At 35.2% G+C, this 246,196-nt stretch overlaps 8 protein-coding genes and 1 long non-coding RNA gene across 16 annotated transcripts; 3 read left to right on the forward strand and 6 right to left on the reverse strand.

Annotated features, from left to right (window-relative positions):
- Positions 1-27,435: 27,435 nt before the first annotated feature.
- LOC106062296 (multiple epidermal growth factor-like domains protein 8) lies at positions 27,436-65,765 on the reverse strand. The gene is made up of 38 exons (XM_056041059.1): positions 65,645-65,765; positions 63,444-63,658; positions 62,782-62,945; positions 61,405-61,560; positions 59,806-60,808; positions 59,225-59,382; positions 58,329-58,508; positions 57,281-57,467; positions 56,424-56,596; positions 55,744-55,953; positions 55,081-55,197; positions 54,847-54,971; positions 54,351-54,555; positions 54,061-54,167; positions 53,432-53,703; positions 52,295-52,520; positions 51,447-51,673; positions 50,690-50,831; positions 49,121-49,349; positions 47,624-47,792; positions 46,331-46,509; positions 45,145-45,479; positions 44,399-44,543; positions 43,431-43,623; positions 42,133-42,296; positions 40,971-41,115; positions 40,317-40,575; positions 39,550-39,673; positions 38,325-38,523; positions 37,680-37,900; positions 36,410-36,662; positions 35,079-35,250; positions 33,945-34,134; positions 33,284-33,424; positions 33,000-33,136; positions 32,193-32,307; positions 30,903-31,122; positions 27,436-29,554 (listed from the first exon to the last, which is right to left on the reverse strand). Exons 2-38 carry the CDS (start codon positions 63,625-63,627, stop codon positions 28,089-28,091), a joined length of 8,892 nt encoding a protein of 2,963 aa, XP_055897034.1. The 5' UTR covers positions 63,628-63,658; positions 65,645-65,765; the 3' UTR covers positions 27,436-28,088.
- A 7,137-nt stretch (positions 65,766-72,902) lies between these two features.
- LOC106063946 (microsomal glutathione S-transferase 1-like) lies at positions 72,903-81,314 on the forward strand. Of its 5 annotated transcripts, none has more exons than XM_056041864.1 (4): positions 72,903-72,923; positions 77,370-77,516; positions 79,446-79,534; positions 80,044-81,314. In XM_056041864.1, the coding sequence occupies exons 1-4, from the start codon at positions 72,918-72,920 to the stop codon at positions 80,285-80,287; spliced, it is 486 nt and encodes a 161-aa protein (XP_055897839.1). In that variant the 5' UTR covers positions 72,903-72,917; the 3' UTR covers positions 80,288-81,314. The 5 variants fall into 5 exon arrangements, with proteins under 5 accessions (XP_055897839.1, XP_055897837.1, XP_055897840.1 ...); XM_056041862.1 differs by lacking the exon at positions 72,903-72,923 and adding an exon at positions 75,809-75,960; XM_056041865.1 differs by lacking the exon at positions 72,903-72,923 and adding an exon at positions 75,928-76,031.
- On the reverse strand, positions 81,071-83,724 carry LOC129928168 (uncharacterized). The gene is made up of 3 exons (XM_056041182.1): positions 83,720-83,724; positions 81,376-83,054; positions 81,071-81,078 (listed from the first exon to the last, which is right to left on the reverse strand). The coding sequence occupies exons 1-3, from the start codon at positions 83,722-83,724 to the stop codon at positions 81,071-81,073; spliced, it is 1,692 nt and encodes a 563-aa protein (XP_055897157.1).
- Positions 83,725-85,012: 1,288 nt separating this feature from the next.
- Positions 85,013-91,571, reverse strand: LOC129928356 (uncharacterized). Its single transcript, XR_008779970.1, has 3 exons — positions 91,064-91,571; positions 87,453-87,515; positions 85,013-85,160 (listed from the first exon to the last, which is right to left on the reverse strand). It is a non-coding gene; the product is annotated as an uncharacterized LOC129928356 (long non-coding RNA).
- Positions 91,572-93,468: 1,897 nt separating this feature from the next.
- Positions 93,469-159,502, forward strand: LOC106066775 (laminin subunit gamma-1-like). Of its 2 annotated transcripts, XM_056041589.1 has the most exons (39): positions 93,469-93,703; positions 95,033-95,523; positions 96,055-96,279; positions 98,638-98,838; positions 99,330-99,450; positions 102,502-102,675; positions 103,690-103,851; positions 109,692-109,804; positions 115,055-115,270; positions 115,859-116,002; positions 122,616-122,751; positions 124,870-124,964; positions 127,761-127,926; positions 128,679-128,825; positions 129,670-129,798; positions 130,623-130,746; positions 132,347-132,489; positions 133,130-133,337; positions 133,952-134,198; positions 136,244-136,417; positions 136,630-136,746; positions 137,958-138,225; positions 138,512-138,690; positions 140,866-141,028; positions 141,633-141,826; positions 142,762-142,861; positions 143,085-143,228; positions 143,891-143,923; positions 144,772-144,894; positions 145,212-145,345; positions 146,083-146,265; positions 149,136-149,289; positions 149,392-149,618; positions 150,769-150,840; positions 151,753-152,027; positions 153,244-153,385; positions 154,628-154,804; positions 155,995-156,151; positions 156,987-159,502. In XM_056041589.1, exons 2-39 carry the CDS (start codon positions 95,098-95,100, stop codon positions 157,121-157,123), a joined length of 6,330 nt encoding a protein of 2,109 aa, XP_055897564.1. In that variant the 5' UTR covers positions 93,469-93,703; positions 95,033-95,097; the 3' UTR covers positions 157,124-159,502. The 2 variants fall into 2 exon arrangements, with proteins under 2 accessions (XP_055897564.1, XP_055897567.1); XM_056041592.1 differs by lacking the exon at positions 143,891-143,923.
- A 2,019-nt stretch (positions 159,503-161,521) lies between these two features.
- LOC106066778 (uncharacterized) lies at positions 161,522-176,260 on the forward strand. Of its 2 annotated transcripts, none has more exons than XM_013225861.2 (7): positions 161,522-161,615; positions 165,943-166,026; positions 166,701-166,817; positions 168,341-168,466; positions 170,158-170,305; positions 170,441-170,521; positions 176,109-176,260. In XM_013225861.2, exons 3-7 carry the CDS (start codon positions 166,731-166,733, stop codon positions 176,213-176,215), a joined length of 549 nt encoding a protein of 182 aa, XP_013081315.2. In that variant the 5' UTR covers positions 161,522-161,615; positions 165,943-166,026; positions 166,701-166,730; the 3' UTR covers positions 176,216-176,260. The 2 variants fall into 2 exon arrangements, with proteins under 2 accessions (XP_013081315.2, XP_013081316.2); XM_013225862.2 differs by having other exon boundaries at positions 161,544-161,615; positions 165,987-166,026.
- A 3,363-nt stretch (positions 176,261-179,623) lies between these two features.
- Positions 179,624-196,717, reverse strand: LOC129928033 (uncharacterized). Its single transcript, XM_056039966.1, has 4 exons — positions 196,459-196,717; positions 184,004-184,099; positions 182,102-182,228; positions 179,624-180,272 (listed from the first exon to the last, which is right to left on the reverse strand). The coding sequence occupies exons 1-4, from the start codon at positions 196,547-196,549 to the stop codon at positions 180,107-180,109; spliced, it is 480 nt and encodes a 159-aa protein (XP_055895941.1). The 5' UTR covers positions 196,550-196,717; the 3' UTR covers positions 179,624-180,106.
- A 3,630-nt stretch (positions 196,718-200,347) lies between these two features.
- Positions 200,348-205,649, reverse strand: LOC106062297 (uncharacterized). Its single transcript, XM_013220563.2, has 2 exons — positions 205,289-205,649; positions 200,348-204,420 (listed from the first exon to the last, which is right to left on the reverse strand). Exons 1-2 carry the CDS (start codon positions 205,302-205,304, stop codon positions 203,729-203,731), a joined length of 708 nt encoding a protein of 235 aa, XP_013076017.2. The 5' UTR covers positions 205,305-205,649; the 3' UTR covers positions 200,348-203,728.
- A 19,199-nt stretch (positions 205,650-224,848) lies between these two features.
- LOC106052509 (uncharacterized) lies at positions 224,849-243,973 on the reverse strand. 2 transcript variants are annotated; one of them, XM_056042331.1, is made up of 6 exons: positions 243,575-243,973; positions 241,238-241,317; positions 239,446-239,494; positions 238,073-238,120; positions 229,517-229,564; positions 224,849-227,535 (listed from the first exon to the last, which is right to left on the reverse strand). In XM_056042331.1, exons 1-6 carry the CDS (start codon positions 243,630-243,632, stop codon positions 226,565-226,567), a joined length of 1,254 nt encoding a protein of 417 aa, XP_055898306.1. In that variant the 5' UTR covers positions 243,633-243,973; the 3' UTR covers positions 224,849-226,564. The 2 variants fall into 2 exon arrangements, with proteins under 2 accessions (XP_055898306.1, XP_055898307.1); XM_056042332.1 differs by lacking the exon at positions 229,517-229,564 and having other exon boundaries at positions 243,575-243,972.
- Between the last annotated feature and the right edge of the window lie 2,223 nt (positions 243,974-246,196).

A 246,196-nucleotide genomic window follows, 5' to 3' on the forward strand; every position in this document is an offset into this window, starting at 1 on the left:
AAGAACTTAACCAGTTAGCAAAACATGCTGTCAAGATAAATGCTAGTGGCGTTATGGCATAACGGTAGATTCCCTGGCTGCCTTTTTTTTTTCGGGGGGGGGGGGAGTAATGACTTTGAATGCAAATACTGAGGTTTAATATCTGGAAACTATTGGGGGACCAAGATGTGGTTGGTCACTTAACGTCTTTCCAATACGTCAATTTCTGCTACAGACACAGATGAGCCCTGACGTCGACTAAATGCTAGCTAGACACTTGTCAGACGTTCCTTCACAAAATGAAGATGATAATGGCAAGACGGCAAAGGATGGCAGCGGGTAGGATTCGAACTCGAGATCATCGTAACCAAAGCCCAGAGAGCATGCCACACGAGCAGGCAGTCAACCTGATTTTCACTACGGAAAGTGGGGCCTAAGTGGTATTTAACTCTGGCCTAAGTGGTATTTAACTCCGGCCTAAGGAATCGAAGGTTACTCATTCCATCCCTAACAGAGGTCACACTTTTCAAGGTCCCAATGCTCACTATCCTCAAGGAAAAGTAACCTGATATCTATTTCGAAAAGGAATGTATGGGTGATAGGTCATAGTACTGGCTATTTGGCACCTCGGTATACCTAAGGCCCATTGTAACAAATAATCAGTGCTCTATTATAATAATCTAAACGCCTACCTTTTGGTATGGAACACTTAACCGAAGTTATAATTATTATATTATAGGTATAGACATAAATAAATATAGACTGGCCAATTAAAGAGTTTTATGAAACGAAAATTTGTGACTTGCAATTTTGTGTACTTTATTATACAGCATTTATGAGCAGTATAAAAATGCTTTTTAAACTTTGATACACACCTATATATATTGTAAATAAGGAGGCAGTGTAGTTTTGTTTAATCTCTAAGAATGAAGATCATGCAACTTTTCAGAATTCGGAAATCCGAATACAATAGATATACATGTTTTCAAGTTAGATGAAGTTACTTCCTTTTTCCAGTCTATATTTATTTATGTCTATGATTATAGGTGAACATGATTTTGAATTTTACATTAAAAATGACTGTGGAGTAATAGAAACGAAATAAATGTAACGTTTTACATAGGTCGTCTGCATCTACACTATTAATGCCAACTTTAAAAAAAAAAAATCCCCACAATGTGAATATCTAAGCTTTGAGTCGATAGAGTTAATGAATCTGTGGCATGAGATCGAACTAAGCTGTGAATCCATGTGACACGACCGGGACATAGACAACCCAGACACAATAGGTCGGTATCTTGACCAGACAGAAACAACGATTGCTGGCGCTGGGAGCAGGGATGGGCCAAAAGACTTGATCGAAAAGGAAAAAAGGGGGGGGGGCTTCTTATTGTATATGACCGCAGGAGAAAAATGCACGGAGCATCCCACGCTACATTGACACTATCTCCCTGAGTTGTCTCCCCCTCCCCCCACTCCGTCTCTCTCTCTCTCACATGAACATGCAGCTTTTCCTATAAAGAGAAATATCTGTACAGCAAAATGTTGACATTATCCCATAATGCGATAGTGAGGGTGTTAACCTTACCAATAAATCAACATCCTTATTATATCAAGAGTCCGATATGCAGTGAACGTAGTTTATATCCTGACACGGCCAAGAATGGTGTAGATACAACTCTAAATACAAACCAGACGTTGGCAACAAGCTTTGTCATAAACCGGTGGCCATGCCGTTAATTGCTGACATCTACATAGAGCTGATATCATTTCCAGAAACGTGAAACTTGGAGAGTGCCACTAAAACAAAACTTATACATGACAATACAGTGTTATCATGGAACATTTCAGTTTTAGTAGCTCTTCCTTCGTGGTCGAGGATGAGCACATTTCTCATTTCCTATGGACTCGAAGATGACTGTCAAGTCCAATCCTCGCTTTAAAAAGCCGGCCGCATACGTGGCATGGGTAGGTTTGGTCAGTCGCAGATAGACCTGCTTCTTCTCTCAGCTTTTTGTTGGTTCGGCGCTCTTTCACCCTGGCCACTCTTCTTGCTTCAAATCACGAGACTCCGAGACACACAGCTTCACGCCATGAGGAGAGATCGAGAGCTAGTTCTTCCCAGCCGTGAATGTCGATATCGCATTCCTTGAAGAAGCTCTTGAGAGTGTCTTTGTAGCGCTTGTATTTTCCAATGTAGATCAATAATGAATAAGACCTAACATTTAATAGAGTATACCAGAATTGACCACCTTAATAAACAAACATTTTATTTTATCACGACTAAAGACACTGGCTGTTAAAGCATGTGCAAAAAAAAAAAAGAATGCCAAGTCATTAAAAAAATTGCTCCAAGTCATCTCCGACTCCACTGGCCTATATCACACACAGAGACAACTTACTCAGACCATACTCAGACAATGTAAACGTAAACGATACCAAAAAAAAAATTATCGAATACATTTGTGAAGAGAGAAATAAAGGTTTAACATTATACTGAAGTGATCATATGGAATCACCAGACTAACAATAGAAAATACTCGCCAGTAAACTTCATAGCCAGCGAGACAGCATTATATTTCTAGAAGTGACTCTCTTAACTACTGCGGGAAGGATTGACGATTGGACTTTTCCAAGAGCGACGACCAATCGTTAGGAGAGGGACAACTACTGTTTGAACTCTTTAAGACAGATGGCCACAGGTTCACAGGTTCCGATTAATGTAGTCTGCCCTTTGACCAGACACTGGTCATTGTTGATTTAAACTAGCAACGAAGTGACACTAGATGCAAGCAACATACATCTAGGAGGCTGAAGTTTAGTTCAATGTAGTGGTTTGAGTTGTAAAGTATAAGAAAAAAAATTCATAACTCAGGGAAAGAACTCCAGAGGTACAAATATATATATATCTCAATAATGTAGAAGTTATTTCCATTTACTTAGACTTAGGTCCTCCCGCGCCGTTCGGCGGATTAGGCAGCAAGCTGTCTCCATAAAGATCTGTCGTTGGCAATGTCTGAAGCCTCCTCTCACCTGGTGTCCACTGTTCTGAGGCCCTCCATGAAGGTGTGGCGCCAGGTTATACGAGGACGTCCCTGTTTGCGCTTTCCTCGTATTGGCCTCCATGTCATCGCAACTCTTGGTATGCGTAGCTCATTTTGTCGTAGAACATGTCCCGCAAACCTCATGCGACGTTCTGTCACAACCTCACTAAGTGTTCGACTCCCAGTTCGGCATAGGATTTCCTTGTTTGAGACCCGATCTGTGTAACTGACTCCCAAAATCTGACTCAGCCATTTTTGTTGAGCACAATTTAGTCTTTTCTCAATTTTGACAGGTGACCTCTATGTCTCACATGCATATGTTCCAGTTATTATTCGACATAAAAAATTAACTAACAATAATTAACTGATTAATTGGTTAATCGTTTAATCGATTAATGTTTTGTTAGGTATAATAAATAATTATTTAAAGCATCAGCTTGATTCGAGAATGGGCTTGGGAGAAATAATATGTGTTCAATTAACTAAGGAGACGAAACCCTAAATATTTAGACGTATCTTTGAATACTAAAAAAAAAGTTAAGAAATGTCAAGGAATACGGTGACGAGAACACCTGTTTACTATAACCCTAGAGCCATTACTTTTAACACCCATTAAATACCAAAGAGAAGAAGAAGCAAGAGGGATCACTACAAAGAATAACGAACTGCTAGGAAGGCCGAGATAAAAAAAAAAAACCAAAAATGATTTGAATTGAGATATTTTTCTTTACTCAGGGGAGACCAACGCGTAGCATCGATTGTACGTGTAGCAGTAAATTAGAGAGAAAATCTAATTTTGGTATCACCTTAGTCACACCGTTTGACAGAGTTTATCCAATCGATCAATGGGAAGGCTCTAGAATACCATCCATCATCCACATTACGCGGCAGACCATTCTAGCAAAGAGGTGACGGTAACAAAAAGGCATGGGGTGGGGGAGGGGGGTAGAATATTGCGCGCCTCAATATCACAACGACACTGAATGTCCAGTGCATGAGGAATAATGAAGTGGGGGGGGGGGGGGAATGACAGCTGAGACATTACGAAACAATAAAAAAAAAGGGAGGGGGGGGGAGGGATGGGAAAAAAAACTCAAGGGCCGATAATTGCATATGGCGAGAAGTGCAGACGAGACTAAAAGGGAGCTAACACCTGCGCTGAATGACCCGTGAGCCCAGTAGCTGAGCAGAATCAGTCGTCAGATGAGTCAGTTTGGGAAACCAGGGTCTGCATAGCAAATAAAAACATAGTGAACGGATGGAAAGGAAAATGTTTCAGAACGCTCTATAGTCTTTCAGTAGAAGTGGCTCTAGATCTGGAGCACTCATACCAGTAAGGAATAAGTGGAAAATCTTAAGTTGAATAAATTCTCTTGTTTCCTACATTATCTCCATTGGACTGTACTTGGACTCAAAAGAATATAAGTCATTAGCACACGTTCCTTCTGTAACTCATTTCTGTACATTTGCTTGAAAAAAAAAATGAATCAAGTTTTCAACATTCTCTGAGCATGTTTTCTATTACGTTTTTTTAGAACATTTCTTTTGAACCAAGTACAAATACTGTCGCTCTGAGAGTGTCGGGTGTCACTGTACACTGCTGTTTTGGGGGATTTCGGTGAGTGTCGGGTGTCACTACAGTGCTGTTTGGGGATTTTGGTGAGTTTCGGGTGCCATTGTAAACTGTCATTTGAGGGTTTTAATGATGAAGTATGATCTTTTTTTTTCTAAATTCTATTACCTCTAAAGGTTTTCGGGAATCGCTTTGAAAAAATTAGTTGAGATGATATTAAAATCCATTAGTATTATTATTAGTACTTTTATCAGATACAAGTAGTAATAATAATACTAATGGATTTTAATCTTCTTAATTGACGGTTTATTGAAATGGAAAAAGAAAGAGAATATGGGAACCTAAGCTTGGAGATTAAGCGATTTTATGGAAGTTGACTAATAAAAACAATATACCTTTTTATTATATCAACTGAGGGGATTATAACAACTGACCTCATAGGCACCATTAAGGCCCTTGACATCCCTAAGAAGATTTTCGTTGCCTATCGGAGGGCGGTACTCTGCAGACCTGCCACATCACCAGAAACTTTCTCCGCGGACACTGTTAAAGAGACTACAGTGAATTTAGTGTCTCTCTAACAACTTTCGACCCTGGCAGTGCCGGAGTTGAGTATTAGTTCTCGTTTAGCATAACAATAAAGCGAATGCTTTCAAGTCCAAAGTTTAAAGAAGAGAGTCCTGTTTTACTTAGCATCACTGACCCAGCTGAGCCCTCTACATATTTGACAGCAGTGCCCTGATAGGAGAAATCTCTTCTTCTAGTCTTTCCTTTGACTTTGGCAGGTTTACTTTTTTTTTTTAAACGGCAAATGTGACCAAGAATTGTCCAGAACTAAAATATTGTAAAGCGCACTTGTATCAAATTTTGTTTTCTAATGAAACTACACACACACTGCTTCTACGAAACGCTTAGGAGAGTCGCCTTCCTTGGCAACAAAAAAAAAAAGACCCACTCTCTGATTCAATCATTACCTCTATGTAAAAAAAAAATGGTTTAGAATAGAAAAAAAAAAATGTGGTGGAGAGAGCTAGTCGCGCTGTCACCGCCAAAACGAGTGTCACCTACACAAGACAATGTCAGAGATTGGTACTGAAGTGGCTCAAGGAGACCGACAGATGAAATTAGCCATCGGCTTCAACGAGGGGCCTCGTTGACCGTGTCATTAAGGCACTGAAAGGGTCAAAGTGGTGACGATCAGACTTGAGCAGGTCCAAACAAGATTCCATGAACAAACCAGATATATATATTGTAGATTTGTAAGATATATTGGAGATTTGTAAGATATATTGGAGATTTTTAAGATATATTGGAGATTTGTTAAGATCAGCTCAACAATGTCAAGGATGCTAAATAGAAGTTGATTGTTGCCAACTAAACAAAAAAGAGTTGAGCTCTAATTTTAACAATATCTTAATGCGTCATAGTTGATCTACCTACCAGGGCTCCTTTATTACCTCTAGTTAGTTGTAGGTAGATCAGATATAAAGTCTAGATCTTGATGTTGATAAAATGGTTTAAAGTGTTAATTTTAAAAAAAAAGGTCAATGTATGCAAAGGCATGAATCTAATAATAGATTAAACATTTTTATTTACACCTACTAAATAATTAGTTATAATGACCTTAATAAATTTAATAAATCAAATTACTAATCCACATCTAAATCCAAAGTGTTTACTAGGATATAATGTTTTTTAAAATTAATGGGTTTTTTATTTGTGTTTTTTTTTTTTATTAATTTATAGTATTTTATTTGTTGCAAGTATTTTATTTGTTTGTAAGCTATTTCAGAAAAAAAAAATCATTTTTTGTTTATGATTTTTTTTTTCAAACAAAAAAATTATGGAATAATATGTCCTTTAAAAAGTGACCTGCTGTCATCTGTAACTTTTTAATTTAGTTAACAGATCTAGCCAATGTTGAGACCTTGGAACTATGGATATATATATAGTGAACTCTACAGTTTGATAATCAGTTAAAACATCTTAATAAATAATATATTTATGTGTAATAAATATACTATTTGTCATATTTCTAAGCACTAAAACAATTATTTTGACCAATGCTTACCAAGTTTGAGCTGAGTTATCCCAAGAACTACTATTTGATTGTGTAATCCGTCCAGATATCTGTAGATAGTCAGCACACACAGTATCAACAGAAGTATGAATGTCCACAACCGAAGGTGCAATCCAAAGAATGTGCCAGTTAGTCTTTGCAGCACCATAATTAAACAATAACACAGAATAGAACTGACTACATTCCCTACACTACTGAAGGTATCCAACATTGAAAATGAAGTCCAGATCAGGCATTAATCCAAAAGTTAGAATGCAGTCTTGTCTATCACTGTATAATGAAGCTTCTTAAATGAAAATGATCCACATGATTATATCCATACCATATTTAAGTTGTTTCACTATTATTTAAAAATAAAATAGACATAAGGATATACTCCCAGATGTTTAAGATACTGCTATGTGTATAAAAGCCAAGCTACCAGTTCATATTTCTATATATATATAATATGTATCACTGGTAGATCAGTCCGGTAGCAACTATCAAAGCAGCACACAGTTTTTGGATGTCAGGCCCATAATATTAAGGCCTTTATAGCCGGATATCCTGCGGCCTGCAGACCTTAGTTTGAGTATTATTGATCTAGTGGACTGGATTTAGATCTCTCAAACATAACAAAGGTTCTCTAACATTTTTTTATATTTTGCCACGAAAAATGAAAGTAGAATGTAAAAATGGGTTCTTCAGTTTAGCCGACATATTGATATCAACTATAAAATACTGTGAAAACGGGTTTACCCAATTTGTTAAAAAGTTTGGTCCTTTAATAATAATAATTTAGGTATTTTTAAAATTTATTCTTAAGGCTTTCCTCATTAAACATAAACTACAGTCTCCGCCATGATCTAAGGAACATTTCTGCCAAGTTTCGTTAAGATTGGTTAAACGATATTGGGTTTCTATGCGGGACATACATATACATACACACACACTCCTCACATTCTACTCTATTAAAAGTGTTTGTAAAATTAAGCTCTTTCTGAGGCCTTAAGTCTACTTATTGTTTATTATAGAAATTATATTGAAATATAGCTTAAAGTCAATATAGATTTATATTTTATAGACATTTAGTTACAGACCTGTCATTAAACAAAAATCTATTTATAAACTGGAATACAGATCAAACTTTATATATTCAATCTAATATTGATATCTATTTACTCTTATATTTGTAACTCTGTAACTATAGTAAAAGTAAAATTCCCCTTTCAGACCATGTGGTCTATAGGGTAGATGATGTAACTGTCTGTAACTATAGACTGTCTATCAACTTAAGTCTAAGATCATCTTTTTTTTTTTGAAGTAACGTCTGTATTATATAAGAAGAAGAAGATAAAAATCTAGTATGTAAGAAACTCTATGCATAGTACCCCCGTAGAGTAAGACTTATTTATATAGTAGTAGTATGCCTACAAGTATTATAAATATAAGATTATATTTAACATTTTAAGTAGATCAATGTCTAATCTAATCTACTACTAGTACCACTACCACTACTGCTACAAGTAATTTTAGTAATATAAATTAGATATATATACTAGTAGGCTATTATGATAGTATATAGTATGGCATAGCCATAGGCATAGGGCTGGGTCTAGACTACTCTAGACTAGACTTAGACCCCTAGCCAGAACTCTATTTTTATAATAATACTAATAATAATAGGCTCAGAGGATCTAGAATCTAGATCTAGTCTAGCTCTTACTTAGATTAGATGATTAGAAAGAACAAAGATCCTTTTAGATCTTGATCGATCTTTATAGTCTCTAGACCTCCCTTGGCCTTGCCTTGAATGGCAATAAGACAAGAGGAATGGGATTTCCCTTTTTACCTGTCTATCTATAGATACATGTCTTACATGTCTAGATCTAGTCCTAGATCTATCTATATAGTCAATATACTAATAATGACTAATATTAGTAATTTAGTCTAATTGTAATATAGTAAATATAGATCTAGATACTTTTGTTAACAATCAAATCACAGTGATTGAGTCATCATTGACAATGTAGAATAGAATGTATTAGTATTGATAAGTATTGTCTATGATAGTCTTCATAGTCTATTCATGAAAACAAAAGTACGGTAATACGTTTATATCTAGATAAGTAGATTGTACTTGTAGATATCAATAATATCATCATAATCATATCATGATAGTGATAGCATGTAAATAATTGTAATACCCCATTCTAAGTCTAAAAGTCTAAGTCATGATCCTTCTGTTAGTAACTTAGTTCTTCTGCTGTCATTCAAGTCATTGATGATTGCGACTTACGAATCATTATTTTGTCAATAAGTCCAAGAAAGAAAGAAATGCACTGCAACTAGATCTAGAATCCTAGAACTATTTAAATCTAATAAAAATCGTAAAGTGTAAAAGATCTATTAGTATCAGATCTAGACCTAGACTATCTAAATTCTAGAATGTCTGTTATCTTTTTAAAAACCAAAATAAACTTTAGTCCTAGAACTGGAAGTTTACATCTGTGTGGAAACACATTCGAACCCCCTCTCTTCTCTTTTCGCGCATGCCTACTCACCAGATCTAGTCTAATTGGCTGAAGAGGGGAAAAAATCGAAATAAGGAATGTACGTGCCGCGGTGCTAGTCCACTGTCTTAGTCTCATGTTTCTCAAAAACTAAACCCAGCAGTGCTGCCAATTTAGTAATTTAGTTACTTTAGTCTCGGCGTGTTAGGTCTCTATGAAAGACTATTTATATAGATCTATTCGCATATATATATATACACATGCTAACAAAAATACATACAACAAATTCGTACAAGTGCTCCTTCTTCCCTAGTGCCATTAGAAAATGGAATGGGTTGCCTGAAACAGCTAGGAAAACCAACACTTAACAGAGTTTAAGTCATTGATATAATAATAACATGCATGACTTGATTGACACATGAAATGCGTACGACGTAATTATCTCCTTTTTTAAAATAACGTCTGTAATCGATAAGATAAGAAGATATTAATGTGCAGAAAGAGAAATAAAAAAAATTATATGTGCTATTTAAGTAATTCTTTTACAAGTAGGCCTACTATCTAAGATAAAAAAAAAAGTGCGCAACTGAACAAATAGAGAATTAGCCTAGTTGATAGTAGGTCCATAGGATAGTTCTGATGACTGCTAGGAATATGTTGATCAGATTAATAATTATAATGTTGTACCTACTACCTACTACCTCTCTGTAAAAAGTTTTGGAAGAATATTTTCTTTAGAAGAATATACATTTAAACATTTTTTTAGCGTCTACCACTTTAGATTCAGGCCTGTAATTCTTGACATAAAAAAGCTTTTGTTAGACTAATTCTTCCAGTAGAAACCATGAAATGATTATGACCAAAGTTTAAAAAAAAAGAAGGGCATTAATTTTTCTATCAATTGTAATTAAAAATAAAAAGTAAACTTCCCCTTTTTAGACCTTGCGATCTATAAGGGCATCTGTTTCTTTGGTCATCAATGGCCAACAATTAACGAACAGCACAACGACCAACCAAATTTACTGTCCCCAACTTAAGTCTTTTGAGACTTAAGTCTTTTGAGCTGGGTAGACTCAGGGGCGTCCGAAAAATCCCCAAATTCAAAATCCCACTCTTCACTGAGTTTCCAACCCAGGGCCCCAGGTTTGGAAGCCAAGCGCATAACCACTCAGCCACCGCGTCCCATAACCATAACCAGTGGCAAAGCTTCCATGGCACCAAAGGGTTCAATGAAACCGGGCCCATGACCATGACCCAGGTCCCCTGCTTCGAAAGCCATGCTCTTGATTACTCAGCCACCTCGCCTCCAATAAACTGATTAAGTGACCAAATATCATTCTTTTTTTTTATTAGTTGTGTTAGTCAAAATAGTAGGCTATATTGGGATAACATTTTTATAGGCATTTAGACCTCTATGTATATAAATATATTCGTTTCTATTGCTATATAAGATAAAATATTAAATTTTTAGTTTACCAAGACACTAATATAAAAACTATTAAGACAGATTACCTTGCCTTAACATCATGTGTCCTATAGACGCAAAGTCTGAAAAGGGAACCACTAACTAGTTCACTATCTAATTCTAAGGTATGAGTGTATTTTCTTGATGTAGAATGACTATGTGGCTACCTTGTAGTCGATAATTTCATTCACATAAAGCCATTAATGGAGTGTACTCTGGTGAGCAGTAGCAGAATCGTGTCTTGATTTGCGTAGAACTATTCGTTCATTAAGTAAACAATGTGCGTTCAACAATAAACTTTTATTTTTGGGTCAAAGTTAATAATGATTTCTAGTACCGGGCAAGTATCCTTGGTAAGTATTCACGCATGCCAAGTCACTAGATCTAGCCTAATTGTCTGAAGAGCGAAATATCAAAGTATGTTTTCAATGAACCTATCTTAGTGCATATGAAATGTTGCTTCCCATTACAAAGACTTGGGCATATAGAACCTATTTTAAACGATCTCCCAAAAGACATCGCCAGTCTGACGTGACATAGTAGGCCTGTAGAAACGAAAAAACTTTGGGCTGTAGGGCTAAATAATATACATTATCCCTTAATCTTTAATATGGAATATTTACTGTGACAACCTTACAACAGTTAATTTCACAATAAGCATACGCATAACAACTGAAAATTAATTATGAGACTTGTTTTTTGGAGTGAAAACTTGTTGGGCCTATATATACTTCCCCTCTTATCTTATCTTATAAAATAAAGACGCTGATTAAAAAAAGAAGATGATTACGTCCTACGCGTTATGCATCTAGTCATGCATGTTAGCCAATGACTTAAATTCTGCCAAGTCACTGGTTTTCCTGGCTAGCTCAGGCAACCCATTCCATGCACTAGGAAGGAAAGAGCATTTGTACAAATCTGTCCTAACATATGGAACGATGAATGTGCCTTTATCTTTGTCTTTCAGAGTATTTTATTAGATTATTTTTTGTATTTGAAGATTATGGTTCAGTGTTTTATGCTTAAGTGCTACTTTACTTTTGAGTCCTTTATACTGAAGGCTTTCTAAATTTAGTAATTTTACTAAAGATGTTACTCTAGTCAAATGTGAATATTCGTTTGTTATGAATCTCACTGCTCTATTTGTGTCTGTTCCAGTTTCTTAATGTTTTCTTCCCCAGCATCTGTCACACATCTAAACGCTGACATATACAGGGGCGCCGCAAGGGTTGTGGCCGCCTGCGTGCGAAATTTTAAAATGCCACCCCCTTCCCCTGTACCGAAAGCGTCCAGCGATTTAAAACCATTTTTGTAGAGTGTAGACCATTCGTTATTTTTTTTTATATTCGCACAGTTGTCGTATCCCTCGTGTCCTCTTAGAGGTTTTATTTCCTAGTTTTAACTTTGCATTTTTTTTTATTACGAAGTCATAAAGTCCTTCTCCAGTTGTATCAGTAATTGATTGAAATCCCCAAAAATGTTTATGTATTTCTACATGAGGTGTGTAAGAAACAAAAGACTTAATAATAATAGTGTTTCCTATATGATTTTAAAGTTTTGTAAAAAGCTCTTTCTGGAGATAAAATTGAAGATGCGGCAGATTCCCACTCAAGCCCGCAAGGGGTTTTATTTCGGGACGGGGCCCCGGCGCATTTCGGTGTTTTCAGCTTTAAAAATTCTTTCTCCTGGCGTGTACAACGCCTTTTTTTCTTGTAGCAAGAATGTCAAAAAGGCCAATATAGATGTGTTTTCTTTCAGAAAGCACTATTCATCCTAGTAAAAAAAAAGTAGAGGGCCTTATTAGGTCTACTTATAAAGAGGTAGCGCTGGTCAATAGTATTATGCAATGGAAATAGAACAAGAAAATCCGAAAGAATCACATTAACGGAGACGACTTGAAATGTTTTCTTCAAAAAGTTTTGACCCACCTTGTTGCTTACGCCTATCGCAAAAAAAGGTCTACACTTGACGAGGTCCTTTTAAAAGATGAAACGACGTCTCTTATTTAAGATATTTTAATTTAATTTTTTAAACATTGGTAATTATATTATTTTAATAATATTTAGACATGGAATAATGACAACATTGAAAGTAAAAACTTTATTTTTGCCGCCCTCCACCTTACCGTTGTTAGTAGTTGGTTTGTAGCTTCTAACAGCTAGTAGGCTAAAACTGAACCAATGTAGGAGTTCTATTTTGTTCATAAATACACTTTAAATAAGTTGAACAAACGTCTCTCGTGATCTATAAAACTGTTATATTACAATATACACAGATTTAACTTTCTTATCCACAGCCATTTACAATATAAGTAAAAATGTTTTAAACATGACTTTTTAATTACTAGATCTACTAACAGGGCGATCTTTTCGTGACTAAACAATAATAGTTCTAAGTAGTAGTATTTTTTTTTATTAAACTAAATTTTAAAAAGTTAACCTTGGAATAATGATTTGGCCGCCCCTTACATTACATGCACACATTGCACAATAGGTAGCGGCGGCCCTTGGTCACATTTATATATTGCGGAATAGACCTTACTTTTATCATTTTAATATTCGAATTGCCACTGAGGATAAGGAATTATTTTCAGAACGAGGTTTACAAAGTGCGAAACGTCGAGGCTTTTCATGCAGGCAGCCAAGATTTTAAACACTGGTAGAAACGGTAAGCAAGCGTCTGCTAAGACTCAATAGCATGCCTGCGGTGTCATGCCAACTTTGATGCACAACCAATGGAGGAGAAAAAAATAAATTCCCCACCTTTCTTTAAAGGCAGGCATTCACCATGATCTTGAATACCTTCAAGTGATCAGACTGTTAATGAAGAGACCACACAGATTGGCTAACACGAGAAAGTTCTTCGTGTACCTATTACTAACGAATCACGTAATCGTCTTCTTTTTTTGAAGTAACGTCTGTATTATATTATATAAGAAAAACAAAACACTAGTATACATTATTTAGAGCCAGGGTCGCCGTGAGAGTTGTGGCCGCCTGCGTGCAAAGTTTAAAAATGCCGCCCCCCCCCTTTTTTTTTTTTAGAACAAAATTCATGAAGACTGAGCTGGACACTGTGACCTAAAGCGCTCTTTGATTTAAATCTATTTTTGTAGGTACCATTCCTTTCATATTCGCATCGTTATCGTATCCTGATGCCCTCTAAGATGTTCTATTTTCAATTTTAACTTTGCATTTTTTAAAAAGAATGAAATGAAAAAGAAAAGAAACACAATTTTAGGTTTTATTTTTCATTTACATTAAAACACTATGTATAGAATCCAAATTTAGGTAATGAAATTTCACTAAAATGAGTCATTTTCACAGACCCGTATATAATAGGCCTATGGTAATTCTTTCTTCCAAAGTAGTGCTTACATAATTTTAAAGCGTTGTAAAAGTTTCTTCATGGAGATAGAATTGAAAATACGGCAGGTTTTCGCTCAAGTCGGCAAAGGGTTTGATTCCGGGAAGGTCTAGGCGGTAAGCGTCTTCTGGCCTTTTTCTCTTAGTAAGAAGAGAGAAGTTTAAAAAGGCCGATATTGATGTGTTTTCTTTCAGAACGCACCATTCATCCTGATAAAAAAAAATGTCGAGGGCCATATTAAAGCTAATAATCTAGAGGCAGCTCTGGTCAATAATATTATGCGAAGGACATTTTAGGTAGGCCTACATATTGCACACGTACTTCTGTAATGGGCGCAAGCTTTTTAAAATATTCTTCATGTTAATGTTAGACTTCTCTATCGCGGGCGTTTTCGTTTTTTTTTTTTTTTCACACAATAATCGTCACTATAATAAAGTGCAATAAACGGAATAAATGCGACTATTCTGAGACTAAAAATCCATAAGAATCGCACCAGCGGAGACGTTTTAAAATGTTAAACATTTTTTAAAAAACGTTTTCACCCATATTGTTGCATACGCGCCTCGCAAAAAAGCGGTCTACATTAAACAAGGTCTTATTAGAAGATAAAACGACGTTTTCTACTTAAGATATTTTAATTTTTAAACTTGTAATTTTACTAATATTGAGATAAATTACACTGAAAATAAAACATTTATTTCGCCGCCCCCTCTCCTTGTTGTTAGATGGTCGTTGACTTGTCGCTACAAACAGCTAGTACAACTAAACCAATGAAGGCGTTATATATTTTTGCTAAATAAACTTTAAATAACTTGAACAAACTTCTTATGTAAACATAAACTCAAAATAACTGTTATTACGATATTCACATATTTAATTTGAGATAGAGATCTAAATCTAGTTCAGGACAAAACAAGTCTACTCTTTCATGTCTCAAGATTGTCTGCCGTTTTACATTTGCTTTACGCTAATTTCATCATCTTCAATGCATAACCACCACTCAATCGCTTAACCTCTGCTTAGGAAACACACACACTGAATAACACCCCTTATTTTTGGAAGTTGCACCCCCAACCCAATTCGAGGTACTCGCCCCCCCCCCCCCCCACCCAGGGGGGAACCCAAAGTTTGAAAAACGCTGAATTAAAAATACTGATGATCAATAATGCAAAACAGAATAATAGTAATAATAATCCAATACGGAATACTTGCACAATTTTTAAAAATAAAACGATAAAAAGAAATTTAAATACCGTTACATATAATTAAATATTAAGTAGTTCTAAATATTAAATATTTATAAAACAGATTCCGTTTTTAACTGATTTTACTACGAAACGAAGAGAATTAAAAATGTTTTTTTTAAACTAGAGCACAAATGAATTCAATGTATATCTATATCTACACTGTATAATCGGCAAAAAAAAAAAAAATAATTCTACTCTCAACTAACAGCCATTTCAAATAAAAGTGACAATTATTTTAAAGTTGACCTACTTACACTCGACTCGAATCAAGTATTACAAGCAACTTGCGAAAATTCAAGGTCAGGAAAGAATCGGTGCCAATGGAAAAACCCCATGGAAATCCTTCGCGAGCCGCTTTTTTTTTTCTTTCTAAAGTGTCCAAAATAACTTCTTATTGTACCAATATCGTCTGCCCCGCCCCAGCCCCCAAGTTTTTAAAAGGATAATGGAATTAGTAGAATTTAAACAAACTATTTTGTTATTATTAAGCCAAAAATTAAAAAAAAGGAATCTTGAAATAACGATTTGGCCACCCCTTACATTCCGCCGCCTGCGGGCAATGCACACATTGCACAATAAGTAGCGGCGGCCCTGTCTAGAGCAGTGGTTCTTAAACTATTTGGATCCGGGGACCACTAAGTGAGGCTCATACGCAATGAGTCCACGTTGTACCAAACAAGAAGACGGGGAAATCAATCCAACAACTTCTATACAATGACCAATAATGCAGGGTATATATATCTGAAATATGTTTTTGTCACCAGAATTTGTATTGTCCTTGTTCAAACATTGATTCCTCGATTTGAGATATTTCAATAAGCAGCTTCTGCGTTGGTAGGCCTATGGATTCATCTGTGATTGGGATCTCAGATTAGCCACGCGCAAAAGGGTTCAATACCCAGCCGGGAATATCCAAGTAAAGAATATCTTCAAATCTTTGGTTTAGGTCGTCCTAGAATAGTGCAGATAGACATATTGAACAATAGTGAAGGGGCGAGCAGTATTATTCAAATTATTCGATCAGATTTTTAATTAAATGTGGTGGGTTTGGCACAGAACGAACTAAATTCTAAATGACATGACGAAGGCAACTCGAAGGCTGATTTCAATTTCTTTATTACACACTAAAGACCTGCAGCCATACGTAAACACATGGTGTAGAACCAGGCACAAACAGGGAGTGGAGACGACGTAGGTCCAGTAACATACGGACACTGCAGCGACAAGAGATGCCGGTAGAATGGACAGTGCCCACGTTGTTCTGCCTTTTTACGCGCGGACACAAGGCGCCATCTAGGGGGAAGGGTCACGTGGATATCGGGGTGGCCGGATAAAGTATCCACTCCACTACATAAAGAAGTTATTTTAATTGTATACAATGTTCCTTTTTTTGCGGCCCCCATTAGGACGTCTCGCGTACCCCTGTAGGTCTGCGGACCATGGATTGAGAACCACTGATCTAGAGTTGACCTAAAATAGACAAAACACTGAGTCAAGGGGAATTTCCTATGGAACCAAAGAAAAAATCCATAGTGTTTGTTTTATTGGGTCATTAGTTAACAAAAAAAAATTCGGTTGAATAATGTTTGTTTTACAATCTTCGGACTTCCTTCAACTAATATGTGTTGTTATATCGTAGTTCAAACCATCTGCAGGACTCAACCCTACTGTCTTGCTCCACCCTGTAACATAGGCATGAATGAGTTCCGAGAAGGATAGATTGTGGAAAATTTATAACGGCCTATAAAAATAGGTCACAGTTAAGTATCTAAAGATGTTGATTGTTAGTAGCTTACATAAAAAAACACACACATTACTAACCACTCTTGGTATTTATTATAAATACTCGCCACAAGAGTCCAATGATCATCTGCTGTACTGGGATAGGCCTATTTTGACCGACAAAACGGTAGATTTTTAATCGCCGATCTGCTGTTCATTGAAATAAAAAACAAAAAAACGCTATCACTATTGACATCGCCGTACACTGTCTCATAATGTAAGAAATAATGAATTGGAACAATATGGGAACCTAGGCTTGGGAATTAAGCGTTTCTGGAAGTTAACCAAAATAACAATAGGTATTGCGCCCAGTGGCGTAGCTAGGGTGGGGGGAGGTGGGGGAGAATTTGAAGATCCCCCCGGGCTCCCACTTGAGGGGGGGGGGCCTGATGAGTGTCCGAAATTTGTTTTTAAATAAATCAAATATTACGTCATTATCATGTAATCTTGATTTTCACGTTGTTATATAAGTCAGTGACCCTGCTGTTCCACACAGAGTATTAATTAACACTTTCCGTGCGGAGTTGCTCTCAATTTCAAGGAGAAGCGCAGACTAATGCCATGTTACTTACTCTCCTCAGGAAGCAGTAGTTTAGGGTAGTTTATTTCATTATCTATGGATCTAGAGTAGTGGTTCCCAAACTTTTTTGTCTCGTAGACCCCTTGACATGTTTTCTGGTTTTCGGTAGACCCCCTGCTTAACTTGCAAATTTTTGCAAATTCGTTAACATTTTTTAAAAACTAATTTCAATCTGTGGTGAGTTGAAAAGTGAAAAAGTGATTTAAAACTAGGCCTACATATCAAGTTATAGAGATCTATTTTTTTATTGATAAAATTCATAAAATAATATTTATTGATGGAATCTCCAAACACACTGGAAATGTTTGTTTTTTTGTATGTCTTTCATTCGTCGGATATTATGTTTCAAATAGGAATTTGTTGTTCTATGAAGAAGTACTTCAAACATTAAATATTAATTAATTAATTTGCCTTAAGTATCATTGTTAAAGTTCTTACAAAGAGCAGTTTCTCGTTTATTTCTTGATCTTTCAAGTGTTGCTGAAATATTGAGTCCGCGAAGATGTCATCACTAACAAGAGAAGGGGCGAAGGCGAGTAACTGTCGCCTAAACCAGTAAGCTTCGATCAGGAAGGGCTTTTTAGCCTTGGCTTGCTACCCAACTCAACTAGCAGAAGTACAACTGAATTCAAAACTGTGCCGCCTTGCAACATGGGAAAGGTTTTGTGGGTCAACCCTGAGGAAAAATAAGGAGCCAGCGATCCTTAGACAGTTTGCAGCACACATCACTACATCTTGTCAGAGCATGTGATACCGCTGATCCCAAACTGTATATATCTCGTTTGCAAAGAATTACATAAGAAGCTTTTAATTTTATAACATGCCACCGAAGTGACCTTGAACTGTTTTGTTGCTTAAAGAAATTCTTTTAATAATATCACATATAGGTTTGTGCAAAACAGTTTTTAAAACTACAACGGCTGGTAAAAATCAATCTATGGTGTTTTCCGTATTGTGCCCCCCCCCCCCCCAAAACGTTAAGTTCCCCTTTCAGACTTGTTTCTTTGGCCAACGGTTAACGAGCAGGGTGTCATGCGGGCAGCACAACGACCGACGCCTTGACTTTACCTAACTTAAGTCAGGTTCCCATTAGAGTTGGGTGGACTTGGGAGACCTAAAAATCCTGAAATTCAAAATTCACCGAGATTTGAACCCAGGACCCCAGGTTTGGAAGCCAAGCGCATAACCACTACCACCGCGCTCCCTATTTTGTTATAAGTAAACAGATATTGTAAGACGTCCACAAACCATCATCTTCCCTTTATGATGTGGAAGTGAGATTTTGTGGGTGTATTCTGAACTTTATCTTTGAATGTTCGAAAGTTTTTCAAATCTTTATCTTTTTATCAGAGTGACATTTGTCTCAGATGATCCTCCAGCGTAATAAGTTTCATATCATCATAAAAGTGGCCACTAGCAACCGCTAGTTTGACAAGGAATGAATGAACAATTTTAACTAATCACGCTATACAGTTTACATTTCTTTTTGCTAAACATTACTTACATGTAGACAAAATTAAGTTATTTAAATAAATATTGAAATTAAATACAACAATTTTTCGTTTGAATAGCAGGATAAATATTGTAAGGATTTACTTAGGTACAAATTAAAATTATATCTTAGTGTGAAGAACTACATTAATGGGATGTAAAAGCCACAACCTGCTGAAATGAATATATTATCGTAGACCCCCGTGGACATCTCATAGACCCCCAATTTGTTTTTTCACTTTCGTAGACCCCTTGGAAGTCTTCGTAGACCCCTGGGGGTCTATACAGACCACTTTAGGAATCACTGATCTAGAGTAACACCATGAATGGGAATGTCTCTGATTCTGAAGATTAAGGCTGGATGCAGTGTTTTACATGACCATGCAAATCCAGTTGCGAAACGGCACAAGTATCTTTACTAAATAACACACATTTCAAGCATTTTTCATTGACTTAAATTTAGTTTTAATTCGTAAGAATAAAAAGACAATTCTTCGGTTGACCAAATATACATGCTGCATCTATTTTTAAAATGATGACAAAAAAACAAACGCACTTGTTTTTCTAAATCTCTAAGCGGGACGAACGAACAGACAGACAACAAAAACACAGTATTTTTTTTATTCTACGGAGGCAGCTAATAAAAAAAGAAAAAAACTGAATTTCATAATTTCATTTATTCTCCATATAAAAATGACGTCATACCACCAAGTAAATAATGTGAACAAACAAAAAAAAATGTTCAAAAGCTGAACATAATAATGAACAAAACAAAAAATGATTTTCAGATGTTCATAAAAACATAAAGCATAAATAAATAAGAACAATTTCTAATAGAAGTATGTACAATGAATGTAAATAAATTGTGTCTGGGCCTGGTCTGCGTCTTGCTAAGAGTTGAGAATACAACAGATAAGTGGTGGAGAAATTCTAAATCTCACGCTGGAAATCAAACAAAAACAAAACAAGACAGACAAGAGTCTAGAGAAGACTCAATAAATGCAACGGTGAGACTCAGGGATATTTTTTTTGCTTTACTTCAATATAACGTTAGAACCCAACATGACCGGTTTCAGTGTTGGCACTAGTCTGACCAAGCTGCCAAGCTACACGATTTCTAAATACGTCTAGGCATTACATTTGGTACGGAATTGTATAGTGAACATGTGTCAGGGAAAACACTACACAACTGTGTCCTAGTCGTATGAGTCATCCTTTTGTTTTCAACAAAACGCGCTCTTAATCTACAACTTGTAGTTGGTAGTACTTATTTCAAAACCTTATGTTAAACTAGAATATGTAGTTAACATTATTCCTTCTAAAAAAAACCCACACTATTATAGATCTATGTACTTAAGAATAATAATAATAATAATAAACAACTAGTGGGTTCTCTCGACAAAATGATCAACCATCCTTTTCACTGTAAGCCGCGTATTAATTCTACAACGTACTGCACGAATACCAGTCTCACCAAGATTTGAACTCAATTATCTCCAGCTTAGTGACCAACACACAGATATTTAACCACCCCATCCCCCTATTGATATGCGGACTAGTAGGACAATAGAACTGCCTGTAGTTATGTCTATGTTATAACCTAAATGACGCCCAGGCTGTCTGTAGTTATGTCTATGTTATAACCTAAATGACGCCCAGGCTGTCTGTAGTTATGTCTATGTTATAACCTAAATGACGCCCAGGCTGTCTGTAGTTCTGTTTATGTTATAACCCCAAATGACGCCTTGTCTGGTGATGTTATGATCCCGGAAATGATGTCATGGCTGACTTGAGTAAGAGGACATAACCTTTCGTTGCACATTTGCTATTAGTTCTAGATGTCAAGTTTGATTGGCTAGGATGACTACACAAGGAATAATACCGTTTGAGCCCCACTTTGTAGAACACTTAACAGAGACTGAATAGAATGTCATGCCAGACTTACAACACCAACCTAGACACTGTCGAGTGACACACCCGAAGGCACACCAAAGCAGTGTCCATTGGCTTCTGACCCACCAGCTCTAAAGCTGTCGTGTCATACCTTCAGGTGCAATTAACAGTCAATCAACATTTGGTCAACTTGATATTTTCTCTTCATTGTCTGTTTAAACCAAGATGAGGTGAAAACATGATTGATGGGTTAGATCAATCGGAGACTTTACTTTGGATGAGCAAAGCGAAGATGAAACTCCAATAAAACATCTACATCTATGTCTAATGAATGGAAAAAAAACTAGGTCATGAACATCAATAAAAGTTGGTAACAATGTGCCACGAGTTAACATTAAATACATTACTATCAATATAACAATACTACTTTTTCCCCCAACTAGTAGCCTTAATAAATAGACCTAAACAGTTAAAAAAAAACAACAAAAAAACAAACTTGTAGATCTAGTTCAGGTCTACCAACTCTAAAGTATAAGTCCTGCTATTTCATAAGAGCAGAATCTGATCTAAATAGACTGGAAGTGATTTCAATAACTTTTTATAACACTGATGACAGCTAATCTCTACTAGAGAAATGAGATCAACAGATGATATAATCAGATGAGTGACATGTGTAACAATGAAAAGTCTTGGCCAATGCTGTGGTCATTTCCAAATGTAAGTACATAGATGTGGTTACTGGTTACTGACGTAATATCTACACAATAAAATATAGTAAATAGTACTTCACAGGCTAAATGTTTGATTACAATATTTAGCAGAAAAAAAAAAGGTAAGATTTTCTACACTTTAATTCAAAAACTTTTCACCTTCTGACCTCAAGCTTTAAATCAGCTGGATCCAAGGGACATCATCCAAGTATGTAGTCGTGCAACTCTTTTAAACATAAGTTTACTAATGAGTTGATAATTCATGAGTTGAGAATAGGTCAGTTGTGAATTGTGAAAGATGAATTCATGAGTAAAGCATATGTCAGTTATGAAATATGAGTTGAGAATATGTCAGTTGTGAAAGATGAATTTATGAGTAAAGAATATGTCAGTTGTGTAACTTGAATTTATGAGTTTAGAATTTGTCAGTTGTGAATTGTGAAAGATGAATTCAAGAGTAAAGAATATGTCAGTTATGAAATACGAGTTGAGAATATGTCAGTTGTGAAAGATGAATTTATGAGTAAAGAATATGTCAGTTGTGTAACTTGAATTTATGAGTTTAGAATTTGTCAGTTATGAAATATGAATTCATGAAAGCAACAATGCTAAGAAAGAACAATACTAAAGTAGAAGTTGTTTTGAAACTGAGGTGCCCAGGTATTGTGTATTTAGAACATGGCTAGGGTGTAACATATTCAGATCGATGTCATTTCTCCATTGCCAACAAACTGAGCTACACAGGTGCGGACTAGCAAGCTAGTGTTCAGGAGTTATCAATAGCTGTAACAAGACTGTAGAGACGAACAATCATTTCTCTCTCTCATGAGCTACTATCAAGTCATCTAGTGGCTGAGGTGTATGCTATGGCCACATGGAAATGGGTGTCTTAGAAACGTAGTTGATCAGGAAAAAACAACAACAAACAACAAAAAACAGGGAAAAAAATAATTGTTCAGACACTGGTTTCAAACATTATCAAGGACTAGATGGTTACATATAGTGTGAATGAATGGTTTGGTACAATAGAAAACAGAAAACAGTAAGTGTTAACGAAACAATATAGTGTCACTTTTCTTTTTTGTTCATTGGTGACAGAAACATCAACAAAAAAAAACTTTTTTCTTTTTAAATTCATAAAGTTACCTTTAGACAAGTAGTTGATATCAAGAAATAAGTTTTGAGGGCAGGTCCCTCCCTTCCAATAGAGCAGTACAATTCATTGACAAGAATGACAAAACATATGGTGTCTTGACAGTGATAACTACAAGTTATATCAAACACACCAATAAATATTCGTCATTTGGGATCTACCAATTTATTTTCAAGAGAACAAAATGTCAATATTTATTTAAAAAAAAAAAAAACTCCATTCACACACATTTTATTTTACTTATTTCTGATGGAATCTCATTTTACTTATTTCTAGTGGAATCTCATTTTACTTATTTCTAGTGGAATCTCATTTTACTTATTTCTGATGAAATCTCATTTTAATTAGTTCTGATGGAATCTCATTTTATTTAGTTCTGATGGAATATCTCATTTTATTTAGCTCTGATGGAATCTCATTTTATTTAGCTCTGATGGAATCTCAATTTATTTAGCTCTGATGGAATCTCATTTTATTTAGCCCCTCAGATATGATAGAAATTCTAAATTCATCTACGAGCTGGACTAAGGAAGTTGGATTTGTAACTCACATTAGTGCCCAGAGTGCTGGCTGAGCAACAGAAATTACAATTGACTAGCAATCATCCATTTTTGAATTCCCATATATGAAAAGAAAGGGCCTATACATTCTCAATACCAAAGTAAAAACTTTAAAAAATGACATGAATGGCAGCCCAAAGACTCCAAGTTATAAATACATTATTCTCAATGTAAACAAAAAAAAATGCATAATGACAGAGACCAACAATAGCCCATTGAATACTGAGTGTCTCCCTCACCTCAGTATGTATTAGAATTTCCTCCCACAAGCATCTCTCAATGTTTATCTTGAAGTGTATGAGAAAAAGAAACACTTAAGCAAGAGTCAAGGGTTTTATGCCAAGTAAAGTTGGCAAGACAGAAGTGAAGCAGATAACATTACTACAGGCAAGCACTCAGATCCAATCACTTGCCTATATATAATCAAGTTTTATTGCACAAAATATTTCTTAAAAAAACAACAACACAACAACAACATATGATGCTAATCCACTGGGATGATAAGAAGCAACTGAACTAAAACATGTTCTATTAACAAAGTAACTCCATCATCAAGTTGAATCATTTGAAGTCCCAGAGGTCTAGTCCTCAAGAAACATATCATACCTAGAACCCTGACTTCATGTTTTCATCTGACAAAGTTAAGTATATTTAAGTTGTATCCACGAATCAAACAAAACAAAAAAAAATCAAATGAAAATTTGTAACAAATAACATTTTTTATATAATAAAGGTTATTAAATATTTAGTAGTATTGAAAATCAGCATGAATTGATCAATTCACTAGTGAAATGTTTCTTTGACAGAAAACATACCGTATAGTTCTTTTAAAAGTACAGAAAAATCTGTAGGTACATTTAGATATTGCATGAAACTTTACAAAAAATTTTAAAATATGCTCAAAGCTTTCCTTATAATTCTACTAGTCAATTGTATTTGTACAGATGTGATGCCTAACTAGGATGAACTTATGTGAAAAGTAAAACAAACATTTGAACACAACAAGCGTCAAGTCAAAACAACAATATCAGCTCATAGAAAATACACATTAAAACCAACATCAATAATAGCATCCATATACATATAAAAAAATCATTCATATATTTGTTTCAAAATCAAATTTATCTATAATTCTCTCTCTATATATATATTTTGAAATACAATACATATATTTTTTTTTCAAAAAATGCAAATTCCAAATCAAGCAATTTAAATGCAAACCAGTGACCAGACAAGCTGAAATAATATTTGTTTTAAAAAAGACATTAAATGTAACTTCACAGCTCTGTAAGTCAATCCTTACATCAGAATTGTACCATCAGTCAATTCTACAACAGTCATGTTAATTGTAATATCTGTCAAGTCCAACTATTCAATTAAAAAACATTGCCTGTGTAAACAATCCAATTAAAAAAAAAAAAAAAAACAAGTCCTAATGGTTAAAGCATGACATCAGGCCAGATGTAGCTGTAGGAAGGTCACATGCCCATGAATACCAGAGACAGCACGATTCTGTCATCACAAGGAACAGTCACAAACAATTATTTAAAAGTGTTCATTAAACAAAAGTCTATAGGGAGACTTAGAAACTATAAGCACAACAATGTCTGTTTGAAAAATAGAAAAAAACAACACAATTGGTCACAACATTTAAAAAGTGAAAAAAAGAGTCCACAAGAAGAAAAAGAACGACATAAATTTGGCACATTTGCATAATTCAAACATGAAAATAAAACAATTTTTTTTGTTACTGCAATGTCAGGTTTTCATTTCTATTGTTTTTTTGTTTGGTTTTTGTATTAATTCCGAGGATGCACTTCTCACACCAATGTCACTCCCGAAATAAACATGATGAAGTTAAGAATATTATACCATAGAATCAGTGTAAGGATTGACTAGTTATATAGGTGGGTGCACAATCACCTCACAAAAGATGATAACTAATTAAAAGTTGACCATAATGAGCATCAGGCCATCGAGAAGAAAGGATGCTATGAAACTATCAATAACCACAATGCACAGATTTTTGTGGATAATCACTGCAAGCAGGCTCAACTTGTGTACATTAGAAATACAGATTAAAAAAAAAAAAGTCACAAAGCCATTTAGTGTATCCTCACATGGCCAACAGAGCTGACCAGTATGATTTGATTGCCAAACTAACACACTGGCCAACAGAGCTGACCAGTATGATTTGATTGCCAAACCACACAATGCCCAACTAAGCCATATTTCCTAAGTGTATGTTTTTCATATTATAAGCCCATCACAGGTGATGTCGAAATAAGCCTTAAATTTTCTGTCAGCAAGACTTCATTAAGAGGAATATGATGAAGGTGTGTCTTCCAATATTCAAAGTATGTCATTTTCAAAGCACAACAATTTCTTCTATGTGGAGCTCTCAGTCTCAGTGATAAATGTTTTGAAATTAGCACAATTTCAGGTGTGCCTGGCACTGTTTAGACTAGACCCTACACATAAAACATTTTCAACTGACTTAAGCTGGGTAGACATAGAGAAACAATCTAGTATGATGATGGAGTATGCACATGTATGAGGAATGGTGCTATGGAGGTAGAGATCATGGATTGTGATTTCTGCTGGGAGAGGTAGGCAATGCACATATGAAATTACAAAAAGAAACAAAAGAGAAAGAGACATTCTAGATCTAGTTGAACTGGCCTGTGAGAGGTCAACAATTGTCTCACAAAATACAACCTTGTAATCTATGTACAAAACGTCATTGTCTGACACATGCCCAAATCTTTGCTCAAGTTACATTTTTAAAGACGTTATGATGAACAGTGACAGTAAAAGTGCATGATGAGCATACTCAAAGCTTGCACTAGGGGTACACATAATATACAGCATTTCTTAACCCCCCCCCCCCCCCCAATCCTGCTAAAGACATTTTCTAGATTCATGTTTACCTTTGCACAAATTTCCAGTTACCTCAAACCAGTTATGAAGCATCGCAGTTTGAGAAACCATGTTTATCCTCAACAAAATTAACCTGACACTTTCTTTTTAAATGTTTTGTCTTTAAAAAAAATATTGTGTTCACTTTGACTTAATAATCCCCACTGTTTAAAAATCTATTTGGCATAGAGAAAAAAAAAATCTGTCATCTTGTCTTCAGCTTATACAAGTAGAGCAAACATTCCACTGGAAACTAAGATATAAACATAAATAGAAAGCTTTGCACTGACTCAGAATGCAATACAGTATGATCCCAAGAAATCCAAATATACAAATAAAGTCATGTATATACATACCATACAGTCAGAAGCAGACATGAAATACTTTGCCAACAAAACTTGAACTTGATCAATAAAAAAACAAGACAATATTGAAAGTAGGTTACAAAAGTATTCCAATCAAAAAGACATTAAGTGTTGCTTTAATGGTGAGGTAACTTGTTTTCAGCAGACGTTAAGTGTAAGTTTAAAACAAAGTTCTAGATATAATTTTTTTTTTTAAATTTCAATCCACATTTTAATTTTTTTTTCTAACTTTGTAAACTTTGTTCTGTGAAGATCAAGATGTCGAATGAGTAAAGCTCAACTCAGATCAAGTTTAACTAACAAAATTTTGATTTGTAGTGACGTGTCTTGGGAGATGAATGATAGCATTACAACAAAAATAGGAGAAAATTCTGTACATTATTTTGATTAACTTAAGGAATATGATTGATGAGAACACCTGACATACTAATGACATGTACTTTTGATACACTTGTATCGCCAGATATGTGTAACCAGTTTGTAAGTTATAAATATATGAACATTTGGCAATTAGCTTAAGATAATGTAGTTCAGTCATTACAAACTGCCACCCATACACAAATTTGTTTGCATTTGTAATCAACACAAAGTTCAAATTGGTAATCTCTTGATAGGCTTTCAATGTAAGTGAAGTAAGAGGGCAGTAATTGTGCCACAAAGTGGCAAGCAAAAAACTTCAAGTCCTTAATAACACATTTCAACAGAACCAATCCTTTCATAGAAGGAGACATAACAGAAAACAAAGTCACAAATACAGACAAGCTTCTAAGCTTTGATTACAAAATAATAAACTGAACATGGTCAAAGGGAAGTAAGTCTGTTGGTATTCTCTCTGTCATGTATCATCTGAATCCAAAGAACATTGCTACCCTGATGTCAGAGCTGAACGTGTACAGCTCAATGTGATACCATCTTGTAAATCAATCATACATTATGGGACAACATTTAATATTGTATTAGTTTAGTCAACAACACTTCTATGTCCTTTGTTTTTTTGGGTTTCATTGCAAGCATACAAATTAAAATCATATGGTAATAAACATTTTACATCTTCACACAAAATTGCACATTAAAAAGGGGAAACTTTTAGGTTAAATGTATCTGTGCTTAGGCATAATATCAGCTGAACGAATAACCAGATTGGTGCAACTGGTCAAGATTATCAGAACTGGTCACACACCTCACTAATATGACTCATAATGACTGAGCATAGTTCCTTGGGGGAATTTATTACAAACTAAGGACAGAACTTTGATTAGTTCCCAAAAGCAGACCTTAAGGTGGTTGTACTGCGGCTGCTAATTATCATACATTACCTGAGAGTATTCGAGCCTTTGTCTTGTCATTTAATCTTACAAATGAAAGATTTATGGAATAAAACAGGAAGTACTAACATGATGATGCACTAGTTCTGCGCCGAACATTGACACATTTTTGAGTCAAGATTGGTGGATTAATGCGGGTGGTGAGAGCCGAGCCCAGACATAGCTGCGATGGAGCAGTAGAACCACCAGGAAGCTGAAACAAGACTGTGCCAACGCTAGCCAGGCCGTCCTCTGTGGGCTCGATAGCAATGGGGATGACCCGCAGTTCTCTAGGAGGAGGCAGGCTGCTGATGTTGTTGATGTCATTGTTGTTGTAATACTGGTGTCTGTAGCGGCTCAGCCGCGACCTTCGCCTACTGATGCCCAAGGAGAGGGGAAGGTACAAAGGGTCATCATGCTCAATCAAAACAAGTATTCTTGCGAACGGCCTTGACGCCATGCACTCCATCTCCCTTTCTCTCATCTGGCGAGACCTTCTAGCATCAAAGGTCTGCTTCATTTTCCACAGCATGACGCAAACGGCCAGGAAAAGGAAGAAACACGAAAAGAAGACGGAGAAGAACACAAAGAGATCAATGTGAGGCTGGTCCTGCCGGAAGTACAGGTTCCCGTACGTGGTGTTGGGGCTCCCACCTCGGGACCTGATGATGATGAAAAACTTTGAGGTTTTGAGCTCATGCTGATCCCGTGGCAGAGTGATGACAAGTCTGAACCTGACATCTCGTACCACCAAGATGCTGTTGTGCTGACCAACAGTGATATATGTGTTCAATGCCCCTGCTTCTATCTCCCCCATTTTAACTCCACTATGCATGTGTTTCTCTTCTTTATTTCCATCTGTCACCAGAGTCCCTCCTCTCGGAAAGGAACTGCCGTCTAAGCCATGAGCGCTTCGTCGCTGTCTTTTCTTAGCAGCTGCGTGACTTCGAGACTTGTGAGGGAAGTCGTTGTGGGGGGAAATACTTTCGTTGTCAATTAATCCAAGGAACCTGCCTGTCTTTATTTGAGAAGAGGATTGCTTCTGTCTGTTGATTTCATGAAAGTTTAACTGATAATGGCGATCATTAGCTACTTTAGTCTTTCCGTGCTGGACATTCTTAGTAAAATGCTGATTGTACTCTGCATCTCTTAGTTCAGAGTTGTGAATATCCTCCAATTCTGTTTGATCTTGTAACGACTTGGAGTGGCTAAGGCCTTTTTTCTTACCCTTGAGCATTTGTGTCTGGGAGTTATCCCTCTTGACACTCTCAAACTGTGCCAGCTTGTAGTAGTCCCTATCAGAAGGCTTCAACTTCATGAAGTCTGGAACTTTATCTGTAATCAGAACAGGGCCACCACCATGTGGCGTGGGACTTGGGTACATGTCCTCATCCAGCAGGTCATCTGTATTCATCATCACACTTCTCCGAGTCACCTCTCCTGCTCTTCCTGAAGCGTAGATCTTGTCAAGGAAGATGTTGTGCATTCGAAACGACTCATCATTGAATACCTGGTAGGTGTCTTTCTTATTAGACAAAAACACATCGGCACCTGAAACAAGTACAAGAAATAGTGAATTCTGTTTTTTTTGTTAGCTGTTTGTTATTGGTGAAGAGAGAGAAATCCTTTCAATTCAACTCAAACAAAATTTAAAATAAACAAATGTAATGTGGAAACACAGAATCATACATTAAAGTTGTGAAAATATATTTTATTACAAAGCTTATATCAACTCACACTGTCTGTCTGTGTGTTTGTCTGACTGTCTGTATGGCAAAAAGTTTGTACAAGTTCTTTCATACCCATTCTTGGATCAAGTTGAAACTTTGCACAATTATTCATTGGCATACACAAGACTAGAATCCACAAAACAAATTACCAATTAGTCAAGTAATTATTGGTATTGAATTATTTTGTATGATATCAACAAGGGAAACGAATCCTTCAGTATTCACAGATATGGCTAAATAAGTAGGTTTTGTCCCCTTAAATAAGTGTACACATTATTTCTCCCACACCCAATTTAAAATTTTGAATAGCAAAACACGAATAAATTTAAAAAATTAACCAATTAGTCAATTCATTATTGGTAGTAAATTATTTAGTTTGATACTGAATAAGGGAAATAGCACCTACATTATTAAGAGATATAGTTGTAAGTGCAGAGCTCTTTCCCTTAGATAAGCTTTGTTTTTTAAAAAAGGATTTATTTTTGTTATTTTTGCTTGTTAAAAAGTGGTTTCATTTAGTATTCGGTTAAAAAAAAAAAAAAAAAAAAAAAAAAAAAAAGAAAAGATGATATTAGGATTGATGCAAATATTCCTTTTTTGTTTTCTTAACTGGTTTATAAAATAATCATTTTCCTTAAAACACACTTCTAGCTGGAATCAACTTCCTAAAGTAGAACTTTACAACCTGCTCAAACTAAAATTATTTTACTGTTCCAAAATAATAGTAATGTAGTTGCTTAAGAAATACGGAAAGACAAAGAAGATATATCATGACTAACTTCCGGAAGTAACATCTATAGTGACATCTCTAAAAAAGCTAACAAGATCCTCGAAATAAAGAATCTCCCTTTGTGTCAGGATTTTGTGATTTTACCATCACAAAAGAGATACAAGACACCGATAGCAAAGACAAACAGCCACAAACACTCTTTTGTTCTCCTGGCAATCAAATCATTAAATAAGAACAATCTGGTATAAACTTTGTCACATGTAAATTATGAGTGAGTCTGGTGTGAATGTACACTTTGGTTTCTTATAGTTATAATGTTTTTTGTTTGGTGTGATGCACAAATTGTAAGAAAAATTTCCATACGGACAATAAAGATTATTATTATTATTACTATTGTTATTATTATTATTATAAAATCAAAGAAAATATGATGACTAACTTCCAGAAGTAACATCTATAGTAATCCTGATGTCCACATTGAGATACTTTGGTTGGACCACAAAGAAAACTGTTTTGCCTGTTTGTAGAGCTTTGGGAAACTGATTGCAGTTGTTCTGAGTGTCAGGGTCAAAGCAATAGTCTCTGTCCACATTCATTTGGCGGTAGCACTGGTGTCCATTGGTGGGAATACCAAAGAAATATTCCTTACAACTAGCACACTGGGAACAGAGAAATCATTCATCATTGGAATCATCTGTGAAATAATGCTAAAAAAAAAAGACTAAATCATATTTTATTGGAATTACAGATTTAAAAAAAAAATTTTCATCCCAAGTAAGTAATTTACCTCCAAATTACTTTTTTACTAAGTTTCTTATTTTAAGAGAAAATGGAAGAAATGTCCTTAAAACTATACATATCGATTTCCTAGTGATTCTGTAAAGAATGTTTGAAACAAAAAAAATTTATGTTTGTGTCTCAGTCAATCAAAAAATATTTCTACTGCACAATAATTCTATTGACCATGACAAACCAAACAAAAAAAATATCTCTTACTTAATTATCTCTCATAGGACACCAAAAAAAAAAAAGTTATTTCTCTGTTATTTTCTGTATTCAACGTTTTTTTTCACTTCCACTAGAACTTTCAAACTTTTGTTTTCTGAACACATTACACACAGACAATGTAAAAGTGAGGGGGAAAGAAACATAGCAACTCTTCAACAACAAAACAACAACAAAATTTAAAATGTGTAGTATTATAGCTCTAAGTAAAAACAACTTTACGCAGTCATATTTTAGTAAATAGGGGCGTAGTGGCTGAGTGGTAAAGCACTTGACTTCCAAAGTAAGAGGTCTCACCATTGAATCCCAGTGAAGACTTGGATTTTGAATTATGGGATTTTTAGGACAGCTCTGAGCTCACCAAACTCTAAATAGGTACCTTACATACACTGGGAAGGTAAAGGCAGTTGTTCATGGCCCTGGCCACATGACATCCTTATTTACAGTCCCCCTAGAAACAGATGAGCCTTACATCATCTGCCACCATAGAGCGAAAAGTAGGAAGAAACATAGCAACTCTTCAACAAAATAACATTATTAAAAGATGTAATATTATTGCTCTAAATGAAAACAATCATATATTTTAGTAAAAAGGGGCGTGTTGGCTGAGTGGTAAAGTGCTTGATATTAAAAAAGAATCTGGTATGAAACTAGTTTCTAGCTTGGATAGCCAGCAAAGAGAATCTGGTTAGATTTGTATCAACATTATTGCAAAAAGCTGTACCTGTGTTGCCCAACACTCAACATCCTTTTCACAGTTGGTCTCCGTGTTGTTCTTGCATTGGCAGTTCTCACCAGTGTCAGCATTACAGACATTACTGTGACCATTACACTGACATCTGTGGGATAGGTTAGCAGAGTTACAAGTCTAGTAGAGGTAGTCAGCAATAGTCACACTTTAAGTATGGTGTTATGGCACGATTAGGAATGAGTTATTTGTTTCATAGAAATGTTTTGAGTTAGAGACAATGACGCGATTAGGAATTAGTTATTTGTTTCATAGAAATGTTTTGACTAGAGACAATGACGCGATTAGGAATTAGTTATTTGTTTCATAGAAATGTTTTGACTTAGAGACAATGATGCAACTAGTAAAAACCAGACTAGGATTTTAGGAAGAATAGCCAAATGTAAACAGAATACTTCTGAAGGCTTTAGAGAGAGGCAGTTTTTATGGATGTAGAGATTTAGTTTTACGACATTCGACGGTTCCCTTTGTTATTATTAAACTTCTTGTTCAACATTCACTATCAGCGTCGACTATCTTATATTGATGGCCTTTCGCCGGTGTTATTTCGTTATTTGAGTGTTACCTCCGTTTGATTTATCTGCATAAGACACAGCGTGGAAGTGCCTAACAACGGCTAGAAATAAATGTTTTGTTTTCAGTGACAATTTACTAGATGTTAGTGATGTATTGTATTTATAATTTTACTAAAAACAAGTTTTGTTTTTGCTGATTTTTTAGGGGTTTTTTTTGGTAGTAGATTATGTAGATAGTATTTCAGTCATGTGGGCATGTACTACTTACTCTCTACAAGGGTTGGTTTTGGGCTCACTGGCTCTCCTGAAGTGACCAGGTATACATGTACCGCAATGTTCTCCTGTCGTGTTGTGCTCACAGTGAAAACAAAGGGCCAGTGGGTTCTCTATTGCAGTGGGAGACTTCTACAATTATACAATAAATCAAATATATTGAAATAGATTAATATACAAAAAGGTTAGGAGAAACACTTAGAAGCACAAAAAAAAATGTTACTTATGCATAGAATTGTTTTATGTTTAATGCTAAATAAAAGAAGTAAACAAAAGTACCAAGCTTCCAACCAGAGAGTAGTTGTAATCCTCCTTAGACATACAATTGTCTGTGTGGTTGTAGCAGTACTCCCGACATGGCTTACATCTTTCTCCTTCTTTACCAACAAAACCTTCAAGACATTTCTCACATTTCTCTCCCTGGAGACAGAGGAACAAATTGATCAGAGCTTCAAGAATAGGATTTCATACAGGAAAAGTTAAGGAAAATTTATCAGTGCTTAGCAAACAGTTTTTTTTAGAAGATTATTAAAGAGCAAAAATGATATGTTTTAATCTAGGAAATATTAAGGACATCATATTAGTGTTTGACTAACAGGATTCAATCTAGGAAATATTAAGGACATCATATCAGTGTTTGACTAACATAATTTGATCTAGGAAATTATTATGCATATCCTATTGGAGAATAAAACAAGTATTAGAAACATTCTATACAAAGTAACTAATTAGTTTTAACCTTTGTAGCGTTCAAAACAGTCAACAACGGTTTGGCTACATAATTAATTGTATTATATAATTAATATATTTTGATGTTGTACTTAAATGAGAATAAAATAAAGACAGCCTAAGGAACAAGTGAGAAGGAATAGAATTACTATGGAGTCATGAAGTACTGATTCCCTCCTCCAGCAGAACCTCAAAGGATATGAGCACTTACTTCTGTATTATTCTCACACTTGAGACACTTGTCCGGCTCTTTAGCACTCTTACAGTTACTGTGTTTGTTGCACTGGCACTCCACAGAGCAGTTCTCACCCACATAGCCAAAGTCACACTGGCAGGTGTCAGGCTTGATGCATACCCCTTTCACACAGCTCTGGTGACACACCGGCTCACACTTATTGTTACTGGAGAGACAATGCACATAATTTCATACAATCACTCAGTATAGTATATAATATCTCTTTATATAATCTGAAATATAAAATACACACCACAGATGAAAACCTGATAAATTTTGTTGCAGAGATCAATCCTTTGTGAAGCTATAGGACAACAGAGAATAGAGAGGAATGGACAGAATTGGTCAGCATGATTCATGTGTCTCAAATCACCGAAGCTTGGGATTAGAATGTGAAAAAAGAAGATCTTAAGTTTTGCATGTGTAATTCCACTATCAGACCTTGTGGTCTATAAGGCAGATCTGTTTCTGTAGCCTATGATTAACGAGGGTGTCATGTGGCCAGCACAACCACCAACCGCCTTTACTTTTTCCCAAATAATATCAGGTACCCAATAGAGCTGGGTGGACTCAGAGGTGCCCAAATATTCAGAATTAAAAATCCCAGTCTTCACCAGGATTTAAACCTGGGACCCCCCGGTTCAAAAGCCAAGCGCTTTACCGCTCAGCCACCACTCCTCTGATTCGTTTATTGACTTAAGCTAATGTCAAAGATGTTGTTTCATTGGTAAGGGATATGATGTGAATGTTTGTGAGACTTGATTACATATGTTTGTTTGTTGCATGCTCGTCTGCAAGCTACTCACATGAGCTTTAATATTACAAGACAATGTCTAAAGATCTTTAGTTCTTTCCCCATTGACTTTTTCTTAGACTCAATGGCTCAGACAGAAAACTTTTTTAAAGCGGAATGATCAAAGGCTTTTGTATATAAGATATATGCCTAAAAGCTTTACGCCACACTCCTTATAGTAACATTTAACTTTCATTTGCTGTGAGAAGAATCTACAAATACATGCCAAAATGGCAATATGAAATATAGCTTCATTTTTGCAGGAGCTTGTGGATGGTGGACAGGCCAATGAAAGAACATTTATGCAGGAAACTTACATGAGTATGTATCCATCCTTGCAGTCACACCTGAAGTGTTCCAGAGTGTCGTAACAGTTCTGTGTGATGTTGTTACAAGTGTGATGGTTGTTCATGCACTCATTCTCTGGCTGGCACTTGTCATACGACCAGATGTGTTGAGTGATACGAGCACCGTGAACATCTGATTTCACTGGTTTCAAGAGAGAGAAAGATCAGATCTTTTTGAGTCACATAAACTCATTCATGTCATTGACTTTGAATGACAATTCTTTCAAATCTTTTTTTTGTGTGCAAGCTTTGAAAATTTTATAATAATAATAAAGGCTTCAAGATTTTTCAATATTTTGCAATAAAGAAAATTCTGACTTAAATTCTGACATGAAACAAATTGTACATTCAGTGTCCCAGAGCATGGGGAGAACCATGGGCAAATAACCCCTGTGGTAAAAAAAAAAAGTGCTTGTAACATCATGCATCTCAGTTATCTCATGCAAATAGAAACTTGGAAATGTCCATTCTGGGTCAATCAGAGAAGTGTGTGATAACTCAAGGCTTGGGAATGCTCTTCATTCATAGCGGGGACACAACCCAGCTAGGGGAAGAATAAATTGGATTTGTCGGTCAAATACTTGAATAGATCCTTCTTTAAAGAAAAGACACATTTCTAGTGCCTTCAAGGTATCTGTATGCTATATTGGCAGCTCCCCCCCAAAAAAAAGAAAATTATATATATTGTTTTTTGAGGTGACATAAAGGATCTAGGTAAACTTCTTTTAGTTCTTATTCTAACAGAACAGATCTGGAATATATTCCATTATCATATATCTAGACCTATTTCTTTTAGTGATCTACACTCTAGATGCTAATGTCATTACTTGAATATAATTTTGAAGAGGCATATATGTGCGACATAATATCTAAGCCTGACCAAAGCTTAATGGTTAAAATGTCATGGACACTTAAGTTCCATTCACAATTCAGTAAATCACTACAATATGTGTAATGCAACAATTCATTTATTAATTGGAATTAGCTTAAATATAGGTTACAAGTAAAAAAAAAATATTATAGGAATAAAAATTCAAAACATCTAAAATTGAAAAAAAAGCAACTTGGTAAGGTTGGTTGAGAATGAAATGTCTCCATAAAGTTGACAACGCAATATTTTTAAATGTAACTGATTACTTTAATAGCTTAAAAGGAAGAGGCTTTTAAAAATATGACTGGCAGAATAAATGTTTGTTTGCTTTCTTTAATATTTCTTTAATAACATAATAATAATTAATTATCCAGGTGATCAGATTACAAATGACTAATTTCATATCTATACATTCAGACAAATCACTCACCTATTTCATTGCCGCTAAAGTTTCCATCGGAACAAATTCCACTTTTGCTCGGGCCTTTAATGCCACCTGGCATACACACACCCTGGCCGTTCATCCCACCAAACGCACACCATCCACAACCAGGGGAGGCTATGCAGTCAGCACACTTGTCGAATGTCTCACAAGAGATTGGACAAGTTGCCCCTCTCCCTGACCTAACAAAGTGGCATTCACCAAGTGAACAACGCAACGGTAGATAGGCTGGAGGCATACACTGTTGGGAAAGACATCAGAGTAAATATTGATATGTCAATGTAAGCCAAATTTAGGTGTTAAAGAATGTGTGCTCATTACAAGGAAATAAATTAAAATATTATTTTTCATATTAACAAGAATGAATGTAAAAAATCATAAAACTTAAAGACAATAGTGAAGAATACAATACATCTACTCAAGTAGCAAGATATGCTAGTACAAAACTAAACTGTTCTTAAATACAGTGAAATACAATTGTTGTGATAATTTCTTGCAAATCAAGTAAATTTAAAAAAAAATAATTTTTTATCTGTTCAAAAATTATAGACTCTCAATTTATAAGTCCCTTATGGAATCTCAACGAGGCACCTCTGTGGTAACATCTGTTTGATGGAAAGCGGATAGGTGAACAACAGGAAGTGAAACTGGTTTCCATCAGGTTATCCGAGAAGCATGGTAGCCAATACATTCAGTGCAATGATAGTAATTCAAAAGAGACCCCGTAGCCCAGTTTAAAAAAACTGCCACACTGTTTAACACAACACTTGTTTTCAGTATAGGAATAGGAATATTCAGAAATTCCCAGTGGTATGCTGCCTCCTTGTGATGAAAAGCTCCTGATCCTGGTCCGACGAGCAAAAATTCTTCTTCATGGTTAAAGGGATATAGGGGGATGCGCAAAACCTGGACTCCCTAATGGACGTTTTCAAAGATGGATATCTATTCACAATATTTTAGGTGGGTAAGACTCTGTTTTTTATTATACAATGAGTTCAAGACTCAATCCTTTTTTTAAGTTAAGACAATGCTTAGATGATTGTTTTTCCTTCTATAAATAGCCTGAATGATAGTGTAACTGAGAAATGAGGATAAGTGCAGCCATTTTGAGTTTAATTTCACCAATAAAAGGTTTGGAATGAGAAGTCAAGTAAGGTAACATCAGCTCTATTCTACAGATAAGATTATTTTATTGGCCCAAATTAAAGGACATTAAGTTTGACTAGAAATGTAGTCAGCCGTTATCCTAATTACTCACCTGTTGTAAAGTGTCACTCCATGCACATTCACTGGACCCCCCCTCACTGCCATTAGATCTCAGACAGGCCTCGCATGTGACCAGTGTGTAACAGCGGGCTGGGCAAGTCTCATGGGACTCGGAATAGAAATACTTGCTAATAGCAGAATCCTTGAAGTTCTTGGGAATACAGCTCCATAAGAAGATTGGGTTGGCATTGAAATGAGCTGTGTTTGACTTCACTGTGAATAGTAAGTTGGAACTGGTCATTAGTATGTTAACATGGGACTAGAAAACAAAACAATTATTTTTCTATGACATTTTTAAAGTAAATATTTTTAGGGTTTATGTAGTATTATTGACAAATTTTTTTTATTAGAATTATATTATTAATTGAATTTTGAAAAAAATTATATTTTCATTTTAAAAGATCCCTCTATGATATAAGTCATTGACACAAAATATTCTATTATTCTATTAATAGAAAAGGGCCTGCACTAATAATTTACCTTGATGAGCATCTACACTTAAGTGAACCAATACTAACTAACATCTAAACTTGAGTGAACCAATACTAACATTTTACTTAAGTGAACCAATACTGTTTCAGATAATATCTTTATAATAGCTCTCTAAAAAAATAAAAAAGCTCATACTACAACTTACACAACTGGAAATGACGTGTCCACATACAAATGTTACGCTGCACACATTTATTACAGTCAGAGGCGGAACACAGATTCTCTGGACATTCTCGAATGTTGGACAGAATGTTGGACACAGACTGGGGACAGCCCTGTGTTGGACATTGTTCATTCTGAGGCACACACTGACCAAGACGACAAGTACTGCACCAAACACAACTCTGAGGACAGAGCAATGATATCTGGTTAGATTATCTGCTTAGTTTAGGAAACAGATGTGAAATTTTTTTATTTTAAGTGAATTGTCTTCACTAATGAATAATTGCATTGAGTTGCCATAGGATATGAATATTCTAGACTTCATTGCTCTAGAAACTTCTTTTCTGCTCGTAACTGAAACACTGTTGGGCTCAAAGCAGTCATAAGTGATGAACTGCACAATGGTTTTCAGATGGTTCTCTTCTCTACATTTATGCAAGGGTTGAAAGACTCACTTAAGGGAGCTGGAAAGATGTAGTCAGCTATTTCTATTTCCACTTTACCTACCAACTCCAATATTCAACTTCAAATGTATTAAAAGAAGAATGACAAAAAAATAATGAAAACATTTTTTGGTTCAATTCAGGTATCGAACCAGTGAAACCAACAGCTGCTAGAAAATATGCATTTTTTATTTGGCCATCGAGGAAGATATATTTGTGTGATTATTTATTGGTATCTTCATTATATGGACATCTAGGTCTAACAATAGACCTAAAGTTCTGATTTAGAACTCTTTTAAGATCTAGTCTAGAACTACTAAATTAGATTTACATCAAAAACATAAGCAACGCTTATAAACTTCAATAAAATTGAAACAACTTTAAATTTACTCAGTTATCACATTTAGGGTAATACAGCTGAGTACGCCATGTTGGCTCTAGACCAGGATTTAGTCTCCAGCCAAATTTATAGTTATTAATTTTTTTTCTTTTAAAAATTATAACAGTCAAACCAGAGTTTTCCCCGTGTGGCCAACTATCTAGTAATTCTTTTCTCAGCGATATACATCAACTGTTAAATTTCTAGGAAAATCGTTAGAGCCATTTTGAGATTAGCTGTCCGCCCACCCATCCTAGTTCCATGAAGGAGTGACTTGAACAGAGGTATTGTAATAAGGTACTATTTTCTAAGCCAACAAAAAAAAGACGACAAGCACAGAATTGCTTAGGATCCTTTCTCAGAAGAGAAAATGTAAAACAACTGACCTGTTCCTTGATGTGAGGATGTGAGAACAAACAGTCGCTACATGTTGTAAAGCGACTACATCTCTTAAGTGCTTGCTGGGATAGGTCACATGTCTGTCGACTGTGAGGGTCTCCACACATTCTACTGTTAAAACATTGAAATTTGTATTATTTGTTGTAAGATATAGCGGAAAATTATTTGTTTGAGCTGCATGAATGAATTGATAGTACAGAAGATAATATGCAAAGAGGATGTGTAGATGAAATCAAGGAAAAGACCAGCCAAGATGTCATGTATTCTCTGTGGGTAGTAGAGAAAAACAGACAAAATAATAAAGGCTTAGAAATAGAAATATTTAGTGCTAAATAAGAAAAAAAAAACAAGTCAACAGTAACTTAATTCTAAAGAGTTATTAAAAAGGAAAGGTTGACTAACACTATTTAGTAATATAAATAAAAAATTTGAGATATACCAAAATAATAGTAAATAAGTGAAAGTTCCCCTTTTAGACCTTGCGATCTGTAGGGCAGATGATGTTAAGGTCATCTATTTCTTTGGCCAACGGTTAACTAGCAGGGTGTCATGCGGCCAACACAACAACCAACCGCATTTACTTTCCCGAACTAAAGTCAGGTATCCATTAGAGTTGGGTGAACTCAGGGGCACCCTAAAAATCCAGATATTCAAAATCCAGTCTTCACCAAGATTCGAACCCAGGATCCTATGGTTCACCCAGCCACCGCGCTCCCACCAAAATAATAATAAAAAAAAAACAACAACTACTAACTTTCCTTTAGCTACATCCAAACAAACAGTTTTATTATCTCCAGTCTCTGAGGGGACAGAACATCTCTGGCAACCGGGTATGTTGCACAAGCTGTCCTTGACTAGGAGACAGAGGTCAGCTGGGAGGGTTAGCTGAAACAGAGTCCCTCTGTGCACACCAATGTAGCCACCAAAAATGTAGATGTCGTTCTGAACAATGACAGCATCCAGGGCTACTCCATCAACAGGCAAAGGGAACAATTCTTCTTCTTCATCATAATCTAAACATAATTGTGAATACCAATACATTTAAAACTAATTTAATTTGTAATATTAAAAACATATTCTACTAGAAGCTAGACTATATATGTACTGAGCTACAAATAGATGGGTCTTTACACCCGCTTAGAGAAGTAATGGTAACTGATCAATGTAACAAACCGTAGTTTCCCTTCAAGGCCTTAAAGTTAATAGACAAATGAAATAGAAATTATTTGTTCCTTCAAAGCTAATGGATCGACTACAAGGATGTTATGTTAAACCACTTCTACAGACATGTAGAAAATTAACAAAGATGAATGGACTTTATCCTGCAATCCTGACCTGAATGAACCACACTTTATATATCTTAAATACTATGAAAATATGCACACACAAACTTGACCAATCAGCTTACCCATAAATTTAAACTTAACCCAAGTGTTGCATGCATATCTGTAGACCAATATATCAGAGGAGTAGCCAGTATTGCTTGTCATACCCCCCAGGACTATCATAAAGTTGGTCATGTGAACTGCCGTGTGAAATGCACGATTCTCAAGCTGTAAACAGAAAAAAAAAAAAATTTGCTTCCTTGAAGATATCATTAGGGCTATATATAACATATTAGATTAGACTGTGACCATAATCAATATCTACTAAAAAAAATTAAAGCTAGTTGTATGTCTTAACTTTTTCTCTCTTAATTGACGATTGTTGATTTGAACCCCATTAAACTAAATTGATTTTAGATTTATAAACTTTAATTTTGTGTTGCATAAAAAGAGCATGTTATTCTCTTATAATTGAAAACCAAATATAACATTTTCTGATAACAAACAAAAAAGTTATTTTAGTTTAATAATAACAGGATAGTGAAATACAAATGAGCTAAATGAATAAAGATAAGTTGAGGAAAATAATTACAAAAGAAAGAGTTAAGATGTCATTTAGCCACTTTACAAGTCTGGGTTTTAAAAACTTAATACACATCATGAATTAAACATTGCAATCAACAAGTTTCTTTAAGAAGAGTTTAAAATACAGGTGCACATTTGAATACATTATCTTGTGAAGGTGTCTCCTGACAAGCTTCATTCTATTAGTGCATATATTTTAGTCTCCTGACAAGCTTCATTCTATTAGTGCATATATTTTAGTCTCCTGACAAGCTTCATTCTATTAGTGCATATATTTTAGTCTCCTGACAAGCTTCATTCTATTAGTGCATATATTTTAGTCTCCTGACAAGCTTCATTCTATTAGTGCATATATTTTAGTCTCCTGACAAGCTTCATTCTATTAGTGCATATATTTTAGTCTCCTGACAAGCTTCATTCTATTAGTGCATATATTTTAGTCTCCTGACAAGCTTCATTCTATTAGTGCATATATTTTAGTCTCCTGACAAGCTTCATTCTATTAGTGCATATATTTTAGTCTCCTGACAAGCTTCATTCTATTAGTGCATATATTTTAGTCTCCTGACAAGCTTCATGCATATATTTGTCCCCAGCCCACATTTAAAAAATGTCATGATGATTAATAAAATAAAGTGAATGTTATGACTAAACACTGACTTTGTTGCTGTTCTCTGGGTCAATAAAACTCCACCTCTTGTCTTTCACATCCAAAGCAAACAGATGATGACTCAGTTTCCACTCATCAGCCAGGAAGATGTAGCCACCAAATATGTAGATGGTGTGTGATGTGGAGTCAAACACAGCGCTGTGGCCATACACACCTGACACAAGAGAAACAAAAGGTCAGTTTTGAACATTACAGACAAATGCTTGACCTGCGCAGCCTTGGCCTGAAAATCAGATGACAATGAATGAAGCAACAATGTGCTGCCCTCCCAGTATAGTCTAGCCTGCACAGGATTGGACAGATCAGCAATGGGGAAGATGGAACAACTCCTTCAAGCCTCAAGAGTTGATGCTCATTTAGAGATGTGGTGGCATAGTAAGTTGTATGCTGTGAAAGTCAGGCCAGACAGAAAATAATTAAACATTGATTAAGTAAGCAATTCTAGAACAGGGATTAATAACCACAAGAAAAAAAATCTCCATCAAGATGAACCATAAGTAATGCAGAGACTGAGGCTGATAACAATATTTTTAATTTTGCATAATGACTCTTTCTTTGTAAGTACCAATAACCAAAAAACTACATATTTGACAAGTGACAAATGAAAAGCATAAAGTTCACACCAGTCAGAAGATGTATTAGATCCACTAAATATCTGACAACAAGTGACAAATGAAAAGCATAAACCTCACACCAGTCAGAAGATGTATTAGATCCACTACATATTTGACAACAAGTGACAAATGAAAAACATGAAAGACATATTCATACACAAATGGTTTAAAATCATGTCTAATTACGGGACATTTTGAGTTGTTTATAAAAAAAATATTTAACTATTATCCTATTTTGTTCATAAGAATAAAATGTAAGGCTGTATAAAACAAACAAAATATATAAAGCTTATATAAGGGAAAGAACCACTCAATTACTACAATATTTATAATGTTTTTTGTTTTTTTTAATTGTAAGACGAATTTCCATACGGATAATAAAGATTATTATTATTATTATATTTATTTTCCCTTTTCTATAAAGAAACAAAATTTTAATTAATTACCACCAATTAATTAATTAACTGGTTAATTTATAGAATGATTCATGTGTTATCATCAACAATGAATAATTGTACAAAGTTTCAACCAACAATGGGGAGTGGGAGAAAAAAGGTGTAAAAAAAATCTACCAACAGACAGACAAAGAAAGTTAAAGTTTTGAAAACAAAATGCTGGGTTTTGTTTGCGTCTTTGCCTCAAGAACTGGAGAAAAAAAAAACCTATGAGCTGACCTGTTGGCACCAGACCTCTCATTGTCCCATTGTTATGTTCTTGCCACGCCATCTTGCCCCCCGTGGAAGCATTGTACTCATACACTTTGTCACTGAAATAGTTCTCAGAGGAGAAGCCACCAATCAAGATGAGGTTAGTCAGTCCAACACTGGTCAGTGAATGACAGGCTAGAGCAGGCAGCCACTGAGCAGACTGAGGGGGAAAAAAAATACAAAGTTGGAGATTGTAAAAAAGAGAAAATATCAAAAGTGGGAGTTAAAAATGTACTCAGTAACCAAATAAAACAAGTATAGCACTATGACACTATGAATCAACAGTGTATATGTAGTAATCAATAATGTCTAGATAAATATAGTTATTTTTATGTTAAAAAATTTTTTTCAAAGGAGCATTGCTTTATTTTAAGATAAGATAAAATAACTCAGCGCACAGTAATTATTGAGCTACAGGATAAACTGATTTTTTTGTTGACATACAAAAGTGATATGGCGAATTACAGAGTTAAGTTTGTCCAAACAAAAAATCTTTCATATTAATAATGTAAGGACACATTTAAATAGAGTCAATCATATTCAATGTTGAGGCACATTCCTCATCCCATATGCTAGGACAAATTTGTACAAATACTCCTTCTTCCCTAGTGCTATTAGAGCATGGAATGGATTGCCTGAGCTAGCCAGGAAAACCAGTGACTTGGCAGAATTTAAGTCATTGGTTAATATGCATGACTAAATGCATGACACGTAGGATGTAATCATCTTCTTTTTTGAAGTAACGTCTGTATTATATAAGATAAGATAATGAGCTCCACATTGCCTACTACTGTTTTAAGAATACATTATTTTTAAAAGTATAATAATGACTTTGATTTTAAAAATTCTGATGAATTCTTAAAATATCTGACACTATTTTTATCCTTAGCCTTTGAGTTTTATAAAGAAAACAATTGACTAGAACATCAGCTCACATTGTCTTCAGTCCAGGCATGAGATTCAATGTTAAACTTCCACAGCTGATTGGTTGGTCCAACTTCTCCATCATCTTGCTTCATCAGTCCACCAAACACGTACATCATTTTCAGTAAGGGAATACAAGCGGCAGCATGGTAGTAGCTGGAATTCCATTTTCAGATTTAGTTCACGGTACAATGGACCTCATTCACCAATTGTAAACAAACAGCATTTAGCCATGTGGTGCTCTATCTCTTCTATATAATTTACGATCTCATGTTTAATTCATGATGGTTGTCACGTGACAGTTTTTTCGTTCTTTTATCAATAAGATCACGTGTGTAAAGGTTGTTTGTTTATGATTGGTGAATGAGGTCCATTAAGTTATTTATGTACTATTTTAAGTTGAAAGATTTTAATTTTGCATTCATCTTTTTTCAATGTTTCATAAGTAATTAATCTTTTCAGGATTTGACTCTCTATTTAATACATGACATGATCACATTCAATTCTTTCTTTAAAACTTTATTATAACCTAGATGTACTGGATTTAAAAGCAACAGCAGCAGTAAAACACATTTTTTAGTCAAAGTAAAATGTATAATCCATTTCTAACAATTTCAACAACAGAACTACAGAATAAAAAATGATTACAATTAGTATCTCCATTATGTGGATAAACTATATAGTCAAATATAACTTATTATCAATTTAAATTAGTTTTAAAATGGGTTTGCATAAATAAAAAACACTATTTTATTACCTCCCTTGAGGTTTTGTTTGTAGTGGAGGTAAAATCATAGTCCAGGTCTTCACAGAGACATTAAACACCCAGATGTCATTCAGTATGCCCTCAGAGCCACTGTAGCCACCATACAAGAAGATCAAGTCCTGACCACATGTGGTGAGGGTGTGGCCAGACCTGGGCGAGGGCCCCTGGGCCTGGTCAGCAAACACCTTGTGGGCAGTGTATGGCCAGAGAGGTGACGAGGCTAGGGCGGAGTCAGTTATGAGCTGGAGCTTCATTTCACTGGAGCTAATCTTCTGAGAGCATGTCAGTCCAGTGAAGCCTTGATAACAAACACAGATACCATTCAGCTGTAAGAAAACAAAGAAAATACTGTGCCAGATTTTGTTCTACTAGCTATGTTTAAAATATAGCCTCAAAACAGTTTAGCTTAGATATGAGTTCAGAAGAAAGCAAAAGTATAAAACTAATCCCATTCTCTAAAACAGATACAAAATTAGGTTAGAGAGTAAACTAAAAAAAAAAGAGTAAAGTTCCCCTTTCAGACCTTGTGTTAAGTCATCTGTTTCTGTGGCCAACAGTTAACGAGGGTGTCATGTGGCCAGCATAACAACCAATCGCTTTTACTTTTCCCAAGCTAATGTCAGGTACCAAATAGAGCTGGGTGGACTCATAGGCGCCCAAAGATCCCAAAATTAAAAATCCCAAGTCTTCACCAGGATTTGAACCCGGAACCCCTGGTTCGGAGGCCAAGCACTTTACCGCTCAGCCACCGCAACTCCAGAGAGTGAACTAATTCCAAATATTTACTGCACCTCGTGTCAACTTAATTTTTTTAATTTCATTTTTATAAAATAGATACTAAGAGAAACTTCAAAATATCAATGAAAAGATTAGAAATAAAGTCCATAGAACCTAATTCAATGACAATTATGACATAATGGCTAACAAAATGATATGATTGTAGATACAGATATATTTCCAGCAATGTATTCACTTTTCAAAGATCAATTTTCTCATGTTTTCTCAAACAAGTCTATCACCAGTTCAACTGAAGTTATTTACAACATTTTTATATAACTGTTGCAATATAAGTGATAAAGTTGAATAAAGTCACACTAAGACTTAACATGATATTCTGTAGGCCATCATTACATGTGAAAAAAAAATGTTGGAATTTTTAGCAAACATTCCCACTTACACAATAACCTTGACCTATGTCTTCTGAGCAATTGGATGGGCAGACTTGCAGTGTGCAGTTTGGTCCCCAGTAACCTTCCTTGCAGATGCACTTGCCGTCGATACATATGTTGTTGCCATGACATTGTTCAGAGCAGATATGAGCACGATAGGTGGCATTAAAGCCTCTGTTCTTGGACCCTATAGGACAACATCCAATGACAATATTTAAATATCTATACATAATATATTCTTCTTCTTCTTCTAGCTAGCTTTTTGCTGCTGAGCTGTCAGCTCTTTTGCAGACTGTGCCAAGGAAAAATAGTGTGCTGTTTTCTTCAGTTGTTCGGCACTGCCATATAAGGTTATGATGGGCTGGAGTGGTAGTAGGGTCTGCCTAAGGTGAATTAGGAAGGGGCATTCAAAAAGGAATACATAATATATAATAAATGACAAACAAATATTAAGAATGGAAGCAGTTTCAGTAAACAAGTTTGTTATCTTTTTACTTGCAGACCACTTCTCGGAATAAATTTAACAGTGATCATATTGAGATTGACATAGACAAGATTGAATGTACATGTTCTTCTTTTACAAATTAAATAAATATTGAACATAAAGGGAAGGAAACAAGCTTTTAAAGCTGACTATATGTTCTCCTTCTATTTTAATCTTATCTGTAACATTGGAGGGTCAGATGATTAATTCTATGGCCTGAAATGAACTGTGCAGTAATTTCTAGGCCTGGCTGTTTTGCACTGAGCTTGTAAGGAGACACATATTTGGGACACTGTCTTCACCAGCCCCTTTGCTCAATACCCAGGTTTAAAGAACATGGACTACATTATCTAGTGCCAAGCTCTTGTTCTGAGTTTCATGTATTTTAAAAAAAAATTTCTTCCTCTTAATCATACCGCAAATAAAATCAAATAACTTTAAATAATTGCATAAAATATCTAAAAGTACCCCTTGCAGACCTTGCAATCTATAAGGCAGATGATGTAAAGTTTATCTGTTTCTATGGCTGACAGTTAACTAGGGTGTCATGAGGTTAGAACAACAACCAACTGCATTTTACTTTCCCCAACTAATGTCAGGTACCCATTAGAGCTAGGTGGACTCAGTCGCATCCTTAAAGCCCTGAAGTTTAGGAAATATCTACAAGTAATCAGAGACATGGGTTTTATCAGACAATTTGGATGATGGTTGGTCCATTTCTTTCACTTCATCTAAATGATTTAATAAGCACATAAAACACAAGCCTATAAGATGAATCTAGAATGAACATACATACGAGAAGCAGCATGAAGCTTACTTGTTATGAATCCCTCAAAGAGTATGGTGATAGTTCCCTGGGTACTGTACATTGTGATGTCTCTATCAATAGATTGGCCGCAGAATTCTCCAATACGCTGGCTTTCCATTCTATCTCGAGAATTTCCATAGACAAAGCTGGGAATGCCACTATAGACTTGGACAACAGCCTTAAAAGGAATAAATGTATTTCATATTAGACAAGAATGATATTGATAAATGTACAAAAATTTGCTTTACAAACAATTTTGGTAATTAACAGAACAATATAGAAATATTTTATAAATGTAACTATTATGTAGTTAATGATGAAGTGAATCACCGTACATGGTAGGTTAACAAACATAAACTGTAGTTTTCAAAGTAATATTTATTTAAAAAGTGACTGTTTCTGTCCTTGTATTGCTTCACATTTTGTCATCAAGCTAACATTCTTATAATGTATGCTCAAGACACCAATGGAGTTAAAAACTGTGGTGCAAATCTATTGAATCAGTGCAGGGAAGGCGGTAAGAACATGCATACACAAAAAAATAAAAGAATTGATTATTTTTTATATTTATTGATTATTGAAACATTAAATTATTAAATTTTTAAAATCATAAACTAAAACTATTTCTACACATCTTTTGAGGATGAATTAAATTCATCACTTTTAGCGGACCTTTTCATATGTGTAGGCAAATCTATAAATATCTGGTGTACAGAAGAAATAATTGCAAAGCAAAGTATTATAATGAAGCCTTTAATAATTTCTGTGCATGTTTTAGCTCTGTGAAATCAATGTCTAACCTTTTTCTCTTTTTGCACAATGTCATTTTATTTAGTTGGCAACAGTGATCTTTCACATAACAACCTTGACATTGTTTATTTAGTCTATTTCTCTAATATCTCTCTCAATTTTCCTCTTTACATTTTCATACTTTTTTTCTTTAGGTTCTATTACCCTGCCACAACATTTCTTCACATTGTTTTGTCTTCTTTTTCTTTCTAACTGTATTTTATTGATTAAAGAACGCAAACATAATCTTTAAAAAATCAAAGTGTCACAAAGAGCAGATGTTTGTAATTAATCTTTAATGTGAAATTCCAAATAAAAAACAATTATTATGTCCTAATAAAGGAATTATTTCATACTTCTGGGATTTATGTGAAACAGAAATATAATTATTAATTTGATCTACAACATAAAGTAAAGTAACCTTCCCCTTTCAGACCATGTGGTCTATAGGGCAGATCTGTTTCTTTGGCCAACGACCAACCACCTTTACTTTCCCCAACTAAACTCAGGTACCATTAGAGTTGGGTGGATTAATGGGCACCCTAAAAATCCTGAAATTCAAAATCCCAGTCTTCACCATGATTCAAACCCAGGACCTTCTGGTTCAGAAACCAAGCGCTTAACCATTCAGTCGCCACGTACCCTACAACATACTGATATCAAAAAGCTTAAATACATATCAATCAACAACAAAAAGGTTTTGTTTAAAGCTCTCACCTGCCCACATTCAATGTCAGCGTAACTCTCAATGGTGAAGGATAAAACAGGAACTGGTTTGACATCATTGGCCTTATAAAAGATGTCTGGAAACACAGACAGAATCCAGAGGCAATAAGAGTGACCCCCGTCCACCATGCCACTTCCGTTATATGAGCCCAGCGCCCCTTCGGTAACATTGGTTAGGAAGATCCTGTTGTCACAGCGGAGATAACATTTTCCTCCCAGACTGCTCAAACAAAAAAAAAATTAGACTTAAGTTTTAAGATGGAAGCAATACAGAAAACAGAAACATGTAGATAAGTGGATGTGGTTGAAATGGAAAAAAAATCTCAACAATGATTTGAGCAACAACTGGGAAAAAAAAAGTTTTGCTTGAAATGTTTGTCTTCAATATATTTATATATATATATACATTTTTTTAATAGTTTTTTTGTATAGCACAACTTTCATGCTTAAACCTTAAAGTGCTGAGCTGTTTTACAATGAGTGCATACAAAATGGAATTATAATTCTGATATTTAGAGGCTAATCTACCACAAGTGTTTTAAGGGTTAAAGCATTTCAGTGCACTATTGTCCATTATCTCTTTTGTGGACCAGTGGAGGGAGGGGGTATTTGGTGACATATGCGTGTTGAAGTGATACTTCAGCCTGTGTGTACACCAAAAGGACATGGAACAAAAGAAATATTATTTTGTGTGCTGTTTCCAAAGACACGCTCTGTAAACATTATTTTTGCTAGTGTTTTGGCTTGGATTGCTCATTCTCTGTTGTAGCCTTTTTTTTGCTTTTTTTTCCCCCCCAGTATTGGGAACTCATGCTTGGGACTCTGATAGTCAAGCTTGATCTGAGTGTAGACTGTTGGCTTTGTATGAGCCATACTTAGTCAATATTCACGGGCTGTATTTGGTTGTGGGCATTGTGAGCCTGGATTGTATCGTAACCAAGGTGTGCCTTTATCTTAGGCCAGAAATCTAGTTGTAAATAATGAATTTTCACTGAATGAGTACTTCATATATAATATTGACTGTTTTCTCTTTCTCTAATTGCTATGTATGAACTATCATTTATATCATATTATTAAACATTTTTTAGGTTACTGCTTGTTATTAAATACTAAATGTAAGCCCATTGGCATTACTTGTTTGACTTAATTAATAGACTAAGTCAATAGACTGTCAGGGGTGCCCGGGCAGATGAGCCAAGGCAAAAATACAACCCCAACATCTGGGAGAAGGTTTTCCATGCTCCCTTTAGGTGCTCAGCAAACACAACTCTGCTTGAGTTTTGAACTTGAGCCCCCTTGATAGATAGCCAAGCAGCTTAAACCCCTGAGCTACTCGTCCTCACCACAATGTTTTCTTCTTGAAGTCTTTTTAGAAAACATGTGTTAATATTTAAAAATGGTGATGCTCAAATAAATCACTCATCATATACTTCAAACACACTAGTGTGTCATGACACACTGGAGTAGTCATCTACACTGCCATCATAATGTCTCTCAATGCTCATGATATACAAATCTTTGCTTTTAATACAATCGATTGAAATCTAAAAATATACAAACCTTGGGTTGCCGTAGTAAGATGGCCTACATTGGTCACAGTGAAAGCCCTGAGTGTTGTCTGTACAGAAACACTGTCCAGTTGTCCTGTTACATTCACCAAGACTATGGTCGCCATGTCCATTACACTTACACAAGTGACAACCTGCTCAAAATAAAGTGAACATGATGTAGAAGGTGAAAATTGTAAAGCTATACTATTAGATGTTTTAAAATTAAATGATCATCACATTTTCTAAAATAACAACCTGGTTGAACTCAGAAATGTGTGAAAATATTTGTTTGTAAAATAAATCCAGAAAACTATTATATCCACATTTTAATATTGAACACCTGAGATTAACTTCTTAAAAATGAATTTATTAACATTTGAAAGTTAAATTCTAATATACTATTCAATCTATGACTGTTTGTGACAAAAATGTCATTCAGACGTTTAAAAAAAATGTTTGACTTGATAAGAAAAAAATTCATATAGATATGAATTTAAAAACAATTAAAAAAAAATTGGCTTTGAGTGTGCCCCAAACTTTATTACTGCAAAATAATTCAATCACAGATAAAATAACAAAGCTCTAAATGTGTGGTTCATAATATTGCAGAACAAAGTACCAATAATCCAATTTTTTTCTAGTTGATGGAAAGGAAGACAAATTTTTGCTTTAAGTTTACTAGTGACTCAAAATTCAATGTTGAGTGTCTCAGTAACAGGACATGGACCACAGCCGCAGCTAGGACCCACAACTAAAAATATTCTTACCTTCAGGTTTCAGGGGATTCCCATACGCTCCTGGTTTGCATTCATCGCAGTAAGTGCCAGCAGTGTTGTGCATACATTCATCACATACGCCCAGACCACTGCTGCAGGTGCTGTGGTTGTTGCAGCCACAGTTAACATCACAACTGTCATTGCTCCAGCCCAGGTCACAGATACACTTGAAGTCTGGGGGCCCTGAACAACGGCCATTGTGACAATGGTAGTAACAGCTGAAGATGGAAAGGGAGCAAACTCTGTGTAACATAACTGTCTCTATATATTTTTAAATAACAGTTTACACAAAATGGAGAGGCAAGACACAAATTTTTTAAAAGCAGGTCATTGAATTGCACATACCAGTGCTAATGAATGAAGGATCAAATACATTTCAAATAAAAAGTTCACCTAACTGATGGTAGTGCAAAATGTAGAGCAAAAAGAATTGTTCGTATTTCATATACAAATCAGAAAAATTTTAATCAGATATTGGAAAAATTTATCTGAATAAAGTAAAAAATCTTAAAATAATTATAATAAAGTTAGTAAAAAATTCAGTGAAACACTAAAATGAATGTCCCTGTTAAAATCAGTTTGTTGGTACAGTGGTACAAAATGGCAAAATTGAGAATCTTTTTAAAACTATGACCATTCTGCGCACACAAAAAATGGCCAGAAAGTCAGTTGGATCAGTTAAAAAAAAAAACAGATTACATATTTATACACTTTCTAAAAGTAAGTAATGACCAAGAAACTAAGTTGCCATTATGATGGCATAGAAACTGACTGCCGATTACATTGATGTTAATCTATTGAAAGTGATGAACATAGAAATGAATTAACAAACAGCTTACGTCTCATCACATTTAAATGATCCATCTCCAGCAAATCCTCGATTACAAACACAGCTGTAGGAACCATAGACATTCTTACAGGTGGCATTAGGGTGACAGGTGTGCAGTCCAAGTGCGCATTCATCTACATCAGGACACTTGTCATAAGACCAAGCAAAAGGCTCTGTAGTTGTAACATTGTAAGAATCCCCCAGGTACTGGCTGCAGCTCTCATTGTTATTAGCACCTGTAATGGAAACAAGTTTGTGACACTAATTTAGCTTTCAGACGTTTTGATCTATGAGGGCAGGTGATGTACAACTCATCTGTTTCTATGGCCATCAGTTAACGAGGATGTCATGTGGTCAGCATAATGACCAGCTACATTGACCTCCCCAGCATATGTCAGGTACCCATTAGAGTTAGGTAGACCTAGGAGCACCCTAAAAATCCAGAACGTCAAAATCCCAGTCTTTACTGTAATTTAAAATTTAGCTATAAGATCAAAAAGCTGTCATTTTTTTGTAACAAGATATCAATTAAACAATTATAATATTTTTGTTTTCATTCGATGTGAATTCCTTTGATGGGAAAATAGGGACCTTCTCATAAAGAAGCATGGTCGAGAGGCTAAGTGCGCTTGAACTTGGCTTGTCTTGGCTGCCTAGAAGGGGGCTCGAGGTTCGACACCCGACTCGGGCAGAGTTGTGTTTACTGATCGCCTAAAGGCAGCAAGGAAAACCAACTCCTAGATACCCCCTCCCCCCCCCCCCCGCCCCACTGGTCCACAAATGAGATAGGACCAAAGCGCTCTGAGCATGCTATAAGCATGAAAGTAGCGCTATATAAAAGCTATAATAATAAAAAAAAAAAATTTACTGAGTTACGGAAATTTTTTTTATTGAATATGAAGATACAATTGCAATGTTAATAAGGGAAAGTACTTGACTATTCAACTGAATGTCTCAAATTGAAACCTGGTTAAAGTTTAGATTTGTAATTCAGGATTTTAGCAACTTTCTCAGTCTAAGTATATCTGTTCAATGAGTGAAAGTAAATGTGGTTGGGGTTGTGGATAAATGTCATAGAAATATCAATTCTAGGCCATTGAGTTTCAAGAAAAACTTTTACTTTTCAAAAAAATAAAATAAATCTCACTTGCGAAATCTCCATCAATACAAACACCTTGCAGGGGATTGTTCACATTGCTACACCAGCCACAACCAAGGACTTTTAAACATTTGTCACACGTTGTCATCTCTCTGCAGGAACGACAGCTGACGTTGGCATTGGATATATCAATCCAGGAAGTACACTGGCCATAGATGTAGCGCGTGACATAGTCAGAGAAGGGCAAGCAAAGCTGAGTGTTCTCACACCAGGCACAGTCTCCCTTTTCAGATGTTATACAGCTGCTACACTTTGTACGCCTGGAGGAGGAAACAATTATGGGTTTCAACATTTCATGACATTTAAGAACCCTCTTCAAACGGCATGGAGAAATGTTAGGTCACTTTAAATGAATGGGCTAGTAAGTATTATCTTAGGATTTAAAGATTGAGGTAATGCTTTACTGAGATCATGCAATTACCCATCAGTCCTGTATAATATAACAAATATATACCAAGTTATCCAAAACATTAAAACTCACAATAAGGCATTTATATATTAACTTCATTTAGCAAGCTTGCTTATGATATTTCCCATTCTGAATGTAAAACCTTTCTGTCTAATTAATCTATTTAAAACTAGAATCAAACTCAACCATTCAATTCGCCAACACTTACTCATGGCAAGGAGGTGGACATTTCTCACTGTCTCTAACAGCTTTCTCAGGATGTCTCATTCTTCTAGTACAGTGACCAGTGTCCATCACCCACTCACAAAGAGGGTCCTGGAAATACATGACAATCATTTTCTTCACATATCAATATCCAACAAACTATTCACTACTAAATGTGATAACTTAATACAGAAATAGTAAGAGAACATACATGTGAAAGAATCTTATGGGAAAATATTTAGTTTTGACATAAACTATACTATAGATTTAGTATTCACCATTCAATGTACTTACAGCAGCACAAGTTGAACACTGGACATGACTCTCACAGTCTGGGCACTCAGATGGAGAAGTTATCATATACTGATGTCTAGGGCCATCATGACAAGAGTCATCACTAACGTTACGAGGCAGGCAGATTCTTTTAAGTTCACACCAGCCACATAGAGCATCAGTCAGACACCCCAAACAGTTGTAACTGGCACTGCAGTTCCCTTTGCTGGGAAGTGATAAGCATTAACTAATTAGAGACTATTTTTTTTTAGCTTTGGCTTTAGCTAAAATATTAACTATATAGAAAAGTTAAGCCTTATTAATTCTGAGATGAAAGATTTCCCTTTATTTAATATTTAGACTTTGTTAGCAAAATGAGTTAATGATTTGTAACAGATTCAAACGAGTTTAAACTCTAACAGATGGTATACTCTGGTTTATAATAACACAGTCAATCTACACCAATCTAAAGCTATAAAAGATTTGTAAAAAAAAACAACAGATTACTGTCTTATACCTGTATGGTTCTAAAAATTCATAAGTAATGACATGATATTTGTCATTTTCATTTGGCCTCAGGTAGCCATTCCAGCTGATGGTCACAGCAGTGGTGAATTCTGTTGAGCCAGCTTGTTCAGTTGTCTACAAGTCAAAGTAAACAAAAAATAAGTTCAAGCTTTTTGTTCTTTACTCCTAAAGGTCTGTCATTAAAGGCAAAACGTGAAATTCATAAGTCTCTGATATTAATTACCTGCTCCAGATAATATCTATAGCCCCGAGTGACATTTGGAAAAACTGTACGCCCATAGGCTCTTTTGGCTTGAAGCATTAGGTTGATGCCTTCATCATCTCTCTTAATGACAGATTCCTGAAATGTAAACAAGTCAATAAGTATAACATCTGCCTATGTATGCAAAACAAAGACTTGGATCCATCGGAAAATGACTAAGTGACTGTGGCGGGTGCACCAAGAAATGGCTGTCACAAAAAAAAAAAACTGTTTGAACAACAAAAAGGAATGATATCCTAATGCAGATGGCTTCACATTGGAAGGAGAAGAAAGTGAAGTACATTTCTCTACTGATCTCTTTTTAAAAGCAATACTAGAAAGTTGTTGAGGAAAACATCAAAAACATCATCAATTAGAGCAAAGATCATTTAGTTTACACCAATCTGAAATTACAATCTTATTTACACAAAGCGCTAAAACTAAACTTAAAAAAAAAAAATCAACTCAAACATTTTCTTTTGTTTTGTATTGCATACAGATATTAAAATATAAAATTAAATCTAGATTTATTTGCATTTGACAAAAAGCCTAACATAAGAACAAAAAAACTTGATAAACTAAACTATTTATCTTTTGTACATTAGTTCCCAGGCACACAAAGTAAAGTGACTACAGAACACTTACCAAGCCTGCTGGCGAGTCATCTGAAGACAAATACAATTGAGCCTTAGCATGCTGCAGGGACAGAAAGAGTGTCAAGTTCTCATTGGCAGGTGGCTGAGCATTGAGTGGGTGCAGGAATCCAAGGAACTTCGAGGTCAGAAAATACACATGCTCAATACGTTTACCTACAATATATCCCATGGTGCCTACAGTTCTGCGGTGAATGTTGAGCTACACAGTAAAAACAAATGTGAGTTAGATTTTAAAAATGATATAATAAGCTTGTTTGTACAAGAGACTCAGCTATTTCAATCAATACATTTTCACAGGTTCGAAAGGACAGGCACACATTTTTTTTTAGTTTCCAAGACATATTTGGTATTAAAAGACAAAACTTTGGTGTTCATACTGCATTGGATATTGAGATTTTCTTTTTTAAATCAGAATTAATGAAAGAATGAAAGTTCTTGATTTTTTACAATCTGAAAGTGAATCTATAGATTGCTTTGATGGCTCCTAAATCTGTAAGCTATTGGCCACCATAAAAATAGAATACTTCTTAAACTGTCTTTGAGAATATAAGCTCTTGAAGAGAATCCTTAGTATTAACATAAAAATAAAGACAAAAAAAAAGACAATGAATGTTAATCCTAAATGTAAATGAGTTTGTTATAAAAAAGACTGAAAATCTGTTAGCTCACCTCATCAGGATATGTGTAATTAGCTGGCTCTCTGTACTTGACAAACTGAAGACCTGCTGGGAAGTCTTCCGTCTGGCACTGGATTATACTAGTCAGGTTAGCACTCAGTCCACCCCACCAGCCTACAACACCAGTCACTGTGCCATTGGCAGATCTACAAGTACCCGCTGGAGCTGGGGAACAGGAAAACAAAAACACATGATAAACTCTGATGCACATTTACCTCTCCAATGCAAGACAAGGATGCCTACTTTCACTAACTCTTTTCCATACCTTCCTTGAAAGGATAACGGAAATGCTCTTGAGGGCTATGAAGGTAATGTAAACATGGGTGGAAACAGAATGACTAACTTGTGCTTTGTCTTAATGACATGTGTGTATTTACTATCTGAACTTAGTGACCTATAGGGGAGACAATTTATGACAGACCGTCTGGCTGACTAATATGAAATGTTGATACCTTAGTTTGTTAGAACTTTTGGTATTTTATATTTGAATGAGTCATGTGTTAGAACCATGTACATTTATGATCAAAGACTTGTTTAAAATTAGCTGTTGTTAGTAGCTTTACAATGAGTTGAATTTCATCAGTTGAATTGCTGTGAAGTGAGAAGGGGATTGCAAAAATTACTGTTACAATAAAGTACAACATGGACCAAGAAGTTTTCAAGAGGAAGCTTGACATATGTTTCCAATGAGATCACCTATTAGTCATACTAATTAGGTTACTATCTGACAACACAATTGATAAGTGGTGTAGAAAAAGCAGCACTTTGCTTTGTTCGTGAACTAACGCATCGGTATGAAGTGAAACAAACGGAGATAACAAACACTTAGATAGCGAGGTAAGTACTCACATGATCTGGTCTGACATTGAGCCTCTTTGACACACCAACTACACTGCTGAAGGTAGACATGTTTACGCTGGATATCACTGGTCACTCTAACACCTTTACCTTGGCTGATGCAGGCACCACATGTGTGAAGTGATGGGCATATGCCAGGGCATCTGTCAGGAGGGTCAGAGATGGGACCCACACAATGCTAAAAAAAAAAGCACAAAATCCATGAAATAAGAACAAAATGAGACATCTTAGATGAAAATTAAAAGTACCCATGTAGCTTTAACTTAAGATCCTTACGTGTTCAAGTTTTCTTTTGATTAATGCTTTCACAAATGTCATGATTTAGTGCTGGATAATATTAGAGAGAGAGTGTGAGCTTGACAGTCCTGGTTGTCATTGTTTTTATGTTGATTGTATTGTTATACTATAGTTTACAGAGGTGCCTCACAGAAATGCTTTAAAACCCAGCTTAGATGTCAACTTGCTTTAACTGACATAGAAGAGAGCACCTAAATGCATGCAGCTTAAGAACTAGAAAGATGGAGGTCACAATACAAGAGCCACAGGATACACATTTGAGAAAAAAAAAAAAGAAAATCTGTTGCAGAGGACAGACGTAGACAGCGGAAAGAAAATCTAAATCAACCATCAGTTCACAATGGTTATGCCTGAGCTAGGTGTGGCAAAATATGTAGGTCACAGCTGGGGCTGTGTAGCCACAGTAAATACTGCATTCCTGTAAATACTGCATTCCTTATTGATCTTCAGACTCGAAGACAAGCCTTATTATTATACAGTATGTAGTTTTGTGCTATTTATTTGTATTCTTAACTACACAACTTAGATTCATTTTGATAAATAATGTGGTCTTCCACTTAGGGGATAAAAGGGTTATTACTCAAACCATTTTGCTTCTGTCCTGTATAGGCTAGCGCACATGATGGTGCACACCCTCTGCAATGTCCTATGGCAGTGTGAAGTGCAGCTGTTCATCTATGATGCTCTGATGATCTTGGATGAGGGAAGAATTGCATAAAATTAATTTTAAAAAAAAACTTACCTCCTTAAGCGTACGATGTAAACAGACAGGACCCTCTGTGTCAGAGAGTGAGGTGTTACAAAAGATGCACTCAGGATCTTCCAAACAAACTTGACTGTCATACTTCCGACAGTGATCACTGTCACTGAAATGAATGTCAAGTTTCTCACTCTGGCAAAGTGTTTCATCTTCAGAGGAACACTGAAACAAAACAGTCATTGTTGACAACAGACCCAGAAAAAGAAATAATTTGAAAATATGGTAAACAAAAGATTGATCCCTTGTCCTTAACATATTATAAGTTGTATTTTATCCGACATCAACTTTTCAATGATGAGCAGAAAGTAGCTTTTCATAGATGAGCTTAATAACTTTTTCACTTTTCATTGATGACCTCACATAACTTTACATTGAAGAAATTACAAAGCTTTTCATTGATGAATTGACAAAGTTTTTCACTACTGACAATTTACAAAGTTTATCATTAATGAATTTACAAAGATTTTATAAATGAATTTACAAAGTTTTTCATTGATCAACTTTTATAACTTTTTATTGATGAACATTGTTGCATGTCAATGAGACCATTGGTAAGTAAATGACACTTATATAGTAAAACACCACCACCAGACCCCCCCCCCCTTTTGTGTCTGTCTTTGTAAATGGTGTCTTTTATCTCCTTTGTGATGGTAATATTACAAAATCCTGACCCAGAGGGTGTTTTTTTCTATGAGAGTTCCCTCCATACACAGCCATGTAGTTCCCCACCTACATTGAACCTAAAGAATTAGTGCTGGATCCTGACTATTAGATATTGATTAGACAATGTCAATTCTTTTGGTCAACACTCTACTGAACATTTTACATTTAAACTATACAGCAATTATTGACAAGATGAACATTAAAAAAGGAATCACCTCATAGTCAGCAATTGCAGATGGAACCTTGTAAGCAATAAGATCTCCTAAAACCTTTCCGGAATAGCCTCCCATTATAAACATAATGTTGCCGTTAGCAACAACAGCTGTATGACCGAATCGTCCTTTCAATGGTATCCTTCCAGTAGAAGTATTTGCTGAGGAAATAGAAAAAATGAATTCATCTTTTAAAGCCACAACTAAATGTCAAGACCAAGGACCAATAAAATTGTGTGTTTTATGTCACTAAAACATCAGATTATAAATACATTGGTACCATAAAAAAAAAAAAACAGAAATAATGATATATACTATAAAATAAGTTGTAAAATAAATATTTTGATACCAGCTTTAGCTCTTCTAAATGATATTCATGAGTTTGTTTTCAAATAATCTTATATATTATACACAGCTAAATTATTTTGTTACAAGATTTCACCTTTCCAAATAATAGTTAATAACAATTTTTTCAAATCATCTTAAAACAGGCCTGACTTATCCAAACACAACAACCTATCCACTAAAGCAAGAACTATTGTTCAAGTTACATATTATGACAGGTTTACATCTCTATAACTTACCGCTAAAGTAGGAGTGATTGAGCCACAGATGACAACCCAAGTGGTAAAAATGAATCTCGTTGCTGTAACATATTTCAAGCTCCTCGTGCTTATGAGAGTTCCCTCCGTACACAGCCATGTAGTTCCCCACAAGCACAGCTGAGTGGTAAGCCCTGTCTCTAGGAATGAAATCTTTATGCCATCTAAAATTGTGCAGCTGGGACCAGTAGAGGTCATCTATGCTGAAGACATGGATGATGTTGGAGCGGTCACTGAAAAGAGCTGTCTCCTGCTTGTACCCACCGAACACTATCAGTGATCGCGAATGTTTGTGGTACAAGGTGCTGTGACCTACTAAACGCTTGGTGGGATATCTGCCACCCTTCACCGAGACCTGCTCCCACTGTTCAGGCATTTCTGCCGATATCTTGTATATGGTATCAATGTATACCCTCTCTTCAGTTTTACCACCGATGACAAACAAATGATCATCAGCTGTGGTTAACGTATGGTCAGTCACTTTCTCTGGCATAATGCCACTTTCGTTGGCACAAAGAGCCCAGGTCATAGAAGAAATGTTGAAGAACCACAACTCGTTGCTGTGTGATCCATTATTGAGGAGACCACCAAAAATGTAGAAGCCCTCCCCATAAGCATCCATGGCATGGCCGCTCCTGCCGCTGGGCCAAAGCACTTCCCCCATTTTGAGCTTACGGGTTAAATTTTCCCAAAGGTTCTTTGACAAGCAGAACCTCCAGAGTTCATCCAGCACATGGTTGAGATCGAATCCTCCGAACATCCATATACATCTGTTGGCGTAGACTGAAGTGTGAGCAGTGCGGGGTGGGAAGCTTTGATCCGTGGAATTATGAACACTGTACCAGTGACCTCTGACTCCAGAGCTGCTGATGGGCACATCACACTTGTGGCCAACGTAGCCTGCATTACAACGGCAATACTGCAGTTTGTGAGCATCAAAGGCACATTCCCCATGCTGTCCACAGTTGTCTGGACAGTTAGCCACCTGAGAAATACAACACAAATCAAAGAATTATTACTGAAACAAAGAAACAGAAGTCAATTTTATGATTTTAACCCTCCCATCCCTTAGCCCCTGATGGCCACGCCACACTTTTCTTACTATTTTTCAAGTTCTAGATCTATAAATCAAACAATCTCTCTCTTTCAGCAGAGATAAAATTTTTCTTTAAAAAAAAATTCTGACTCGTAAGAATAAAAAAACAACTAAAATGTTGACCAACTTTAAGCTTATTACAGGCCTAGACCTACCTTTTACATGCCTGATTCATGTTTAATGCAAATTTTCATGTAAAACCACACGAACTCAATGTAAACACATGGAGGCAACCATTCACAGAGCTAAACATGTGGTTTAATAACGATTGTTGGTTATTTTTAGACAATGACTCTTTTTTTTTTCCCCCATGAAATAGGCATCTACCAAAAAAATAGTTACACTGGCATAGGGCCATTTTGGAAATTACTGAAAAAGCAGTACACTGGTCTGGTAGTATTAACATTTCTGCCTCACCAGCGAAGATTAAATTTGTTCCAAGGAGAAGTAGGTAATATTGTTTCAATGACTTCTCACCAACTTACCTCACAGCCTCTCCCACTGAAGCCAGCATTACAGTGACAGACATTATCTCTACAAACTCCCCGTTTACTGCAGTTCCATGGACAATCAACAACTTCGTAGTGAGCATAGAACCCAAGCCGGACATAGTTGCGATCACTGAACAAATAAATCAGCATCTAGCAGATACACAAAAAAATGCGCAAAATCAATATATATATATATCCATTAAATAATTATTATTTGCATGAAAAAAAAGGCAATTTTAAAAAATAAAAAAGTACTGATTAAAGAGAGCTTATGTATTGTTTTACCTGCTTGAAAATTGAGTTTCAGAACTACATAATTTGATGAAGAGTGATTGTTGTATTTTAATTTCTTCTTTCAAAATTACATGTTCACAACTATATAATTATTGAAGAGTAATTGTATTTTCAGCCTGCATAATAATTAAATGTCACATACAGGCCCTACTTAATTTTGAAAAGCATTTATAACAAAATGAAATTTATTTGTTCATAAGCAAAGCTTTGTGACAATTTTGTAAAATGTTGTTTTTTTTTTAGATCTACAAAATGGTGATTGTGGGTGAAAAAAATCATAAATGGAGGCTTTGCCAACATTGTTATGTTTTAACATTTATAACTCATATGCCAACATTGTTATGTTTAACATTTATAACTCATGCTAGTATGCTTATAAATGGAATAGAAATTTAATGAATGACTAAAACTTTTTTTAGTTATAATTTCAGAAACCTTCATGCAATTGTAAATTGTGATTAAAATTTATTGAACTAGAAAACTTCACAATAATGAATTTGTGTGTATGCCAAAGTCAACTCACAAAATGAAACAGTTGCTGCCAACTGCATCCTCATTAACCCAAACCATCCCCTTTACTATACTAACAGAAGGAGCACACATCACTTTGGTTTAGAGCAACTTCAAATCAATTTTTATTAAACTGAAATCCTGATTAATCATACATTATAACATTATAGTTCATTATTATCAATCTTTACATGCTTGATGAACTATTATTTAAAAATAAAAAAAGGAACAAAAAAATTGATTTAATAAAATGAATTTATCTTTGGTAAAAAGAAAAAAAAGTAAAAGTGTTTAAAGGTATTGTCTTTTCAACAATGTACAGTGTAAGAGAAACAGCTAGAGGAGAGTTGACATTGAAATAAATTAAATCAAATATTTCTTTGTTTCAGTAATAATTCCTGTTACACACTTTACAAAAAAATATACTGTAGCTCAAAAAGTCACATCATATATTATGGCACCCTCAAACATCAGCACAATGAGTTTAATGTATTAGATAAGAAATTTCATTGCACCAATGCCAATGTACATATTGAAATTATAATGTGCTATCTTAGAAGTACTTACATGCCCAGAGTAGGCAGTGACGTCTTCAGGATGACTGTCACCACTGAGTGAGGCTATGAGATGGCTATTGTAGGACTTTCCATCATAGATGAACAGGAAATCAAAGGAACATTCTGTTGTCATGTTTTCAAATCTCAGGTGAATGGTCCTGTTAGGACCACCTGCTACAAGAAAAAAAAAAAAAAAAAAACAACTCACATAAAAAAAAAATGTTTTAGGTTAAATAAAAAAGTAAATAAATATTTATTTTATCATCATCATCTTTTCTTTGTGTTCCCCGTGGGCCTTAGTAAAAAAACATGACACTCTCCACAGTCTCTTGCTAGCTTTTTAATGACTTCCCAGTTCTTTCCCGTCCTCTCTGCTTCATCTAGTTTACTGTGTTGCCACATTCTTTTAAGTCTTCCTCTAAGTGTTGTTCCCTAGGGGTTCCACTCTAAGGCCTGTCTAGCTCTGTTGTTGGTATCTTTTCTAAGGGTTTGACCAATCCATGTCAACTTCCTCTCTTAGATCTGCACCTCTATATTTTTCTGTCCATTCATCTCCCACAGTTTGGTGTTTTCTATTTTATCATAGGCTGAAATAAATGGGTTATGGAACTTGTGGATACTAAAAAACAAAATGTTGATTACAAAGTAGTTTTGAAAAAAAAAAATACTTACCATTAATGAGCCATTCACATTTTAAATATTCTGTGTAATTTTTTGGCCCATCTGTGATAACTCCTGATCTGTTATGCAAAATTGTACGCCCTGCACAGATATCATTCCTTAAGCAATGAATTCCTTGAAGTAGAAATATAGACAGTAGATACAGCCCAATGAATAGGCTGATCACAGTCATCATGTAGGCATTATTGTCCTAGTACAGCTCCCTCCTGAGTGATGCAACAGAAAAGCAAATTAAATAGCAATTAAATAAAGGATCAATATTTTTTTTTTTTAAAAACCCTTTTTAAATGGTATACTTTACTATATAATACACATACTAATATTAGATCTCTTAATCAGTGTGTCTTGACCATTACAGTTAAATAACTAAGGACCACATAGACAGAGGCAGCCTTAGGTGGTGGCGAGTGGGGCAACTCTAGACTAAGGGGGCCCAGTGAAAAGAATTTTATTTTTTTTGTCATTTCTCATGCAAAATGTTTCTGAATCATTAGTTACGTTAATTTAAGGCCTCTAAATCATTAGTAGATAACTAGGGCAGGGACAACATGATCTTAAAAGCAAAATCGTACAGAAATCTTGAAGAAAAATTACATATCTAGATAAGTAGATCTACAATAAATAGTCAAATGACCAATGCCCAATCACAATATATCAATAGTACAGTACCTCAGTAGCTATATTAGATAATCTAGATTCTAGATGATGTATTATAATTATTAGTATCTAGATCTATATGTATAAATTATAATTTAAACTTATAATCAAGCCCATCATAGCCTCTAGCCTTATTGCTCTTATTAACTAACAACTTACTTATATATAAATTTACGCTCTAGAAGAGACTAGATTCTACTAGTAACTAGATCTACTTGATCTAGATCTAGTGACTCTAGTCTAGACTTAGTCTTAGACTATCTATAGAAAAAAGGCCAATACTGTATAGTATAAATACTACTGTACTAGATTTCTATAAATAGATAATATAGATTATAGATCTAGTAGTTACGGTAGTCTAGTATTCTAGTAGTCTAAGTAGTAATGCTTAGTGCCATAGCCTGGCATATGTCTATAATAGTCTATATTTAACTATATTATATTAGTATATAATTAAATATTTAATACATTCTAGATCTAGACTATTATAATTAAATATTTAATACATTCTAGATCTAGACTATTCTAGACTTGTAGAGTAGAAGTAGTAGTAGTAGATCTTAACTTAAATCTTAGTCTTAGTATTTATTTTAAAATAAACAGCTAATCTCTTAGACTTAGTTGAGTCTAGAATCTCTAGATCATCTTACTAATCTGAGTAATCATCTAGTCTAACACTAGTCACTCTACTACTCAATAATAAATCTAGACAAATTCTAGAAATCTAGACCTAGGCTTGCTAGTGCAGCGGTTCTCAACCTTTTATGCTCAACGACCCATTTTACAATCTCCCACTCTGCCGCGACCCCCCCCCCCCCCCCGCACACACACACAGTTCACACACCTATAGAAGAATAGAGAAAAACAATCCATTTTTTCAATGGCCTTTGGCAACCCCTGGCAAATCGTCAATCGACCCCCAAGGGGATCGCGACCCACAGGTTGAGAACCTCTGCCCTAGTGAGTCCCTACTACTAGTACTAGATCTAAATTTAAGACTACTAAGTACTACTACTACTAGACTAGTTACTAGTGTCTAGTACTATTACTAGTACTACTATCATTGTATCATAATCATACTTTTGATTCTCGTACTGTAACTCAGTAAGTAAGTCAGTGTATAATAACTGTATTCAAGAGAAGAGAACTTAACTTACTGTTAGTGTTTGTAGTACTAGGACTAGACTCTAGATTACTAGGCCTAACTATAGAATACTATCTAGATCTAGGTCTAGATGATAGTAGATCTACTACATTCTAGATTCTAGTACTACTAATACTACTACTATGTCTAGTAGTAAAAGTAGTACACTAGATCTAGATCTATAATCTACTGTCTACTCTACTCTACTCTAGAGACTAGTGACTAGTGTCTTAAACTTATTGACTATTGTCTACTCACTACTGAGCTACACTACTGACTGAATCTAGATTTAGTGATTTAGTAAGATTTTAGATCTAGAATTCTATTATATAACTATAATATAGATCTATAATGGTGACAAAAAACCTTGTTTATGGCTTATTTTACTTACATAACATCATCACATTTTATAAGTCTTTCATGGGAATTAATTAAATAGATGTCCTCACTTAATCTTTTTGTTTACTTTTTCTTCTACTGCTTAGACTTGATCATTTTTGCTTTAATTATAGGCTTACTTCCGGCACTCGGCACATAATGCCATTTGTGTTTTCATTGGCAAAATTTCATTGGAACTCGGTCAAATTATTGGAGACAAAAAATCCAGGTCATGAACATAGAAAATAGATCTTTAGTCGGTATAGATCTTGAGTCGAATCTTGACTAGATCTGATCTTGAGATCTCATCATTGGCCCCCTTCAGTCGTAGAACGACTATGGTTCATCTCGCACTCTTCCTCTTGTGTCTGTGGAGTCCTATTTTGGAGAGAAACTCCCGTCCACAAATATCGCAGGTTAAGGTGGCTTTTGATTCGGTGGTAGAGGAGCTGGTCATTTTTCGCATTGTCCGTTTTTCTTCCATGGCTGAGGCCCATGTTCTTTCGCTATCCATAGCTTTCTTGATCACTGTCTCTCTCCATCTGATGCGGTCTAGAGCTTTGTCTATAAATTATAAATCTAGACTATTCTACACTGTAGGTGTAGTCTACAATGCCTGCGTTATGAGCACTCTTCTTTTTGGAGTGAGAGCTGGTCAACTTAGATAATGTTAAATGTGCACATCCTGGAGGGCGGTTGGTCGTTGTGCTGGCTACATGACACCCTCGTTAACCGTAAGCCACAAAAAACAGATGAACTTTACATCATCTGCCCTATAGACCACAAGGTCTAAAAGGGGAACTAGTTAGGCCAGGTTCACATCTAACTTTACATTCACTTTCACCTATCCTTTGATCTGCGGGACCGTTGGGGCACAACACAAGATCTGTTAACCTTTTTTCTCCATTCTTATCTCTCGTTTGTCTTTGATATAATTTCATTCGGATGTTCTTTCTGAAAATATTGAAGCATAGTGCCTGGGTGGACTACTGCGGGGGCCGATTTTGAGTTTGTGTTTCCACACAAACTGTCTTTTGTAACCTTATATAATTTAAAATTATAACAGAATTCCCGCGGCCCACTGATTTACCAGGAGCTCCTGTAAATCTAAAAAAAAATAGCAAACGAAAAAGTCCTGGAAATCTTTTGAAAACTCATACAAATCTCTTGAAAATATATCAAAGACAAAAATTGTCATTTTCGGGTGTCATTCAATATGAAAAGCGCCAACTCTACGTGCGATAAGTAAAAACGGCATTATGCATTAGCCGTAATTGTGTAATCTGGTGAAAGAAGCTTTTCGCGCCTCAAACTAATGAAGAATTACTTGATGTCAACAATTCTCGTAGATAGATTGAAACATTTGGTAATTCTTGTTATTAACGTGATCTATGTAGGAAACAGAATTTGTATGATTTACTGTACTGTATGGTTTAGCTACACGCAAGGCTCGTAAAGTAATTCTGTAGGTAGTAAAGAATGAATTAAAGAATGAATAAAATCCAAAGACGAATTTATTTTCTAATACAAACTCTTTATTTTTCACTTAATATCCGTATCGCTACTCTGTTTTGTAACATTTTATTTCATGCTTTAGACATGTCGCATAAACTGGAAAATTATTGCGAGATGCCTTATTGTCTTGCTATTTTTTCACGATGTCATGAGGCCAGCACAACTTTAAAACCCTTTCCGTAAGGCGCTCTTAAATAAAAAAAACTTTTGATAAAATGTCAAATAAATATTGTAAAGTAAATAATCAAAAACCTATTTCGGGTGTACTCAATCAATGAATTAGCATACAGTTTTATTGTTTAACATAAAGAAACAAACTAAACAATAGTTATTTGTTTGTTTTTTAGGGGGAGATTTTTTTTTTTGCTAAAAGGGGGGGGGGGGGGGGGGTCAACATTGCGAGTTTATCGCACCGGGTGACACAGACCCTATTGACGCCACTGAGAATGGAAAATATTATGTACGAATTGCTTTCCTATTGGTGTTATAAGTATATGTTTATAATTGTTCAATATTTATTTTTAATTCATAGAAAATTAATTACGTTTTCAATATATAGGTAAAACTGCTCTTTTTTTAAAAAAAATAAATCAATATTAAATAAAAACGAAACAAACCAAAAAAACATACTAAACATACGTGCTATAGAGAGTTTTTTTGCCTGGACACTCTCCGCACCATTATATTTGCGACAGTTTTTTATCTGTATAGCACAATAAATTAAAATCAAAATTGGTTTCTAACAGAAATGTACAGTAAAAAAAAAAATATAATGTTTTTTAAATATGTTTAAATACATACATTTTCTTTTAAACATTATTTCAAATGTCGAAATCCAAAATACTTTTAAATATTGTGTCATTTTGACTATTTAATTACAAAAAAGATTTTTTGCAAATGAAATTTTTGTTCATATAACATCTATAGAGTTCTCTATAGCACTTTATTACGAAAATGAAAAACCGAAAGGTCATTCATTCAAAGGTAGATAACTGTTGGAAAGGATACAATTTATTTTCATTTTATATAAATATGACTAAAATTAGATATTGAAAGGTCAACAATAGTTTAAGTCTTTAAAATTGTATATAAATTATTAATGATTTTTAAACTACATAAAATATTAAAATTCATAGAAAAAGTAAACATTTCGAAGCTATATTTGAAAAATAATGCATACAAAATTTGTAGAATTATCTTCCCAAATGAGCTTTAATTGAAAGTTGCCATATAAATTTTGATTTCTACATTTCTTTAGTGTTGCATGACTTTGTGGTACATCGTTGCCTTACAAGGCCAAAAGAACCAAAATCGTTACTCTGCTTTGTCACCTTTTTTTTTTCTTTTTAATTTTTCTAATATATAAAGAACCTGTATTAAAATAAAAAAATCTTATGCCGTCCTAAGGGTACCATAACAGTTCACAGAACCAAATATCTCAACTCATCCCAATTAGCAGCTATCCTTAACAGAAGCAAAGGAAAGGCTAACATTATTCATTTCAGATCTTGTGATCTATAGGGCAGGTGATGTTAAGGTCATTTGTTTCTTTGGCCAACGGTTAACGAACACGGTGTCATGTGGCCAGCACAACGACCAACTGCTTTTACTTTCCTCAACTTAAGTCAGGTGACCATTACAATTGTGTGGACTCAGGGGGAAAGCCCTAAAAAAAGGTTTTAGAAAGAAGTTGGTCCGTTAATGTACATTGAACGTCTAGCTTTTCTTTGTAATTTCATTATTCTACACTTTAAAAAAAATGATTTTGAAAGTGTGTCGTGTCTAACAATATGACTGAACAAGCTCAGCTTTTGTCTCTTTACAGTACTATGGATTTCAACCTTTTTTTCCCCAGCCTAAATTTGGACTTGCTTTAGACATGCTTAAACTGGACAAATTGTTGCGAGATGCCTTATTGTCTTGCTATTTTTTCAGAGTAATTTCGATGGACGCTATCAAACTTTTTTTAAATGTACAAAATTGATCAACATCCTTTGTTGAGATTCCAGGATTTGCTCGACGATCTTTCGCAAGAAGTAAACCAGTTCAATACTGATTTGTCTTTTTGGAAGCGGCTGAGAAACTCTAGTCTAGGCCTACTTTAAAACCCTTTCCGTAAGGAGCTCTTAAATAAACTCTATAAAAAAAATAGGTTGAATTCAATTTTTCTCAATTCAATAATTGTCCACTTTTTTCTCCCTGCCTAAATTTTGACTTGTAAAAGTAAATATTCTTTTGTTTTCTTTTTACATTTGTTAATACCCATCAGTTTTAGCATTTTATCTCTAAGGCTCCATAGACTCCGATTGAATGCAAGAATCGAATTGAAGGTATTCTGTTCTGGCTTGTCATCAGTCCATCTACAATAAAGAATTTTACTTTTAACTTTGAAAAAATTGATCATGGCAAGGGCTCAGAGCTTTTAGTTGGTCCACATTTCTCCCTCAATAGTTACGCGTATTGTTTTTTTTTTTTTGTTTTTTTTGTCGAAAGGGGGGGGGGGGGGGGTTAGTGCATGAACCAAAGGATTGGATTTCGCTCCTTATTTAGATGTGTTAAGCAACATTATTCCATACACTAAGGAGACCCATCTGTACAAAACAGATTTTAGATTAGCTTGTCATTTCAACTGTCCTGTTTATGTTTACATGTTATCATAGCGCTTTGAGCCTACATTATATTTGTTAACAGCGCTAAATAAATTCAAGAATTAATATTATTTTTTTTAATTTGCTTTCTTCTTTTAGCATCATTGTTCAGCATCCAACGTTAGCAGACATATTTGAGTATAGACAGACTCTGTTAGAGATGAAAACATTTTATTTTTCTTTGACTTTGAAGCAGATGTTACTCTGCCAGATTTTTCTTAATTTAATCATGAACAAACAACAAATATTTTTAAAATCTATTTCTTAAAAAAACTTCCCTTATCTAACGGAAGAACTGCATATATTCCAATACTGCAGAAATAAGCTTCCTTGTTCTGAATAAAAAAAAGACATTAATTATCACTAATTGATTAACAAATTGTTGAATTTATTTTATTGATTGTATTGTCATCGAATCAAAAAATAATGCCAAAAAAAAACTTGATCCGAGAATGGAAGTATACGAAAAAACGTGTATAATACGTAAACGTGGTTGTAACTCCACATATACAGCCACATCTCTCAATTAGTAACATTTATTTTCCTTTATTTATAACATACAAAATAATTCGTTACCAATAATTCATTAACAAATTTGATCATGCTTTTATTGATTCACTCTCTGTTAGGTACATCAAATAATTGTCTAAAATTTCCCCTTAATCCGAGAATAAGTGTGGGAGGAATGAAGTATTCAAAAATTGTACAAGACAGACAGACAGACAGTGTGAGTTGATATAAGCTTTAAAAAATTAGAACGCAAGATACAGACTGGGTCTCTAAAAATACACTCTCTATGACTGATCATGCAGTGGGTACCGATTCACATAGGTGTGACTGGCAACACTATTGCAGACTCCTTGGCCCACCAGGGAGGGCAAATTCCACCCACAGAACAGGCTGTAAGTTTTCATCATGCTCTGGCTATAATTAAAAAAACAGAAATGGAAAAGTGGTTTGAGTGCTGGGACAAATCCCAAAAAGCCCGTGGAGTCTGGGAGCGCATGAGGCGCCCTGACCGCACTTCCCCGTGGTGGAGGCTGTCCAGGCCTGAGCAAGAGATTATAGCACAGTGCAGGACAGGCCATTGTCCTGTTGGCTCATATTTCTCACGGCTATGGCCAAATTTCGATTTCGGGGATGAAAAGGAAACCGTGCCTCATATTCTGTTTGACTGCCCCAGACTTGCTGATCTCCGTCTCGACAGGTCTGGGAAACCAAAAATTCTCGACCTGTATGGCGACATTTATGCACTACGCAAGACAGCAGGGTTTCTGTCCAGGGCTATTGCAAGAGAGGATTTAAGCCTCTCAAGCCCTCACTCAAATGGAGTTGGATGATGATGATGATGACTGATCATTCGTCTCCTGTAAGTTTAGATCGTAGCAGATATTACTCTTCCAGATTTTCCTTAATTTAATCATGAACAAACAAAATTATTTTAATTTTTTTTTTTCAAGAACTTCCCTTATCTAACGGAAAGAAATGAAAAATCACTGACATATTTCTCAATACTTTAGAAAATTCCTGCGCATTCTTGGACACCGTGAAGATGATGACGACTTTACAGAAAACATCACTGTTCTGACTGACATCATCATACGTCGTGGTTACTGTAATAGTTTTGTCTTGAAGTTGTTTCTTTCAGCCACTCACTACACAATGACTCGGAGGAAGAAACTCAACTCATTGTTAAGAAAGAAACAGCAACTCACTTTATGAATTAACTACAACCCTTTATATAGATCCTATGTACAAGCTCTTAACACATAAAATGTTTTACATGTTTCGGATGTTCCTTCAGAGTTGAAGATAATTACTTCATAGTCTAAACCTCCCGAAGGACGATGGGGGATGGGAGCGGGCAGGGTTTGAACCCAGGACCATCGATAAATCTGAACGACAGTCCAGCGCGCAAACCGCACGACCAGGCAACCATCATTCAACTATGAACAAGCCGTCGCTCTAACACATCATTTTATTAATAACTCTATTCAGGGCCGGATTTAAGTATGTGGAAGCCCCGCGGAAAATTGTTTTTGTAGGCCCTTACACTTTTTCAGAGTTTTCGAAAGCTTAAATAGAAATTCACTTATCAATAAAAATACTCAGAGCTTTTTTTGTGACTGTACGCACCGGTACAGCGTAGAGGCACCTTTTTCAATGTGGGGAAAAAATTATTACTATTCTTGTATTTTAACGTTTATTTTTAATTTATTAGTAGTTAAAAGTTAGGCAATCCATCACTGAGTACCGGCACCTAATTTTTATTTACAAAAAAAAAAAAAGCACTGAAAATACTAATATCTAAAAGCATGCCATATTTTAAAAGAAAAAAAAAATATGCCTACTTTTAATTAAAATTAATTTTCCTCCGTTAAAAAAAAATTTCTTTAATATGCATATTTTAGTAAGTAAAAATGAAAATTTTTAGGGTTTGCGCAATGTAGTCAATACTAAGAACACTTAATAAGCGGACACTTTTTAATCAGTCTGCCCAACTGTACGATTTAAAGTATTGTCGGTAAATATGCGAAAAAAACACGGATTTGTCTCTACTGAGGGGGGGGGGGGCTCTTTCTCGTGGATACCTCTGGGCTGTAGCCCCGACTGCCCACCATTAAATCCGGCCCTGACTCTATTAGTGTAGCCAGTTATTCTGTTGTGAATAGTTTACTGAGTTCACTGAGGTCAGACAGCAGACAGTACACACACACACAGCACACCTGTATGTCTGTTAACCTTTCCCCAAGCTTTCCTAGATAAATCTTTGTCGCAAGTGAAAAACTAAAAAGGAACAAACTTTCTAGAGAAGGAAAAAAAAAAAAGAAAAAGAACTCATGTAATGAGGCTAGGAAACCAACGACTCGGTAGTTTTAAGTCTCATAATTGACCTCATTCACCAACCGTAAACAAACAACATTTAGCCACGTGATCCTATTGAAAAAAACAATGAAAAAAAAACGTATCACGTGACAGCCTTTATGGATTACGTAATTTGTATAGAAGAGATAGAGAATCCCGTGGCTAAATGTTGTTTTTTTACGATTGGTGAATGAGGTCCATTGATATCCACGACTGGATTGACACTCGTAGGACGTAACTATTTTCTGTTAAGAAGGAATGTCTGTGAGTATAAGATAAGATATAATAATTAACATGCTACTCTCACTAGAGCCAAGAATATTTTTTTATTTAAAAAACAAACAACTTAGTCTTCCTCTAGCTGATAAATATACTCGCGACGCCTTTAAATCTCCCACTTCTTGTGGTATTTAGGCGCTCACAAAACTTTACAGCACTAAGGATGAACACAACATGAAGGATGGCTGCCTGGTCGTGCGGTTTGCGCGCTGGACTGTCGTTCAGATTTATCGATGGTCCCGGGTTCAAACCCTGCCCGCTCCCATCCCCCGTCGTCCTGCGGGAGGTTTGGACTAGGAAGTAATTATCTTCAACTCTGAAGGAACATCCGAAACATGTAAAACAAACAGACACGACAGTCAGACCGTCAGACCTACCATCACTTATCCTAAAATAACCCTCTAGATCAGTCGTATACATTCAACTGTAACTATGCGCATTGGGCGGCAGGCTTTCTCTCTCTCTCTCTCCAGAGATTGACATAGCGCACTTGCACAGCCTCCTCCCCAGGGGCGGACTGGCTATATTGGCATTTGGGCAAATGCCCGGTGGGCTGGTACCCAAATGGGCCGGTGGGGGCCACCAAAATGGCCGCATCAATGCTACTATGTCACACATCAAATTGTTAAAGGTTTTATAATATCCTCTTATAAAAAGACCCTCTGAGCTTCGGGTTTAAAAATAAATCTTTCACAGACTCTACACTGTCTACAGTATAATACTATTTTAATTTAACACATTTTCCGAAATTATGTAAGAGCCTTCATTCGTAGACAGTGCTACTAATATGCTTCATTCTTTTAGGGCATATACATACTTAGCGACTAAAAAGCAATAGGGCCTATAAGGCCTATATTTCTTATAAAGATATAGAGTTCACTGTATGTATCATGGGCGTAGCCAGGGGGTGGGTTCTTGGGGTTCAACCCCCCCCCCCCCCCCCGAAATGAATAAAGTGACTGATTTTTGCTTTCATTTTGTTTATTTTAGGTGAGATTTCAATACAAAATTATCACTTACCACAGCACAGCCGAGGCAGTTTTGAGTTAAAAACCCTCTACCAGGGGGTTTTGAGTTTAAATCCCCCTACCAGGGGGTTTTGAGATTTTAAAAACCCCTATCAGGGGGTTTTGAGATACAAATGCCTCTACCAGGGGGCTTTGAGTTTAAAACCTCCTACATGGGGTTTTGAATTTTAAACCCCCTACCAGAGGTTTTTTCAGTTAAATCCCCCTCTTCTATAAAACAAAACCAAAAAAATGCAAACAACAATCCCCAAATTCCAACAGCACAGTTGAGGAAGATTTTGATTTTAAAACCCCCTCCAAAATTTACGATAAACCCCATCTTCAATATAAAAAAAAGCAAATTACACACTCAAAATTCTATGAGCGTAGGCAAAGAGGTTTTGAGTTTAACCCCCGTCCCCCCCTTTTTCCAGTTGGGATTTGAAGCTAAAAAGTACCTCTTCAATATAAAAAAAGCAAATTACACACTATAAAATCTATGAGCGTAGCCAAAGGGGTTTTGAGTTTAAATCCCCCTCCTCCAGATGTTTGAATTCAAAACAAAACAAAAAAAAAAGATTTTTTAGTTTAAAACCCCTCAACAGATGATTTGACGAAAAAACTTTCCTTTTCGATATAAAATCTAAAGCGAAATACAGGCATGTAATTCCAAGAGCGTAGTCAAGAAAGGTTACAAATTTCTACCAGTGGCTTGGGCTCCATTAATAAAGTGTGAATAGTCTTCTGCCGAAATTGAAAATCATTAAATGTGTCTCAACAAAGATGGCTAAGACAGATTTTAGGAGTCAGTCATAGAGATTGGGTCTAAATCAAAGAAATCATATGCCGAACTGGGAGTCAGGAATCCTTAGTAAGGTTGTGACAGAGCGTCGCATGAGGTTTTGCGGGACATGTTTTCCGACAAAATGAATTACGCAAAATAAGAGTTGAGGAAACAGCTTGCCTGAAAATGTGCCGAACGGCGCGAGAGGGTCTAAGTCAGTAAGAATAGCACATTAGGTTTTTGAAATAAAACTTTTTAATAGCAAGATAATGCACTGTAGATAGGCCTACCTCAGAATATGCATTTTGTTGGCTTTCAATACCAGAAATAGTGCTCGGCTTCGCCCCGCACTGGGGGAGCGCTGCGAACTCCCCCAGTTATGATTTTGAGGACAGGTAGGCCCATCATATGATACAACTTTTGTGGGCCGGATTGTACAGAAACGCCCGGGCCGATTTTGACGCCCAGTCCGCCACTGCTCTTCCCACATGGAGCTCACGGATTTCAGGTCTTCTAAAAAAGTGCGACTCAGTATTAGACGTGGAAACATTACAGACATTCAAAATGACGAAACTAAACCTGTCACTATTCATTTGAATAGTACACGACCTAGCGGTACCATAGATCTTCTTATTACTGATAGGCCTATCTCATGAAATATTGGGGGCCTAGACGTTACTTCAAAAAAAAAAAAAGACGATAACGTCCTACATGTGTTCCTATGTCAATCTGGTCATACATGATAATCAATGACTTAAATTCTGACAAGTCATTGGTTTTCCTGGCAGTGGCAATAATGAACACCCGTTTCCAGATTGAAAAAAAAATATGTACATTTCAGGCAAGAATACATAAGCACGAGACCAACAATCCATGCACATAATGCCTATAGATTAACATTCCTCTTTCTGTGTGTGTCTTTCTGTTACATCCAGACATTTGAGTCCCACCGCCTTTTCCCGATTTGCAAAGCATATTAACACCAGTGCATGCTCACTTATAGATATTTTCTCCCCCAATATCCAACATCATCGGACAGATTTATGTAAAAGCCTAGTTTGTGTTGTCTTTTGTATCTCTTCAGCTGATAAAAGCTTCTGTTCCTTTATAGTTTCGTACATGTATATGGTTTTCTGTGTACATTACGGATGTTTACGAGTCTTTGAGCATGTCAAAGTTCAAAAGGTGTTCTCTTTCCCTTTACCTATACACAGGGCAAAGATCATTAACGGTAACTTTAACAGTTATAATATAATAGTAGATCTAAAGTCTATAGTTATAGGTACGCTTCTTAAAGAACACGTAGGTTATAAGAGATCTAGATCTATTTTAAGTTGGAATATAGATCTAACATACAATTGTATAAAAAATAAATTGAAAAATGTTTTAGGTCTATAATATAGTGACATTATAATGATTTATAGTGACTAGTCTATAATAATTATATAATAAGTTTCGGATGTTTCTTCAGACTAGACTTAGACTAGGCTAGAGTGAAGGTAATCTACTTCCTAGTAGAATAGAATAGACAATAGTAGAATAATAAATTATAAAATATAGACTGTAGTCTATATATAATAGTCTAGAACTTAGCCTAGGCCTAGTACAGTAGAACTATTAGTCTAGGACTCTAGTGATTAGTGACCTACGCTAGTCCAAACCTCCCGCATGACGTCGGGGGATAGCAGTAGGGCTGTAGCTATAGCCTATACTATAGGCTCCTTCTTCCCTTAGGCCTATAGGCTCCTTCTTCCCTTAGGCCTATAGGCTCCTTCTTCCCTTAGGCCTATAGGCTCCTTCTTCCCTTAGGCCTATAGGCTCCTTCTTCCCTTAGGCCTATAGGCTCCTTCTTCCCTTAGGCCTAGTGCTATTAGAGCATGGAATGGGTTGCCCGAGCTAGCCAAGAAAACCAGTGACTTGGCAGAATTTATAAATTCATATGTCATTAGTTAACATGCATGACTAGATGATATGCATGACGCGTAGGACGTAATATCATCTTCTTTTTTGAAGTGTATTACATAAGTCGATAAGATATGTCAATGTCATGATTGAGACAACCAAATGTCATATTCCAGCGCGCAGACTCTAGACCGTGACACAATTAATAACCAAACAGCAATTTTGTTGTCTAGAAAGTAGGCCAATAATCCTGGAATCCTATACTATTAGATCTATATATATATATATTATATTATAGAATTTCGCTACGGTATTCGCCTATACCGGCCTTTAGTCTTTATCACTATAGTCTACTATAGTATAGTTATATAGACCTAGTATCTAAATCTAGATAATATAATATAGATCGGATCAGATTGAGTATCTAGATCTATATAATAATAGAATTTCTATCTTTCTAGATTAAGACACTATTGTAATTATTTATGTAGGCCTATAAATACAATAGGCCTACTCAATAGTAACAAAAGTACCAGATCTTAAGTAGGCCTACAATGAACAACTTAATATGATGTACTTATTAATAAATTTGAGTCTGTTACTCTATAGTGACTATATATATAGTCTGTATAAGTATAATTAAGATTATAATTCTAGATCTATAGTATATGAAATAGCCTATGATTATATATATAGTATGATCTAATCTAGATCAATCAAATTTGCCTCTCATTTCAGAAAATCCAAAAAGACTTGAAGATGGTTACAGCAACTTTGACATTGGATAATCCGGTATTTCGTACATTTATTGGTTATGCTGCTTTAGTATTACTGAAGACATGTTTGATGAGTATTTTTACCAGTATTCATAGAATGAAACGAAAGGTAATTAGATCTAGAAAATCTATATTTCAGTCTAGAAAATAGATCTAGATGTTAAAATGGAAATTATCATCACACACTCAGTGATCTTAATAAGATCTAGATTAGCTTTCCACACTGTGTCTTGTGTAGATAAGTCTAAACGGAGGTAACACTCATAAGCAAACCAATTAGCACAGGTGAAAGGACGCTGATAAACAAAAAGTTTAATACATAGTGAAGGGACCATCTAATGACGTATTATCTAAATATCTACTTCAGAAACTTAAGACTCTAGAGCTGCCTAAAGTCTTCTGTCTACTTTTCACTACACTTCCTAAATCTTGTTTTTAGTAGTCACATCAGTCTCTAAGCAAAACTTTTTCCTTATCTATGAAACAAATAACTTTTCATGACAAATTCATAATTGTGCCATAACATCTAGTAACCTAGACTAGAGTCAAATCACTAAACTTAGATACTTAGCCTACAGTCATAAGACAAATAAAGTAGCAATAATACATAAAACACTGAAGTAAAACTGAATGGGTTTTAAAATTTTATGTCTTTGTGTCGATTCTATACAGACTGTTGTCTATCCATTTCTTCCTTTGTATTCATCACATGCAGACTGTTGTCTATTCATTTCTTCCTTTGTATTCATAACATGCAGTCTGTTGTCTATCCATTTCTTCCTTTGTATTCATCACATGCAGACTGTTGTCTATCCATTTCTTCCTTTGTAACCAAACATTTTTAGTATTGAAATCACTGTACTAACTAAATCACTTACCACCAAAGCTCTTTTACTTGGTAAAGTGTATAACATGTTTAGAATGTTCCTTCAGAAGATAATTACATCCTAGTCCAAACCTCTTCAGGGTGGCTGGGGGTGTCAGCAGGCGGGGTTCGAACTACTGAACTACAGTTCAGAGCGCATACCACATGACCAGCAGACATTGCAGTATTCTCTAAGTTTTAAAGATAATGATGCTGTCAATTTCTTTTCTTTAAAATCCTTTGAAGTGGAAATATAAACCTCAAATATAAAATAGAAATACCCTCAGTGGAAAACTACTAAAAAGGGAAATAACTTTATAGGATATCCCTCTCATTTTATTTCCCTTGTTGAAGTCTTATAATTCGGGATCACCCCCTTTTCCCTTCCACTTTGAATGAAGCCAATTCCACCGTATAAAAGTAAAAATTGTTTCTTTAAAAATGAAAACCATTTTATATATCTTTATATCACATTAAATCAGAAAACAATTGTAAATATTTTGGCTGCCTGGTGTAAAATGAAAAGCTGCCAGACTTGAGTTTCATTTGTAATGAATGCTATAACTCACAAAATTAGATTTGAACTTTAAATATATTTCAGCAAGCACCTTAAATAGCATAGCTAACTCCTACAGATATTTTCCCAGCATTGTTCATAAACAAAATGTAGACCAGAGTGTACTAAGCAATGAAACAATATATATTATTGCTACCAGTATACAATGAACCTTTTTTTTTAAAATATATGTAGACTTTATGAATTAGATTAATGAATTAATATGTTAGTCCCACTTGATGAGAAGCTGTCACATTGTCATGGTTCTAGATCTAGAACTTTTCTGTTCCCATTTCTAGCGGAATGTGGATCCACGAAGAAATTAAGCAGGTGGTAAAATAAAACTTAAATTGGATTAATTAGATTAATAAAATAATTAGGCATAGTAATATCACTGTGAATCTAGTTAGATAATAATAATTTATTATACAATTTAATTATTTATCGAGAAGTAAATCCATAGTTTATAGGCCCTATCTGTTAGGACATGAGACTCACAATTACTATACATAAATACTTGTAAATAAGACAAATACCAGCTTTTTCTTATTTTTAAAATACTTCTAACAAGACAAATATGAATATATGTTTTTACATTTTTACTTCTGTTCACACAGGTTTTTATCAATGAAGAAGATGCAAAATCGTTAGGTGGTAAAATAGATGTCAAAATTTCAACTCATCCTTACGTCGAGAGAATTAGAAGGTAAATATCATAACTCTGACTTCAAGCATTGTGCAGTTATTACTTACAAATGCTAATAAATATAGATAAACATTACATTGTTATTACATAGACAAACATTGTACAGTAGAACCTTGGCAAGTGAATACCTTGGATAGTGAACATTTCGGTTAAAACTTAAAAAAACAGATTCCCATAAAAACATGCTCCTGAAACCAAACAAATTTACCAAACAACTATGTTACCCACAATTGATTGTTTTTACAATGCCATGTTTTCTAATAGAAGGGGGATTTCCCCTCCAAGCAATAATTCTACTTCTTCTCAACCCACACCATCACAACTCAATGTTTTACAGAATTAACAAAAAATGTTTAATTGCTTTGTTAAATTTTAACTCCATTTATATTAAATTATAGCTGTTCTCATTTATAAAACAACAACCTATGTTGACACTTCATAAATATTCTCTTCTGAAAATGCTACTGCTCATATTTAAAATATTATCTTCCTTTTTTTTTCACAAATAGATGTCACTTGAATGATCTGGAAAATGTCCTGCCTTTTGTGTTGCTTGGTCTGTTGTACGTAGCCATAGGGCCAAGCCAAGGCATTGCGATTCTTCATTTTAGAATTTTCACCATCAGCCGATTTCTCCACACATTTGTTTACCTGGGCGCTGTACCACAGCCTGCCAGAGCATTATGTTTTCTGGTTGGGTTTTTGGTCAATATTTCTATGGCCATCAATGTTATTTTAGTTAGTACTTTTTAAATCTGGTTTGTTTATTGCTTGTTATTTAGTAAATCTAAGGAAAGGCATTACTCAAGAAAGCTTTTTTTTTTTACATATATATATATATATATTTTAGAATTTATGCTTGCTAAAAGTTTTATATTTTTAAAGTTTGATTTGCACATTTGATTACTAAGCTCAATCATCCTGGGGTTCAAACCCCTACCAGTGTCATTCATCTGCCGTCCTGCTTGAAGATCAGGGTAATATGACATTGTCATCTTTTCCTCACATTGTTGCTCATAAGTAAAGTAAAGTTCCCCTTTCAGACCTTGTGATCTATGGGGTAGAGGATGTAAAGGTCATCTGTTTCTTTGCCCACAGTTATCAAGGGAATCATGTGGACAGCACAACAACCAACCGTCTCTAGTTTTCCCCCAACTAATGTCAGGTACCCATTAGAACTAGGTGGACTCAGAGGCACCCAAAAGTAAAAATCCCGGTCTTCACCAGGATTCAAACCTGTGACCCCCTGTTTGAAAGCCAAGCTCTTTACAATGCAGCCACCAAGCCTCACTAGTGCTCCTAAGTATTGGATAGTTTTTGTCTCTAATAAATTGTCTGTGTATTTTAACATTTTTTTTAAAATTGATTAGTAATGTTGATTTAATATTTCTAATATAGCATTAAAAAAATAACACCTTGTCAGCATGTTGAGACTCCCAGTGAGTGCCACTGTTAGAAAAATGCTGCATTAAGGTCTTAAGAATATGTCATTGCATGAAAAGAAATATCGATGACTAGGTCATCAATATACATATATCACAGAACTATGAAGACAAAAAAGATTACAGTAAGTTTTCTCACCAAAAGATAATGTTTTTGTTATTTAGTTTAATACAGCAGCAGGTTGTGTTCTATCTTGCTTCATACTTTTATGCTGTTGTGTACTGAAGTTGGGCAGCAATTTGTAACATCATGTGTGTATTGTCTCTAACTAGTGTGCCATATTGTACTTCCACTTTTGTTTTTGATTAAAATATTTACAAAGGAAGATTTTTATTTCGTGCTCACTGTTGTTTGTTTTGTTTGTTTGTATGGATCCATGATGAAATGTTTGGATGGACTGTTGATGTAACGTTTGGATGAGCTGTTGATGTAATATCTGTATGAACTGTTGATGAAATGTTTGGATGGACTGTTGATGAAATGTTTGTATGGACTGTTAATGAAATGCTTGGATGAGCTGTTGATGTAATGTTTGGATGAGCTGTTGATGAAATGTCTGTATGGACTGTTGATGAAATGTTTGTATGGACTGTTGATGTAATGTTTGTATGGACTGTTGATGTAATGTTTGGATGAGCTGTTGATGAAATGTTTGGATGAGCTGTTGATGTAATGTTTGTATGGACTGTTGATGTAATGTTTGGATGGACTGTTGATGTAATGTTTGGATGAGCTGTGGATGAAATGTCTGTATGGACTGTTGATGAAATGTTTGTATGGACTGTTGATGTAATGTTTGTATGGACTGTTGATGAAATGTTTGTATGGACTGTTGATGAAATGTTTGGATGAGCTGTTGATGTAATGTTTGGATGAGCTGTTGATGAAATGTTTGGATGAGCTGTTGATGTAATGTTTGGATGAGCTGTTGATGAAATGTTTGTATGGACTGTTGATGAAATGTTTGTATGGACTGTTGATGTAATGTTTGTATGGACTGTTGATGTAATGTTTGGATGAGCTGTTGATGAAATGTTTGGATGAGCTGTTGATGTAATGTTTGTATGGACTGTTGATGTAATGTTTGGATGGACTGTTGATGTAATGTTTGGATGAGCTGTGGATGAAATGTCTGTATGGACTGTTGATGAAATGTTTGTATGGACTGTTGATGTAATGTTTGTATGGACTGTTGATGAAATGTTTGTATGGACTGTTGATGAAATGTTTGGATGAGCTGTTGATGTAATGTTTGGATGAGCTGTTGATGAAATGTTTGTATGGACTGTTGATGAAATGTTTGTATGGACTGTTGATGTAATGTTTGTATGGACTGTTGATGTAATGTTTGGATGAGCTGTTGATGAAATGTTTGGATGAGCTGTTGATGTAATGTTTGTATGGACTGTTGATGTAATGTTTGGATGGACTGTTGATGTAATGTTTGGATGAGCTGTGGATGAAATGTCTGTATGGACTGTTGATGAAATGTTTGTATGGACTGTTGATGTAATGTTTGTATGGACTGTTGATGAAATGTTTGTATGGACTGTTGATGAAATGTTTGGATGAGCTGTTGATGTAATGTTTGGATGAGCTGTTGATGAAATGTTTGGATGAGCTGTTGATGTAATGTTTGGATGAGCTGTTGATGAAATGTTTGTATGGACTGTTGATGTAATGTTTGTATGGACTGTTGATGAAATGTTTGTATGGACTGTTGATGTAATGTTTGGATGAGCTGTTGATGAAATGTCTGTATGGACTGTTGATGTAATGTTTGTATGGACTGTTGATGAAATGTTTGTATGGACTGTTGATGAAATGTTTGGATGAGCTGTTGATGTAATGTTTGGATGAGCTGTTGATGAAATGTTTGTATGGACTGTTGATGAAATGTTTGGATGAGCTGTTGATGTAATGTTTGGATGAGCTGTTGATGAAATGTTTAGATGAGCTGTTGATGTAATGTTTGTATGGACTGTTGATGTAATGTTTGGATGAGCTGTTGATGAAATGTCTGTATGGACTGTTGATGTAATGTTTGTATGGACTGTTGATGAAATGTTTGGATGAACTGTTGATGTAATGTTTTTATGGACTATTGATGTAATGTTTGTATGGACTGTTGATGAAATGTCTGTATGGACTGTTGATGAAATGTTTGGATAGACTGTTGATGTAATGTTTGTATGAACGGTTGATGAAATGTTTGTATGAACTATTGATATAATGTTTGTATGGACTGTTGATGTAAAGTTTGTGTCTGTTGATGAAATGTTTGGATGAATTGTTGATGTAATGTTTGTACGGACTGTTGATGAAATGTTTCTATGGACTTTGCAAAGTAGTAAAGGTATCAAGACAACATAGGACTATTGCAATGCATGTAATCTCAAAGATAAAAATCATTAGCTAAGCAGTAACGCACTATAAAAAGTTTCAGAAGTGAAATACAGACTGAAGCCTTTATGTAAATGTAATTCTTATAATGTAGATCCTACATGAAATTAGCTGGATTAACCCTTCAATTAACTTTATGAAATAATTGCTTACAACTGTAACGAAATTACAAAATATATACATGTAAAAATATTTTTACCATTTTTTTTACTCTTTACAGCATATGTTTAAAATTAGTTTTGCTTTAAGCACGAATGTTTTGAAAATAGCATACATGATAAATGGTACCACTCTGCTAAGTACTTCTGTTTATTAATCGTATACTCTACCAATAATTACGGCATTTCTGCTCATTTATTTTATTTGTTTACGAAAGATGCCTTTTCAAAACACACACACGATTCTTAAAGACAACATGCACCCATTAAACCACTGTTACATCAGATCTGAATGAAGTTGTCGTCTCCTTTCCATTAGGGCTAAAACAGAAAGATTTAAAAACTTCACCCCACTTTCGGTCAGTGTTACAAGATCATCTGTCGTCACATAGAAGTCTAATTCATTAAGCTCTGGTTGTGAATGCATGTCTTTGGTGAGTGAATGATGTTAGTAACTGCATCTATATTGTTATTGTTATAGTAGTTACGCTGAGGTGGTGAATTGTAGTTCAGACATATTTTCATTTTTAATGGACCAATACAAATTATTTTATCTTAACATTTCATATTTTCCGACTTCAAAGAACTTTGAATATTTAAATTTTAAGGACTTTTATTTACATGGTAATAAGCCTACATTCTTTTTTGAAAAACGAAATTGGCTTCATATTTTAGTAGCCTACTAACAAAAATAATAGCCTACCCTGTGAAATATAAATCTTTTAATACCCTTTTATAACATCATCTACCGGATTATCTACCCTTTATTGCTGTGTTACAACAGTTTTGTCCAAGAAATACTGATTCAACTCGCATACCTACTTACAGGAGCAATTTGATTTGAGTTATAAACATCATAAAAAATGTTTATTGGCAAACTTACTTTTCATTTAAATATATATTTTATATATAGATAGATATTTGGTTCAACGTTTTATAGGAGTGTTGATTAACTGGTAGTTTTGAAGGCATTCGAAAAACTGTTTGCACGTTTTAGCACTGTGCAATTAGGCCTACATGTCTAAGCACTTTTGCTTTTAGCACGTTCTAGCACTGTGCAATTTCATGTCTAAGCTCTTTTGCTTTTAGTACGTTTTAGCACTGTGCAATTTCATGTCTAAGCTCTTTTGCTTGTAGCACGTTTTAATAGTTGGCAACAATGATGTTATAGCGTCCTTGACTTTCAAATATTTAAAAAACCATCAACTTACATTCGGGTCATAGATTACAGTGGAAATGTCGCACTTGAAAACACCTAAATTTGGCTGTGAGTCGAAATCGACAATGTGATCAGAGATTACGAGCCATCATCTTGAGAACATTAAAATGTATATATGTTTAGTGAAAGAGAGAGAGAGAGAGAAAGCAACGTAATAAAACTTGAGCATTAAAGCAAAGTTGCATACAATGGCTTTAAAAACATCACTGACATAGAAAACAACATAGCCAGACAAAGTTAATAAGAAATTCAACATTGCATAGTTTAAAGCCATTTTATTTTCACGGAGCTGTATTTCAGTGGACCGAACTGTGTGCACATGTTGACTTTAAAATGTCCAAGTAGGCTACATAGCAGGGCAAGCTGGGAGCTGTTTTCAAGGGATCCGTCTCATTGAGAATATCTGTGGATTACGAATGTCACGAATTTTTATGCTGTAACATTTAGTTTCATTTTTACTGAAATGTTTATTAAACAAATATTAATAAGTGTATCTCAATGAAGAGGAAAGATAAATACTTAACGATTACCCCCCTATGATTTCAAAATCAGTGAACATTGACACTGAAAATTGGAAAGACATAGCCCTAGACCGCACTAGTTGGAGAGAGACGGTGACCAAGAAAGCTATGGACAGCGAGAAAACATGGGCCTCGACTCTTGAAGAAAAGCGTGAGATACGAAAAATGGCCGGCTCCTTTACCACCAAAGCATATATGTGGACGGGAGTGTCTCTCCAAATTAGGGCTCCACAGTCACATGAAAAAGTGTTCGAGATGAACCATAAGTCGTTCTACGACTGAAGGAGGCCAATGAAACCCCCCCCCCCCTCCCACCCTATGCTGAGAGTCCGAAGATTAACGAGGAATGCAGTATTTCACGTATTTATATCCTATAAAATAATTAGTTACCAGCCATTAATTGACTAATTGGTTAATACTTTTTACTGATTCATGTCCTATGTCGGTGAATAATTGCGCAAAGTTTCAACTTGATCTGAGAATTAGTGAGGGAGAAATAACGTGTACACACTTTTTACCAGACAGACAGACAGAGTGAGTTGATATCAGCTTTGTATTACTTTGTAAAAAGGTAGGCTACTTTTACAATTTAACAACCAAAAACAGTAGACTACGCAAGTAACCCTTGTTTGTGATGATTAACAACAAACAAAATTGGATAAGTTTAGTCAAAATAAACAAACACAAACTCAGTTAAGGTGCTGCCAAATGTGACCAACAGTTAGCTGACGATAGAAAAAAGACAAACATAAAAAGTGCTTAGAAAAAATATGTGTAATTGACATAGAGTAGATTAGAAATATTTTTACCAGTTGTTTTTGTTAAGCTTTTAGCTTTCTCAATGCACTATGATCCTATCACTTGACTGGGCCAGTTGTGAAAGGGGGAGGGAAGAAGGAGGTATCTTGGTGAATGTTTACATGATCTTTTTTTTTTTTTTTAAAGGCATTAATTTTTAAAAAAATGTTCACTCAGGGCTCGAGTCATCAACGGGACTAATTCAACTTGTACCAACACACCTGTGAAATACGATTTCTTTCCAAACAAAATAATTAATAATAAAATAAATAGGCCTAATTACCAATAGTTAATTGGTTATTTTTTTTAAATTGATTCTTGTGTTGTCAGGTAAAATAAATAATCGTGCAAAGTTTCAGCTTAATCCGGGAAAGGGTGTGGGAGAAATAACGTGTACTAATATTTTACCAGACAGACAGGCAGACAGACAGAAAGAGTGATTTGATATACATTTTATTTAATCAAAATTTAAAAAAAAAAACGCTCAGCAACAACTCGAGTCAAATTTTGCTAGTAGGGCCTATACATCAATATTCGACCTAGAGCGCACCCCCTCCCATTCTCAAGTAATTAGACAAACAGTTTTCGCGATTCAGCCATTGATCCCAAATGTTGTATACATTAAATGAAAATAAAATGACGTGTTTTTAATGAAATGAATGTTTAGTCTAACATTCATAAAGTGGTGCTGCTGGAGAGAAGAGCAAGTTAAAAAAACAAACTCTTTGGCCCTCAAGCTTTTCTTTAGATGCAGGGCCGGCATTAGGCATAGGCAAACTAGGCAGCCTCCAAGGGCCTACAATTGGTTGGGGCCTAGCTAGGACTCAATTTTTTTTTTAGAAAATAAAAATGGAAAAACTAGGATCAATTGTTAAATATAATCTATTTTTTCTATTTCATTTGGGGCCACATAATTCATTTCGCCTATTATCTAAGCTATTCATTAAAAAACTAACATTTCAAATACACACACGCACACACAATCCCTAGCAAAGAAAGTATGCATTCAATTTAAAAATTACTTATTTGGACCTAACCAATTAGGAGGGGGAGGGGGCAGATGATGTTAATGTTTTAATGGCCGACAAACTGCCTTTACTTTCCCAAACTATGTCAGGTACCAATTGAAGATAGTTGGACTCGGGGGGGGGGATTTCAAAAAATCAAATCTAAAAAATTCCAGTCTTCACGGGGATTCGAACTCAAAACTCTCCGGAGAACGCGCTTATCAACTCAGCCACCTAGCTCTAAGTAAAATATAAGGTGGTTCATATCCTTAAGTAAGTCTTTGTATCTATTTCTTGACAAATTTTAGCACAAAGTCTACAGCATTATTTTGAAGTTTTGTTTTTATATGCGAAGTAAATGACACTTACGGGCAGAAACCAATCTTCTGAAGCCTGACATCACGTTGACAATCTCACTATGGTTTGGGGAATCTGAAACAGAAATAATCCGTTACTAAATGGGTCAGTTTCACAGAAATCTCGATGACGAAATTATGTTGTATGCATTATAAAAGATGTAAGTATTTTGGGTTTTTGACACATCGGCACAATTTAGGCCATGTCGTGCCCATAATCCTTCAAGGGTTACTCTCCCTTCATATTAGAAGAGCTAAATTTTATACAGTTAAGACATTAAAAACAAAGTCTATTCAGTTAATAGTAAAAATGTATTAATTTAATAAAAATCTGTTGTAAATATTATATGTTCACAATTTCTTTGCCCTATCACAAATCAAACCTTAGAAGACGACACAACCTCCCGGACAAAGCCCAGTACCTTCCCAGGGTTGACACTATCGAACAGTGTTTTTAAGTTGTGCGCTCTGAAAAATTTTCCCCTAATATCCTGGTATCTGGGGCAATCAATGAGGATATGTTCCACGGTGAGACGAGAGTCACAGTACCCACAAAGTGGGCACCTCTCTCTTCAGCACAAAGGAGTGCGTGATGTAGGTGTGGCCAATCCTAAGACTGGACATGGTCGTGCTTCCACGCCTTGTCAGACCCTTAGATGTGGGCCGCCACAATCTGTCTGAGTTTGTTGTGGGTCTCAGCCTCCCACCGATCCTGCCACTCTCGATAGGAACGGAGGCAATACTCTGGTCTCAGGTCCGAGCAGGGAACTAGGGTTCCTGACACTACTTTAAGCTGTAACTAAGTTCCGGTATAAATTTACAAACATCAAAAGTTTCAAAAGGGGAATAACAGACTATTGCAATAGCTGAGCAGATATATTGAACTTTAAAATTGAATCTTTCTTTGGACGGATAAAGAAGACAAAGAAAAAGGAGAAAAAGTGAAGAGCTGGAAGGGGTGGGTCTGGGAGATGAAATTAAATCACGTGGAAGATTGGAGTGGAATAGAAGAAAGGAGCTGGGAAATAATGTAGCTCTAATCTGGTCAACACAATTACGCAAAGACTGTCACCCGGCACTGTGCAGCCAAAAGCCGACCTGATGTAGTTTTAATTTGTTAACCCTATTCTTTAGTTATCACAGAAGGATAATGAAAAGTTATTCATTGTTGTTATTGTTTTGTCGTTGTTGTTGTTTTGTGTTGTTGTTCTGTCGTTGTTGTTTTGTCGTTGTTGTTTTGTGTTGTTTTGTCGTTGTTGTTTTGTCGTTGTTGTTTTGTCGTTGTTGTTGTTTTGTCGTTGTTGTTTTGTCGTCGTTGTTGTTTTGTCGTTGTTGTTTTGTCGTTGTTGTTTTGTCGTTGTTGTTTTGTGTTGTTGTTTTGTCGTTGTTGTTTTGTGTTGTTTTGTCGTTGTTGTTTTGTCGTTGTTGTTTTGTCGTTGTTGTTTTGTGTTGTTTTGTCGTCGTCGTTGTTTTGTCGTTGTTGTTTTGTCGTTGTTGTTGTTTTGTCGTTGTTGTTTTGTCGTCGTTGTTGTTTTGTCGTTGTTGTTTTGTCGTTGTTTTGTTGTTGTTTTGTCGTTGTTGTTTTGTCGTTGTTGTTTTGTCGTTGTTGTTTTGTGTTGTTTTGTCGTTGTTGTTTTGCCGTTGTTGTTTTGTCGTTGTTGTTTTGTCCTTGTTGTTTTGCCGTTGTTGTTTTGTCGTTGTTGTTTTGTCGTTGTTGTTGTTTTGTCGTTGTTGTTTTGTCCTTGTTGTTTTGCCGTTGTTGTTTTGTCGTTGTTGTTTTGTCGTTGTTGTTGTTTTGTCGTTGTTGTTTTGTCGTTGTTGTTTTGTTGTTGTTTTGTCGTTGTTGTTTTGTCGTTGTTGTTTTGTCGTTGTTGTTTTTTCAATATTATGAAATCTTGACTGTCGTCAAAATGACTTCGGATCGTCGCACTGCATGACGTTTGTTCTAAGACGCATATTGTAGGGACACTTAACAAGAAAAATATAAAACAAGGTTACTAAGACAGTTAGTGTGGAAACACAAACTCAAAATCGGCCACCGAAGTGGTCGACGTAGGCAGGTAAACAATATTTTCAGAAAGAATATCAGAATGAAATTCTATCAAAGACAAATGACAGAGAAAAATTGAGAAAGAATGTTGACAGATCTTGTGTGGTGCCCCAACGGTCCAGCAGACCCAAGGTATAGGTGAACGTGAAGGAGAAGTTCAATATGAACCTGGCCTAATGTCTTATAATGAATATCTAATTGACGTAATGGACATATGAAGGGTCAATATCTTATTTAAAGCTTTCCTGTAGTTCTTTTTTTTTTAAATTATTTTCCACTTATATGTATACTAAATAGATTATTTCACTTTAAAAATAAAACTAAAAATGTTTTGTTTTTTTGTAATAGTAGTAGTAGGTATAATGACAGAACTTGCTTAACATTGCAATACAATTGTAAAAAAAAACAACCGTATGCCTAAATATGTTAAAAATATGGTAAATGGTCATCTCCCTTACTAAATAGTCTCTCGTGTTTGTTACTATTAATAGTGAATAGTAAAAATTATGTTTTTATGAAAAAACTGCTTGAATAGTTGATTTAAAAAATTAAATTTTTCGCTTTCAGAAAATAAAAAAGTAGCCGTTGTATCAGCACTTTGAATGGTTTAAAGTATCATGATGTCAGATTTTCAATATCTTTTCTAGTTTACGAGATATAAACGAGACGGACGGACGGACAGACAGACCACACAAAACTTAGAGTCTATTCCCCTTTCGGGGGCCGCTATAAATACTTTCTGTAAAAAAAAACAAACAAAGATTTTAAAACTGTAATTATATTAATTAGTTTGGATCAGTTAAGTATTTAAATTCGTAATAGATCTAGACTAATAAAGAAATATTTTTTACCAATGAATTGTTTTTGTTGAGCCCAATTTCATGCTTTTAGCTTTCGCAATGCGCAATGGGTCTGGACCAGTTTTGAAAAGGGGAGGGATGAAGGGATATCTTTGTAAATGTTTACATGATCGTTTTTTAAATGCATAAAAAAAAAATAATAATTCCCCAGTGCTCAAAATTCCTCAAGGGGACTAATTCAGCTTATACCACCACATCTGTCAAATACGATTTCTTCCCTTGTTCAATACCAAACAAAATAATTAATTACCAATAGTTAATTGATTAGTTCATTCAGCGACTATAAACACTCAAACAGGCATCTTGGTCCTTTTCATGTTTCCCGATCAACGAGTGGCGTTGATATAGTCTGACTGAATAAGGAACGAACGAGTTTTTGTATCGCTCTGTTCTTAATTGACAGCACTTTGAGACGAAGATCTAGATCTAACCCTATTGATTTTGACTAAATCTAAATAAGATTTAGATTCTATATTAAGTCAGTTTAAAACACCAAGTAGATCTAGATTCATAGGCTATAACTTCTATAATATAGATCCTAGTGTAGATCTAGTATTTAGACTATATTTCGTTTAAGTACCGGTACACTACGTTTCATTTAGATCTATATAGATCTAGATCTAGAGTCGCGAAGCTAGATTTACAACTGAGTGCAATAGACAATAATAATCAAACTTCAAGATTTATATAAATCTACTAATATAGTGTTCTTACTTTCTGGGGGCAGATCCAGAAATCTTGCAGCACTCCTCGTCGTTAGGGCGATTACGGCAGGGCGGCAGACTTGGCGGTGGGCAGGGGCAGATAGGCATTTCTGGCTCCGGTTCTGGTGAACGAACCTTGCGGTTACAGGGCGGATACAGGGGCGTACAGGGTGGGCGAACGTATTCCTCTACAGTCATATCCCTGATCTCTGGCGCATCAGGCTTGATTACTTTTTGACAGGCAGGTCTGTACGACATATCGAAGATAGGGCGAGTTCAGTGTTTACCTTACAAAGTCCAGAGGCTGTTCGGGCAGTTAGCAGAAGAGGAAGTCCTGGTTATAGACAAGTTAACGTTCGCATCTTGGCTGGTCGGGGGGGGGGGGTGAGAATGAAGGCCCAAAGGGTTGAAACACCCTTTTCCTGGAGCTGAAACTTACGCCGATACTAAAAAGACGGCATTAATGTGGGGGGAAATGGCCGACTGTGTGGCGGTCTCTAAGCACGTCTGTGTTGTCTGTGCATTACGTCACAGGAAACTGCTTTGCACTTTCTGTCTTCGAAGGAAATTAGTTTTGGTGCGCAAAGCAATTTAAAAAACAAAATATTAGAGTTTAATTACAAAAAAATCAATTCCACATGAGTCATACTACTGAGAGAGAGAAAGGGAGAGGAAGCAAAATAAATGATAAGATTAACATGACGGATTTATCTTATCTTATCCTATATGATACTGACGTTATTTCAAAAAAAAAAGATGATTTCGTACTACGCGTCATGCATTTAGTTATGCATGTCATGATGTCAACCAATGACTTAAATTTTACCAAGTCACTGGTTTTCCTGGCCAGCTCAGGCAACCCATTCCATGCTCTAATAGCACTAGGGAAGAAGTAGCATTTGTACAAATTTGTCCTAGCATTTGTAACAAGAAGTGTGCCTTTATCTTTGTGTCTTTCTGTGTATTTTATTAAATTTTGTTTTTGTATTTGAAGATTATGGTTCAGTGTTTTGTGTATAATTGCTACTTTACTTTTGAGCCTTCTGTCCTAAAGGCTTTCTAAATTTAGTGATTTTACTAAAGGTGTTACTCTAGTCAAATGTGAATATTCGTTTGTTATGAATCTCACAGCTCTATTTTGTGTCTGTTCCAGTTTCTTAATGTTTTCATGAGTTGAGGGGTCCCAAACGGAGGATGCATATTCTATTATTGGCCTAACCAAGGTTAAATAACATTTTAGTTTTATGTTCTTATTTGATTTATAGAAATTTCTTTTAATAAATCCTAATGCTTTGTTTGATTTTTTTGTAGTTTCATCAATATGTGGATTCCATGATAGTTTACTTTTGAACTTCTCTCCTGAAGGCTTTCTAAATTTAATGAGTTTACTAAAGGTGTTAATCTAGTCAATTTTAAACACAGTAGTCTGCCCTTGGTGTATATTGCAGAGATCCGATTTGTTTTTTATAAGCAATGAAATACAGCAACATTAGAAATGAATAAACAGAGATGTGGCTGGAGTTTCATACACTAACTCGCTGAGAAGGACAAAAAGGAGGGCAAACCATTACCAAGGAGGAGATCGGGAAATGTGAACTGTAAAAATGAGGCTTAACATTTATTAAATGAGACATGTTCGTCTATCAAGTTGTAAATCAACTGCCGAAACTAGATCTAGATTATGTCTTATCTTAGATCTATATTAATTAACATATTTCTGAGACCAATCGATTTTTCACACATTAGTTTATCATTCCAGCAAGCATAGATTACGGATATTTATGAACTAAATTGTCTTCTCTTTTGAAGTAACGTCTGTATTAGTAATATATAAAAAGGAGGTTGTCAATAAACATTTTTTTTCTTTTGTATATGAGTTATAAACAACAGAGAGAAAGCAAAAAAAAAAAAAAAAGAGGACATGTCCTCCTTTTGACGGATTTCTGATAAACCAAGACATAAGATAAATTGGGGGCATCGATATGTCCAAGACATGTGGCTCTATGTTTTGACATTTCGGAGTCGTGCCCCAAACATCCCCCAACCCATGTACACATACACGGGTTCACGCATCAGGCTAACCAAAGTAATATCTTTCAGTTCAATTCTGCGTTAATTTAAAACAACTCAATTATCGAACGTGGCTATCCACTCTTTTGTGTCTTTTGCACTTCTAACTATTACGTCATACTTTTTCGTCATTCTGGTAAAAACCATTCGCATTTTTTTTGTATGCAAATTAGTTTTTAATCGTTTAGTCATCAAGAGAACAGTTGTGGTACGCTTGTGTGTCACCAATGACGCGAGGAGCTCGCGCTCTTAGGGGAAAAAAAAACTGAAGCAGATATAAACACCGCCTGTTGCACTGGGCTAATTTGCATATTGATTTCACGCTCTGCTCACGCACTCACTTACACATACACACACATGCGCTGGAGAAAGGAACATATGCACTAAGTGTGTGGCTGTGTCAGACATGTGCTTTGTACTGCTAAAAACAACAAACGCTAGCATTGTTTTAAATAGTTGTTTATTTCAACGGAAGAATATATCTGGACTATTCGTTGAGAATTGAAAGTGATCTGTTCAAATATTTTGTTAAGCCTGTATGGATGTATGAGAAACATTTCATTGATCGTGTACAGAGAAAGTAAGAACATTGTTACCTGTGACATAGAAAATAGTTAAGACTTTGTGTGAATTTTAATCTAAATAAAACATTTATTTCGAACACAAAGGGAGGCTACTCAATTATTTCTAAAGCAAAGGGAGGCTACACAATGGAAAAGATTATTTAAATTAATTTAAACAAATTAGCCTTACACAATAATGACCGCACTCCTTCATTCTCTATTAGGTCACTTTCAGTGTCACACTTTGACTTTATACAAAGCTTAAAAGGTTATTGGAAATATTCAATTTCACATTCACCTGAATCCTGCTTGAAATTGGTAAAAAGAAAGTTTTGGTCCAAGTTTGAATCCTGGTGAGGGCTATGACATTAATTTCGGGATCTTTTCGGCGCCCGTAAGTCCACCCGTCTGTATCTGAAGATTATTGGGAAAAGTAAAGCCTGTTGGTAGTTGTGTTGGCCACGTGACACCCTAGTTAATCGTGGGCTACAGAAACAGATGGCCTTTACCATTATCTGCCCCATAGATCGTCTTAGAGAAGGGCTTTACTTTTTACAAAAATAAATTCTTCGCACTATTTTGATAAATGAAAAAAACAACAACCACAACAAGTCATTGAAAAATAAATAGATACATAAAAGCTTTGAAATGACTCTGTACCATTAGGTCGTGCCAACAATGTTTTTTTAACGCTACATTTTTGTCTGTATTAATTTTTAAATTTTCTAACTACCAAAAGAACACGTTTTATTACACTCGTTAATTAATGACAAAGTTGTTTTTTTTAAATCTTGAAACTAATTTTTCTAAATACTCTTCCCTTTAGCAACACAAGAGTAGGACTATATCTTATTCATAAATACTTCAGGCAATATGGCTAAATATGTAAGGTTTTGTCCCCTTAAATAAAGAGTAGAACTATATCTTTTCTTATAAATTACTGAGGTTCCTTCAAAAAAAAAAAGAATATAAAAGATTTTATACATTTTTAAAATGTAATAGAGAAGCAAAGGCAAAAAGATATTTTTAATTCTCTTAAATTAGTTGCCCACTCCCACAGTAATCTTTACTAAATTAAATGGAATAGTAAACAAAATGAAATATATATTTTCAATTTCTAAGTCTTGTTAGACATAAAAGATTTACAACGAGTAATATCGACTCACATAGAAGGTAGTTACCAATTACATTTTTGTAATTAAAATAAAAACATGTATGCGAAAAATATTTAGAATACGCTATATTTTATTCTTAGAGAAGATTAAAGAACTGATCTTTGTTTAAATGTATAATAAAATTATCTTATTATTTTAATAATTAGTTACACTTTTTGTCACTCTTGCCAGGTCTGATACTATATGAGCTTTCTTAATAATGCGCTCAAGTTGAACCTGGCCTATATAGACCAAAAATGTGGATATTTTTTTCCCGTCGTTCCAGCGCAGTGAATGGAAGATATTGGTTGTGCATTGCTATATACTTCACCTTATGTTCAGAGATCGTTAGTCAAGTTTCAACATGTCTACGAACAGGATGTTTTCCACCTGCCCCCTCTATATTCCAATCTTTCTCCAGCTTCCCATCACGTTCGCTCTCTGTCAGCTCTGTATGCGGTAGTGGTTCAACCACCCAGTACAGGAGCCTTGATACATCAGACACTGCGCCATATACATGCAACGCTTCAGCACTACAGCCCACGAACTTGTATGATGATGACACAAGTATGGCACAGCCAACGTACTGGCAGTCAGAACTTATGATAGACTCACAGACAGGCGGCTCAATTAAGCCCCAATATATCACTGTGAACTTTACAGATGAGTTTCTTATACAAATGGTAAGAAAACACAATTTTTAAGTGCTACATAAATTTCATATAGTTTAATCTAAATCTTAGTATAAGTTACCCTGGTTCAAAAATATATTATTTGGCTTTCACTTCTCCCCTAAGGAATTAAAGTGTTCAGTGTTTTCAGAGTGACCAAAAAAAAAATCTAGTGAACCTACAATTAACAGTAGCATATAGTTTCAATTTTGGAAAACATTGTTCTCTTATTTACACAAATTTACTTAGTACTTGGATAACATTGTTCTCTTATTTACACTAATTTACCCGATACTTGGATAACATTGTTCTCTTATTTACACAAATTTACTTCGTACTTGGATAACATTGTTCTCTTATTTACACAAATTTACTTAGTACTTGGATAACATTGTTCTCTTATTTACACTAATTTACCCGATACTTGGATAACATTGTTCTCTTATTTACACAAATTTACTTAGTACTTGGATAACATTGTTCTCTTATTTACACAAATTTACTTAGTACTTGGATAACATTGTTCTCTTATTTACTTTTCAGATAGACATCTCCTTTACCACGCCTTTTGAAAGAACAGACATTTTCAATACAGTTCCGTCTTTCATTGTTCGCAAAATGGACTTATCCAGCAAAGAGTGGACACCGCTTTATTACTTTTCATCTAATTGTCAGCAGACTTTCCCAAATATTTCACTAAGCCCAAGATCTCCAGACTTCAGTCTCCCATTTTGTTATAATGTTAAGTTGGAGAACGACCTCAACGAAGTAAGTTGAGTTGTATTGTGTGTTGACTTTGAGTTTGTCTACTAATGAACTTACTTTAACCCTTCTGACTCCAAGTGGAGCATAGGGCCGCAACAGTACCTCGCCATCAGACTGTTAAAACTGTGTTCTGAACTATTCCCCTCAGTTGGGTCTATTCCATGCTGCCATCTTTGCTTCTTCATCTTTCCAGGTCTCTATTCTGCGTTTTTGCTTTCATCATTTGTAGGTTTGTTGGCATGCCAGTTTCCCATGGATGTTTGATCCCTGTACCGGCCTATTCTATTTTTCAACGACGAACAGATACAATATGATCGGATCCAGCTTCATCCAAGTCAATCCGATGCGATCCTAACCATATCGATCTAATCTGATACAAACCATACCTAATTTGTTCTCATAACATACAACTTATAGTCTGTTTTCTTTCTACATTTTTTTAGATGTTAAGATTTTGTATTTTTACAAAGTTTCTATCAACTCACTCTGTCTGCCTGTGGTAAAAAAAATGTGTACAAGTTATTTCTCCCTCACCCAATCTCGGATTCAGCTGAAAGTTTGCACAATTATTTCGTTTACCTGACACCACAAGAATCAATATATAGAACAACCAATGAGTTAATTAACTACTGGTAATTATTTATTTTGTTTGGTTTCTCAAACAAGGGAAAGAAATTGTACTTGACAGATGTGGGGATATAAGTTAAGTTAGTCCCCTTGAGAAATCTTGAGCCCTGAGTGAATTTTTTATGCATTTCAAAAACGATCATGTAAACATTCACAAGATACCCCCCTTCTTCCCTCCCCTTTCACAACTGGTCCAGACAAGTGATAGAATCGTAGATAATTAAGAAAGTTAAAAGCTAAACAAAAACAATTGGTAAAGATATTTATATCGCAGAGATTTATTTGCTTAGGTCCATCGCATATGTGGCCACATGAATGATCCAAACTAATTGCTACAATTGCACTAAACATAAACTGTCCTTTTTTTCAAATAGTATTTTTTTATGTGTTCATAGTTTTAGAAAGCTTTTATCAACTCTGGTAAAAAGTTTGAACATGTTGTTTTATTCTCCCATTTCTCATTTTCGAATGAAGTTAAAAATTTTGCACAATAAGACATGAATCAATGAAAAAAATTAAACTATTAGTTAATTGTTGGTGATTAATTATTTTGTTTGATTTCGAAATAAAGGGAATAAGTGCTACTTAATGAGAGATGCATATATATATATATATATATATATATATATATATATATTTATATATATATATATATATATACATATATATATATATATATTTATTTATTGGCCTCCTTCAGTCGTAGAACGACTATGGTTCATCTCAGAGCAATACCTTCTCATGTGGCTGTGAAGCCCCATTTTGGAGAGACACTCCCGTCCACATATAGCGCAGGTTAAGGTGGCTTTTGCTTCGGTGGTAGAGGAGCTGGCCATTTGTACGTTTTCCTTCCTGAGCTGAGACCCATGTTCTTTCACTGTCCATAGCTTTCCTGGTCACTGTCTCTCTCCATCTGTTGCGGTCTAGAGCTATGTCTTCCCAATGGTCAGTATTGATGTTCACCGATTTGAGGTCCCGTTTCATTACATCTATGTAACGGAGGTGGGGGCGACCAGTTTTTCTTGTGCCAGTAGCGAGTTCATAGAGGAGGACTTTCGGGATGCGCTTGTCCTCCATCCGGCGAACATGTCCAAGCCAGCGCAAACGGCATTGTCTGAGGGCTGTAAAGATGCTGGGATCGCGCAAGGATCTCAGTATTGCACACTTTTTCTTTCCATGTGACCTCTGGGATCCATAATTAAAGATGACCTGTTAGTAGAAGAGGAGATAAAAAAACTCATAGGGAAGGCTGCCTTGACCTTCGCTAGACTCAGGCCAAGAGTTTGGGAAAACCAGAAGCTAACTTCGGTGACCAAAATGGAAGTCTACAAGGCATGCGTTATGAGTGCACTACAGTATGGCAAGGAATCATGGACCACCTACGCAAAGCAAGAGAGAAAACTGAGCTCATTCCATTTGAGATGTCTCCATAGGATCTTGAAAGTCACATGGAAAGAAAAAGTGTGCTATATATATAAATTTAGTCCCTTATTACACTTTGGCACGTTTTAATTTCGCATAATCATTCATAGTTGATAACAATACACGAATCAACCCAAAATTAAGAAATTACTATATCATTTAGTACTAATTAATTAATTTTGTTTTATATAGCAGAAAGGGAGATAAACTCCTGTATGTTCAGATAAACGGCAGTAGTTAGCGGTTCCTTCCCTTAGATAAGCCTTGTTTTTAAAAAGTATTATTTTTTTCTTATTGCTTGTTTGTCTGTAGATTGTCTATCCGTGGGGACCATATGACACTATTCTAAAAAACAACATCGGCACGATATCAAAACTAACTGCCTCTGCCATACAGTTTTACTTCACGGCACCAGTGAACACGTCACCGATGATGTCATATGTTGCAGTCGACTATCTGGATATCTACGTCACGTGCAAATGTTTTGGTCACGCTGCAACGTGTAATGGTCCAGTAAGTCTTGAATTTTTTTTTTTGTAAAGAAAATATCAAAATGGAGGCTTTTGTTTTCCTAAGAAACAAATTGAGCTACAGAGTTATATCTCAGTGTTTCACAAACCTGATATGGAGTGTGTGTGTTTCCAAGGTTACGACGAGAAAAGGGAGTGTTAGTTGTTTTTTTTGGCGGTGGAGAATGCTGAAACTAAGATGTGGTCTGTCATAATTGAATGTTATACGTCCCGTGTGTGTGTTACGTCAGAGATGCTAGAGAGTGAGGACGTGTTGTTCTAGTGAGTTATATTTTGTTCTAGTGAGTTAGATGATTTTGTTCTAGTGAGTTAGATTTCGTTCTAGTGAGTTAGATTTTGTTCTAGTGAGTTAGATTTTGTTCTAGTGAGTTAGATTTTGTTCTAGTGAGTTAGATTTTGTTCTAGTAAGTTAGATATTAGTGATTTATTTGCATGCGAGTCGACCATTGTTAACTGTGTCTTCGTTATCCGCAGAATGGGGCAGGATGTAACTGTATACACAATACCACTGGGCAACATTGTGAAACGTGTTTGTCTTTGTACAACAACAAACCTTGGCTGATGGGAAACAGTACTCATTCTAATGAATGTGAAGGTAGGTCTGATTGTATTGTTTGGTAGTGCCTCTCATGGTAGTGTTTCTCTTGGTAGTGTTTCTCTGGGTAGTGTTTCTCTGGGTAGTGTTTCTCTTGGTAGTGTTTCTCTTGGTAGTGTTTCTCTGGGTAGTGTTTCTCTGGGTAGTGTTTCTCTTGGTAGTGTTTCTCTGGGTAGTGTTTCTCTTGGTAGTGTTTCTCTGGGTAGTGTTTCTCTTGGTAGTGTTTCTCTGGGTAGTGTTTCTCTTGGTAGTGTTTCTCTGGGTAGTGTTTCTCTTGGTAGTGTTTCTCTGGGTAGTGTTTCTCTGGGTAGTGTTTCTCTTGGTAGTGTTTCTCTGGGTAGTGTTTCTCTGGGTAGTGTTTCGCTGAGTAGTGTTTCTCTTGGTAGTGTTTCTCTGGGTAGTGTTTCTCTGGGTAGTCTTTCTCTGGGTAGTGTTTTTCTGGGTAGTGTTTCTCTGGGTAGTGTTTGTCTGGGTAGTGTTTGTCTGGATAGTGTTTCTCTGGGTAGTGTTTCTCTGTGTAGTGTTTCTCTTGGTAGTGTTTCTCTGGGTAGTGTTTCTCTGGGTAGTGTTTCGCTGAGTAGTGTTTGTCTGGATAGTGTTTCTCTGGGTAGTGTTTCTCTGAGTAGTGTTTCTCTGGGTAGTGTTTCTCTGAGTAGTGTTTCTCTTGGTAGTGTTTCTCTGGGTAGTGTTTCTCTTGGTAGTGTTTCTCTGGGTAGTCTTTCTCTAGGTAGTGTTTCTCTGGGTAGTCTTTCTCTGTGTAGTGTTTCTCTGGGTAGTCTTTCTCTGGGTAGTGTTTCTCTGGGTAGTCTTTCTCTGGGTAGTGTTTCTCTGGGTAGTGTTTCTCTGGGTAGTGTTTCTCTGGGTAGTGTTTCTCTGGGTAGTGTTTCTCTGGGTTGTGTTTCTCTGGGTTGTGTTTCTCTGAGTAGTGTTTCTCTTGGTAGTGTTTCTCTTTGTAGTGTTTCTCTGGGTAGTGTTTCTCTGGGTAGTGTTTCTCTGGGTAGTGTTTCTCTGGGTAGTGTTTCTCTTGGTAGTGTTTCTCTGGGTAGTGTTTCTCTGGGTAGTGTTTCTCTTGGTAGTGTTTCTCTGGGTAGTGTTTCTCTTGGTAGTGTTTCTCTGGGTAGTGTTTCTCTTGGTAGTGTTTCTCTGGGTAGTGTTTCTCTTGGTAGTGTTTCTCTGGGTAGTGTTTCTCTTGGTAGTGTTTCTCTGGGTAGTGTTTCTCTTGGTAGTGTTTCTCTTGGTAGTGTTTCTCTTGGTAGTGTTTCTATGGGTAGTGTTTCTCTGGGTAGTGTTTCTCTTGGTAGTGTTTCTCTGGGTAGTGTTTCTCTGGGTAGTGTTTCGCTGAGTAGTGTTTCTCTTGGTAGTGTTTCTCTGGGTAGTGTTTCTCTGGGTAGTGTTTCTCTGGGTAGTCTTTCTCTGGGTAGTGTTTTTCTGGGTAGTGTTTCTCTGGGTAGTGTTTGTCTGGGTAGTGTTTGTCTGGATAGTGTTTCTCTGGGTAGTGTTTCTCTGGGTAGTGTTTCTCTGGGTAGTGTTTCTCTGGGTAGTGTTTCTCTGGGTTGTGTTTCTCTGGGTTGTGTTTCTCTGAGTAGTGTTTCTCTTGGTAGTGTTTCTCTGGGTAGTGTTTCTCTGGGTAGTGTTTCTCTGGGTAGTGTTTCTCTTGGTAGTGTTTCTCTTGGTAGTGTTTCTCTGGGTAGTGTTTCTCTGGGTAGTGTTTCTCTGGGTAGTGTTTCTCTGGGTAGTGTTTCTCTTGGTAGTGTTTCTCTGGGTAGTGTTTCTCTTGGTAGTGTTTCTCTGGGTAGTGTTTCTCTTGGTAGTGTTTCTCTGGGTAGTGTTTCTCTTGGTAGTGTTTCTCTGGGTAGTGTTTCTCTTGGTAGTGTTTCTCTGGGTAGTGTTTCTCTTGGTAGTGTTTCTCTTGGTAGTGTTTCTATGGGTAGTGTTTCTCTGGGTAGTGTTTCTCTTGGTAGTGTTTCTCTGGGTAGTGTTTCTCTGGGTAGTGTTTCGCTGAGTAGTGTTTCTCTTGGTAGTGTTTCTCTGGGTAGTGTTTCTCTGGGTAGTGTTTCTCTGGGTAGTCTTTCTCTGGGTAGTGTTTTTCTGGGTAGTGTTTCTCTGGGTAGTGTTTCTCTGGGTAATGTTTCTCTGGGTAGTGTTTCTCTGGGTAATGTTTCTCTGGGTTGTGTTTTTATAACATGTACGTTTCCATAGACGTTATTATGATCTCATTTGTATAAAATAAAACCATCAGAGATATTGACCCTAGTACATTTATCATACTATTCCCTATCTACATCTACAAATACATAAGTTTGGGCACTTTGCGGAGTCGGCCCAACTAATCCAGGCTCCACCCACGAATTTTCAAGCTAATAGGAGGAATCGTAAAACGACAACGAGGAAGTTAACATATGGTTAGGTTTGGTTTACAATATTATTTGAAATTAAAGTAGGAATAGATGGATACTTTTTTTTCGTGTTTTTAATATATATTACAACAAACAGATCTATATCGTATGATAGAGAGTCTATGTTTTAGTAAATGGCCCCTTTCAGGTCTTGTGGTCTATAGGGCAAATGATGTAAGGGTCATCTGTTTCTGTGGCTTACGGGTTAACAAGGGTGTCATGTAGCCAGCACAACGATCAACCGCTTTTACTTTTCGCCAACTAATGTCAGGTACCCATTAGAGCTTCTTCTTCTTCTTCTTATATAATACAGACGTTACTTCAAAAAAAAAAAAAAGAAGATGATTACGTCCTATGCGTCATGCATTCTATCATGCATAATTAACCAATGACTTAAATTCTGCCAAGTCACTGGCTAGCTCAGGCAACCCATTACATGCTCTAATACCAGAGGCGTCCAAAGTTACCGAGATTAAAAATCCCAGTCATCAATAGGATTCGAACCCGGGACCCCGGCTCGGAAGCCAAGCGCTTTACTGCTCAGCCACCGCGCCTGCGTCTATTATTTAAAATTTTTTCCTAAATTTTCTTTGAGCTTAAAATAAGTTTAAATAAAGAGTTCTTATATCATTTTTGTTTCTTTTACTAATTTCAGCTTGTTTGTGTAATGGACATGCCACATCATGTGTTTATGACCAGGTCAAAGGTCGGGGAGTGTGCAACTGCAGTGATAACACAGCTGGGGATAATTGTGACACATGCATGCCGGGATACTACTTCAACCCACGTTATGGGAATAGCTCAGTACAGGGAGAACCGTTTTGTTTGGGTAAACAATGGCGTTGTGAGCTAATTGAATATGAATACAGGCTTTCAGAGTGCAATAACTATTTATCTCTGCTGTTTAAATACATATATCTAGATAGATCTAATGGCAAAGTACATTTATAAACATCAAACTAGGGTTAGTGTCACCCGCTTCGATTAGCTAATGATGTCCACATGGATTTAAACCTAAAAAATGACCAAAACTATTTTCCATCCCAAGCAAACATCAGGAGGTCATCAAATCATGATGGACTCTGGGACCTACCCAAAAATCAACATTAACTGAGATTCAAACTCCAAACATTTGGTTCAGCGAGTGATTGTTTTCCCACTCACCCCCCCCCCCCCATCTATTATAAGCCCATTACCTGGGTGTTGTATGTCGGCCGTTAGATTGCAGTTAAAACCGATGTATTATATTTTTAATTGTAGAATTTGAAATAGCTTAAGAAAACTTCTTTTTAAAACAAAACTTAATATAAGTTTTATTAATAATGTGGACTAATTCAACTTGACATGAAACTGATATGTTAACAAAACCTAACTATAAAAAAAAAACACGTCTTTACTCTTTCGAATCTCTGCCGTTCTTAACACAAATTATGACAGACACTGTCGTTGTTTCGTCATTCTCCAAGACTAAACACCAATCGTTTTGCCCCGCCGTTACCTTGGAAACACACATACGAACACTGCAATAACACTGGGCAAGTGAGAAGGGCAGTTTTAAAACAGACATAGACCAAAATGTTACATTGTGTTAATGAATTCTATTACACTTAAAATATAAAATAAACGTATAATTATTAAACGACTCTTGCTTTAACCCTCCTTGTTATTTGTTATTGAGACAAGCTTTCAATTAATAATTAGTGTACAAAACAATTTTTAGTTGATGTAGGCTTATTCCTTCGGGAAACAGCGGTATCTTTTGACAGCTAATATTTGGAATCATATCAGCACAAAATAAATGTAATATTGGCATTTTCTTTTGTTTTATACTTCTACTCCACAGCCTGCAACTGCAGCAGTCTGGGTACAGTTCCAACGGCTTTGAACACATGCAACGTCACTACCGGTCAGTGCGCGTGCAAGGAACGTGCGACGCAAAGAGATTGCAGCGAATGTCGGGATACTTTCTGGGGACTTAGTGCAGAGTTGGAGCTTGGGTGTAATGGTAAGTCCTTGTACAATAAAAGATTTAGTGCTCATAAAAGTAATTGGTTTAAACATTTGGTACACTCAAGGGCTGTCAGGGGGAAAGAATAATCTAGAGAATAATTGGGATTGCACACAAAGGTGAAGAAACATTTATAATAGAGGGGGGAGGATTTTTTCATTGACTTATACTATAGTGATTAGGAGGCGCGGTGGCTGAGTGGTAAAGCGCTTGGCTTCTGAACCGAGGGTTCCGGGATAGAATGCTGGTGAAGAGTGAGATTTTGACGTACGGGATTTTAGGGCGCCTTTGACTCCACCCATCTCTAATGGGTACCTGACATTAGTTGGGGGAAAAGTAAAGGCAGTTGGTCATTGTGCTGGCCACATGACACCCTCGCTAACCGTGGGCCACAGAATCAGATGACCTTTACATCATCTGCCCCATAGATCGCATGGTTTGAAAGGGGAACTATTTTTTTTTTGTTACTTTATACTGTAGTGAGAAAAAATAAAGGATTAAGTGAGTTGATTAGACCTAAAGATCTAAACAAAGATTGGAAGTGGGGAATGGAGGGGGGGGGGAGCATCTGAGACTATGTAGGAGGAAACGAGAAATGTTACCGTAGTTTATAAGACGGTGAAGCTACAGTGACCAAAATGGAAGTCTACAAGGCATGCGTTATGAGTACACTGCTGCATGGTAGTGAAATCATGGACCACCTACGCAAAGCAAGAGAGAAAACTGAACTCATTCCATTTGCGATGTCTCCGTAGGATCTTGAAAATCACATGGAAAGAAAAAGTGTGCAATACTGAGATACATGCGCGAACAGGTATTCCCGGCATCTTTACAGCCCTCAGACAACGCCGCTTGTGCTGGCTTGGACATGTTCGCCGGATGGAGGACAAACACATCCCGAAAGTCATCCTCTACGGACAACTCGCGACTCGCTCAAGAAAAACTGGTCGCCCCCACATCTGTTACATAGATGTAATAAAGCGGGACCTCAAATCAGTGAACATCAATACTGACCATTGGGAAGACATAGCTATATGTCACCGTGTTTTTTTTATAATGTTATGAATGTGGCTGTGGTTATCAATGTAGGCGTGGTGGTGACATTGGGTTCTTGTTACTAATCACTGAGTAATGAAATGACGCTGGGTGTAGCAGATACAATAAGTTTAATATAACACCACATAGTGAATACACCATACAATTCGACCCAGGAATGGTCAGTATTAATCCAACAGTAATATACGAATATCACAACTTAGTACTTATTCTATAACCAACTACTTTAAACATCTAACTCTACTGCTTATATCTTAAGTGTCTCAATACAAGTGCTTGCTACAAGATCTCTATGTGGACTGACTGCCTTTAACTCTCTGGTTCACCTCTTAGGTTAGCTAGAAGTTGTTGAGCCATTTGTGCACTATTCATATTTGCTGTTTGACAGATGTATTCAAATTGAATAATGAAATTTTCTAATGTGTCTTCTTTTGGGTCAAAGTTCCTAAATTTGCTATGATACTGATGATGAGATGAAGTTTGACTTGCTGAATTGTCTTTATTTTCTTTTGCTAGCTTGGCCATTTTTTCTTCATGTTCTTTTAATTTTATTTCATGCTGGCGTTCTTTTTCTTTCTCTAAGTTTTCTTGTTCTTTCTCTCTCAGTCTTCTTTCATGTAGCCTTTCTTCCCGTTGCTTGTCTTTTTCTACTCTAATTCTATCTATTTCAATTTTAATGAATGCAGCTCTATCATCTTCTTTTAACTTTAGTTTATCCACTATCTCTATTAGTTTTTCATACTCAGCCATTTTCAAAGATTCAAATTAGTAATATAGTTTATTAATAGATATGTGTACACAAAAAGGTAGTTGTAAATGAATATTGTACGATAAATAATTATTATAGCTCAAATAGTAATTGCAGGTAATAGTAGATATATATTTTGTGCGAAACAATTGAGGTTATGAGGTATCTTAAGTTATTCTTGGTACTTTGTCTAGTTCGTAATGTAATACTTTACTGATCAATTATGTGATTATGTATTTCTAGTATCTCCCCTTGCAATGTAAAAGTTTATTGCAACAAATAATTCACAATTATGTGAGCCTTATTAGTCTAATAAATAGTGATCAATGTATCAATAGTATCAAAATAGTTCAATGTGTTTGAAGAGTATATACAATATAAATCTTGTCAATCTTAAATCAAAATATATCCCATAGTGTATCAAGTGTGTAGTGTAGTGTTGATAATAATAAAAATAGGTTGAAATAAGAAGTAAAATAAATATATATATTAATAAGTAATTAATTAGACAAACATAAATACACTATAGATACTAAACAGTCTGCTTTAAAGAGACATTACAAGATAGTAGAAATAGTAGACAAAAGAATTACAATGAGTAATAACTATGACGCAAAAAGAAAATTCAACAGATGTAAACAAGACAATATCAATACAAGAGTTTAACAATATGATAGATACTTAACGAAATACAAACTTAACTAATACAGCTATACGATCAAGTATTTACTTTATCTAAAGAGTCCCTACCAATACCTGGATGCTTACTTGAAAAAAAAATATAAATGCTCAGACTCAATAGATAATTAAATTTAGTCCCTAAAGTCAAATGTATATATAAATACAAATGTAAACAATGAAAAAAAATTGTGGTGTAGTTCAAGAGAACTAATCAATACTGATAATACTAAAGGGTAATTAAAGTTACTTCCCTTAAATATTCACTTGATGCTTGACTTGTACATAAAGTTCCGGTGATGCTCCACATAAATTATGTCCACAGTACAGTTCATAAGTAATCCACTTGCTAAATCCGCAGCACAACGGTACAGTTCATAAGTAATCCACTTGTTAAATCCACAGCACAATGGTACAGTTCATAAGTAATCCACTTGTTAAATCCACAGTACAATGGTACAGTTCATAAGTAATCCACTTGTTAAATCCACAGTACAATGTTACAGTTCATAAGTAATCCAATAAATACTTCAGATGTTTGACAGGTAATCCATTTTCATACAGTTGCTGAAACAAATATAAATAACTAAAAATGACCATAGGTAGTGACGACAAGAGAGGTCTAAGAGTAAGAGCGCTCTCTTATTAACTGTGCTGTTAGACAGCGACAATAGGAGTGTGTCATTAGAATTATGACGAGCACTCGATGTAGATGATTCTTGAATATGTCAGCTACTTCGACTGACCATATATCAGCTGTCTTCAAACGATGACTTGAATGACTTGTAGTACTATATTTTCACCCACACCGGTTGTAGTATCACGGTTGTCTAGTTTCACCCACACAGGCTGTAGTATCCAGGTTGTCTCAGCATATCATGTTTGATCTCTTTCGCTTAGGATGTTAAAGTGACTTTGAACAATGCTGTGCTCCTAAAGCTATCTCAACTGGTGTAAAAGTACAACCACATAAATCAGGCTTCCAGATAAATGACACTTAGGACAGTAGTCAACTGGAAAAGTTGAAAATACAGCTCAGACAGGAACAGTTCAAATTGTTCAGTTCATCACAGATGAAAAAAATAGCTTGCTAATGGTAACTGTGTCATGGCAGGTCAATGTGACATGTAGTAGTAGCTCTAGATACCAAGTGTGTAGTCAAAAAAATTTAATAAATTCTGGATTAGTTGCAATTCATGTAAAGTTCAATCTTGAAGTACAAGTTAAAATAGTAGGCACAGTTAACTTTCAATTTCAGCTCTGTTTTCTGTTAGTAGTGTTAGACTAGCTGAAGATAATAATAATGTCACTCTTGGATCACGTGAATCTCACTTGAAAAATTGTGTGCTGGTCTCAATAAATGTAGATCTAGGTCATCTCTATAATGTTGAATGTGTCGCTGAACGACCAAATGAGAAAAATAGTAGAGTCTGTAATAATCAGGTTTTAGCTTTCTTGCTCGTTGAGTGGCGTCATGATTTGTGTAAACAAATATTTTAGAGTTACTTTTTCCTGTGTTAACTAAATAGTTCACTTGCCAACTTCAAAAATATCCGTATAAATGTTACTGTAAGTCACTGTAGTATTAAAATACTTCTGACAGCAATAGGAAAAAATTCTTGACTTGTTCCTCTGGTGCTCATAAATCCTTTAAGTTAGTAGATCTGACACTTCTGATATCATAAAATATCGTTTGCTGACACTTCTGACACTATTCTGACACCAAAAATGTCATTTTCTGACAATAAATGACTTGCACTTTGGACACTTCTGACACCAAGAATGTCACCGTTCTTTTATATGTTATGAATGTGGCTGTGGTTATCAATGTAGGCGTGGTGGTGACATTGGGTTCTTGTTACTAATCACTGAGTAATGAAATGACGCTGGGTGTAGCAGATACAATAAGTTTAATATAACACCACATAGTGAATACACCATACAATTCGACCCAGGAATGGTCAGTATTAATCCAACAGTAATATACGAATATCACAACTTAGTACTTATTCTATAACCAACTACTTTAAACATCTAACTCTACTGCTTATATCTTAAGTGTCTCAATACAAGTGCTTGCTACAAGATCTCTATGTGGACTGACTGCCTTTAACTCTCTGGTTCACCTAAGGTCAAAAGTGTTCACCTTAGTGCAACATGGGTTGTGAATAAGATTCACAATATGGAATTAACATACACAATACAGAATTAGGGTTTCTACTCTATGGCACCAACTTTGAGGTGGTGACACTATAGACCTCAAAAGATGGAGAGAGACAGTAACTAAGAAAGCTATGGATAGCGAAAGAACATGGGCCTCAGCCTTGGAAAAAAAACTGACAATGCGAGAAATGGCCAGCTTCTCTTGTGAACGGGAGTGTCTCTCCAAAATAGGGCTCCACAGCCACAAGAGGAAGTGTGCGAGTTGAACCATAGTCGCTCTACGACTGAATGAGGCCAATGATTATATGAAGGTATGTGGGTAAAACAAATACATAAAGCTGGTCTTGGCTTGTCCAAAGATTAAGGAGGAGGACAGTATTTCTAGTGGCTACGAAGTTCAAGCTGGGATCTACATATTTTGTCATTTCCTGCGCAAACGTAATCGTTGTTTTCTGAAGGTCCTCTTTTCGACTAGTTAGATCTATATGAAATACTAAGAAGGCCACCAGCTTTATGATTGAATGGCAAAGCGCTTGGCTTCCGAACCAAGGGGTCCCGGGATCGAATCCTGGTGAAGACTGGGATTTTTAATTTTGGGATCTTTAGGGCGCCTGAGTCCACCAGGCTCTAACTAATGGGTATTTTACATAGTTGGGAAAAGGCGGATGGTCGTTGTGCTGGCTACATGACACGCTCGTTGATCGTGGACCAAAGTAACAGAGGACCTATCTGCCCAATACATAGGTCTGAAAGGGAAACTTTGCTTTATTTTTCTCCAGTGCATTCATTTTGATAAAGCCAAGGACAAACAAGAAAAATATAAAAATCCTTTTTTTTAAAGCTTATCTAAGAAAAGAACCCTACAATTACAACTATATCTCTCAATAATGTAGAATTTATTTACCTTATTCAATATCATGTAAAATAATTCATTACTAATAATTAATTTACTAATTTGTTAATTCTATTTATTGATTCATTTTTTTTTTACTTACGTGGAATGTTAAAGCTGCTAAAGTGTTTTAGACCTCTAAAATTAATTACCCCCCTCCCCCCCCCAAAAAAAATAAAAAATCTTAAAGTTCATTGACCTGGAGGGGGTGGGGAATTAATAAGTTGTCAAAGTATTTTGTGTTGAATAGCATGTAGACTATAATTGTTGTTAACGACCTACCATTGTTTATTGTATAAGCTTGCACGTGCAACGCATCGGGTGTTGTCAACAATACAAACAACTGTAACAAGAGCACAGGGCAGTGTGCGTGTAAGGTGAACATAGAGGGCGACACCTGTGGGCAGTGCAAGGCAAGTAACTCAGTACTTATGTTCTCTTCAAGTCTTGGGGAAATATGGTTAATTCATAACCATCCCACCTCCCTATCGGGCATATATCGCCACTAGGGAAGTCTTGACAGGATTCCGTGTTGTTTCTCTGTACTCTATTTTCTATCCAAATAAAATCTCATTTGTTTTTTTGTTTGTCTTGTGGCAATGTATAGTTAATTATCATTGTTATCTTCATCCGCATTTAAAGTCAAATATTTGATCATAGTCTCGGATTGTATGTTCATATTTTCTATACCAATAACATTTTCAAATTAATTTCTATTCATCTTCGGCCTTAGGCATAGGCAAACTATGCAGCCGCCTTGTGCCTCCGATTGGTGGGGACATCGGCCTCGCACAGGACTCAAAGAATTTTTTTTAGAGAATAAATTGCCAAACATGGATGAAATCTCAAACATAGCAGAACTCTATGGCTCTACGTCTGCTAGCCTCGTTCTCAAACATAGCAGAACCCTATGTTTCTATGTCTACTAGCCTCGCTCTCAAACATAGCAGAACCCTATGTTTCTATGTCTACTAGCCTCGCTCTCAAACATAGCAGAACTCTATGGCTCTGTGTCTACTAATCTCCCTCTCAAACATAGCAGAACTCTATGGCTCTGTGACTACTAGCCTCGTTCTCAAACATAGAACCCTCTGGCTCTATGTCTACTAGCCTCGTTCTCAAACATAGCAGAACCCTATGGCTCTGTGTCTACTAGCTTCGCTCTCAAACATAGCAGAACCCTATGGCTCTGTGTCTACTAGCCTCGTTCTCAAACATAGCAGAAACCTATGGCTCTTTGTCTTCTGGCCTCGCTCTCAAACATAGCAGAACCCTATGGCTCTGTGTGACTACTAGCATTGCTCTCAAACATAGCAGAACCCTATGGCTCTTTGTCTACTAGCCTCGCTCTCAAACATAGCAGAACCCTATGGCTCTGTGTCTACTAGCCTCGCTCTCAAACATAGCAGAACCCTATGGCTCTTTGTCTACTAGCCTCGCTCTCAAACATAGCAGAACCCTCTGGCTCTGTGTCTACTAGCCTCGTTCTCAAACATAGCAGAACCCTATGGCTCTTTGTCTACTGGCCTCGTTCTCAAACATAGCAGAACCCTATGGTTCTGTGTCTACTAGCTTCGCTCTCAAACATAGCAGAACCCTATGGCTCTGTGTCTACTAGCCTCGTTCTCAAACATAGCAGAAACCTATGGCTCTTTGTCTTCTGGCCTCGCTCTCAAACATAGCAGAACCCTATGGCTCTGTGTGACTACTAGCATTGCTCTCAAACATAGCAGAAACCTATGGCTCTTTGTCTACTAGCCTCGCTCTCAAACATAGCAGAACCCTATGGCTCTGTGTGACTACTAGCATTGCTCTCAAACAAAGCAGAACCCTATGGCTCTGTGTCTAGTAGCCTCGCTCTCAAACATAGCAGAACCCTATGGCTCTTTGTCTACTAGCCTCGCTCTCAAACATAGCAGAACCCTCTGGCTCTGTGTCTACTAGCCTCGTTCTCAAACATAGCAGAACCCTCTGGCTCTGTGTCTACTAGCCTCGCTCTCAAACATAGCAGAACCCTATGGCTCTGTGTCTTAACGCTTAACTCTCTGCTATGAGTCAAGGTTTATTCGCGAATGTTTAGAAATGACTATTGTTTAGATCTACTTGTTAGACTACATATGTTAGATGACTAATGTTTAGATATAGATAAAGGACGGCTTATAATTCATTGCGTTTTTTTTTCAGTTTTAATATTTTTCTTTTCTATTTCATTTGGGGCCAGCCTTTTCGCTTCGCCTAGGCCCTAGGGCCTCCATATTCACTTCGCATAGGGTCTTCCTATTCGCTTTGGCTAGGGTCTCCATATTCACTTCGCATAGGGCCTTCCTATTCGCTTGGCCTAGGGTCTCCATATTCACTTCGCATAGGGCCTTCCTATTCGCTTCAGCTAGGGTCTCCATATTCACTTCGCATAGGGCCTTCCTATTCGCTTCAGATAGGGTCTCCATATTCACTTCGTATAGGGCCTTCCTATTCGCTTGGCCTAGGGTCTCCATATTCACTTCGCATAGGGCCTTCCTATTCGCTTGGCCTAGGGTCTCCATATTCACTTCGCATAGGGCCTTCCTATTCGCTTGGCCTAGGGTCTCCATATTCACTTCGCATAGGGCCTTCCTATTCGCTTCAGCTAGGGCCTCCATATTCATTTCGCATTGGGCCTTCCTATTCGCTTCAGCTAGGGCCTCCATATTCATTTCGCATTGGGCCTTCCTATTCGCTTCAGCTAGGGTCTCCATATTCATTTCGCATAGAGCCTTTCTATTCGCTTGGCCTAGGGTCTCCATATTCACTTGACCTAGGACCTCCAATTACCCTGTTCGTATCGTCAATTCCACCTTGCTCCCAGCCCTATACTCTGCCTTTCTTTCCCTTCCTCTTTCGTCCTCTCTTTCTTTCTTTCTTTCTCTCTCTTTCAATCTCTTTTTTTTTGTAGAATTAAAACGCTGTATTTCATCAAACAAGAAGTTCCCGAAGGTCGTAACTCACCCATCAATATTTCAACTGAATGTATAACGCTACATGTATTACTTTAACTATTTAATCTGTTTGATGGAAATGTATTTGGATTTCAAAGCTCTGAGGTCGTAACGCCCAACTTGATAAGTTTATGTAATCTGTTGGCAGCAGACGGCGCGACTGTATTGACGAAACATTTAGTAGCGCCATCTGTCGTGAGGATTAAATAAAATATTTCTTCGATTACTTTTTAACACTATAGCCTCTGTATAGACGTAGATCTATGAAAATAAATTCGTTTAATCTTTATCTAGTATTGCGCAAAAAACAATGGACCGTTAATTTTGTATATTTTCTCGGTAACAACTAATAAAGTTTAAAAGAAATTACATATATGTTTGTGTGTGTATGTGTATGATTTTTACAAAGCTTATATCAACTCATACTGTCTGTTTGGTAAAAAGTTTGTACATGTAATTTCTCCGATACCCAATCTTCGATCAAGCTGAAATTTCGCACAATTATTTCTTTTACCTAATAAAACATAAGAATCCATGAATAAAAATTAACTATTGGTAATCTTTGTTTATTTGGAATCTCGAACCAGGGAAAGAAATGGTACTTGACTGGTGGTGGTATAAGCTGAGTTAGTCCCCTTTATAGGTCGCCGCTTAACTTAAAAACAAAAACTAGATAACTATTCAATATTCTATTTTTATAAGCACCTCACTAGCGAGAGTGGTTAGAATGTTGGCTTGAAGAGGTTTGATTATTTTTTTAGCACAAGAGAGAGGAGGGGCTAGTTTCTGCGTGGGCGACATCGTTCCGAACCTAGCTAATGCCCAGGCATTCATCCCATTTCCAATTGAAAGAGGCCTTAGATGTATAGACTAGTAATTGGCTAATATAACTTAACCTATTTTAAATTTGTTACATAAAATAGTCGGGCAATGTTGTTTTAATCTTGTAGACGCCGATCTAGAGAGTTCTTATTTTAATTTAGTTTGATAATGCCAGGGGACTGGCTGTGTACTACAACGAATTGATTATTAAACATAATATTGATCAATCTTCGTCCTGTCATAAGGCACGACATATGTTGCCATAACGAAGTCTTACTGAGACCTTGTTTGCACATATTATTAAGCTTTTTTTTCTCTCTTACTATTGCCTTAAAGAAGCGTTTTAAGATACGAATAATTTGGGACACTTAGGTGAAGCGTGGCGAGGGGGTTTGAAAGGAAATCTCTTGGAGATTAATTATAAAAGAATTGTCTAGTCAAAGAACTGAAGTGAATTTTTAAAAAAGAAAATGTCTACTCTTTCTCTCTCTCTTTCCATCTATCACTCCCTCTTTCTTACATTCTCTATTTTACTTTTTTTCTCTTTTCTCTTTCTTTCACTCCCTCTCTCCAAATTTAGATTTCACTCTCTTTCTCTTTCAAGAGCTCCTCTGTTTCTCCCCACCCCCTAATCATTCACTTCTTTATCTGCTGGGCGGCTGTCGTATTTGTGTATTTATGTTCACTGGCAGAGGTTTGTTATGTGTGACATCATTCATTTGGAAGCGAAGTCTATATTGTAGAGCTCCAAACAGTAACAAAAAAATAAAACAATAAAAAAAATCTTCACCTAATCAGATTGGCAGACCACCTTTTATTTCATTGTCCACATCGCCTTCCAACAATAGAATCGTCTATCAAGCCTCCATATAGAAAGACTCAACTTGAATCTTGTGCTTCTATAAACATTTAAATTAAAAACACGGAAATCAATTCAATGTATCGACTAAACTGACATTTCAAATGTTCATGTTGAAATAATTTATAGCGAAACAAATATTTTAATCAACTCATGTTAAGAATGAAGATTTTAATATTGATAGGTTTGTCATTAAGGTTTAGACCTCGACTTTGGTGATAAATGAATCTCTTCTGGACGTAATCTGGTTGTTGGATCTCAAAACATCTGAGTTACATATGTAGATTGTGATTTTCAATGGCTGTCAAATTCAAGGAAAGGAAAGACAAATGAGTTACAAGTCAACACTCTGGCTGGTAGAAAGAGTTCCACAATACTGTAAAGAGACGAAAGCTGAGCTGGTCCTAGAGTAAGACCAGAAAAGTCATTCTTCAAGGGACATCGAGGGAGCACGAAGAAAGGACCGTCCAAAGAAAATCTGGCTGGAGAACATTAAAGAATGGACCGGCGTCTCTCTCGATATCCTGCTGCTGACCGAAATGCCTAGGGATTAGGTTACACCAGGGGTTCTCAACCTGTGGGTCGCGACCCCTTTGGGGGTCGATTGACGATTTGCCAGGCGTCGCCAAAGACCATCGAAAAAATGGATTGTTTTTATCTATTCTTCTATTGCTGTGTGTATTTTGGGGGGGGGGGGGGGTCGCGGCAGAGTGGGAAATTGTAAAAAGGTGTCGCCGAGCATAAAAGGTTGAGAACCGCTGGGTTACACAAGCTGCCACAGCACCCCTACGACGAAAGTCATGGGACCGATGGGATGATATTTTCAATTTGTTCTATTATAAATAATAAGTTGATCATTACTGGCTAGATGTTACTTTTTGCCAAAAGCCTTGAGATTTACAATATGCATCCTATACTTAGACTAGCCTTTTAACCCGGTCTTACACAGATCACATGCATAAAGATCTTGATTCTTGACGTAGAACATGTCTTCTCTCCGTTGACAGAATCTGACCTACGGCTTTAACGCCAACAACCCCCTGGGATGCTCGCCATGTGACTGCGATCCAGGGGCGTCCCAACAGTTGAATTGCGCTCTCGACACAGGAGTGTGCACGTGTTTTGGTGACTTTGGAGGCCGGGACTGCAGATCACCTCCCACTGGAAAATACGTTCCTCGTCTTGATGTTATAGTACTTGAACCAGAGACCTACACAACAGAGGTAATGAATTTTTATAGGCTTTTAGGATTACACATTTCCTGTAATAAAAACAGTAACAGAATGCTTAAACAAAACAAAAAAGAAATTGTCAAAATATTGTTTTTTTGAAGATTTTTTTTTAAATTTATGTTTTTAAATATTTAGAGGAAATAAAAATGTGTTTATATTTTAAAATGTGTGGCTGAGTGGTACACCACTTGGTTACTTTACTCAGGGCTATTAGTATCCCGAATTAGATTAGAACCATTGGACTCGTTCTACAATGTGTTTACTGAGCGCCTAAAGATGGCACGGAAACTTGGTCATGGGTAGCCCCAAACCTTGTCACACACATGGCCACTAAACAGGAGCATATAAAACACTCTATACAAAAACAATACCAATTATGAAAATAGTTAGATCTATTATGTTAGTGTCGTTGTTGCTGTAATGCAAATATTGAAGTAACGTCTATCATATGTAAGATAAGAAATATAGACGTTTCATCTTTACTCATGAATGTAGCTCTAGAAATGTCTCTAATGTTTCAACATCTTTTGGTCCAGATTTTTTTTAGTGTATAGATTTGTACACCTTTACCCCTTTCAGAATATAGTGCTCAGATCAGGCCATGGTACTCTCACTGCTACTGTAAGTGGAACGGGATTGGTCAATGTGAACAGAGGTGCAAGTCTGACCATTCCGTTTACTTCAAAGTATAGTGGATTAGTGGACTGTGTAGTCAGATATGAGGTAGGCTATTGTCCATTAAATTTATTTACTATAAACGCTGCTTAAGTTGGATTTAAGGGATTCAGTTGAAATGCGCAACCTTCCTTCCAAAGACTAACATAATCATATGTTAAAATGTTGAAAGTAAAATATGCTCCCACCATTTTTAAAACGCGAAACGAAAGGAATAACCAAACCCATATCACAATTACATATAGCTCAAACATCCTGCTGTAACAGTACTATTGTTGTCAGTGACTTCCTCACTTTCAAGAATTGAGATTGTGACTGACATTTTATTCAAAAATATCTTCTCTCACGAATTATTAACATCTTCAACACATGTAGTTCAGTCTACCAGCATACAGAAACTAGGTATACATAGTTCAGTCTACAAGCATACAGAAACTAGGTATATATAGTTCATTCTACCAGCATACAGAAACTAGGTATACATAGTTCAGTCTACCAGCATACAGAAACTATGTATATATAGTTCAGTCTACCAGCATACAGAAACTAGGTATATATAGTTCAGTCTACAAGCATACAGAAACTAGGTATATATAGTTCATTCTACCAGCATACAGAAACTAGGTATATATATAGTTCAGTCTACCAGCATACAGAAACTAGGTATATATAGTTCATTCTACCAGCATACAGAAACTAGGTATACATAGTTCAGTCTACCAGCATACAGAAACTAGGTATACATAGTTCAGTCTACCAACATACAGAAACTAGGTATATATAGTTCAGTCTACCAGCATACAGAAACTAGGTATATGTAGTTCAGTCTACCAGCATACAGAAACTAGGTATATATATAGTTCAGTCTACCAGCATACAGAAACTAGGTATATATATAGTTCATTCTACCAGCATACAGAAACTAGGTATACATAGTTCAGTCTACCAGCATACAGAAACTAGGTATACATAGTTCAGTCTACCAACATACAGAAACTAGGTATACATAGTTCAGTCTACCAGCATACAGAAACTAGGTATATATATAGTTCAGTCTACCAGCATACAGAAACTAGGTATATATATAGTTCAGTCTACCAGCATATAGAAACTAGGTATATATATAGTTCAGTCTACCAGCATACAGAAACTAGGTATATATAGTTCAGTCTACCAGCATACAGAAACTAGGTATATATAGTTCAGTCTAACAGCATACAGAAACTGGGTATATATAGTTCAGTCTACCAGCATACAGAAACTGGGTATATATAGTTCAGTCTACCAGCATACAGAAACTAGGTATACATAGTTCAGTCTACAAGCATACAGAAACTAGGTATATATAGTTCATTCTACCAGCATACAGAAACTAGGTATACATAGTTCAGTCTACCAGCATACAGAAACTATGTATATATAGTTCAGTCTACCAGCATACAGAAACTAGGTATATATAGTTCAGTCTACAAGCATACAGAAACTAGGTATATATAGTTCATTCTACCAGCATACAGAAACTAGGTATATATATAGTTCAGTCTACCAGCATACAGAAACTAGGTATATATAGTTCATTCTACCAGCATACAGAAACTAGGTATACATAGTTCAGTCTACCAGCATACAGAAACTAGGTATACATAGTTCAGTCTACCAACATACAGAAACTAGGTATATATAGTTCAGTCTACCAGCATACAGAAACTAGGTATATGTAGTTCAGTCTACCAGCATACAGAAACTAGGTATATATATAGTTCAGTCTACCAGCATACAGAAACTAGGTATATATATAGTTCATTCTACCAGCATACAGAAACTAGGTATACATAGTTCAGTCTACCAGCATACAGAAACTAGGTATACATAGTTCAGTCTACCAACATACAGAAACTAGGTATACATAGTTCAGTCTACCAGCATACAGAAACTAGGTATATATATAGTTCAGTCTACCAGCATACAGAAACTAGGTATATATATAGTTCAGTCTACCAGCATATAGAAACTAGGTATATATATAGTTCAGTCTACCAGCATACAGAAACTAGGTATATATAGTTCAGTCTACCAGCATACAGAAACTAGGTATATATAGTTCAGTCTAACAGCATACAGAAACTGGGTATATATAGTTCAGTCTACCAGCATACAGAAACTGGGTATATATAGTTCAGTCTACCAGCATACAGAAACTGGGTATATATAGTTCAGTCTACCAGCATACAGAAACTAGGTATATATAGATCAGTCTACCGGCATACAGAAACTAGGTATATATAGATCAGTCTACCGGCATACAGAAACTAGGTATATATAGTTCAGTCTACCAGCATACAGAAACTAGGTATATATAGTTCAGTCTACCAGCATACAAAAACTAGGTATATATAGTTCAGTCTACCAGCATACAGAAACTAGGTATACATAGTTCAGTCTACCAGCATACAGAAACTAGGTATACATAGTTCAGTCTACCAGCATACAGAAACTAGGTATATATAGTTCAGTCTACCAGCATACAGAAACTAGGTATATGTAGTTCAGTTTACCAGCATACAGAAACTAGGTATATATAGTTCAGTCTACCAGCATACAGAAACTAGGTATATATAATTCAGTCTACCAGCATACAGAAACTAGGTATATATAGTTCAGTCTACCAGCATACAGAAACTAGGTATATGTAGTTCAGTCTAGCAGCATACAGAAACTAGGTATATATAGTTCAGTCTACCAGCATACAGAAACTAGGTATATATAGCTCAGTCTACCGGCATACAGAAACTAGGTATATATAGTTCAGTCTACCAGCATACAGAAACTACGTATATATAGTTCTGTCTACCAGCATACAGAAACTAGGTATATATAGTTCAGTCTACCAGCATACAGAAACTAGGTATACATAGTTCAGTCTACCAGCATACAGAAACTAGGTATATATAGTTCAGTCTACCAGCATACAGAAACTAGGTATATATAGTTCAGTCTACCAGCATACAGAAACTAGGTATATATAGTTCAGTCTACCAGCATACAGAAACTAGGTATACATAGTTCAGTCTACCAGCATACAGAAACTAGGTATATATAGTTCAGTCTACCAGCATACAGAACTAGGTATATATAGTTCAGTCTACCAGCATACAGAAACTAGGTATATATATAGTTCAGTCTACCAGCATACAGAAACTAGGTATATATAGTTCAGTCTACCAGCATACAGAAACTAGGTATACATAGTTCAGTCTACCAGCATACAGAAACTAGGTATATATATAGTTCAGTCTACCAACATACAGAAACTAGGTATACATAGTTCAGTCTACCAGCATACAGAAACTAGGTATATATAGTTCAGTCTACCAGCATACAGAAACTAGGTATATATAGTTCAGTCTACCAGCATACAGAAACTAGGTATATACAGTTCAGTCTACCAGCATACAGAAACTAGGTATACATAGTTCAGTCTACCAGCATACAGAAACTAGGTATATATAGTTCAGTCTACCAGCATACAGAACTAGGTATATATAGTTCAGTCTACCAGCATACAGAAACTAGGTATATATATAGTTCAGTCTACCAGCATACAGAAACTAGGTATATATAGTTCAGTCTACCAGCATACAGAAACTAGGTATACATAGTTCAGTCTACCAGCATACAGAAACTAGGTATATATATAGTTCAGTCTACCAACATACAGAAACTAGGTATATATAGTTCAGTCTACCAGCATACAGAAACTAGGTATATATAATTCAGTCTACCAGCATACAGAAACTAGGTATACATAGTTCAGTCTACCAGCATACAGAAACTAGGTATACATAGTTCAGTCTACCAGCATACAGAAACTAGGTATATATAGTTCAGTCTACCAGCATACAGAAACTAGGTATATGTAGTTCAGTCTAGCAGCATACAGAAACTAGGTATATATAGCTCAGTCTACCGGCATACAGAAACTAGGTATATATAGTTCAGTCTACCAGCATACAGAAACTAGGTATATATAGTTCAGTCTACCAGCATACAGAAACTACGTATATATAGCTCAGTCTACCAGCATACAGAAACTAGGTTATTGTTAATTGTATCTCTGAAGTTGAATGATGATATACGAAGTTCATGCAACCAAAACCTGTTTTTTTTTTTTTTACTTTTCAAATGCTCCCATAGTTATAGGCCTAGATTATAGAAACAATAGATAACTATCCAACCGTCCATGTTTATAAACTCTCCACTAGCAGAGCTTGGGAGGCCTGAGAAGGCTTGGTCCATGAGTTCGAATTCAGGTCGTCCCCCCCTCTCTTTTTAATGTTATTAAATCCTTTTTATTGTTAGTCTAGGTCTATTAAAATTTAATTACTGTAGAGACGCACTGATAGTGAACGCCTAATTGTGACGACATTAACCCAAAGCGAGACTGTAGCTTAGATAGTTTAAGAGACAGTTGAGGCTAGGCTTTCATAGAGGTAATATCGTGCATGATAGTGACTGAGACTAGACTGCTCCCGCTATGAATTAAATAGTTATACTTCTTCATACGACTGTTGGTTGTCCACTCTATTTGTGGATTATGTTATTGATCTGCACATGTGTAATTACGAACTCACTATTAATCTGACGCGTACAGAAACACGCAGCCTATTTGTTGAACAGAACAAATTATATAGACGCAGTTAGACATACATTTCTACATTACATGACTGATCCAAACTAATGGATAAAGTACGCTTTACATAAGTTTTTTTTTTTTGTTTTTTTTAAAGTATTTTTAAATATATTTTCTTGTGTTTTTTTTTTATTGTATGTGGTTTGTGCATTGAAAAAGCCCGCAGACCTTAGCTTTTGAGGGAAGAACGTGGCATGATTAGAAGCGTTGAGTCCATTGAGCGCAGGGCTCTCTGGGGGACATATGGAGTAATCAGTTCGCTAATATATATGGGCATCTCATTATTATATATAGACTGATGACAAAGTGTGGACACCTTGTAGTCAGTTCTCGCTTTCACAGGAAGCCAATGGAGCGTGCGCAAGAGCGTAGTAGCAGAATCTCGTCTTGTTTTTCTTAGGACTATTCATGCGGCGAGGTTCGGAATACGTTGCAGCTTGGCGATTTTGTCATCGGGTATACCTGCTAGCACGGCGTTACAGTAGTCAAGGCGGGAGAGTATGGATGCTACAGCTAGCTTTTTTGTTGACTATGTTGTCGAATATGGTCGGATCTGGCTTAATCTGCGCAGATGCAGATAAAGACCCTTCCAGAGCTGACGTATGTGTGGGTCGAAAGATAGTGTTGAGTCGAAGAAAACTCCAAGATTCCGAACTACATGGACATATAAGGAACCTGGCAGTTCGTGATAAAAAGATAATATGTGCTCTCGACTTTTGAGACGTTTTCCCGAGTGCCAATCTTAATTATTTCTGTCTTGTCTTCGTTCAACTTAAGCTTATTCTCAACCATATTGTAAGACATGACTCACAGCCACCCCTACAACGAAAAGTCAAGGAACAGATGAGAGTATGTTAAGCCGTCATTATCCCATTTTTAATGTATAGCCGTCATCGTTATATCGTGTTTGTGAAAATTACATTTTTATGTTGCTATGGGCAAAATGTTTTTAGCGGCCCCCGAAAGGGGAAAAGACGCTATTAGTTTTGTGCGAAATGTCTGTCCGTCTGTCCCGTTTAGATCTCGTAAACTAGAAGAGATATTGAAAATCCGACTTCACAATATTTTAGACCATTCAAAGTTCTGATGCAACGGCTACTTTTTTTTTCTGAAAGCGAAAATTCTAATTTTTAAAATTAATTATGCAAGCAGTTTTTTATAAGAAAAAGCTAATTAGTATGCATTATATGTTAGACCTAATTTAAGACGAATAGTAATCTTATAAACATCATTTTCGTGAACATTTTTTTATATAGCGGATTTTTTTTTTTTTTTTTTTTTTTTTTTAAGAATTCGAAAATGAGATTGAGCCTTTTCAAAGAAATTAACTTATTTAGTTCGAACCGAGGGTCCCGGGTTCGAATCCTGGTGAAGACTGGGATTTTCAACTTCTGAGTCTACTCAGCTCTAATGGGTACCTGACATTAGTTGGGGAAAAGCAAAGGCGGTTGGTCGTTGTGCTGGCTACATGACACCCTCGTTAACCGTAGGCCACAACGACAGATGAACTTTACATCATCTGCCCTTTAGACCACAAACTAGTTAGGCCAGGTTCACATCTAACTTTACATTCACTTTCACGTATCCTTTGATCTGCGGGACGGTTGGGGCACTACACAAGATCTGTTAACCTTCTTTCTCCATTCTTATCTCTCATTTGTCTTTGATATAATTTCATTCGGATGTTCTTTCTGAAAATATTGAAGCCTACCTGGGTGGACCACTGGTCGTGCGGTTTGCGCGCTGGACTGTCGTTTGGATTTATCGACGATCGAAGGTTCAAACCCTGCCTGCTCCCATCCCCCGTCGTCCTGCGGGAGGTTTGGACTAGGAAGTAAACTATCTTCAACTCTGAAGGATTATCCGAATTATGTAAAACATTTTAATTCGGGGGCCGATTTTGAGTTTGTGTTTCCACACAAACTGTCTTTTGTAACCTTGTTTTTTTTTAATCTTGTTCTGAATTTTTAGAAAACCATTAATGACAACATGATCTCTCTGACCGGATCGCTGACCTCTCTAGGAACATACGACTGCAGTGGTAGTACCATCCTATCTGGTCAGATTTGGCCGTTGGCTTTCTCGGAAACCAAACTTGATCTCAGAGGTAAAACATGTATATAGGCATTACATCTGTTAATGGTGTTTCCTTTAACTGAGTCTAAAACATAAATTACTTACTAAACTTACTAAATATATGCTGGGTCGAGCGATATGCATTTTCGGTGCTTTCTATTTTGGACACTTCTTGGTCGTCTTGCATAAAATCTGGGTTAGGACGTTAAACTCTTTCTTTTTTGAAGGAACGTACTAGGGTCGTAAAACGAAATGACTTAAAAACTTGAACATGTTCCCATTGGTAAAAAATATTTTAAAACGATTATGTGATAAGCCCTTTGCAATGACGTAGCTAGAAATTTGTAGGCACGAACTGGGCCCGAAGGGCTTGATCTTTTTAGGGGCCCTGCATTTTGACAATCGACATCATGACATGAGATAATGTACTCAATAAATATATGTCTAAATTCCAATTGGTACAGTATATAAGTAACATGAATAGCAAACAAAAAATGCTCATTAAGACTCTTGCCTCATGTCGTGATTTCTTTGCAACAAAGGCGGATCTATACCATCCTCCAGATCAATGCTGTCTAGTATGTTTGTCTCCACGTGAATAGCAAGAGTACACGGCAGTGGCGTAATATTTAATATTAAATGTATAAAAAAATTTACGACATTCATTTGGGGCCCCCCTCAATTGGGTCACGGGGGGGGGGGACTTTCGAATTCGGGCCCCACCCTAGCTACGCCAATGCCGTTTTACAAAATCAACGATACATTCTTAGTAAGATTTACTTTTTAGGGATGGGGGTGGGGTTGCTAATTGTGATTCTTGAATAATTAAATGCAACATTTCGTTGTAACGATAACTATTTAAATTATTCCAGGCACACCTTTATTTTCACTAATAAGCGATTATGGAAGTTGTCTAAAATAACAATATACCCTGTTGTTATATCAACCGAGGGGAAAATGACAACTGATCTCACTGATATCTTTAAGGCCCTTGTTGCCTGTCAGAGGGCGGTACTGCAGCAGACCTGCCACATCACCAGAAAATTTAACAGAGGACAATGTTAAAGGAACTACAATAAATTTTGTTTCTCTCTAGCAAAGCTCGACCATGGAAGTGCCAGAGAATGAATATTAGTTCGTTTTTAACACAATAATAACAGTATCTGATACAAACATCTGATGCAATGAATGATTCTTGTGGTCAATCAGAGGGCGGTAATGTCGTAAACTTAGACATTATGGAAACTGTTGAGACAAACACAAAGTTTCAACTTTTATGAATCTCAATCTCGACAGTGCCAGGTAATGAATTTGATTGATGATCACCAGGTGTGACTGGCAACACCATTGCAGACTCCTTGGCCCACCGGGGAGGGCAAACACCAACCACCGAACAGGCTGTAAGTTTTCATCATGCTGTGGCTATAATAAAAAAAAAAACAGAAATGGAAAAGTGGTTTGAGTTCTGGGACAAATCCCAAAAAGCCCGTGGAGTCTGGAAGTGCATGAGGCGCCCTGACCGCTCTTCCCCGTTATGGAAGCTGTACAGGCCTGAGCAAGCTATTATAGCACAGTGCAGGACAGGCCACTGTCTTGTCGGCTCATATTTCTCAAATTTTGACTCACAGTGCCTTGCTGCATGGAAGAAGAGGAAACCGTGTCTCATATTCTTTTTGACTGCCCCAGACTTGCTGATCTACCCCTGACTTGCTGATCTCCCCCTGACTTGCTGATCTCCGTCTCGACAGGTCTGGGAAACCAAACATTCTCGACCTGTATGGTAACATGTATGCACTACGCAAGACAGCAGGGTTTCTGTCCAAGGCTTTTGCAAGAGAGGATTTGAGCCTCTCAAGCCCTCACTCCAATGGAGTTTGATTATGATGATGATGATGATCACCAAGATAATGACACAAACTACAAAAGTCACTAATTGTACTCGGTCTATCAAAATATCTTCTCTACTGGAGCAGTCTGTTGATACACAAAATAGTAGATTTATTAAATACCTCACTTAAAAACACGCTTTAATTAAAATGATATTGCTGTACCCTAACACACACAAGAACTAATTAATGGCGTCCGTTTCTAGTCTACACTTTCTAATCTAATGATAAACTATTTGAAATGTGATATTTGTATTCATCAGGCGGAGTAACTGTTGGCAGAACTTGTCTTAACAGTGGTACTAACTACACTCTAGTCATAAGTAACTCAGGTGGGACTGCATTACTTGTTGATTCGGTAAGTAACAAAATCAATTTCTGACCTGTGTCTCCTCTGTCTAGACTAGAGTAACATGTAGGCTACTCTTGTAGAGTGCAGCACGTGAACACAAAAAGTAGTCGAGAAACTTTCTTCAGACGACACCAAAACTTTCATCCTTAGCACCAACAATGTAACTGTTTAAAAATTATGAATTAGTATTTACTTCTCATGTGCAGGATATATAGGCCAGTACTTTCCAAACCATAAAACGCTTACCATTTTTGGCACTTCAAATCAAGTGGTAAGCCTTCTCGCTTGGTTAAATATTTCGCATGAATCAATGTCTCGATCTTTGGTTTTGTTTTTTTAATTTTATTTTCCATCCAAGTTTATTTGTAAAAGATGTGAACAATCTTGAAAAGGAAAGATAATCAACCTTTTTGCTATTAATTATTCCTCGCCCCCCCCCCCCCTCCTGAAAAATGCAAAAATCATGTTACAGCAGTCGATTGCCTATTTGGCGTGTCGCAACTGGCTTCTCAGCAGTCATTTCTTCAGTCCGATTTAGGGTTTGTTTCAAGGAAGGTGGTGCGTTTCCGCTCTGTGCGCAGTGTTAAGTGCAGTCCTTTTTAGCTTGGACACATAAGTCATCAGGAAAGTGCCAACCTATGTACAAGAATCGTAGAGCGGTGGTTCGAACGGCTAATTTTGGCGGTAAAACCGAAACACCAAAGGAAAATAAAGACTGCCGGTCCAAATCAAACGTACAGTGAAAAATATTTGCAATTTTATTTATTACACTGAAAGTGACACTCATCAGCATGACAGCTTGTGTGCATTTCTGCAATTGACAATTATCTGAAGAAGTTCCATTCGGAATTTATATATGTTTGGTTCTTGGCCTCGTAATCGACGATAAAATGGGAAATTGTCATCCATCAGCAAGAATCAGCATATTGAAAACATGTTCAAGAAAAAGTTTATGACAATAGTGGAATTAATTGAGGAAAGTGCCTCGATTCTAATGCCATTACTTCTCTTCTACCCTTCCGCTTGCATTATCTATGTTAAAAAGCCTTTTCTCCCATGACTAGCATAAGGAAGAAACCAAGATGATATTTTCGTTTGTAACAAGATCTGGTCTCTGTAAGCACATCTTTTTTTTCTTTCTCGTTGCAATGAAGTAAAAGCCAGTTTGCATTAAACACAAACGTTACATCAGACAAGGATAACGTCACAATAACGTGTTTTTGCATATAGACAAGGTTAACGTGTTAAAAGTCTTTTCTAGAGAGAATGTGTCGTTAAAGTATGATTTTCTTCAGTGGTTTCATATTTTATACATCTTTTTTTTTTTTTTTAAAAAAAAAAAAAGAAGGGTTTAATTAAAGAAAAATAATTAGTTCAGTTGTATGGCTCATGAACAGTGCTACTTGAGTTCACTAGCCGAGTGTTAGACCTACTTGTTGAATAAAAATTTTGAACAGCACTTTTCTAAGCCGCAGAAGAAAAAAAGGAACATCTGTTCTCTATTATCTGTCGTTCGTCCATCGTAACTGAGAATTACTTTTGCAACCTTGAGTGCACTAATTGTGGTACGTCATTTCTGTGCCTTCGTGTGCGGCTAGTGAGACTTAGAAACTACTTAGAACTAGAGAGTCTCCGTCAATTTACTATGCATACTTCTGTAGCTAGTACTATTACATGATATAAAAATCCGCCGTTTCTGATTCGACGCTTTTTATTTCCTGTAGTCTCCAGCGAGTCTCGCGCCCGTACTGACGTAAGATGGTTCTTCACTTGTTGCAGTTTCGTAGGATCTACCTCAATTACTAGGGATCAGTGCAATGGAGTGTGTGTGTGTATTCGTGTGTGTGTGTGACAAGAAGTTGGCGATTGGTTCGTGTGCAGTGTGAATGATGCAAAGTAAGCGGCATTGTCGTAAGCTGATTGGGTACACCAGACGACCCCAGAATGCCAGAGTGAAAAGACGTATTTTTGTAGTGATATACATTCTGTTTAAAATACCATTTTATGGCTTTGTGGCTTTTTTTTATATAGCGCTACTTTCATGCTTATAGCATGCTCAGAGCGCTTTGGTCCAATCTCCTTAGAGGACCAGTGGGGGGGGGGGGAGGGGGTATCTAGGAGAAGGTTTTCCCATACTGCCTTCAGGCGCTCAGGCGCTCAGTAAACCTCGAGCCCCCTTCGTAGGGGGCCAAGCCAAGTTCAAGCGCACTTAGCCTCTCGACCACGCTTCCCACTATTTTATATTATTGCTAAAGTCTACTACATTTATTTCATTTCATCTCAAGTTGAATTTGTCTATATTGTACTAAAAGTTCTATTTAGTTTTGTTCACAAAGAAGTTTTTCAAGTTATTTCAAGTTTTATAAGTTAAGATATAATACGCCTACAGCGGTTTAGTTGTGTACCAGAAGTTTGGTGCTACAAGTCATTCACCGTCCACAACAGTGAGAAACTGCAGTTTCTTTAAAATTATATGGTTGGGGGCATTCAAAGTGATTGTAAACATCGAGGTTAGGCCTATGTGTTGCGTTTTGTTTAAAAGTATGAGGTTGTGTGCAGAACTGTCTTTACTTGTAGGCTATTACATTTATTTCGATGTATTTAGATTTATGTATTGTGCATTCTTATCTCTGTTTATAGCCCAATTGAACATTTTGTTCTCGGCGAGGTCACAGATCTTAGCACGCGTTCACAAATGCACTGAACTACTCTTGCAATGTCATTTTAAACCAAAATACATGTATTAACTTTAATTCTGGCTCATCTTTATGACCATGCTAATTAGTGAACACAATTTTACAGATTGTGTTTATACCAACTATATCGCCGGAACAGTTCTCAAATAGAATACCAAGTGCCAATGTGTCCTCTTGTCTACAAATGACAGTGAACAGTGTAAGGTCCAGTCGGTCAGTGTGTGCCAGTATTGAATACAGTATCATGGCCTTCCAATTGAAGGGGACACTGGGTAATTAGTTTTTGGTTCCTTCTTGACTAATAATATCTTCATCGCTGCGAGGCAGTCTACTTCTTGCCCAGACTGGGGCAGTTTAACATTTTTCGAACTATCCACTTTGTTTTAGATCTCTCTCTTCACTATAGTGAAACAAGCATTAAAACAAAGAAATTGCAGTCTCAGAGATCAGGCTAAACATTTTATACTATGGCTGCCTGGCCGTGCGGTTTGCGCGCTGGACTGTCGTTCGGATTTATCGACGGTCGAGGGTTCAAACCCTGCCCGCTCCCATCCCCCGTCGTCCTGCGGGAGGTTTGGACTAGGAAGTAAACTATCTTCAACTCTGAAGGAACATCCGAAACATGTAAAACATTTTACAAACATTTTAATTAAAATATAACAAGTAGGCCTAATTAACTGAGCATTTTTCTCCAAATCATTCCCCTCATATTTGTCCGTTATAACAAAAATTTACATCGAATAAAATAAACATTCACTTTGGAAGAAGTTCGACTAGATCTATAACTAGCAATTTATTTCAATGTTACAGTTTTTCACCTTCTTGACAATTATAATACTGACCCCATTTTCAAACACATCGTGTGGAGTAGTAACAACTAAAATAAACGAATGTAGACCAACGTCGGGATACGAAGTACCGAGTTCGATCAATTTAGTAAATTTAAATGAACAAGTTTTAGATTTGCAAATCAATATAGAATCTTAGATCTAAATTTAAAATAAATATAAAATCAACATTTCAGCTTGCAACTGTTTATCTGGTGCTACTAACGGCACTTTGTGTGATTCCTTTAGTGGAGATTGCTATTGTGTTTCTGGATTTCTTCCTCCTGACTGTCTACATTGTGCATCTGACCGATACCAGTTACCATCAACTTCAGCTTGTATAGGTAATCAAATTTGGCCTAGATTTTAGAATTTAGCAGTCAAGTCTAGTACTAACTTTACAATATAAATAATAAGCATCTAGATCATGAGTTAACACAAGATCTATCATCTAGTCAATCTAGACATTCATTGATTCATTGATTCAAAGATTAAGATATTTAGAGTAGTAAGAGTTAGAATTCAAAAGTTAGATATTACTATTAGTATATTATAATATTAATAATTATTACTTATAATTATCTTACATTTGTCATTAGTACTTCACTACCTGAGGCCAGGCTGAAGTACTTGCACAAAAAGTGAAACTGATTAAATCAGTTAATTGAGTTGATCAGTGATTTGTAATAAATGATTAGTAATGTGTTCTGTGTAAAATTAAAAGGGTTTTTAATTGTTAAAAAGCCTTATCAATCTAGACTGAATGTTTGCTGCATAGTAATTAGTATATATAATAAAAATGTTTGATTGCTTTTGTTTTTGCCATGACCATGTCACCAAATTACAGTAGGCCTAAATTAGTAAATATATATTTATAGATCTAGATCTATAAAGAAATATTACTGGGACTCTTAGGACTTAGAAAGTTTGACTGAGACTTGTAGTGTTTACAGTGACTGGTCAAATAGCTTTGTATCCTTGACACGTCATAGACTTATATTATAATAGCTACACGAGAGATTCTTGACATTTATGTATATCTAGTCTAAAAGTGTTATAAGTTTTTTTTTTTTTTTTGTTTTTTTTTACAAATTTCAGAACTTTAAATTTCTAATACAAAATGTTTTGTTTTCTTAGGCATTAAATAGTAGAATTAAACTGACAAGGGAAATAATGTTTTTATTTCAGCTTGTGACTGTAACAAAAATGGCTCTTTATCAGATCTCTGTGACAGACAAGGCATTTGCTCTTGTCGACCAAATGTTCAGGGACTTAAGTGTGATGCTTGCTTGCAGGAATATTTTGGTCTACACACAGGTATGAAGCTTCCACAAGTTTTATATTTGCTAATGTTATACCCCCTTAATTTGCTGCTGTTATAATTTAATTTGGGTTATGACTTTTTTTTTTTTTTTTTGTTAATTTTTAAAAGAATTATTGTACCTCATTGCATTTATGTAGAGTAGGGTTATCAGACATCTGACACAAGGAGGGCTTTGCCATCCTTTTTAGTCCTCCTCTGGGCATGCAGATGTCTGGTTATGTTATGTTGATGTTTTCTTTTTACTCAGGGCCGGTCCTAACAGGGGCCCTATGCGAAACTGATTGCGTGGGGCCTAGTCTGGGTGGGAATAAGGGTAATAAGTGAAAATTAAGATTTTGTATTAGAAAATAGACCGTACAAAATTGCGATCAAATTAACTTTACTTAACGAACCTTGCAACCTATGACATATTTATATGCCAGTGACTATAAAATATAAAGTATTGGAACTTCCAATTAAGGTGAAAATTTGCCCGATTACTACATTTTATTACATGAAAGCTGACAATGATTTTTTTCTTTTATCGCGCATAGGATTGGCGTTTTCCATAATGAATGAAACCCACAAATGATAATTTAGCATATATGAGTTTTCAGAATAAATTCAGGAAATTTCCAGGAATTTTTTGTATATATTTTGCAATTTAATGATTACACCTAGAATTATCGCAGGGCCTATGAAAGCACGGGCCCACTGTGACCGCATAGGTTGCAGTGGCCTCAGACCGGCCCTGTTTTTACTTATATATTTATTGTTGATATGACCAAAAAAAGTATTTAAAAAAAAAGCTACTAAATCAACATGGTCTCCCACACAGGCAATGGCTGCTCGAAGTGCCAGTGTACTACTGACTATTCATTAGACAACATTTGTGATGACTATGGAAATTGTCACTGTAAACCAGGGATCATTGGACCACTGTGTATTGGCTGTGCTGATGGGTGGGTCACTGTTTTAAATTACTTGCCTTAATAAAAGTTGATTATTTTTGTTTTTTTAATTATATATCTCAAATAAGAATAGTGCCTAGCTCACTTTTACTTCACAAATTATGTTGGTCTGCACATTCTAACTAAAATCAAATGAGGCAGATAGCTAGCTGTGCCCCACTGTCATTTAGTCAGTATTTGATATTGATATTTTCTGTTAAGTTAATGAATAAATGTTCAGATAAGAATCCTCTTAATTGAGCTAGTGTATAACATATAATTGTTAAGACAAAAGAAACACATATACAGCAGAATTTCTTTTTTAATACATGATAAAATAATTTACTTAAAGGTACGTGCAAACTTTTAATTCGTCTTTCTTTAATATTCTTACTATGTACCAATATTAGGTAAAAAAAGAGGCAAAGGTAACCCTTTGGATCTATGAGGTAGAGCGCATGTTTCTATGGCCCATGGTTACTGATGGTCTTATGTGGTCAACACAACAACCAACTGCCTTAACTTCCCCAACACATGTCAGGTACCCATTACCTAAAAAAACTAAAATTCAAAATCCCAGTCTTCACCAAGATTTGAATTGGAAACACCTCAGTCATCATGCCCAGCTGTACCAATATTATTTTGTAAAAAAAAAAAAACAAAGATATTTTCAGATATTATTTCAGAACTGAAGATATCCTTGTGCAAATATCCTGCATACAGCAAAAAATGATGGCTGGAGGTTTTTGAACATTGACCATCGTTTCAACAGTCTAGTGAACATACCACATGGTTAGGCAACCAGCCAATCATATTAGCTCTTTTCCTTCATAATCATCTAAGTTTTGCTGTGTATTTCTTTTTCAAAACAATCCATAGGCTCAATGTTACTGGCTCCTAGAAATCAGAAACAGCTTGGAGAGATGCCTGAACTGTATACTTGAGAAACTGCTTGGAGAGATGCCTGAACTGTATACTTGAGAAACTGCTTGGAGAGATGCCTGAACTGTATACTTGAGAAACTGCTTGGAGAGATGCCAGAACTGTATACTTGAGAAACTGCTTGGAGAGATGCCAGAACTGTATACTTGAGAAACTGCTTGGAGAGATGCCAGAACTGTATACTTGAGAAACTGCTTGGAGAGATTGCAGAACTGTATACTTGAGAAACTGCTTGGAGAGATGCCTGAACTGTATACTTGAGCACAGTTCTTTTCAAATATAGAACTCTCTGAACTCTCCAGTAGACTGATAATGAGAAAGAAAAAAAAAGAATTTTTTAAAATTTACATTTAGTTGTGTTTATTTCAGATATTTTAGATATTCAGTGGTGGCTGAGTGGTAAAACACTTGGCTTTGAACCGAAGGGTGCCGGGCTCAAATTCTTGTGATTCCCAATTTCTGGATCTTTGGGGCACCTTTTAGTCCACCCAGGTCTATTGGGTACCTGACATTAGTTGGGGAAAAAGTAAAGGCGGTTGGTCGTTGTGCTGTTCACATGCCACCCTCGCTAACCGTAGACCACTGAAACTGATGACCTGTACATCACCTGCCCCATAGATCACAAGGTCTGAAAGTGGAACTTTACTAACTTTTTTTTTTACTTTTTCAGATATTTTAACCTGACAACAGCTGGCTGTACACAGTGTAACTGTAGCACTGATGGGAGCACTGGAAGAGCTTGTGACCTAACGACTGGACTGTGTCAGTGTCTTCCTAGAGTAGAAGGCAGCTCTTGTTCACAATGCCGACAAGGTAAATTTGTTCAGATAAATTATAAATCCTTTAAAGACCAAAACATGTTAGAAAAAGGCATATTTTTTAGAGGTTGCATAAAATAGGCATATCTAGTGGAAAAAGTAAAAAAAAAAGTTCCCCTTTTAGACCTTGCGATCTATAGGGCAGATGATGTAATGGCCATCTGTTTCTGTGGCCAACGGTTAACGAGGGTGTCATGTGGCCAGCACAACAACCAACCGCCTTTACTTTTCCCCAACTAATGTCAGGTATACATTAGAGCTGGTTGGACTCAGAAGTGCCCAAAGATCCCAAAATAAAGAAATCCCAGTCTTCACCAGGATTCAAACCCGGGTTCCCCAGTTTAGAAGCCATGTGCTTAACTGCTCAGTCACCATGCCTCCATATCTAGTGGTAAGCAAGGATTTTTATTGCATGTATTATCTGGAAAATAGGCTTGACTTAATTATTCATATCATCATTAGGATGGAGCATAAATAATGCCACCAAATTTCCTTTCAGAATGTGAAACTTTTTGAAAAAAAAAGGAATTGTTTTAACATTTAACTTATTAGCTGTTACATATTATGTTTAAAACAGACTTCATGAAAATTAGACTTGACTTTTTTTTTTATTTTACACCATTCTTGTTCTTCAGGCTACTTTGGTCTGGGCAAGTGGAATGCTGATGGTTGTATCCAATGTTTCTGTTGGGGACATAGTGGGGTTTGTTCTTCCTCTAGTGGCTGGTACAGTACATCCATTATCAGTAACTGGCTTTTATCTGGGACCAGCACTGATGTCTGGGCCGCACAAGATGCTACTGGGAATACTATCAATGTCTTAACAGCTAACATTAGTACACAGTAAGTTGAGCATGTCTTTGTAAGAAAACTACCTTAGAATGATGTCATTTTAGTATTTAATAAGTTTCTGACCTACCCAGAAAATGAAGATAATTAAATCTTATCCCTCTAATATATTGCAGGATTTGTTGACAGGCACAATTCTTGTTGCCTGTCTGAAGTGCATAGAACTGAGACAACCAGCCATTGAATTATTTTCATGTCTATAGTTTTTTTTTTTTAATTTGAGGGGCTACTGCAACCTAAAAGTTCTTTGAGCATTTAACTTCACCTGTTTTTAAGTTGTTGAGTGGCTACTACTGATCTTTCTCCTATGTCCATTTCATAAACAATAGTTGTGTTGCAAGCATGGGTAATTTTTAACATATCTGTCGGAGTAGACAATTGAGATTTTTTTTGTTTTACTCATAATCCGTTTCATCTATTAAGTCTACATACAATACAACTTACTGTTATGACTTTTTATCCTGTATCACAAGAGTTTCTTTTTTTGTACTAAATTTTGAAAAGTATTTAATTTTAGATATTAAAGTTTATTAAGGATATAATTTTAAAGTCTATTATTGTTTATAATTTTAAGGTAAATTTTACATTTCTATTGTAATTCCCTCCAGGTATGTAATGAGACTTGAGAAACCTCCGCTGTCAACTCAAGATATTTATTTTATTGCTTCCAAAAATTATATTGGTGATCACAATTCATCCTATGGTCGTTACCTAACCTTGACCTTATCACCATCTGGCAGTCTAAACAGCAGTATAGTTCAAGTTGTGATTTCTGGACTATATAGTAACTACACACTGATCTATTTGAGCAGTGAATCACACATTAACAATTCTTCAGCTGGCTTCACAGTCACGGTAAAGTCTTATGAACTATCAGTGTATTGATCTATGAGTTAAAAGTTACTAAAATCTTATGAGACATGTGACCTCCACTTGAATGGGGCATGAGTAATATACTTGTCAGTGTTCTGAGCTACCTCACTATTCATTCATAGTAAGATTAAAGCCTGTACTAATCAGAGATTAAAATCTAGCCTAGCCTGTTACTACTGTAGGCTACTTTGTAAGTTAAGAACAAACATTACTTAATGTATGTAAGAGCTAGGGTCAAAATGGTTTGGTTGAATTAAGAAGAATCAATGTCAGTACATACTGTTTTTATACCTAATGAACCTGTAAATTATGGATTTTATTTCTATTAAAATATGTAGGGATAGCTTGGATGTGTAGCTTTTTGTCCCAAGACAGTGAGATCTTCAGTGACTGGAACTACTTACATATCTTTGAGTGTGACACACAATGTTTATTTACAATTAATATTAATTCTCATGATAATGTGTGTAGTCGCTGAACGAACTTTTTATGTTGTGTCTGTTGTATTTATGTGTATGTTTCTGTTGTGTTGTCTTTATATGAGAAAAGAGTCCTTGTAATCACAACAAATTTCCAAAAGGATCAATAAAGCAGTCTTAGTCTTAATCAGAATACAAATTATAACTTTCCATTGAAGAAATACGATAAAAACTTTGCTGTGAAGTTATCTGATACTAATTCCTCAATAGAAATAGCTTGATTTATTCACACTTTAAAAACATTATAACTTGACATTCTATGTTGACTTATTAACTTTATCCACTTCCTACTGACTAAGTTAATGACATGGTACATTGACATTCTATGTTGACTTATTAACTTTATCACTTCCTACTGACTAAGTTAATGACTTGGTACATTGACATTCTATGTTGACTTATTAACTTTATCCACTTCCTACTGACTAAGTTAATGACATGGTACATTGACATTCTATGTTGACTTATTAACTTTATCCACTTCCTACTGACTAAGTTAATAACATGGTACATTGACATTCTATGTTGACTTATTAACTTTATCCACTTCCTACTGACTAAGTTAATGACATGGTACATTGACATTCTATGTTGACTTATTAACTTTATCCACTTCCTACTGACTAAGTTAATGACATGGTACATTGACATTCTATGTTGACTTATTAACTTTATCCACTTCCTACTGACTAAGTTAATAACATGGTACATTGACATTCTATGTTGACTTATTAACTTTATCCACTTCCTACTGACTAAGTTAATGACATGGTACATTGACATTCTATGTTGACTTATTAACTTTATCCACTTCCTACTGACTAAGTTAATGACATGGTACATTGACATTCTATGTTGACTTATTAACTTTATCCACTTCCTACTGACTAAGTTAATGACATGGTACATTGACATTCTATGTTGACTTATTAACTTTATCCACTTCCTACTGACTAAGTTAATAACATGGGCTCATTCTCTTTCTTTTAACTACATGGTGACTTTTTCTTGAAGCTACATCATGACAGACTTCTTTCTTGTTGCAACTAACTTACATTCATTCATATGATTATTAATGTTCATACTTCAATCTTTCTTCTCTGAGTTAACCAATTCACATTGAATATAATAAATTACAACAAGATTACTATGGTAACTGTGACGAAACCTCTACAGCAGGTAGTGTTGGTCAGGGCATATAATTTGCATACAAATATATTGTTATCAATCTTAGAAACTAACTTTTGGCTATTGTAACAACCTGTTATGTAAATTATTAAGTGACTATAATATGCAGTTAAGAGTAACCAGCTAAAAAAACAACTATTAAATACTTTTAAGACTTGTTTTCATTTCATGAGAAGTATAACAATAACAAAGGCAACATCATTGATTCCGAAGATTAACAATGACCGCAGTGTTTCATATGACTTGACTATGTAGTTGCTACCTGCATATTTTCTCATGAGAGGTATATGATATTTTAAATATCCTGTGTTAAAGATATTTATTTCAAATGTCTAATATGTACTTTACTTGTGGATACAGATTCCACTCATAGAAAATGTTTGGCAAGTGATGACTAAAGTATCTGCAGCTGCCAACAGTACCAATTTCATCATCAATTCCGACAACACTTTCCATGGGAATGCTACATACTATCAGATGATGGAAACACTTTCCTTTGTGGCATCATTTGGCATCAGAGTTTATAAGGCCAATGTAAGTTTTTTGCTTCATCTTTTTAACATGGTGCCCTGTCAATGTCAACTCATTATACAAAGATAGGTTAAGTGATGAAATAAAATAATTAAAAAAAAAAGAATACTAGTCTAAAATTAGTATTTGTTTTAAATTGTTTTATATGACAAGAATTATAAAAACTTTTATTTTTTAAAAAAATATTTGGTTTTAAAATTTTCCTCTCCTTGCAGTCCTCTGATCAAGCCCTGGATTTGGTCAGTGTGACCCTAGAGAGTGCAACAACTGATGGTCAGTTTGGAGTGTCTGTCAACAATATAGAAATGTGTACATGTCCAACTGGTTACACTGTAAGTACAGGCTTATATCACTTGAAGTTCTTCAATTTAAAAAATAATGTCTTATACTATAGAAATAATTGAAATTACAGTCATGCAAAAATAATAGTCAAGATCCAAGTTAGGTTTAGTGATACTTAACTCTTACAGTGGGAATTATTCTGATTGAACAATAGGAATTTTTCCAGGATGAACAAAAAACTACAAGGGGGTAGAGTTACTCAAACTAATATAACTTTTTAATTTTATTATTTAATCTAACATATTTTATTTTGTTTTAAAGGAAAATAAATGAACTACAAAAGTGTAATAAATAAAATGAATTATTCAAGAACATTTTTTAATTAAGTTTCATTAAAAACATTATACTGAAAGCTATAACCTTTTAAGTATACATTTAATCCATAACTATTGAAAAATCACAAAACTTAACACATTTTGTACCTTTCTATTTTGATAAAAGATGAACAAATGCAAATGGGTCCTGCGAAATAAACTAAAAAAGAAGAATCACTAACGCAATGTTGTTTTTTCTTTTTAAACATGTTGGTTCTGCATCCAATTTACTACCAAAACATCAATTACTCTCACATCCAGAAAATTAAAAAAAAAGAGAGAATAAAAGTTTAACATTAAAAAGATAGTAAAATAAATATTATATACCAAGTTACTTCCTGAGAGTAGGTTAGGCCACTGTAAGATTCAATTGTCTTTGAATCAATTTTGGACTGCTGAGATAAATTTAGGTTTTACAAATTATGTTTGTTGCACCAATGCATTAAAAAAAAATTATCAAAAAAATATGTAAGATTTATGATTGCCTACAGAATGATAAATTTCTGATAGTTCTGATAAAAGTGTCAGGTTCTTATCTTACAAAATTATTTAATTTTAGCTTATCGTAAGCCTATTATAACACTATTGAAAAATTAAAAATTAAAAAAACAAATCCGATCCTTTTTTAATAATATATTTATATTTATTTTGTTTATTAGCATTTTTTTTTCAACTTATTCATTGCCTCTTAGACCTTTTTTGCACTTGATTCTTGAATTTTAGAAATATTTGTTTATGATGCTGTACAAATTCAAAATATAAAAGTGTGTTTAAATCCAGTAAGATTTAAGTTGTTGGCTTATTTGTAGAAGCTTAAATAGCTATTTTCAAAAAGGATCATTTGAGATTTAATTTGCTGTCTATTCTACATGATCCTAAACTATCAGGGTAGCAGTTGTCAGCAGTGTGCTCCTGGCTACACTAGAGTCTCTTCCACCAACAGCCACCCTGCCACCCAGTGTGTACCCTGTTCTTGTAATGGACATGCAGTGACCCCCTGTGATCCACTAACCAACTCCAGTTGTCAAGCCAACAGCACAGTGACCCCATGCAACTCTACTACTGGAGTCTGCACTTGTCAACATCATACTAAGGGAGAACGTTGTGAAGCTTGTGTCCAAGGTTACTATGGTGATCCACTTAGAGGGCAAGCAGGTGAGTCTTTTGTAAATGTGCTATTTTATTCTTCCAGACTCTCAATTAACATGTCTCTCTTAGAGAGATGAGTATCCCTAGTTTTATCTTTCAAACATCTAGATGTCAAATGTGGAATATTTGTGAAAGAATGCATATCACTAAAAATATTTATTTTAAACAATGCTCAAATCTAATGTTATTTAATTTGATAATGTAGTTTAAAAATGTAAGTATTAAAAGACATAAATCAAAGAATGGAAAGTGCTATGGGCCATGATGCTAAAAGTTTTCTTTCCCCATCCAGATGATTGTAAACCTTGTGCATGTCCTGGGGTCATTGTAAGCCATGAACTAAATGTGTTTGCCAACTCCTGCTCTCTCATTGGTGGAATTCCTGTTTGTGACAACTGCACAATTGGACACACAGGAAGTAACTGTCAGAACTGCAGTGATGGCTACTTTGGAACTCCTGAAAATGTCACAGTAAGTCATTTGTTAAAACAGTAATGCTCAACTTATGGCATGTGACCCATTTCCAGCCTTTGAGGCAGTGCTATCAAGCCCCTTGAAATTTCTGTCTATAATGCATAATGAAACCACAGCCTCAGAGATCTGGCTCTATTGGAAATTTTATTTGTTTGCCTTGCTGCAGCCTTGACCTTGTTTCACAAATGTCTATGGTCTCGATGCCTAAACAGTTTGGGTACCATTTTGATAGTCTTTTGAAAACGTAGTCATAGTGTCAGTAGGTTCATTTCTTGTGAGAATAAATGTTCTCTTACAATTTCTTATCATCTGCTATAAATGTATCAGATCTTGTGTAGGTTTTATATGTAGCAAACTGAGGGACAGCTTTCAAAGGCTTTGTTTCCTGTTTCCTTCGAGAATCCTTTCAAAGCTTATAAGTAATGATTAGGTCATGGCTTTAAAATGGACATCACTATAGGATGTGAAAAGCTGGAAAGTGTCAGTAGTTTAAATATCTTGGAATTATTATTTCAGACAAAGGAACCCAAACCTTAATTACTGTCTAGAATTGTACAGTCCACAGCAGCACTTGCAAAGCTCAAAACAATCTGGAAAGACAAAGACATTGTCCTCGGCACTAAAATTGGACTAATGCGCTGGTTATGGCTATATTTCTGTATGCAAGCAAATCTTGGACACTAACTGCAGAACTAGAGAAGAGTACCTTAGCAATAGAATTGAGATGCAATAAAAGGTTCATAGGTAGCCTCGACAAAGACATCACAAGTGAAGGATCACAATGACTATTTCATTCCCCAAAAGCAGGCACAACTATTTTCAATTCTTGGTTGATTTAGATTCTCTTTTAATTTTTAAGGTCTGTCCTTGGCAGTGGATTTTCTTTTGGTCTCAAATGTGTATCCCACTGCTGTTGTAAGTGATCTTCAGCTGTCTCATTCCAACACAGGAGCAGAGATATAATAATATTATTATACCTCTTAATTCTTCAATCTCTTCAATAGTCACTACAGCTGACCAACAGATGTTTATTTACTCTTATCCCAAAATTTTGGTCATAGCATACCAATTTTAAAATCTTCTTGACAAATCTTTCTGTACTGTTTTTGGTGTGTCAGTTAAAGATAATCCGATACAGTCCTTGAAGACATCTTCACTTTTGTCTTCTTCACTTTCTTTCAATTAATTCTACTAGATCTTGACATGTCAGTGTGATGCAGTGGCAACAGCTTAGACATTAGATTATCTTATTCTCAAACTGTCATCATCAAGTCAAGACACATTATTATTATAAATGAAACAAATCATAAAGCAGGTAGAATGGGCCATCAGCATTCCAGCAGTTAGAGTCAATATTATTTCAAGTAACAGTTTACTCACTTTTATAGGCACTAACAGAATAAAGGGCCAACCTCCCCATCTATAAGTGTAAGATCCTCTTATCTAGTAATAGCCATTTCCATCTCAAAATAGTTTTTTAATTTGAATACCTGATATTTGTTGGAAGCGTGGTCGAGAGGCTAAGTACGCTTGAACTTAGCTTGGCTTAGCTACCTATGAAGGGGGCTTGAGGTTCGACACTCAGCTCGAGCAGAGTTGTGTTTACTGAGCGCCTAAAGGCAGCATGGAAAAACCTTCTCCTAGACACCTCCTCCCTCCCCCCCACTGGTCCACAACTGAGATTGGACCAAAGAGATCTGAGCATGCTATAAGCATGAAAGTAGCGCTATATAAAAGTCATAATTTATTTATTTTATTATAAGCTATCTCAACATGACCAATGCATAATTTTTTGACTCAGAACCGGACACAACAGAATGAGCCAAAATATATTCCGGAAGACAAAAGTCGGGACAAGCAAAACTTGCCGTTGTTGAGAATGCTGAGCATCTCTTTCAAAGCTGTATATATATCAAGAGGCCTGAACAAGACTCAGGCCCCAAAACTCTCCTATAAAAGAAAAACTATATGGAGAACAGCCTGATCTGGAAACCACTGCACATTTTATCTCAGATAAAGGTTTGCTGATCTCAACCCTCCGACATGAAAAATGAGAACAAAGAAGAAGAAGAAGAATACCTGATAATTTGATCACTTTCTAACCAATATTTAGCATAGTTGAAAAGAAATGTACACTTTGACTTAATGTTGGCTTGAAACTTGTGTCTTCAGAATGCTGGAGGTCAATGCCGGCCATGTATGTGTAATGGCAGAGCTGATACATGTGACAGGAGGACTGGTCAGTGCATCAACTGTAAAAATAACACGGCTGGACAGAACTGTGACTTGTGTGCACCTGGCTATTATGGTGATGCTATGAGCTCAGACTGCAAACGTAAGTAGCTCAGTTTTTATTTCCACCATAGATGTTCAAATTGTGAGTATATTGTTTCTTTGTTCATTTTACATGTTGGGATGTTATTTTAGAATTGAAGAATTGTGTTAGTATTTTTAAAATTCAAAATATTTTTCTGTGGCTCAAGAACATTTACACTGTAATTGTGTTAAAATTTCTTTAACAGTGAATTGGTAATCAATTAGCTCAATGAAAATTGAGCTCTTCACATTCCAAACTAATGTTGTTTTATTGTGTGATTGAAAATAACAGAAACAAAATAAAACAAATTAAAAATGTAATTGGACACCTGTAACTAAATAATTTATAATGTGCTATTGAGGTGGTAAAAATGTACATGTTCTTTGACGTTCCTCATTGTTATGGTAAATTTTCACTTATGTAATGCTAGTCCTGGAATGTCATGATCAAGATAGCTTGCAAGCTAAGCCACTAAGGGAACTAGAGAAAAACGAAAGCAGAATAGTACATGAGAATTAGAATGAGGGTGGCTTAGAACGCTGAGGTTATCACTATTCTAGATGTTACTCCTTTGTAGATTTCATGTAGTTGTCAATGAAATGTATTTTTGTCTCTGTTTCAGCCTGTGTCTGTAGTAACATGACTGGCAGCACTGGTCAATGTAACCACACCACTGGTGTCTGTGAATGTTTACCCAATGTCATTGGTGCATCATGTGACCAGTGTGCTGACATGACATTTAACCTCACTGCCAATGTAGGCTGCCAACCCTGTAACTGTAACACCAATGGATCTACAAGTCTAGTCTGTGATAAGGTCAGTGTTTTTTATATTCTTTTATGGTTTCTTCACTCATGATGTCATTGTTGGCTTACATTCTTTGCACTTGAACACATTTCTGTTCATTCTACACAATCATAGCTTTGTCCAGTTTGTTTTAGCTTAAAGAAGTTTGGATTTCTTTGTTTTTAATCTGTAGAGGCAGCTCTCTGGCTCTATAAACTTGTCATCATTTCAAACTTTAAAGATGTCATTAAATTAATACTAAAACTCAATCAGTCATCACTGTTATATCTCTAGCCTTAATGCTAACGCTCATTTCACTATCATTGTTATATCTCTAGTCTTCATGCCAACACTAATTTCACTAGCATTGTTATATCTCTAGTCTTCATGCCAACACTAATTTCACTATCATTGTATATCTCTAGTCTTCATGCTAACACTCATCTCACTATCATTGTTATATCTCTAGTCTTCATGCTAACACTCATTTCACTATCATTGTTATATCTCTAGTCTTCATGCTAACAATCATTTCACTATCATTGTTATATCTCTAGCCTTAATGCTAACACTCATCTCACTCTGATTGTTATATCTCTAGCCTTAATGCTAACACTCATGCTAACACTCATTTCACTATCATTGTTATATCTCTAGCCTTAATGCTAACACTCATTTCACTATCATTGTTATATCTGTAGTCTTCATGCCAACACTCATCTCACTATCATTGTTATATCTCTAGTCTTCATGCTAACACTCATCTCACTATCACTGTTATATCTCTAGTCTTCATGCTAACACTCATCTCACTATCATTGTTATATCTCTAGTCTTCATGCTAACACTCATCTCACTATCATTGTTATATCTCTAGTCTTCATGCTAACACTCATCTCACTATCATTGTTATATCTCTAGTCTTCATGCTAACACTCATCTCACTATCACTGTTATATCTCTAGTCTTCAGGTCAATGCCCATGTAAAACTTTGGTCACTGGACGTTCCTGTAGTTCATGTCAGAATGGTTACTGGAATAACAATACATTTACTGGCTGTGATCGTAAGTTGATGTTAAATATCAGATATGTTTTAAATAATGTTATGCACATTTTAAGAAGTTTAAAAGTGTATTTTAGACAATCTTGTGCACAAGTAGAAAATGAAAGGGAAAGAACTTTTGAAAATTGTTTGCTTTGAGGACTACATGATAAATTCTTTTATTTGTTGTTACTATTTCACATGCCATTATATGTACTAAGGGACAGTCTCTTCTAATCTACTAGCCTGCACATGCAATGAGACTGGGACACTTAAGTACACCAATGGGTCAGTACAGGAGAGTTGTGATGTCCAGACTGGTCAGTGTAGCTGTGCACTGCCTGGTATTATTGGTAGGACATGTAATACCTGCTCTCCAGCTTCTAAAAGTAAGTGTGTCTGCTAAAAGTGTGTCTGCTAAAAGTAAGTGTGTCTACTAAAAGTAAGTGTGTGCTAAAAGTGTGTCTGCTAAAAGTGTGTCTGCTAAAAAGTGTGTCTACTAATACTAAGTGTGTCTGCTTAAAGTAGATGCCCATTGTATTTGCAATAAATATTATGGTACTTTCCTGTCATGGACCTTTTTTTTTAGGTATTTTGTTGTGACATGGATGTCGATGGAGGAAATAAAGTTGTTGTAGTATTAAAATGTCAGCCATTAATTTCAGAATTTAAAATTGAGGGCCAAATCTGAATTTTTTGTAGTGATAATAATACAACTATTGATACAGATCAAAATCACAAATTAACAGACTAAATATTGCTATACAATTAAATAGTTTATGTTTTTTTAAATATTTCACAGAAATAAAAACATAGGGGTCAGGCATTCCAGATCAATGTTGCTTAGAAATTTTTTCTTAGTTGAGTTTAGATAAAGAAAACAATTTATTTAGTCAGGCCATTGATTCCTAAAGCATCTAGCAAAGGTTTCTAATGTTAAATGTTTATCATTTATATTATTATGTCAAGTTATTTAGTCTTTTGTGAGCTTTATTGATAAATAACATCATATTTTTCTTTGTAATATGAAACAACTGAATATCATTTTCAGGTTCTTTCCAGTATGTTCATTCCTTCTATTTGGGTAAGTTCACTGAGAGATGTCTCCGCTGTTTAGGTTTTATTGTATCACAGCCATAGCATTAGGAGATTTTCTTCATATCACACTACTATTGAAATAGTTCTTACTGTTCTTAAAAATTGTTAAGTTTCTTTTGTGTGTGCATAACCACAACTTGTCGCCTTATTGACTTCATTATCTCAAGTTGAAAAGAACTTAAGAAGTTGCCCAAAGATCAGACAATTCTAAAAGTCTGCTCTGCATTATCTTATAAATTACAGACATTACTTCAGAGAGCAAAATTAAATATCACAAAACATTTCCAAAAGTTCAAACCAAAGATGCAAAGCTTCCAAAAATTCCAGCATAATTTACCCAGCACATTCAATAAATGTTTTTTTTTTTACCAAACTTAAATTTAAGTTAATAGTGTAATCTGGAATGCCCCAATTTAATTCACCTTAGGCAGACCCTATTACCGCTACAAACGAGCATAAACAACACTATGTGTGGTAATGCTAAACAGATGAAAAAACTCTATTTTGCATTTGCACTGACTTCAAAAGAGCAAAAAAAAGCTGGCTAGAAGAAGAAGCAGTAATACACAATGCAGTCTCACTTACTTAGACTTAGGTCCTCCTGTGCTGTTCGGCATATAGCATGACAAGCTCTCTCCACAGAGATCAGTCATAGGCAATTTCCACAGCCTTATGGAATTCAGGTCTTGCATGTAATTTTTGGGAGAGCTGAGGAGAAGAATTATGCATTAATTTAGAATTTCTGCTTAATTTAATGTTGTAATTATATGGTATGAAAGTTTAGATTAATACATTAAAATGCAATAAGATTTAAATTACTTTTTCTTATTTAAGGCACTTTCCCAGACTGTGTTTTATGTGGAAATTGTTTTGATTCCTGGGGAGATAAAATCAACAAGATTGGCAGTCACTTGACAGAGCTGGAATCTACAGTGAGCACTATATGGAATGACTACAGTAAGCTTGACCAACTTTACGTTAGTCCTTAGCTATCAATTTTCATTGTTAGGTATACAGGAATTGTGCTCTTAATTGCAATTAGTCTGAAAATAACAAAATGTTTAAAGTAAAACTGTTGGAACTATTATTCCTGCAACATACTGGCCATTATGGCAGATCCTTAAATACATTGTAAAAATGATAACCAATGTTTCAATGCAAAACTTTAAAAAAAAAGTCAACTTTTTTAGACATGCTGTTATAAGCATCTATATCCTGTTATCTGACTTGTTAATTGTTTTTCTATAACCATTTATTCTTAATCTTATGAACAGATAATCAAAGTTCTGATCAAATCAGTTCAGCTTTGACTTTGATTGAAGACAATATCAACAAGACCACATTACTTCTGGCTAGCTTTGAAGAAGTGGCTCAGGAGCTCAAGTCTCTCAAGGCAAAGTTTAGTGAGGTAACGAGGGGCACATATATATGAACCATTTAGAATAAAGTTAGCAGTTAGACATGAAATAGGGTGTTACTGTGTACTAGCCTACTATTGCAGAGGGGAAAGGCTGGACAAACTTGTCAGAAAACAAATGTCTTTCTTATCAGCTGTATCAACCTTTACTCTTCAATCACAGAGGGCTTTACTTCTTTTGTTTCAATGGACAGATGAGCCTCAATCAACTCATAATATCTGTGAGAGTTGGAATTACATAAAAGTAAACAACTTTTTATCAACAGTATTGGAGCAAATATGACAACCCAACAAATAGGATATATAGTCAGTATTTCCTTCATGCTGTTAGCATTATTGAAATGGATAAAAGGTGACAATAAATATTGATGCTAGAAAATAAACCTTTCAGAATCATGAAGACACGTGCCTTAAAATCTTATTTATTCTGAATTGTACTTTTTCTTATATTAGTGAAAATGTTCAAATCTACTCAACTATTTGTTTCATTGAATAATTGACACTGATAAACATTTATGTGAAATCTTACAGGATGTTATTTGTTAAACCTGTTTCTTTCTTTTACTTTTCAACAAAATGTGTTCTTTATAAGCTCTCATATCACTAGGACTGTTTACATTCATTGCATTCAGAGTTTCCTCCCTTTTAGCTGCGTCATTTTAGAATAACCGAATCAGATTTTGGTGAAGTGCTACAATTAACTTTCCCGCCTAAATCCTTGGTTGCAGGCTCAGGCAGTACAGGATGCTCTAGTGATAGAGATGAACACTCTAAACTACTCAGAAACCAATCTCCAGGCAGTAGTTGGCCCTCTTTTACTGTTGACTGATGCTGTGAATGTCTCAGCCACATCAGCCACATCTCTGGCCACACTGAGACAACAACTGAGTAACCTGATGGTGTTAGCAGAGGTCAGTATCTGTGTGTCACTGTAGTAAAATTGAGTTACTGGTTAACCTGATGGTGTTAGCAGAGGTCAGTATCTGTGTGTCACTGTACTAAAATTGAGTTACTGGTTAGCCTGATGGTGTTAGAGATCAGTATCTCTGTGCCCTGTACTGAAATTTGGTTATGGTAAGTGTGTGTGTCATGTATGCTCACTTTAGATTCAATCCTTACAAATGCAAGAAATATTTGTGTCTAGAGCAGGCATGTCAAACATGGCATTCGGGGGCTGCATGCAGTCCGCTTGGCCACCTAAAAAATTATCAAAATAATGTTAAACTATTATGATGGAAAATTAGAGATGACAAGCTACTTGAATTAAAAAATAGTATTTGTTAAAATGAAAAGCGAAAGTGAGTCTGCAGTGAAAGCAAGCTACATTTTGTCAAACTTAATTGCAAGTCATAGCAAATCATTTAGAGAATGTAATTTTATGAAGTAGTGTGTCGTTAAAGCCGAAGAAATTTGTCCAGAAAAAGGTGAAAGCATTCAAAGAAATAGCGTTAACTAGGAACACTGTGGCAGATAGAATAACTGTCATGTCAGTCAGGTTGCGTGAACAATTAAAGAACAAAATAGATTTGGAATTATTTTCATTGGCTCTAAATGAGTCAACTGATGTAACAGGTGTAGCACAGTTGGCTATATTCAAAAGATACACGAGGAGCTACTTGAGATCTGTTCTTTGCATAACACCATAACAAGCAAGGATGGTTTTGAGAAATAACAGGAGGTAATATTGCAGTACAATTTATCTTTTGTAAAGCTAGTTATACTAACAACAGATGGCGCACCATCCATGAAATGAAATGGTTTTGATGCAAAGCTAATTTATTCATGCCCGTGGTTTAAATGCTTGCCACTTTTCAATGTATCTGGATGAGATTAAACATGAATTTGATTGTGTTCCCTACTACACATTAGTTCGCTGGCTCGCATGTCATTAAGTATTGAAGAGATTTTTTGCACTACGTGAGGAAATTGTATTGTTTCTGAACATGAAAGGTGAACCTATTGAACATTTCCAAACTGACGAATGGGTTTGGGATTTTGCATTAGCAGTTGATCCCACTGGTCACCTTCAAGACTTGAATTTGAAACTTCAATGTAAAGACAAAATTGTCACAACTTCGTGTGATCATGTGAAGTGCTTTCAAGCAAAGTTACGACTGTGGATAAACCAAATATAATGACCGTTATTGTGACTTTTTTTTTCATACGAGCAAGAATTTTAATTGTTAGTATCTCCATTCTCATTTGCTTCTGAAAATGCTGCTGATAATGTGCAACTAGAGCTGATAGAATAGCAGTCTTATTCTTTGTTGAAAGCGAAGTATATAGAAGTGGCTGTGTTAAAATTTTACGGTACATTGAATTGCGGAAATTTGCAGCCAGAAGTGTTGCTGTTTGCAAGCACTGATCTCCGTGAACAGTCCTTTTCCATAATGAAAGCAACAAAAACACCTCACCGTTCGAAATTATCTGATCAAAATTTGTCATCAGTGATAAAAGTGTCAGTGGCAAACAAACTTTCAACCTGACATTAATAAACTTGTATCTCAGAAAAGATGTCAAGCATCAGGACAAAGAAAATAATGCATAATTATAGGAATTTCTAGTAAACAAAATAATAATATTAACTAAGGGACAGGTATACCATTAATTTTTGTATTCTATTGTATTGTTTCTAATTTACATAAAACTATTAGGCTGTTTTGTAACTGATTTTTTGCTGCGGCCTCTCACATCATAGTAAGTTTTTATGTGGCTCATGCACCTAAATGAGTTTGACATGCCTGGTCTAGAGGAAAATGATGTATACATTACATCTCGATCATTTACATGAGTATTCTTTCCATAGATTTTTAAGTCAAAATACTCTCTTATCTTCATCCTTTATTTTGTTATTCTCATTGTTATGACTTAACCAATAAATCCAAAAATGGCTTCCTAGATAAATCAACTTCTGCATACTCCTGGATGAAAAAGACAATTGTATATGTTTGGGTTAGAATGTTTTGATTTTATAAGATTTGGTAGTTCTTTCAGAAGTAAAGATAATTATGGCCTAGTCCAAACCTCCTTCAGGACAGGGGGTAGAATTCCAACCATCCCAACAGTCCTAATGGCTTACTAGATGGCTAGACAGTTAGTTTTAATACGTTGTTGTAATTACTAAAACATGAGGTCAAACTAGACAGGATAAAAATCAAAATTAATTTAAAAAATTGAAAAATGTCTTGTTTTATTGAAACATAAATCAATTTTTTTTTTCAATAATAGACCAGAATATGCTGCTTTTGAATAGATACTGGATCTAAAGAAAGCATACAAAGACTTAATCAAAGAGAATAGAAAAAAATAGATGAAAGTTTATCCTATGCAATGATTTAAATTTAAATAAAACACTCTAGTACAATAAATTTTTGAATTACAATTATTGATGAAAACCAAAGCTGGTATTTGAATAATAATACTGATTTTAAAAAAGACATAAGCTAGAAAAATATTCTTTGTTCTTATTCTTAGTCTAATATGTTCAAGATCTTATTTTTGTAATTTGCAATTGGTTACATCAGCAGGAAAAGCATTATACAATTAACATTAATTGATTACTAAACACATTAAAGATAAATGCTTCATTTTTTGTTTTTTAAAAGAATTCTCTCTTATCTAATTTAGAATATAATAATAATAAGCTTTTGTGTCAAATTTAACTCTTACAGTGCGGCATTACTCTCAGCAAGTAAATCCCGGAAAGCTTCATTTTTTTCTATCAAAATAATTCGCACTGAAAGAGTTAATAGTCTTGATATTTTACTTTCTATTTAACAAGACTTCACAAAGTGAAGGTAACTCTAGCTACTCACGCATTCAAACTCTGACATTTGTTGTGGCCTCCCCTGAAGAAAGACAATTGAAACTACAGAACCAAGCCAACCAGTCTATGGTATTTGCTGCAGCCATTAACCAGACATATTTAGCTCTTAGTAAGTGATGCTGAGTAAAAGACTTTTAAAGACATAAAATAATTAAGATTGTTAATATTTGCAAAACTGGATCGCCACATTACACTATTTTTGTATGCACAGAATCTCTTTATGACACATCATTGATCCCTGGGACAACTGAGAGAAACATCAAGTTGAATGATGTAGACAGCAGACTGACCAATGTGAGCCTCATGATTAGCGATGTGTCTGCCTTTATTGTGAATGTCACAAGTGCTGTTGACAATATCACCACTCTGTTGTCACCACTAGTATCAGAGTCTACCAGAGCTGAGACTGATATGTTGAATGGAATCTTAATGCTCGAGGTAGATTTATTCTGCACCAAGTTTATTAATATAAGAATTATTTTTTTTATGAGATCTGCTAGATATATTGGTTAGGACCTTTACTTAAACTTTTAGGACTTAATGTTGTCAAATGAGCTCTAAAAGATTCCAGTAAAGTCAATCTTGCTCTAATAAATACCTGACCTAGTTAGAGGACCTTGATATTCTTGTAAATCAGAGACTAACTCTACTTTTCCTGCTCTTAGATCTTCAAGGCCCAAAAGAGATCAGTTTTTATTCAATAATAATAAGAAGAAGAATTTTATGTACAAAGCGCTGTTAACAAACAAAATGTAGGCTCAAGGCGCTCTGATATCATTACAAACACAAACTCGAGAGCTAAATTGACAAACTAATGTAAAAAAGTTTTAAATAGGTAGGTCTTAAAGTTCTTCTTGAAAATAGTGTACCATGTTGTCTGAGATCAATGGAGAGTGAGTTTCTAACCTTTGGTCCATGCACTGATTTAACAAGTCTAGTAGACTCAGCTAGAAGGTTCTGTCTCCTCATGCACTGCCTTCCTAGTAGAAAGATAAATGTACAGTATATTTAGACTATGGGAAGATAAAGATTTTTATGTTGAATGATGAAATGAGATCCTAACATCAAACATCATCATTCATATTATTAGTTATCTTTTTTTAAGTATTTATTATATTGAAGTTATTATGTTGGCCACATTTGTTGTAGGAGGATCGGTGGCTTAGTGGTAAAGTGCTTGGCTTCCAAACCAGGAATCCTGGGTTCCAATCCTGGTGAAGTCTGGGATTTTTAATTTCGGGATCTTTGGGCGCCTCTGAGTCCACCCAGCTCTAATAGGTACCTGACATTAGTTAGGGAAAAGTAAAGGCAGTTGGTCTTTGTGCTGGCCACATGACACCCTCGTAAACCGTAGGCCTCAGAAATAGATGACCTTTACATCATCTACCCTATAGACCACAAGGTCAGAAAGGGGAACTTTAAATATTTTTTTTTACATTTGTTGCGATTGTTTGTTTGCTTTTTTTTAATTAGATTTGGACTGAATCAGTAAATCTCCCAGATGATATTTTATTTATAGTGCTTACTTTTAACTTCTTTTTTCTATTGATTTTTAACTTCTTTTTTTCTATTGATCTTTCACGACTAGAAATATCTGGCTAATGCTACCAGCACACAGACATTGGCAGACAGAACTTTGAAAGATGCAAAAAGCTTTAAGGTAAAATTACAGCTAAAGATTACTTCTTATTTAGATTGTAATCTAATGTAGGCTTGATTTATATTTTGGTTGTTGAAAATGTGTTTCTTTAACTCATTAGATAACTTAATGCGCAGCTTAATTTTCATAGCAACTTAAAATGCATCATTTTTCTTTAAATCCTTGACTTGTAGAAAATGAGTTTCTAGACTTGTTGATAGGATTTATTTTTTTTTAATTTAAAGATTTTTTTATGATTTTAATAATTAAATTTTGTATTGACTAAGCGTATATCAAGTCAATCCATCTGTCTGGTCAAAATCTTGTACATGTAATGTATCACTTTGATTGGACCATACTGCATTGAGTATGTTGTAAGCATATAAGTTGCACACTAAAAAAAAACATTGATAAAAATATTTTTCCCAATACACAATTTATTATTGTTAGTCTAGATCTCTTAAAGATTAATTCCTTGATCGATTCAAAATAATTGATACAAAATAATTGATACAAAATAATTGATACAAAATAATTGATACAAAATAATTGATACAAAATAATTGATACAAAATAATTGATACAAAATAATTGATACAAAATAATTGATTCGAAATAATTGATACAAAATAATTGATACAAAATAATTGATACAAAATAATTGATACAAAATAATTGATACAAAATAATTGATACAAAATAATTGATTCGAAATAATTGATACAAAATAATTGATACAAAATAATTGATTCGAAATAATTGATACAAAATAATTGATTCAAAATAATTGATACAAAATAATTGATACAAAATAATTGATACAAAATAATTGATACAAAATAATTGATTCAAAATAATTGATTTAAAATAATTGATGTCATTTGACTTAAAGTATTTTTTGTATTGAACTTGTTTCATGCTTGTCTCTTTCAGTTGTTGTCAGAGAAGGCAGTGCAAACTATGATCAACTCCATGACTGCTATACTAGAGAGTATCATCTCTCTGAACCAGGCCCAGGCAGACTTAATCTCAATCAAGGCACTCAACACTGTATCCCAGCAGCTTCCCAGCCTGACTGATCTACAGAATTTGGTCCAGCAGATAGAGAGAAGTACTGTCAGTCCATCAGAAGTGGCTGACGCCTATCTCAAGTCCCAGCAAGCTTTGTATGATGCCAATGAAGCTGTGAGATTAACTCAACAAGCCATGTAAGACCTTGACTCAGATTTGTGTCATAGTTGTGACTCACTATTGGTTGGGTTTTAAAGTGTGGACTAGGGACAAATTCATATTGATTGAAATATATATTCTTGCTTTAATCAGCCACATTGCAGAAAAAAATCTTACATATTATCACCAAGTAACTGCATTAGAATGATGCTAGAACATAGAAGTACTTTTAAATACTATTGAATGTAATAAATCCACCCTGCAATTGGTATTTTTATATTTAATTTAAGAACTAAAATAGAAAAGTCTTCACAGATATATTTCTTGCAGTGTTTACTTTGGTTTTCTAATGGTTCACACAAAATGGCTGGATCAAAACTATTTTTCCATCACTCCAGTTGTTTGTAACTTTGAATTATACAACTGATCCTAAATTAAATTTAAAAAAAAAAATATATATATATATATATAAAATATATTAATATATACATATATAAGACCCCCCCCCCCCCAAAAAAAAAAATTAATTAACAAATCTGCACAATACAAATGTACTTATATATTACATTTTCCATTAGATTTACTTAGAGAGACTACATTAGTTGTTTTTAGGTATATTTTTGACCTTATGTATATTCAAAACAAACTTTGCTACTGATGACAAAGGCTGGTGAAACACGTTGAGCACTTATACTTTCCCCAACTAATAGCATGTGCTTAGTTGAAGCTATTCAGCAACCAGGAATGTATGACCATGATAAAGAGTAGGCATGTAAGACTGACAGAGAGTACTGGTCGAGAGGCTAATTGCGTTTGAACTTGGCTTGGCTTGGCTACCTATGAAGGGGGCTCGAGGCTCTGGCAGAGTTGTGTTGTGTTTACTGAGCGCCTGAAGGCAGCATATAAAAACCTTCTCCTTGATACCTCCTCCCCTCACTGGTCCACAAATGAGATTAGACCAAAGCGCTCTGAGCATGCTAAAAGCATGAAAGTAGCGCTGTATAAAAGCCATAATTTAAATGCTTTGGCTAATGTTCTTGAGTTCAAATCATCTTGAGAGCTGTGATTTTTGTAATTTTAAGTTAGAACTGTGTTTCTACCATACAGACGTTGATGCCTTAAAGACACCCATTTCCCAACAAATGTAAAGTGTAAAGTAGATCAGAATGCCTTCAGCTGGCATGAAAATATGAGATACCCAAGCATCACTTTCATCACCATCATCTACTTGTCTGTACATTGTCTATTTGCTAGAGCTAAAGCCAGACAACTGAGTGAAGCAGTCGAGTTGATGAAAGCTGACATCATAGAATCACAGCGACTGAGACAGGAAGCTGAAAGTGTTGAAGTGACTACAAGTGCTCTCAATGCCAGCATTACTTCTGTATTGCAGCAGGTAGCAATTATTCATTGGCATAAACAAGACATGAATCACTAAAAAAAAAAGTAACCAATTAGGTTCATGTAATTACTAGTAATTAATTATTTTGTTTGATACCATGGGGAATTGACCCTTCAGTATTCACAGATATGGCTAAATATAAAAGTTTTGTCCTTTTAAAGAATATATTTTGCTTGTTACATTTTTTTTGTCAGCCTGGTGTAGGGAAAAAGTTGCTATTATGTTTGTTCTGTTTGTTCACCTTTCTTCTCTTTTTTATATTGTCACCACTTATAGATTGATAATCCAGTTTCATCATCTACTTAAAGTATGAGTACTCAGAATAGGTGAACTAGTCTTGGTTTAAAAATAGAGGCTTCCTTGTATTTATAAATTATCATTGATTGATATCCTGCTGTCTGTAAATTAGAAATAATGGTGTCTAGTTGATTCTGTTGTGAATGCAATTTAGGTGTGAGTTTATTGTGAATGTAACTAATCCTCAGGAGCCACCTGTGCAATATTGTGTACAACTCTGTCTTCTTGTTTTTTTTTAAACATTGTCACAAATATCTGATCATGAAATATTAGTTCCTGAATCTTTGTATCATTAGTCTGGAATGAGATTTTACAGTAATATTAATAAGGCAATGTTTTTGATTCCAAAGATAAAGGAAGAGTGCAGTATCACACCTTACCATGTAAACCCATTAGGGACCTGCATATTTTGCTACATTTGCTGCTGCTGTCTGCCTGGGTTCTATTTAAGTTTTCTTTTTTATCTTCTGCACTTGTCTTTAGCAAAAGTTTTCTTTGGGCCTCAAGTGTGTGTTGTTGACCTTTGTGAGAGTTATCCAGCTGTCTCTTCCAGAAGCCATCTGCTGCTATCTGCTTTTCTTTATACCAGTGAGGTCAAAATGGCACTAAGTTGATTTCTGGAGGCACATCTGTTACTGTTTTCATTTATGCTCACCAAAAAGAGATTGCTTTTGGCTCGCAGCCATTCCCATGAAAGATAGGTGTTATTTGGAAGGTAATATGAAGAATTAGATTGAATAAGTAGCCAAAAAGGCCCAACTATGCCTCTCAAGCCCACACTCAAATGGAGTTTGCTGCTGCTGATGATTGTGCATTAGAGTTGGAAGTTGTCAGATGGAAACTTACACATTGCTTCAAATTTGACTCACTGATGTTTGAATCTAAATTTGTTTGTCTATATTGAAACATCTCTCTCATTCTGCAACCTTTGTGTTCCAGTCAATGACACACACAAGTCAAGTTGAGGCTAACATCACACAAGCCATTGGCTTGGCTCAACAGTTGACTGAAGAAGTGAAAAATGTGTCCTCATGTTTGACTCAGGCGGGCTTGGATGTGACCAATGCTGTGACATCATCCAATCAAATCAAAGACAGTGCCGACTCAATTAGTCAAGTAAGTCTGTAGGTTAACCCAATAACCACTAGTGAGATAGATATATGGTAGGCTACTGATGTGGTACAACATAATAGAATGTTACTGGCAGTTATTTAAACTTTCAAATAAAGAAAGCTCATCATGTCTTATTTTGCACCAGACAAGAAGCTTAGTGCTGGGTTTTTTTGGTGTTTTTTGTTGTGAAACTTGGATGTACTGTTGGTGTTTTTGTTTTTTTTACAAGTGATGATGACTCACAGGATAATACAACTATCATGAACAATATTATGTCAAGTTGAGCGTGGAGTGTTTTATATTATTTTTAAGCTATAAAAAGAATGATCTCAATTCTAATTTTTGCAAGAGTACACAAGTTTGGTTATTGTTTCCTTTGACATTTATAACAAGTTATCTTTTCAAATTAGTTTCTAAAATCATTTAGTTTAAATACTTATAGAACTGAAATAAGATAGTCTACATGTTGATAGAACTTAATTACTTTTTTGTATTGGGACAGTAACATAAGAACATGTAATTAGAATAGCTAATGGCTTATCTAATTATTTCGGGAAAGAGGAAGAGCCAAACAACTGGAGATTACGCTATTTTATACTTGCTAGTGGCTATCTTTAAGAAAATATTAATTTCTTCATGGAAGAATACTGTAATAACTTAAGTGAGGCAACTCAACGAGGCACATCGATGTTTATTTACAGGACATCACAAATACATGTAGAACAACATGACTTGGGCACAGCATCTTTATCTAGGCTCTCCACTTGGGCGGAAATCGTTCTCTCTTCTCTTTCTGATGTCGACATCCTTCTCTGTCTAGTTTATCACAGTGCGCACCTTCTAGCTTAGATGGCGTTGCACATGGCAGAGTCATAACAATATAAATTTCTCAAACTACTGAAAATAGCAATATCAGATTCTTATTATAAGACTAAATACACATCTTTTTCTTTCTTTCCTAGTATAGCCAGAAAAATTATTTTTAGTATTTTAGCCACAAAAAAGTACTTGTCTTCCTTATTTTAAACTTGTAATAATGAAACAAAGGTATACAATATTAGTTTAATTCACAACCTCTTGAGTTACAGTAGAAGTAGATTTTTCAATCAAACATTGCAGAACCTTGAATTTCCTACACAAACATCACATTAAGTCTATATATATTTAAAAAAATTGTATGTATTTATTGACAGGCACAGGTCAAGCTGACGCAGGTTATGTACTCTATAAATGTCAATGAGAATGACCCAGCTCTGAGTCCTGCCCTGGCCAATCTGACTCTAGCTGACAATGATATCAAGCAACTAGCCAGTGCGCTGTCGGGGTTGGAAGATTTAGCTCAGTTACAAAGTAAGTCAATACAGTCCAGTCCTTATTTATTACTTACCTTTTAATAACATTGGCTATCATGTGATAGAGTTAGGTATTTGACTCCTGCTTGAAGCATTAGAACTCAACCAAACCTTTTTTTTTTTCTTTCCACTGAATTCATTTTTCAGTAGCTGCCTTCATTTTGAATATAACCTACCTGCAATTTAGCTGAAGTTTGGCCTACATCGTTCCTGATGCTTGGCCTTACAGTTAAATACTTAGAAGTTGAACACTTGTGATTTATCTTTTATCATTAGGGCACCTTTGAATTCACCTAGCTCTAATGGGTACCTGACACTAGTTGGGACTATTGGCTATTGTACTGGCCACATGACACCCTCGTTAATCATGGGCCACAGAAACAGATGAGCTTTACACCATCTGCCCTTTATACCGCATTGTCTGAAAGGGAACTTTACTTCCATTACAATGGAAACTTAGGCCACATTTGCATTGTTCTTTTTGTAGACATCTGGGTTCAGTGTATCAAGACTACACTAAAATGTTTGTTTGTAAAATGTTTTACATGTTTCGGATGTTCCTTCAGAGTTGAAGATAGTTTACTTCCTAGTCCAAACCTCCCGCAGGACGACCGGGGATGGGAGCCGGCAGGATTTGAACCCTCGACCATCGATAAATCTGAACGACAGTCCAGCGCACAAACCGCACAACCAGGCAGCCATCCACTATGAAATGACCTGTTTTGTAGATTGTAATTGAACAACATTATCATATATTTGAATCATCTAATATCTCATATATGTCTCATATATTGTGATTCTATCACCTTCTTTGAAACTATTTCCCACTTTAGCTCTGATCCCAGAGCTTCAGGCACAGACACAAGAGATAACAAACCTTGAGCTAGAGATTGACCAGCTGACCACTACATTAGACAGCATTCTTCTCTCCCTGCAAGCCACATCAGACAGTACAGTGTGCTCAACATAGGACTTCATGGAGAAACAAAAGAATGGAAGATGGAAATCAATCCTGTACATATCCAATGAGTTTCATTTTGCACATGTTTGTCTTGATCTAGCAGTATATTTTGTGCTCAAGTCTAAGTTTATTTTTGTGCTCAAGTCTTTTACATGTCTAAGTTTATTTTAAGCTCAAGTCTATGACATGTCTAAGTTTATTTTGTGCTCAAGTTTTTTACATGTCTAAGTTTATTTTGTGCTCAAGTCTCTTACATGTCTAAGTTTATTTTGAGCTCTAGTCTATGACATGTCTAAGTTTATTTTGTGCTCAAGTCTTTGACATGTCTAAGTTTATTTTGTGCTTAAGTCTAAATTTGTGTGTTAACTTTAGGGATAAAAAAATATTTGTAATCTTCTTGTGACATGAAGTTTTATAGTATTCTTTTAGAGTCTGAATTATTTGTTTATGTTTTTTCTTCTTCTAAACCAACAAAAAATGTGTTGCTGTGCTCTAAGGATTCTCTCCTTCTTTGACATTGTTCATTTTGTGAGCCTCTTAAGTTCAATTAAGAGCTTTTGAAGATATTTATTTATGTCTTTCAAATTTCTATTTTCACTTTTGTTTTTCTGAGTGCTTGGCTTTAAAAATATTTCTTGACATTTTTAATTGCTTCTTTTTTTTTTTTTTATTGATGTTTATTAAATTTAAATACATTTTAATAATATAGAACTAGACACTATTATATGTACAATATTACATAAATAATATAGAAGTTATTGAAATTTTATTAGACTTTCTTTAAAACTTGACATCTTAATGAAAAAACAATTTGTAGTTATTTTTCTTCTTTAATCTTGGACTGGAATGTAAATAATTTCAATTTGTTACTTTGTATATAGACTGCCATGTTAAATCTTGCTACCAAAACAATGATCTCAGTTGATTTAATATATATCTCACTGATTATACAAATCTTTTTGTACTAGTTGGCCTTGGAATTTGATTTATGTAAAAATTAGTGCTGTAGTTATCTTTTTTTCAAAGAATAATAAAATACCAAAATAATTTTATAATGATGTATTCCAAAATTATGTCCCTAAAAATACATATATATATATATTTTTAATTTTTTAAAAAATTTCTCTTATATACATATTACCCTTTTTCTTGTATCTTATTTTTAGTACTTCTAGGTCTGGAAAACAAGAAAAGAAACCGTATTAAGTGTGCTTAGCTGTCAGCTAAAGCAAGAGTCTACCTAAATATCCTGGTATTAAATAGTTGACATAGTTGCTATCACATGACATCCTGGTGACCAGTCTTTTACAAGGACATTAAAAAAGAATGAACAGTCATGCTGACCACCCTCTTTGTAAACCCTGACTGTCATTCATTATTTTAAATATTCTGCCGTAGTTCTTGGAGACTTTCTTTTGCTCTCTTTATGTGTAATCCAGTGCAACGAAATGGGGCGTGTTGAGATATTTAATACCAATAAGTAAAGAGAGATTCCAATTTGTTTTTCATTTCAATTTTGAAGATAAATGTCATTTTAAGACTATTTGAGGAACAAAGTATCTTAGTAGAAAAACAATAATAAAGTGTATGACTAATATTTAGAGTTGTATTTTATGTGATAATTTCATGTAGACTTAACAAAGTAGGGATATGTGCACAAAAATAAGTGAACATTTCCAGTAACGTAGCTATGATTAGGGGGGTGGGGGTAAAATTAAAAAATCCCCCGGGTCCCCACCTGAGGAGGGCGCCCCAAATGAGTGTTTGAAATTTTTCTTTTACATCAAATATTAAATATTACGCCATTATCTCATGTCATGATGTTGAATGTCAAAATGCAGGAGCCCCCAAATGATGACAAATTCCTAGCTATGCCATTAAACATTTCTTTTTCTTTGACAAAATCTTATCACCAACTTTGGTGACAATTTATCCCACTGGGTCACCAATCGTCTCATTGTTTTCATTAATGATCCAGTCCTTGCCACTGTTACAAATTAAAGTCATTACTTGGCTATACCTAGAGATTGATTTTAAATTTCTGTCATTGAATGTAAGTTAAAATTTAACTAGTCAAACTGCCAAACCTTTTCTCTCCCCTGCAGATCTTCAGAAATGGTCATTACCAGACCAAGTGTTTTATAGTTTTGAGCCTCTCTTTGTCTTGAGAACTTCCTTTGTATGCAGAGGTGATGATGTATCAATAATTCCTCATTAATTTGAATTTCTTTGAATGGCACAATAGATTTGTATTTGTAGTCAGTACACACACAGTGAAAAGTTACAGTTTTGAAGACCAAAACAAAACCAGATCATCATTTGAAAGTGATTGTAAAAGAAGATTGCTAAGATTTAGAACTCAGTAAAAACAAAGTTATAAGTCACATGACTTTAGCCGTGTTGTTGTTTATTTAGCAACAGTCAAAACAATTTATTGGACTTATTGTAGAAACAATTTTCTGATCAGTAAGACACAGACTTGTTATAATTTTCGGATCAGTAAGACACAGACTTGTTATAATTTTCGGATCAGTAAGACACAGACTTGTTATAATTTTCTGATCAGTAAGACACAAACTTGTTATAATTTTCTGATCAGTAAGACACAAACTTGTTATAATTTTCTGATCAGTAAGACACAGACTTGTTAAGTATTGATACAGAAAAATATGTTTAAAAAGTTTTTGCATACAAATAAGGATTTGAAATACTTTCAACAAAATCAGGTTGTGATTGGGGGGGGGGGGGCAGGGTATAGAGACTGTCAGAGTGAATCAATGAAATCAAAAAGTGAAACAACCTTTCACTTCATCCTCAGAAAAATAATTAGTAGTTCATGTAGCTTTTAAACCAGAGGGGTCCAAGACTGTGAATTTGAATTAGAGCATTGTGCTGGTGACATGACATCCTCATTTATTTTATTAACTTACAGGTCTGAAAGGAAATGCAATAAATAAGACAGACTGTGAAGCCAACGACTAACTGACCCATTCATGAAATTGAACCATGAAATGAGATGTAGTCGTAAAGTGTCCTTTTGTTTGTTCATAAGCGCCTTTGTAATTATCTCCCCCTCGCATCGATCATCATTACTTGCCGCTAGCTAAGAAAACTACGAACTTCTAAGGAGTAGTCGGCCTTTTAGACCGATATATTTTTGTTTTATTTAAAGCCCATTTCATAGCTGGTCGGTGACAGCCAGAGTTACCCGGAAGCCGACTGGCCAAAGAAGATAATGGGCAAGACGTGGAGACAGTTAAAGAGACTCGTTCAGTTTGCAGCAGACGACATCGCAGGCAGAGATGAGGATGAGAGACTCTAGAAAAAATTGTGTAGATTTTCATCCCTTGAAAAATGTGTTACGGGACTAGACAAACTCCTCTCGGATATGATCTACTCAACATTGTCGTGAAATAATAAAGTAGGATAGTCTGCTCTCATGCCAGCCAAATAGAATTAATCATGTAGTGATAAAAAGTAAAACATGCTACACTAGTGGCACCTTTTTAGTTTTTACAAAGCTTATATCAACGCGCTGCCTGGTCGTGCAGTTTGCGTGCTGGACTGTCGTTCGGATTTATCGACGGTCGAGGGTTCAAACCCTGCCCGCTCCCATCCCCCGTCGTCCTGCGGGAGGTTTGGACTAGGAAGTAAACTATCTTCAACTCTGAAGGAACATCCAAAACATGTAAAACATTTTACAAACACTCTGGTAAAATGTACATTTGTAATTTCTCAGACACCCAATCTCGGATCAAGATGAAATTTTGCACAATTATTTTATTTTACTTGACAACACAAGAATCTATATTTTTTTTTAAATAACCAAGTTAATTAACTGTTGGTAATTAATTATTTTGTTAGGTATCTCGAACAAGCGATAGAAATTGTACTAGACTGAAGCTTAACTAGTTCCCTTTTTAGGGAAAAAACAAAATATAACACATACAAACTTCACTAATCATAAGTAGGCTACCTCACTGGCAGAGTGGTTAGCACGTCGGTCCGTGGAGACGAGTTCAACCCCCCCCCCCCCCTTTTTTTTTGGAAATGCTTTAAAAAAAAAACATTTTCGGTAAAATCCATCAATATATCCTCTACTCACCCCCTCCCCCCTCCCAATTTCCCAACTGGTCCATACAAGGGATAGGATCATAGTGTATTGTCATTGAGAAAGTTAATAACATGAGAACGCGATAGGCCTAAACAAAAACAATTGGTAAAAATATTAGGCCTATAGCCTAAATCTCACACATTTATTGTTGTTGGTCTAGATCTATTAATTTTATGACTTATCCAAACTAATTAATGCACTTCATGTAAGCTTCTTTTTTCTTTTCAAAGTATTTTTTTAATGTGTTTCCTCTTCTGTTTCTAGTTCACTCTATGTTTATTCCTGTTAATGACGTCATTGTTATTTGATGCTCCTCATTAAAAGTCTACTAAAATGAATGCGAATAATGTCCTTTCCTTTATTTACCAATGATGGGAAAGTAGTGTGGTAAGTCCTAGAATGAAAAGCTGATTGACACAGGTGTGACAGAGCATTAAACAGAAATGCTTCAAGAAACAGTAGACCCACAATATAGATCTGTTGTTAGATCTATCTACTATATGCTATTCATGAACATTTAGAATCTAGATCTTGACCTAGATAATAATACTAATAATGATATAATCATAGAATGATAGATTCATAGGCATTGATGATTGACAATCCTGTCAATGGCTATCCTACTATTTTAATTTATAACAATAAATAGAAACTAGAGATTGCATTAAAGGAACAAGCACTCTTCAAAGTGTCTTCTTGCTCTTGTGATATGCGGTTGACGGTTCCAGGTCGAAATGGTGCTCGTAGTTATCTCGTGATTTTTTTTTTTTTAAAGCCAGCGGGTATTTGAGTAGTACATCTAGACCTAAACAACTTTTCTGAAGAAGCATCCAAAACTTAAACGTATCTGTATTAAACGAAAAAAAATTTTGGGATATTTTGTTAAGATGCTTAATTAATAAATATTTACACTGAGATCACTATAAAACAAAGGTAGATGTATAGAGCAGATTGTATGAATATTCTGCCCAGGAAATAAATATAAATTTTCTGTTCTAGCTACGCGCAGCTCAATGTTTAGAAATATAGATCTATAAAAAAAAAGTAGGCCCTATAAGTGATTTTTAAAAAATTTAGCCTCTATGATACGTAAATTGTATGAGTTTTAGATTATAAACATTTGTATTTATTTAGGAAAATATTGGAATGAGAATATTTGAGATTTTCATAAAATGTAAGAAAATAGAGTGATTGATGGTGTATCAGGTTTACGAACGTAATGTTAAACATATTCATATATACATTTTTAAAACCCTCAAAATTCTAAGAATCTAGATCTGATATTTTCAGCACATTTTCTTTTTTTTACTCTTGAAACAAATTTAAAAGTCAAAATGTATACAAAATGCATATCACTTTGAATTATTGTAAGAAAACTCAAATGGACAGTTTGAACATTTATGAGTTTGAGAATTAGAACTATAAACAGATTTTTAACTTTCGGGAATTAGACTGTAAATAGTGTAAGCCCACTGTAAGCAGATGGAGACTTTGCTTTAAGAATTTCGAGCCTCGTTTCTAGTTCTGGATCACTAATTATCCCCCCTGCTTGCTTTACTTTATTTTATTTGTTCCCATAAATTGTTTCCTTGCCGTTATGGTATTTTTATTTCTGAATGTCGTGGTACAAAAATCAATTTTCTTTTGGAACCTGCTTTGCCCGAGTCTGTCTTAATAAAGCAACATGCGGTCTGGCTTAGTGAACGCTTTACATTTACATTGTGCCCGTGACATTAGCAGTTGGATCTAATTCAGATCAATCTCTTGATGCAATCAATAACTATAAACACATTTGATGTGCAAATAGTAAAAAGGAAAGCACACACCCCGTGACTTCCACCCTTCACACGCACGCACATAAACACATTTTAATGGTGGGTGTGGGGGGGGGGAGGAGTGGTTTGGAGGTTCATTCAAAAAATATTTACGTCTCCGTTCTCAAATATTTGAGAAGTAATTTTATGAGCCCTCCACACGTGCAGTCAATACAACAGCGCTGAACGCCTTTCCTTGACTTCGTAATTTATAATGGCTTCACCAAGAGTGTGTATGGATTTCAGGGCGTCGGTTCTGGACGTCTCCGAAGGTGATCTGCTAGATTTTTGTTTGATTTTGTGCCAGGCTTTTCCACAGGAACTTCCTGAGTGACAGATTGGCTAATGCCCTTCTCCCACGAGATGAAGTGGAAACGAATATTTACGTGTGACATTCACAACATATTGTGAGATAAAAGCAAGACTTAAACAAAACTAGTTGGCCAGGAGTAGCTAATGGAGAAGTCTATTATCGTAAATCTGCTCAATGAAACTTTGTGGATAAAAAACACGGCATAATCATAAGATAGAATTTATTTATCACTGTGATTTTTTTAGTTTAAAATTGAAAGCACGACGCAAAAGATTGGTTAAAACTAGCTAGCTTTAATAAAGACATTTTACAAAAGACTATACAAAGTGGTTAAAACTAGCTTGCTTTAATAAAGACATTTTACCAAAGACTATACAAAGACTATGAAAGTTCCTTTTTTTTACAAGGGCCATGCGTAATAGAAAGAATTGAAATGCTCTTACTTACTTTCTTACTTCAAAGGGAGCTAACTAAAGGTAACTAGATGTTTAAGGCGAAGTCGTGCTACGGTTAATGAGGATGTCATGGGGCCCACGCAACGATAAAACGGCTCTTCTTCCACTGTCTACTGTCAGGTGGCTACTAGAGCTGATTGGACTCAAGTGCAGACGAATTAAAAAAAAAAAATTCTACATTACCAGGATTTTAGCTTCGGTCGCCACACCTTTACACAAAATGAGACATCTACCTTGCTTTAGTATAAATTTAAGCAAGTTGTTGACATAGAAGAACATATTCAGCTAGAAAAGTATAGGCATTCTTTATCAAGAGGCCCGAACAAAACAACAGACCCAAAACACCCCTATAGAAAGAAAACTATATTAGAGAGCTGCCTGATTTAAAACCACTGCGCAGTTCATCTCATGTATTGGTCTAGTCATCAGAATGCTGCAACCTAATAATGAGAACGAGGAAGAAGAACAAGAGTATAGGCATATATTCACCCAGAAGAGCACAGGTTAATGTTCAATTGAAAGGGCGTAGATAAAGCATCAAATATAAGGGCAAAATGCTTGTCAAATTGAGCATAGACACATAATCTGCATAAAGGGCATTAGCAAATGAATGTGTGAAAAGATTGCTGATTACTTTCAAAAGTCCTAGAATCGCCACCGAGACTCAAAGTCTCAGGATAGTTTCCCTAGAGGACATAATTGGGTCAGATGAATGAGCAGAAAGCCTCCAAAGAAAGAGATGCTCAGAAAAGCGGAAAGCTTTCAGGATAATAACACTTTAGGCATACGGTGAAGGCCCGTTATCAGCTGTGTTTACTGTGACAGTATTTACTCACAAGATTCGTCTGATCTATAACGGTAGATAGATGCCCTGCATTAAAAAAATACTCAGACTTTATAGCTATATTACAAGGTCACAAGGGCTCGCAAAAACCTTCCTTGAGGGAACCGTACCAGGAAAAAGAAGAAGAGGCAGACCGAGAAAGCGATGGTAGAAAAGATTTTAAAACGTCATTGAAAGAGATTCTGTTCAAGGCAACACAAACAAACAACAAGAGAGAGGAATAGAGAAAGACTTCCCAAATATCCTACAGGGTGCCCCAAGAGACTCAGGGGATATGTTAAGGGGATGTGTCCTGCAAAGAGAAAGAGCTTTTTTAATATATATCTGTTAAAAAAAAAAGGGTTCTCTCTCGAGGTCTAAAATGCTGCAGTTTAGTTTTAGAGTCCAGTGTTTGCTCACTTGTCTTAACATCATTACGTCAGGAAGAGCTTGGGTAACAAGATTATTTAATTACTGAACAGTTTAGTTATTGAAGTATAGACAACAAAAAAAGCTTAGAATCCCCCCCCCCCCCCAAAAAAAAAAATTGGGAAGGAACATTGTAAAAAGATGTATCACAGAGTGACATTGTAGAAAGATGTATCACAGAGTGACATTGTAGAAAGATGTATCACACAGAGTGACATTGTAGAAAGATGTATCACAGAGTGACATTGTAGAAAGATGTATCACAGAGTGACATTGTAGAAAGATGTATCACAGAGTGACATTGTAGAAAGATGTATCACAGAGTGACATTGTAGAAAGATGTATCACAGAGGGACATTGTAGAAAGATGTATCACAGAGTGACATTGTAGAAAGATGTATCACAAAGGGACATTGTAGAAAGATGTATCACAGAGTGACATTGTAGAAAGATGTATCACAGAGTGACATTATAGAAAGATGTATCACAGAGTGACATTGTAGAAAGATGTATCACAGAGTGACATTGTAGAAAGATGTATCATAGAGTGACATTGTAGAAAGATGTATCACAGATTGTAGAAAGATGTATCACATATTGTAGAAAGATGTATCACAGATTGTAGAAAGATGTATCACAGATTGTAGAAAGATGTATCACAGAGTGACATTGTAGAAAGATTTATCACAGAGTGACATTGTAGAAAGATGTAACACAGGGTCACATTGTAGAAAGATGTATCACAGGGTCACATTGTAGAAAGATCTAACAGAGTGACCCCTGAACACAATGTGTTGATAGAAACAGTTCATACACTGTTTAGTGTGTAACATGTAAGATGGGAGAGAAAAATTTGTTTGTTTGTTTTTTTTTCAACCAGATTCAACTGACCAGTGGTCATACATTTCTATTTCATATTCATAGGCCTATTGTGGCTGGCAGTTCGGACTAGAGACACCTCCCGGTAAGGTTACTTGTGTTTAAGGTGTATCATGTGGGTAACAAATAGTAGGAAAGCTGATCTCATAGTTTCGTTAAGACTAATAAAACCTATAGCTTATATAGGCTATTTTATTTATACTACAAGGAGACAGAAATATACATAGACCTATATGATTGATATATATGGGTTTTTTTTTGGTGTAGTAATAATTTAACATTGACTTTGATGTTTGTTCAACAACAGTCTATCAGGCTATAAATAAACAAAAATGTCTACTTTTTTTTTATTAATCCGATAAGAGTGGGAGTTGCTTTTGTTGTTTTTGTTAAACCCTGTTACCTCTATTAGATTCTCACCTATACTCACGAATACATGTGATCGTTACGACATTGTGTCCTATATGCCTACTGTGATTCTTCTCGTTTAAGTTGCTGTGTCTCGTGTAACAAAGTCTAAGTGGCCATCTCTATATTTAGCATTCCTTATATCAACTATACCTAACATTTCTAGGCTAACATAATAATATGTATAGTATATATATATATTACACCAAGCTCTTTCGACATTATGAATAAAAATATTCAAATTTCAATTAATTAATACTAATGCTTTTAAGAAAACAAATATTGTCCTATCTCTATTATTTGTGTCCAATGAGAAACTATTGACAATGTTTTCATCTCATGTTATTCTAGTGCACAGTTAGAGCAGCTCAACAGACTAGCATGGAAGAGAAAGTCAAGGACGCTATCCAACAGGCTCAGGTCGTTATTGATGATTTCAAGAAGCTGATCATCTCCTTTGCAGACATTGTAAGTTTGTCTTTTGTTTCGATTAGTTATCAAATGCATGTTTTTTAAGTTTTAGTTTCCATTTGATATTCATTTTAAAAGCGAGATACTACTTAAGATATTGCTTTTTCAAAATTCTGTGTACTGAAAAGATGATTTTCTATAGTTGGAATTAGAAGCCAAGCGGATGTTGCTTGTTATCTCTTGATGTGTCGACTTATATCTTGATGTGTCGACTTATCTCTTGATGTGTCGACTTATCTCTTGATGTGTCGACTTATCTCTCTTGATGTGTTATCTCTTGATGTGTCGACTTATTTCTTGATGTGTCGACTTATTTCTTGATGTGTCGACTTATTTCTTGATGTGTCAACTTATCTCTTCATGTGTCGACGTATATTTTGATGTGTCGACGTATATTTTGATGTGTCGACATATATTTTGATGTGTCGGCTTATCTCTTGTTGTGTCGGCTAATCACTTGCTGTGTCGACTTATCTGTTGCTGTGTCGGCTTATTTCTTGCTGTGTTGGCTTATCACTTGATGTATCCGCTTGATGTATCCGCTTGATGTATCGCTTGATGTATCGAGTTCTCGCTTGATGTATCGAGTTCTCGCTTGATGTATCGAGTTCTCGCTTGATGTATCGAGTTCTCGCTTGATGTATCGAGTTCTCGCTTGATGTATCGAGTTCTCGCTTGATGTATCGAGTTCTCGCTTGATGTATCGAGTTCTCGCTTGATGTATCGAGTTCTCGCTTGATGTATCGAGTTCTCGCTTGATGTATCGAGTTCTCGCTTGTGTATCGAGTTCTCTCTTGATGTATCGAGTTCTCGCTTGATGTATCGAGTTCTCTCTTGATGTATCGAGTTCTCGCTTGATGTATCGAGTTCTCGCTTGTGTATCGAGTTCTCTCTTGATGTATCGAGTTCTCTCTTGATGTATCGAGTTCTCTCTTGATGTATCGAGTTCTCTCTTGATGTATCGAGTTCTCGCTTGATGTATCGAGTTCTCTCTTGATGTATCGAGTTCTCGCTTGTGTATCGAGTTCTCTCTTGATGTATCGAGTTCTCGCTTGTGTATCGAGTTCTCTCTTGATGTATCGAGTTCTCTCTTCATATAAGGACTTATCTCTTAATGTAGCAATTTATGTGAAAATGAATTCATTCTTGTGTGTGTCCCCATCTTGTGCAGTGATGTCTACATTCTGTCAAAAATTCATGGTCTCGTTCACCTCTCTGCAGTCAGTGTAGTGGCGGCATGGCATATCGTAATTCCCTATTAGGAAGTAATCAACTTCATTCTAAAGCATGCCTCTTACAATGTTTTCCAAATACGACTTACTATTTGAGAGATTTAAATCCCCCCCCCCAGTACTCGAAAAACTGTAGACGTACATAAAGGAACAACTCCTAAAATAATTCAATTCTAGGAACAAAATATTTCTAGTATTTTTTTTTATTCTTTGCGAAATTTTTGTTGTACTTAAGTTAGTGATTTAGCGGCTTCATTGTATATTTCAAATGATGAATGCTACTCTTAGGTCAAGGGCAAACTGGACATCATTCTGTTACTGGCTCAACAACTGGCAGCTAAAGTTAGAAAATTGAGTCCCTTGATGACCGAGGCAAGTCAAACAGTGAAGGACGCCATTGCTGAAGCTAAATCTGTAAGTGATTGAATGCCATTTGAAAAAAAGTTTAAGGTTGAAATAGTCTCTTCATGCTGTCAATTCTCTTTTTACAAAGCTTCTATCAACTCACTCTGGCTGTCAGGTAAAAAGTTTGTGCACGTGATTTCTCCCACACCCAATCTCGGATTAAGCTTTGCACAATTATTTCTTTTACCTGACAACACAAGAATCAATACCTATTGGTAATTATTTTGTTTGGAATCTTCTTGAATTAATTGTACTTAACTGAAGTATTGTCATTAGCTGAATTAATCCCCTTTATAGGTCGACGCTGTAAAGTAAGTTTGAACTAAACAATAGATAACTTTATAATCTTCTATTTTCATACATACCTCACTAGTAGAGTGGTTAGAATGTCGGCTTGAGTCATGAGTTTTGAATACAGGTCGTTCCCTTTTGAAAATAATTTTTTTAACTGCTTTTAAAAAACGATTACGGTAAAATCCACCCAGTTAAACCTTTATTTCTCTCTCCACTCCTCCCCAACTGGTCCAGACAAGTGGTAGGTTCATAGTGTATTGAGAAAGCTAAAAGCATGAAATAGCGCTAAACAAAACGATTTGTAAAAATTCAGTCTAACGCGCCAAGGTTAAGGACAAAGTCACGCAAGTCACTCCTAGAGACAATCTGAATAAAAACAACACTGAAAGTCTTAAATAAGAAGATATTTTTCTGAGTGGTCCTCGTCTTGAGAGAAATGTATTTGGCTGTATTCAAACGATGCTTTAGTTAAAAGACAACTGCTAAAAAATTCTTCTATAGTTGAAACTCTTTCTCGTCTCTTTCTCTCTGATAGACAAAAATGGTTCTAGGCTAAACAAACGAATGTTAAACACATACAAATCACTTGTTCCGACAAATAGTTTTAGGACAGAGTCAGGCCTCTGTAAGGATTTAAACGATGCAAGCCTAGAGTTGATGGTAAAAAAAACAACAACTTAGTACCAAGAAACATTTTTTTTTCAAGACAAAGTCTGTTGGCCACTTCCTCTTGGCCTTCTCCTTAAGTCGTAGAACGGTCGGTATTTTTATCTCATCAAGCCATTTCCTTTTCATGCTTAGGATTGGCCACACCTACATCACGCCCTCCTTTTTGCTGGAGAGAGAGGAGCCCCCACTTTGTGAGTACTGTGACTCTCGTCTCACCTTGGAACATATCCTAATTGATTGTCCCAGATACCAGGATGTCAGGGAGACATTTTTTAGAGCACACACCTTAAAAATACTATTCGACAATCTCGACCCTGGGAAGGTACTGGGCTTTGTCCAGGAGGTGGGGTTGTCTACGAAGATCTGATTTTTGAATTGTGAACATATAATATTTACATAAGATTTTTAACAAATTAAATTTTTACTACCTTTACTATTTTAACTGTGAATAGACCTTGATTTTAATGATTTAACTGTAAAGAATTTAGCCCTTGTTATGTAAAGGGAGAGTGATCCTTAAAGGATTACGGGCACGACATGGCCTAAATTGTGCCGATGTGCCTAAACTCAAAACTCCTTTTCATGTGGTACTAAGAGCACTATGAGCGAAGAATCATACCCGTCCACATGGAACGCAGGTTAGGCTGACACTTGTCACGCTCTTCTCCACCTAGTCTAAACATGAAACAGAAAAGTTTTAGTTTGGTAATACGTTTGTTGTTGTTGTTGTTGTTTAGGCCAAGACTGTGTTGCACCAACTAAAGGACACCATCAGCAGCATTAAGAACGATCCTTCACGTACACTGGAGGAGGCTCTCTTGAACCAAACCAGCACCGTGGTTCAGAAAGTAACGGACAATGTCCAGGAAGTGGAGGCCATGGAAGGTAAGGACCAAAACAAGAGTCAATCTTTAAAGCATTTTCACTTTTATTTGGTCACTGGAACTTAAGGACAATAGTTTCATGACAGTAATTTTTTTGTGTGTGTCAAATGTACGTCACGTGATATTATGTTTTCAGCTTTGTTGCCTGTATTGCTGGAGAAACAGTATGAGCTAATTGCACTGTACGAGCAACTGAATGTCATATTGGATAAAGATAGTAAGTTATTGGCTAATCATTTAAGAAATATCCAGATCTTCACTTGTGTAGGTTACATTAAACTTAAGAAAAGATACATGGTTGAAACACACTATTTGGGAATCTGGGAACTACAGCAAGTCGCTCTTTGTAACTTATTCTTACCGTAATGTCTTAAATAGGCTAAATGCCCACTTCTAACTTTGTTAGTTAAGCTGATTGACTTTTTATTTTCGTATATTTTAAAAACTCCATTTAGTTCAAAATTATCTGCAGCTATTTTACTTCAAAAGACTGGACAGTTGCTAACGCTAGAGACATAAGTATACTTCTAGTCCAGCATGTGTGTGTGTGTAAAGTTTGATGCAGTGGCGTAGCTAGAGTATATGATGCCTGGTGCGGTACCTCATCTTGATGCCCGCCCCCCCCCAAAAAAAAAAACAAAAAAAAAAACCAACTAACTAATTAATAACGTTGCAAAACCTTACTTTTTTGTTCAAAATAATATGTATTCATTAATCAAATATTGTTAATTCTTTCATGACCTTAATGACTTTTCATGACCGCAGCATTATCATAGCCTTGACCCCTGCAGTCCATTATGTCTAAGCCATCCGAACGCAATTTCTCTAGAATCATCTCAGTAATTTCAGCAGCATGCTTGTCCTTTGTGTCGATGAAGTCAACAAAAGACTCACGAACCTGCAGCTCGTCATTATCCATGACAACATACCGTAAAATTTGGGAAATTTTATCCAGCTTTGAGATGTCAGGTGTACTGTCAAAAATAACTGAGAAATATTTGGCTTGTTTTACTTGCTGTATGATTTTTTTTTAGCGTGATCCCCCAATATTGTAATAAATTCATTTTGTATTTGTGGAGACATGTATATATTCGGTCTGGAACAAAGCTTAGTGCGAAGCACATGCTCCCTCAAGAGTGGATCGTACTTTGATAGTAATTTTACTAACTCTCCAGGTTTTCGTCTCGTGTATAATCAAATCTTGGGCCTTGTTGTCAATATTGTTCCCTACTCTCAGGCAAACTTCAAGTTCCCTCCAAGCAAGCGATGACTGAATGTGAGCTCTGCTGGTCTCATGTTTTTCTATTTTCGGGGTTAACCTCCACCACTCATTGAATCCATCTTTGGATTTAAATGAAGATTTGGTACTTGATCTTCTTGAGAAGAGTATGCAGGGGAAGCAAAATAAGGATTCTTTTTTTTTTTTTGGCCCATAACACATCCACTTTCTAAGAACTTTCTCGCTGTTTGACATTTGCCGGAAAAACCAAGCCTTTGAAAGCTTTCTAGCCTTTCCTTTTGCTGATTCTTGATGTCTATACGCCTCTCTGAATTGACTGTCCATACGCTGAACTGTTTCATATCCTTGAGTGACAAGGTGTATGCGAATATTATCTGTGACATCAGGCCAATCTCCAATGTCGTTCAGTCTAGAGTTTATTATCCTGCTTTCTGTATTGTTTACACTGTCTGATGGTTCAGCTTCTTCAGTATGAATTTTTGAGGAGTGTACTAAAGACATGCTTGTGTGCTGTCCTTTAGTCTCAAGAACCTGCGGTACTGAAGTATTTTCTTCTTTTCAGGATGTCGCCTCATCATTTTTTTTCTGGATTCAATGATAACCGTCTCATCTTGTTTTGTTGCTTTTAATTGTTCAGTTAAATCATACCCAATAACAGCTCGCCTATAGTCGGTGAACTCTGGCAATGATGTGACTTGAAATTGTCTCGATGCTTCTTTAGACTTAAGAAATTTAAGAAACGCACCTCACTGCAGTCAAAGAAACTGCTTTATGCGGATGACATTGTCCTCTGGTCAACCGGCAAGAAAGTCGACCAAATACAGGCGGCATTACAAGCAGACCTCCAAACCATCTCCTCGTATTGCGACAAATGACAGATTCAGATAAACGTTGCCAAAACGACCTGGTCCCTGTTCAGCCTAGTGATCGACATTCTTAAGGCTCTATTCGAGCTTCAACTCGGTGGGCTGCGACTCCAACGTGAAAACACGCCAAAATATCTCGGGGTGACCCTGGATAGAAAACTGTCAATGCTCCAGCACGTCCAGGACGTTGAAAGAAAAGCCTCGGAGAAGTTAGCGTTACTAAGAAAGCTGGCCAGCATAAAGTGGGGTGCCAAAGCTGACATGCTACGCACATTGTACTAGGGGCAGTCAGATCACAAATTGAGTACAGCTATACAGTTCAAGTATATGCTAGTAAAACTGCCCTCGAATCACTCGACCGAGTACAATCACAGGCACCTAGGTTTATTTGTGGCACCTTTCGGACAAGCTCAACTAACGCTGCTGAAATCTTAACAAACGTGGCCCCTTTACATTTAAAGAGGGAGAGGGCGGTACTTACAGCCTATGAGCGCTATAAAAGGGGCGACTCTAGGCTACCCACCTCAATATTAGTGCGACAGTGGAGAGAGAGGAACCGCATAAAAATGCGATCGTTCATCCACATTGCGGCCAATTTGTCAAAATCAGCCTGACTCTCCACTGACAGAATCCCAATTAGAAGAATCAGTACTTGCCCTCCTACTTGCCGGCCCCACAAATAAGCATGTCACTTATAGGGCAAGAGGGAGCCACCAAGAGGCGATTAACATCTGCCATACTCCAAAACTTGGCATCAGCTACACTAAAGTCCTACCCATCAGATGCCATTTTCTGTTATACCGATGGGTCGGTAATGAGGGACCCCGATAGATCTGGGTATGGGGCCCTTATAGTCTACCCAGACCGGACAGAACCAGAGATGCCGATTTCTCCATCTGAGCTTAAAAGGGTTTTGAGGCGCCAGCCAGACTAGTCAGTCTTGAGCACTGTTCATCATTTTCTTTACGTTACAGTATTAAAATTAACTAGTTAGTTAAAAAAAAACTTGTAGAAAACAAAGGTTAGCTTATTTAAAAATATTGACATTACAATAGAATTATTTCCAAAATTAAACTATAAAGAATCATAAAGAAATGAATAAACTAAGACAATTCTTTAGAGCTAGAGTTTAGAAATATATTTGTAAACTCAATATCTAGATTTAACCAATGGACTAAACAGTGAAGTAAAAAAAAGGTTGGCCTATCTTCTTCTTCTTCTTTATATTACAGAGCATTGATCAGTGTAGTAACAACATGTACCGTGTGTCCGAAAAAATCTAGTAAATTAGATTCAAACTGTTCTATAGCTTACATTGTATGGAAGAAATAGTCAAGGAGATGAAACAAAATAGCGACATGACTAGTTTATAAATCGTTAGTTCATGTTTAAAATACAGTAGTTTATGTTTGTTCGTGTCCATACAATTAGTCGTTTTTACTGAAAAGCTCAGGGAAATAGGAAATTAATACACGCTGTGGGAATTTTGGTGCCCCTCTCCACTTGGTGCCCTGTGCGGCCCGCACCACCCGCACATTGGTAGCTACGCCACTGGTTTGATGTGTCATTGGTTGGAATCATTTCTCTTTGACATTTGTTTTTGACATTTCCACAACTGTGACTTAAACAAGTTCTGAGTTTGAAGCTGAAAACAAAAATTGGCAATAAATGCAGATAGATTTTTATGATAAGCAAACAAGTTCATAGTTTGTTTGTTTTTTACATAGATTTTGACATTATGATGTAGATAGTTGATTTGTTCATTGACATTGTGGTGTAGATAGTTGACTTGTTTCATTGACATTGTGATGTAGATAGTTGATTTGTTTCATTGACATTGTGATGTAGATAGTTGATTTGTTTCAATGACATTCTGATGTAGATAGTTGATTTGTTCCATTGACATTGTGATGTAGATAGTTGATTTGTTCCATTGACATTGTGATGTAGATAGTTGATTTGTTTCATTGACATTGTGATGTAGATAGTTGATTTGTTTCATTGACATTGTGATGTAGATAGTTGATTTGTTCCATTGACATTGTGATGTAGATAATTGATTTGTTTCATTGACATTGTGATGTAGATAGTTGATTTGTTTCATTGACATTGTGATGTAGATAATTGATTTGTTTCATTGACATTGTGATGCAGATAATTGATTTGTTTCATTGACATTGTGATGTAGATAGTTGATTTGTTCCATTGACATTGTGATGTAGATAATTGATTTGTTTCATTGACATTGTGATGTAGATAGTTGATTTGTTCCATTGACATTGTGATGTAGATAGTTGATTTGTTCATTGACATTGTGATGTAGATAGTTGATTTGTTTCATTGACATTGTGATGTAGATAGTTGATTTGTTCCATAGACATTGTGATGTAGATAGTTGATTTGTTTCATTGACATTCTGATGTAGATAGTTGATTTGTTTCATTGACATTGTGATGTAGATAGTTGATTTGTTTCATTGACATTGTGATGTAGATAGTTGATTTGTTTCAATGACATTCTGATGTAGATAGTTGATTTGTTCCATTGACATTGTGATGTAGATAGTTGATTTGTTTCATTGACATTGTGATGTAGATAGTTGATTTGTTCATTGACATTGTGATGTAGATAGTTGATTTGTTCATTGACATTGTGATATAGATAGTTGATTTGTTTCATTGACATTGTGATGTAGATAGTTGATTTGTTTCAATGACATTCTGATGTAGATAGTTGATTTGTTCCATTGACATTGTGATGTAGATAGTTGATTTGTTTCATTGACATTCTGATGTAGATAGTTGATTTGTTCATTGACATTGTGATGTAGATAGTTGATTTGTTTCATTGACATTGTGATGTAGATAGTTGATTTGTTCCATTGACATTGTGATGTAGATAGTTGATTTGTTCCATTGACATTGTGATGTAGATAGTTGACTTGTTCCATTGACATTGTGATGTAGATAGTTGACTTGTTCCATTGACATTTTGATGTAGATAGTTGATTTGTTCCATTGCCATTGTGATGTAGATAGTTGACTTGTTCCATTGACATTGTGATGTAGATAGTTAACTTGTTCCATTGACATTGTGATGTAGATAGTTGACTTGTTCCATTGACATTGTGATGTAGATAGTTGACTTGTTCCATTGACATTGTGATGTAGATAGTTGACTTGTTCCATTGACATTGTGATGTAGATAGTTGATTTGTTCCATTGACATTGTGATGTAGATAATTGATTTGTTCCATTGACATTGTGATGTAGATAATTGATTTGTTCCATTGACATTGTGATGTAGATAGTTGACTTGTTCCTTTGACATTGTGATGTAGATAGTTGATTTGTTCCTTTGACATTGTGATGTAGATAGTTGACTTGTTCCTTTGACATTGTGATGTAGATAGTTGACTTGTTCCATTGACATTGTGATGTAGATAGTTGATTTGTTCCATTGACATTGTGATGTAGATAATTGATTTGTTCCATTGACATTGTGATGTAGATAATTGATTTGTTCCATTGACATTGTGATGTAGATAATTGATTTGTTCCATTGACATTGTGATGTAGATAATTGATTTGTTCCATTGACATTGTGATGTAGATAATTGATTTGTTCCATTGACATTGTGATGTAGATAGTTGACTTGTTTCATTGACATTATGATATAGATAGTTGATTTGTTTCAGAAACTTTGGCTGACAAAGAAGAGATGAAAGATTTAAAGAAAGAAATGGAACACCTTGTTTCCGTTATCTACAGACAGAAAGACACTCCTGGGGCTAGTGCTAGTTAGTTCTTGGAATGCAAGATTGTTTTTAAAATAAACTTTCATTGTCAATATTTGTTTATTGTTTTCTTTGACGAATTGAACTTAATACATGCTAGTTAATTAATAATAAAAAATATTTCAATTATTAAAAAAAAAGATAACATTCTACATTGATATTTTTACACTCTTGTCATGGATTTATTCACAGTACCAATAGTAAACAATGATCTTCCCACTACAATACCTAATTTAATCATTTCCTATATGAACCCATGTAAGGCGTTAGCCTATCTTGATTTTGTTTTGATAGAATCTATGTTGCTGGAATTCACCCTAAAGTAAATGCCTTTTTTCTATACAAATCATTTACGTATTAGACAAGGTGCGAATCTTTTTGCATATCGTCCATGACCTTGTTCTAAAACAATTCCTTTTTTTTTCTTCCATAAATAGCTTCGATAGCTGATATCGAAAAATCGTTGAATATAGATGATAATAGTCTTAAATATGAAATACAGCCACATAAAACTATCTAGTAGGCCTAACATTCAACTAAGTACACGGTGTCGAGATTAAAACTATCCAAGAAACAAACAGGTACACATTTTTTGTCAGATTGAAATTTCGGTAGATTTTGTATTCAACTGTCATCTCGGCCGGAACGAGGCAAAAGAAAAAAAATCTCGTTTAGGGTTAGCAGACTTTTTTAGGTCGCATCCTCCGACCGGCAAGTGTTGGTCTAAGACAGCGGTTCTCAACCTTTTTTATATCGGCGACCCCCCCCCCCCACACACACACTCACCCGCAAAACTATTTCGTTCCTAAGCAAAAGTAAATTTTCATTCTGTTATAAAATGGAAATCTCCTCTAAGTATCTGATATGAATTTTGCCAAAGTTTAATGTTTAATCACGAAACAGTTTGAAATTAAATTCTTCAAATAGATATTGCTACGTATCATTTAATTAGAAATAAATGAATACGTGCATCTATTTACTTTTCTATTTCTTAATCTTATTCTTCTTAGTTTCTGTTTGAACAGGTCAGGGATTCTCAAGACAGTCTCTGCGAGATCACACCTACTGTCATCTTCGGCATCAGGTCTACTTCTTTATTTAGACTTCATGACTAATAAGCTGGAAAAACACGCTTCCAAAAATAATGATTTGAAAAGGAGAAAAATTGCGATATAGACAAAATGGTATATGACTGCTAATACTGACGTGTAACTGATGTTAAAAAATCATTTTCGCTACATCGCTATTAATGAATTCAATAAACTTTGAACTTTCATTAGTAAGGATCAGATTAGTTCAGGGAAATAAAGCAATGTTGCATTTGATCCTTGCAGTTACGCTTTTAATTACATGCTATTCTTGTGGCAGTGTCTTTGTTACAAATAGTCGATGAATCACACAGTGAGTTCCGATTACTTTTACCAAACTTTGAAATAAAGTCCAACGTTATTGCAAACTTGGAGCCTCATATGTGTTGGTAAAATTAATAGTTTTAAAAAAAAAGGTTTTCTACTTTACCAATAATCACGTTTCTGTAATCGTCTCCTTTTTCTTTGCAAAAGAGAAACTCGTTTTTAAAATCTTTTTAAAAACCTATCTTTACCTTAAAGTACTGAATATCCTGTGGACAAAGCTCGGGATGTTGAGTAACAAAGTGACGTTGCATTTATTTCGGCTACATTTATTCGGCTTATAGAGCTTCGATACAAATAACGCTCTGGGATTTTTCAATTTCTGTCTAAACTATTGAATTTAGACTACATCGACATTCAGGGCCGGTCTTAGGCCACTGCAACATATGCGGTCGCAGTGGGCCCCGAGCTAATTCTATTCCACATATTTAAATTGCAAAATATATACGAAAAATTCCTGGAAATGTCCTGCATTTATTAAAATCTCCTGAAAAAATGACAAAATTGTTATTTGTGGGGTTATTTATTACGGAAAACGCCAATCGTACGTGCGATAAAAAAAAAGGCATTGTCAGCTTTCATGTGATAAAATGTAATAATCGGACGAATTTTTTGCGAAAGATCCAATACCTTTATTTACTTTTATAGTCAATGGCATATAAATATGCCATAGGTTGCAAGGTTCGTAAAGTAAAGTTAACTTGATCGCAAGTTTTTTCTTAGTAAAGAATGAATAAAATGCAAAGTCGAATTTTTTCCAATACAAAATCTTAATTTTCACTTATTATCCTTATTCCCACCCAGACTAGGCCCCGCGCAATCAGTTTCGCATAGGGCCCCGCAATAGTTAGGACCGGCCCTGTCGACATTATATTTTCTTTTCTTAACTTTCTTTTGTGCCAGAGCCTTTGTCATGGGTTGTTCCATAATGAAAATATCATTTTCACTAACATGTTTTATTAAAGGATGGCGTATTATTAGCTTTAACAAAATAGCTTTTCATTTCGTCACGACGTCACCATTGAAATAATACCAACAATGATTCCACAATACTTCCACGTTGTGGTATGCATGTGTTTACATGAATTTAAATTGTTAAAATAGTTACACTCTGACGATTAAAATGTTTGAGAACATTCTGTTTCAGTTGTCCAAAACGTCGATCCTAGAATGACAATACAAAAAAAAAGTAACTTCCAATGGAAAAAAAAAGTTTGTACAATATCAAGTCTTACACTTCAGAAAAGACAAAAATAATCCATATTTTCGATGGTCTTAGGCGACCCCTGGCAAATCGTGAATTGACCCCCAAGGGGGTCGCGACCAACAGGTTGACAATTCCTGTTCTAAAGTCTGAGAGTTGTCTGGCTTTCACTATGTTGTTAGTCGTTATTGCATTTAATCCATAAAGTAAATGCATTTACTCATAAATGATTCAAGCACAAAAAAAGTCACTCGAAATAGCAGAAAGTTTTTTGACAATTTCCTTTCCTAAACAGATGCTTGTATAGTTCAGGCTGTTCAAAAGAAACCTGCTGCTTAGAGCTCCTAAACATTTTTTTTTCTTTTGCTCCGCGGGCATTATGAGAAGATATGAAAAGAGCGTTTCCGCTGAAGAACACTGAGTAGGCTTGGAAAAAAACCCACAATAACAACACAGACAAGTTTGCACGAATGAACTATTGACAAACGTCCTGAAATAGGTTTGGTCTAAGACGGCGAAAAGAGAATCTTATTCGACCACAGGCGGACAATAGTTATGTCTGCATTGATTGTGGCTAAATATGTAGGTCACAGCTGGGGCTGCGTAGCCATGTAAAATTCTGCACTCCTCAGTAATCTTCGGACTCGAGGACAGCCTTATATAATGATTTGTTCTTCATCTTGTCATGTATAAGCTTGATGAGACTTGTTTGTTATTTGATTTAAACAGAATAAGCATCCTCAATATATATATATATATATATATATATATATATATATATATATATATATATATATATATATATATATAGTTATGTTTATGCTAGGTATTTCTGGGTAGAAACTGTGCCCACTTCTTGATGTATGACAGGGAATAAGGCATAGTTAGTTGTACAAGATGATTCATAAAGAGAAAATGTTTTAATCTCAAACTTATCAAATTTACGTCATGTGATCCAATGTGCCTCAAAGGATTCGTGTCACGCGATTAATGTACCTTTTACGATTCGTGTCACATGAATCAATGTAGGCCTACATAAAACGATTGGTGTCACATGAATCAATGTACATAATACGAATCGTGTCTTGCGATCTTCTGGCATTCCTTATCAGTTTTCTCAAACTTAATCATTCTCTGAAGTAAGGTAGAAATGCGAGATATTATATCAGCATACCAAAACAATGTCCTTCATTTTCCTTTGTAAACGTGCGGTATAGATCTATAATGTCCTCTGCTAGCCAACGCCAGCTACCTTCATGTTGAACATTTAGCGTGTGGCAACTTTAAGCTGGTCCTAGAAATTTAAAAGAGTTGACTGTGATGGTAGGGGGCAGACCGTAGATATAACACAATCTGTCCCTGGGGTCTGGGGTGTCTTTGAAATCGACAGTTCTATAATAAACGCATTCCTGGATCTGGCTACACCAGGCGGCACATTGAAGCTTAGATCTGAAACAAAACAAAATCAATTTGAATTCTGGGATTTTACTTGCTTCCGCCTCACTCTATATCTTTAAATATAAAACGGAATTGGTTATACAAAAAAAAAAAAACAAAAAAAAAAAACGCACGGAACAAAAAATTTAACAAATTACCTACACACGTTTGTAGGTGGAAAGTTCAAAGAGAAGTCACGTTTCTTTGTCGTGCATAAGTGAATGTAATATCGATAAATATTATCAAATACCAAAACTGATAAAATTACACCCTAAATCAATTTTTACAAATTACTCTTAGAAAATCAATATTGTGGCATATCTTTGGTAAGGAGTAATCGTAGTAATGGTCGATGCCATTGTGGAAAATTTAGACAGGATTAGGGGGTGAAGAGCTTCCGGTCTACGCCCGTCTACTGTGAGAAAACATTTTTAGGGGTCAAAGGGATTATGGGGCGCCTTGCTGCTCTGATTCCCGGAAGTGAACTTTTTCAAAGTACTGGCGTCTCGAACTGGAGACATGGTTTTCTTTTTTTTTTCGCGCAGAGAAAGCAACAGTTGGATTTTTTTTTTTCAAAATACTTTTTTCTCTTCTTAAACTGCATTATACTCTGTCCTATTGTTCCTAAGTGGTTACCATATAATCAGGACCTAAAATCATTTAGTGTTATGTCATTCACAGAGGCGGCCCAAGCAGAGCGCGGGGCCCTGGGTGAGTGTCATATGCGGGGCCCTGAGCCTTAAGGGTAGACCATATATACGGTACGACTTTAAGCTAACGGGCCCGTCTGGCTCTAACTCTGTAGGACTTATTTTTGTTCCAAAACATGTAGGCCTTCCTTACTAGTGGCCGTTTGACTACATTACGTACTGCATTGTAATTGTTCTGCATATAATATTTTTTGCCTTTAATAATCTTATCTTATAATAATCAACGTTACTAATGATTCAGAAACATTTTGAATGAAAAAATCAACAAACTAAATTATAATAATTTATGCTAATCCTGCTGTAGTTTGAAAGTAATTATTAATTACGGGAGAAAACCGGAACACTTGCAAAAAACTATCAACAAATAGTTGCTTGAACGGTCGCAGACGGATTCAGTCATGGAACTCCACTTTTCAGGCTTTTCGCTGCACAAACTTTTTTTTAAGCCAACCTGAACTGTTAAACAATGATATCCTGTTAGAATGGCTGCCTGGTCGTGAGGTTTGCGCACTGGACTGTCGTTCGGATTTATCGATGGTCGAGGGTTCAAATCCTGCCCGCTCCCATCCCCCGTCGTCCTGCGGGAGGTTTGGACTAGGAAGTAAACTATCTTCAACTCTGAAGGAACATCCGAAACATGTAAGACATTTTACAAACATTTTACAAATCGACTGCTCATAAGATGCTGTATTTACCGAAACTGAACTGTATTTCGAAACTAGAAATGTCATGTTAAGAGCTTGCATGATAATTGATATCATAGAATTAGAGATGCAGGAAAAGACTTCCAAAATATTAAGTAACAAGTCTTGTTTTTTTTTTTTTAGAGCTGGTATGGTTTTTGAAACTGAAGGTGAATGGGAATTTCCGCCGTTCGCGGGCCCCCTCTCAGGCGTAAGGCCTGGGGCGGTTGCCCCACTTGCCACCCCCTAAGGCCACTACTGCCAATATAGATAATATTGATCAAAGGTTTTGTGTTCAAGGTATTAACATAAATATTGGCAATACTGATCGGCTTTATTATCTTCCTCTGACCTGCTATGTCCAAGTATGGTGGTTGTAGTGTTAGTGAACGCCTACAAACATAAACATGGGCAGATAACATAGAGATTCTAGATTTTGAAGACTTGCCTTTTTAAATCCACTGTAAGAACTGTATCAGAGCAGGCTTCTATGTTGCAGTCAGGTGATGTACGCCTGTAAATTTCGGCTGTGACTTTCCCTTCTCCTATCGACGGGGGTTCCCTTGTTGCAATACCTGTTAACATTTTTTTTTACAAAGCTTATATTAACTCACTCTGTCAGTCTGTCTGTCTGGGTGGAATCTTTTACACGTTTTTTTTTCTCCCGCTCCCCATTCTCGAATCAAGTTGAAATTTTGCATAATTATTGAAAGTCGAGGATAATACATACAATAAAAAAATAATCACTAAGGAAATCAATTTGTGGTAATTAATTTTGTTTTATATAGAAAAGGAGATAAACCTTGCAGTATTGAGAGGTGTGGTAAATGATTGTGCGTTGCTAACGCTTTTTTAAAAATAGTTTTTTTTAAATACTTTGATTGTTTTCCTACAGCTTGCAGTCTAGGAGTTTTATTTTAGATTCGTGGATGTATCAAGTGGAAGATGAGTCTCTAACACAGTGGGCTTCTAATCCCCATGGTAATGTAAATCATGTGGGACTGGTGGTTGGGTGGTAAAGTTTCTGAAGCGAGGACTCTCGGGTTCGAATCCCTGTGAAAAAAAATGGAATTTCGGACTTTGGGATTTTTAATCAATTTTAAAATAAAAAAAAAATGATTGTTTCAAAAGAATTGATGCGATTTCACTCAATATAAGCGAAGTTTTAAACAATTTTCACAAAGTTTATTTAAACTCATTCGGTCTGTCTGTCGGGATTTTTCTACACGATATTTCTCCCACATTCCATTCTCGGATCAAGTTGAAACTTTTCAGAGTTCTACATTGTCGATGACAACACGTGAATCAATAAATATATTAACCGATTAGCTGCTTATTCCGTGGTAGTTAATTAATTTTGTCCCTTATATAGGCCTAAGCCTTATTTTTAATAAAAGTATTTTTTTATATTTTGTTTATATTTTTTATTTAATAAGAGACACTCTGTTATCTCTTCTATTTCACCTTCTCCTACCCTTAAAAACTTTAATCTATTGGACCGTTGTGGTACAACGTATGATCTCTCCCTGTATTCCACTTTGTCTTTTGCCAGATTTAGACCAAAGACATACTCGTCCATTCCTTAATTTTGTCCACCCATCCCTTTCTGTCTCTCCTTCTAAGGATCTCATTATATGACCCTGCAGTCTTAACATGAGTGGTCAGACTCAGACGGTCACTGAGAGCCCAATCGCCATTATGGTCCTGTTTCTGATGTGCACTTTTGTTGTGCAGTCGTGTATATGATGCCTAGAATCTCTACAATCTTTTCACCTATTTGTTTTTAATTGGAAGAGAAATTTAGTGACAGTATTTAATTTAGCTTCCTATCTCTAGAACACGAGAAGTCTTTGCTTTCTAGGAAGATAAACACAAAAAGTTGTACAAATATTTACACTAGAACTAAATTATCTCTGCTGTCATCTCACTTTATCTTATTGAAATGATATTCTGCTATAAATTACTTCAAGTTAAACTTCTCAGCTTGAGGAGTTGTGGCTGAGTGGTTAAGCGGCTGGCTTCCGAACCTTGGGTCCTGGGCTCGAATTTCAATGAAGACTGGGATTTTGAATTTCGGGATTTTTAGGGGGCTCCTGAGTCCACCCAACTTGAATGGAACCTGACTTTAGTTGGGGAAAGTGGCGGTGGGTCGTTGTGCTGGCCACTCAACACCCTTCTCGCTAACTGTTGGCTAAAGAAACGGATGAGTTTAACATCATCTGATCTATAGATCGCAAGGTCTGAAAGGGGAACTTTACTTTTGCTTTTTTTTTTTTACTCAGCAGTATGTGGGAGGGGAGAGGGACACATCGCTGATGTGAAGGGGAAATAAAGTGACTGATAGACTTACTTGGTGGTGTTGTTGTGGTTGTTGTTGTAGTTGTTGTTGTACTCTCTGTGGTAGCTGCTGAAGTTAAAATCTGTTGGTATATACTTAATCTAGTAGCTGAGAAAACAAAAGCATTAAAAAAGAACCATCAATTTCTGTTACATAGGACATTTTGAAGCCAAAAATAATTTTGATGCCAAATATCTTTGTAGTCGACAAAAAAATTAATTGGCAGAAACATTAGTTGCTAAATAAAATATTGTTTCATTTAATTTTATGTGATTTAGTTATGAAATAAATTATTTAGTTTTTTAGAAATTATAATTGAGAAAAGAGTCCTTGTAATCACGACATATTTCCCAATAAGAATTAGCAATGCAGTCCTAGTACTGTCCTAGTCTTCAAACGTAGTCTAATTAAGCTGCATAACTATTAACATTCAAAGGGTATAAAAAATAGTGGGGGGTTTGAATAACTAACAGTAGGATGAAGGTGCAGAAAACGTTAGAGACCAAGTGGTCAAACAGCTAACACCGATGGACACCTGCAGAAAATGTTCATTAAAGCCATGAACATACATTGTATATATCTTTGAATCTTGCACAGTTACGAATCTAATTTTATGCTACGTCAGAAAACATTCATAAAACAAGTCAGGAAACAGACAGAAAACTTTCATAAAACAAGTCAGGAAACAGTCAGAAAACATTCAAAAAACAAGTCAGGAAACAGACAAAAAACATTCATAAAACAAGTCAGGAAACAGTCAGAAAACATTCATAAAACAAGTCAGGAAACAGATAGAAAACATTCATAAAACAAGTCAGGAAACAGTCAGAAAACATTCATAAAACAAGTCAGGAAACAGAAAACATTCATAAAACAAGTCAGGAAACAGTCAGAAAACAAGTCAGGAAACAGTCAGAAAACATTCATTAAACAAGTCAGGAAACAGTCATTTTTTTTTCAATGTATGAAGTTAAAAAATGTTTACTTTGAGATACCCTCTCCATATTTCTCCCGGACAAACCAAGAGAACTCACATACTGTCGTACTGATTTGCATGAAATTTCGTACACATGTTCCTTGTATCTCCTAAGTGCTGAATAAGACAATGTTTTTTGACAGATTCGTAACCTGACCATTGCTATTCGAAACAACAACAAAAACTTAACAAGGCTACAAAGATAGTTTATGTGGAAACACAAACTCTAAATCGGCTCCCCTAAGTGGTCCACCCAGGCAAGTAAAAAGCTAGGTTTCAATATTTTCAGAAAGAATATCAAATGAAATTATATCAAAGGCAAATGACAGAGAAGAATGGAGAAAAAAGTTGACAGATCCTGTGTGAAGCCCCAACGGTTTCATCAAGGGATAGGTGAAAGTGAATGTGAAGTTAGATGTGAACCTGGCCTAACTGATGTCTTGTAATGAGTATCTAATTTATCTAATTGTTTTGTAAAGTGTAGTATTCTAATTCTAGAGTTCATGCGATAATATGAAAAACTACTAATTAATTGTTGTTTTAAAATATTTTCCATTTATATGTATAGTAATTTTTTTTTCTTTTAAAAAAAAAGTAAACATTTTATTTTTAAATGTAGTAGTTACTATGACAGAACTTACATAACTTACCGTAAAATTGTAAAAATTGTTTTTGACCAAAAATCTAAAATTATTTGCATAAATGTGTTGCTGAAATTGTAATCTCCCTTACTAAATTGTTTGTTACTCTTAATAATGAATAGTTGTAAAAATGGTGTATTTTTATGAAAAAACTGCTTGTAGATTTTAAAAAATTATATTTTTCCTTTTCAGAAAGAAAAAATTAGCCGTTGCATAAGAACTTTGAATGGTCTAAAATATCATGATGTCAGATTTTCACTATCTTTTCTAGTTTACGATATCTAAGCGAGGACGGACGGACGGACAGACATTCCACACAAAAATGCGTCTTTTCCCCTATCGGGGGCCGCAAAAAAAAAACAAAAAACGATCAAACCTTTTGTATTTTATTTTCGGTATTTCCGCAATAGGCCGCATTTTAAAGTATAAATAATGTCTTCTAGTCCGAAGATGACCTCGTTGCCTGGTCTTCTCAATGATGGTTGTCGCTGATGCCAGCCACCTAACACATAAAGAGGTGTGCAAGGCATGATTATCACGAGTGGCGTAGCATCCATGACGCGAAGGGGTTCAATGAACCCGAGCTCACGACCATTAGGGGCCCACTGCTCTTGGGCCCATGATTCTTGACTAGTTGAGAACTTGGGGATGACACCAAAGTGAAAACAAAAATTCACTTTTGTAAAAAAACGATTAAAAAAAATAGAATTTAAAAAAGTTTCCGCAAAATATCCTGAAAGTTGTACCGAAATGTATAGTAACTTCAAAACCAGTGTTTTAAACTTGAATATAGAGATTTGCTTTGCATCAGGTCTTGTAAATTGTAATGGTGGCGTATTGATGCGTTTGAGGTGACAATCGTTTCCATATCGTCCCATTCTTTTTTTTATTATTGTCTGTTCATAAAACCATTGGTAGTAGTACAGGGATGGGGGGTAGGAGATGGGGAGAGTTTGGTAAAGAAATAGAGATAGTCCTGATTGTCACTAATTGAAACTTCGATACAACTGCAAATTATTCAATTTTCTCAAAGCTTAATATGTTTTTATTTTGTTTTGTATTTAAAATATGTAATAATAATCTTTTTCTATTACATCTGCATTTTTTCCTTTAAAAAAATAAAAAAGTAATAATAAATACAACATCTAAACTGAATTTGTAATGTTTAGTAGACATTGAACAGTCTCAACTGTTGCTTTAAAAACTATTGAATCTGATGAAGTTTCTATTGTGAAATAGTCTAAAACACTCATTTAAGACGATGGAGATGAAATCTAAACAAAAAACAGAATAAAAATAACATTAAATATTGAGCAAGCCAAAGAAAAATCAGAGTGTTAGTTGTTAACATAGGAATCATTCAAGTTGAACATGCTTGTGCTATTGCAATTAATGAGGAAACCGCATTGGGGAGCAGGTCTATAACAAGATCTAGAAGATAGACGGATAACTGAATGGATCATGAAATAGTGCCGTTCTCTGACCAATGCTTAGTATTTGTTTGAAGCTCGGTTCATAGCTCTTAAAGAGATTTACGGCAAATATTTATACAAAAACCTTAGAAAATTGCTATGAATATTCAAATTTGACAGGAAATAAGCCCAACAGATTCAATGCAGTTCTGGAAAAAATATCGGTAATTTAGTACATCCATTCTGCACCATTTGTCTCTTTCATTGGTGGCAGAGCTCAAGTCAAATAAAAAGTTGATATCAAATTTGATTTTATTTTGATACTGCTAGTGATCTCCGATGACGGAGCATCCAAAGAAATAGAAATTAGATAGTCATTACTAGGTTTTCATATATGTGAGAATCGGACGTCCGAAGAATTTGCTGAGCAAATGCTCCAAGTAATAAACAAAATCCCCATTTATCTTTAAATAAACTGCTAGGCTAAAGCTATGAAGGTGCTTCCAATATGACTGGGTACTGGAATAATCTTCGGGCATTGTTTTATCAGAAGAAGCCGCTCGCGCATTTAGAAATCGATGCACTGGTCTCGTACTTTGCTACTAAAAAGGCCAGAGAAATGTTTAACAAATAAATATTCGATTTGTTTACTGTGAAATAATGGACGTAGAACTAGATACTAGTTTATATCAATGTTTCAAAGTTTGACACCTAGAAGTGTTTTAGGAATGTCAATGTGTAAAATGGGAACTAGAACTCATAAAACATTTCTTTATATGTTTGAAACTCCTATTGAAATTCCGTTAACTCGTTTCATTCTGTTCAAAAATTGTACAAACATACAAACTTTTAATCTGTGTTGAGTTCTGCTTCAAACGTAATAAGATTATTAAGAAGCTACTCAACTTGCATTGGAATGTCTTTTAGGTCAATGTACCGATGCATTCAGAATACTCAATTGTTTTGTCTTACGGTGTATTCCTCTTATTGGGGGAGGGGGCCCACCAATATATTCTTGAACCCGGGCCCACGGGTATCTTGCTACACCGCTGATTATCACAATATGTTGATTTAACAAAAGCTTTCGAAACTGTTAGCAGATACGGACTCTTAATGATCATATCTAAGTGTAGATACCCACAAAAGTTCATAACCTTGTGAGACTGTTTTACGATGGCATAAAGGCTCGTGTTCGGGAGAGCGGCTAACCATACGAGCCCTTTGTAGTATCAAAGTCTAATATATTCGTTTTAACTCTTTCTTTCCTTATTGGCGATGCCAACGTTGATTTGACCCCCATTAAACTAAATTGATTTTTGATTTATAAACTTTAATTTGTGTTGTGTAAAAAGAGCATGCATTCTCCTATAATTGAAAACCAAATAAAACATTTTCTGATAACAAACAAAAATGCTATTGAAGTTTAATCGTAACAGAATAGTGAAATACAAATGAGCAAAGTGAATAACACTATCGAAACGAGGAAAATAATTACGGATATAAAGAGTTAAACAAGAAGTTTTTCTCACGTTCCTTCATGTGTCACAAGATAATGCACCTCCAAGGATTAGAAGCCTGAAGTCAGAACTTAACGACAACCTGCTGAATACCATAGATCTTATCACCATTTAGAAATCTGTCTGTTATTTATTTACTGTTGATCAATTATTATTATAACTTTTATATAGCGCTACTTTCATGCTTATAGCATGCTCAGAGCGCTTTGGTCCAATCTCATTTGTGGACCAGTTGGGGGGGGGGGAGGGGGTATCTAGGAGTTGGTTTTCCGTGCTGCCTTTAGGCCCGCAACTCTGCCCGAGTCGGGTGTCGAACCTCGAGCCCCATTCTAGGTAGCCAAAACAAGCTAAGTTCTTATCTTATCTTATCGTATCTTATATAATACAGACGTTACTTCAAAAAAAGAAGATGATTACGTCCTACGCGTCATGCATTTAGTCATGCATATTAACCAATGACTTAAATTCTGCCAAGTCACTGGTTTTCCTGGCTAGCTCATGCAACCCATTCCATGCTCTAATAGCACTAGGGAAGAAGAAGTATTTGTAAAAATTTGTCCTAGCATATAGGACGAGGAATGTGCCTTTATCTTTGTGTCTTTCAGGGTATTTTATTAAATTTTGGTTTTGTATTTGAAGATTATTGTTCAGTGTTTTATGTATAATTGCTACTTTACTTTTGAACCTTCTGTCCTGAAGGCTTTCTAAATTTAGTGATTTTACTAAGGGTGTTACTCTAGTTAAGTGTGAATATTTGTTTGTTATGAATCTCACTGCTCTATTTTGTGTCTGTTCCAGTTTCTTAATGTTATCTTGAGTTGAGGGGTCCCAAACGGAGGATGCATATTCTATTATTGGCCTAACCAAGGTTAAATAACATTTTAGTTGTATGTTCTTATTTGATTTATAGAAATTTCTTTTAATAAATCCTAATGCTTTGTTTGATTTTTTTATAGTTTCATCAATATGTGGGTTCCATGACAGTTTTTCATTTATTAAAACACCTAGGTATTTTGCGTTTTTAGTCTGTGTTACTGGTTTGCCATGAATAAGATAAGTGGAATTAATTTGTTTTAGTTTTTTTGTTAGTTCAAGCGCACTTAGCCTCTCGACCACGCTTCCCACAATGATTAAAAGAAAAAATTCAAATATCACACCGTGTTATAATGGAATTAAATGACAATTTATTTGAGTCAATAAATTATCCACTTGTGTCTTAGGTGACTTCAAACATTTAATAATTAAACGTATTTTGAAAAAATGCCAATTCTGCTTATTATTGTTTCGTTGCATCAAAAAACATTCCTTGTTTTTATTTTTTTCTTTCGTCTGCTATTAAGAGTGGGTAATACTGTCTGGCCTTATCGCTTGATATTTGTTTGATATTTGTTCTTGTTTCTCGAATTCAAACATTGGATTACCTGATTACGTCACTCACGCTGGAGCTGAGCTTGTCAACTGAACGATACATTTCAATCTATAAAGATCTCAAAGCAACGCCACGTCTGCTTCTCGCTCTGTTGAACATACATTCAATATTGACACCACAGACTGTACTTAAAGTTCATAATCATCATAATGTTTAATTTAGGGGCGCGGTGGCTGAGGGGTTAAGCGCTTGGCTTCCGAACCTGGAGGTCCTGGATTCGAATCTAGGTGAAGACGGGGATTTTGAATTTCGGGATGTTTGGGCGCCCCTGAGTCCACCCAACTCTAATGGGTACCTGACTTTAGTTGGGGAAGGTAAAGGCGGTTGGTCATTGTGCTGGCCACATGACATCCTGCTCCTTAAACGTAAGCCAAATAACCATAACATCATCTGCCCTGTAGATCAAAGGTCTGAAAGGGGACTTTATAATGTTTAATTTAGAAACCTCGCTACTTTAGAAAACTCTTGTGTTGTAGATTGTTAACTTCTTCCAGTGCTCGAAAGAAAGCAAAGAATGGTAGCATCAAAGTCGTCTGGCAATACACCTTGTACTGCGTCTCTGGACTCAACATTTACAGAACAGTCGCAGTGAGTTACAATAGTTGTTATAACTTGCTTTCCCTGGATCCAACAGCAGCATTATCATTTTGTTGAAGTACGAAATGAAAACAGACACAAAATGAGATAATCACCGAAGACAATTTCAACGTGATTAATCCTCCAGTACAATAACATTGAACGAAACAATTTATATTCCAATAATTTAAAAATCCGTGTGTTTGGTAGTATTTTAAGGCTGAAATGATGTGTTTAAAGGTGATATTAAATTATCAAGTAGAGTATATGTAGCTTCAAACTATTTGAACAAAGGTTATTTGTAAAAAATATGTTAACATTGCAGAAACTTGTTAGATTACATTGTTACTATCCATTCTTTTTTACAAAAATTGTGTCCGTTTTTTTGTGGAGGTGATAAAGTTTCGGACATATGTGTCTGCACCCCTACATAGATTAATTAAGTTTCGGACTTATGTGTGCACCCCTACATAGATTAATTAAGTTTCGGACTTATGTGTGCACCCCTACATAGATTAAATAAGTTACAGACTTATGTGTGCACCCCTACATAGATTAATTAAGTTTCAGACTTATGTGTGCACCCCTACATAGATTAATTAAGTTTCAGACTTATGTGTGCACCCCTTCATAGATTAATTAAGTTTCGGACTTATGTGTGCACCCCTACATAGATTAATTAAGTTTCAAACTTATGTGTGCACCCCTACATAGATTAATTAAGTTTCAGATTATGTGTGCACCCCTACATAGATTAATTAAGTTTCAGACTTATGTGTGCACCCCTTCATAGATTAATTAAGTTTCAGACTTATGTGTGCACCCCAACATAGATTAATTAAGTTTCAGACTTATGTGTACACCCCTACATAGATTAATTAAGTTTCAGACTTATGTGTGCACCCCTACACAGATTAATTAAGTTTCGGACTTATGTGTGCACCCCTACATAGATTAATTAAGTTTCAGACTTATGTGTACACCCCTACATAGATTAATTAAGTTTCAGACTTATGTGTGCACCCCTACATAGATTAATTAAGTTTCAAACCTATGTGTGCACCCCTACACAGATTAATTAAGTTTCAGACTTATGTGTACACCCCTACATAGATTAATTAAGTTTCAGACTTATGTGTTCACCCCTACATAGATTAATTAAGTTTCAAACTTATGTGTGCACCCCTACATAGATTAATTAAGTTTCAAACTTATGTGTGCACCCCTACATAGATTAATTAAGTTTCAAACTTATGTGTGCACCCCTACATAGATTAATTAAGTTTCAAACTTATGTGTGCACCCCTACATAGATTAATTAAGTTTCAAACTTATGTGTGCACCCCTACATAGATTAATTAAGTTTCAAACTTATGTGTGCACCCCTACATAGATTAATTAAGTTTCGGACTTATGTGTGCACCCCTACATAGATTAATTAAGTTTCAGACTTATGTGTACACCCCTACATAGATTAATTAAGTTTCAAACTTATGTGTGCACCCCTACATAGATTAATTAAGTTTCAAACTTATGTGTGCACCCCTACATAGATTAATTAAGTTTCAAACTTATGTGTGCACCCCTACATAGATTAATTAAGTTTCAAACTTATGTGTGCACCCCTACATAGATTAATTAAGTTTCAAACTTATGTGTGCACCCCTACATAGATTAATTAAGTTTCAGACTTATGTGTGCACCCCTACATAGATTAATTAAGTTTCAAACTTATGTGTGCACCCCTACATAGATTAATTAAGTTTCAGACTTATGTGTGCATCCCTACATAGATTAATTAAGTTTCAGACTTATGTGTGCACCCCTTCATAGATTAATTAAGTTTCAGACTTATGTGTGCACCCCAACATAGATTAATTAAGTTTCAGACTTATGTGTACACCCCTACATAGATTAATTAAGTTTCAGACTTATGTGTGCACCCCTACACAGATTAATTAAGTTTCGGACTTATGTGTGCACCCCTACATAGATTAATTAAGTTTCAGACTTATGTGTACACCCCTACATAGATTAATTAAGTTTCAAACTTATGTGTGCACCCCTACATAGATTAATTAAGTTTCAAACTTATGTGTGCACCCCTACATAGATTAATTAAGTTTCAAACTTATGTGTGCACCCCTACATAGATTAATTAAGTTTCAAACTTATGTGTGCACCCCTACATAGATTAATTAAGTTTCAAACTTATGTGTGCACCCCTACACAGATTAATTAAGTTTCAGACTTATGTGTGCACCCCTACATAGATTAATTAAGTTTCAGACTTATGTGTGCACCCCTACATAGATTAATTAAGTTTCAGACTTATGTGTGCACCCCTACATAGATTAATTAAGTTTCAGACTTATATGTGCACCCCTACATAGATTAATTAAGTTTCGACCTATATTTTTGTATTCGTTTTTTTTTTGTTTCCAAATAATTGTGTATTTCTCTACTAAACAAAAGTGACTATATACACAACTATTGTTAACGTAATATCTGTATCTGTGGCATTTTACGTCTCGAGAGACGATCTTTTCCCTTTGCAACTTCCTGTGTGACTAAAGAGGCCAAATTTGGGTCACGCATGTCTTGTGGGACATGACCTGCTTCGAGGCAGCGGCATTGGAGATCCTGCATACTAGACTTTTTTTTTGTCTGGGAGGTAAGGGTGGGTAGGGGGGGATACTCGTCCGTTGGATCGTAGCTCCTAACAGCTGGTAACTACTAAACCGGTGTAGGCGTATTGTATTGTAAATGTAGAAATTAGACAAACTTCTTTTTAACAAAACTGAATATAACTTTTATTCATAAATACACACAGCTTTCAATTTCCCTAAAAATTTATGTAGAAAGCCAAATGAAACAAGGATAAGATCTTGCCCACACAAAAATATACACGTCTTTCTGCCACACGTCTTTCCCTTGTTCCTCTCTCTTCAGCTTTCATCACACCAGTCTCTATTGACCTGAACTACGACAGACTACCTCGTGGTTTCATCAGAATCTCTTAACTCTTTCTCTCCTAACTGACGATACCAGCGTTGATTCCACCAGAATGTGGTAAATAATTACGGAGAGAAAGAGTTAAGCCTACACAATCACAACATCCAGCCCCCATTACTTATGAATACACCAGAAACAAGCGTATAAATTGTAGAATATTTGTGTTATACAAATTACAAACTAGTGTTTAAGAGGGAAGACCATAGACATAAATAAATATAGACTGGAAGTAGGAAGTTATTTTTATTTGGGGGAAGTCAAATATGTTTTATGTACTCTATCTATGTGAAAAAAAAATGGCGGCAATTGAGCTATAAATTCTAGGACTAACATTTCAGCCAATATATAATTATGATCTTTAGTTTTGAAAAGTACAAAACTGCCATATTCCCAATATTTTGCCTTTGTTTCATAATCATAGACATAGGCAAATATATATAGGTTTGTGATGTGGATCTATGTTTGTTTACATGGCTTCTTTATTAATGTATGGCGGTCGTCTTATCGATTCAAATTGTTAGAATTAGTTTTTAGTCAATAAAGTCAAAGAAAATGAGCAGAACGTGCTCTAATGTTCGTAGTACGATAGGCCAAGGATAAATTCTAAAGGTTGAAAAAAAATTGAATATTATACACAGTAACTTTCAGTTTCAGTAAGTCAAAATAATTCAGACATTCAGTATCACTGTGACTGTGACTGTCACTAATTTAATATTGATAGATCTAAATCTAATAAATATGACTAATATTTGTAATAACTAGGTCTAATAATTTTCATACTTTTTACTACTAACTATTAAACTAGTCAGTCTATCATCTATGCATGCAGACTATTGACTAGATCTAGTATAAGTATTAGATTATAGATCTAGTGACAATCTAGTCCTAGACTATTTATATACTAACTATAGACTATACTATAGACTAGATTATACAGATTACAATTATAGTTTATAGTATAGTACTAGTAGTAAGTAGTATTTTTTTACTATAGTATTTATATAGACTAGATCTAAATCTAGTGTTTAAAACTATTTATTATTATTTTAATTATTTTAAATTTAATAGATTTGGTAGGCACGATTAGAGATATAATAATACAGAAGGGGTTCTATCAATTATATAGGTTATGGCTGAAAAAAAAAAACAACTATAAATACTTTTAATTTTACACTGCTCATAACTGCTGTATAGCTCATACAAATTTATCTTTTACCAAATGTTTCCCATAATAATTTTTACTTTATCGTCCAGTCTATATATATATGTCTATGATGTATATCTATTGTATTCGGATTTCCGAATTATGAAAAATTGCATGATCTTCATTCTTAGAGATTAAACAAAACTACACTGCCTCTTTATTTAAAATATATATAGGTGTGTGGCTGAAATAGATATGAATACTTAACTTTTATACTGCTCATAAATGCTGTATAATAAAGTACACAAAATTGCAAGTCACAAATTTTCGTTTCATAAAACTCTTTAATCGGCCAGTCTATATTTATTTATGTCTATGGTTATATATATACACGCTTCATAACAGAGGAGAGGGATAAAACGGATAGCTGCTCGTAAAACTACAATCCTTTTGCTGAAATTCCTAGCCTCCATCGGGATTCTAACTAGAAACTATGTGGAAGCCCCAAACTAGAATTAATGTAAAGGGGGGTTACATACAATGGAGCTCTGCTGCTTTAATGACTTTATCAATGAAACATAAACGAAGCTTTACAAAATTATAAACAAGTGGAATGATTTAAAAGCGACTATGAGAGAGCGTTTATGGAAAGAACAAACAAAGCAAAATTTAGACTTATAGGGCCTATATGCTTTTAAAAACATATATACTGGACAAAAAAACTTTTTATACATATTTTTATTGTAAATGTAAAAGTTTGTGTGGCACTAAACTTTTGTCATAAGTAAACAAAATACTAACTTTGTCTGGCTATAGCTAATTCAAATAATTATTTTACAGTCATCTTTGTCTGACTATAGTTAGTTCAAATAATTACTTTACAGTCATCTTTGTCTGGCTATAGCTAGTTCAAATAATTACTTTACAGTCATCTTTGTCTGGCTATAGTTAGTTCAAATAATTACTTTACAGTCATCTTTGTCTGACTATAGTTAGTTCAAATAATTACTTTACAGCCATCTTTGTCTGGCTATAGTTAGTTCAAATAATTACTTTACAGCCATCTTTGTCTGGCTATAGTTAGTTCAAATAATTACTTTACAGCCATCTTTGTCAGGCTATAGTTAGTTCAAATAATTACTTTACAGCCATCTTTGTCAGGCTATAGTTAGTTCAAATAATTACTTTACAGCCATATTTGTCAGGCTATAGTTAGTTCAAATAATTACTTTACAGCCATATTTGTCAGGCTATAGTTAGTTCAAATAATTACTTTACAGCCATATTTGTCAGGCTATAGTTAGTTCAAATAATTACTTTACAGCCATATTTGTCTGGCTATAGTTAGTTCAAATAATTACTTTACAGCCATATTTGTCAGGCTATAGCTAGTTCACAATATGCCTTGTTGGCTCATACTCATACAGTTTTCTATTCGATCACTTTTTAAAATGGATTTAAAACGTTAAAAGCGTTTTGTACAATTTGGAGCGCAACCCGCGACGTGATGGCAAATGCGGGAGGGGGCCGACGCCCTTGCCGACTTCCAAACAATCCCGGGGGGGGGGGAGAGGTACGTCCTGACACTGACACGGGGAGGTGGGGGGAAGGAGGAGGAACCCTGTCGTTTTTTTTTAAGGCAAATAAAAATTATAGATTAATCCAGATTTTTTTTTAAAACCAAAGGTTTACATCTATAATTTACGTCCAGGGACCGGAAAAAAAATGTTTAAATAGTTTTAGAAAATGATGCTTACCTGAAGTAGCAAAAGTAAAACTGGGTAAAGTTATGAACACGAAATACACAACACACAAACATTTCCAGATAGAAATCTGTATGTGTTGCATTTTAAAACTGTTTCTTGCAATACCAAACGTCAGAAATTCCGCGCTTAGTTGTTTGGTTTTTTTTTATATTGTTACCAAGACATGGAAAAAATATTAAAAGATAAAATTTGAAGAGTATTTTTTTTTAATTCATGACAGTTTTTAGAATTGCGATCAAAGTTTAAAATCTCTTTAAAAATTTAAAACTTTAAAAAAAACCATTCCAATTGATTTTTAAAAGATTGTAATACAGAATAAAATATTTAAAATATTCTTTTAGGAATATACGATTCTTTTATATATATATATATAATAATAACCAAAGTCTCTGAATAACTATGATTCCAACATTAGGCCTGGTAAACTGCTGCTGATAGTCGAGTACTCTCATGGAAATCTTTTGTGTCAATGTTATGGATCCAGGGCTCATGGTACGTGAAACTTTCCCACTTTTGAAGTACAAATCAATTGAATCAATCAACTTTTTTTTTTATCAATTAACTGGTGCACGCGGAGCAAACTCCCACCCCCAGCTGCCCACCCAAAAGAAATCTGGTATTTTGCTGAAGTTACTTTGAGTAGAAATCAATGCATTGAGACTTGGAAAAAAACAAACGGATGTACTATTTTAAGCAAGCCGAAGTTACTAACTAGGTCAGGATTATTGACCAAAAGTGTTTTTCTAGACCCCCAAAAGATCTAGATCTAGATTGAAATGACTAAAAAAGGAATTCAATATTTGTTCCATTGATTCTTATCATTTGGACAGCGAAGGATCAAGCAACTGACTTAGATTTCTGGTCAACAAATCTCTTGTATTGAGAAACAATAAAGTTGTTTATTAGAAACGTTTTAGTGAATTTTATTGGACTCTAATCTAATTGGTTGGGAAAACACATCATATCCATTTTGTTATTGAATTATTGTTATTAAGTTTTCTTATCTTATCTTAGATATTACACTCGTTACTTTAAAAAAAAAGAAGATAATTACTTCCTACATATTTCATGTGTCAATCTAGTCAAGCATGTTGATCAATGACTTAAAACTGTAGGCCTACTAAGTCGTTGGTTTTCCTGGCTGATTCAGGCAACCCATTCGATTCTCTAATTGCACTAGGGAAGAAGAAGCAGCTCTTGTACGAATTTGTTCTAGCGTTGGAATAAGAAATGCGCCTCTATATTGCTAATGCACTTGTCTTATTTTATCTCATAAAATATAGACATTACTTGAAAAGAGACGATGATTACGTACTACGCGTTATGGTCTACTAGTCATGCATGTCATGATTTATACAAACAAATGTCAGAAAGTCTATGCGGACATATGAAAAGTTTTTGCGTTCTATTCCATTCTGGAGTGTACAAAAACTTTTATTTTTGGTGGAGCAAAACTTTCACTTATCTTATTAATGCTATTAGGAAATGGTTTCGTTGTGTACGTAGACCGCAGTGGAAATGACGTTTATTTTTATTTCTTTTTTCCCCTTAGTAGACTCTTAAAACTCGCCTTATGTCATTTCCACTGCGGTCTAAATAAACAAAACCAATCCTTATAGTATCCTTATCCTTATAGTATTAAAAAGATAGATCTAGAGTCTTTTTCTTTTGTTTGAGAGAGAGAAAAAAAAAAGAACGGAATAGATCTTATATTATTTCGCTAGATTGAAAAGGGGTGAGATAGACTATTACAATAAATAAAACCAAATTGATATCTCTTTTTATTTAGAGAACAAAATTTAGAGAACAAAACGAAATAATAATGGTATAAAGAAAGCGAATGTGTGAATTAAAAAAAAAAATGAACTATCAAAATAGTTAATCGACCTAAATCCATTTTTTTTATAAAAACATTTGCTTGTAGGTCTACATATATTTAGATCTAGATATTATTATAATAGATGTAGACCTACTATTATAAGAGTAATTCAATGACTCAAGAAGTGTATTAATTATTGTATGTTAGTATATTTAATATCCCCCATATAGAGCCTCATGTAGCCTGTCCAACCATAGTGTGTTTACATAGCGGTGTGCACGACACATGAATGGGACTATTAAAATGTATGTCAACATGGAAGCTATAGCATGAAAAATGCTTTAGAAACAGAAAATTGGAGGGTTAATTTGATTAAAATATGAAATGAATGGACTTTATTGTGTATGTTTTTGAATAATTGTAGCCCACTCTTTGCAGATTTAAAACTAACAAGGAAAGAAATATAGTATTCTGTTACTGAGTGTTCATGTCAGAATTAATTCTAGTTTTTTAGTCGGAATCAAATTTGAAAAATGAAAGCAAATTTAAGAACAACAAAATGAAAGCCTAATGTATTTTACATATATTTATTTTATTCAAGCTAGAGATTAATCCTAGTGAGAAATAGTATGGAGTGTAATCATAAATAAGTAGCATGACGATTTGTCAGCTCATTATTGAGTGACATTTTATTGTATGTATTCAGATAATTAAAGATTCCTTGTTTCACTTGAGTTGCTGCACTACTTTTTATCTCGTATGTCTACTACCATTAGCACAGCACAACAAATATTAATAGTAATCAATGAAGTCTTCACGTAGCAGACATTTACTTTATTCACTATAAAATAAAATACACTTTAAACTGGCAAATTCCGCCACAAAGAAATACATATTATGTTTCTTAAATAGACTTATATCCAGTCAAATATTCCAAGTACACAACTGGTAGTTTTTATTAAGTCAAATACGGTATACATCCATACAGTTTAAGAACATGGCTACTACTACTTCTTGACCATGTGGTCAGCTCTTAAATAGATTTTTTTTTACCCACAATGCAACTGTGGCCCCTTGATTCCCCCGTGCAACATCCTACTCTCCATAAACAAGTGTATCTCGTGCTCCACAAACAAAACATGTCACAGACTATCAAACAATGATGTGACACGATTGTGAGGGAAATGTAGAAGGAAGTTAACAATTATTAACACCGGACATTGCCTACATCACACATTGTCACATTACCGATACTAAACTAATGCATTCCATTAGACTAACTAGTATAATACAACGCGATCCAGACTTGGCAGAGTATTTTTATTTTTTTATTGAACTTGTAAATGACCTATGAAAATGTTAAATATAAATAAGAGTAGGCAAACATATTCATCGTGAATCGTTTCACAGTATACACGGTCACTGGCGGGTGGCATAAGTGTCTGTGTGCTTGCTATCCAGTGGCTATATCTTATCTTATCTTATATAATACAGACGTTACTTCAAAAAAGAAGATGATTACGTCCTACGCGTCATGCATTTAGTCATGCATATTAACCAATGACTTAAATTCTGCCAAGTAACTGGTTTTCCTGGCTAGCTCAGGCAACCCATTCCATGCTCTAATAGCACTAGGGAAGAAGAAGTATTTGTACAAATTTGTCCTAGCATATGGGACGAGGAATGTGCCTTTATCTTTGTGTCTTTCAGAGTATTTTATTAAATTTTGTTTTTGTATTTGAAGATTATGGTTCAGTGTTTTATGTATGATTGCTACTTTACTTTTGAGCCTTCTGTCCTGAAGGCTTTCTAAATTTAGTGATTTTACTAAAGGTGTTACTCTAGTCAAATGTGAATATTCGTTTGTTATGAATCGTACTGCTCTATTTTGTGTCTGTTCTAGTTTCTTAATGTTTTCTTGAGTTGAGGGGTCCCAAACGGAGGATGCATATTCTATTATTGGCCTAACCAATTTTAAATAACATTTTAGTTTTATGTTCTTATTTGATTTATAGAAATTTATTTTAATAAAAAACCCTAATGCTTTGTTTGATTTTTTGATAGTTTCATCAATATGGATTCCATGACAGTTTTTCATTTATTATAACACCTAGGTATTTTGCGTTTTTAGTCTGTGTTACTGGTTTGCCATGAATAAGATAAGTGGAATTAATTTGTTTTAGTTTTTTTGTTACTCTTAACAACTGACATTTTTCTGGGTGGAAAGACATGCTCCAATTTGATTCCCATTTCTGTAATTCATCTAATTCTCTTTGTAAAATATCTGTGTCTTGTGTTGTTTTTATTGTTCTATATATTATGCAATCGTCTGCAAATAATCTGACTTTTGTTCCTGAAGTAATGCAATTTGGTAAATCATTTATGTAAATTAAAAATAGTAGTGGACCCAAGACTGTTCCTTGAGGTACACCTGAGTTTACTGTTATCGGTGTTGATTTAGAGCCATTTATTATTACAGTTTGTTCTCTCCCTATCAGAAAATCTTTAATCCACTGATGCAGTGGACCATTAATGCCGAAATATTTTAATTTTTTAAGCAAACTATGATGGTGAACTTTGTCAAAAGCCTTAGAAAAATCTAGTATGATAGCATCTATTTGTTCACTATTATCTAAACCTTTTGAAAAATCATCAATTATTCCTATTAGTTGTGTTTCACATGATCTATATTTCCTAAAGCCATGTTGGTATGGTGTGAGGACATTATGTTTGTCTAAGTGGTTTATGATGTTGCTACATATTATGTGTTCTAGGATTTTACATGTGATGCTGGTAAGTGATACAGGTCTGTAGTTTCCTGGGTCAGATTTTTCTCCTTTTTTAAATAGGGGGGTGACATTAGCTTCTTTCCAGTCCTTTGGTACTCTGCCCTGGTTAAGTGAAGCCTGAAAGAGTATTTTGAACACTGGGGCTAGCTCATTGCTTAGTTCTTTGAGTAATCTAGCTGGAATACCATCAGGTCCAGAAGCTTTATTTGGTTTGGTGTTGGCTAATAGTTTTTGAATTCCATTTTCTTGTACTACTATATCTTCTATGTTGTCTACTTGGTTCAAATTCAGTAATATGTCTTTGTCTCCTGGGGCTGAGAATGCTGATGCAAAGTATTTGTTTAGGATGTTTGCTTTAGTTTCATTATCATTATGTATTATGTTATGTTCATCTTTTAATGGCGCTATGCCTGTTGTTTCCATTTTCTTAGACTTAATGTATGACCATAGGTTTTTGTTGTTATCTTTAGATATTACATTGTTTATGTATTCACTCTGCAGCTGTCTGCTTACTTTTTGGGTTAAGTGTTTAATTTTATATACTTTTTGTAAACTCTTTCTGCATTAGTTTCTTTAAATTTTCTATATAGGTTTTCCTTCTGTTTACAAAGCTTCTTTAGTCTATTATTAAACCAGCATTTATTTATTTTGTTTGATGTGTATTTAGTTGGTATATGATTTTCTATAATGCTTTTAAGATGGTTTTTAATGAAATTCCAGAGGTCATCGACTGGTTGGTTAATGTCTTTTTCTAATAAGAATGTTTGTTGAAAGTTTAATGCAGCTTGGTGTAGTTGTGTTAGGTTACATTTATTCCAGAGTAAGATTTTTCTTTTGGGTTTTGTATTGGCTACTGCTTTTATCTGACTGTGTATTTTTATGATCTCATGGTCTGATAGACCAGGGATAATATCATAATCAACTACTAATCCAGGTCTGTTGGTTAAGAAGAAATCTAATGTATTGTTTAATCTAGTTGGCTTTTTAATGATTTGATCTAAACTTAGGTTGTGTAAAGTTTCTATGAAAAGCTCATTTATGTCCTTAAGGTTTTGGTGTTTATCTATGGTTAGTGTTTTCCAATTTATATCAGGTAGGTTGAAATCACCCATAATCCAAAAAACTGCATTTTTATTTGTCTCTTTAAGTGTAGTAATCTGATTACATAGTTCCTGCATGTATTCTAAACTAGAATTTGGTGGTCTGTAAATGCTTCCTATTATTATGGATGTTGAGGTGGTATTAATTTTACAAAATGTTGATTCTACATTTTTTGAGTTAGGTAAGGTAATTTCTTCTGCTATAAGAGTGTTTTTATTGCTAAAAGAACTCCTCCATGATTATTAGCCTTATCTTTTCTAAAAATTTCATAATTACTATTGAAAATTTATGCATTATAAATTTCAGGATGTAGCCAAGTTTCTGTGCCTGCAATTATGTCTGGTTTCTCACATTCTAATAAAATTTCTAAGTCTGCTGTTTTGTTCCTAATGCTTTGAAAATTTATTACTAAGGTTTTAAGGTATTTTGGTGTTACTTCTTTAGTAGGTTTGTTTAGTGAGGCTGTTGTATTAATTTTAGTAGATTTAGGTTTAACACGAGTGGATCTGGCTAGTGGTTGGTGAGTTTGGTTTGGGATGGTGTTTAGGATGTTGTATGGGTTAGAAGTGATCAAAGGAATCAAACAGTCCTGATGTAAACTGAGGTAACCCACACGGTACACGGTACACTTTGTTGCCTAAGGCATAATACACAGGTGTATTCATATGGAGACATGATGCATGGTACCATTCATCGCAAGTGTCACATTGAATGGCTTTCTGTTTCATGGTGCATACTTTTTTGCAGATGTTGCATCTATCTTTAGATCTAGGCCCTGTATTTGACTCTACATCTCCTGCTATTAATATTAACAGTGATAGGTATTTATTTCTGCTGTGTCGGATTGAGAACTTCCATTTGTGATGGGTAATCTTCTTTAGTGTTATGGATGTGTATGTTAGGTTATTTTTGAAGTTGCTTTGATCTAAAGTGCTATATGGCTAAGTGTATCCTTCCCTACTCTCAAAATATTGCTCAGTTCTCAAATATCACTCCGTTTATACACATATTTTTCCGTTTTCCATCAACCTAACTACCCCTAAAGCGAGACTCGCTTAAATTCTTGTATTTTTAGAAACATTACGTCACACGACATCAGCGGAAATCTCAATACCTTTTTTGATATCAAATAAAATAAACTTACCAATAATCATTTGACTAATTGTTTAATTTTTCACTTGATTCATGTTTGTTAGGTACAATAAATAATTGTTTAAAGCTTCAACTTGATCCGAGAATTGATAGACAGATTAGGCCTAATAGACAGACAGGGTAAGTTGATATAAGCTTTGAAACAAATCACCACACTATTTTTCATTTTTCATATCTAAGAGCACGGAATAATCACATGATGTAGCCAACCCCACTATAATTTAATCCAGACTTGAGACTTCCGCAATGAACATATTTTGACATCGACGTCGTCTTGCTGTTCCCCAGACAGTGGACGATGGCTCCGCTACTACCTGGACATGTACAAGTTGTATAGAAAAACTTGCTAAATATATCATCTACCTTTATTTCGCGCTCCCAGTGACCAATACTAATTTGTTTAGAACATCCATGAGGATGGGACACTATAATGGTCAAATTTGGTTTGGACTTCATGTCTGTAATACTTTCTCATTGTTTCAAGTTTCTGTCCCAAACTTTGATCACAAGTCACACATTTCAACTTACACCTGTCATACTCGACGTTTACATTATCAACCCTAACCTTATCAACGACAATCTCTGGACAACCATCTTTATCATAAAACAGTTTTAAAGATGTGTGACTGGCCTCAATATCATCAAAAACTACATGAGAAGCTGTAAACACAACTAATTCCCACAACACATTGCTGGGTGAGTCTGAATGTTCACATTTTGTACACCAACATTTCTTTGAGCCTTGAGCTCCATATTGATCAACTCCATTTAAAAACTTATCAACATATACGATCATTCCGCTCCTCAAGTTTGTATTTCCTCTGGTGTTGTAGAAAGGATACAAGTGATTTGTCTTGGGCCAAACTTCAGGCCTATGTAGACTGGTCATTTTCACATCTATTTTAACTGTCAAGTCAGCTACAGCTGTTATATTCCCAAACAAATCGCTGTCTCTAAAACCTTTAGGAAGCTGCTTTACGCTGAATGTACTGATAGGGATAAACTGTTCATGACCTGGATTCTTCTTACAACCTGTCATATATTTGTGTAGATCAGCTTCTCCAATTTCACACTCTTGAGTTTCATGATCACCTGGAGTAGGCAAATAAAAAAAAATGCTAAAGTAAGACGATTCTCAAATCTTTAGACTATGAAATCCAATTTTACTTAGGATATATGTGGACGACAATGTTATCCAGAATATAGCTCTATATTCATATGAAAAAAAAGTGCTCTTCGAGACGAACCATGGTCGTTCTATGGCTGAAGGTGATTAACAAAGACAAACCCATTGTTAAAAACTTTAAAAATTAAAAGTTTCAAAAAATGATATAGTTAGCCTACATCAAGAATCAAAACTACACATACCTCAGAAAGTATATATTTAAGGCATGAAGTTCATCTTCAGCAGATGTTTAAAGGTAAAAAAAGAATAAAGTGAAAGCTTAAAGTAATTTAAAAAGCCAAAGTTGCCCTTCAAGCTTAAAGGGCTCATCACTATGTTACAAGTGATCGTTAGTAACAAAATATGTATTAACTGCCAGCGTTGACCTCTTTTCCTCAGCGCTTGCAGAAGAAAAACGACAGAGAAGAAAAGGCCAATGACACTAGCTCCAGCTGGAATAACCTGCCCAGTGTACAGCCCAACATTCCGGGCTCACATAGGTCTCATGAGCCACATGAGGAGGCATAAAACCCCAGTGCAAAGCCATCAGCCCCCTGGATGACAAAGTGGTCATCATCGAACCACGATGGATGAACTGTATATAATGTATTAACTATTACAATTGAAATGGAGACGAAAGGCCCAGGAGAGATCTGAATGGAAGGATGTGTTGCAGCAGGCCAGAGCCCTCCATGGGCTATAGCGCCACTGGGATGGATGGATGGGTTACAATTGAAAGACAATAAGTTTGAATAAGATCTACGACAGATACAAAAAAAAAATGAATCTAGTTACCATGAAGCTCAGCCATTTCCTCTTTTCAACTTTCTATTTAACTGGCCAACATCATTTTTTAAAAGATTTGTTTAAAGTCAAAACATGTAATTGACATTTACCCTGAGCTAAAGAAGATCGATGATACTAAAGGGTATACCGCTATGAAACAAAGAGATCCATGGTTGAGTGTGTTATTTATATAGATCTAATTAGAAACACACTGCGCATACATTTTTAAAAACAAAATGCGATCTGATTTTTTTGTTGTTCTAAGCTTATCTGTAGAAATTATCAACAATAACGTTTATTAATATAGTTTACTAATTTACGATTGAGCCTGTGGGTTGTAAAATTACATGTAAACTATACCGGTCTCTCTGACAACTTACTAACGATTAAAAATAGTTTTTTTTTTGTTAACAACTAAATATGGGAATTCCCATTATCACTTTATGATTTAAGGAAAAACTTGGAACAGTGATTAAACCTCAACAACAAAGCAAGCTTACAACTATTTACAAAACGTATATTAACTCACTTCATTTATCCATTTATCTCTATGGAATCTTGTACACGTTATTTCTCCCCTTCCTAATCTCAGATCAAGTTGAAACTTTGCACAATTATTCATCGTCGATGACAACATATGAGTCAATCGAAAAATTAAAAAGTTAATTTATCAATTAGTCATATTTATTTATTTATTTTAATTTAAAAATACTTTATAAAACCTTTTATTTTTATAAGCACTTGAATAACTCAGTGGCTAGCACATTTGCCTTCCATCTAGGAGGCCGATGTCAGGTGGGTTATTTGCTTAGACAGGGTATGATATTAAGGTCCTGTATCCCCACCCTGAACAGTACAAAGCAAGAACCAAAAGGTAATAACATACAGAAATACGAGCACCAAATAAATGTTATTCAACTAGACTAATAGTAAATTAACGGCAATTGTTCAATACGAATACTATTAATGTTAACACTAAGTGAACTGACATTAGTTAACAACCCAAGCGGAAGTTTAGCAATTTAATGAACAGATTATGATAAAAATGATGATGTCTTAATGGTACTTACAAAAGCAAGTACACATAATCAAATTATTTACAAAAGCTATAGCACACCTTAAAATGCGGTGCCACAGTCAATCAGGGCTCGCAACGCCCTACATACCAACAACTTCCTACACCTCAACAACGATAGTTACGATACGGCTCCAAGGGCGGAAAGGCGACAATCTTTCCCATAGCCCCAAGCCTAACACCCTGAAACGAAAAGAAAACCTAGATCTAGCGATGCCGCTACAACAAAGAACTTTTCAATAGCGACACTCGCACTGAAAGATCCTCCTTCTTAAAAAAAATGTACCGTTGCAACGGGTAAACAGAAGACTAGCTAACTAGCAAACAACAGAAGCTCTCTCTCTCTTGCGGGAACTAAGGATGACGTAAACACACACACACACACAATATTCTAGACAACAAAACGTACTTACAAGAAACTACTTCCTATATGCTAAAACACCAATATTAAATACAAAAAAACTTCACGCGCGTACGACAGCCGACACCGAGAGTTCGAATTTAGAATCGAGCATATCTCTCTCTCTATATATATTGGTCTAATTCTCTTCGTCGCCTAACCATGTGGGATACGCACGCACGACGACTCTATAACCGTCGATGAAAAAGTCAAGGAAAGATAACTCTTTTATTTCTGCAAGTCAGACTAAAGTTAACCCACTTTGACAATTGTGTCGTTCAGGATTTGTTCACCTGTCACTAAATAGCGGCGTATGCTACGCCGCGGGTCGACTAGTTTTAAAATTGCTACTGAAAAGGCAGCACGGAAACCTTCTCCCAGATACACCCTCCCCCTTTCCCTAAACTGGTCCACAAAAAAGGATAGACCAGTGATCGGCAAACTACGCCAGTTGGCCAACTCAAGCCCATAGAAAGGTTTATTCCGGCCCGCCATACATTTTGTAAAAATGATCAAAAAATTAAAAAAATTCTCTTACGATTGAAAAATTCAAGCTTTTAATATGAATTGAAACATAACACTAATATTGATTTTTAATTTTTATGATTCTAGACTTGTAATTTCGCACTAAGCTTCGATACACGTAAAATGTGCATCAATCGACTGACAGTGACTGTTGATTTGGTGTTTATACTCGGTAAAACTGTCCAAAGTATAAAACCAGTCCTAAATGTAAATACTATTTATTCCAGTGGGCTTAATCGCAGACGATTTCATTCAGTTTGAGTACTCTTTTAATTTTACTACACAAAATTAAGATAACTTAATGCAGGACACCTTTTCGAGAGAATTTTAAAAAAAAAAATCAAAGAAGTCAAAAAAGGATATTTCTTCCACGTGTCTGCTGAATATGAAATATTTGAGAATTCGGTATTGCCTCAAATTTTCCATTTGTCACATATCATCTGTCAAATGAACAAATTAAAAACAGTTTGTTGATGATATTACACTAAAGATTTCAAGCAACAATCAGCTAGCTAAAAGTGACATCACATTCTACAAAAACATTGATATTTTGTATAATCCTGTAGAAGTTGCATTAATTTTAACATACACGGGTGAATCTATTACGAGACGCTGAGATTATAATTTAGTAAAGAATTCCAGTTATAATGGTGGTATGACAGTAATCTATACATCCATTATTACCAAAAAAATGACTCAACTATAGCGTGTTCAGTCAAACTTGAATTATATTATTGTCATATAACTTGTGAAAGACGTTTCGGCTCCTTCAAATGTTTTTAAAAAAAGATGAAAAGCATCTTGACACAAGAACATTTGCAAGGATTCATTTTTTTTCTGTTAATAACATCTATTGATGCGTGACCTTCTTATCCTTAATAAATTAATGTATTGCAAGAACTTTCATATTGATCAATTCCATTTTCAAGTATTATGTTTCACTCATTTAATTATATCAAATCGTTTCAAAATGATGTAATAAAGAATTCTATTTAAGCTATTCTATTCAAACTAATTAATGTTGCAATTGTACAATTGTTTGTAGAAATTGAGATTTCCTATAATCTATTGTAGGCCGGGTGGTATGGTAATGCCGGGGCCGATTTTGACATCCAGTCCGTCACATTCTTTCTATATTTTTATATACTAGTCGACCCACAGCGTAGCATACGCCGTTATTTTGCAGGGACGGCCTTAGGCCAATGCAACCTATGCGACCGCAGTAGGCCCAGCGCTTTCAAAGGACCCGCGCTAATTCTAGGTGTAAATTATTAAATTAAACCATTTTTAGCGGCCCCCGTAAGGGGAAAAAGCCGCTATTAGGTTTGTGCAAAATGTCCGTCTGTCCGTCTGTCCGTCTGTCCGTCTGTCCGTCTGTCACACTCAGATCTCGAAAACTAGAAGAGATATGAAAAATATTATTTCATCATTAAATCCGGCTTGAAAAGTTTAGGTGCAACGGCTACTTTTGGTTTTCTAAAAGCAAACCGTTTAATTTATAAAATTAATTATGCAAGCGATTTTTTCATAAAAATACACCAATTCTAAAACAATTACGTAAATGTAAGGGAGGCAATGTTACAATATGCTAACAAAGATGGACAATTTTTGTGTATTTTCAGTATCACTAAGTCAAATATATTTTTAAAATGTACAGGAAATGTTTACAACAAATACAAATAATAGTTAAAGGCGTTTTTTCTGGTCAACTAGCTGCTAAAATTAAAAGAAAACATTTCTGTTTGTTTATAAAGGCTAATAATGCACTTTGTATGTAAATATCACGCACATTTTTTTAAATGGACTTTTTATGCAGCGATTTTCGTGCAGTAGCGTAACGTCGCAACATGATCAGGTGCTAAACCAATTCCTTAAACTTTTTTTAAAAATCAGATTTTATTTATTTTTTGTTTAGTGCCCCCATCCGAATAAAAGAAGCTTATTTTTGTGCGTTTTGTCTGTTGGTCGGTCTGTCCGTCACGATTAGATTTAAAAAACTAGAACTCTAAAAGCTATTGAAAATCTGATTTACCCTTTAATGTTCCTCCCATAACATCTCAATAGTTTTAAGTATCTAAAATTGATTGTTCCGGATTTTTTTTTGCAAAACTAATCAACGCCAACAAATGTTTGTTTGCTCTTCTAACTTATATTACATTCAATTTCCATGCTTAAACGTTGCAAAAACACATTATCAATAATATGTTGTTCCGTTTTTTATGTAAATAGCATATTAATGCTAAATCATAATCTCTATACTGACTTATATTTCATTAAGTGTAAAAATGTTCCGGATATTGTTTTATAAAACATGAATTATGCCTAATGATTGTTTGAAATCGCATAAGGCTTTTAAAAAAAAGTAATTTACTAGAATTGATTACTGAAAATTACTTTTTAGACATTTAATTTTCTTGTAAAACATAACATAGAAGTTTTGTAATCGATAAAGAAAGTTCCGGATTTTGTTTCTTACAAATCGTCGCCAGAAATTTCCGAATTTATTTAAAAATCTACTAACGCCAAATAATTGTTTGAACTCCCTCTTCTAATTAATAAACAAATAATCTTCTCATTTACGAAATAATGTTTTTACGGATTTTTATGAAAAATATTTTAACTCACTACTCTCTTACAGTACATTTAACTTTCTACCTAAAACATTAAAAAATCTAATTATCGTTAATATTATGTTCCGATTTTTAAGGAAAACAGAATCCAAACACCAAAGTAAGGTATGAAAATCTCTCCACGTGGCTGTAGTACATCTAATTTTTATACGAGACCATCCAAAAAATTTAATTAACGGTATTACATTTATCTGAAATTCTCTTTTTCTTTTACTATTTATACAAACATCCGGAACAATCTATTATATAAACTTTTCAATTGTGTTCATACCTAAAAATTATTGCGATGTTTTGAAACGTAAAATAAAGGTTAATCAATTTTTAATAACTTTTAGTTGTTTTTTTTTATATCAAGATAACGGACAGACCGACTGACAGACAAAACGCAAAAACAAAGTGGCTTTGATCCTTTTTAAATAATATCTATTAGAACTCAGTGCACCAATGTCTATGAACCCTCTTTAAATATCTCGTGTAAATAAAGACATTTTTTTTATGGTACCGGTACTAGCCTATTGTGAGGTAATGGAATTTTTTTTTCTTTGACGTCATATGAATGGACTCTTTAAATGTAATGTTAAAAGAACGCACTCGGTGCACCAATGTCTATTAACCCTCGAAAAAATTGCTTGTATTAATGAAAACATATTTTAGTCTAACTAAGCCGTGTGACGTAGTGTTTTTTTTTCCTTTGACGTCACATGGAATGAATTCTTTAAATGAAATGCTAAAAGAACGCACTCGGTGCACCAATGTCTATGAACACTCGAGAAATGGCTCGTGTTGATAAAGGTGATTTTTAGTCTAGCTAGGCCTTGTGACGTAGTGTTTTTTTTTTCCTTTGACGTCATATGGAATGAATTCTTTAAATGAAATGCTAAAAGAACGCACTCGGTGCACCAATGTCTATGAACACTCGATAAAAGGCTCGTAATGATGAAGGCGATTTTTATTCTAGCTAGGCCGTGTGACGTAGTGTTTTTTTTTCCTTTGACGTCATATGGAATGAATTCTTTAAATGAAATGCTTAAAGAACGCACTCGGTGCACCAAAGTCTATGAACACTCGATAAATGGCTCTTATAGATGAAGGCGATTTTTAGTCTAGCTAGGCCGTGTGACGTAGTGTTTTTTTTTCCCTCTGACGTTATATGGAATTAATTCTTCAAATGAAATGAAAAAAGAACTCGGTATAGTAATGTTTATTAAGCCTCGTTATGTGACTCGCGTTTAAAAAAGGAATGATATCTTGATTTAGATCTAATCTAGATTTTTTAAACTAGATCTAGATTTTTATTACAGTATATCTAGATCTGGATTTATATTCTAATTAAAATTATTTTAGAGTCTAGATCTAGAATTTCTAGATCTAGTTTAGACTAAAATAGACTAGATTAAGATGTAGAATTTCAATTTCTAAACTTAAAGTGTAAAAAAAAAGGGTAGATTTTCATTTCCAAACGTTTTGATCAATATTGTAATGTTTTAATATACTAAAACTAATCTACTATTTTTTTATTAAATTTAAATTTAAATTTACGGCAAATGAATCTTTGAAACATTATTACTTTTGACCATCGGATGGCTGCCTGGTCGTGCGGTTTGCGCGCTGGACTGTCGTTCAGATTTATGGATGGCCCAGGGTTCAAACCCTGCCCGCTCCCATCCCCCGTCGTCCTGCGGGAGGTTTGGACTAGGAAGTAATTATCTTCAACTCTGAAGGAACATCCGAAACGTGTAAAACATTTTACATCAAAATTAAATCACCTCTTGAATATTATTTGCGAATATGCAGATCCGACAGGGATCCGACTTCGACGGGGGCCGCCTCTGAGTTTGTGTAACACAAACTCTCTTTGTAATCTTGTATAACTTATAACAGAATTCCAGCAGCCTTCTGATTTACCAGGAGCTCCTGGAAGTCTCCTGAAATTTCCAAAATATACGAGAAAGTCATGGAAATCTCCGGAAATTATTAAAATCTTTTGAAAACTCAAAAAAAAAAAATTAAAAAATCCTGAAATATATAGACAAAAAATTGTTATTTTGGGGTGTCATTCCGGCCTGCAATTTTGTGACGGGTGAATACTACTTGTTCTCCCCCCCCCCCTCTTTTTTTTCGTAAGGTAACTCTAGTCCATCCGACTTGCAGAAATAAAAGAGTGATCTTTCCTTTACTTCTTGCGTGTCCAAACTCTTGAGCCATGAAGAGAATTATATATATATAGATAGATGGTAACTAAAATAACATGTAACCAAAAGTGTAGCAATCTGTTAAATATACGCTTCATAGTAGTGGAGAGGGGTAAAACGGGTACCGTTCGTAAAACTACAATCTTTTAGCTAAAATTCCGCGCTTAGTTTTTTTTGTGTGTTTAATATTATTATTAGACCGATCAGAGGAGTTGCCCAAAAGCCAGGATTTGTGAATTGATCACGTTTAAGGGGTAAGATAGCTGGGACCATTGCAGCATAGGGGAGTCTGGAAGGTTCTCAAACACCCAAACAGAAAGGACAAAGGTTGGCAGTTAAACAGAAAGGATCAGGCAATTTTGGCACGGTTTTGCACGTGAGAATGTCTCGATAGGAGCCTACTTCGCTAGGATCCGGGAGAAACACGATCCCAAATGTCGAAATTGTCACACGAGTGCTCAGAAAAACATTCGAAGATATTTCTAGTCTTGGATTAGATGCGGGGGTCTTGCCCTGTACGGAGACGTAAACCGTACAGAACACTGCCAGATACCTGAACCGTGCTATAAGGAATTGATCTCAGAATGAAGCCTTAGTGTATGTAGGCTTACAATGTTTGATGTCCCAACGTCCAACAGACTAAGGGATAGGTGAAGGTGAGGGCTGTAGAATCAAATGTCCAATCTCTTAGTCTTGTAGCAATATAGCGTCATTGGAAATGTTTATTTTATCAATTTCAAAATCACACCAAATCTTCCTGATTTCCTTTTTTACATTTTTTTCTTAGGTTTCATTTTATCTCCTCCACATTTCTTCATACCACATTCACATCTTTTTTTTTACTGTATTTTATTGCTTAAAATTGTCTCAAACGGATCTTAGGAATCAAAGAGTAAACAGTGAGCAGATTATTGTGATAAACCTTTCAGCTTGAAAATCCCTAATAGTACATGTTAGATCACATGATTGCATAATTTGAAAAGATCTATACATGCGATATTATTGACACGATATAAAATTATGAAGTCTTTCATTATCATCAACTGTAAAGAGGGAGCCATAAATTATTTATGTTTAGGGTCTTCTTAACAGATAATTGTTATAGGCCTAATAATAATAATAATTAAAATAACAACAAAATGGCTCTACGAGAATATAGCATACATAAACACGAAGGTTAATATGACAAACTTATCTATAATGTTTTGAACTGTTAGGTCTTAATGTTCTTCTTGAATGTAGTGAAACATGTTGTTTAAGATCAATGGGGAGAGAGTTCAAATCCTTTGGTTCATGCACTCAAAAAGCCCGCAAACAGTAACGTATGAGGGAGAAACGTCCAACAACCAGAGGCGTTGAGTCTATGGAGCTCTCTGAGAGACATATGGAGTGATCAGGTCACTAAGCTACTAAGGCATATAGATACAGAGAGCTTCGGCCTACTCACTGCACACTTGAAACTAACAAGGAAAGACATGTAGTTTTCTGTTATTGAGGTTCATGTTAGAATTAACCACAGCTTAATGGAGAGTTTCATAAATGGCGCATAAACAACAAATAGCAAAGCTTTTTTGGCGTATCCGGTGTAGAGAATAAAGGAAGTGAAGCTAAGTTATGTCATTTTTGTAAAGCTAGGATTTTTTTTTTTGAGAACTATTTAGCTCCGAATTACATTTTTCTCAGCTTTTCCGTTTGCAGCTTTTATTTAGTTGGCAGAAGTGACACTCATTTTAAGCGTCCTTGACATTGTTTAGCTTTTCTTTTTCCAATAATGCGAAATTAAAAAATGAAAGCAAACTGAAGAACAAGAAACAAAAAGTCTATAAAGATTTTTATTTTGTATTATCTTCAAGCTAGAACTAAGATTTGGATATAGATCCAAGACTCAAGTATATTTATAAATAAGTATCAAGCCTCTTATTGAAACTATTGAATAGTGTGGGAAAAGTAAAGGGAAGTTAGCAATTATTGACACCGGACATCAATCACACAGGTACGGATACTGCACTAATGTATTCCATTAGGCAAACTAGATCTCGAGGTATACAATTCAGTTCAGGGCAGTTTGATTTTTTTTCTTGGACTTTGTAAATGAAAAGGTTAAATTTGACAATTGGAGGCTAATGCACTCAGTCGTGGGTCGCCTTATATTATTCGTCTTTAATGGCGGGTCGCATTAGCGCTATTAGAGCATGGAATGGGTTGCCTGGGTCAGCCAGGAAAACCAGTGACTTGGCAGAATTTAAGTCATTGGTTAATATGCATGACTAAATGCATGACGCGTAGGACGTAATCATCTTCTTTTTTGAAGTAACGTCTGTATTAAATATGATAAGATAAACGCCATTGCGGTGCAGTATAGAGTCCTTCGTGAATCCCTCTCCAGTAATTGGTGTAAAAAAAATAGTTGTCGTACTATTAACTTACCAACCATTGTCCTCACATTTTTCTTCTGTGTGATCTTAAAGTAATATTTCAGCTTTTACTTGAATAGATAGAACATACGCAAAAACATAGTAAGTGTATTAATTAGTTTGGATAAGTCATGTAATTAAATTTGTAATAAGCCCTCAGGCGACAATCTATATAGGGGACTAATTTAGCTTATGTCACCACTTCAGTCAAGTACTATTCCTTTTCCCTTGTTTGAGATAACAAACAAATTTATTACCAATAGTTAATTAACTATTTTTTTTGTTATTGATTCTTGTGTTGTCTGGTAAAAGAAATAATTGAGCTAAAATTTCAGCTTGATCCGAGATTGGGTTTCGGAGAAATAACGTGTACAAAGGTTAGGCCAGACAGACAGAGAGACAGAGTGAGTTGATATAAGCTTTGTAATAAAATAATACAGTATAACACGAATTGTCTTGAATTAAGTTAATGGTATCCCAATCACACCTTTTAGTCAACAAGTACCTCAAATAACAACCTTTAAGGCTTACATCATAGAAATGAATCATATGACGAAACCAGCCCCGCTGTAATTGAGTTCAGAACTGTAGCTCCCTCCATGGACAAGATCTGATCTCCCCCACCACCCACTTTGCTCCAGATAGCAAACACTGGCACCACTACAGCCCTTACAAAGACAAATTTCAAAGTACACTTGTCATACTTAATGTTAGCTTTATCAACAATAACCTTATCAACATCGACCATCGGGTTATCATCATTATTGTAGAAAAGTCTTAATGATGTGTGGCTGGCCTCAATGTTATCAAAAACCACGTGTGTGGCTGTGTCCACTTGAAATTCCCACCAGACACTAGATCTACTGTGTGGGTCTGAAGACGTCTTCAGAGTAATCTGTCAGACTGTCATCAACAACTACAAGATAAAGGTCTATCACACTACCAAGACATTTTCCGTCCACTAACATTGAAACGATTCTGGGTTTTTGTGGGTTTTTACTATTAACATGGACAGATTGAACGTTGAAAAAAAAAATTCAGCTTATTTTAAAATAAGATAAGATAAGATAATTTTTATTGAACCAATGAAAAAACAATAACAATATAGATGCAAATACGAACAATCATTCACACACGAAACACATACACACTCATAATCAGCGCTTTATAAATAGACTTCTATGTACTTCTCGAGGACGACAGATGATCTTGTAACACTCTTACCAAAAGTGGGATAAAGGAGTTTTTAAATCTTTCTGATTTGGTCCTAATCAAGAGGAGACGACCACTTCGTTCAGATCTTATGTAACCTAACTGTGGTTTAATGATTTATTAATTAATATATTGTGTTTTTCTACACTGTATGTACCTGAAACCTGATCTGATAATGTCCAATGTAGAGGCTGCTTTCTTTGACATTTCTGTTTGGTATGAGAATGTATGTACAGGGCACAAGTATTTAGTTTGATCAAAAAGGCAAACTTAATATATATGCCAGTGTATCTTCTCTTTTTCAAGGGTTGCCACGAGCAACTGATACCCCTACTGGAATTAGATCTAGATGTCTTTTGAATGCTCAGTGCATTATATCCGATTTCTGCAAATAAAATAGTTCTTTCGCAAGACAGTTAATTAATACAAGAGTCTGATAATGAAACTTAAAGTACGATCTTGTTAATATTCAAGAAACGTTCACAACTATACTAGATGACTTTTAAATGATCCTGTACAGAAAAGCGAAGCATAAGGTGAAAATGTAACTATTAATAGATCAGCTGTAATTCAAGTAATCTCCGATTTTATAACACTATAATAGAAAGACTTTTTGCTTTTTTTTAAAGAGGCTCTTTAAAGGGGAAAACCCGTTTGTAGAAGGTGTGACGTAAGATCCGTTGCTACATTCGTCTACTCCAGGGGTGGGCACATTACGACCCGCGGGCCACATGCGGCCCGCCAGAGTGTTTTATGCGGCCCGCGAACACCTACAGAATTTAGGTGTGCCCACAGATTAAACATATAATAAAGGGAAAAAAATAATTTTAATTATCTTCTTATCTCTTATGATAAAGATAAAAAAAAAACATTGTCCTGCATATCATTCTAAAAAGTTTAAAACAAATGAAGATTATGCTTGTTTGCAATATTTCCAACCATTTAGTCAAAGACATAAACTCAGGCCAGTATTTATTCAACGCTGTGAAGAACTGAGTTGAAATTATTGGGTTGTTTTGGAACAAGATGGCAAATGTAACAACTAATGGAGCCCGTGCTTTGAATGAGTAAATCAGTTGTTTTTTTTTAAATAAATTAAAGAACAATATCCCAACTCTAAACTCTAAACGGGAAAGTTTGCACAAAACTGCATTGAATGACTAACATGTTATTGACCCAATTATCAGCGATCAAACGTATCAGAGCTAGGGGACTTAATCACAGGCAGTTCCGAGAAGTAGGCTACTTGAAGGTGTGAAAACAAAACATTCCGATGTTCGGTACCACAGTAGTGTCCCCTGGGTCAGCATGGGCAAGGTATTAAGAAGATTATGGGATCTCAAGGAAGAAATTGTTATGTTCTTTGAGGGACAGCGGCTGTGACTTTGTTACTAATATTTCTAATGAGGGGTGAAAGATGGACTTGATGTTTTTCATCGTCATCATATCAATGGGTTGATTACTCATGAAATGTATGTACATCTTTCCAAACAAAACTTTTCCATTTCTCCAGGCAAGCAAATGAAAACAGGTTTAATCATTTTCCTTTGCTGAAAAGTTTGTAGTAAAATGGTTGAAAAGTACAAGACTTGTTGAATTTGAAATGCAAATTTTAAGACATCAAGATCTTGAAACCAGTTTTCAATATCCTCACTTCACCATTTAGTGCAGAAGCTAATTCAGCTCCAGACGAAATACCTCCAATCTAAGTAAGACTTTCCACGGGAGTTTTAAGGTTGCGAGAAACTGTATTTCCACACTTTAAAAAAACTTGATGCTAAATTTGTACATTATTTGGGTTCACATAAATCGTGAAAAAGCCTTTTTTGTTTGAAAAAAACAAACAGTGTAAGAACAACTCGATGCTGACAGATAGTAATTTGACAGCAGTCACAAGGATAACAACTAGTTAGCAAGTTCCACCACACTTCCAGAACATTATGCACGAGTGTAAGATTAAATATTTTGCATACAGTACAACAGCACAACAGAATTCTGATTGTTGTGCTGAATTTTTGTGATGTAAAAAGGCCATAACAAAATTTTAAAAAAATTTACGTAAAATTAGTTTCAGAAATCGCTAAATCTTGTTGTAATTCTTCAATTGGTATTGTAAAAAAATATGTAAAAGTACAGTATAGCCTACATTTATATTTTCTAAGATGTAAATACATATTATATATGAATTATATATGTATGCGGCCCCCCATTCTTAAAAATAGGAAAAGGTTGTCCACCCCTGGTCTACTCTATTCAATTGTATTTCTATTTTGCACAAACCACGAACGTTAACAAATGAAAAACAAAATGTACTCATTCCCTAATCGTAAACAAACAACATTTAGCCACGTGAAAATATTGATAAAACAATGGGAAAAAAACGTATCACGTGACAGCCTTTATGGATTACGTAATTTGTATAGAAGAGATAGAGAATCGAGTGGCTAAATGTTGTTTGTTTACGATTGGTGAATGAGGTCCATTATCTAAATATGAACAATTAAGTATACAGACAATTTTCTGCCTGCCCCCACCCCAAACCTGCGCTCTATCTGTAAATTTCCACAATCCCTACAGATGTTTGTAAAGTATCCATCTGTTTGTGGATTTTCATTCTAAGACAACACATGTACCTAAGGCATGTGGTTGTTAGTTGTTGACTTGGTCATGAAGTCTGTGAATATTCAGGTCAATCTTGCAGAGTAAGTCGAGACTAAACATTCATTCAGGTTGTAGTTGGCTCGTTATTACTTCGATATTCTCGTTGTAGAACTTCTAGAGAAACTTTTTTTTTGTTTAGTTTGTTACTCCACGCTCTAAACTATTTCAATGGATTTCTAATAGTTTCGTCAACATTTTAGAAACAAGCTTAGAACATTTTGTAACAAAAAAAATCATTCTAACATGATACAAACAAACGCCAACAAAATATTTTAAATTTGAACCAAACAATGAGATATGTATTTCATTTGATGTTGATTAAAAAAAAGAAAATGAGATATAGGATTCCCAAGTCTAGAATAGGGCATTTAGTATTTATGATCTGTATTGTATATATATATTTAGTTATTTTTTCTGACAGTGCTTATTAAATTCTCAACATAGGAATGGTTTTATTTATGAGAATATAAAAAGGAGCAATTAAAAAAAATATTTTTTTATCGCGGAATATCTGTATGAAATATTTACAAATTAAAGCTCTATTTTATTACAAGTAGATTTAGATTGACACTTATTCTTGATATTTTGCAGAGCTGTATAACTATTTACAATCCGGTGCTGGCAGGCAGATCTATAGTTCCATCTATACCTCATAAAACATTGGTATAACTAACTAGACTGACCACTGGCTACACATATTGACCCACTTGAAAAACTCTCGTTAAATTCGCAACCCACAACTGATAATTAAACAAACAAACACACAATCTCAGATCTTACACACCCCTGCTCTTGACAGGCATAGAGATCTATATGTTCTAATTTTGTGTAGTGATGTAATTTTGAGAAGTAATCTATTTTACATCTCCCCCCCCCCTTTTTTTTTTCTTTAACTTAATGAATATTTTAAAAAAAATTGTGTGCTTAGCGTTGTTTGGTTAGAACAGTGATGTCCAAAATACGGCCCGCGGGCCAGATCCGGCCCGCAACGTGGTCATATCCGGCCCGCCGAAACGTCGACACAAAGTGGAGAAAATCCCCTCCAAAAAAAACAAAGGTTGAAAAATGTATCTTTATCTACTAAGGACTCTCATATTTTCTCTGATGTATTGATACCATGACCTTTATGAACAGAGACTCTGAATGTAGAATCTACCAGGAGAAGTGGGCGGATCTTTACACGTTTGCGGAACATGACAATAAGCCTACATCTTTGTTTTATAAAGAAAGTGTGGCTTTTAAAAAACATATATATCGGCATTATAAAATAATTATGGCGGCATTATAAAATAAATAAAAAAGATTGTTTCACTACAACTAGAGATTTGAGCATCGATATGAATACTAACCAAAAAGAGACCAACACTGGTGCTAACATTTGAAGTAGACAAATGAAGTTATTTTCTGAGGCGTACAAAATATAATCGTCAAATATCAAGTGAATGTAGCACTACATCAAAAGGGTTCTGGTAAAATAGTTTCAGAACAATTTCCTTTAGTTTTTGTAACTTTTGGGTCATGTGGCCCGCGAGACGAGTGTTGGAAATTAATATGGCCCGCCTGTCGAATTAGGTTGGGCATCACTGGGTTAGAACAACAAAGAAGAATGTAGAACTAAATAGTTTAACTAAACAAGTTTTTTTTCTGTTTAGTCGTTACATACAGAAATTTGAATTAAAATCATTTTAGCTGGCACGAGCTTTATTTCAGGGTTTTGTGAAGTTTGAGCATTTCAGTTTCAGGGTTTTGTGAAGTTTGAGTATTTCAGTTTCAGGGTATTGTGAAGTTTGAGCATTTCAGTTTCAGGGTTTTGTGAAGTTTGAGCATTTCAGTTTCAGGGTTTTGTGAAGTTTGAGCATTTCAGTTTCAGGGTTTTGTGAAGTTTGAGCATTTCAGTTTCAGGGTTTTGTGAAGTTTGAGCATTTCAGTTTCAGGGTTTTGTGAAGTTTGAGCATTTCAGTTTCAGGGTTTTGTGAAGTTTGAGCATTTCTGTTTCAGGGTTTTTGAGAAGTTTGAGCATTTCAGTTTCAGGGTTTTGTGAAGTTTGAGCATTTCTATTTCAGGTTTTTTTTAAAATTATCAACAAATGAAAAAGTTGAGTTTCAGGGTTTAATGGAAAAATAAGTGGCCCTCCTGGTTACTAACTGGTTACATTTTCGTGTTGTTTTTTTCGTCCACGAAAAGTGGAAGACTTAGTCAATGAATCAATCAGATCCCATTGCGCCTATATAGATTTCATTTAATTTCGTTTAAACTACAATAAATTTAAGCTGGCCAGCGGCCGTAGCATCTGTCGGCATCTAAAAGCATACTCTAAGTCAGTGGTCTTCAACCTTTTTTGGCCTACCGCCCCTTTTTCGAATTTTTTCTTAAAAAAAATCCGCCAGCGCCCCCTTCTAAGAAAAACAGTTATAAAGAAGCGTGAGAAGGCAAATTTGAACAAAATATCATCTATTTATTAATTTTTATGCTGTCAATAACACTTATCCCGCTTGGGTGATGACCGCATGCCAAAGGCGATTGTTGTGAACTCCTTGGCCTATGACTGACGAGCTTTGAAGAGGACTGAGTTACAGAAGTGCCCCCCTCCCCCGTGAGCGCTATAAAGATTTATTCAGGCGCCATTTTTCTCTCACTGGCATAGAGGAAAGTACCTGGCAGCATTCTCAGGCAGCAGATAGCCTCTGAGAGAGTTCTTACAAAAACTGCGTGACAAACATTTGATACTCAGAGAAAAGCCATCATTCAAAGGCTTTGTCTGCATAAAATTCGGGAAAATATGTTGGTCGCAGTTGGGTTTGCGTAGTTATGTGAAACACTGGACTCAGCCGTAATCTTCAGAATTAAAGGCAAAAACAGCCAATATGATCATTATGCAAAAAATATGTCAAATAATTTGCAGTGATTACACACAAAAATGTATTGTAAAGACTTTCTTTCAAATCCTAAGAATAGTCTCCGTTTAAATTTTTGAATATTAGGGCGTACTGTTTTTAGGTTTAATTGGTTTAATTTAATTTAGTTATATTATTTTTTTTAATATAAATATTATTATTGTTGAATTCACTACAAAAAGAAATTAAGCTAATGGTAACCTTGTGCCTCCTGCAGTCTGACAATATTAAAAATTTCAAGCTTTAAGTTAGCCAAGGCAAGGCGGAGGTCTCCTCTATTTGTTACATCCAGTCTATTTCTTTCCTTATTCATTAACTTTGTTACGCACTAAATCAAGGTTAACCATGTATGTTTACTGAAAAGCTAAAACATAGTTCTAATTTTGACAACAGTTTTGGAATTTTACTGAAACATTTCAATGCAGGCGCATCTCTGTTGTGCCTCCAGGGGCGTAGCTAGGTATTTCCATCGTTTGGGGGCCAAGGTGCCTGACATCTTTGGGGGCCGCTGCATTTTGCGTAATATTTAATTTGATTAATTAAAAAAGCACTAATTTGCCCCGCCCCCTTAAATGGGGGCCCGGGTGATTTTCAAATTCCCCCCCTCCCCTCCACCCCCACCCTAGCTACGCCACTGTGTGCCTCCTATGTTTACATTCTTTTTACTGAAGACATAGTTTTGTAAATCTATTTTTTTCATGCAACTCAATTTGAACGCCAGTAACAGATGTTTAATAATTGTCATTTATATATATTTTTTAAAATTTTAGAAGCGAATCTTAATTTCTTCATAGAGCATTATGTGAATTGCATATATATCGGTGTCCTTGGGCAGTAATTCATTTGTCAACAAACAAGTTATGTAAGATTGTAAAACTCTTTAAAATAGATTTGATATCTCGATAAAAGAGAAAATGAGATTATCAATAAAAGTCAATCTCTTTCCTAGCAGTCGGAGGTTCGTTTCATTCATTTGTGTTAGATGCCTACCATGTAAAACAATGTTTTTTAAACCTGCTTTAAGTCATCGCCAACCGTTGAATCTTCCCGTTTCTCAAAAAAAAAATTATTTAAGAGCTTAAAAAAAAAGAGCCATAAAATTAACAAACCCCTTTCGAAATCCAGCGAACTTCAGTTTACAACAAGAGTCTAACATCTTTTTCATCATTTGTTTCACAAAACTGTTGAAAGATGCGCTTATTTTCGCTTGGGTTTGTATTTTATTTAAAGTTTTATAATTAGATTCAAATAGAAATGAAATTGCGGGCTAAACTTTTCTTATGTATCATAACTCACTAGGTGAATAGTGAATAGATTTGTTCTTTATTCTATATTACCCATGAAGTCATTGTAGCGTCCAACCACTGATGGTTTCCTATATGTCCTCATAAGCTACACAACTAAACAATTTAGAAATAATATTTCATCTCTAACAGAAAAAAAAGTCTTTGTGTGTTACATATGTTTTAAAATTAATCTAGTTTTAATCAATTTTTCAACAATATCATAAGAATTTTTAAAAGTTATGCATTTTTCTAAGAAGCCATTAAAACATATCCTGCTTTGCCGTTTTTTGTTTTTATAATTGTTTTAATAGTAGATTTTTATAATTGTTCATGAATATTCTTAAATTATTTTTGGATATCGCTATATGTTCGTGAAGCCGACTTGGTTTCATAACCTTATCTGAAAATGCCATCAAAGTAGAACTTACTTTTTTTCTAGTGGCATTTCACTAAATCTCAAGGAAATATTACATGACATACCAGTGAGTTTTCGTAACAACATTTTATCAATGTTTTTTGTTTTTTAAAAAAAGTTAAATTATTCTTTTAAATGTTACCTTTAATGTTTTTTGCAATAAACATTTACATATCAATATATTAACATATGTAGATAAAATAAACTATAATCTAAAAGGCGTATTACCTACTTTATTTATCAAATCGTAAACGTTTATACGCGCGAGTTCCCAGGACAAAAAATACTCTCCAATCATAGCTAAAGAGTAAGAATTTAAAAATAGAAAATGGGATTTCCGAACTCAATTTCTAACGCTGTTTCTGTTCTTAAATTAAAAGCAAGTTAACTTTAATTTGTCTATATTTAGTTTCCCAGCTTTAATGTTGAAGAATTTTTAAATTTGTTTTGTTTCAGAGCACCTTTAGTTTCTTCTTTCCGCCTTTATGCCCAGCGCCCCATTACCGCCCTATTTTGTGCCCAGCGCCCCCCTACCGCCCCTTTGGCTCTGAGCGCACCCCAAAATCTCGAACCCCCCCCCTAGGGGGCGATATCGCCCCCGTTGAAGACCACTGCTCTAAGTAGTCAGATGGTAAAGCTACAGGGTTGGTCTTCCATGCACCTCAGTCTGAGAATAAGGAGTTAGATTTATCTGATTTACCAGACAAAAATGAACTAAACCTACAGAATAGAAAAAAAAAATATATAAACGTATGTTTGTTAACTGATACCACAGAAGAACAGTGCAAATTACAGTTCTCTTAGAATATTCAATCTAAAGGTAACCGCCAGATCTAATTACCGTTCAAATACGTTTGTCTAACGTTTAAGTAGTGTTCAGTTGCTGTTCAACTACTGTTTAACAGAAATTTATCTAGTGTTCAGCTACTGTTCAACTACTGCTTAACAGAATTTTATCTAGTGTTCAGTTGCTGTTCAACTACTGTTTAACAGAATTGTATCTAGTGTTCAGCTACTGTTCAACTACTCTTTGACTTATCTTTAACTGGTTTTCAGCTACTGTTCAACTACTCCTTGGCTAATGTTTAATTAGTGTCAAGCTATAGTTCATATTCCTCAACTACTGTTTAACTAATGTTTAATTGATATTCAGCTATTGTTTAACGATTAATGTTAACTAGTTTTAATCTACTTTTTAACTAATGTTTAATCTACTGTTTAACTAGTGTTCATCTACTGTTTGACTAATGTTTAACTAGTGTTCAGCTACTGTTTAATTAGTGTTAAACTAGCGTTCAGCAACTGTCCAACTACTAATGTTTAACTAGTGTTCAGCTACAGTTTAACTAGTGTTTAACTAGTGTTCAGCTACTGTTTAATTAGTGTTTAACTAGCGTTCAGCAACTGTCCAACTACTAATGTTTAACTAGTGTTCAGCTACAGTTTAACTAGTGTTTAACTAGCGTTCACATACTGTTTAACTACTAATGTTTAACTAGCGTTCAGCAACTGTCCAACTACTAATGTTTAACTAGTGTTCATCTACTGTTTGACTAATGTTTAACTAGTGTTCAGCTACTGTTTAACTAGTGTTTAACTAGCGTTCAGCTACTGTTTAACTAGAACTACCCACACAAAAAGTAGAGAACAACATAACGCAAAGAAAACAAGCTATATAGCAAAGGTGCAACGATGCTAAGGACATCAAATGAATTATAGCATTATAGTTAATAAAATACACTATCATTTATATACGAAAATACATTTACAGTTTAGGATAGGATACCGATAGGGACACACTGGAAGCATTACGAATCGCATATCACACAACATGACACACAATGATAAGATTTAGTAAAAGTAGATTACAGTTTGATTAATAATGTAATATTATATATGTAATAGTTGGTATCAAAAGTTAAAGTTTTACAATGTACGTGTATTTTATGTTTGTCAGATCTGTAACTTACGCATTCAATGCATAAAAATAAGTGAATTAACGAATCATGATACGTTCAAAGTCCAAATACATCTTAATGCTAGTAATAAAAATACATGTAGGTATAATAATATAATTATAAAAATTACAAAATAAAAAAATAAAATACATTTGCAGCTTACAGTCGAAGTATAGAAGCACCGAAAAAACATATAACACAAAAATCAACACTTATTACAGCGTTTCTCAATCTGTGCTTAGCCCATCTCCCCGAAGAGGGATTGCAACGTCCAGACATAACTAAAGAACTTATTTCTAAAGCAACAAAAAAAGTATTTTCATAGTCATAAATCCAATATTAACAAAGTAATACGACATTAATAGAAATGTTTCCAAAATTAATATATTTAAAATAATACAGGCCTACGGTGTTTAATCTTCAAAGTAAGATTTTTTAAACAGTGTATCTTTGCGAAAGCAGTCTGCAACAAGATCGACTCAAGTGTTCTGAAAAAAAAAATAAAAAATCTCTCCACTAACACAATTTTTCTCGACTTTCGACTTTTCTTGTCAGATCGATTGAATTTCTCCCGACTGTCAAAAACTTTTTTTTTGCCCATGATGTTGAGGACTTTTGCGTAACAAAACAAAGTCCGCGACTTACTCAACACCAAGATAATCTTACGAGTATCACGACAGATTTACGAGCGCTATATGTACGTAGAAAATCCTTCACATATTAGATCTACATTTTCAGAATTATTTTTAATAATGGATGCTTCGTGGCATGTTTAAAGAACACAAGGTTGTGGAGTTACAGCAGTTAAAAAATGTAATTTAAACAAGTTCAACATTTTTGTTTAAATATTAGAGTAAGTTAACATTCATATATTATTTGACATCGAAAACAAAAAGGGAAAAATGCAAGTTTAAGACATTTGTGAGACGCATTTATCATATGATAAATTTTAAGATTAGCATAAATGACACGATTAATTTCTTTTTATTTCTTTTAAGTTTCCCAATTTCCCTTTTTTTATAAATTACAAAGCTTATATCTGAATGGAATCTTGTACACAGTATTTCTCTCACTTTCCATTATTGGATCAGGTTGAAACTTTGTACAATTACTCGTTGCCTCTTACATACCATAAGTCAATCGTAAAATGGATACATTATTTTACGAGTCATAGTTAATTAGTTTTGATTTAAATAGTTCAGTTCTAGATAAGGGGAAATAAGCCCTGTAGAGAGAATTAGATTGTCGCCCACGATTTTTTAATTAACAATAGATAACCTAAAAGCTTTTATTTTCATACGCTCTTGGCTGGCTCAGTAGTTAGTATGTGGGCTTGAGCCATTGAGTTCGAAATTAAATGAAACAACTTTTTCATTTTTTTTCATTTAAATTTCTTTTTAAAAACCTCCCAGATACCCCAACTTCCTTCCCCTCCCCAAACTGGTCCACAAAAGTGATTGGACCATAGTGCATTGAGCATCCCGTAAGTATGACATTGCACTAGCAATATTATTAATATTCGAGAACTATTTCAAATTAATTACATGAATGATTCAGATCTATGCTTAATATAAAACTGTAACACAAAATATTTAAAATATCAATATTGTTAGCCTCAACACTTCACACTTTATACTTTAAAAAATGACCAGTTCCACTGTGATTTAATCTTAAATTTGTTCTTGTTCCCCTGTGTGTAAGGTGACTCAAAAGTCCAGTATATCCCAAGCACACAACGCAGGCACCACTACTTCCTCGGCAAGTGCTAGCTGTGTAAGTAAATTGAAATTGGCCTGAAGTTTTATGGATTTTGTCCTTCCATTGACCAATACTGATCATTTTAGGAGATCCATGTGGATGTGACACAATGAACATAAAATTTTCCAAAACTCTGGTAGAGTTTATGTAATTCGTCAAAGCTGTTGTCGAAAATTTCCTGTGAAACTGTTTCCACACTGTGTCTAGTTTCTTTCCCAAACTTTCGTCACATGTCACACATTGCAAATAGCATCTGTCATTGTAATTACAAACTTCACTATATTTAAATGTTACCGTATCAACAATGACATTTTGACTTTCTTTTCTATCGTAAAACAATAATACTGAAGTGTTGTCTGCTTCTGTTTCGTCAAAAACCACATGACTGGCGGTATCAACATCAAACTCCCACCACATACTACTGGGTATTTCTGAATGTTGACATTTTCTACACCAGCATTTTGTGTGTTTTTTTTCATATCTACCTCCAGAATTTCTAATTCCATTGGTGAACCTATAAATCAAGCTAACAATTCCAGTCCCTGTTCTTAAGTTTGTTTTACCCCTTAAGTCGTAGGAGGGGTATTTGACATTTTTTGTCCTTTGCCAAACCTCAGGTCTGCGTGGACTGGTCATTTTAACGTCCACTCTAACTGTCAAGTCAGCAATAAATTTGATGTAGTCATAAAAAATACTGTCAGATAATGCTTTAGGTAGATGTTCTAAACTGAATTCATCAATAGATATATATTTGTTATGATCCTTATCGCAATGTTGAAAATATTGACTAAAATTTGTTTCCTCCTGACATTCACACTCCTGAATTTCATGTTCTCCTGTGGAAAGATGAATATACGAAATCAGTTTTAAATATCAAAATATTCACAATTTTCTCAAATTTGATAACTTTAATTAATACTAATACAGTAAAGAGTCAATTACGACAAACAGATATTATAGGACGGGGTAAAAAAAACAGAAACTTCATACATCTAGTAGTGTAAACAAAAAGATGAGGCTATAAATAGTGTTATAAACCTGGTGGTGGCACATAGAGGGGTAGTGGTGTGAGTGTAGTCAGCCGACGCAAATCGCCCCAGGCCAGCGCTAGACGAGCGGTCAACCGTGACGAGTTACGACGATCGGCCGAGACGAGTTAACAACATGAAGGTTCGAGTAGGATCGGCGTCGTGAACAGAGCTCATTAGCGTCACGAGGGTTGTAGTCATCTGACCACCTAGAAACGTCGAGCGGCGTTCTGTCCGGTTCTAGAAGGCCAGTAGGGACCCTATATAAAGAGCGGAGGTGTCGCAGTCAAGACGGTTCAGAAAGCGGGTTCACGACAGGAGTTCAGAACACGGTCGACTACAGCACAGTTCAACGGTGTTGTTCTGTACGGAGCATTACGACGGTTCAGTGCGGAGTACTGTCAAGTACAGTTGAGACGAACGGCGTCTTGATCTTGGTCTGTGATCGAGTCCGACACAACGAGCCCAAGTGTGTGAAGTCAGTCCCGAACTGTTGAACCCAGTGCAAGCCCGGAACGAGACGGAGAGGCCAGTGCAAGACTTGATACGGCGGAACGGTGCTATCGGAGAGATATTTGTTATCGCAGAGCTATTTGTACTGTTCTACGTGCTGCCAATTGTACAGTATTGGCTGTTATTTATGGACATTAAACCTTTACGTTATTTTGGAGCCCTGACTTGTCAAGTCCTTTAAGTTGGTGGTGTATGGTGCAGTTTGCAGAGAGCCTGGATAGTGAGATTCGTAACAATATGTTAAAAACCCTTTTTAAAGGAATTTTAAAACATAATGCATCAAAAGCTGAACTTTTGTTAAATGACTAACAGATACGAATCAAGATAATATTAAAGTATTTTTTATGTTTCACTGTCAAATGACATCCTTCAAAGTACAGTGGAAGGAGCCCAAAGAAATGGTCGTCGAAGGAAAAGCTAACTGGACAACGTAAAAGAATGAATCGGCCATCTATCTTGATATCCTGCTAAAAACAGCTACTGACTGGGGAAAATGGAACGATTTTGTTAAGGAACTATCACAGCACCCGTATGACAAAAGTCAAGAGCCGGATGAGATGTTGAAAAAAAACGCATTTGTGAAGTAATGAGGTAAAAACTACTAAGTTATAACAAAAGGGAATACTTGACAATAGCACATTTATAACAAAAGAAATGGACTATTAATATAGACCCTTTTGTAGACTTGAGCAAACAATATGGAAGAAGATACGAGAACCGAAGTTCCGAGTGTAATAAAAGTTAATAAACCAAGAAAAATCTTGGAACAGAAAAGAAGGCAAGGAGTTTATTTTATTATTAGAAGTTGTTGTGGCTCTTCCGCGGTGTTGAATGTAATCAATGCAATGATCATGAGGTAACCAAATCAGGAACACCGGCGAAATGCCAAACAATCAATAAAAAGTAGTCGACGCTAGTATCAAACACTCATGAATACTTTAATACTTAAAAAGGGATCCGTCCAATGTCTTTCCGTAAATCCGTATATCTATTCTACTGCTCTACACGAAGCGTCTTCTTTGTAGCGTCACTTAGAGCGTTCTTGTTTTTTAAAGATCTGTCACGTCACTTGTCACTAAGTAAAACTTTCCCCTTATTCCCGAAACAAATACTAAATTCTAATCATGTCATAACAAAGTCAAATGTCTAACAAGAAAACTAAAGGGAAAACGGGAATAAAAGTTAGATGCAGAGGATAATTAATACGTTAAGTAGTGGGGTATATTTTTTTTCACTAAGAAATTTAATAAGAAATATAAAATATGTTTGAAATTACCATAAATTTCATCTTCACCGTTGTCTTGTTTATTAACAACAGACAATGCTGTCAATGAGAAAATGTATTTAATTTTATGAAACGCAATGTAATGCAAAGAATTTTTAAAAATTAAACTAGTTATAAGAAAACCCCGAGCAGGTTGACTTACATGTATTACAAAATGTTGCTATTAAAATTTCTAATAAACAAAAAAAAAACTTATTTAAATGACTAACAGATAAAAATCAAGATATTATTAAACTATTTTTGATATATCACTGTCCAAAGACATCCTTCAAAGTACAGTGGAGTACACAGTACAGTGAAAGGAGCCCAAAGAAATGGTCGTCCAAGGAAAAGCTAACTGAACAACGTAAAAGAATGAACCGGCCATCTATCTTGATATCCTGCTAAAAACAGCTACTGACTAGAAAAATTGGAACGATTTTGTTAAGGAACTATCACAGCCCACTATGACAAAAGTCAAAAGCCGATGAGATTCTGAAACAAAAAAATTAGTGAAGTAATGTGGTAAAAATTAAGTTGTGACAGAAACGAATACTTGACAATAGCGCATTTAAAATAAAAGAGTTTGGTTATTAATATAAACCCTTTTGCAGACATTAGAAATCCATATAGAAGATTCGATAACCAAATACAAGAAAAAAAATACTGGAACAGAAAAGAAGACAAGGAGTTCATTGTATTATTAGAAGTCCAATGTCTTATAAGAAAACTAAAGGGAATAATTATAGGATACCTTCACCTTCACCTATCTTAGTCTTTTGGACCATTGGGGCACCACACAAGATTTATCAAACGTCATTCTCCATTCCTCTGTCTTTTGCCTTTGTTAGAACCTCTTTCAATGGCAGGCCCGTCCATTCTCTTATGTTATTTTTGCATCATTTTCTCTGTCAGCCTCTTTTTCTTTTTCCTGGTACTTTTCCCTAGAAGAAGATCTTTGCTAGCCCCGTAGATTTGATATATGGCCAAAGATTATTATTTGCTTTTTTTTTACGATGGCATGGGGCACGCTGGGTGACAATGATAAAGTACAACATAAATAAAACATAATAAAAGTAATTCAGACCCTTTAGGAAGAAGAATTACTAAGTTACACTTCGCGGACGACATAGGTGGCCTAACAGGGTCAGAAGAAGAACTGGCTGACTTGGTGATGTACATAGACAAATAAATACCGAAAAAATTCAAATTATGGCAAATAGTCAACAGGGTTTTATAAAAGCGGTAAAAGTGTCAGTAGTTTTAAATACCTACGAGCTATCGTCTCAGATGAGGGAACCAAACCTGAACTACTGGCCCAAATCGCACCGTCAAAAGCATTACTTGCTAAACTCAAAAACAGTACCAGGTGGCCGAGCCTCGCTCGGTTAAATAATTTCATAAGGAAGGTTATATACCCGAAGTCATTTTGGGAATATTTTTGTAATTACCAAAATGAAGGATCGGATAAAGACTACTAATCTGAACAGTTGCTTTAATGTTCTGTTAGTTCTAAAAGTAATTGTACATGGCGATTAAATATAAAGTCTCTTAAGTCCTCCTACAGTCTAGACCAGTGGTTCCCAAACTTTTTTGGGTCGTAGACCCCTTGACATTTTCCCCGGTATTTGGTAGACCCCCTGCTTAGCTAATATTGCCCGAATGCAATTTTGCTAATTTATGAACTTCTAGTGTGTTTTTTTGCTAATTTCTAACCCAAGTGAAGACCGAAAAAGTCATAACATATGTAAGTTAACCTCAGTGAATGTATGAAACAAGTCTTTAAAATAGGAAATGTCTGATTTTCTTCTTAAATTTCGTTTCAAATTTAGATCTTCGACATCTAATAACTCTATACATTTGAGCAATTAATTGCGTATTTAGCTTCTGATGACTGCGTTGAAGATATTCCTGCAATCTAGATCTCCTACTTTTTAGCTACTCAGTGAATTAGTAACACCCTGGTAGGACCCAACCATGAAAGGTGCTCCATTTGTTGCTACTGATATAATAGTTACAGGGCTTGCTTTTTTCTTCGAAATAGTCCTACAAAACATCAAATGTGCATTCGATTTTATTATCAATGATCAGTTTTCACAGAAAGAAATTATTTCGTGAATGTCTTTATCCACAAATAAACGAACATGTGCCAATAAACAAAAGGCTTCATTACCGGCACGGTTGACTGGTCCGCTTTCGTGGTCACAACTCAGTTCATCCATTGGCCTTTGGTCTTTTTGTTGCTTAGAGGAATTCTTGAATAATATCAGATGCAGGTTTGTGTACAAAATAGTTTTAAAAACTTCAGCGGTTGGCTAAATCATTCATCTTTTCGCCTATTGTATGATGTTTTCATAATTTTGCAAGATATTTTAAGACACTTGCAAACCATCATATCTTCCTTAAAATGTGAAAGGCATTGTAGGTCTTTTCTCAACTTTATCATCGAGTGTTCAATAGTTTTTCAAATCTTATCAAGGGGGGGTGGGCATTGTCTCCAACGATCCTCCAGCTTAGATGGTTTCATAGTGTCATTACATAAAATGTTGTTAAAAATTTTAGAAATTAACACCACTGTCTACTTTTATATTTAGATTCGGCCATGTTAAATATTAGTTATCTGTAGACCAAATTAAGCTATTTATTGAAGTATTAAAATTTAAAATATTTTTTATTCCAATAATAGAATAAAAATTTAATGGCCTACCTATATTAAAGTATAAATAATGTATATTTGTATGATTTAATTGTTAATTCCATTAATGTGAGATTGATATTAAACTCAAGACCTTCTTAAATGAGATCCACTCTCGTGGACCCCCATTTGTATGTCATAGACCCCCAATTCTTTTTTTCACTGGTCTAGACCAGAGATTTCCAAAGTGGTCTATATAGACCCCCAGGGGTCTACGAAGACTTCCAAGGGGTCTACGAAAGGGAAAACAAATATTGGGGGTCTATGAGATGTCCACGGGGGTCTACGTTAATATATAGATTCCATTTAAACAGGTCGTGACTTTAATTAATTTTAACATCAAATTAATGTAATTCTTTCATAATTAATATATGATTGGTACCCGAGTTGATCCTTTAAATATTTATCCTGCTATTCAAACGAAAAATTGTTGTATCTAATTTAAATACTCATTTAAATAGCTTCATTTTGTCTACATGCAATCAATGTTTAACAAAAAGTATATAGACTGTACAGCGTTGATTATTTAAAATTGGTATTTATTCCTTCCTTGTCATACTAGCGGCTGCCTAAGTGCCTTTTTATACCGATATGAAATCAATTATGCTGGAGGATCATTTGAGACAATGCCTGCACCCTGACAAAATCGATAAAGATTTGAAAAACGTTCGAACACTCAAAGATCAGAATAGACCCACACAATCTCTCTTCGACATCTTATCTTAGAGAAGATAATAGTTTGTGAGCGTCTTACAAAATCTCTTTACATATAGCAAAATACGGAAAACACTATAGGTAAAACATTGATTTTAGCCGCCGTTGTAGTTTTAAATAACTGTTATACACAAATCTACATCAGATATTATTAGACGAATTTCTTAAAGCAACAATACAGTTCAAGGTCACATCTGTGGCATGAGTTATAAAATTAAAAGCTTCTTTTATAATTCTTTACAAACAATATATATAGTTTGGGATCAGCGGTGTCACAGGCTCTGACAGGGTGTAGCGCTGTGTGCTGCACAAACTGCCCAAAGGTTGCCGGCTCCTTATTTTTAACAGGGTTGACCCACAAAATCTTTCCCATGTTCGGGTATAGCTGCAAGGCAGCACAGTTTGAATTCAGTTTTCCTTCTGCTAGGTGCGCTGCAAGCCATGTCTAATGAGCCCTTCCTGCCGAAAGCTTACTGGTTTAGGTACTCACTAGGTACTCACCTTCATCCCTTCTCCTGTTAGTGAAAACAGTTCTGCGCACCCAATATTTGAGCCAGACGTAAAAGATACAAAAATACACGAGAAACTCTTTGCGTAAACTTTTACAATGATACTTAAGGCTAATTAATTAATTGATTACTATTTAATGTTTGAGAACTAATTCATAGAACAACAAATTGCTACATGAAACATAATATCCATAGCAACGGAGAATAGAGGTGCAAAAAAAAAAAAAAAAAAAAAAAAAATTTCCAATGTGTTTGGTGATTCCAGTAATAATTATAAATTGTTATTTTAATTAGTTTTAATTTGAATTTTATCAATAAAAAAAAACCCCACATCTCTATTATGTGTGGCTTTAAATTAGTTTTTCTCTTTTTAACTCACTACACTAAGAAATTAGTTTTAAAAATGTTTTGATGAATTTGCAAAAATTCATTACAAGTTAAGATGGGGGTCTACCGAAAGCCAGAAAACATAGCAAGGGGTCTACGAGACAAAAAAGTTTGGGAACCACTGGTGTAGAACATTGATTAAGCACTTAAAACACATCGGCACATTTAATTTCATTATTTCTCTTTCAGAGTTCCAAAATAAATAAATCTACAATAAGATGGTGCGCAAATGTTTAATTAGGTCTATTGATTTTTTAAAACTCGTTCTTGTTTGCAAAGAAATATTTTAGTATACTGCGGTAAGCCTCGTGACATAAGCAGCGTTTTTCCCGTTTCACGATATGGAAATTTTTCATTCATAAAACATTCTAGCCAAAATTAATTTTTCGATAATGAGACATTTTCAAACCAATAAAACGGTCGACTTCGAGTTTCCTGATGTGCCCAATGAGTTGAGAATTTTTTTCTTACTAATATGCACATACCTTGAAATTTTAAAGAAAATCCTTACAGCCGTTTTCGAAATAAAATTTATATATATATATATATATATATATATATATATATATATATATATATATATATATATATATATATATATATATATATATATATACATATCCTATACTCTTAAGCGAGCAATTCCTGTATATCCTATACTCTTAAGAGAGCAATTCTTGTATGTATGTAAGTATATATATTTATATATAAATTTTATTTCGAAAACGGCTCTAACGATTTTCTTTAAAATTTCAAGATGTGTGCATAATAGTAAGAAAAAAATTCTCAACTCATTGGCCACATCGGGAAAACTCGAAGTCGACCGTTATATCGGTTTAAAAATGGCTCATTATCTAAAAAATAATTTTGGCTTGAATGTTTTATGAATGAAATTTTCTATATGACGTCTATGGGAAAAAAATTGACACCGCTTACGTCACTAGGCTCACAGCAGTACACTAAGACTTTTTCTTCGCAAACAAGAAAAAGTTTTAATGATTCCATTGGCCTAATTAAACATTTGCCCACTGTCTTATTGTAGATTGATCTATTATGAGACTATGAAAGAAAAATAATGAAATTAAATATCTTTATGTATGATTAGTTATTGTGTTTTCAAGGCTTTATAAATTGTTTACACTTTAATTGCGTACACCCGTAGGTAGTTTTTACTTTGTTATTATTTTGCTGGTAAATTATTGCAATGTGTTTAAGCTTCGAAGTCTACTGTCCCATACCAAAACATAGGAAATGGTCATAACACAGCTTATCTATGCCTTTCTTGCACAACCAGGGCCGGCCCTAACATTTGCGGGCCCTATTTGAAATGGATTGCGTGCGGACCAGTAAGGGTAGGGATAAGGATAATAAGTGAAAATAAAGATTTCGTATAAGAAAATAAATTCGTATTTGCATTAAATTTTTATTAAATAAAAGCTGACGATGCCGGTTTTTTTTTATCACGCGTAGGTCTGGCGTTTACCATATTGATTGACACCCCAAAGTGACAATTTTGTCTTTTTAAGGACATTTTTATGAGTTTCAGGAGATTTCCAGGAGCTTCTTGAAAACAAGGAGACCACGGGAACCCTATTATAAATTATAATGGTTTAATTTAATAATTTACACCTAGAATTAGCGCGGGGCTTTTGAACCTTCGGGGACCACTGCGGCAGCATAGGCCTAAGGCTGGTCTTGATAATATTCAGCTCGCGGTCAACGAATTTTCATCACACTGCTGCTTTTTTTTTTTTGGTTAACCTATAAACCTCGGGTAAAACAAAAGTCATGTTCCAGAAGTCACCCAACAAAACCTACTCATCCCAAAGATCACCGCGCATAGACATTCCTTAAAGTGGTAGATAATTTCACATTATCTGGGAAGCATAGTATCAAATGACGCATTGCTTTAAAGAGAGGTTGATATGTGATCAGGGATAGTCGTGCTTTTGGACGCCTCCAAGTGAGAGTGTGGCGAAATAAATCGCTCCGCCTGTCAACCAGTGATTCTCTCAACCCCTCTATGTGGATCTGAGACATGAGTACTTTATAGAAAGCAACTAAGAAATCTTGAACGACTTCACCAAAGACCGCAGTACAAACAGCGATATTCTTGCAAATTGGCATGACCTTCTTATGATCCGACAGTCACGCTTTGCAGGGCACTTATTCCGTATGGGGGACGAACATATTCTTGGCAATCTTTTTTTTTAGTAAGCTGCAAGGTTGTCGGAGTAACAGAGATGCCTCACAATAACGCTTCTTTAGTCTCTTAGGAACAAATGCTCGGTTTTACTTTGTTACTAGGTGCACGTTTTACACGTTTTAAACCCCATCTAGCTACGGTCATAGAATTTAGTAACTGTAGTTTGCTTTAGAATAATATTCCACCTCAAAACGCTCTGTAGGGGGATTTTAAACTCAAAACCATCTGGAGGGGTTTTAAACTTTTTAAAAAGCCATCTGTAAGAGAGGGATTTAAACTCAAAACCTCCAATTGTCTTGGCTACGCTCAAATAATTTTAGTGTGTAATTTGCATCAAACCACTCTGAAGGGGGGTTTAACTCAAAACCCCTTTGGCTACACTCACAGATTTCTGAGTGTGTAATTTTCTTTTTTTATATTGGAGATGTATTTTTTAGCCTCAAAGTCAACTGGAGGGGAGTTCAAACTCAAAACCCCTTTGAATACACTCATAACATATTGAGTGTATAATTAGCTTTGTTTTTAATATTGAAGAGGTATTTTTGGCTTCAAACCTCGCTGAAGGAGGGTTTAAATTTAAAACTGAGTCAAAACCCATTTAGCTACGCTTATAACATTTTGAGTGCGTAATTTGCGGGTTTTTTTTTATACCGGGTATTGAAGAGCTATTTTTTAGCTTCAAACCCTACCGAAGAGGGGGTGGGATTAACTCAAAACCCCTTTGGCTACGCTCATAGAATTTTGAGTGAGTAATTTTCTATTTTCATATTGAAGAGGGGGTTTATCGTAACTTTTGGAGGGGGGTTAAAAATCAAAATCTTCCTTAACTGTGCTCGTGAAATTTGGTGGATTGTCGTTTGCATTTTTTTTTGGTCGTGTTTTTAGAAGAGGGGAATTTATCCGCGAAAACCCCTGGTAGGGGGGGTTTTAAACTCAAACCCCCCTGGTAGGGGTTTTTAAACTCGAACCCCCCCCCCCCGGTAGGGGGGTTTAAACTCAAAACCTCCTTTACTGTGCTGGGGCAAGTGATAGTTCAGTATTAAAATCTCACCTAAAATAAACAAAATTAAAGCAAAAAATCAATCACTAAATTCCGTTCCCACCCCCCTGCGGGGATTTCATTTCGGGGGGGGGGGGGGTTGAACCCCAAACCCCCCTCCCTGGCTACGCCCATGCTACATACTACTCTTCATAAACATCTAGGTACTGTTATTTGAAAACGCGTGGATTTCAGATAATGATAAATATCTGCACTTATAAGGAAACTTGAAAATAAAATAAAGAATATGATGCACATATAGACATATACGAACCCTATTATGATTAGTTTAATTTAAAGTAATTACATTAAATTAACAATTTGATCAACTATAATACCCTTCTAAAAAATAATAATTTAGATCTATAAAACATTAAAAATGAAAAAAATATATATATACAGAAAACCATACATTTGTTTAGCCTCAGAAGCAAAAAAAAAATTTTAAAAATATAGCTTAATTCACTCTTAATATTTATTTTTTATAGCCTTTTATAATATTTCATTATTACATAATATAGATCCAGAGTTTTCATATCATAAGAGCATAACTCATTTTCGTCATTAGAAAATAAGTTCGGGTAAATAATTTTCGTTAATAGATTATTCCTCCGAGCGAGGCTCGGTCACCTGGTACTATATATATATATATATATACAAGTATTGCTCGCTTAAGAGTATGGAATATGGAAAGTCAAAGGCATAGCCCTCCACACTAAAATCAGACTGATGAGTTTCCTGGCCACATTCTTATATGCTTGCGATAGACACTGACTGGAGAGCTAGCAATGGAATAGAGATGCTAAAGAAGGATCCTAGGCATTAAAGTTAAAGACCGCATCACAAACGAAGAGATAAAAGAAAGGACTACATCAGTGATTGGACCCCACGATGACCTGCTAACTATAGTTAAAACGTAGGATACAGAGAAAAAAAATCTACAGGGGTAAAAATATATTTTTTTAAATTTTGCTAAGAAATTTGATTAATAGAAAATATAAAATATGTTTATAATTACCATAAATTTCATCTAAACCATCGTCTTCCATCTCAACATCAGACAAAGCTGTCAATGAGAAAATGTGTTCAACTTAATGGATTGCAATGTAATGCCAAGAATTTTTTTTAATTGAACTAGTTATAAGAAAACACCGAGCTGGTTGACCTACATGCTTTAGAAAATGTTCTTATTGTAATAAACAAGGTTACAAAGACAGTTTGTGTGGAAACACAAACTCAAAATCGGCCCCCGAAGTGGTCCACCCAAGCAGGCTTCAATATTTTCAGAAAGAACATCCGAATGAAATTATATCAAAGACAAATGACAGATAAGAATGGAGAAAGAAGGTTGGCAGATCTTGTGTAGTGCCCAACGGTCCAGCAGATCAAAGGATAGGTGAAAGTGAATGTAAAGTTAGATGTGAACCTGGCCTAACTAGTTCCCCTTTCAGACCTTGTGGTCTATAGGGCAGATGATGTAAAGTTCATCTGTTTTTGTGGCCTACGGTTAATGAGGGTGTCATGTAGCCACCACAACGACCAACCACCTTTACTTTTCACCAACCATCAGAGCTGGGTGTGTGGACTCAGAGGCGCCCAAAGATTCCGAAGTTGAAAATCCCAGTCTTCACCAGGATTCGAACCCGGGACCCCCGTTTCGGAAGCTAAGCGCTTTACCGCTCAGCTGCCGCGCCTCCCCTGCCCTAACTGAAGTCTTATAATTGATGTATTTGTTTTGAAAAGGCTCTAGCTCTTATTCGAATCTTTCCTATTGTTTGCATTTAAATAAAAGGACAAGAAAATGCAGTTTACAAGATTACTTTTCGTTTTAAATTATGTCAAACTTATAATGCATACTAAATAGAATTTTTCTCTTTAAAAAAATAGTAAACATTTGTTTGTGTGTAAATATAGTACTTATTATAACAGAACTTACATAACTTAACAATACAAATATAAAAACAAAAATTTTGACAAAAAATCTACAACCGTTTGCATAGATGTGTTAAAGATATGGAAATCGGTCGTCCCCTCTAATAAAGAGCCTCAGGTGTTTGAGTGTTTAATAGTTAATAGTTGTAAAAGTGGTGTATTTTATTTTTATGAAAAAACTGCTTGCATTAGTGATTTTAAAAAATTAGATTTTTCGCTTTCAGAAAAGAAAAAAGTAGTCGTTGCATCAGAACTTTGAATGGTCTAAAATATCATATGTCGGATTTTCACTATCTTTTCTAGTTTACGAGATGTAAACGGGACGGACGGACAGACATTTCACACAAAACTAATAGCGTCTTTTCCCCTTTCGGGGGCCGCTAAAAAACGATGTATTAAATAGTAGCTCTAATAGTTCTCTAAAGAGGACATTCCCACACATATAAAGCTTGTAATTACCTGATGCAGTTTCATTGCCGATATAATGATCTTTTACTTCAAGGTTTTCCTATATACAAAAATAGATATAACTAGAACATGTGAGTTGATTTCAATTTTCAGTTAATTAATTTCAGTTAACATTTATGTACATGTATATATCGTTATCTGAGTGAACAGAACACTCACAGATATCAAGAAAATAAATATCTGAATTAGGTTCAGTAATGGCATATGCATTATGTATTACAAGTAATACATTTCAAAAATTAAGAAATTAATGCTGTGAGCAAAGTGAGGTCACTGTTAGGTAAGGTGAAGTCAGTGAGAGAGAAACGGTAACTGATGATGGTGAGGTAACTGTGAGGAAACTGGGGTAACTGTGAGCTAGTGGTGTGAGTTAAAGATTGAAATAATTGCAATGATTTGATGGTCGATTTCAGTTGTAAAACGACTATTGTTCAACTTGTAGCATTCTTGTCCTAATACATCTTATACTAAGAGCCTGACTGGGTGTTTGAGGAATCATTCTTTTCCCGTTCAGATCATTGCTACCTCCCTGTGCCTATAGTTACTTCTCTCCAAATCTATGGCTATGTCTTCCCAAGAATTTACATCTAGGTCCTCCTCTTTTACACCCAGTATGATTGCATCCATAGAATGAAAGTAGGTCTGACCATTGTTTCTTATGAGGATGTGGTTCCAATGGTATGTTGCCCATTTAAGAAGACTTTCGTTCGTCCTCTATACGGCGGGCATGATATAGACAACATTGTGTGGGATGATTGAATCATCGAGAGATATCTAGATCTATCGACAGATTGGCATCAAATTGCGAGCACATTCATCTAATCTCTTAGGTGCTCTTAAATATGGTGACAATCTTTTGGATCACTTGTGGCACAGCACTTTCTTTCCAACATTTGCAGATCCATTGAGGCAGAGCTTTAATTGAGATAGTTTCAGGAGACCCTGGAGGGGAGGGGAAGAGGAGATAGGAATAGAATACCATCGATGCAAGGGGCTGTGCGATGATTATTTCAGAATTATAAAGAAGGACTGAAGCAACTTACCTTTGGGCTATTGGGCAGTTTAAAAAAAACATTATTCCAAGAATTTAATATATATATATATAATATATATATATATATATATATATATATATATATATATATATTTGTTTCGGAATTAGTGAAAGTTTTGACTTAATGTCAATGACGTGATTAGTAAAAACAAGAATAGGTTTTTAGAGATAGAACGAAATAAAAGTCGACGTAAACAGACTACTTCCAGGACAACGTAGAAATAAGTCGCATTTGATGAACATATAGAGTTAGTGGACGTTCGATGGTTCCCTTCATTGCTATTAAACTTGTTTGACTCAGTATCATCGTCGACTAACTTGTATTATTAGTTCGGCCTTTCGTCGGTGCTATTGCGTTAAGTACTACGTTGAGTGCTACCTCCTTTTGGTTTATTTGTATTAGACACCGCAGAAGTGCCTAACAAAATACAAAAGTTTTTATAAATATATTTTGTACTTACATGGAGGAAAAACTATAAATAGCTTTTTTTTTGTGCATGCGGTGTAAAAATAAAAGAAGTATTGGTATTGTTTATTTATATTTTGCACTTTTTATCACTGAAGAATCAAATGTTCTATAGTTTCTATATATATTTTCAATATAAAGGAAGATTAGCTGCTACGCATTGAGATGCTGTCAAAACTATAGCTCAGTTCTTGTATTACTTAGTGTCTGTGACGTTTAGTTAAGCATGCAAACCTACATTATAGCTTTATTTAACAACTTACATTTTCAGTGCAGATTTCTTTGATTTCATCTTTCGCCATCTGTATGGACATTCTGGCACCAAATATTATTGAACTGAGATCTGAGAATAGTTTGTTTTCGAATATTGAGAACACATCTTAGTACACACACGCATACATATATACATACGTACATACATACATACATACATACATATATATATATATATATATATATATATATATATATATATATATATTATATATATATATATATATATACCAAATTTACATTCATTTCTAAACAATAACAGGAGGTGAACTGATACATAGTGAGCCTTCTCTAAATTTGAGCAAAAACACAAAAGCTTTATAATCTTGTCAGTTAGATTTTCAAACATATTTCAAATAAAAATACCTAGACATTATTTTTCCTTTACAACTCTATTTATTATTCTTTTCTAGAATAAGGGTATTATAAACAAAGAGTTGTCATATGACTTTAGCTTACTGAAATAACAAAGATTATGTCTATTTTTACAAATAGTTATTTTTAGTTACGTAGTAATATGATATATATATTTAACTAAAACGGTGCGTAAATCATTATGCAGCCATGCGATTTTTTTATATTCATAAGCATTTAATGTTTAGCATTATTTTGGACCAATGTCTCACAAAGGCTGCTAGGAGAAATCATGACCCTTTAACTCAAGAAAACAATAAGAAACTAGGACAGACACGAAAAAGAGAAGTGAGATTCATACCAAGCAAATATTTACATTTGATAACCAATGACCTAGCAGGGTTTACGCCATCGATTAACACGCATGACTAGATTGACCTAGGAACACGCGTAGGACGTAAACATTTTTTTTTTGAAGTAGCGTCTGTATTTGATAATATAAGATAACACGAGGATGGAAATAAGGGAAAGGAAGAAATGCCAGAAAGAATTTGCTGGTAGCGCCATAACGGGTGCCATGATGAAGAATGCTTTCATGTTTAGGTCTTAAGTTGTATAGTCTAATTTTACGAATGGTCTGTTTAATAAAATTGCTTTAACTTTTTTTTTTAATTATTTTTTTTTTAATTTTAATTTCAACACTTATTTTTGTGAGTGAAATAGTGAATCGGAAAATGCTGGGTACTTGAAATAAGCTAGTCCTAAAAAAAATTACACAGATCTTGGGTAAAAGACTCAAATAAAGTACTATAAATGTGTAGTTTCAAATTCTTGTTTGAGGTCCTTTTTTTTATAGGTTGTATCGGGTTTGATTCTAAGTCCCCATATTTTTGTGCAGAATATTTTTTCTATCAGTTATACATAAATTCATAGCCTACTAATGTCAGTTTAATTTAAAAAGAAAACTGAAAAATGCAAAACATGTTTAAGGAAAAAGGTACTTCCGGGCCATTTTAGTTTTGATCCAAGAAACAAAACGCGTTCGCACAATGTCGACCATTTAATTTAGCGTTTTGAAAATAAATAGTATATATATAGTTCCGCAAGGTTGTAAACGCCGGAAGTGGTAATGGTCTTAAGCCTATCATTACCTTTAAAATGCTTCCAATGGCATGCGTCTCAAATAGCCTCTGACAACCAGTCCAACTCCTGGCCTTCACGTGTGGTTCAGATACTGAGCCTGGCGGAACCGTTACTACAGACAGGAGAAGGGGCAAAGGCGAGCAACTGCCGCCTAAACCAATAAGCTTCGGGCAGGAGGAGCTCGTTAGCCTTGGTTGGCTTCCCATATAGGAGAATGAAAACTCTGAATCCAAACCTCCTATGCCTTGCGGCTACACCAAAACGCGGGAAAGGCTTCGGGAGACAACACTGAGGTAAAATCAGGAGCTGGTGACCTTTAGGCAGATTGTGGCTTATTGTGCTACAGCCTGGCAGAGCTTGCGGCGCTACTGATCCCAAACTGTATCGGATATTCCGTTCCTTTGGTCACATCAGCTGTGCGGTGAGGGGGAAACTGCTGTGTGGGCGAAACTGTTCCGACCATAAACAATGCCCAGGCTTTCATCTCACTTAGTTCGAGATGAACCATAGTCATAGTCGTTCTAGGACTGAAGAAGGCCAACCAGTGTGTGTGTATATATATATATATATATATATATATATACTTAAAATTATTGCATAATAATGTCATTTCAATTTAAAAAGAGAACTGAAAAATGCAAAGATATATAAGGAAAAAAGGCACTTCCGGACCAATTTGTGATTCTAGTTTTCAATCTAGGAAATGAAATGGATTAGTCCAACATAGCCCATTTGCGTTACATTTCTATCAACTTTGATACTTTATTATAGGTTAATTCATCAATTTAATTGGTTGTTTAAAATATATACTTTTTCTGTGGATTTCTTACCTCTCAACATTTTCTTGTTTTCTTGTCCCATGCAATTCTTCATCTTGGATCTTACCATCGTCCTTATGTTTTCTGCTGGGAGCCATAACTTGATTACCTTCAAAGAAATAATTTAAATAATACACATTTGAACCATGAATTTTACAATTCCAGCTCTATGATTCGAATGTATCACAATAAGTGTGTGATAATATGAAATTAATTTAGATTGAGTGCAATTTTTAGTCTAAATAATGTATCATGGTTAAGCATGCTAGTGGGTTCTGGACAATCTCTTTTGTGGACTTAAAGTCAGTGAGGGAGTATATGGGAGAAGATTTATCATGTAGCTTTATAGCAATCACAGCTCAGTTCGAGTCAAATCCTAATTAAACAACTCTCATCCACATCATGCCTCTTGAGTCCACTTGTTGGGTAGCCAAGCGACTTTGTAGCTCGACCACAAATATCCCGTTTTAATTGTACTTTATATCCTACTCATCTCGCGCTACTTTCGTTTTTAATAGATATGAATGTATCGGCTTAACGGGTAAACCCATTTTCGCAAAACTACTATTATTTTCGTGGCGACAGAGAAAAACTTGAAATGAACATTAAAGGGAAACTCCGATGGTTTTTCAAATTTGAGTTATTGACATATTGAAATTCTGCGTAAAAAGTTGTAATAGTAAACATTTTACCATTTTTTATTTAAATGCTTAGAAACATTTACTTATCATCAACACGTGCACCTTTCCAAAAATGATCTACAATAAACTTTTGGCATCTACAAACAAACATATTTCTGGTGCATCTTTTACTAGAATCATCTACAAACAGACATATTTCTGTTGCATCTTTTACTAGAATCATCTACAAACAAACATATTTCTGTTGCATCTTTTACTAGAATCATCTACAAACAGACATATTTCTGGTGCATCTTTTACTAGAATCATCTACAAACAGACATATTTCTGGTGCATCTTTTACTAGAATCATCTACAAACAAACATATTTCTGTTGCATCTTTTACTAGAATCATCTACAAACAAACATATTTCTGGTGCATCTTTTACTAGAATCATCTACAAACAGACATATTTCTGTTGCATCTTTTACTAGAATCATCTACAAACAGACATATTTCTGGTGCATCTTTTACTAGAATCATCTACAAACAAACGTATTTCTGGTGCATCTTTTACTAGAATCATCTACAAACAAACATATTTCTGGTGCATCTTTTACTAGCATCATCTACAAACAAACATATTTCTGTTGCATCTTTTACTAGAATCATCTACAAACAAACATATTTCTGGTGCATCTTTTACTAGCATCATCTCAAGCTATTCTTCGTAAATCGGAATCGTAAACATTGCTGTTATAGAGATTGAACGATCTTTGGAAGGAGAAAAGCCGCCATTAGTTTGTGTGACCTGTCTTTCACTTTAGATCTCAAAAAAACTAGAAAAGATTTTGAAAATAAGTTCGATGTCATGATATCTTGAAGCTTGCAACGTTTAGGTACAGTGTTTATTTTATCTTCTGAAAGCATTAACTTGGTCGGTGGGTGTGTGGATGTGGTTCTTGAAAACGGCTTTAACGATTTTCCTAGAAATTTAACAGTTGATGTATATCTTTGGGAAAAGAATTGCAAGCTACATTTGGAAAACTCTTTTTTTTTTTCAAAGCTGGGTTTGATGCTAAAAAAATGCCTCTTTAATAAAAAAAAAAGAAAATTACACACTAAAATTATTTGAGCGTAACCAAGCAAATTGGGGGATTTGAGTTTAAACCCTTTTCCTACAGATGGCTTTTCTTAAAAGTTTAAAACCCCTCCAGATGGTTTTTGAGTTTAAAATCCCACTACAGAGTTTTGAGGTGGAAAACCTCTATCTTCAATATTATTGTAAAGCAAACTACACTTACCGAATTCTATGACCGTAGCTAAATGGGGTTTTGAATTTAAAAAAAAAAACAACTCCAGAGATTTTTTAGTTTAACAGAGAGAGGTTACACATTTCTACCAGTGGCGGGTCTCCATTAATAAAGTGCATTGAATAGTCGTCTTCCGAAATTGAAAAACACTAAATGTGGCTCAACAAAGATGGCTAAGACAGATTTTAGGAGTCAGTTATAGAGATTGCGTATAAATCAAGGAAATCCTATGCCGAATTGGGAGTCGACCCCTTAGTAAGGTTGTGACAAAGCCTCGCATGAGGTTTGCGGGACATGTTTTCCGACAAAATGAATTACGCATACTAAGGGTTGCGATGACATCCTAGTACAACTTGGCGCCAGTTAGAATAGCATTTTAGGTTTTTGAAATAAAACTTTTTAATAGCAGGAAAATTTACTGTAGATACCTCAGAATATTCATTTTGTTGGCTTTCAATACCAGAAATAGTGCTCCAAGCGCTCCCACAGACCCCATTGCTGGCAATTGGGGGGAATCTACAATTTTTCCACTAACTCCAGGAAGAAACATTCTAGGGCATAATAAACGTCTCCCGAAAGAATGAAGGGTCAGAATGTAATAAAGATCATGTACACACACACACACATACATACTATTAATTTTTTTTCGCGGGTTCTCTCCCCCCCCCAAACTCCCCCCCCCCCCCCCCCGAAAAAAAA

Source organism: Biomphalaria glabrata, chromosome 9, assembly GCF_947242115.1.
Source record: "Biomphalaria glabrata chromosome 9, xgBioGlab47.1, whole genome shotgun sequence".
NCBI classification, from domain to species: domain Eukaryota; kingdom Metazoa; phylum Mollusca; class Gastropoda; family Planorbidae; genus Biomphalaria; species Biomphalaria glabrata.

Bases quoted from the DNA above. Each gene is read 5' to 3' on its own strand.
- LOC106062296 (XM_056041059.1), bottom strand. From the start codon at position 63,627: ATGATGACTGTGATCAGCCTATTCATTGGGCTGTATCTACTGTCTATA. The intron at 62,946-63,443 runs GTAAGTATTTTT...TTTTTCTTGTAG, and splicing joins ATGTGAATGGCTCATTAATG to CAGGTGGTCCTAACAGGACC. The intron at 38,524-39,549 runs GTCAGTTGTTTT...CTCTGTCCTCAG, and splicing joins ATCCTCACATCAAGGAACAG to AGTTGTGTTTGGTGCAGTAC.
- LOC106063946 (XM_056041862.1), top strand. From the start codon at position 75,898: ATGTCAAAGTTCAAAAGGTGTTCTCTTTCCCTTTACCTATACACAGGG. The intron at 75,961-77,369 runs GTAACTTTAACA...CTCTCATTTCAG, and splicing joins CAGGGCAAAGATCATTAACG to AAAATCCAAAAAGACTTGAA. The intron at 77,517-79,445 runs GTAATTAGATCT...CTGTTCACACAG, and splicing joins TTCATAGAATGAAACGAAAG to GTTTTTATCAATGAAGAAGA.
- LOC106066775 (XM_056041589.1), top strand. From the start codon at position 95,098: ATGTGGATATTTTTTTCCCGTCGTTCCAGCGCAGTGAATGGAAGATAT. The intron at 136,747-137,957 runs GTAAGTACAGGC...CTAAACTATCAG, and splicing joins CATGTCCAACTGGTTACACT to GGTAGCAGTTGTCAGCAGTG. The intron at 145,346-146,082 runs GTAACGAGGGGC...CCTTGGTTGCAG, and splicing joins TCAAGGCAAAGTTTAGTGAG to GCTCAGGCAGTACAGGATGC.
- LOC106066778 (XM_013225861.2), top strand. From the start codon at position 166,731: ATGGAAGAGAAAGTCAAGGACGCTATCCAACAGGCTCAGGTCGTTATT. The intron at 168,467-170,157 runs GTAAGTGATTGA...GTTGTTGTTTAG, and splicing joins CCATTGCTGAAGCTAAATCT to GCCAAGACTGTGTTGCACCA. The intron at 170,522-176,108 runs GTAAGTTATTGG...GATTTGTTTCAG, and splicing joins TGTCATATTGGATAAAGATA to AAACTTTGGCTGACAAAGAA.
- LOC129928033 (XM_056039966.1), bottom strand. From the start codon at position 196,549: ATGCAACACATACAGATTTCTATCTGGAAATGTTTGTGTGTTGTGTAT. The intron at 182,229-184,003 runs GTAAGTCTATCA...AAATGTTAACAG, and splicing joins AACCACAACAACACCACCAA to GTATTGCAACAAGGGAACCC. The intron at 180,273-182,101 runs GCAAGTCTTCAA...GTTTTGTTTCAG, and splicing joins CTTACAGTGGATTTAAAAAG to ATCTAAGCTTCAATGTGCCG.
- LOC106052509 (XM_056042331.1), bottom strand. From the start codon at position 243,632: ATGGTAAGATCCAAGATGAAGAATTGCATGGGACAAGAAAACAAGAAA. The intron at 241,318-243,574 runs GTAAGAAATCCA...AACTATTCTCAG, and splicing joins AAACAAGAAAATGTTGAGAG to ATCTCAGTTCAATAATATTT. The intron at 229,565-238,072 runs GTAATTATAAAC...TCTCATTGACAG, and splicing joins TGGTTTAGATGAAATTTATG to CATTGTCTGTTGTTAATAAA.